Source organism: Camelus dromedarius, chromosome 5 (genome assembly GCF_036321535.1).
Source record: "Camelus dromedarius isolate mCamDro1 chromosome 5, mCamDro1.pat, whole genome shotgun sequence".
Lineage (NCBI taxonomy): Eukaryota > Metazoa > Chordata > Mammalia > Artiodactyla > Camelidae > Camelus > Camelus dromedarius.
This window is the reverse complement of record NC_087440.1, coordinates 56809827-57098184: the sequence shown is the minus strand read 5'-3', so window position 1 is coordinate 57098184 and position 288358 is coordinate 56809827. Positions and strand designations below refer to the sequence as shown.

Below are 288358 nucleotides of genomic sequence, written 5' to 3'. Positions count from 1 at the left end.
CTTGTTGTTTTCTATCCTGAATCCCCTCAGGGTGCAGAGGCATCTGCAGTGGCTGATGGCTTGATGGCTGCAACATCCTCTGTTTACTGATATGTCAGGTGACATCCCACAATTTCTAGAGTTCCCTTTAAGTCTAACATTATCTATGATTTTGATACTTTGTTTTCTTACAAAGTTGAAACATCACAAAGATATTTTTCTTGACTTCACATTCAATTTATTTTTTCTAATTTTCCCTTAATTACCACTGTTGAGTTTCCCTCTAGGAGGCACCATTCCAGTTCTGTTACTCTTCCTTTCCTTATGGTCTTGACAGGCAATGTTAGTCCTGAGGTGTAAGCATATGAGGAGGCTGCCTTTTAAACATCATTGGATGAGGGCCACATCCAGATATTTCCTGCCTCTGAAATCTGAAATTCCATCCTCAGGAGTTTGTTTCCTACAGATAAGACATCTGCACTCTATTAATATGCCTATGCCCTGGGCGAGGCAACGCATTAAGCTTGTTTCAGCTTAATTAGAATGCATTTATCTGCGTTTTCCCTTTGAGCTGGCTAACTGACCACAGCACCTTGGAGCAGGCGAGAAACAAAGGCAACATTTTTATAGGGCAGAGGAGTGAGTGACACATCACAAATCTGGACGATGCCTGGTGTTGCTACCTGGTGGGAGTCAGAGCCAGAGACAGTGGGCAGCTAGGGAGAGAGGCGGACAAGAGGTTAGTGAAATGCTGGATGGGGACAATTGTAGGCGGCTGCAAAGAAGAGTCAACAGACACCCAGGGCCCCCAAGAACAAATTTGCTACACAATTTTCCTTAGCCTGGATCTGTCCATGTTCCTCTGCATGAAACTAGCGCAGTTCTCAATGAGCACTTGAGAGCCAAAAGGCAGGGAAGGGACTCACGTTGTATTAACTTTGACACTTTCTCATGGCTCCTCCAGAGTCTTTGTTTTCATTTACCTGAATTTCAGACCTATAATTAGAGTTGAGAAGAAAATGTTCTGCACAAGGAGTTTTGCTAACACCACTGTTTTTGGAGAGCAAGTTTTTTCAGAGGTGAAGAATATGGTGAATCTCCCCTCATCCCTTTATAAAACACACTCTGTCTTAATCTAAGAAGGCTAGGTACTGCAGTCTCTTTCTAAAAGAACTTGTTTCTATTAAAGGGGAAAGAACAAACACCTAGCCTCTGTCAGCATCGGGAGTGCCCACCCTGAAGCTTCTGAGAGAGTTCAGGGTTGGAGGTGCATGCGGGGATCTTCGCCTTCCTTCAGGGCTGTGCTGGCCCAGGGGAGGTTTCGTTTATTCGATGTGTCTTTGTTTCATGCCATTCTGACGTTTTGTTAACATGTGGCTTTGTTTCAGGTGAAAGTAGATTATACAATGTCTTTTCTCTCTTCAATAATTTGTGTTTTTAACCTTACAAGCAACTGTGGATGTTACAGCGATGGAGTGGTTGAGGAAGTTGGGTGAAAGCGGTGTACATCAAAGCTGTATGTTTCCTAAAGGAGTGGTAGCAGTGAGAGGATTTCGAAAAGGCTGGAGGTAAAAGTGAGGCACCGTCCTCCACAGTTACAGATTTCAGGGTCAGTGTCTCCTGAATGCCAATGAGTCTTTCCCACTTAGTGAACTCGAACCCACCAAACAAAGATGCCATCTTAAAGATGAGAAGTATTCTATTTTCAGTCTACTTTGCTTTGTTTACTCTCCTTTTATGAATTCTTTCACCTTGTTCCACTGGACAAAGAGAGGCCAAGGGACTAGACCAATTTGTTTAGCCAACCAGTGAGGAGAACATAGCAGGTGAGGATATAGAAGCTCATCTTCTAGACCTCTAGTTACTGTATTTCCCTCAGTCCAGGCCCACTGCCCTTCCAGTGGTAACACAGTCTCTTACAACTCAAGACTACTTACATTTCAGTAGTTTTTCCCATGTAGGTTTGAATCAGCTGATTTTTTTTAGTCTACTTTCTGCCTATTCAGATTTGTTAATTTCTATTTTTCTATCTTCCATTTCACTGATTCTTTCCTCTGTGTCCTCCATTCTGCTGTTGAACCCATCCTCTGGGCTTTTATCTTAGTTATTTGTTTTCAGTTATTCAATAACTGAAATAATGGAGGAGATGGAAAAAATCAGTGAACTGGAAGACAGAACAATAGAAATTTTTAGTTTTAAATTTCCATTTAGTTCTTCTGAGGTTTTCCCTTTTTTTTCATTTAAGAGTATTCGTAATTACTTACTGAAGCATTGTTATCATAGCTACTTCAGAATCTGTCAGATAATTCTAACATCTCTGTCATTTTGGTGTTGACATATTTTAATTTTTTTTCATTCAGTTTGAGATCTTCCTGGTTCTTGATGTGACAGTTGATTTTCTATTGAAACAGGGCTTTTTAGATTATGTTATGGAACCCTGCATCTCACTTAAGCCTTCTGTTTTAACTGGCTTGATCTGACTCCACTCTGGCAGGGAAGGGAGGACCTTTGCCAAGTGGTGGTGGATGTGTCCCACCCGGCTTCAGTTGACCACAGAGGGAAGGGGGCTCCTCATTACTAGTGGATTGGAGTCCCGGCTCCAAAGCTGGTCCCCACTGACATTGCAGTGGGGGCGACCTTGCTACCACTGGGTGATGGGGAGAGTCCTGACTCTCCGTTAGGCTGCCTGTGACACCACCCAGTGGGAAAGGAAGGATGCCTTCCTCTGCCTGGTGAAGGCAGAGTGTGGGCTCCCCACATGGTTCCAGTAACGCAGTGGGGAGGGAGGAGACGAGGAGGGAGGAGACTTGTTACCAGCAAGGACAAGAGTGCTGGCTTCCTTCTCTGACAGCGCCTGGTAGGGATGTGGGGTTTCTCACTAGAGCCTGGCGAGGATGGAAGTATCGGCTCCCCACTTAGCTTTTGCTGGCATGGGTGAAGATGAGTCCACAGTTTTTTCTGTGGTGTTACGTTGGAGTAGACCAGTTATTATCTGAAAGTTCTCTGTCTTAGATCACAGAGTTAAATGTAAAACCAAGAATTTAGAAGGCTTTTAGAAAAAATGTAGGAGAACATATTGGGTACCTAGGGCTAGACAGAGAGTTCTTAACTTGACACCAAAAGCATGACCTATGATAAGAAAAATTGATAAATTGGACTTCATCAAAGTAAAACTGTTTGTTCTGTGATTCTGCTAAGAGGATGAAAAGATAAGCTATAGACTGGGAGAAAACGTTTGCAAACCATGTATTCACTGGAGTGGTATCTAAAATACATTTAAAACAATTTCTCAAAGTTCAGCAGTAAAAAATACCAGAAAATTCAATTCAAAATGAACAAAAGACATGAAGAGACATTTCACCAAAGAGGATATACAGATGGCAGATAAACACATGAAAAGATGTTCAACATTATTAACTATTAGGAAAATACAAACTAAAACCTCAAGAGATATCACTGCATAGCTACCAGAATTGCTAAAATAAAAAATACCAACAACACCAAATGCTGGTGAGGCTGTGGAGAAACTAGATAACTCATAAATTTCTGGTAGGAATATAAAATGGTATAGCTACTCTGGAAAACAGTTTGTCAGTTTCTTCAAAAGCTAAACATGCAACAACCATACAGCCTGGCAACTGCACTCCTGGGCTCTTATCCCAGAGAATTAAGAGTTATCCTCACACAAATACCTATACACAATACACAAATGTTTCTAGCAGCTTTATTTATGATAGCTGAAAACCGCAAACAACCCAGTCCATCAGTGGGTAAATAATTAAACAAACTGTGGTACCTTCATTCCATGGAATACTACTCAGCCAGAAATAAAGAAAGAAATAAGGAATAAGCTACACACCCACACACCCACACCCTAACCTGGATGAATCTCTAGAAAATGATGCTGAGTGAAAAAACTCAGTCCCAAAAGTTTACATAGTGTATGATTCCATTTACACAACAATCTTGAAATGACAAAATTATAGAGATAGAGAAGAGATTAATGGTTGTTGAGGGCTAAGGAGGGCATGGAGGCAGGAAGGAAGTAGATATGGTTATAAAGGGCAATACAAGCAATCCTTGTGACGATAGAATTGTTCCATATTTTGGCCATATCAGTGTCAATACCCTGGCTGTGATATTGTACCATAATTGTGCAAGATGGTTACCCTTGGGGGGAACTGGGTAAAGGATACACGGGATCTCTCAGTTTTATTTCCTAAAACTGCATGTGTTTCTATAATTGTTTCAGAATAAAAAACTTTAATTAATACACACACACACCACACAAAGAAGGCAAAGGTTTTCCAGACGAAGGTAACCAGTCAGAAGTTCTGGAGGTGAGACTGAGAGATCAAGTGGTTCCAAACCTTGGGTCCTTCTGAACCACCAGGAGGAGCCTCTGGTTATGGCTCAGATCCTTTGAGAAGGAAGGAATTGTGCATGTGAGAGTCTTTTTAAAACTCCAAGCTTGCATCCAAGGTGGCACTATTATGATCAAGTGTTAATAGCTACCACTCTTCCAGGGGTTTGTTCATTCTGACAGAAACAGGACAGCTTGCAGAATGGCAAAACCCAGATCCATCACCTCCAAATGTAATGCTGGGGTCTGGGCAGTGCTGCTTGGAGGGGCTGTCTCTAGGGCAGGTTACACTTGCTGCACCTTTAAGGAAGGGTGGAGCTGATGGCTTTGGGGCTGCTGCCTTCATTCTCCAGTCTGGTCACTTGGCTGTGTTTTTCTTTTCATTCTCTCAGTTTGTGGCTCATTTCAGCATTGCTTCTCCTCTATTCAACAGGATAAAAAAGAGGCCAGAGGGCGGCTGTGGGATCACAGCGGGACTTAACTGGTCTCTGCTGGAGGTGAGGGGAGGACACAGATTGAGCACATCTTTGGGGAACAAAGGTCACCTCAGAACAGGCTCACTTGCCTTCTCGTCCTCTTTCTAACCCATCACTGTGCCTTCTGCTACACATATCCATTCCCCCATCCCATTCCATTGTTACATTCCTTTTTTTTTTTTTAAAGAGACGATTAACAATATTTTCCCAACAGAAAGAAATCATATTAGTCATTTGGTTTATTAGGGATTTCCCCATCCCTCATTTTTGATTTACAAGACCAGTGTGCAACAGGTATAGATATTTCCCCATGCCGACATTTTTCCTAACTTGCTTTCTAGCCTCAGGATGCTCTGTCATCCCTACCTTTATTGTTGGAAAGTTTTTTTCTCCTCTTATTAAGTGTACAGCAGCAGCTGGAAGTGGGAAAGACTGTTGTGTGTTTTCATGATTGTGTAAGTGATGGGAAAAAGAAGTTGCACTTGGTGTCTGCTTGCCAATTTTCTTAGTGAAAGAATGCATCACAATTCCTTTCTAAAGAAACGATGGAAATACCCTAGCAGTTGGCAGCCAGAGCACTGCAATGCAAGTATTTATAGGTCACGTGTCAAACACCGGAGAGGTGCTGAGGGTATGAAAAGGCTAGTGACACAGGCTCGGCAGAGGGGCGTTATGGTTTGTTAGTGAGAATGGCAGCGGGCCTGTTGGGAGCATCTGCCGTGGGCCAGGCAGGGCGTTAGCAGCTTTACTAAGTGCTCTCGGCCATTCCGCAAGGTAGTGAGAACCATTCCCGCTTTACATGCACGGGGACTGATACTCGAAGAGATTAAAGAACTTGATTATGCTCACAGAACTAGTCAATGGTGATGTTCAGGTCTGAACCAGATCTGCATACACCAAACTGTCTCTGAACAGAAAAGAGAGAGAGAGAGAGAGAGAGAGAGAGAAAAAAAAACAAAACAAAACAGTAAATGGGCAGGCTCTGTCGGCTCTCTGTGTCTGTGGGTTGTGGAATTCAATCCGTGGTTGGTTGAATCCACAGATGCAGAATGTGGATGTGGAGGGCAGATTGTAATACACCACTTGATATAAGGAACTTGAGCATTCGAGGATTTTTGGTTTCCCCAGGAGGTCCTGGAACCAATCCCTTATGGATGCTGAGGGAGACCACTGTACTAAATGCTCAGGAAGTGGCAGATGACAGAGGCTGTGGGACACCTGGGGAGGGAGTGATGGCTGTGCCAAGAGTAAGGCCTTCTTAAGTATGAATTGTGAACTTGGCTTCATGACTAAGCGAGAGGGTATTTTTGGTATTGTTTTAATTGGAGGTGGGTGCTAGAACAACAAGCCAACGCAAACACTTACATACACTTTGTAATGTGACACAAATTATTCTGTTGACAGAACACGAATAAGTGCTATCCTCCCATGTACATTAAAAGGAAAAATACCTTCAAATTTGGCTCAGAACTTTCCACTTAAAAGAAGAGCTTCCCTATCCTCTTTCACTCCCTCCTTCCCATTTTCTAGGAGAATCTGTTCTTACCAGATCTGGGTCTTTGAAGACAACCAGTCCTCCAAAATGTAGAAAATACAGAGTGAGCGCTAAAATAAACTACTAACAGGAGTCATTATTCACAGAAACTCTCCATTCTGTGGGACTCCACGTAGGCTAAGGAGAACATGTGGGGGAAATAAACAACAAATCAGCGTGAGATCTGTGTGACAGGGCAGAAATGATTACCACGGGAACATTCAGGGAACTCACCTCCCTCCAGCTCTCTAACAAGCCTCCCCTAATCAGGAGCTCAGTTCCCCTCCACTTCCCCCAACTAAAGAGGGAAGATCCTTTTTTGCCTCCAGAGAAGCTATGTCAATGTGCAAAATGGAGGACTAGGGGTGGGGAGAAGAGGAGAAGAAGATAAAGGAATGGCGAGGCGGCCTTTGGAGCGGGTGGGGGATGGGGAGGCAGTGTGGTTGGGTGGGACTACATATTTGGATCTTCCCAGATTTCAAGTAAGTTGAGACAGGTGTTTGAACAATTTCGTGATTACTCGAGATTGTTGGTGGATGGGAGTTTCTGCATTTTCAGGAGCCAGAGCCCACTTCTGAATGCCCTGCCAAGATCACTATTCCATGACTTAGAGACCAGCAAGGATCAGCTCCCCTGGCTCTCTGGGTGGTTGGAGGGTGGTGGGTGAGCCAAAGAAATCAACTCAAGAACAGCCAGTGTGCAAGGATCACCTGTGAGTGAACTCTTGAGTTGCACTTTTAAAACTGCCATTTTTAGAAGGAAAAAAAATGTTGAATATCAGCAATTTTGTATGATTCAACCACATACATTCTCCTAATCTTAAATCCATTTCTAGAATGTTTTAAAAGGATTTTGAAACAGAATATGCTGGAAGGAATGGACTCTGATGTCAAAAGATTTTTAAATTCTAGAGCTTTTTCTTACTAGATGTATAGACTTGGGCAAGTTAGCTTAATGCCTCTGAGCCTCAGTTTTCTCATCTGAAAAACAGATATAACAACAACTCCGCACCTCATAGGGACAGAGTGAAAGATTATAAGGCATGTAGAGCTTTCAGCCATGTTGTAAGTGCTTGAATATTAGTTTGTCCACTGAATCCACTTCATTGAGATCTTCAGCTTTTATTTGCTTGAAACGTTGGACAATGTTGTGTTTCTCCAGATTTTCACTGACCCAGCACTCCGAATCAGTTGTGTGAGAGGAAGGAGGGACCTGACAGCTCATCTAGCCTGGTACCACATTTTACACATGTGGAAGTCAAAGCATGGAGACATTTCACTAGGTCACAAAGCCAAGTCAGGGTCAAGATCCCTGCTGCCAAGGTCCAAGCTGCCAGTTCTAGAGGGTTGACTAAGTTATGCAAGAGAATTGGTCTGACCTTATATTTCACTATCCTCTCATCCATCCAGCAAAAACCCAGGGAAGAGAGGAGAGGGACAGAGAGAATTCCAAATGTGCCCCAAGTTCAGCTGTTCTTTGAAGTGCGGATAGTAAATGTTCTTGTGTAGACCGTGTGGCTCCTTCACCCCCGGGAAACCTGGAGCTGCATTAAAGCTTAGGCAGGAACGGCAGATTGATTTCATCTCGCCATCAGTTATTTGTAGTTGCCTGGGGAGCTGTGTTGAGGGGGATTCTATGACCATTTCCAGGTTCAACAAGACAGAGGTCTATGATTGATGAACAGTGTCGGCCTCAGGGTCGAAGGGGGAAGTCGTAGCATGAATTCCTGGGCCCTATTCTCAGTGGGTTCTGCTGAATCAGAATCTCCAGGGATGGAGCTCTGGCATCTGCATTTTTAATAAGCTCCCTGGGTGTATGTGGCTTGAGAACCACTGACCTAGTGGACAGGAGGAAAATTCCTCTGAGCATGTCATCGGTCCCCTGGGCCTGGCCTAGAGGGCTCCACCAGGCATTTAATGAGACATGTATGACTCAGGAGAAAAGGTCTCATAGAGCAGTGGAGCCTGAGCAGAGGCCAGTTTGTCTAGAGCCCTCCTCAGTCAGCCATCCGTCTAGCTGGAACTGTCCTTGAGGCCTCAAGCAGCACCTAAAGGCACTGGGGTGATCATAAGAAAATAGCAGTTAACATTGATTGCAACCTGGTTGTCACAGGTTGAACTGTCTTCCTCCAAAAATTCCTGTGGTGAACTTCTAACCCTCTAGTACCTCAGAATATGACTTTGCTTGGAAAATAGGGTTGCTGCAGATGTGATTAGTTAAGATGAAGTCCTCCTGGAGTAGGATGGGCCCCTAACCCAGTACGATTGCTGTCCTCGTAAAAGGGGAGAATTTGACACAGAGATAGACGGTTGTGGAGGAAAGACAATGTGAAGAGACACAGGGGGAAGGTGGCTGTCTGCAGGCCGGGGAGAGAGGCCTGGGACAGATCCTTCACTCACAGCTCTCAGAAGAAGCCAGCCCTGCCAACACTGTCATTCCAGACTTCCAACCTTCCAACAGTCTCAGGACGGTGAGGCAGGAAACCGCCTGCTGTTTAAGCCACCCAGCTGGGGGTTATTTGTTGAGGCAGCCCTAGCCATGAGCATACTGGTCTGAGGACCGTAGATGCTCTTACCACCCCAACTTCAGAGATGAAAGGCCTCAGTATAGAGAGATTTTAGGTAACGGCCCAAGATCATACAGCTAGCAGAGGTGGGAAGAGAATAAAATCCAGACTTAGCCCTTCCCTTACCCTGGGGTTGCCTCTCATGGGAACAGCTTCCAGCTTCTTGACACTGAACCTGCCTTGCCCGTTGCGCCTCCCCGGCCCCCTGTCCCGTGCACTCTGCTGCCCTGGGCTCCTTAGCCAGCATCCAGCCCAGCTCTGGGTTTTGCCTCATTTCTGTGCTGTCACTGGCGTGAGTCCTCATGAGCTTACCCCTGCCTGAGCTTCCACCGTACTTACGTGCGTCCTGGTTCAGCAAGACGAATAATCTCCTGAAACAGACATGATAATAACTAAGGACATGAAAGAAGTACAAAGTCTGCTAGGAAGATGGTATGTGCCTAAGATATTAGAACCTGTGAAAATGGAATCACCTTTCATTTTTCTTCCTTTCCGTGGGGAAGGAGGTTTAAATCTGTAATATCATTGTTTATGTTGCGATAAAAAAGAGCTTTGTAATCTATTCATTTGCTGTCAAGATACTGCCAGAGGCCTCAGCTACTGTTTTTTCTTCTCAAGCTTCTTGATGCTGCTGGGCTCAAGCCCACTGGACTAGAAACCCCACTAGGGATTATAGCTCTGATTATAATACATGGCTATATTCATTTCTATCGACCCATGAATTTTACCGTTCTTATTATGTGATCTAAGAGCCAAGGCTTCTCCCTGGGGAGGGGAAATGGTAACTAGATTAATTGGACAATGTTTTCCAAAGGCTTCCATGTGAAATCATCGGTCTGATTTTTTTATATGTTCATTAATATTTTATATCTGACTCAGGAAATAGAAAATCAGAAGAATTTGTAACCAAAGGCAGATATAGAGTGAGCCTGTTGGTAGTAATTCACCTGAGCTAGCATGGTTAAATAAACACAATTGACTTTTTGAAGACATCCGTTTTATACAGTAAGGAGTGTGAGTTTTTAATGGAAAGGTAAGGAAAGAGTGTGTAAGCATTATGTCTGTATCACAGATTTTACAGGGCTGGCTGAACAGAGAGGCTTGCCTCCCAGGGTTGTAAGCGAACATGTAGAGAGGCAGGGCTTGAGAAAGTGACCTGAAAATTGGGGGAATGGTTAATACAGGCAAAGTGCAATTATACCCAAAGGAGTCTCCATTTTCTCACTGAGCCTTTTCCCACAAGAAAGCCCTTGTCAAAATCTGCTCTGTCCTCAGGATGAATGTCTACTGCCCTCCTCTCCTCAGCCTCCCATGCCCTCCAAGGGGCTGTGACATCTTCCTCTAGAGTTCTCACCGGCCCTCACTGGACACCTAGGCTGGCCCCTTGCTCTGCCTGGTGTTGCGGTTATTCAGGAAAGCTCTCTGACGACCCTTCCCCACCCCCAGGTTCTACAAGTGAAAACTCCTTGATCTGGTGGCTTTAGTTACTGGCCCACCTGGGGGATGTAAAGCCCCTGCTCCTCGGATTAGTTTGTCTGCAGAAGGACCCAGATTTCTCTTCTCTGCTTTCTGGCCACTCCCTGTCTGCAAAAGTCAAGTATGACAGGAAGCCACAGAAACAGGGAATAGACCATTTACTTTGAGACACTGAACTCCTTGACATGTGTTAACTACTGCCTCTTCTTCTGTAAGTTTAATTCCTTCTCTCTCTCCCCCTCCCTCTCTCTTTCCCTTAGTTAGGGTAAAACTAGCTGCTATAATAAGTAAACTTTAAACTTTTAGTGGCTTAACACTAGAAGTTTATCTCTCCATCCTGGGACAGTCTGATGTGTATAATCCTGCTCAGCAGGGAGAGCAGACACCCAGCTTCCTTCCACTTTCTGGACCTTGTCTCCTGCTTCCAGTTAATGGAAACGTCTAGAAATGACATATAACCCTTCTACTCATGTCCTGTTGGTAAGAGCTGGTCATGTGGCCACATTTGTATGCAAGGAGTACTGGGGAATAAATCTACAGTTGGTTGGACAGTCACCTCCCAGAAACAAATTCACCCTACAGAAGGGGGAGCATAAATTTTGGGGGGTAGCTAGGAGTCTCTGTCACACCATGCTGTCTTAGTGTGGGTGAGAACCATGGTATTAACATACTCATCCCCCGCCTAATTGGCTCACTCCAGTCCAACAAGTAGAGTTTCCAAAGCTGTCCTTGAATTGGGCTGGATGGACTGTTTCATCTCCACCATCAGACCTAAGCCAAGCTCTTGAAAGTGTTGGCAATGCCTTCTCCATGAAATCTGTGATATAGACAAGGCAAGGGCCATTGTAGAAGGATCAACAGCAAACTATGGTTTCAGGGTCCCCACCCACTGCCTGCAGCAGCCCCTCCCCGTTCTGTGACTTTACTCTAGATAATGACACGTTTGGAAAAGGATACGCTTATTTCTTCCCTTGTTGGCAATGCTAAAATCAATATATTTGTAAAAGACCATGTCCCAGTCATACTTGCTTCTCTTTTAGCACCTAGGACTGTTTCTGTACCAGCCCCTACACAGTACCTTGCTCTGACAGGTTCTCATAAATATGTGTTGAATGAATAGACAAACATTAATGGCTTAACGATGTCCAAGGGAAGCTGGATATCAGAGTCCAAAACATTTTATACACAAAATAACCTATGCCCCTCAAATAAGGAGAATGGGGCTCATCAGTGCTAACATGAGACGGGGACCACCAAATGCAAGGGAGACACCCAACCCATGTTCTTTGGCTTCAGTGTTCATGAAATAATGCTTTTGATGGGTCTTTTCCAGTTACTGCTTGCTAAGAAGAGGATTCTTTTTTTTTTTTTTTCTTGGCAACTGAAGGGCTCATTACTGAGAATTTGTAATTAGGTATATTGGTTTTCCAAACTGGGCTGGGTTAGTGTGAATCTCTCTACCTGCATCTTAGTTGTTCTGCCCCTGAGTCCATTGGCCAGCCAGGCGCCCATTACAGAGCTGAGTGTATCAGAGACCGGTACTGTCTAGGCTGGGGGAGTGGAGGCCACGGTTGTCAGCCTGATGCAGGAAAAACGGATGTAGGTCATGAGAAGGGCCATGTCCCAGGCTTTGGTTGAGCCCCTGGGACATGCCCCACCAAGTGTGGGTCCTTGGCTTCACGCAGGAAAGAATTCACGAGCGAGCCACAGTTGAGTAAGGGTAGATTTATTTAGAGAGATACATTGAAAGGCAAGAGAAAGGTCATGAGGTGTGGGGTTTGGGTGCTCAGATTAGAGTAAAAGTAGGTACATACTCCATTGACAGAGCGCGGGCCATCTCCAAAGGTGGGGAGAAAGAGGTGGCGGCAGTGAGGCACCACCGTTGCCAGTTTTTATGGGCTCAGTGGCTTCATATGCTAATAAGTTTAAGGACCAATCTAACTAGCCTGGGGAAGGGGCTGGGATTCCCAGGAAGTTGACCATTATCCACTCTTTGACCTTTTGTGGCTAGCCTTGGGACTGTCATGGCGCCTGTGGCAGTTATTCACCATGCTAATTAATTACAGTAAGCATATAATGAAGCTCAAGGTCTACTAGAAGTTAAATCTCCCATCATCTTGAGCCTCAAGGTCTACTGGGGGTTGAATCTTTCACCATTTTGATGTTAATTGCTGTAGCATTCCTTGAATGGCTGTGCCCAGCCCTCTTCCTGTCTCAAGCCTGGGGGCTGTTGGGCTGGATTTGAGGGGAGGGGAATATGAATTTGTAGTATCCTTAAGCGGGGAGACAGATGCATATTGAATAGATGCTTTAATACTATCTAGATTTCAGTTAACAAAATTTATGTTCATATAGAGAAATCAGTAAGACAGAAGTTTAGGAAGTGTTTGAGAGAAGAGAATAATATTGTGAAAAGCCACTCCCATTATCTTGAAGACTGGTTTAAATGAAATTTGCACCTATTCAACTAGTCCTTAGTCGTTAGTAAAGTGGAGCTGCTTTCATTTCCTTTAAGCCTGGAAGGTGTCGACTGAAATAAAATGCACAACCTAAAAGTTGAGAGTTATGTTTTATTCGGGGAACATTTCTGAGGACTTAAGACTTAAGGCCGGGATGACAGCCTCTCAAATCACTGTAAGGGACTGCTCTGAAGAGGTAGGGGAGGGGTCAGGATATACAGGAGTTTTTGCAACAAAGACCAGGTAGTCAAACATCAAAAAGATTACTGTTAATTATAGAAAACCAGATGCTGCAACTTAAGGAATTTAGTGCTTTTCTATGTATGGGAAGGTGCAAAGGTCTGGGCTCATTGAAATCATTCCTTTGATATGCACCTGGCTGTATAGGGCCAGTGTCCTGTTCTTTCCCATCCTGAGCTCCCTCAGGGGGCCCCGTTGGGGTTGGCTATGGAGGCTGGGCTGCCTGCTTGTCTGCATCCTGAGTTCCCTTGCTCACTGTGGGTTGGGGGTGGGGTGTATGTATGTGTGTGATGGTAGGGGCTGATGACTTGATGGCCACAGTATTCTTTGTTTACTGACATGGCTTGCAATATTTTTCCTTCACAAAGGGATCTGGGGGGTGAGCTGCAGTGAAATCCCTGGGGAGGTTGAACACTCAGTGCAGTCTCTCAGTGAATTCAAGAAGTGGTGAGGGTGGGGTCCCTTCTAACTGTGCTCCTCTGCCTGTCATGAAGCCTGGAAAACGAAGTGGATGAGGGGGCACAGGAGGGCAGGGAAAGGAGAAAGTTGGCTCATAGTAACCATTTTAGAGCTCTGCCAGGGAAACTGAAATATTTAATAATAGATGGCAATCTATTGATTGGGACCGTAAACCTGTGCTCCCAGACACATCTAAGAGTGAGTAGTGGCACCTCCCATCATTTCTGGGAAGTAGTTTCTAGGCAACTGTGATGTTGTCTTCAGTGATTTGCATCTCCCCTTCTATTTGTTTAAATCTCCTTTAACATTTTCAGCAGAAATAATACCACTGTAAGTTAATTTCTCTGCACTTAATTCTAAAATGCAAATGTTCCTGAAAAGGGACATAATTACTTGGGTAAGTGTAATGCCTTGCTCGTATCTGACATATTTTACCCTGCATTATAACCACACTTTGCAAATGCATAGAGTTTCACCATAACACAGTAGGTTTAGAACTGTTTGACAATAACTTACTCACGTTATAAATAAGCTTATAGTTGAGTTTACTTGGAAGTTAAGTTAATCATAAACATCTAATGTAAAATACATGCATGCAAATTGGTTTGACCTTTCGGGAAGGCAATATCTGTTGAAATTTCACAAATGCATAGTCTTTGATCCAGCAATCCTACTCCAGGGAATTTTTCTGTAGAAATACTCTCACAATTATGCAAGGCTATTATTGCATAGGATGTTTCCTTAGGCATTGGTTATAGACGTGAATAATTAGAAATAATTCAAATGTCCTTTTTGGAGGGGGTGGTTAAATAAATCATGCAACAATCATAAAATAGAATACCAAGAAACTTAAGAAGAATGAGACCTTTCTGTAGTTACTGATAGAGAAGGACGTGGAAGCTATGTTATTATGTGAACAAGCAAGTGCAATTTGATACAATTCTCTGTATGGCTGGATGGTCTCAAAGAGAACCAATGGCAAAAGCAGAAAACTCCTCTGTGTTTCTCTCCTTAATTCTTCTCTAGCCAGATGTATATATTTTAACTTTTTTTTTATTGAGTAATAGTCATTTTACAATGTTGTGTCAAATTCTAGTGTAGAGAACAATTTTTCAGTTATACATGAACATATATATATTCATTGTCACATTTTTTTTCGATATGAGCTACCACAAGATCTTGTATATATTTCCCTGTGCTATACAGTATAATCTTGTTTATCTGTTCTGCATTTTAAAATCCCAGTCTGACCCTTCCCACCCCCCTCCCCCTTGGCAACCACAAGTTTGTATTCTATGTCTATGAGTCTGTTTATGTTTTGTATTTATGGGTTTTTTTTAGATTCCTCATATGAGTGATCTCATATGGTATTTTTCTTTCTCTTTCTGGCTTACTTCACTTAGAATGACATTCTCCAGGAGCATCCATGTTGCTACAAATGGCATTATGTTGTTGGTTTTTGTGGCTGAATAGTATTCCATTGTATAAATATACCACCTCTTCTTTATTCAGTCATCTGTTGATGGACATTTAGGCTGTTTCCATGTCTTGGCTATTGTAAATAGTGCTGCTATGAACATTGGGGTGCAGGTGTCGTTTTGAAGTAGGGTTCCTTCTGGATATATGCCCAGGAGTGGGATTCCTGGGTCATATGGTAAGTCTATTCCTAGTCTTTTGAGGAATCTCCATACTGTTTTCCACAGTGGCTTTCCTTGCTTCCCTCTCCCACTCTTAATGATTTAGATGTCTTCTTTTTACAATTTTGTGTTTATTCTTTTTGTAATTCATGGCAGTTATCTCCTTTCCAGTTATGAGTTTCTCATTTTTGTAGCATCCTGCTTCTTTTCTATTTAGAGTAGACCTGTCAATATTTCTTTATGCATGGGTTTAGTGTTGCTAAACTCTTTTAGTTTTTGCTTGTGAAGTTCTTTATCTCTCCTTCTATTCTAAAGGATAGCCTTGCTCGATAGAGTATCCTAGGCTGCATCTTTTTGTCATTCAGGACTTTGAATGTATCTTGCCACTCCCTTCTGGTCTGTAGTGTTTGTGTAGAGAAATCAGCTGAGAGCCTTATGGGGGTTCCCTTGTAACTCACTCTTTGCTTTTGTCTTGCTGCCTTTAAGATCATTTCTTTATCCTTGACTCTGGCCATCTTGATTATGCTATTCTGGCGTGGGTCTGTTTGGGTTCTTCCTGTTTGGGACCCTCTGAGCCTCCTGTACTTGGATATCTGATTCCTTTAGGTTTGGGAAGTTTTCAGTCATGATTTCTTCAAATACCTTTTCAATCCCCTTTGTTCTTTCTTCCCCTTCTGGAACCCCTATTATGCATAGATTGGCCCGCTTAATATTATCCCATATATCCCTTATATGGTTTTCATTGTTTTTTTATTTGTTTTTCTTTCAGCTGTTCTGATTGGGTGCTTTCTGTTGTCCTGTATTCTAGGTCACTTATTCATTCCTCTGCATTATCTAGCCTGCTTTGTACAGCCTTTAAGTCAGCTCTCATCTCAGCAAATGAGTTTACTAATTCTAATTGGTTCTTCTTTATAGCTTCTATTTCACTTTTGACATATTTTATATCTCTAAACACTATTTCTTTTAGTTCTTTCAGTACTTTGATCACTTCTTGTTTAAAATCTTGTTCTAGTAGGCCATCAATGTCTATTTCCTTGATCGTGCTTTCAGGGGATTTCTCTTGATCTTTTAATTGGGAGTGGTTCCTCTGCTTCTTCATATTGCTCATATCTCTCTGGCACTGTGGTTAAGGAGTATCAGTTATCTAGTTCTCCTGGAGATGGTGTGCTCTTAATGATTTTATCGAGAGGTCTCTGTGTCTTCGCCCTGTTTCGCGTACTCAGCTTGCTGTTTCCAGAGGCCATCTGTTGGTGCCCTCCTCTATGCTTTTCCCAGTGGCTGTCAACTAGCAGATCACGCCCCCTCCTGACACTGGGTCAGGAGCTGAGCTCTTACCCGGTGGGTGGGCAGGTCACTCCCCCTCCCAATGCCGCAGTCAGATGCTGCGCTCCGTGGGAGGCAGGTGGGTGGATCGCGCCCCCTCCCTGCACCATGGTCAGGTGCTGCGTTCCTGCCAGGAAAGTGGGTGGCCACCCGCCCTCTCCTGGCGCCGGTCGCTCTGCTGCTCTGTGCAGCTGCCCGCTCTTCCTCGGGTCGGTGTGCCGAAGGTGGGCTCGGGGAAGACCGCCGACCAGCCTCGTCCCTGCTCCATGCCAAATCTCAGCTCCTTGTTTGTCTTGGCGGTGTGAGTTCTCTGAGGTGCCAGGGCAGAAAGATCCTTTCTGCCTTGGGCTGTAAATAAGTCTCAGTCCTGCCCAGGAGGTTGAGGAGCCCCCGGGTGCGGATTCAGGTCTTGGCCACGCCCCCAGCCAGGTGCTGCGCACAGGAGGAGATGATGGCTGTGGCTGCGCCCTGCCTCTCTTCTTGCGAGAAATGCCAGTAATGGCGGCGCAGGTCTGAGGAGACAAAGGCTATGGCACCCCTCCCCCCAGGGCACACCAGCCATGTTACTTTGCTTTTTTTCACAATTTATGGGGAACCGAGGTTGTTCTGCTCCATATCCCCTCCCAGCCATGGTGCGCGGCACCTCGCAGTCCCCTGGGGCTGCCTCAGTGCAGCTGCCCCAGTCCTCCGCCTGGCTCAGGTGGCCTGTCCCGGTCCCAGCTGCTGGCTCGTGTCTTGGTCTGGGTGTTGTGGGGACCTTTTGTGCCCATTTAACTCAGTTCTGTCGGTCAAGGAGTGCTTGGGGCAGATCTGAGCCTTGGAAGCTCCCCCTCCGTCCCGTTGGCCTCTCCGTTGGAGAAGGGGAGACCCCGCGAACGAGCGCTAGTCCTCCTTTGCCACTCCCTCCCCGCGGGACAGGACTTGCACTGTTTTGCCTTTTTGTCTTTGTTTTTTTCCTTTTCTCCTACCAGATTTTTGGCATCTTTGTCTTTCGAAGAGGGCGATGTTCTGTCAGAGCTTGGCAGGTGCTCTGGTTGGCTAAGTAGGTCCGTAGATGTGAGTTTTGGTGTATTTGTGGGAGATGGTGAACTACAAGTGTCCTTCTACTCCATCATCTTGCTTCTCCCCTAGCCAGATGTATATAAAGTTAACAATTTGAATTCAGTTCAGTTTTGCTTTGCTTCTAAATTCACTGTTCATTCACTGTTTTGCTTTTGTGTGAGTGGAAATACCCTAAGCTTGGAATGGGACATAGGAGCCCATGAGAATGCGCTGAGCAGTACATTAAATCAAGAGAAATCTGAGACTGGCGTTTGCTTTCCATTGTGAGTACAGCAGCACTGTTCAGATTTTCACTATTGAGAGGGCACTTTCTCAGCGGACGTAGCGTTTTCCCTGACTCAGAGCATGAGAGAAACGGTTGCCATTGCTTCTCCTCTCACTGTGAATGCTCATTAGTGGAATTTAACCCCTGACAGGTACACCTTCCAGAGATGCCATACAGTTTTATGGTGGAATGAATAATTCAGAGCTTGTGTAGACCCCAAATTCCAGGCTTGAATTGTTAATGAGTTTATCAGTGTGACAGACTGATACAGAGTTGCATCAGAATGTAAAGCTGCTAAATATTTATAGTGATTCTTTTTTCAGTTACTGAGTGATTCCACTTTCCCAGGCTAATAACTTGAGCTGTAAAGGCAGCACTTTTTATTTTTTTTTGCAAGAATATTCTTCAGTTTCCCAACCAGTTAATTAAGTTGTTTAGGAACAGAACTTGTAAAATTCTTGTCAAATGGCAGAATCAAAGGATCTATTGATGATATGCTCAGGAAAATCAGTTGCTGGGTCAAAAGAACATCTGTGAGAATTAGTTTTAAAACAACCCTTTAGGATAGATCACTAGCATTACTGATAAGCATTAACTTTATTCAGAGTAAATAATTTGAGAAGTTTTTACGTAATTATTTTTATCAGGGGTTTTCTGTTACTGTACTTTTAAACAGTTGTCTATTAACCTTGGTTTAGGGGAGTACACGAATACTTAATGTAGACATTGATTGAATTATATGAAACTTTCATAATGAGCAGGTTTTAAATTTTTTTAACTTGACCCAATTGACCCAAAGTAGACTTTGGCAGACAAGGTCAGTCCTCCACCCAGATCCACTTTGTATCAAACAGGGTTCAATTAGAGAAATTGTGTGTGTGTGTGTGTGTGTGTGTGTGTGTGTGTGTACATATATATATTCATGATTTGTATATATACATGTATATATATATTATTTTAAAAATAGAGGTTCACCTTTTACAATTGTGGGAGCTGGTTAAACAGTCTCTCTGGGGCTGTCATCTCATATCTGATAGTGGATCCTGAAGCCTGCATGCAGGGCAGATGGTTGGGAAGGGAAGATGAATAGAAAGTGGGGGAGAACAAGGACCAGCTGGGATCGATGAGTGTGAGCTAGAACCCATGTCAGTTCTTGCTGCCTCTCACCTTCACATCATGGGTGTCTTACAGGAGGAGCTTGTGTCCATCATTATAGAGCTAAACAAACACCTGGCCCAGCAGTGGGAGAGAAGATGGGAATAACCAGGGCAAGGTGGGGAGTTACCCTGCCCATGGGTAAATTATAGGCCTGGTCACTGTCTCACATTAGCGAGGCAAGCCAGCAGATAAGCAGCAACATGTGTGAGCTGGAAAAAATGCCTCACTCCACCTTTGGAACATAAAAAATGAAATGTCACTTCTCCCCTTTCACACTCCAAGTCTTGCACAATGTGTTTTTTTGGGTCCTCTCTAATTGGAAACTTAGGCGGAAGGGAATTCTGAGAAGTGTAGTTGAATCTAGCCACCTGCCATATTGCCAAGCTTCCACCTCTGTGGATCCTTTATACCATTTATTTTTGTGCCTACTCTCTCTGCCTGGTTTCAAAGTGCTTTAGCCACTCAGCGGGCACCTGCAGCTCTTCTTCTGGGGGGCTCTGGCTATTGGAGTTGCTCTCCATGGAAGTGCCTGGGGTTTTGCTTCCCTCCAGGCAGCCCTTGACCAGTGATTGACCAGTGTGCTAGTTCTCATGTATCCCAGTAACTGGGATCTCTGCGTAGGATCTAAGTTGCTCAATAATAAAATTCTTCTCTGGCATCTCCTATGGTTCAGTGGCTGAAAAATGTTTTCCAGAACCGTATTTATCCCATGACAATATCCCTGAGAGAGGCTATGATTCTCTGAGTTTGATTAACTGTCTTTGTGTTGATTGACCTCTACCTCAGAGAGCCTAGATCCTAGATTCTCCCATTCTTTTCTTGTGAGCTGATTATCCAGGTCTGGATTCACCGTAAGACTTATCTCTCACATACCCTTCCCAAGACCATCAACTCTGGCCTATGCTCACAGGTTCAGATCTTGGCTCTTTGATCAACTAGCAGGCCTTCTGGGTCTACTTATCAGAGCCTTCCCAGGCTGGTCCATCTTGCTTCTGCCTGAGCCCCGTTTCTGACAAATAAGGAAGAGTTAGCAAATAATAATTTTTTTTTTAATTAAAGTATAGTTGATTTACAATGTTGTGTTAGCTTCTGATGTACAGCATAGTGATTCAGTTGTGCATATATACTTTTTCACATTCTTTTTAAATTGAAGTGTAGTTGATTTATAATGTGTTAGTTTCTGGTATACAGCATAGTGATTCAGTTATACAGACATACATACATACATACATTTTTTTTTCACAGTAGATTATTATAAGCTATTGAATGTAGTTCCCTGTGCTAGACAGTAGGACCTTGTTGTTTATCTATGCTGTATATAGTAGTTTGTATCTGCTAATCCCAAAGTCCTAATTTATCCCTCCCCACCTTTCCCCTTTGTTAGCCATGCATTTGTTTTCTATGTCTGTGAGTCTGTTTCTCTTTTGTAAATAGGTTCATTTGTATCATTTCTTAAAATTCCATATATAAATGAGATCATATGATATTATCTTTCTTCATTTAGTATGATAATCTCTAGGTCCATCCATGTTGCTGTACATGGCGTTATTTCAGACAAATAACAATTTTTAATAATCGAAGAAATATAGAAGCCAAAGGTTGAAGAATAAGAATAAAGGCAGGAAAAATATTCAACAGTGTTCCAGATATTGTTCTTGATGTTGGACATATTGTGATGAACTAACCAAAGCTCCTGCCCTCATGGAGTTTACCTTCTTCTCGTGGGGCAGAGAAAGACAGTAACAAAAACCAAATAAATATGTGAGGTAGAAATAAAGGCTAAAGAAATAAAACCTGGTAAGGAGGTAGAAAAAGGACCGTGAGCATGTGCTATTTAGAGAGGGTGGTTTGGAAAGTCCTCTCTTGAGGGGGTCCCATTTGGGCAGAGTCCTGAAGGAAAGGAAGCAGTGAGTCAAAGGGGTCCAGGGGAAGGACCTTCCATGCAAATGGAAGACAAATATGGAGGCCCATTAACATTCGAGAACAAGCAGGGAATTATTACAGCCTCTGTTAATTGATCACGAGGTATCCTGCTAATCACTTTACATACATTATCTCTTTGAGTTCTAAAATGTTAATGTTATGATTAATGTTGCTGTGAAAAACATTTTCTTCATTCATTTCAATCATTTTCATAGGGTAAATTCCCAGGAGTAGAATTCTAAATCAAAGGATATGAATATATTTATAGCTTTTGATATTTTATTATCAAATTGCCTTCACAAAGGACTGGATTGACAATTTACATCGCCTTCAGGAATGTCCAACAGAGGAAGGAAGTATTAGAATGGCAAGTTTTCTTGAGAATGTTCACACTCAGAGGGATGGTTTAATACTTCCCCCAAGTGTAGGGCAGAAAGATGTTTATACCTGAAATTTTGTACTTAGTAGTGCCTTCCTGAAAGAAATTTGCTTCCAGGGGGCATTTACTCCAAATACACAGTGTAAACCTATATGAGCCTCTCAGAGTCCTGAATCAGGATCAAAAGAGGTTCAGGTTCTGGCTTTGCCCCTATTAGGCTAGCTAGCTTTGGGTAAATCTCTTAACTCTGCTGGGACTCAGTTTGCTCATCTGTGAAATGGTGATTTGTACTTGGTAAGGATATAAAGAGAACAGAATGATACAGTGTATATGGAAGCTCTTTCTAACTCTGAAGCATTCTACATATTATTTACTAGGCATTCTCTGTTATTGTCCTGCAAGCAGATATGAAGCAGTGTTTATTATAAAAAATATTTTAGTGGCTGTTTTACCATGTGGCTTCCTCTTCTGGCAGGAGAGCTTCTGTTTCCTCGGGGCCCCTCTCCTCACCTCCCACTCCCTCAGTCCAGGTGGTATGTGGGAAGCTGACTTTGCACTAGGCTCTTGAGTTGAGCGCGTGACCTATACCTAAACCAATCGGCATGTCACTCCACCTCCCGACCCCAATGATTGGTTCAAGGATGGGCATGTGACATAATGAGAAGTAATCCTGAAATATTTGCTATAGCACCCAGGAGAGCATCTTCCTTTACCTACCCTGAATATCTTGCTACCACGGAAGAAGAGCCTGCATGTTTCTTCAGTATTTCTATAAATCAGAATTCATGGTTTAAAGCCACTTTGGGAAAGGGTTGAAAGACGCCAGAAGAACGGCAAGACCCTGCCTCTGGGGTGAACTTTGTTCCCTGTGGCCATCAGAGTACTTCTCTACTACTCTGAGACCTGCCTCACCCCCTGCCCCCAAATCAAGCACTCACAGAAGTGTGGGATGATTCAGGGGTACACAGCCCAGAGGGTGCTTTGAGGTACGAGACATAGTGGGCTAGGGTCTGGTTTGGGTCGCAGCGCCAAAACTTATCAGCTCTGGGATTTTGCAGAAGTTATAACATTAGTAACTTTTTCGAGCTGACCACGTGCTATGGCCAGGTCCAACACTGAGTGCTTCATACTCGCCATCTATTCTAATCCACTGAAAAATCTCTAAGGCCAGTATTATTTCTCCAGTTTTTCACACAGATACCTGAGATTCAGAGAAGGTGATGGTAACTTGCCCCAAGTCCCACAAGAAGGAAGTAGCAGGACTAAACCTGAGTGTTGAACTGGCTCAGGATCACCATGCATGCAGCTCCAGGTATGTCACCTTTGAAATTGTATAATAGCATGTACCATGCTTATCTCAGAAGGATGCTGGGGGATGCTCAAAACAAAGATGAATGGAATCAATCAGCCAACACAGGGGAATGTATCAAATAATTGGAAATTTGTTTCCATATTAAGTAAGTTGGCAAAAGGCAATAGGGATCTTACTGAATTTGTGGACCTCATTTCTCTTTCCTTTAATGTAACAGAAATATTGACACACGAATTGAATAGTGGAACACCTGCCAGATATTTTAAGTGCTTGTTGCCTCACTTGAATGGATGAATAATTGCATCATATGCCTATATATTAGAAGACACAGAAGGTGTTTTCATGGGTCTGTTTCTTGTGTCTCTGTTTCCTTCTGGTTTTTGCCCATGGAACTCATTCAGGTGAGTTTAATGATCTGATTGAAACACCCATGTACCCAACTGGTTAATGTAGTTATTAACTCTAGTTATTAACTCTCCATTTCCAGGGCAGTAAAATACCCGAGTCCCATATGTCTTAAGTCCAGAAGGAAAATCATTACATGTCCTGAACTGAAGACATGTGGTGCAGTGTTTAACTTGCAGCGTCCAAGCATTTCCGTGTGGTGATACAGCATATACACAGAAAGTGCAAAAGATGCAACATTATTATGAACCTGCTTTATCTAGCTTTGTTATTGAGATAATTGCATTTTTACTCTGCCGCCAGTAATATTCTTGTTTTATGAGTTTTGGTGAAAGTGTTAGGAAAACCCAAGATGATATAAATGCTAATTGTTATTCAGTGTTTATAATGTTTCTCTTTAAAAATCAGTCCCTAGGGATGCTTCTGGAAACATTAATATGCATGGAGATTATTCATGATTTTGCTGCTAGTAGTTCCTATGCTACCTGGAAAAGGTCTGTTCAAAGCCATTTAAGATTCTTAGCACTTCAGAAGTCATCTGTTAGCATCCACAGAGTCAATATTTCTTTTAACATTGGCATTATTACCTGGAGACTCTAAATGAGACTCAATGGAACTCACTCCAAAACCAAAACATTCAGAAACCGATTGCTTACGCTCTGTTTACAGAAGATGTCATTGGTGGGGGCTAAATTTAGAAGCAGGACAGTGATGCACTGGATGACTGCTCTCTTGAGCTAATTTGTAGTTGAAGAGCAGCAACCAAATTATTTTCCATTTCAGAGGTGTTTATTTATTTATTTGTCCATTTTTGTAAGCAAAAGCGATGCACAGAGTGACCAGCTGCCTAAATACCATCTCCTTGCACAAAGCGGACAAGGTGTGTTTCCAGTGTGCCCCAGGAGACCTGGTGGAAGCACAGACGGAGCATGGATCACTGATCTGTGCTGGAGCGCGCATCACTGATCTGTGGCAGCACATCGAGGCTGCAGGCTGACCGACGGTCTGGCTGCCTCCTGCGTGGATCCAGGAGTTCTAGTGGAGTCTCTTGGTTCCCTTCTTGAGAGTGAAAATTTTATTATAAAGGATGGTTTGTGTACTTGCCCTAAATCCTTTTTGGTTCTCTTGTTTTATGACCACAGTGCTTCACTGTAGATTTTCTCCTGTTCCAATGCCTCCTCTTTGTCATTTATCATGCTGACAGTTTAATAGAATCGCAGGCCTGGCAGATGGTGCTGGGATGTCCTTTCCCACACAGAGCTAAGGAGCTTTAACCCTATCAGGGAGTCTCTTGACACATACTTTCAAGAAATGGTGCTAACAATCCTGATAGAACAAAGGGGCAAGCAGGAGGAGAGTTAAAAAATGTACATGCATCAACTTCATACGGTTTTATCTTCAGTACTTCTGGCGAAGTTTGTGAAGAGGGGCTCCTTAGGATCTCCTGGGGGCCAATATGTGGGTAGCTCAGGTGGTGCACTTGCTTAAGTTAGTAAAACTCATAGGAAGGGATAAAATGAATTTTCTGGAAATACCACAGTACAGGATGGGTTGTCTTCCAGATAGTGGTAGGAAGAGCAGGGTCTAGCAGGGAAGAATGAATGTGAAAACAGATTGCAGCCTAGTCAGTTGAAAGAAAAAGTTAATCACTCATTGAGAGTTTACTGTATCCCAGGCAAGGATATAGATACTTTACGTTCATTATTTAATCCACACACCAGCCTTTTCAGGGAATTATTACCATAACAAACCTCTTCTGCGCATTACCGTATGCCAGCGTGCTGGACACTTTATGGGCATTAGCTCAGTTTTTCTTCTCAGTGACTTTACGTCTTAGCTGTCTCTCCAGTATCTGTTCACTTCTGCTAGTCTCTACTGCCCAGACCCTAGGCCAGGCCACCAACAATATTTGAAAGCTTTTTTACATAAAATAAAAAGCCTACAGTAAAGGACACATACAATAAGGTGCCCACAGTTTAAGTGCACATACATACACATCCCTACAGGGACCGCTGTGATCAAGATGGGAAACATATCTAGTGGTCCAGAGGGCTCTCTCATGCCCCTTCCCAGTGGAAGGAAGGAAACTGTTATTCTGACCCCTGTTACCGTACATAGGTCTTGCCTGTTCTTGAACGTCTTGAATCACTCATACTGTATATGTTTAGGGTCTGGTTTCTTTTGTGTAATATTATGTCTACAAGATTCATTCATGTTGTTGTATAGATCAGTAGTTTGTTCTTTTTCTCTATTGTGTAGTTTTCCATGATATAAATATACAACAATTATTTGTCCATCCATAATTATTTCTTGCCTAAATTACCAGTTAGCTCCTTAAGTGGTCTATAGGCATCTCCACTTGCCTTCTAGTCTTTTCTCCACTCCATAGCTGGAATGGTTTACTGGGTCCTTTCCAAGGGAGATATGCACACTGAATCTGGCAAGCACTAGCATCCTGACCAGTCTGCACTGGGTTTGGGGAGGAGGTGAGCTCATGGTTGTATGACTCTGCCATCTTGACTGGAGCTCCTGCATTGAATTTTGGGAGAAAGGGTCCAATTTAGTGATTTCAATGCAACAAACACTTATTGTGCAGCCAATGCATGGCTACTGCTCTTTAAGAGTACACAGGAAGTTTATAGGGAGAAAGTTGTATAAATTGATTCTGAATGTGATTGGTTGGATCCAATACCAGGTACAGGGAGATCACAAAGAGGATGAAACCCTTTTCAAGATTCCTGTCCTTAGCTTTGAGTCCACTCTCACTGAGAAGCCTTCTAAATACTGATTGGCCTCCAAGATGCCTGGATATCTGGAAGCGGGTCCTAAATAGACGGTGGAAGCAGATCAGTCAAGAACATCATCATTAAAAAAAATACATCGGGCTTCTGGGTTGAGATTGCTTTGTTGCCAGTTCCTTCGCTTGCCTAGTATGATCCCATCCTTGAGATCTTGGCCAACTGTGTGTATAAGGAGAGGAGGGTGTTTCTGCTCTGAGATGCTGAGAATCAGACCCTACAAGTGCAGTGCTGCCAGGTGACACCATCTGGGCACCAGGTAGGCTCCCTTTCTGACATCTGTGGTCCTATAGCTTCCAACTGTGTCAGTTCAGCACCCTGCACAAATTAGACACTCAAGACATACTCTTCAGTTTGACATGACAGTGAAGTATAATAAAAGGCTTATCTGCTTGCTTAGAGTAGGTGTTGAAGAGAAGACAAATGGTAAGTTCCTTATTTTCATAATAAGATTTTTCTTTCATTGGTGATGCCGGGAAAGTTTGTCTATCCCTGAACTTCTCCAATAATTTCATATTTTTCCCAGTCCTCTCAAGAAGGTGAGGCTCTTCTTTATGTGTAGATTAAGCTTACCAAGTGAAACCATATAAAAAAATTAAAATTACTGATTGGTTTTATTTGTCATTAGTTTTTGGTGAGTAAAAAGTTAAATTTTTTCTTTTCCATGAATGTAAATAGTTTTACTTCGAATTTGGTAAAAATTCAGCAATAAACTTTAGAATTTTGTTCATTAAAATATTTACAGAAAAGTACACAAATCATATGCAACTCAGCAAATCATACTAAGGAGACCATGCCAGTGCAAAGTTGAGCAGCTATGCATATCTTACATGATTTGTTGCTACTGTTTCTGTTCTGTTTTTTTTTTTTCCTGACTCTTATTTTATGTATCTAGGCACTAGTAGATCTAAATAACTCTCTTTCAAAGTTATCCTGTTTATATACATAATAGCTGGTGGAGCTATTTCTTCTCTTGATGGACACAAGTTTTTATCCTTTTGCTGTTTAAATAGTGCTGTAAAGGAACTTTTTGTATAGTTGACTTCTTTCTTTCTTTTGAGCTTGGAATGTAAAATTATCAGTTTCTTGGAACATGAAATTACCAGTTCAAAAGTCATGGATGGTTTTAAGGCTCTTTTTACTCAGTTTCGGACTACTTGCCGTACTATGAATGAACAGTACCTTGAATAACACACATACACCTGTACACTAATGTGAAATGTTGAGTTTTGTAATTTTTAATTTATTTTACCATGTTTCAGTATAATTATATAAGGGACTTGAAGTGGTCTATCTCCATTGTCTTCCTATGAGCTGGCTTATAAAACTTTGGCAGATTAATGCAGGTACTTCTAACTGTACTTAAGGTTGTGGGTGTATGATATAGTTAGTATTCAGTTATCTGAATTTAAAATTAAGGAAAATACATTTGAGTTTTCATGAAGGATTGAAAGAATCCCGTTGATTATTTTGGTTTGGGAAGGGGTTTGAACTGTCATGTACTGAAATTGAAATTCACTCAGCATCTACTTTGAGGGGTTGGTTTGTTTTGCTGGCATGGAAAAGAGGGCTCTATTTATTTATTTATTTAAAATTTGCCATTTTATGTTGAGATATAATTGACATATAACATTGTATTAGTTTCAGGTGTACAATACGATGGTTTGATACTTGTATATATTGCAAAATGATGACCACAGTAAGTCTAGTTAACATCTATCACCATACATAGTTACACATTTTTTGTTCTTGTGTTGATCTACTCTCTTAACAACTTTTAAATATATAATACGGTTGTATTAACTATAGTCACCATGCTGTCCATTACATCCACAGGACTTACTTATTTTATAACTGGGAGTTTGTACTTTTTGACCACCTTCGCCTATCCGTCACTCCATATAGCTCTTTAAAGAGCAGAGAGCGACAGGGCATATGCAAAACAAGTTTGCCGGGACTGAAACCGTAAAGCTGGGCCTCCCTCTCTTGCTGATTGGCTGTTAGTGTCCCACAGTCCGGGAAAGAGGATGTATGGACAGATTGGCTAAGAACAAAATAGTCTCATCTATTTTTGAAGGAAAAAGCTGTCAAGAGCTGCAGTTTCTAGTACATGATGGAAAGTGGGCATGAGTTATGAGTTAAGCTTTTAGACATAAAGAGCCTGAACTGACTTGCCCACAAGTTATCTTCACTAATTTTATGAAGGGAAGATGAAAATCAAGCTTCTGAAAATGGGATAAGTGACTTCTTAGGAGGCAGCGCGGTATAGTGCTAGAGAATGTGGGCTTTGGAGACAAACAGAGCTGGATTTGAATTCTTTCTTTTTCACCGACTAGTTTTGTGACCTTGAAGAAGGTTCTTAGGCTTTCTAAGCCTTAGTTATACAGTCTGAAAGTGGGAGTCAAATCTATCTCAAATGGTAATTTCCAGGTTAAAATGAGGTAACATATATAACATCTGACACATAACATGTGCTCAGTACATACTGGGTGTTGGTATTCTTCCATGGATAAATGTGGTAGACTTACAGCTTCTTGAAGATAGTGAGGCTGCCCAAAAGGGGGAACTGGAACTGTCAGGGTTCTTGGGAAGGTGGCTTCATGAGAGGAAAAGAGGCTGAGTTTCCTCTCTGCTGTCTTTCCACAGAGCTTCTAGACAGTTTCCATAAACAGGTAGCAGAGAACTAAGTTGGGATTCCCAACTGATAAAAAGCATTTAGAGCGATGACTATTTTTTTCCTGTCTTCAAAAAAGTCCAAGTCTATCCTATAAGTGTTTTTCTTTCTTTCAAGCAAGAAACAGGGTAATGTAAGCTAAATATAACCTGCAATAAAAACTATTCATTGATTTTTTTTAACAAGTCAAATTTCGGAAAGCCACGTTGTCCCCACAGGGAGAACTTTTATTATTTGTGAAGAAAGGAAGGTGACCTGGAGTCCTGGGCTTACTCACTGTATCCACTGTATGACTAGGACTGTGTTCGTGACTTTTGTGAAAAGCGCCAGCTGTGGGTAGTATCTCTAATACCAAGGTGCTACTCCAAGTCATTTTGTGTCTCAGATGTGAAACAAAAAAATTGTAATCCATGCTTAACCCCTCCCTAGAGGTGGAGTCTTGGGTATTGAAAACTGGAATCAGCTTTGAAACTTCAAATGAATTCTTCCTGTCATATCTGCCAGGCAGATTCCTCTCCTGTCAAGGGGGTCAGGGAGCTCTGCATTGAGGAGGGTTATTTTGGTACATCTTTTAGCCACCTGTGATGCTTTAGTGGACTGGGTGGGTAGACAGCCACACCTTCTGCACACCCACCCCGCTGTGCAGCCAGAGTGCCCCTCCTGGAGGCCAGCGTGGGAGGGTGTGAGGAAGCTCTTCTTATGAGACCAAAAGTGTCATCTGACTAATGTGTCTGGACACAATTCTTCAAAATCGGGAAGCCCAGTGTACCTGCTTGGTCTCAGAGTCTCCCTCCAATATGGCATCGTGGGATTTCCATGAGCTCCTCAGGCAACGTGTCCCTAATCTCTTTCCTCACTGATTAGAGATGAAAAGATGAGAGAAAATGCACTTAAACAAGGACATGAGAAACACCTCCCAAACAAACTGTCTTAAAATTTTAGAATGTCACGAATAATACTTCAGGACAGGGATTTTAGAAAATGATCCCCTTAATCATACCCTCATTTTTTCAAAAGTCTAGCAGTTCTTTGTCTTTATTATAATATGTATAAGACACTATAGAGTCATAGGCCTTTTCAATAATAGTCTAAGAATTATAGACCCAGAAAGAGTCTTAAGCAGTCAGTCCAGTTTACTGAATGCGTGTATTTCTACTCTAAGTTACCACACTTGTGACAGAATGTAAACTCCGCAGGGGCAGGTAATTTACCTAGTGGACTGTATAAAAATAGTGCAGGCATCGAGTAGATGCTTAATGAAAGTTTGTTGAATGAATGAATGAATATCTGTTTTTTAAATAAAAGATACCATCTTAACGGGGCATCTCAAAGGGAACTTTAGTTTTCCGATTAGACCCACTGGGGTTAGTTTTTTCTTTTTTTTTTATATTGATGCTATGGAAGTCAACAGGGGATGTGGTCTACGGTGTTTTCATCCATCAGAGAGATCCACCATCTGCAAATAGTAGGGAAACAGTGATTTAATACACTCCTCTGATCGATTGGGCCCCAGCATCCCTTGTTTTTCCTCGTGTTGAACAAGTTCATGAGAGATGTCTAGACTTCCTTAGAAACGTGCTTCCATTGATATTTTTTTCCCCTGCATCTAACCTCAAACTATCCTGCTCCAAATAGCTTGCTTAGTTTTATTTGCTCCTCGGTGGAAAAGAAGTTTGTCAATATATTTTCACATTTTTATCTTTGGGAAAACTGTTATCTTGCTTCTCTAATTTTCTCCTCTTAATATCAATTAACAGTATTTACAAAATCTCTGTTAGGAGCCAAGTATTCTGCCTTTCCATGACTTCGTGCCTTATTTATAAGACTTTTGATAACATTTAAAAATTCTTTTCTAAATCCCTCCAATTTGTTTACAGCTTGCTTAAAATACGAATCCACTACACTAGGCATCCAGTGGTGAGTGCATGGGGAAAATCCACTTGTGCATGGGTTTTTCAGGGAGACCTAGACTCTCTTTTGTTTTTATCTAGAGAAGAGGATATTGATAAAGAAAGCCCCCTGCAGATGGGGCATGGGGAGAGGGGGTCACAAGCATGGAAGAAAAGGTGAGAAACTTGATGGTTTCCAAAATAAATAGCACGTTATGATCAAACTTTCAAAAGGTTGGGGATTTTCTTGCTTCATTTGGCTCTGTATTAGAGAGTTATTGCCACAACTATGTTGTGAACAAACCATCCCCAAACTCAAGCTTACAAAACAAGACAAGGGGGAGAGGGTGACCCCTCCAGCTGCTGAGACCCAATAACAGGTCTTGCTGCCTAAACAGTCCTTCCTGCAGCTAAAAGGAGCTGTATTCTTTAAAGCGCTGGGGCAAACAAAAGCAGCCCCGAAAGAACTGATGTGTGTCAAAATCCCAATGAGGAAAAATTGGTGATTTTTATGCAGAAATGAAATAATTCTTAATAAATAAATCTCTATTTTGTAATTAAAAAAAAGAAAAGAGCTTACTGTAGTCTGCATGAAGTTGGGACAAAACTGAACAAACAAGATGAGTCTAGTGCTTTGGAAAGTGAAAGCTGCTGGTGAACTTTGTTCTCTTCCATCAGAGAAGTAACTCAAATTAGTGAAGCTTTTGCAGAAAAGCCAGGACTTGTCAACAAATCTTGTCATGAAGATGGTTGGTTTGATCAAGATGACACTGAGTAACCCTTCAGAACTAGATGAACTGATGAGTGTGGAAGCACATGAGAAACACACAAAATCTGCTAGGAGTGAAAATGGAGCTCCCCGTGAAAGCATTTTGGAAGAAAGTAAGTGTTCCTCTTACCCATGGACCTGCACGTTGACCACAGTCAGCTGACTCAGCGGAGCCAGGCTGGAATGGGCTGGGCAGCTTTGTTTTAGCCTGTTGGCCACCCAGGCTTGTCTCCAGGGTCTGGGTGGGTTCCTATCCGCTCCACATGTCCTCTCATCCTCCTGGGGCCACTGGCTACACAAAGCATGTTCCTCCAAAGAAGGGCGGGAGTACACGTGGAGGGCCTCTGTTCACATCTCGTCTGCTAACATTCCTTTGCAAGTCATATGTCCATGTCCAGTGTCAATGGAGACAGAGGAAGATACTGTCCCCACAGTGGGAGGAGGCAGGGAGTGAATATTTGCTGAACAGTGATCTAAATAATCACCCTGCCCGCTGGGCTATCAGCGTTACAGAAGCAGGACTTCTGTCTGTTTTGCTCGCCGCTGTATCCCCAGGGCCCTGCAAATGAGTGGCTCAACGAACATTTGTGAAATAAATGAATGAGGAAGCCAATAATACAGATCCGGCAACAGGAGACTAAGAAAAGAATATACAGAAAACTATAAACCATTGATGAAGGAAATTAAAGAAGACTTTAAAATATAGAAAGCTATCCCATGCTCTTGGATTGGAAGAATCACTATTGTTAAAATGGTCACACTGCCCAAGGCAATCTACAGATTTAATGCAATCCCTATCAAATTACCCAGGACATATTTCACAGAACTAGAACAAATCATAATAAAATTTATATGGAACCATCAAAGACCTAGAATCACCAAAGCATTACTGAAGAGAAAGAAAGAGGCTGGAGGAATAACTCTCCCAGACTTCAGACAATACTATAGAGCTACAGTCATCAAGACAGCATGGTGTTGGCACAAAAACAGACATATAGACCAATGGAACAGAATAGAGAGCCCAGAAATGAACCCACAAACTTTTTGTCAACTAATTTTCGACAAAGGAGGCAAGAATATACAGTGGAATAAAGACAGTCTCTTCAGCAAATGGTGTTGGGAAAACTGGACAGCAGCATGTAAACCAATGAGGCTAGAACACTCCCTTACACCATACACAAAAATCAACTCAAAATGGATCAAAGACTTAAACATAAGACAAGCTACAATCAACCTCCTAGAGGAAAACATAGGGAAAACATTATCTGACATACATTTCAAAAATTTTCTCCTAGAAGAAATAAAAGCAAGAATAAACAAATGGGACCTAATGAAACTTACAAGCTTCTGCACAGCAAAGGAAACCATAAGTAAAACAAAAGACAACCTACGGAATGGGAGAAAATTTTTGCAAATGAAACCGACAAAGGCTTAATCTCTAGAATATATAAGCAGCTCATACGACTCAATCAGAAAAAAATAAACAACCCAATCCAAAAATGGGCAGACCTAAACAAGCAATTCTCCAAGGAAGACATACAAATGATCAATAGACACATGAAAAAATGCTCAATATCACTAATTATCAGAGAAATGCAAATCAAAACTACAATGAGGTATCACCTCACACCAGTCAGAATGGCCATCATTCAAAAATCCACAAATGACAAATGCTGGTGAGGCTGTGGAGAAAAGGGAACCCTCCTTCACTGCTGGTGGGAATGCAGTTTGGTGCAGCCACTGTGGAAAACAGTATGGAGATTCCTCAAGACTAGGAATAGACTTACCATATGACCCAGGAATCCCACTCTGGGCATATATCCAGAAGGAACCCTACTTCAGGATGACACCTACACCCAAATGTTCATAGCAGCACTATTTACAATAGCCAAGACATGGAAACAGCCTAAATGTCCATCAACAGATGACTGGATAAAGAAGAAGTGGTATATTTATACAATAGAATACTACTCAGCTATAAAAACCGACAACATAATGCCATTTGCAGCAACATGGATGCTCCTGGAGAATGTCATTCTAAGTGAAGTAAGCCAGAAAGAGAAAGAAAAATACCATATGAGATCTCTCGTATGTGGAATCTAAAACAAAAACAAAAACAAAAACAAAAAAACAAAGTGTAAATACAGGACAGAAATAGACTCATAGATATAGAATACAAACTTGTGGTTGCCAAGGGGGCAGAGGGTAGGAAGGGATAGACGGATTTCAAAATTGTAGAATAGATAAACAAGATTATACTGTATAGCACAGGGAAATATACACAAGATCTTATGGTAGCTCACAGAGAAAAAAATATGACTATGAATATATATATGTGTTCATGTATAACTGAAAAATTGTGCTGTACACTGGAATTTGACACAGCATTGTAAAATAATTATAAATCAATAAAAAATGTTAAAAAAAAGAATTGTATTAACAACAACAGAATAAGGTATCTGCCTTAAAACAAAGGCATTTGTTTTAACAAAAGTTATGTGTAAGTGTATGACACGTGCACACAAATACATACGCGAGTGTCTCTATTCCTATGTCTTTTGTATTCATCTTACCATCAGCACAGTTGAAGAAGCACTGTTCCTGCCAGGAGGCCTTCTGCACTGGATAAGCACGAGGACACACTGTGATTTGCAATGACTGTACAGCCTGCCTCGCAATGGACTGTTCTGCCCCGAGCCAGCCTCCTTGCTTGACTGTGAACCACTGGCAGAGATCACTGCAGACGTGCTTTCCCTGTTACTGCGGCCAGGACCAGCGGGGCCACGTGCCTTGCAGACGGCTCGCGCTTCCCTCGTGGCCTGTCGTTGCTGATCCTGACACCTGGTACTGGAGGCTGAGCCTGACCCACTGCTGCATCCCCTGGCAGTGTTAGCAGTCCTGCCTGGTTATCCACGTTGACTGTAGTTTCTGGGAGTCACTGATGGATTGTGTCAGGAAGACAAACAGTTTATCTAGGGCAGATCCACGACTGGCTGCTAAATCACTGGCTGAACTATCTTACACTTGGTCTAGATTGGAACTTCCATGCTGAAAAAATGCAAAGTGATTGGTTATTTCAGATATCTCAACAAAATGTAAATTCAAGGCAGGCGACTCATCTGACTGGCTCACAACCTTATCATCTGGGTAACTAGCACCAGGGCTGGCTCATGGTGCATCTTCTGTTAGCATTGTTTGAACGGATGAAAGAAAAGCATATGCATTCTCCAAATTATTTGTATTCAGCTTTATAGCATGTTTTTTAATATGCTAGGATACAATGTTGTCAAATTAGTGATACTTTAAAATGAAATGAATTTTGATTCAGTAAGTTCTTTAGAGCCAGTAACTGGCATATAGTAAGCACCATATGGTATCTGATGAACTAAAATAAGTTCCAAACAAGGATGAAGTGTCTTTCTTACTTATATTTTTGTTTTTCCAAATTGTAACAAAGTACAGATATTCTCACTTCTCTGTCATGGCTCCGTGTTCTCCTGATGTCTCCCCCCAGACAGATCATATTATTTAGAGTGGTAATATTGATGAGGATGATAATGTAATAATGACATCAAGTGTTTATTGAGCATTCACTGTGCACCAGGCAATGCGCTAAGTGTTTTGCATGTGTTATTTCATTTAATTCTTAAAACACATCTGTGAGGTGGAGCATGTTATTAATACCTTTTTGCAAAGGAACCCACAGCTGTCTCAGATAGTAAATGATGAAGCCAGTCTCTCTGATTTCAGAGTCTGTGTCTTTCACTGCTGTTTCCAACACTGAAGGAAACTGTAGGTGGATGTCCTCTTTGCTCCCCTTTTGAAGACACATTGATATCAAGTGCTACCTGAAAGAGGTACCTGGGTTTTAGAAAGTCCCTCTGAAAACTCATCTTTTCTGTCTTGAGGGAGGTAATTGAGATTTGTGGCTTTTAACCGGTTTCTTATAGTTTTGGCCTGAATTTTAGGAAGAACCCAGATCTCCTTTCCTTTGAGGTCCTTCTTGGCTCAAACTCTGTCTTGAGTAAGTATGAAAAGAGATGATAATAATGTCTATAGTAAAGTTAATTAAACAGAGTGGGTCTTCTACAACCAAGAATTCCATGGAGGACTTCTTACATTTAACCGAGATTCCAGAGGCTATGATGTCTCTTGGGTCAAGGAAGCGCCACTGTTTGTATTTCCATGGAGCGACAGAAGATGCTGGTCATGGTTTACTGGAGGGAAATTATCTTTAGCAGACCCGTGTGTGTGTGTGTGTGTGTGTGTGTGTGTGTGTGTGTGTGTGTGTGTGTGTGTGTGTTGCTGTCAGCTGACACCCCAGAAGCAGGCAACTGCAAACTTTGCATAGTAGAGAAGGTGATGTGTTGAGTCTCCCTCTTGACAATAATGCCCAGAAGAGGCTGTGCACAGGCTGACAGCAGTTCTGCTCATCTTTACCTTGCCTCTGACACTTTCCTGGATGGATTCTGTTGCTACAGCTCTGTAAGCCAAGGTTCCCTTGACAGCAGGAGAGAAAAGGGACCCAAGCTTGCAGCTCTCTGATCGCCATGTAACTCTCCACTGAGATGATGGGATGCACACCCTTCAAAGTGACACTTGTGAAGCCACGTTTGTCACTCACAGAGGGGCTGCCCAGGGAGTGGGCAATGAAGGGCTCTGTTTTTCAGTCTTCAGTTGTGGCAGACAGCACAATTCCCAAGGTGATATGCTAGCACCCCATGTATCAGGTTCAGTGGGACAGGGCAGAGAACAGTCTGTATTACCTGTAGAACAGTGGACCTGACAAAACTACCATATAAGTGTGGGGAAAGCATCCTGGGTCCAGAGAGCTTGAATGTGGCGCCAGAGTCTGCCTCCCTCCCATCAGGGGTCACCTTCCTCTATTGTAGTTGATGAAAAGGCTGCTACCTGGCTCTCAACCACCTTTTTCAGGACTGCCCTTGTTTCTGCTCAGAACGGCAGGACAGGGACCTCCCTCCATGTAAATCTGCTCTGCAGTGCTGGTCCCCCAGAGAAATTATAATTTCCTTTACTGCCTTATCCCTAAATTACCCAGAGTCCCTCCCTGAAGACTGCTGTGTGTACAGACTTTTAGCAATGGGTTTCAGGTAATGGACAGGAACACGTTAACACTAAGAATGGAAACACAGCTTTACTTAAGGATAGTGAACCACTTAAGAACTGCTATTCTTAAATGTCTCACCCATTTACCATGGGGAATCTTTTTTCTGGCTTCCTCTCCTTGTCAGGGGTCCTCCCTTTCCCTCGCCTCACTTTCTAGATGAACCCGCAACATCCAATTCACTCTTCCTTTACTGTGCCTAATAATTTAGCTTTTCATCCTCTCTTCTCTACCCCAAACTAATTCCTTGACCTGCTCTTGTGTGGCCAAAAGCTTAATAAGGAGCTTTGCCAAAAGAGAAGACCCCACATACATGGCTTTACCTTGAGCTGTGCAAAGAGCCAGCAGGATCTTGAAAAATCACATTTTTTCCTTAATATGGTAAGAGTCAAATTCTTAGGAGGACTCTCTAACTGGTTTTGGGAAGTGGAAGGAGAATGGTGGAAAAATACATTAATTTCTTCTTTCTTCCTACGTCCTTCCTCCTGTTTAGAAAGACTGAAATTTTATCCCCTGCCTCTGAGTTACATTAAGATGTTGATTTTTAAAAATCCCTACTTAAAGCTTGGGGCAGAGATAGACCTTCTTTAGGATGTTAGCCACTCTAGCCAATTCAGGAAATGAATTCTGCCAGCAACCTGAGGGGACTTGGAAACAGACTCTTCCCTGGTTGAGCCTCCAAATGAGAACACAGCCCTGCTGCTACCTTGACTGCAGCCAGTGAGACCCTGAAGAGAGGACTCAGCCAAGCTATGCCTAGACCTCAGACCACAGAATCTGTGATATAGGAAGCTGTGTTGTTCCAAGCCACTATGTTTGCAGTAATTACTGTGCAGCAAAACATAGTGAATGTAAGCACCTACCTCATGGAGTTGTTGGAATTAAATGAGTTAAAAAAGGTAAAGTATTCAGAATAGTGCCTGGTGTACAGTAAGCTGATGTTAGCTGTTCAAATAATGGATTTTGTGAATTTCCTCTCATAATCACTCAGTCAGTAGATATTTATTGGGTGCTTACTCTGTGCCTACATAGTCCCTTTTTTCAAACTCCTTACAGCTGAGTGGAAAAATAATTCATTAAAACTATTCATAACCATAAGGAGTGTTCCGAAGGGAAAAATCCAGTGTGCTATGGGAGGATCTAGAGGGACCTCAAACTGCCTTAAAGTTAGGGAAGGACTCATTGAGGAAGTGATGTTTAAGCAGCAAAATGTCCCCTTTGGAGGAATAGTTTAGTGTCAGTATCTCCTGGGTGAAAAGGAGACTAAATTATAAAAGGGTTCCCAATTCATTCTGAGCATTTTAACCAAATTGCAAACCCAGTGGATGTTTGGAGATTACACCACCAGAGGGAGTGGGATTACATTTTTTTAAACTTTTAATCCCATCACTGAACATCTACTGGTTGATTTAGTGTCACATATAAATGTGATTTCATACATGATTAAAAGCCAGAATGTCTTGAGGAAGAACAGATGCTCCGATTACCACTGGCTTTGTTTAACTGGATTCCTGAAAATAAGAAAGTACCTCAAGGAGTGAGTTAGGGCTTTGACAGAAAAGGATTCAGCATTTGTGAATATTCTCAAAATGCCAACCAAGGAAGTGTTCTAGTGGTTGCTAAATCTAGAACATTTAGAAAAGCAGCTTAAGTGGTAAAAGAACCTGGGGCTATAATTTGGAAGTTATTTTTATCCACTACTATTATTAGCTCTGTCACCTGGCCTTTTAGTTGAAGAAATTTCCTTTCTCCTTGTATTTGTGACTTTAAAGTTAGAACTTTGTTGAGGTTTTTAAATAACACAAACAACCAAGTAACAATTCTTCTTAAAAATTAAGAAAGAAAAATCGGTTTAGAAAACAGGTGAGCCTGGAGAGACCAGCTCTGTCTGCACACAGCTGTGTGCTACTGGACATCACCAGACTGCCTGGACCTCAGCGTCCTCAGTTGAAAAATGCCAAACACACTGTGTGGTTTCCAAAGTCTCTTTCAGCCCCAGAGGCCTATGAGCTATGGTTCAGGACCTAATTTAGTCTCCCCAGAGAATGCTGTGATTTCTCAATATACATCTTAAACTGGATGCAGTGAAAAGGGCCTCAGATCGAATGACTACTTCTAGTGTGGAGTAGGTAATTGAGCAGAAAAGAAACTTAAAGATCGGTTAGTCCACAGGGTCACGTTTCTTTGTAGCTGTGGAATATTTTCTTCAAATGAAGTATTATGCAGAAGCTTGCTGTACAAGACAGAGGAAAGTTGACCACCTCAGGCTGATGTGGAGGAGAGAGCAGGGAACCCTGCCTGGCTCAGTGTGGCCACTCCTGAGTTGTGGGGGCAAGGTGGGCCTCAGGGCTCAGACTTGATTGTTCAGACCCTGGACAGAGGCAGGCTCAGGGTGGAGCATTAAACTGTCCAGCTTCAGGGCAAGAAATGCACAGTATCATGACTCCCATGATCTTGTAGTTAGTGACCAAATCAGGATAAATCTAGGTCTCCTGACTCTACTGTTTCATGATGAGAAAGATCCTCAAACTAATACTATCTTGAAAAGTGCAAAACTCCTTGGAATATAAGATTTGGCAACATCCACTTTAAAGTTTTTCCCACACCAAAACTATGGTAATGTTCTAAAGGCATAAGAGGTGGGGCCTTAGTTGCCCACCTGTCCTTGTTCAAAAGAGGATCATGCCTTGTTTTCCAAAGAAGATTTTGCCCCTGCCTGGATGGAGTGGCAGAGATGGCATGTTCTTCAGTGTAGGCACGAGTGCTGTCCATACATTAGACAACATCAAACATATCTTCAGACCTGCTGCTTATTAAAGAGATCAATGGGTTTTCCTTTAAGGAGTAACATAGAATATTTGACTCTAAGGACTTGTCTGTGATAACCCGTTAATTACTTAATCAATCAAAGAATTAAAAATATTTATTAAACACTTTCTTTGGGTCTGGCACTATACTAGGTATCAGGAATACAATGAGGAGCAAAAGCAGAGCCGGGAGCTGCCTCATGGAGTGTACAGTCTAGTGAGGGAGACACACAGGTAAAGGGGGCTTTCCTCAAGAAGCAGCTTTTAGCTGGAGACGTGCAGGAAAAGTCCCAGACAAAGGCAGGGGCCAGTGGATTGAGGGAAGACAGTGTTCCAGATAAAAGGAACAGCCCATTTAAAGGTCCAGAGAGGGGAGGAGAGCATGACTTTTTCAGCTATCTCAAGGAAGTTCATTCGGGATGGCTGGGATGAAGGGAAGAGTCAGAGAGTTGAGGCTGGAGATGTAGCCGGTGGCCAGCATGTATTCACCCGTTAGGGGTGTGGAATTCACACTAAGAGCCCTGTGGGGCCATTCAGGTATTTTAAAGGGAGCTTTGTTTTAAAGAAAGCAGATTGGCTGTGATTTGGAGAATGGATTAGGACAGGGCAAACCAGTTAGAAGGTTGTGTGTGTGTGGTAAATCCAGGCTAAAAGGAGAGTCCCCTGACCTTGGGGAGTGGCATTGAAATAAGAGAGAAAAAGACCAACTGGGTCAACTATTACCTATAGGATTTAGTGATATTTACCAGTTTCTCATTTTAGAGAATCTGTATTTACAGAGACTTCCCTGAAGGATAGTAGCCCATGAATCTTCAAACTTTGGTTTTGGATTAGTTAAGAAAGAGAAGAGGGTGTTGTAATAGAAGTGCATTATCAGTGTAATTTTACTCAAGGGTGTTTTAACATTGGGCCATTGGTCTATATGCTTGTGTATCTTCCTACATATGGTCTTCAGTCTGCTGTTTAGAACATTACATGGGATCCTCTTTAGGAACATGCCTGCGAAAACTCACTTCCAGGGCACACACCAGTGATGACCTATGCTTCTTCTGACTGTTCGGAGCTCTGCCTGGGTTGAGGGGTGTCAGTGACCACAAGTTCCTCTTTGGTTGGTGTCTAGGAAGCCCCAAGCCACATTATTGCTGCTTCTAGCAAAGTGTATTAGCCCTCATGCCTTTTATTGACCTCATTCTGGTTTCATTTTTTAGTTTCTATTTTTAATTTTACTTTCTTCCCAGTTCCCTACTTGCTTATTATTATTATTTTAAATCTTGCATTTTAGTATCAAAGTTACTTCAATTTCTTCTTGGAATGAGATTGAGTATAATTACAATAATATGAAGAGAACTTCTTGGATCTTTGTGCCACAGAACAGTTAGGGAGTTAATATTGGATATGTACTCTTAAGTGTTTAATTGTGAGTTGAAAATTTTAATTCACGGCTTTTTGAAAATTTGAAGGTTTTTCTTCACTTGTAAAGCAAAAATGCATTTCACGGTCCTATTCCCTCTGGATTATAACTTGAGCATCACTAACTTCTTCTGGTTTTGTAAGGAGTAACTTATCTTCACCAGTAATTCTATAATTTTTGTATGGGAGAACCTTTGAGTATTTACAAAGATTGATTTAAAAATATAAATGTGATTATCTTGGGTTAGCTTTTTCTGAGTCACAGAAATAAATCTCCTTCTCTCCCCGCTGTGTGTATATATACTAGGTAGATGGATTTAAAAGGTCTATTTGTATCCCAAAGAAACTAAAAGTCAAGTTGGGGAGGGAAGTCAATCAGATCTTAACTACATAGTGTGATAAACGCCCCCACAGCGGGTAAAGCACAGTGGATGCCTTAGCTTTCCAGGTCCCTACTTTTTGTCTTGGTTGTGGGAACAGCCCCGCTGAGTCAAACTCACTGCATTTCTTTGTTCTGTCTGATTATACCAACGGTGTGCAGACCCAGCCTGTGTGGGTGTCTGACTTCTTGCTCCCTATTTTGAAGTCAGGTTTGGAATTACACGTTATATAAACAGCTGCAGCTTCTGTTCAGACAAAATCTCATCATTGCAGGTAACCTTTTAATGACAGAGTTTGCTTAATGAAGTCACTCCCACAGTTGCCTCTGTTAACCCATGATTGCTTTGTTGATCTGGAATCACGGAACTCTTTTAAGGGATACGTTCTGCAGGTTGGACATTCTTATTAAGTCTCTGATCAACCTGCTTTGCAACACTGGCATTGCAGAATCTATTTCTCCACCTCTTGAATCTGGGCTTACCTCATAACTTGCTGTGGCCAGTAGAACATGGCAAAAGATACATAGTGTGAGTTCTGAGTCTGGGCCTCAAGAAGCCTTGCATGCTTGACTTTACTCTTGAGATATTACTGCTGTCTTGAACAAGCCTGGGCTAGCCTGCTGGATGATGAAATATGTGGCCCAGTAATCCCCGTCTCCCCATCCACTAGACATATGAGAGAGGGCATCCTAGACTATTCAGTCCCCAGCTGGTCCACCTGCTGGCCACCAAATGCGTAAGTGAACTCAGCCAAGATCAGCCTGGACAGATCAATAGAACCACCCAGCTGACCAATAGGTTATGAGAAGTATAAATGTTTGTTATTTTAAGCCAGTAAGGTTTGGGGTTGTTTGACATGCAGTAAAAGCTAGACAGAAGGAATGCAATTTTGATGTTACTGCAGTGGTTTGCAGGTACTGGTGGACTTCAGAGCAGAGTGGAAGGAAGGGAGGAAGGGAGTTAGTGACAAAGGAAGAGGAGTAACATGCACTCTTCATCTTCTGTACGCCCAGCTGATGATTTTCTGAAACTTAAATTAATTGAGAAATAAATAAACAAGTCTTCTGAACATTATAATAGATTATACATAAAGGAGGAGAGTCAAACCTCCTTATTAATTATGATTCCAAAACAAGCCCGTGTTATTTATTTATAGCAGTGAATTTGGAAAATATCAACCCCATAATAAGAAAATACATAATTCTGTTCATTTACTCATATCTAAAGACCATACAAACCTTTATTTAGCCCTACCCCCACCACTCAAGATGTAACAGTTCAACTAGATGCCAAATTGGATACATAACCAGGTACTTGATTATACCAGCAATATAACTCACATAGACTCTGGGTAACAGACATCCTCTTGGGTTTCAATTTCATTTAAGAGAGCCCTTGATGGACATCCCTTCTGTCTGCTGAACACAGGGCTCAATTAGGGGGAGGCAGAAAGAAGAGGAAGAAATAGGCATGATCCCTTTGGGAGGGCAGAGGAGGGAAGGGGACAGTGGGGGTGTCAGAAAGCCATCCAGGAGCAAGAGGCAGGGACAGTGTCAGGGAAAGGATGATGCACTGAGAATGGGAAGGGCTGCCACCAACTCCCAAGGAGCCTTTCAACCATTGACTTAGACACTCTAGCCTCAATTTCCTCATTTATAAACTTTGCACTGAGTAAGTTGTTGGATTCCGAGTCTTGAGACAAGCCTGCCTATCCTGAATGAGTATATGTGCCTTGACCATTCTTCAAGAAAGTGATCTGAATGAAAGAAAGGTTTTCTTTATTATGATGATTCCTTCAGTCCTTCATGTTTTTCGATTGTCTGGTGTGGGCCAGGCACTCTAAGAAGCATGGCCACCCAGTGGTGAACAAAATGCAGTCCCCTCCTTTGAGGAACTCAAGTATCCAGTGTGAAAGGGTCACCCAGTGTGGGAAGAGCTTCTGGCCCCCCGAGGAGGGAGGGGGTGCTCAGAGAAAGTTTCCCCAAAGAGAAACTCCTTTAAAAACAGCTGAAGGATGAGTAGCGCTAGCCAGACAAAGAGGCATTTGTCACGGCTGTTCAAACATGGAGGGTCTCATCACTTGGTTTTACCGCATAGGTATGTATTCCCGGAAGACTATGCACCGAGAATACATTATTGGCTTAAGAATCTCAAGATTTCAGGTCTGCTTTGAGCTGTTACAAAACTTTTTATGTACTCGTTGTCATGGAGCCCTGTTTTATTATTTATGAGAATACAGAGAGCTAGAGGAGTTAGAGACCTTTAGTCAGACTTCATCACATCCACTGGAAAGGAGATAATTGCAATTACTGAAGAGATTGATGTGCAGGCAGGCTGCACTCTCCAGCACATTGCACATAAACGCCCGGCCACACGACAGAATAAAGAGCTGGAATGTTTTAGGGTTTATCGTGTGTGTGCATGAGTGTGCGTGCCAGCATTCACTTTAAGACTAGCAAAACCATATTTCAGAAAATTTGGAAAATGAGAAATTGCTTCTGATCCTATTGCTCTAACCATCACTTTTTGCGTTTTGAATATCCTAACAGTACTTTTCCTAACAATATAAAGGCATGTTACTGAGCCCTTTGGCTTGAGATGGACCGCTCTGACTGATTGCTCTAGGTTGTGGGCAAGAGGCTGCATGAGTGATAGCGTCTCAGGGCAGTTCTTTCCGAATAGAATGGAGAAGAATTTATAGCCCAGCTCCCATCTACCAGGCTCACAGCTTTGCCCTGTGCTGCATCTGTCCCTGGCACTTTCAGGTTGTCCCTGCTTGATCTAAGCGGAGCCACTGTCATGTGTCAGCATCACGAGGAAGTCCTGGGACAGGAGGCTGGAGGTGCCTGGCACTGGTAGGAGGTGAGGCGCTGTCAGGCTGTGTCTATGAAAAGTTGACGGGAATCCACGCAGAGCTGGTCACTACAAAGGTGAAGCAAGAGGAAGTGCGTTGGAGTATAAAAGGTATTTGATACAACCTTTTAGCTTCTCTTTTGAGAGGTGTACTCTTTTTGATAAGTTAGGAGCCTCCCCTAACATGAGCTGGGTAGCCAGAAAAAAAAAAAGGTCTCCATCAGTACTGGTGGTTTGCATTATCTCAGGGTATTTGAAGAACCAAATTTTATTTGTGGGGTATCATTGATACTGAAAAAAATGATGAGATAAAACCTTGTAAATGTATTTCTTGAAAATAAGTAGTTCTTGAGGCTAAAGTCAAAGTGATTCCTGGGATTGCTTTTGGTGACAGTTATTCAAGATGTGGATGTATTGAATGGTGATATGTTCTGGACTTTCTTTGTCTTATTTGTGCATTCTAATGAATTTTAAATTTTCTCTTGTCTCTGACTTTTCCATGCCATTCATAATATTTCTTTCCAGCTATTTATGATGACCTCAGTATTGTTTATTGGTAAATTGCTTCAGGAACTGGTGATACCTAAACATGCATAGTACGCCCTTAAAAAACAAAAGATAAAAACATTTGAGAATTACATGTAGTGTTTATGGAAGGATTCAAGCTCCTTTTGATTTTAATTTTTTAGTAACTTCACTCTTTAGGTGTCAGTGTCATCTTGAGTGCTGATAGTCATTCTGCCAGAGGGAAAGAGAAAATTCTGACTGCCTTGTGTTAATTCTGGCTGGGATTTGATCTTTCAGAACCAGAATCAGTCACATATGCCCCAAATAACCACTAGGGGGCAGGAAGTGCAATCCTGTGTGCCTAAAATGGTGAGAAACACTGGCAAACGGTACCGATGAACACCAAAGCAATTTGGCATTTTCAACAGGCAATGTTACAAAAGCTTTGTATGATAAATAATATGCAGTAGGTTTGAGGTTGTGGCGTGCATGGCATTTTAGATGTTTAAATTGCAGAAAGTCTTACATGTAAAATGAATATAAGCAGGCTGAATGTATAACCACCAACACAGCTGTTTAAAAATGTTACAGTAATCTTCATTAGCTTTAAATGACTGTAAGTCTTACTCTGAGTCCCCATTCCCCATAGGGATAGTGGAAAATGTAATTTCAGCATGATTGGGGCTTCCCTGATGCTGCTCGTTATGCAGTCAGGGGAGGTGTTTGGCTAAGCTCGACCATCAGGGAGACACCTTGATCTTCAGCCCTCTGGTCGCTGTTGAAATGTACACTAGCCAAGCCCACATTCCATCCGTCTGGGGCTGATGGCTCTGCTGCTCCTGGGCCAAGAGCTTGGAGACACCAGAATCTCTGCTGAGGCTGGGAAGCTCAGGGTTAATGGCCTCACCTCCCTCACTGTGATGCCACTGAGGCCACTCCACTTCCCCGAGACGCTATCATCAAGCAGAACTCAAGTCCCTCCCGTGCCTGGCGACCACCAGCTTTTGTCCCCATCGCAGTCTGAAGCAAATCCTGTGTCCTCAGACCTTCTCAAAGGACAGGAAGAACTGCTGTCCCTGAGCCACTTCTCTTTCTGCAAAGCACTCCAGTTCTGCAGCTCACCTGTTCCATTGGTGCACAAGATCTGCCTCACATGATTATTGTCATGGCTGAACCATTTACAGGACACTTGTAAAAGCTACTGCCATGGAGAAGGTCTTATTGTGGATGAAGTGTTAAAGTGTGAATTAACTTTGGTAATAAATAATGGACAGAGCAGGGTGTGGTGTTGGAAGCAGAGAATTAGTATTTTTTGTGCACCTACTATGTGCCAGGACTTGGTAAGTTATTTTCATGTTATCTTACTTAATCATCTCAGCAACACTACTAAGTAGAGAGTACAAGCCCATTTCACAGAGGAGAAAACTGAAGCTCAAAGGGTTCTGCAAAGGCATACAACAAAATAATAATACTAGCTGGCATTTAAGATGCTTTTTATATGCCAGCCACTGTTATCAAGTCTTTATGAATGTAAATTCATTTGATCTTCACAATAGTTCCGCGAAGTAGGTACCATAGATACAATATTCTTATTTTACAGACGAGAAAGTTGAGTCATAGAGTTTAAGAGACTCACCTAAGGTCACACAGCTAGAAAATGATGAGGTCAGATTTGACCCTTGGCAGTCTGGCTCCACAGTCCACATTCTAAAGCACTGTGCCATGTGGCTGAGAGAGAGGGAGGAAAAGAGGGAGGGAAGGATGGAGGGAGAGAGGGACAGAGTCAAAGACAGACAGACACACACAGGTCACAGACAAATTCTAAAATTTGAGTTTATTTGTTAAAATGACTTAGGGCTTTTTCCAAAGGATTTCAATGCATTTCCAAAGAATTGAGGCTCAAAAATCGTTCTTTGTTGGAGCCTGGTACTAGAGGTCATTGACGAGTGGACTGTGCCCTGAATTCTTAAACAGATACTGAGTGCTGGGCCCCCAACCCCTTTCAGTCCTACCATCAGCTGAAAGGTAAATGAGCAATGCCTGCCACTGCCTTAGATTGTGTAGAAAGGCAGAGTCAGCATTCCAAGTGGGTCAGATGATAACTTAGTAGTTAAATACTCGAAACAGCTTTCTGGAAAATGGAACATGAAGACTACACTGTTTTTCTTCCTAGATGCCACTATTATCATCTGGTTTGCTAGACGCCAGTTGCCTTCAAATACAAACACTGTGCAAACTCCATGGGGTCAACTCTTTGTAAATAGCGCTGAAGATTGTACAAGGCAACATGGCCCTGGATATTAAAACTTAAACATTCTTGGCTCTCCAAGCAGTCAAGTTACTCTTAGCTCAAGGAGGTAGGAGCACTATATTAGTTTCCCAGAGGGAAAAATTTATCAGTTTCCTTTCTTCCAGCATCTTTCATTGGTAACTCTGAACAATAAGTGGTCAAAAAGATTGTGACTTGTTCCTGCCATGAAAGAGGACCGCTGGCTGCTAATGAGAGTAAGGAAGACAAGAGTCCATGGACTTTATTTTGCTAATCTTTTTAAACTACAAAGGCTAATGTGGCATTTTAAAACAATATTCTGACAGTCTATGTATCTTGGATAAAATTTATGCCCAGTGACCATATTTAGTTTTTAATGTTATTTCTTGGTATATTTTAGCATCAGACACAAAGATTTTAAGTGACTATCCTATGAACTACTTTACAAATGATTTTTTTTTTACAATACAAATAGCCAAGTTTTGTATATTCAGTTAGTATAAATATCTAATCTGACTTGGTCAGATGATCAAAATAAATACAGTCCGGATATAAAAACTCACTTGGAACCACAGATGGATGCCCTGTGCTTAGTGCATTAGAAATATTTCTGAAAAGGTGCATACAAACCAAATTTTTGTAAGTTGAATTATGATTTACTCAGAAAAACTAATTTACAGTTTGATTTGCTAGGGAAGTTGGCTATGTGAAAGTGGCTGCTATGAGGAACTATTTTGTGAATCAGTTAACTGCCTTCAGCCTTTGTTTAACTATCTCTTTCCTCATTTTTTCAGAATAGATTTGAGACATGCTGATAATTTGTATTTTGTAAATTTGAATTTTTGTATTGAGTTTGTGGAAACTGGCAGACTGAGCAGGCAAACATGAAAATACTTTAAAAAATTCTCCTTTCAAATTTATTTCTGCAAGTTTTTAATGATGCCTAAAATGACATTTGACTTACCATATGATCCAGCAGTCCCACTCCTGGGCCTATATTTGGAGGAAAATATAGTTTGAAAAGACACTTGTACCCCAGTGTTCATAGCAGTGCTACTTTAAATAGCCAAGACGTGGAAACAACCAAAGTGTCCATCAACAGATGACTGGATAAAGAAGATGTGGTATATATACATACAATGGAATACTATTTGGCCATAAAAAAGAATAAAATAATGCCATTTGCAGCAACATGGATGGACCTGGAGATTGTCATTCTAAGAGAAATCAATTAGAAAGAGAAAGAAAAATACCCTATGATATTGCTTATATGTGGAATCTTAAAAAAAAAAAAAAAAGGACACAGGTGAACTTATCTACAAAACAGAAACAGACTCACAGACTTAGGGAACAAACTTATGGTTACCAGGGCTTAAAGGGGGTGGGAAGGGATAAATTAGGAATTCAAAATTTGCACCTCTTGGGGGAGTGATGGAAATGTTAACTGTCTTGATTGTGGTGGTGGGTTCATTGATGTATATACATCTATCAAAATTCATCAAATTGTACATCTGAAATATGTGTAGTTTACTGTACAAGAATCATGCCATAATAAATGTGTCAAAAAATAAAATGATGTTTGAAAAGTTAAATCATTTTTTATGCATCAAAGAGTACTTATCACTAGCAGAAATATACTTTTTGTTGTTGATCAATTCATAACTGTAGAATTTTAATTCCATTAAAAGGATATCCTAGCTTACAGCATCTGCTTTCATTTACTGTTTTAGTCACTGTATTACTGGAGATTACAGAGATATTTGTAAATGCTCTGCTATTTTAAAATTAATTTCCAGGTCTGCCTGAGAAGTTTTATAAGTTCTTTTAGGAAACATAGACTTTTATGGGTATAGTATTTACATTATTTAAATTTATGCTGAACTTGCTGTTTGTATGAATGATGAGATCCAGTAAATACATTTCTACTTACCTCTCTGGAAATTTCTGGAAACAAAGCAAAACTAGGAAGAAGGCCACAACTTACAGAAGTGTAATTTAGAATTTAAGTACATTAATTATGATAAATTATAAACATAAATAGGACAAAACCACTTGTCTTTAAAATCTGTGCATATTCATATTCCTATTACATTAGAAGGTTTTTGCATGAGTTTCTTAATTTCTCTCTTGTTGAATTTATATATCAATATGCTATGGATTACCATATTATTAAACACATACTAGAAGTAATATAGGCAAGTTTATTTCATAGAACCTTCAAACAAAAGGAGCATCTTAAATTAATGTGATCAATCAATTTTACCATGCACAATGCATACATTTTATATAAGATGTGTCACAGAAATAAAAATAATTGAAGTAACAAAAGTGTTGATAATTGCTTCAGGGTGGGACAGGCCATGAAGTATAAAGACACAATCCTTTCATTTTTGCTTTAAATAGTCAGCTCCCCACAATTGCAGTAGGATTGCTTTTTCCTTTAAGTTCACTTTGACCTTTTGGTTCTTTCTGCCCTTCCATCTTTCCTGGCCTGGAAAGCAGGTGTGGGAGGAAATTGGGTTTCTTTATGAATTCTCCCAGCCACAGTCATCTCAGATTCACTCCACTCTCAAGATCCTATGCTAGACTTTGTGCCTGTATGAAAACCCTTAACATATTGTGAAATTTGATACTGTATTTTCATATGCTTAAACCTAATTCATCTTTTTAAAAGTTTGCGTATTTCTTCCCCCTTAGGGATCCATACACAGTGTGAAAAATGCGTGAAGGCAGAATGGTGTGGTAGGTTCTTTGGAGGTTTCTGAGGGGGTACTGTAGGCAACTTGCTTTTGTCCTCCCCGCCCCCTCCTCCAGCTTTAGAAATGTGAAATCTGGTAGAGGTGTCTTAAACTGGTTCTGGATGGCAGGTGGATAGAAGCTGCCATCATCTAAGCTGATGACCTCACACTTCACCCTCACTCCCACGCACCCTTTCTGAGATGTAACTTTGAGGATTATTTTTGCAGGAGGCTGTGACTATGAACTGTGAATAGAGGAATCATTCCCACTGCTCACTGACTCTAACTTGGTGACTCTCGCCAGAGCATTAGAGTCATACCTGAGGGGAGGTGTTCACTCTGAACACACAGCTTCAAGGACGTTCTAGACTCAGATGGAAGGTCTCTAGACTGTGGCTGAAACTTTCACCCGTCCAGATATTTAGAGTTTGAAGGGCTTCCCCCTGATGTTTTTGGCAATAAAGGAGAAAATCATTTCTTCTCGGGGCATTTGAAATTGGCGAAATAAACATGCTGCGCGCAGCTGCGGCTCCTAAGCTTTTGATGATTTCACTGGGAGGATGGAGGTTTCGGCCGGACATGGACTGTCAGACTTGGAGGCTTGATCTCTTAAAGTCTTTCTGTCCACAATACCTGAATAATCACTTCAAGTACCACCTGCTGGTGCCTTCCCCCCTCCCCCTTTTCTTTTCTTAAAAAAAGACTCCTCGTCGTCTAGGCAAGTTGAGAGAACTGAATAACGCCTGGGAACGCTTGCAGATCGGCAGACCCCCGGTGGTTTAGACGCTAAGCGTAGACGAAGCCTTGGGGGCGCCCCCAAGGTGTCATCTCCCCGAGCGACAGTGTGCACATTTCCCATTAACAGCCCTTGGCTCCGCTTGGGTCTCTCCCACCGTCAACCCTCCTTCCTGAGCCCGTGAGAGCATCTCATCTTCTCTTCTCCCACGCCCTGGACCGCGCATCCTTTCTGTCAGGTGGGGTTGGGGGATGTCTACACTTCAGGGAAGGGGCGCAAAAGGGTTAATGATGAGAGTCGGCTGCCAGGTGGGGCCGCCCCCGGCCGCGGTTGGTGTCGGAGGTGAGGGGGCGCTGTTCGGGCAGCAGTGCGCGGGGTGGCGGGCGGGAGAGCTGCCAGGCTGACGGAGAGGCCGGCCCGAGTGGGGGCCCTCTCCGCCGCCGCCGCCGCCGCCGCTGTGATGCGGAGCCAGTCCTGCGCCGGGCGGTGGAGTCAGAGCCCGGGCGCGGGAGCACGAGCTTCAACATCAGCACCGGCGGCGGCACCTGCACCAGCTCCCGGGCCCCGCGCTGCGCTCTTCGTCCCGCCGCGCCCGGGGCCGCCGCCCCGCGCTCTCTATGGATGTCAAGGCGGCCCCCAACGGGGTGGCCACCATCGAGGACCGGATCCTGCGGATCACTGGCTACTATGGTTATTACCCGGGTTACTCCAGTCAGAAAAGTAAGACGCCGCGGGGCTGCCTTGTTCTAGGCGCCGGAGGGGGTGACATGCGGGAGGGCGCGCCGTCCGGACACCTGCAGCCCTGCCTGCGTGGCTAACGCCAATCTCCGGGCAGTGGGGCCACCGGGGCTAAAAGTATGATCCTGTCCTCGGTGCTGAACCGTAAGAGAGAACGGGTGTCCGGACTGCCGGCGCCTGGGAGTTTGGAAACAGTAGCAGCCTTGTGGGCAGAAGCGCAGAAGGGACCGGGTAAGCACTCCTGACGGCCGTTGGCCGGCTCACCCCGAGCTTATTTACGACCGAGGAGGCTAACATGGCTGTTTACTTAGCGGCAAGTCAGCCCTTGGGGCTGCACTCTCCCAAAGCCCCTACTGGGTGCCAGGCTGCAGGCTAGACGCTGGGGACACAGGCTGGATAGGTTCTGGGATGGGGCTGGCAGGGGCAGCCGACCCAGACGTGGGTCTCGGCGCTGCTTGGGTCAGCTTGTTCACTCCAGGCTGTTGAGACGTTGCCAGCGCGGGAATTACTCCTGTTAAAATGTCTTTGGGAGGTTCTCCACCCTGGGCAGAGAACCTGTTCAGGTCTCGAGTCCCGGAGCTTGGAGCCAGAGACCCTTGAAAAGATTGGGGGTGGGGTGGGTGAGGGGGGCGGCGCGACCCGGCCACCCGCCCCCGCTGCCCGCCGCACGTCGCGGCCACCTCTGAGCCAGAGCAGGCTGCTCTGTTCGGTACTGGCTTTCTTCCGGGAGGTCATGCGGTACGAATGCTTTCACGTTTTTGGAGCAGTTTTGCTGGGAGAGCGATCAGGCGCACTCTACTCTGTCTCCCTCCCCCAACACACAAACCCACTGGCTATATCTGTTGGGATTAGATCTGCCAGAGACCCAAGGTGAAGCTCGTTTTCCTCTGAATACGGGGAGTAGCTGCGGTTTAATTCCCATGCAGGTGGGATTTCGCTTTTTCTGTATCAGTGCATTTCTGTCGCAAGAGATGGAGCTTAATTGATGTCTTTACTGTTATTTTTAACCAGAAGCTTTGGAAGCTCCTAGATGCATTTCTGATTGATAGTTTTCTGTGGCATTTGAGGTACAATCAACATTACAGTTTCTCTGAAGCAGGTAATCCCTGACACATAGAGGAAAAGACACTTTTTTTTTTACATGCAACTTTCTCCCCCACTACACTCCCTCTCTATTGAGCTTTCTTCCATGGGCTGTCCTTACATAGATGTTTTCTAGTTTAATATTTAATTTGGCTTCAGGAAGGGCCTATCTGATTTGGATGGTTTCTGTCTAGCTGTTTTTAGCATTAGAGACTTACATTACTCATTTTCTATACAAAAGTAATTATATAGTGTTAGAATTTTCTAGAAAGAAAATAACATGCTGTGGAATGTGGTTTGAAGTCTTTGTACTATAGATTCAAAACTTCTTTTTTTTTTTTCTATTGGCAAAGGGTTTCTTTTTCAACCCTAGAAACTTAAGCAAAGGCACTAGTATACAATGTGAAGATTTCACCTTTGAATATTTTCATTAGGAACCATGGGATGGCGGTTGCTTAGAGAATGTAGAAGCTGTGAAATTACAAGACTCAGGGTGGTATACCATTATAATTTTATAACAATGGGACTTTGGTTAATAAAGAACAAACCAAGAAGACTACTGGCAAAGTGACATTTTAAATAAAGACACATTCGTATATTCTTTTCGTACTTGCTGAAACAGCTGCACATGTTTCATTTGCCATGCAATAGCAGGACCAAAAGAGAGAAGAGCTTTGACTAAGTCACTGAGGTTAGAAGGGATAAAGATGCACTTGGCATAGTTATTTGTGATGGGCACTTAGCTAACTTCAGGCCGCAGAGTTGAAGGCAGAGAATCTCATGAGGACAGAGAATGATGTGATGGTCAAATAACTTTCAGGATGTTTATGCTTTCAGAGGTAGAAAGGGATTGCCATTTCTCAAAGTGAGAGACTAGGAGAAGAGAGAGCTGGAAGAGGACCAGGCTGCTGAGCACCATGAAATAATCCTGCCCTTAACGCAGGCTTCAACTAGTAAACAAACACACTGAAGCAAACCAGTACAATATGGTCAATTGATTTAGCTGTTAGCGGGAATGAGCAACAGCTTGGGGGAGGTTGGGAAAGATATATTTCGGAAGAGGCTGTGGTGAGGAATAGGTAATGTGTGAAGGCAAGGTGACTTTCCCATTTTCTGAATGGTCATGTCTGAGGCCTTAAAGATGAGATGGTCTCTATATTTATGGCATTTACCTTTCTTGAGGGAGGTGGGGACTCACCACTGACAATATGCATTAATAATCAACCTCATGTTAATGCATCCTGCTGCCACTTCTACCAATCAGGAAGATGAGTACCTGGTTCAGAACAAATTCTAGTAGTCAGGCTGATACAAAAAGGAAATGTATATTGTAAACATAATCAGACACATATAATGTACATTTATAAACATTAATATAAAAGATATATATGCATTATATATAATACATAAAATATATGCATTATATATAAAATATAAGTATATATACATTATATATAAAAGATATGTAAATATCTCTGTATCCATATCTATAAATATAGATAGATACAGAGATACAGAAATGATTAGAGCATTTGTCTAACCTCAAGTTGCTTACGGTCTAGTAGGGGAAATAGATTCATTCATTCAACAAGTGCTAATTGAGCACCTCTTATGTGCCAGGAATACATCAGTGAACAAAACAGACAAAAGTATTATCCTTTTTAGAGCTTAAGTTCTAGTGGGAAGAGACAGACAGTAGCAAAGAAAGAAAGAAAGAAAGAAAGAAAGAAAGAAAGAAAGAAAGAAAGAAAGAAAGAGTAATATTTCAAGGTGATGGCTGCTTTAACAAAAATATCAACAGAGTTAAAAGGCTAAGAAATTCTGAGGGGGCTAGCAATTGTGGCAATTTAAATAGGGTGGTCAGGTAAGGTCTCACTGAGGGGGTCACAACTGAGAAAAGACCTGAAGAATGTGAGGGACTTAGCTGTGTAGACATTGGGAGAAAGATGGTTGAGGCAAAGGGAACAGCCCATGCAAAACTCAGGAGGAGTGAGCCGAGTGTGCTAGAGAAAGAATGAAGAGGCCTGCATGACTGGAGTGGGGTGAGTAACTGGGAGAGTGGTTGGAGATGAGGTCACATGAAGTAGGACCTAACAGGCCATTGTACATCCTTTGGCTTGTACTCTGAATGAAATTGTGAGCCTTTGCAGGGTTGGCAGAAGAGTGATGTGACTTGATTTACTGTTCAAAAGGATAAATCTGGCTGCTCTACTGGAGGAGGGATGGAAGCAGAGAGACTAGTTAGTATGTTATTGTAATAACCTAGGTGGGAGATGATGGTGGCTTGAACCAGAGTGGTAATAGCAGGAGTGGTGAGAGGTGGTCAAATTCTCGATATTCCTAATGGTTGGATGTGGTATGTGTAAGAAAGGAATAAAAAATCATTCCATCTCTTCTGGTGTGACCAAGTTTGAGTTGCCAACAGCTAAAGTGTGGAAAGCTTCAAGGTAGAGAAGTTTGGGGGATGGGGGAGGGGGTAGGGTAACATTTTGTGAAGGTTAAATGTAACTGGAGATGTAGAATAATCCTGGAGTTCCAAGGAGATGCCTGGTTGGAGGTATAAATTAGGGATTTTCCAGCATTTGGATGTTATTTATAGCCTAAGACTAAAGAGAACTCCAAGGAATCAATGCATACAGAGAAGAACAAGTCCTGAACTCTGGGGCGTTAAGAGGGTAAGGAGGAGAGGGGCATGTCATACCCTGGAAGCCAGTGAAGAGTTTCAGAGGGAAGGGATTAGCTGAGTCCAGTGCTCTGAAAGGTCAAGTAAAATGAAGACTGATAACTGACCATGAATTTGGTAACTGAGTGTCATTGGCTATCTTGACAAGAATAGGTAAGGTGGCATAAAATGGATTAGAATGTGCTTAAGCAAGAATTAGAAGGAGGAATTGGAACTGTGAGTATAGACAACTCTTTGATGATTTTTGTGTAAAGGGGAGCAGAGGAAGTGGCAATAGTGGGGTAAAGAAATTGTTTTTTTAAAGATCTTTTTTAAAAATTGTTTTTAACAGCGTGTTTATGTGCACATGAGAATGATTCAATAGGGAAAGAAAAATCAATGATATTGGAGAGAGAAGGGTATCAAGTCGAGTGCACAAAGGAGGGGACGTCACTTTGGATAAGAACATGGATATAGGGCAGAGGGTGTGGATGAAGGGCCTGGAAGGTGGATAACAGAGATGGTGGCAGTCTGTTGAGGTTCTCTTCCGGTTGTTTTTGTTTTCTCCATATAGGAAGCCAGGTTATCAACTGAGAGTGAGGATAGAAGAGGAGGCGGTAGAGATTGGAGGAGAGAGAAGATTTGATTAGTTCAATAGGGAGAGTGAAGGGACTGGGGAAGTACAGTAGTGTTGTCTGGCTGCTTTAAAGGGCTATTTAGTTTCTGGTCACAAATTTAAAGTGAGACCAGTCAGTAGGTTATTATCCCATTGACATAGTGGAGGCATGGAGCAAGTGAAGAGAAGGATTTAACCAGAGTTTCAGATTATCCAGTGGGTCTAATAAAATAATAGGGGCAAAGAAGTTGTGAATGTATACAAGGAAGTTATCATTATAATGACTGACCATAGAATTTAAAGCTGGTAAATGAAGAAGAGAGGAAACAAAAGTGATTAAGAAGAGTGAAAGGTGGTAGGATCAATGGATTGGAAATCTCAGTGCGATCAAAGGCTAATGGATGTTAGCTGGGAGATAAGAGGTGGTGGTCAGAGAGGGTTGTATTGCTATATGAAGCCATTCATTCCATAAGTTAAGTCAAAAGATAAATTCATTTACATGTAATTGCATTTCATTATTGGTGTTTTTTGGGTGAGCCTTCTTTATGTTTTTGAATAAGGAGGCAGTATATTGATGTGTAGTGAATTAAACTCTAGGGGCTTGGAAATTGATTCTGGTTAAACCTGCCAGCAATTTGGCTCTGAGACCTGGGACACCTCTCTGTGGACATCAGTTTCCTGGTTTGTAAAAAAGAGGGTAGAAGTCACTGTCTTAGAACAGCCATGCAGTAGGTGGGCTTTGACAGCTTTCAAAAAAGCCCCACGCACCCTCCATGGAGGAGTCTCATTCCGTAAACTCTAGTGCTTACTTTGCCTCTTCACCCCACGTTCCATCTACGAGGCTGGCCAGTTTTCTCTCTTTGTTCTGTGCCTGTCGTACTTGTGGGGCTTTTGTTTTGTCTATACCCCATGGTTGACCAGAATCTGTGCTTGTTTTCTATCAGTAGCTGCAAATTTATATTAGAACTTCTCCTTGCTCTGATCCCAGCTCTGACCATCTTATCTCCAAAAAGAAGTCTACCAACTTCTGGCTCTCCGGCTCTCTGAATTCTCTGACTACTGCTATGACTTAGCATTTCTCAAGGTTCCAGCCTCAACTGTCTCTCCCCTACTTTACTTTCGGTGAGCAAGCTCATTTAATTTCACGGCTTCCCCATCTTTGATGTGTCTGTACGTCTAGGTCCACTTTTTCTGAACCCAGACCCATATTTCAAACTTTCTACTAGAATTCTTACCTGAATGTCCTCCAGGCATGTCACACATAAAACTAAATTCATCATTCTGTCCTTAAAATGTGCCTTTTCCTTCTTATTATGCTTTTAAGCTTCCAATGACTGTATCTAACCAATTGCCTGGAAACCTGGAGTTATCCTCAAGCTCTGCCCTTCCCCCTTCTCCTATATTCAGTTAACAAGTCCTATCTATTTTACCTCAAATATGTGGTTTTCATCCCTACTATCACTGCCTTAGTTCTATTCATCATATCTTTCCCCCAGCCTTAAATCTTTTTAATCCAGTAGGCACACCTTAACAACATTTAATTCCCTACAATGCAGATCTGTTCCTCTCACATCCCTGATCAAATGCCTGGCATAAACCTTCATTTTCTGTGGAATAAAATCCAAATTCCTTAGCATGCCCCAATCTGAGCCCAGCTTACATTCTTCTATTTTTGCACACGTTTCCCCCTCTAATTACCAAAGTCATGCGTGCTTAGGGCAGAAAATCTGGAAGGCAGAAAAGCAAAGAGAGATTAAAACAAAATTATTCATAATTCCACCACGCAGAGGTGATTAGTGTTAACATTTTGGCTAACACTGTCCTTTCAGTCTTCTCTATATCCATAGACATATGCAAATGCCTTTTATTTCATACTGAACATTTCTCTCATTGCTCTATGTATTTTAATAACTTAAATTTAATGTATGCATAGTCTTCCACATATTTAAACACCTTAATCTACTTAAGTTGTTGAATTTTTAGTCCAGTTTTTCTTTTTAACTTCATATCCCATATGGCCTCCACAAACCCCAATCATAGTCTCATCAAACAGCTCATTGTTGTAAGAACATTATTGTCCCCATGTTCTTCTGGTCCTCAGTGCCTTTTATACTATGACCTGAGTGGCTTCCTCTCCCCGTGTCTCCTTCATCACTCTTTGGAAGCTCCTATTTATCTTTAAAGGCCGAGTTTCAATGCGCTGTCCTCTGTAAAGCTTCCTAATTGCCCCAGGCTGGGTTAATCCTCCTTCCGTGCTCGTGTAATGCTGTGTCCTCACCTCTGCTCCAGCATTTAGCACACTATTTTGGGCTGTTTACTTTTCACAAGACTGTCTCACCCACAGAGCTTGGGGAGGGCAGGGACTTACCTTTATTTATTTTTATCTTAGGCCAAGCGAAAGCGTACTAGAGTACATTCTGGGTGCTCAATAAAGTTTATCGTCCTAATGAATGAATGATTATAGTTTCCGTTGGAGAAATTGGAGGGTTGATTATTGTCATACAGAAAAAGAAAGAGTACGTGGTGGTAGTGATGGGAAGGGAAGAAAAAACTCACCAGCTATGAATGAATCAAACAGATGTGCCTATTCAGAGAATGAGAATACATCAAATCATGTTTTATGATCACTTTACCTTTTAATTATAGCTTCTGCATTTGCATCATTATTGCCATTATAATGTTTTCTGTACTTGAATGGGGAGAAAAGGCATTTAAAAAAATAAAATAGTATAAAGTTATTAGAATTATAGGAATTAAATCTGGTTCCTGCCCACCTTGTGAAGTGGTTACTATTGGTCTTCATGGTACGGAATTAATATAACACGTTAGCACTCTAACTAAGTCATAAAATTGTCTCATACTGGTGAAATGAATGCAATAAATATTTCTCCCAGTTTCTATTCTGTTTATACCTTGATAATAAGCTTTATGCTTCTTTGTATACGATTGATTGGTAGTGTTTTATAGAGTTATAAATAATTACCATTGATATATAGTAAGAAGTCTTTGTAACATAGTTTTAAATGATAGCTTATAAGGCCTATGTTGATACTGAATATCATTGTATATGTTATTAATGTTGCATAATGTGGTAGCTTCTACAGTGTTTATTCTGAGGTGTACTTTTATTTAAGATACAAATTTACATATAAACTCAATATTTGTATTATAAAATACTACTACTACTAATAGCTAACACGTGGGTTTAACATTAAGTTTCAGACATGCTTTCTTTAGAAAACCTATCTATGACCTGTTTGAGGCCGTGAGGTCTAATGCCAACACCACAAGACCCTGCTTTGCTTCTTGTTAGCCTTTTAAACATGCATAACTAACTTAACCTCTCAGATCAACAATTTTGTTCCTGTAAAATGGAAATAATAATAGTTGCTTCACAGGTCATTGGATTGGGAGGCTTATGTAAGATAATGTATATAGAGTATCTGGCACAATGCCCAGCTCAATGTATGGAAGCTGTTCTGATCATGGAGGAAACCAGTAGAATGCGCTTCATGATTTCAAGAACTCTGCTCACTTTTTTCTTGTAAATAAATGGTTTACCACTTACTTTTTTTCCATATCCAACATAGTGCTTCAAATTGTTATTGAAAGCTGTGTTACAGTAATGTTAAAGATAGTTTACAAATTAGCCAAGTCCACAGTGGTTTTTATTTTTGGGTGTTGCCTTCCACTTCTTATCCATTTCTGGCTTACCCGGATAGCCCCTGGGATAGTTTAAAATGGGCTGGAGCCATTTGTGATGAGGTTATTCCCAACTGGCTGATCCAAAAGAGAGGAGACAAATCTAGGGCCTACCAATGACAGTACTGGTCTGCATATCTGGAGATGCAGACACCCAGACATCAAAGTCGAGGGGAGTGCAGGATTTGGGGGGTTAGGAGAATGGGGGCAGAGAGTAGGGGAGGGTGAGGGTGGAATCCCAGGTGAAGATGGGTAGCATGAGATGGGGTGGGGTTATGTAGGATTGGGAGGGCAAATAGGTGGAGAAGAACTGAAGGCTGAGGACTGATTTGGGACCAGTCTATTGGAAGTTTCATTGTTCCTTTTATATGTTGAGTCTTAAAGGGGCAGTTGCTTTTTGAGCTATTTTATACAATGGCAAACATTACAGATATGGTATTTTATGTTCTGCTTTTAAAAAAGACATCATTATGTCAAACACACATTTACATAGTCTTTGAAGTTATAATTTCGTTATGTTATGAAGTGTTTACTTAAAGACACAGAGAAATACAGAGAAAAAGGAAAATAATCCTGTCATCACAATATGACTACTGTTATTTTGGTTAATTTCCTTCCAATCTTTGTAATACATACAGGGCTTCACTTCTTGATTTGTTGACAAACATATAAACTACAGTATAGTCTTAATTCTGATATATACAATTTTGTACCCTGCTTCTTTCCCACTTGACATTTTAGGATAAGCGTTTTTCATTTTGCCGTATTTTGTCTGCTTGGAGAGGCTGGAATTAGACTCCCTTTCAGAGATCTTGGCTTAAAGAGTTTGGGCAAGCTGGTCCTCAGTTATTTGAGACTAAATGAAATGGAGAGACCTGGGGTGTTAGTGAGGGCTTGTTTGGTTTCCAGTCGCAGGACTCCACTTGAACTGGCTTAAGCAAAAATGCAAGTGATTGGAAGGATGTTGGGAGTCTGCCAGGGATCTGAAGTGCAGGGGTAAGGTGGGATAAGCCAGCATCCAGTCCCAGAGGGTTGTGGGGGAATACGGAGCCCTCTTTCTCTGCCTTTCATTTCTTTTTTCTGGCACATGTTCTCCATTCTTGTCTCTCGCTGCAGGCTGGCTTTCTCTATTCCTTGTCCAAATGGTTGGAAATAGCTTCTGCAAGCAGTTCCAGTATTTACATGTCCTCTATTCAAGAGAGCAGACAGATTGAGCAAGACTCTCTTACTTCTAAATCCAGATTCGGAGAAAGGGACTCTTTGGCCCAATTTGTATCGAGTGCACACCCTTGATCCTACTGAGTGTGGTAGTGTGGGGCGGGGTCAAGTTATGCAATCATGGCTGCCAGAGGCTTTCTCTTCTAACCCTACTGACTGTAGGACAAGAGGTAGTTTCCAGAAAAAAGGATCGATTGGCAGGACAGTCAACTTAATAGCTATTCGGTTCACGGGGCTTTGCATAAGAAGTTTTTCATATTAAATCATAGGCTTCAATCAAGATCCAATTTTTTTTTCTTCTGGTTCTGACAGTCCCTAGCATGTATCTAGATGATATTTGGGGAGGTTATAGATAGTGTATTCCTACAAAATGAGAAAATCCAAGTGTTTGTTTAGAGTATAAGTCCCTAGGGAGTTCTGTTTAAAAGTACTCAACCAGCTCTGCAGACTGCTTATTAAGTTTTATTGAAGTGCTTCTGGTTACATCACATTTGGAAGATATATTTCTTTTTCTAGGTCAGACAGGGCAACACACCAGCTCCTTCAGACTCAAGGTATAGTAACTGAGGATGACATTTAACATCGTGTATTTTAAACAGGGATTGAAAATTACACTAGTCTGCAGTCTGAGATCTTCTATATTTAGTTCCGGGTTAATGCCAAGATGGCACTAGTGAGGGTCAATAATGGGTTTATGGTCCTGAAAACCAGACATACTAAGAACTCTTTCTTTCTTGTGAAAATTAAGACCTAAGGGTGTTAGAGCCGACAGGGTTTTGCTACTGATGCCTTGCTGCAAGTATGTGACTTTGGTATCTATCTTGTGCTTTTGTTCACACTTAGGTTTAATCTAGGCATTCTAGAGGAAAGATGCAGATTGAATGAGCTGGGAACCATTTGGAGCACCATCTTCCCTGCTGGAGTTAGGGTGGCAGATTCTAAAGAAATGTATACATCTAAAATGAATTATTACTTCCCAGGGACATTTTAGAACAAATACATTTAGAAATTGAGAACTTTTTCTTTCTTCTTAATTAAAAAAAAAAACAAAACCAAACAACTATGGGCACCCAAAGTGGGACTTCTTGTCTTACTCCTTTCTTGTCCACATCCACGCAACAATCATCGGGATCTTTTAAAAGAATTAATTGGATCATGTCATTCCTTTGGCTAAAGTCTCTAGTGGCTTCCCATATTTCTTTGGAAAACTATCAAACCCTCAACCCAGCCTATGAGGTCCTATGTGGCTGGGGTCTTCTGATGGCCCCACTCTTCCATGCCCTCCTGATGCTTTGGTCACACTGGCATGTTCTCCAGGTCCTTTTCTTCCTCCAGGCTGCTGAACGAGGGCTTCCCTCTTCCTGGTGCTGTAACCGGCTGGCTCCTCGCCATCCCTCAGGTCTCATGTTGAGTGCCACTGCCTCAGGGAGGCCTTTCCAGCTTTGCACCCCTCTCATCTAGAGTGCTTTTCCTTTACAGCACTTAACTGCGAACTGCAACTGCAATTTATGTTGATTCTTGTGACGGTTTAATGTCCTGGCCACTAGTCTCTTAGCTCCCTAAGGGAAGGGATGGATCTGTTTTGTTCAGCACTGTGAACCCACCACACAGAACAGTGCCTGTTCACTCTATAAATATTTGTTGAGTGATGAAATCTCATTAAAAATTTAGAGTAGACTTAAAACATTTTTTATTTGGAATGATTTTAGACTTACAGAAAAGTTGCAAAGATAATTCAGAGAGTTCCTGTGTACCTCTCACCCAGTTTCCCCTATTATTAACACTTTACATTACCAGTGTGTATTTGTCAGAACTGAGAAACCAATATTGGTACATTAACATTAATTACACTCTAGGCTTTATTTGGATTTTGCCGGTTCTCCCATTAAGGTTCTCCTTCTATTCCAGGATCCAAGCCAGTGTATTGCATTGCACTTAGTTGTTATGTTTCTTAGTAGGCTTTTCATGCACTGAACTTGAAAAGACGGTTTCAATTTTGTAGGAACTTCCTAGCCAATTTTTTAGGGTTTGGATTAGATCACATTTGAAAATTTAATTACTAGTTTTCAAGGTGATATTGGATTAAATTCATGTTAGAAATGACCTGTGACTTGACATGGTAATTACATACTATCTTAGAGGACTGTTCTATAGTGTAGAATGGTAGTTTTTAGTGTTTCTGCTTTTTAACATTTTGGAGGGATGCAGAAATCTTTGAAAATCTAAATAAAACTATAAATTATCCCCTCCCCCCCAAATGTACATATACACCAGACATTTTCACACAGTTCATTTTGTTACACTGGAAATATATTACTTCACAGGGACAGACTATAAAAATGATAATTCCAATGAATTGTATCTGTTTTTCTGTTTTATGAGGATGCATGCAAAATGTAATGATAATATCTAGAAAAACTGAAATAACTAACTTTTGTTAACTAAAATAAAGATGAATTTCAGTATTATTTAAAAGTGAATTTTAGTGAGAAAGTGCTCATAGTTTGGATTGAATAAAAAGCTGAAATTTTGTAGTGGTTTTAGGCATGGGAAAATGCAGCTCATCTTTGCTATCCAGCTGACTGCAACTTGATTAAAATATTAACACTTTCTAGAAACTCTGATTTACAAGAATACAATGTAGCAAATGAAATCAGAGCTCTGTAGCTTATTTTGCAGGAAGAGGTGGATTTGTATCAAGAAACATCAGATGTCTTGAAGACTTTTCAGTCTGAATTAATGTCACATCATTTTATTTGTACTCAAGTCATTGAGGTCATCTTAAAATTTTTTTTTATTGAAGTGTAGTTTCAATTTTAGTTTCAGGTATACAGCAAAGTGATTCAGTTATACATAAACATATATATAGATTTTTTCTTTTCAGATTCTTTTCCATTATATGTTATTACAAGAAATTGAATATAGTTCCTTGTGCTATACAGTAGGTCCTTGTTGTTTATCTATTTTACCTATAGTGTGTCTGTTAATCCCTAACCCCTAATTTATCCCTCTGTGCCCTTTTCCCTTTGGTAACCATAATTTGTTTTCTATGTCCATGAGTCTGCCTTTGGTTTGTAAATAGAATTTTTATCCTTTTTTTAGATTCCACATATAAGTGATATCATATGATATTTGTCTTTCTCTGTCTGACTTATTTCACTCAATATGATAATACTTAAGTCCATCCATGTTGCTGCAAATGGCATTATTTCATTTTTTAAAGCTGAGTAATATTCTCTTGTATATATATACTGCATCTTCTTTATCCAGTCTCTGTTGATGGACATTTAGGTTGTTTCCATGTCTTAGCTACTGTAAATAGTGCTTCTATGAACATTGTGGTGCATGTATATTTTCTAATTAGAGTTCCCTCTGGATATATGCCCAGGAGTGGGATTGCTGGATCATATGGTAAGTCTGTTTTAAGTTTTTAAAGGAACCCCTATACTGTCCTCCATAACGGCTGCACCAATTTTCATTCCCACCAACAGTGTAGAAGGGTTCCTTTTTCTCCACACCCTCTCCAGCATTTATTTTGTAGACTTCTGAATGATGGCCATTCTGACTGGTGTGAGGTGATACCTCATTGTAGCTTTGACTCATGTCATCTTCAAACAGTGACAGTTTTACTTCTTTTCCAATTTCAATTCCTTTTATTTCTTTTTTTTCTCTGATGGCTGTGGCTAGGACTTCCAAAATTATGCTGAATAAAATGGTGAGAGTGGACATCCTTGTCTTTTTCCTGATCTTAGAGGAAATGCTTTTAGCTTTTCACCATTGAGAATAATGTTAGCTGTGGGTTTGTCATATATGGCCTTTATTATAATGAGATATGTTCCCTTTATGCCCACTTTCTGGAGAGTTTTTATTGTAAATGGATGTTGATCTTTATCAAAAGCTTTTTCTGCATCTGTTGAAATGATCATATAGTTTTTATTCTTCAGTTTGTTAATGGAGTGTATCACATTGATTGATTTACAGATATTGAAAAATCCTTGCATCCTTGGGATAAATCCTACTTGATCATGGTATATGATCTTTTGAATGTATTATTGGAGTCAATTTGCTAGTATTTTGTTGAGGATTTTTGCATCTATATTCATAAGTGATATTGGCCTGTAATTTTCTTTTTGTGTGTGATTTTTTTTGTCTGATTTTGGTATCAGGGTGATGGTGGCCTAATAGAATGAATTTGGCAGTGTTTCTTCCTCTGCAATTTTTTAGAATCATCTCAGAAGGATAGGCATTAATTCTTCTCTAAATGTTTGGTAGAATTCCCCTGTGGAGCCCTCTGATCCTGAACTTTTTGTTTGTTGGAAGTTTTAAAATTACTGATTCCATTTCAGTGCTGGTATTGGTCTGTTCATATTTTCTATTTCTTCACTGAGGTAAGACCTGCATCATCCATGCTGCCTTTGTCAGCAAAGAAGGAATGATGAATCCATATTTCAATTTTAAGGTTGTCTAAGCAGAATCAGCCTTCAAACAGATCTTGCAGTGTATCTAGGTACTTCCAGATTACTTGTCTGCATAGACATTTTATGACATGTCACTCTGGATCCTTATTTTCCTGAGGAGCTCTGCTTCCAAAAGAACTTGTGGTTTTTCAGCTGCATTATGATAGTGACTTTAAAGCTTTCAATGAAAAATTGTATCATGTTCAAATCTATAAAATGAGCCAAGTGAGAAATGAACTTCTCCTTACTGAACAACCAAGGATGGGCTTCACTTTTCCCTCAAAGGTGAGACAAATATCGTTCAAAGACTTCAAGTCAAGATTGCTGAAAAGACATTAACGTCCAAGAAGTCAAAGAGAACACATTCTCTTCACCGTCCCTGAGGGAATTGACTTTCAAGGCAATAGGAAAGGGTTCTTGTTGGATCATTGGTCATATTTCAGGTGTACTATGTGCAGCAAGATTCACTGAGACGCAAAGTTGCTTTCATCACCAAAGCAGCACAGCCTGCTTTCCTCCCCATGGGCAGTTTGTTGGACATTGCAGACTTTCACGTTTCCTAAAAAGTTCACGGAGTAGGTATTCTCCGTAGATGACACTCATATACATATAATAGAAAACCAGGAGTTGGAAGCATTATTAGATACGCGGTTATTTGCCAAAGGGAAATAGCATAGCTGCTATTATCTCCAATGTTTCCATCAAAATTATGGCAAAAGAGCAAATTTCAGGAGAGGGCTTTATTTAATAAAGGCCCTGCTTCCATTTTTATCCCCTCCCGCAGACCACAAACTAGTTTATTCTTTTCCAAGGCACACTGGTTACCAAAGTCTCCTCAGGATGAAGTTGGCAGCAAGAAAACTCACTTATATTGGCTTAAGCAATGAGAAAATGTATTCTCTTTTCCAGCAGGAAGTTGAGAGGGAGGGTGGCTGAATGAATGGCTTATGCTGAGATGAAGTACCCAGATTCTACTCTGCTCTTTCCTGTTTTCCATCTCTGCCTGTGTGCTGTTCTTTGTAGGATATTTTCTTAACTTTATTTTAAACTCATTTATTAAGTTTTTTACTTAAAGTTCCATTTAAAATCGTAATAGCTCTCCTTTGTTTTCCTAATATTTCTTTTAAAAATATAGCATCTTGTTTTTGTTTTATGGGTAGAATAGCTTCTCTTATTATTCCCTGAGGATATTACTGATACTTTTTTGGAAGTTTTCTTTTCTTGAATGGGTCATTTCCTCCAAATTGCATTATTTTTAAAATCAAATTTACTATTGTTAGCCAATATTCTTGGATGTTTTGTGATTTCTGTGTATCTGCATATATCCTAGAGTGGAGTAACTTTTGGGAAGTTGTGAGAATGGTTGAGGATGTCAGGACCTTTAAAGGGTCTTACCGCACTTTCAAGTGAACGGGTTAGACTACTACATTTTCATGGGTGACATGAGATTTTGGGGTCAGATATAAAGGATATTATTACTCACAATTCAGCAGGCAGCCTGAGCTTCATGCTCACAGTGGTTCTCTTTGCTCCAAAAGTTTCACAGGGACAGCACAGAGCAAGCAAGATGGATCCATACTATGCAGTAGGTTTGTATCATAGCTGAGGACTCCTGAGCTTAGGAAATTCCAATCATTTATAATGATCTACAGGTAAACCTACCCAATCTTTGCTCCAGAGGGAGACATTAGCAAGCAAACCTATTCTAGAGGGAGAAAAGCATCACTATACAGGGTCTTGAAAAAAGTAGTCCAGAACAAAAAGCTGTCAGGTCCTGTCGAAGATGTTCAGAAATGGAAGAGAGACCCATGGAGAGTTATCTCCCAGCTGGGGCTTGTCTATTATGACTTTACTGCCAAATAGCCAGGCTGTTTCCTTGGGAAACTTCAGTTTCATTTTTGTTACGATCTGTTCCTTTGCATCATAGAAGGCTTCTCTAATCTCCCAAGTGGCTGCTGGCATTCTGGGAACCAAGTGGGAAGGAAGCCTGGGCACCTCAGTGAGCAGTATGTACAGGTTAACCTTACTCCTCCCTGGTTTTGGTGTGATACCCCAGTCTGCAAGCGTGCCTGGTGTCCCTGCAGACTTTTATTTGGGCCTCTCCAGAAAATAAAGCTCGGGCTTTTGCCAGAGTGAAGGGAGGCCTAGCTAAATGCTCTACAGAGTCGGGGTGGGGATTAAGAAGTCATTAGGCTTCTTAAACAGACTTAACCAAGGCTACTGATTTTAGCCTCATTGTCATCTCTCTTACTTTAGTAACTGGTATGTTTGGAAAATTCTGTGTTGTAAATTGGACTAATATCCACTTTTTCTACCCTCAATTTAGGTTTCCTCTTTCCAGCTTCTACAATTTTGTTACTTGTTTTCTCTCCTGATTTTTTTTTGTGGAGTTATACCTTTAAAAATTCACTTATTATCATATTAGTGGAATTTTCTGAATGAACAAATAGATATATGTATATTCAATCTGCCATCTTTACCAGGAAGGATTATTGTACTTTCTATTTCTATTCTTTGAAATCTTCCAACTTAAACTTGACCTACCATAAACCAAGATAAATATCATATTCATAGTGGCAGAGTACATTATCCTTACTTCTTCCCAGTGGGAAGCTAGTTTAAGATGTCATAGCATGGGGGCAAGTAATATTGTGCATTATCTGTTTCTTGATCTGGATGCTGCTTTCATGGATGTGTTTATGAAAATATCCAGCACATTATATTGCAATAAAAAGTTTACATTAAAAATTATACATAACATGACTGTATATCAGAGTATTCCAGTTCACTTTTACCCTTGTTTTTAATATAACATTGAATTACAACTTTAAACTGTTTTTCAAAATTTCAAAGTAACATAAGTAATTACTCTTGTGCATTCCCAGTTCACTCACCCCTAGGTGCATTCACTAATCTCTTAACAGTATGAGGAAAGTGGTTCTCAAATCCTTTGATAGATATTAGGAACACCTGGGGAAAAAAAAATCCCAGTGCCAAGGCTGCATTCCATCCCAGTTAAAACAGATTCTCTGGGATGGAGACCCAGGTATCAGTACTTTTTCAAGCTCCCCAAGAGAGTCCAATGAACAGCCAGGTCTGTGGACACAGGTCTAGGGCAATGCTTCTCAAACTATCTGTGGCAAAGAACCAGTTTGTGTTTTTAAATTCCCTGCTCATCACAGATCAAAATTCTTGCAGAATCACCAAAAATGAACTAATAGAAAAGATCATCGTGCAAACATTGCAGCAGTGTCAACTTGTAATGTCAAGCTTTCTCAATGCTTACTCTTTTAAAAAAAAGTTCATTTCTTTTTTGTGACTTAAAAATAATGAACTTATTTTTTTAATGGAAGTACTGGAGATTGAACCCAGGACTCATGTATGCCAAGCATGTGTGCTACCACTGAGCTATTACCCTCCCCTCCATGGTTACTCTTGATGTCTCTATTTGTCTTGCCACAGACTAATCATAGTTCATGATCAGTACCAGTCCGCAGAGAACATTTGGGTAGCAATGACTACTCAAAACTCTGGAATACCCTCTCTCTATCCTAGCACAAGCTGGGTATCCATATCCTCTCCTCTCTGTGCAAAGAGTCTTTTTGGATATGGAGGAGGATTTGGACCAGGGCCTGTAGTGTGTGCTCCTACCCATTCTCCACATCACTGACATGCTGCATCCACTCAGATGCATTTCTGGGCTCTGAAAGCATGGGGGAAGACTGTTGTTAATAACTCACGATTTTGTTTGAGATTTTTCAAGTATTATTTCCCCTCAACTATATTCATTCAAGAAAAACTCTTGACTACTAAAATCTTATTAGAGTGTGATCTCGGGTATATTTGTACTGGATCTAATCTGTAAGGTCTATGTGCAAGTGAATTTCAGGGGAAAATCCACTGACTCTCTGAAAGAAAAATTCACTTTGCTCTTAGTGATTTTGCACCTTAAACTAAGTGCAGTGAAAACTCTCCTGTTACTTGGGCTGGAACCTGTAAAGGACAAGTGGAGTTTCCCTTTCAGGGGGTTTCCAGTTGTGTTTGTAGGACTAGATGAGACGAAGAGGGCTGCCATAATCTGCTACCGTTGGACACTTGGCCCCGTAGTCTGGCAAGGTGGACATTTACTCCCATCAGTTTATGAAGCACGGAATGGAGAACAAGATTTGGGATTGGTGGGACCATCATTCAAGGGAGGAGGTCAGACTGACTCAGATGAATCTTCTGTTGAGGACATCTCATCCCCTTCCCTTTGAGAGGTTATTCTGCTGGTGATGCAGTTGAATTCTGGTTGAAATATATTATCTTATTACCATGGTTCAAGATGTCACTGATTGTTTTTTTTTTCCTTTCTATACGTTGGTTCACCTGTTTGAGAGAATATGACACAATTATGCTTGTGAGAGAACCAAAGGTCACACCAGATGTTAATTCCACTCTCACTCCCTTGTGTGGTCTTTAATAAAGCTGTCTTCATGGCCTTACTACTCATCTGGACCTCTGTTACATTCTGATTATATTTGCTGGGAGTGTAGAATTTCACGGCAGCTTCCCCAGGTGTGACTTAGGTCTGTCCCCCAGAAAGGAAGCAGAAAGGAGACAGGGGATCTGCTCTGGGCTTGGGTCCCTTCCCAGCTCAGGTTTGGCTACTTGATAAGGGATAGAGGTTAAAGTGTCTAACAACTTGGGTATAGAGGTCTACCTTCTTCAGAGTTTTACACTCTGGGTAAAGCTCTCTCATGTGCTTTCTGGCACATGAAAATTTACTCGGGAAGAAAATCAGGAACAGAAATCTTAGCCTATGCCATAACTTAAGAAGGATTTAGTTATCCTGTGGCTTTTAATTGAAAATTATACACAAATGTGTACTATGTACAGCCATGGTGGGACTGTAACCAATGTAAGGCTGAACTGTGTGCAGAGTAATCTTTGAGGACTGAATAAAGATGAAATGTTTATGAGACAAACACTCTGAATGAAATAGCAGGAGCCTTAACTTACAGCACACACAGGATTCAGGCTATGACTTCTGAATATGCTATGGCTGCTGTGTGATGTGACAGCTGTATAGCACTTTTCCACTCGACGAGGCAATTACATATTTAATTTCATGAAAACTCACAACCTCTTTGTGAAGTGGGTGTTATTATTGCAGTGTTACAGATGAGGAAATTGAGGTGTGGAGAGACAACCTTGCCCAAGGGCACAGCTGCTGGGTGTCAGGGTTTGAGTTCGATCCCAGAGCTGTCTGCTTCCAAAACCCATACTCTCCACTAGAGAGAGTAACAAAAAGTCAAAATGGTGACATTCAGATCATTCAGTGACCCAGCATCCCCACCTCCTCCTGAAATCATGGAAGAAGACGATAAACTTGACTTCATTTTTAGCAGTGCCCTTCACTCGCAAAGTACAGCTCAGGACCTAAGCGAGGCTTCTCCCTTTCCCTCAAGTCTGAATTTCACCTCGAATGGATGCTGTGCTTGGAGGCTGTTTTTAAAAAGACGAGGAGAGATTGAACAAGATGGCTTTGAGAATCAGGCCAGGGTGTGTGTGTGTGTGTGCACACGCGCACGCTCACCTGGGGTGTGTAAGAAAAAGAGGTGGGAGGGCACGTGGGGCTAGACACCTTTACTAGATTCAGTTGGTATCTGGAACGCTACGCTCTTCTAGGGAAGGAGGAAGGGCAGTGGAGAGAGGGGAGGAGATGGCTTCCCCACTGAGCTGGGCGTTTCAAGCTCCTGGCTCCATCAAGATTTTACCTGGATATTTGAGGGGCTATCTTTTTGGTCACACTGAGGAACCCATGCTCCTGGAATATAGCTTTTCTTCTTGAGAAGGATTCTCTATTTCTTACATCGTAAGTTAAAAAGAAATAAGCCTTAATAAAGGGGATGGAAGAAGAGAATGTTGTCCATTCCTGTGGCAAAGTATAGATCTCTGTAGCTTTGAGTCCTCTGTGCCTGACACGGTACCTGAGAACAGTATTTATGGATTTTTAACCATACATTATCCTTAGCTGTCAGTATTTGCTCTAATAGCTAATGAAATTTCTCTAGTTTTAACTTAAATCATTGGAATAATTAAAACTGTTGCTGTTGTCATTTTCGGAAAATGGAACCTAATATTGACTCTGGGGGGCTATTTATAGTCCCACTTTTTGTTTTTTCCCTTATTGAGGTTTCTACAAGATTTGATGCAGACCCCTTCTGGTGGCCTTGGAAATGCAAGTGTGGGTGTAGTGATGCCTCATTCCAGCTGGCATTTGAGCATCATTAGATTCACCCATCTTCCTGGCAAACCATGCTTGTTGCCAAATTTTCTGCATGAATGTCTTTAGATGGATGGACCTTTCCAAGAGTCTCCACTGTGGCATTAATAACATCAGTGGGGTTTTAAAAAAATGTTAAACCAATTGTATTTATGCTTAATGGATAACTGTTTACCTTTTAATATGATATTCCTACCTATTCCTATCTCCAGTAAGTGTGCATACGGTCTCCAGTAGAAACCAAAACCAAAAGCTGAATTTAGGAGAAGCTACCAGGAGGTTATAACATCCTGCAGAGCTTTTGAAGTTGTTACGGAGTTTTGAGTATCTTGCAGAAATATTATATTCTAATTCATTTGATAATATGACAGGTGAAGAGTACAAAGTTAGCTTTTAAATTATTTATTATTTATTATTATTATTTTATTTTTTATTATGAGAAATTTTCTAGATACATTGGCAAAAAACTCTAATGAGGAGAAACTGAACTTCAAATCCCTTCTGCTCCAGCCTTTTAGATCTTTATTTTGGGTACTCTGTTTTGAGGAGTTGCTGGTTGCTTAGGTGAGACGATTTTTTGTTCTTCAGAATACTCAGAAACTGAAATCTATGAACTTGTTGAGCTGATTTAGGGAGAGCAAGATTTGGCTCTGCCCTCAGGATGCTTGACCAAGGAGAAATAACAGATCGCCTTTCTTTGCACCCAGGATTGAAACTTTTTGACATGAGCGTATCCTTTTATCCTGCTCCTTTCAGGTTTAGCGGGCTTGACTCTTTGCCCTGTTTCGGAATGCTCTTCTGTGACCCCATCTATGGAAGGGGCATGTGAATATGTGAAGGAAACAACTGTTTTGTGATTTTTTTTTTTTAATGGCCTAGACAAGCCATCAGTCATGTTAGTTACTTACAGTTTTTAGCTTGGTTATTTTTCCACCCTTTTCCACGTTCTCAGAATGAGGAGTCTGTAGCCCAGCATTTCTGTTATAGAGAGGAATGAGAGAAATGCTACAGTATATAGAATTACCTATTGCGAAGAATGTGCTCTAACCAGAAAATAGATCTTTATTACTGCCAGCATCTAATAGGGACACAGCAATAACTTGGTATTCCAAATATCTCCTTTATGTAATTTCTAAATATCAAGATTCTGTACACAATTTCCAAGCATTTAGCTGTTTTTTAAAAAAAATTCTAGTTTTCCATCCTTTTTGTTTCAGTAGAGTCACATTGCAGAATTTCAAGATAATAGGAGATATCTTGTGAAACATGGTTACTACTCAAATGATCTTTTTGGCTCCTTGTCCCTGTTGATTGATAATCTCCACAGCTGGATTTAACCATGTGGCCCTCACCTGTAGATTTTCCCTTTGCCATGATCCCTGGCACGGGTCCTCTATCTTTCGGGGGCTGGGGACCGGAGGGAACTGAGAAGCGGTAGGCCAGTGGCTCCCAGGTTCAGTGCCCTGTAAGTCTTACTCTGATTCCCGTGTCCATTCCAAGTACGAGGTCTTGCCTGTTTCCATTTAACTGAGCCCCTTCCATATCCCAGTGATGGTAAGTGGGTCTGGGTCTCTGAGACCCCACTGCCTCGATCTGTTTTTGGTTTTCTGCCTTGTATTCTAGAGAGGGGTGCTTTGCCTTAAACCTTGACTAACATATTCTTAGGGACTGGAGATCTGTCAATGAACCCAGCCCCTTTGCCTGGTCCCCACTACCTGTTGCCTGGTTTTTCAGATTGCAGAACGCTCACCTTGCATCTTCTATCACCTGGGGTCAAACATCCCTTGACTTCTCACTCAGCCCTGTGCTCTGATTGGTATCCAGATATTAGCCATACCTGCACAGCTAGTCGTTCCTACTTTGTGTACTGCTGTTAGTTGATAATATGGTTTCTTAAGTATTTTCTTTTTCAAAACTTAGTAACAAATAAGATTTCTAGACTGTAGATGAGTTCATTTGGGACAAGGAGTGTCTCCCTCTTTTGTTTATCATGGTACCCCCAGTGCCTGAAATAGCACTTAATTTGTAAAATTAAATACAAGAAGAACAAATGAAATCATTGTTTAGATGAAAGATTCTTTTTTTTTTAACTGTAATTATCTTTATTTGGTTGAAAACAAAAAAAGTAAGCAATCATACTCGATAAAATATATAGAATCCTGGTTGAATTTCAAAGCAAGAGAGAGTTTAAGTTTCTTATATTAATTTTTAACCATTTTAACAACTTACAGAAAAGTGATTTCCAGGTTAACAATTTAGTCCTCCAAATCCAGAATGAGATGTTTCATTCTCCTTGTAACTGCAAATCTTAATATTGTCCTCTTTTCCCCATTTTTAAAAATTGAAGTATGTTGATTTACAATTTTGCATTAGTTTCTGGTGTACAGCATAGTGATTCAACTATATATACGTATATATACTTTTTATTACAGGTTACTATAAGCCATTAAATATAGTTCCCTGTGCTATACAGTAGGCCCTTGTTGTTTATCTATTCTGTGCATAGCAGTTTGTTAGATGAGAGATTCTTAATGTAAAGATGTATGCATGGACACGTGTGTGTTTTTCTGAAAATCTTCGAGTTTCTTTAGATTCTCAGCGGCACTTATGGCCTTCAAAAATGGAAATAATCACAGTCTTAAAATGTGCAGGAAAGAAAGGAATACATGACTTACCCTTTTGAAAAGACTCATTCTTTCAGGGCATTTGAATATTCTATATCATCATATTGAAAAATATCAATACCAAGTGATGCTCAGATGGTCTTAAGTGATATGTATAGGGTTTCTCTTTGGGGATGAATAATAAAGTGGACTGATGGTTAACCTTTAGCTCCTGGAAATGAATGAGAATGAGCAGCACTCAGATTAGGAGAGCCCTCTGACCCGTGGGAATCGAAGTCCACTTTCTTAAAGCTTCGTTGATGTGTTTCAATAATTATAGCTTATATATTTTTGCCTCCCCAGAAACACTCAATTTTCTGATAGTGAAATCTTTACCTTATTAAGTTGCTGGGTAACAAAGCTTGTTGTTCACTCTATTTTAAGCCTATTTGGTATCATCTCTGTGACAAATTCTATCCCTTGGAGCTTGAGTAAATACACTGTTACTTTGGAGTGTGTGAGTAGTGATTTATGTTGTATGTGACTGAGGACACAGCAGCAGGCATATAGGTGGCGCCTGATTCAATATTAACTGAATGAAAGAATATCATTAGGTTTGGGAGGTAGTGTAGTGAAGTGGCTAAAAACAGCATTTATTTTGGATCAATGCACTCTCGGGTATGAATTCCAGCTCTTCTGTCTCATTTATGACTTTAGAAATAGGAATATTAAAAGTCTTTTTCTCTCTGGATTACATGAGAATTAAATCAGATAATATGAGTGAAAAAAATTAGCACAGTGCCTGGGGGGCAGAGTAGGCACTCAATAAAAGGTAGCTATTAAACTTATTATTATCATTACCATCATTATTGGATCACTTGTCTGGATTGCTCGTAAGAGAGCAGACTAAGGTGCATGTGTGTGTATTTCATTTAGATCTTAGGTAATAAGTCTGGGAGCATGTTTTAGACTATTGAATATCTATCAAGTTCTTAACGATGGCTATACATCAAGATTGCCTGTGGAATATTTAAGAAATACAGACGCTTGGCTCCAATTCATGTCCTTGGGGCTGGGTCCAGGGCATATATATTTTTAAAAAGCCCAACAGGTGATTGTGAGGCACAGGCTCTTTCAAGAATCATTGCCATGGATATTATATAAAGAGTGACTGAAAAATTTGAGATGCAGAGGGAGTGAAACTTTCTAATATTTGACCTAGTTGGGGGCTAGATGGAAACAGAGAAGTGCTGGGGAGTGATGAGCCTGGGCTTGGGAGTCCCAGGTACTAATTCAGCCCATCTGCTTACGAGCTCTGAGGATGCTAGACAGTAAGCCTTGGAGGTCAGGAGCCACACCTGTCTTTTGTCTATCCCTAGACTGACCTTGAATGGGCTATTTAACCTCTCTAATCCTCCTGTGTTCTCATCTGAGAGTTAATTTAGATAATTTATGGGCCCCTGTATAATTTATGGATAATAGGTGCTCAACAAATTGTTCCTGTCCTGTGTGTGTGTGTATGTGTGTGTGTGTGTACATCCTGCATCCTCAAAAGTGACCCCTTGTTGAAGGAGATCATTGAGAAGACGTGATCGCTGGTTGACCCATAAGTTAAACTCAGGCAATTGGCAGTTCATCCCCGCCGCCTCCCCCTGGAAGGCACGTTCTGACCACCATTCCTACAGCAGGGGCTGTTTTCAAGAACACAGCCTTGAGATAGTAGTGTGCTGTTGAGACCATCTGGACTGTGCACATGACTGAGCCCAGTTAAGGTCTTCATAAAAACAAGATTCAGGCATGTGGGTGTGGAGAGCTATTGTCTTGACACCCAAGACAAGCCTCCCATGTAAATTCCCTTGCTGATCAAACCTGCCACCTTCCAATCTGGGGCCGGCTGCCTCTCTATTGGGTCTCTCCTGGCTCTCTGTGTGCAAGGACTGGTTTCACATTTTCCCTGGGACATTCCCAAGCTTGTAGCCCAACAGCCCTTGCTGTGTTTCTAATTCTTTGATTCATGCTGTTCTGCCACTCAAATTCTGTATTCCAGCCAGAAAGATTTATTCTCTAATCCTGAACTTGTCCCGTATTTTTCTGCTTTTTATTTAGAACTTTTCTCTACGTGTGCATATCTCCATAAAGTTTCCCCTGACTCACTCAAAGTAAGGTGACCACCCTTTTAAAAACATTCTCATTGTTACATTAATTTTGGCACTTCATCATGTGCTATATGTGTCTTTTTTTTTTCTATTATTAGACTGATCTCTCAAGTCTTTTATTGTTGTGTAATTCTCCTAGCATTTATATACATAGCTCCTCAGCTAGACTGCTTTTAAACAAGCGTTGGACCTTGAAGGCAGGGACAATATTAAAGTGTATTACACAGAGCGAGAGTTCAATGAAGATGCACTGATTTGGAAAAAAAAAATTGCTTGACACTATTTTCTTTTGATGCCTTCATTTTCTTTAATGGGTTTTTGATCAAGGTGTTTTTGTTGAATCTTTGACATACATATTGCTGGCTCCAACTGGAAGATAATTGGAGCACATAGAATGTGTAGGGAATATTCTAAATTTGGGGGCTCCTTGGGGTATAAGACGTAGGAGACATCCTCCCACTTCTTTGTTTGCCTACCTGGTGAATTCCCATTTGCTCTTGAAGCCTCACTCTGTCCTCCCCACCTTCCCAGAACCTCCCCAGCATAGAAGATATTTGAGTGCATGTGTGTAGGGTTGCGGGTGAGAAATATTCTGGGAAATGTCATATTTTGGCATTTCTTGAAGGCTTGGTGATTTAGTCACAGAGAGCACTTGTAGGGAAGGTGGATCTGGGATCTGGCACTGTAGCCCCTTCTGGGGAAGAGTGGCTTTGGAGAGTTGGGGATTGGTTTGGGAAACAGTAAAGTTCAAGAAATGAAGTGGTGGTATGCGAGGGCCATCTGGCTGTGACATCAGTCACCTCGCTGATTCGGCTGATCTGGTCAGCTACGTAGTGTCCCCTTCCTCTCTCTGCATTCATGGGCATCCCCTGCCCCTGAAGCTGTGAGATCAGTCAAAGAAAACCTTCCTCAAGAGAGGAGGTCTGTTCTTTGGTCAAGGGCATATGAGTGTGTGCATTACCTCACTAGAGCATTAGGTGAGCTCCTCTTCAAGAACCAAACAGGTTCTCAAGAAGTCATGGGGTAACTCAATAAGTTGGGTTATCCAGTAAGGGGCTCTCCTTCCCTTCTTTGTAGCTCCCTTCTGTTCTTGCTGCTGCTGGAACAATTTCCTCAAATTATGAATTCCTTCAAGTCCAGGATTCTTAGATGGTTCCCTATTCCCTACAGCGCTGTGTCCCAGAATGTGGGGAATATTTCTGGTGAAATGTAAGAGGATTAAGGCGGTAAGTAGGCATGGCATTAAATTATCTAAAGTTACATAGTGAGGAACTTATTCCTTTAAAAATTCTCTTTCAATCCTTCTGCTTTTGACAAAGAAGAAGTATAAGACTAATCTAACACTTCTAATCTCCATTTCAATAAGGAGAAAAGGCCTTAAACCAAGTCTTCCTAATACAAGCAGACCATGCCATAATTTTAATAATATTATCTCCTTTAAAAAATTTATGGGAAATGATTTCAGTTTTTCATATCTGGCAGTGATATAAAATTTTAATGTCCTGGCCATTATTAACTTTCTTGGATGTGATAATGGTGTTTTTAAAAAGCCCTTTTAAATAATCATTGAGAATTCCCACAGATTAATGTCAGACACCAAACCCCAGATCCTGGAAGCTCAGAGAACACCAAGAGTGAACCCTAAGTTAAACTGCAGATTCTGGGTGATTATGATACGTCAGTGTATGATCATCCTTGGTGAAAATGTACATTCTGGGGAGTAATAATGGGGGGGTCATGCAGGTGTGGGAGCAGAAGGCATTTAGGAAATTTCTGTACCTTCCTCTCAATTTTGTTGTAAACCTTAAACTACTCTAAAAAAAAAAGGTCTTAAAATAAGTCGCATATGAAATGACATAGTATCTGTGATCTGCTTCTCACGGATGAGTCAATTCAGCTGTGTGTTGGCTGGTGGAGGTGGGCTGGTGAGGGGAGTACAGAGGGAACAAGGTTAGACGTGGGCTGATCTCTTGTGCTGGGTACAAGTAGGTTTATTTTACTATTATCTCTGCTTTTGTTTATATTTGAAAATTTCTATAAGATGTTTAAAAGTTAAAGGAGTATTTCAATGTTAAATAAATTGATTCATATAGAAAATAAGTCGTTTACAGAAAAGCTAAGTCAAATAACATAGATGGTATGTGAATAAAATATTAGTCAAATTACTGAAGTCCACAGAATACTGGCCTACTGGAAAGAGTTCAAGTTTCACATTGGAGGATCTAAGGCCTTTTCTATCAGAATCCTCTCCTACCTCTTTTCTTGCCACTCCAGACACAACATCAGGTTACTGGGAGTTTCCTGGTGTGTCATGCTCTCACACACCTGTGTTTTTGTTTTCTTATTATTGAAGTGTAGTCAGTTTACAATGTGTCAATTTCTGGTGTACAGCATAATGTTTCAGTCATACATATATGTACATATGTTCCTTTTCAAATTCTTTTTCATTATAGGTTACTACAGGATATTGAATATAGTTCCCTGTGCTAGACAGAAGAAACTTATTGTTTATCTATTTTATACATAATAGTATCAGCAAACTCAAACTCCCAGTTTATCCCTTCCCGCCCTGTTTCCCCCTGGTAGCCATAAGTTTGTTTTCTATGTCTGAGTCTGATTTTGTTTTGTAAATAAGTTCATTTGTATCATATTTTAGATTCCAAATATAAACGATATTATATAATATTTGTCTTTCTCTGTCTAACTTACTTCTCTTAGAGTGATGATCTCCAGATCCATCCATGTTGCTGCAAATGGCATTATTTTATTCTTTTTTTTTTTTTATAACTGAGCAGTATTCCATTGGGTATATATACCACAACTTCTTTATCCAGTCATCTTTCAATGGACATTTAGGTTGTTTCCATGTCTTGGCTATTGTAAATAGCACTGCAAATAGTGCTGCTTTAACATTGGGATGCATGTATCTTTTTGAATTAGAGTTCCCTCTGGATACATGCCCAGGAGTGGGATTGCTGGATCTTAGGGTAAGTCTGTTTTTAGCTTTTTAAGGAATCTCCATACTATTTCCCATAATGGCTACACTACATTCCCACCAACAGTGAAAGATGATCCCCTTTTCTCCACATCCTCTCCAACATTTATCATTTGTGGACTTTTGAATGATGGCCATTCTGACTGCACACACTATGTCTTGATGCAGACTGTTCTGTCCCTCAGAATTCCATCCACACATGTTTGCTTGGAAAATTCCTGCTCGTTCTTTAACTCTCAGCCAAAATAATGGAAAGGAAAAGAAAGGAACATTCTCAGAGGCCCTGAAGGAAGAATTGAAATCACTCGGGACTAGCTGTGACATGATACCAGGAAAAGAAGGGGCCAAGTGTAACTCCAAGGTTTTAATGGTGGAATGATGGCAACTTTGACTGACCACGTTAGCTGCAAGGGGGAGGTATTCTTGACAGATCATTGGTAAGTGAGGTTTTAGGCATGTCAAATTTGGGGTGTCCTCCAGGATTCTAGGGTGTGGATAGCCGAAAGTGGGCAGGTGTCATTTCTCTCCAACCAACTCTTGAGTGTTCAGTAGATAATTACATGGCAGAAATATTGTTGAATCTTTGTGTGCCCCTTTCTCTTTCCTGTCAGTCATATTTTGGGTATTATGCTGATAGACAGTGAGGCGGGAGAGGGTGTGAAATGCAGATTGGTCATTTGCTGCTTTTTAGGGGTGTTGACAAAGACTTGGAGGATGGGACAGTTAGAAACTATTAGTTTATGTACACGTTTCCAGTGTTACTGAATTCTAATCTGACTTTAGATTGCTGAGAGGCTGCTGTAGTTAACGTGGCTTCACCATGGCTTGTGTACTGCAGGTGCTATCTGGAGACATCCTACAGGACCTATCTGGACTTTGTGTCTTCTGAATAACTTGATCTTTTATGAGGAGCAGCAGTATCATTACAACACCTGAGGGAGATAGGGTGGGTCCTTAACCCAAGTGTAAGTCATCCATAGGGATGGTGAGTTACACTGTTCTGTTTTCAATTTTCTGCAGCAAAGAGCAGCTTTTATACTGCTCTGTTAACACTTCAGCCATTCTACTTCGGGTTTTTTTGTTTGTTTGTTTGTTTGTTTGTTTTTTTTTGAGAAACAGCTCATTGTATGGACTTGATTTGATCTAATTTTAGTTGGAGCAAATATTATGTTGTTCCTCCATTGTGTGTGGACTTTCCATTAATAAAATGATGGAGTCATTGTGCCACGGCCCTTTCTAACACCCATCTAATTGTCTCCTCTTCCTTCATTGGCAGCAGAGACTGGGGGTCAGCTCTACTGAGATGTATTTTGCAATTGCTGTCATTTTATTTTGTAGGCAAGGAGCATGTTTTTCTGTGTATTTAAAACTGAGAAATACGTGATTACCACTTTGGGCCTCCTTGTGAGCACAGGATTTGACACAATTTGCACTCTATAATTTATGACATTTTTGTAGCTAGTTAGGGCTTGCACAAAGCAGAGAGAACAAATCTACATGGAAGAAAGAAAATAGAAAAAGTGAATACATCCAGGTACTGCAGTTATTCAGTGACGTGCCAAGTCTTGCAGTAGTTTGTTTTATTTGAAACAGACTTTACTTCTCAGGACCCACTTGTTCTTAATTTTCAGCAATTCAATCCTTTTGACGCTGACACTTTGTAGTCTAAAGTTCTAAGTTGTCGTGACTGGGGACTTGTTCTCTGGGAAAGTGTTTCTTAAAATGCTAGGTTGGTCTTGTCTTACTTGGATTTGGGGGTTTGCCTCTACTGTTTTTTATAAGTTGGAAACTTTTAATGATGTGTGGTATTTTTTGTGTGTCATTTAATTCAGCACAAGATTTTGTAAATAGATTCAGATTTATTTTAACATATGAAAAGAGAGGGAACAAAAAGATCCTCATAGTAAAATTAAATGCTTTTTCAAACTGAGGCTGTTGCTTGGTTTGTGTTCTTGTTTAATGTGCATTTTTATTGTTTGGTGTGAAGCAAGTGTTCATAAAGGTGATTTGTGAATGTATGAAAAAATAATAAGAGACCGCAATCAGAATCGTGCATACAGTCTCTACGGTATATTTAAATACACTCAACAGCTGCCCTAACGAGCAAATTTAGCATTTATCCAAATTGGAAAGCCACTGAGAGTTTAGCTGTGGGCATGGTTGGAGTCTGTCTGTATTAGAATATTCATTTAACGTAGATTGTTGCTCCAGCATATCCCCCTGGATGGTGTGAATGCCTGTCAAAGGAGGAGTGCAATTCTCATTTTTGGGGATGCATCCGAGTCCACTTAGGGGAGCTTTTTCACAATACAAATCTCCCAGGCCTTCATCCCTGGAGATTCTGAGTCAGTTGTTCTGGGGCAGAGCCCAGGCACCTGCGTTTTGATTCATCAGAATCACCTGGGGAGCTTTCACAGCACACTGGTACCTTCACAGGACGCTGGTACCTGGGCTCCCTCCCAGAACACTGAGTCACATCCTCTGGAGGTGCGAGGCCTGGGAAATCAGTGCTGATGTTCACAAAAGAATGAAAAAACCTGACTCACTTAGCAGGGATGGTTCTTGACAAAGATTATTGAATTTTGCAGGACATTCGGAGCTAGGCATAGGGTTGGGGTTTCTCATGGTCATGGGAGACCATGAAAGAAGGTGAGAATTCTGTCTGTTTCCAGTGAGATTGCCCTGATACTAGGATGATGATGATGATGATGTTGATTTTGATGATGGTGATAATAATAATAATAATAACAATAACATAGTAGCTATAAGTGTTATATCAGCCTGGCTTCTATTAGCTCTAAGTGGAGGACTTTTGTGCCTGTATGTCTTTATGCATACATGATTTTTGTCTGTTTAATTAACATCATTCAGTAGATGTCTGCTCTCATGTTCCTAACGTATTCATCATTAACTAAGTGAACAAATTCTCCAACAATTATGGGTTCTTGGAGAGAATAAAAATACACTGGGTCTGTGTCAGCAGTGCTCACAGAAACCAACACCTGATATATTTCATAAATTTTCAGAAGGGTATATTTTGCTATGAAATGTGAAATTCCTTAATCAGTGAGTGGAATTTTATAGATTAATTTCCATTTCAGCATGCTATTTTCAGTGGCCATAACAGCATGTTCATTGCTGTCAGAGATGTATGGATAACCTGGGCTTCCTTTTCTCTCACCCCATTTGTAGACCAAGACCATGCCAAAATTGGAGTTGGTAAAACATTGGGTTAGGAAGGTCAGGACTTGAGTTCTAGTATTGTCTCTTTCTATTTATTAGTTTTGTGACCTTGGACAGGCCACTAGAAGGCTCTGGGTCTCCTTTTCCTCATGTATAAAAGATAATAATTTGTCTGCAAATGGAAGACTAGACCTGTTAAACTCTTGAAGCCCATTCCAGCTGCAAGTTCCTGAACTGAGTCTGCAGAGGGAAGAGGAGTGACTAAGGCAAGGTCAAGTCCAGTCGGGTGGGCTGGGAGGGAGTGGGCTTCTACAGGAAGGCTGTATATCCCTCCTCGTGCTGTCTTTCAAACCTTGGTCACCTCTCCAGCCTTGTCCTGGTTGCTGTGGTTTTCCATGTCTTCTGGTTTGTAGATTGATGGATTTACTAAATCATGTGTGATAAAGCCTCAGTGGGACTCCTGAGTCATTTGTGAGGGATTAAAGACAATTTTACAGAGTTGTTTGCTGGATTGGAGAGTTGCAGGGCTAAAAACATGAACTCGTTAAGACATGGATATACATTTATGATTAGGAAGAGTTTTAATGAAACATTCATGATTATTTCTTGCATTTCTCTGGAAAAATAAATTCAATCACAGTAGGGTTTTTTCACACAATTGCTTTATTAGAATGCATTCCTCTGCCTGGGTAATATAAAGGTATAGTTAATGTTTCTTCTATTTTGCAAAGATATTATTGGACCCACAAATATGCTCTGGTCTCTTGAGAAGAAAAAAGCTTCAAGATTTTCACTCTTTAAATTACTGAAGTAAAGGGAAATGATTACATTGTAATATCTCCACCTGCTGCTTGCAGATACCACGGAAAACAAGAACACTAGGTGGCTTATTTGCCATGGTGGTTTGTGATGCATAGACCTGCCGCCAGACTGCAAGCCTTGCTGGTCTCTTACGAACTGTCTGCTCTGGGTCATTTCACGTTGCCCCTCCCCCCTCCACTCGCCACCTCTCCACCCTCCTCTGAGACCTGGGGTGCTGAGCTGTATGACTGTATCTTCCAGTGTCTTAGTCCGCTTGGGCTGCTGTAATGAAATACCATAGGCATTTACTTCTCACAGTTCTGGAGGCTGGGAAGTCCAAGATCAATGTGCCAGGCAGTTCTGTTTCTGGTGAGGGCTCTTCCCTGGCTTGCAGATGGCTGCCTGCTTGCTGTACTTTACATAGTTGAGAGATAGAGGGCTCTGGTCTCCTCCTCTTCTTGAAAGGGCACTAATCTCATCCTGGAGGCTCCACCCTCATGATGTCATTTAAACCCAAGTATCTCCTAAAGGGCCTACCCCCTAATACCACCCTACTGGTTAGAGCTTCAACATGTGGACTGGGGGAGGGGGGACACATTCAGTGTATAGTGACCAGGCTCTCTTGCCCTGCCCTGTGGAATCAAGCTGGGTTTGTTTAATGGAAGGGTTGGAGGAGAGTGAAGAGAGGATGTCTTCCGCTGCATCTGCCTTTAGGTATCCTCTACTCTCTCCAGCATTTGGTCCTGCTCTCTCCTTTTCCCCTTTAGGCCTAGGGGTTGTCGTAGCTCCATCAAGCTGTCCTACTGTCCTCCTGCCAGTCTTGACTCTGCCCTACTCCTTTGTAAACAGCCACTTGTTGAACCTTCCTCCACTCCCCACTTTAGAGCACAGTTGAGTTCCTGCTGGGACCCTGACTGATTCACTTCCTGAAGAGTTGAATCCAGAGGATCACTGGAGAACATCCACGTGACACCCGTACTCTGTTCCTTGCATTTGGCATTAATATTTATTTCTTTTATTTCTTTTTTTTTTGTGGGGGAGTAGTTAGGTTTATTTATTTGATGGATGTACTGGGGATTGAACCCAGGACCTCGTGCATGCTAGGCATGTACTCTAGCACTGAGCTATACTCTCCCCCACTTGCTTCTTTATTTAGTCAGAGGAAATGGCTACTGAAATGATTTGGCTGAGAAGCCACAAGCTTCCTTGATTTAAATATACATCTCCATCTATTTTCTTGTTTAAAAAAAATAGTCATTGTATGATAAGGGTGTGACAAGATGAACATTTTATATTTTCTGAACGGGTGATAAGTTACCATAAACGTGATAGAAAGAAATTTGGCAGATTGTAGTAAAAGCCTTCAAAATATTTAACTGGTTGACCCAGCAATTCTACTTCTAGCAACCCATCCGAAGGAGATAATTGGAAGTGCAATGATAAGTACACAAATAATCCTGCAGTATTTTTAACTATAATAATTTATAGCAATATAAATAACTAACTGCTCAGCAGCATGGAAATGGGTTCATAAATTAAAGTGCCTCTATAGAGTTACTATACCATGCAGTCTTTAAGTTTATGAAGAAGTTATATAACATGAAAACAAAATCACAATATAAAATTCCACACACAAGATGAACTCAACTATTTCAATGTATATGTGTATGTACGTGTGGGTATAAACATATCTATGTGTCTGTATCTATATCTATGAATCCATCTATAGAGAAGAAATCAGAAAGAAAAACTACACGTTGAAAAATCTTCAGCATTTTCCCTTTGGCAGAGAGATGATGAATGACTTTGATTTTTCTTCTTGTTAGTTTCCATATTCTACAAATGTATATTCCGTTAAAGTAAATACTACTTTTCTGTAGTTAAGCACATACATTATTAAAAGTAAGAAAGTATATATATATTTTAACATGAAACCATCAGTAAAACAAGGGATATTTTAAAATAGTGTAGCCTGGTCATGATGCTATTGAGTAATCTTCTTTGGTGGCAAAACTGAGGAGCTGAGAGGTGGCATCCAAGCCTTAGGGACCAGGGACCCAGCTCTAATCCTGCTGAGGCTGGGTTCATACCCTAGAGGGGAGCATCTTGGGTGGCTGCCTTTTCTCACCTTCTTTCTTCCCTTGCCAGAGAGACCTGCTGGTATATTGTATTTTTCTACTTATTTCCAAAGAGGGGAATTTGCTCTGCCCTCATCTACCTAATGTGTTGGTTTTATTTCTGTATCTCTTATGGGAATTCAATCCCCCCCTTCTTTCTCTCTTGCCATAACTTTTTCTTTGTTAGGCGTGGGTTTTTAAAATATTCTTTCAGATCAGGCTATGGGAAATTGATTTTTTTCTGCTCATTCACCCTCATAATTATGCAAAACCTGATCTGACCTCCTAGTTTTCTGTGTCCTATGGACTTTCAGACATGGAGATACATAGATTTATAGGAGGCAGGGCCATCCTTATGGTTTACACACAGCTTGTGTGCCTAAGAGCTCTCCGGTTAAGATAAAGAGCTCTCCAGTGGAGAGACTGATGCACTGTACAGTTTCAGTGGTCAATACCTTGGTGTTCTGTCAGGTAAGCAGCTGTTACTTTGAAGCTAGAGTGCAGGTCCAGAAGGAATGAGGCACAACTAAAGCTTAGATGGAAAAGGAGGGAGAAGATGCTAAGGACATTGGGATCCTACTCCAGGCCTTACTTGAATATGAACTTCTAGCCCAGCAGGTTAAATCTGAGGAGGAAGCACTTGGAAAGGGGAGTGGTGAGATGTCAAAGATGAGTTCTGCCTGTTTTTCATGCTGCCTGGTACCAGAAATCATGGCTGGAGAGCAACCAGAATTGGGTGCTGTCTGGTTTAGTTAACATGGCATAACATGGTAACAGTCATCATTAGAACTTCCATTTATTGAGCATTTGCTATGTGCCAGGCTGTGCTGAGAATTTATATACATTATGTCTTTTAATCCTCTCAGTGATGCTGCAAAGTAGATTTTATAACTCCTGCTTTGTGGGTGAGGAAACTGAGGCTCTGAGAAATGGAGGAACTTGTCTGGGCCATAGTAAGCGATCAAGCTGAGTTTCAAACGCAGACCCTGTGTGGTGGCTTACTATGAAGTGGGCATCCCTCAGTGGGGGTCCTGGGTTTGAGTCCCAGCTCTGATTGTAACAGTGACCTTTCACCAAAATTAACATCTCCAGTGATCAGATTCCTGGACTAGAACTCATCATTTTCACATAATTTACATTGCATTAGATGCATTAGAGTTTGTAAAATGCTTTCTAATAAATCCTCTAATTTTATCTTCATAGCAGTTCTGAGCAATATCTAACATAATACCTGTTATATAAACTTGCTTTATGATTAGACCTATAAAATTGATTCAGAGAAACCTTGGTAATCTCTGTACATACAGAGAAATTGCTTTGATGACAAGATCTATAGCTCGACCTGTTCAGCCTGCTTACAAACCTGGACCCAGAGGAAAAATAAGAAAAGAGAGTCCCGTGACTGTTAACAGAGGTAGAAGCTCCAATGAAGCTGGAGCTTTAGGGTCCTTCACTTGCCTGGGCCCCTTCCAAGGCCCTGGGAGTGGCCCCCAAATGAATCCCCTCTTGCATGTTTCTCTTCATTCATTGCAAGTGGTGTTGGAAGTTTTGGGATCCACTTAAGGAGAAGGTGAGTTGGGGATTCATTTGGTTTGGATTTAACTACTTCTTTTTCTTCTTCTTTTGTTTAGTTGAAGTTTAATAGTCAGTTACAATATGTCAATTTCTGGTGTACAGCATAATGTTTCAGTCATACATATACATATATATAATCGTTTTCATATTCTGTTTCATTATAGATTACTACAAGATGTTGAATATAGTTCCCAGTGCTATACAGAAGAAACTTGTTTATTTTGTATTTAGTAGTTAATAGGATTTAACTACTTCTTATTTTTTGTATATATGTTCCAGCTTCTTTGTTTCTCTTAAACTGCTTCTTCCCCCACCATGCCCTTCCCCCAACCCTTTATTTCAAAATTCTCACTGGTAATCAAGGTTCCTGTCAAACGTACTTCCCTTGAGAAGGCTTCCCCGACTACCCGCCTGGGAAGTCATCCTCGCTCACCTTCCTTCCCACAGGGCTTTGTAGCCATCTCTCCTTTCACTTGTAGCACTCATTTGCTGCCCATGGGATTTTTTTTCTCTCATGACTCCAATAGACTATAAATGCCTTCAGCATCCTTCCACACCCCCCTTTTATAATCCCTTCACTCTGTGGTTATACTTTCTAATATCATCTCTCTCTTCAGACCATAAATGCACTGAGAGCAGGCATCCAGCCTTCTCCAGCTTTTTATCCTCCTCCAATACCTTACTGAGTCCTTGCACACAGAAATCTTTTAGCAAGTCTTTGTCAGATTAATAAATACTCTTTTAAGCTTTAATGTTCAAAGAAAAAATAGAAATAGAGAAAAGTGTTATTTATTATAACATCAAATTGTTTTTTCACAAAATTATGTGCTTAGCCAAGGTCACTATGTTATTTATCTATTGCTATGTATTAAATTGTCCCCAAAACATAGGGCTAAGACAACAACATTTAAGACAACAACATATATTATCTCACAGTTTTTTGGGTCAGACATACAAGTGATACTTAGCTGGGCCTTCTTACTCTGGGTCTCCCACAAGGCTACAGTCACCTCAAGGCTCACCTTCCTAGCTCACCTGCATGGTTGTTGGCAGGATTGTTTCCAAGTAGGCTATTGAACGGAGGCCTCAGGTCCTCATGAGTGGTTGGCCTGAGGCTTCCTGTGGTCCCTTGCCACATGGGCCTCTCCACAGGACATCTTACAACATGGCTGCTTGTTTCAGCAGATCAAGCAAGCGACAGAACAAAAGAGAAAGAGCAAGTTGAAATCACAGTCTTTTATCAACCAAGTCTGGAAGTGAATTACACACCTTTGCTGGTATTCTATTTATTAGAATCAAGTTACTAGGTCAAACCCATACTCAGGGGAGAGGGAACTACACAAAGATGTGACTGCCAGGAGGCTGGGGTCACTGGGCCATTCTAAAAGGCTATGCTTTGGGTAGATAACTGTAGCCGTGTATGTTGCAACATTTTGTAACATATAGTTAAGTTATTGCCAGCTCTCCTATGAAGAATGGCTTTTGGAAATGAGAATACAGCAAAGTAAAGAAGAAAAGATAGAAAAAATAGTTTGAGGGTGGGTCATCTGGATCTTGAATGTCAAATTAAGGAATTCAGATCTTACCATAAAGGCAATGGGAGTCACAAATACATTTGAGCACAAGGCTGGCCCAGTTACAGCTGTGCCTAAAAGTTCAATGAAAAAGTTGTGTTGTGTCTAAAAGTTCAAATGAATTGGAGGGAAAACACACGGGAGATGGGGAGATTTGTTCCCCTGCAACTGCAGTCAGCTGGGTGGGAGGCAATGAAAGGAGGAGAAGATACCAGGGCTGTTGTGGAAGAAGAGTGGCAGTACTTGGTATCTATAAGGAGTATGGAGGTCAGAGTTGGTTTTTTGAAAAAAATCGACAAAATCAACAAATGCTTAACTAGATTAAGGAAAAAGAGAAGACTCAAATAAAATTAGAACTGAAAGTGGAGATGTTAAAACAGATGCCTCAGAAATAAAGTGTGTTATGGACAATTATATGTGAATAAATTGGATAACCTCGCGACATGGATAAATTCCTAGAAACGTAAAACCTACCAAGACTCAATCAAGAAGAAATAGAAAGCCTGAACAGAATAATAAATAAGATGACTGAAGTAGTAAACAAAAACCTTCCAGCAAAGAAAAGCCCAGGACCAGATGACTTCACTGCTGAATTCTAACAAGCAAAGAGTTAATGACAATCCTTCTCAAACGCTCCTAAAAAACAGAAGTAGAGGAAGTACTTTCAAACTAATTTTATGAGGCCAGCATCAGCTGATGCCAAAGCCAAGGACACCACAAGAAGAGAAAACTACAGGTGAATGTTTCTGATGAACATGAATACCAAAATAATCAACAAGATACTAGCAAACCAAATTCAAACACACCAAAAAGGTTACATGCCATGATCAAGTGGAATCTACCCTTGGGATGCAAGTGTAGTTTAATGCACACAAATAAATTACTGTGATAGACCATGTGAACAGAAGGAAAGATGAAAACCACATGGTCATCTCAAGAGATGCACACTAAAATCTTTGACAAAATTTAATATGCATTCAAGATAAAATTTCTCAACAAATAGGTATAAACAGAAATTTATTCAACACAATAAAGGCAAGTTGTGAAAAGCCAACAGCTAACATGATAATCAATGGTGAAAAAACTGAAAACCCTTCCTCTAAGATCCAGTGCAAGGCAAGGATGCCCACTCTCACCACTTCTACTCAGCAAAGTAGTGGAAGTACTAACAAGAGCAACTCAAGAAGAAAAACAAGTAAAAGGCATCCAAATTTGAAAGGAAGGACTAAAATTATCTCTGTTTGCAGATGACATGATTCTATATGTAGAAGACCCTGAGACTCCACAAAAATTTTTTTAGAACTGATATACAAATTCAGTAAAGTTGCAGGATAGAGAATCAACATGCAAAAACCAGTTGCATTTCTTTAAACCAACAGTGATTGATCCAAAAAGGAAATAAAGAGAACAATTTCATTTATGATGGGTTGCATGGTAGCTTGTATATTTCTTTTTTTATTGAAAAGAATAAAATAAAATATTTAGGAATACATTTAACCAAGGGGTGAATTATCTGTACACTGAAAACTATAAAACATGGATGAAAGGAATTGAAGAAGACACAAGTAAATGGAAAGATGTCTCATGTTCAAGGATCAGAAGAATTAATATTATTAAAAAGGCCATACTATCCAAAATGATAAACCGATTCAATGTAATCTCTATCAAAATTCCAATGACATTTTTCACAGAAATAGAGAAAACACTTCTGAAACTCATATGCAACCATAGAAGACCCCAAATAGCCAAAACAATCTTACAAAAGTAGTACAGAGTTAGAAGCATCACACTTCCTGATTCCAAATCATGTTACAGAGCTGTATGAATCAAAATTATATGATGTTGGCATAGGGAGAGACACGCAGACCAATGGAACAGAATAGAGTGCCCAGAAATAAACCAAAATATATACAGTCAACTCTTTTCAACAAGGATGCCAAAAAATACTGTCCCCATGGAGCAGAGGACAGTCTCTTGAATAAATGAGAATGGGAAAACTGGATATCCACGTGCAAAAGAAATAGCCTTTTCCCATCTTTCTTTTCTTTTTTCTTCTTCCTTTTTCTTTCTTTCTTTTCTTTTCTTTCTTTCTTTCTTTCTTTCTTTCTTTCTTTCTTTCTTTCTTTCTTTCTTTCGACATATAGTCGGTTTACAATGTGTTAATTTCTGGTGTACAGCATAGTGATTCAGTTTTATTTATATATACCTATATATATATAGGTAGATATATAGATACATAGATACTCCTTTTTATATTCTTTTTCATTATAGGCTATTACAAGATATTTAATATAGTTCCCTATGGTATGCAGTAGGACTTTGTTGTTTATTTTATATATAGTAGTTAGTGTCTGCAAACCCCAAACTCCCAATTTATCCTTCCCTCCTTCGGGGGAGCCATAAGTTTGTTTTCAGTGTCTATGAGTCTGTTTCTGTTTTGTAAGTAAGTCCATTTGTCTTTTTTTTTTTTTATATTCCACATATGAGTGATATCGTATATTTTTCTTTCTTTTTCTGGTTTACTTCACTTAGTATGACGATCTCCATGTACTTTAGAGGAAACAGTTCCCCCCACTGCCAGAGTCACACCATCTTTCTTGCTTGCTGACCTGTCCTGCCCTCCTTGTGGCATTAAGCTTTAGACCTGCTTTACATCGCTTTGCACAACTCTGTCAGCTTGTGTTCTGTCAAAAGAAAATAAAGTAGCTTTCCTCAGCAGTAGTATATCTATATTTTTTATGTTAGTAAAATGTAGTGGTGCTGCAAGCTAGCGACAGCAGCACACCTGTTGAGAGTCAGCCCACCCCATCACCACCTCCTACAAGCACACTCTGCTCCTGCTAGAGCGCTTTGGCTCAGCGTAACCCCTCTCTGGTTATCTTCTCCTTATTCTGAAATCCTAAGTACAATTTCAAGATCTGGTCTAATTTTCATTTCCTACCCAAGCTCTCCTACTGGCTCCTGCCCCTCTGGGTGGTCTCCTGCTCTGAATTACTCTACCATCTTTTCCCTGTGTAACTCACGTGGTGCCTGCATGTCAAAGACTGTGTGTACATCCCTTCTTGGACACAATCACAATTCCCTGGATGGCCTGGTCTGTAGATTACATTTTGTACCCACAGCACCTCACATACTGCTTTTGTGCATAGCGAGTGCCCAGAAATCTGAATCTGAGGGCATTTTCCACTTATTGAAGATGGTACAGAGACATTTCCCTCAATGAGGCATTACCAGGAGGGCTGTTTAAGAACAACTAGTTGTGTAATACAGCTACGAAGTGTCCTGTGGTTGAGCTTGAGCTATGGGAAAATGGTTATTATTGTTGTTACATAATAGTGTTTCCTTTTCAAGATACTCTTGTGGAGCTCTGCTCACCTTGCTTTACTCAAATGGAATTGCTAAATTCTACCCTCTGGCTCACCTCCAGCTGTCCAGAGAACTTTGCTGTTTTCTGGAAGAGCAGTCCCCCAACTCGCCCTCCCCTCAGTTCTCTGGATCACCAGCAATGTGTGGAAGAAGCTGGCTGCCCAGGGGAGGAGTGGTTTTGGGCAACATTCTGTGAAACAATGGATTCCTTGTGAATATTTAAGAATTTGGCAGGAGGCACAGACTTCTTCTATGGGATTAAAAAAAAATTGGTTTGAAAGAATTCTGGGGGGATGTGTGGGAGGGTTAGAGGTCTATTACTGTCATAGAAGTGTAGTCTTTTTAAAATTTAAATATGGCCATTGCATGAATTTTCTAATCCCCCTCGATTTTCTTATCACCTGAGAATTTGGTCCAGTATGTCTACTGGATTGCCAAGTATTGTTATTTAGAATACACTCTTTCTGTTGGTGTTCAGATTCCTTACAAAATAGGCTGTGCTCGTAGCTTTTTCTAGTGTGGTGGCTTCAGTCCTGGTCATATCATACATGTATCATACTATGTAGGGAGCTTTAAAAAATTCTCCACCCAAATGTAATTTGGTGCAGCCACTATGGAAAACAGTATGGAGATTCCTTTAAAAACTAAAAATTCACTTGCCCTATGATCCAGCAATCCCATTCCTGGGCATATATCCAGAGGGACCTCTAATTCGAAAAGATACATGCATCACAATGTTAAAGCAGCACTATACACAGTAGCCGAGACATGGAAGCAGCCTAAATGTCCATCAACAGATGATTGGATAAAGAAGATGTAGTGTATATACACAATGGAATACTACTCAGCCATAAAAAGGAGTGAAATGATGCCATTTTCAGCAACACGGATGGACCTAGAGATTATCATAGGGAATAGATAAATTAGGAGTTTGGGATTAGCAGATACAGACTACTATATATAAAATAGATAAACAACAAGGTCCTACTGTATAGCACAGGGAATAATATTTAATACCTTGTAATAACTTATAATGAAAAAGAATGTACATGTGTATAACTGAATCACTATGCACACCAGAAATTAACACATTATAAATCAACTATACTTCAATCAAAAAAAAAAAAAAAGAAAGAAAAGAAAAGAAAAAAATATTCTCTACCCTTTCCCAGACCAATTAAATGAAAATCTCTGGCATTTGGTTCAGGGCATGGGTATTTTTTAAAAAGCTCGCACAAGATTCAATGTCCACCTCAGGTAGAGAACCCCTGCTCTAGCTGGTTCCCTGTGATCTCAGCTGGAATTTGTGGGAAAGTGCCTGCTTGGTGGTGAGCGGCTGTATTGATTTCTGCCTGATTCGGTAATTACTTCTGCATTTCCTTTCGACAGAAATTATATGAGAAGAAACTTGGGAGAAGACATAATTAGAAGGGTTTGGGAGTCATCAAAGGGCTCCTTCCTGACCAAAGCAAATCTACATGCAGGTTATTAGCTGAAAGCCTAATGATGTCTTACGCTTCGTTTCATGCTTTGTAAAAATCACCCTTGCATTTTGAAAGGTGGTATGTCCAGTGCCTGCTTAAAAAGCTGTTTATTTGCTATTTTCACAAAAAGGTAAAGTCTGGGGGGAGAGACTACCTTATAAGTGTATATTAGACAATGCAGTTAACAGAAAAATCACTGAATTGAGCCCCATTTGGGGGATCTCACATAGGATTGTTACTTTTTCTCTCAAACATCGTCAGTGGACAACCACCCACTACTTGCTGCTGAATTCTGTGTCCTCCTGCCTGTCATTTTTATAGACATCTGGAGAAATACTTGATGAAGATAGAAAATAACTGTCTCATGAGAAAAAGCAGTAATTATTTTCTTGTTACTGAACATGCTCTAAAGCTTGTAAAATTGTATTTTATTGCTTGGTGAATTGATCCCATCCAAGAAGCTGTTCTACAGGGGTACATAGGGAGTGTCAAATCCCTCTGATTGCTGTTATTTCTTTCCTTTTTTTTTTTTTTTTTTCTGGACTCTTTTAAAAGAAGCACAGCCGGTATCAGAACAGACCCAGTCTACGCTATTAATTGTACTGGCACTTAACACCCCACTTAGCTTCGTTTACTGTTCACTCTGCTTCCTGCTTTCTCCCTTTTAACATAGTCAAACAATTACGTCCTGTACATTTTTAAACCTTAAACTTTGTTTATTTTGTCTTTTATTTTTTTGCTTGGATGGTCTTAGTATTCTCCTGAAACCTGCTTCTCCCACTATCTTTCTCTTCTGTATAAATGTCAACTCCATCCTTTCCAGTTGCTTGGACCTAAGACTTTGGGATGGTCAAGATCTCACCTGCAAGTTCTCCACAAGGACTCTTAGCTTGACCTTCAAAATATATCTCGAATCTCATCCTTCTCATTCAGTTCCACCCATTCCAAGTCATCTCTTCTCTCTCCTGGAATAGAGCTGTACCCTCCCGACCGAGACTCTCCTTCTGCCCTTCAGTCTCAGTCTACTCCTAGCACAGCAGCCAGAGGGATCCTCTTACATATTAAGTAAGATTATATCATTCTTAAGCCCTGCATATTCCAATAGCTTTCTGTTCCACTCAATGGGAAAGGCATGGTCCTTATAATAGCCTCTAATGCTCTGAATAATTTGGCACTTCTGTGACCATGTTTTCTACTACTTTCTCCCTTGGTCACTCAGCTCCATCCAGCCACACTGACTTTTTACCCTTCCTAGAACAAACCAGACTCTCTTTTACCTCTGAACCTTTGTAAGGGGTGTTTCCTCTGCCTGGAGCACTCTTGCCCTAGGTCTCTCTATGCCAGACTCCTCTTTTGGGTCTCAGGTATTCAGCTTCCTGATAAACCCAATTACAAATTAAAATTGCAACCCCTTCAACATCCTTCCCTTCCACTTTTTCCCCAAAGCACTTATCATCATCAAACATATTATATGCTGTCTATCTGTCTGCGTGCGTGCCTTCCTATCTATCTATCTATCCATCCATCCGTCCATCCATCCATCAATCTATCTATCTATCCATCCATCTGTCCATCCATATATTTATCATTTCTGCCTCTTTTGTAATCATCCACCCACCTACCATCTCTCTGTGTCCTCCAGCTGGACCGAGCTCTGGGAAAGCAGGGATCTCGGTCACTGCTGTGTTGCCGGGGTCTAGAACAGTGCTGACACTGTGGATGCTCAGGACTCCTTGACTGAACATTGAATGAAGGAATCATGTATGCTAATTTCCATCAGCATACTAGTGATTTGGCTTCTGACCTAATTACTAAACTTTTATGATACATACAAACTGAATTCCAGATTTTAAGAGTAATGTTTTGTTGATTGATTACAAATCTTTCAGGAGAGAAAAGTTCTTCCAGTAGGCTAGTAAAGATCATCTGAAAGCATCAAATGGTCCTCCAGACTTCCATGAATTATTGCCATTTGTTACAATATTGTTCTTTCTTTCCCCTGATTCTGGAGAATATGACATTAAATCAGCTGAAATTCCATACTGAGAAATGACTACAGGGTAGAGAAAAATTTCAAAAAGTACAAGGAAACAAAGCAGTAAAGGATACAACATTGAGAACATTATCCCTCTGAAGGGTGAGATGAGTGATTTTTATTTTTCTTTGTCTGTAGTTTAAAAACTTTATTCAATGAATATAAATATTTGAAATGACTACTAACTAAACTAATTTTTAAAAAATAAAATGGGAAAAGATACCATGTTTTAACAACACGTTTTCAGTTTCCATATATAAACATGTATCTATTGAGAGCTGAATCGATGTAGCGCCAGATTGCAAGCTGCCCAGAGCTCCCAAGCCTTTTAAAACAAGAGGCTCAGAGTCATTAGTTCATCCAGTCATTTGCTTTTGAGAAATATTAATTCAGTACCTCCTAGGTCAGGCACTGTGTCAGGCACTGGGGATAGAGCAGCAAACAAGACAGCAGGGTCCTTCAGGGCCTCTACATTGTTTAAATTTATGCCAGTTCCCTAGAGCATGATGCCAATATGCTACTCAGTGTAATAGGAGAACTACAGATTTTGCTAAGAGCTGTGAGGGTGGGGCAAGTTGTCGCAAGACCAGTGAGGTGTCATCTAAGCTGAGGTCTGAGGAGTGAGGCCGAGGCAGCTTCACAAGAGTGTTCCAGGCAGAGGGGAAGATAAAGCAGGCCAGGGAGTTTGGACCATAGTAAGTAAGGAGCAGAATTCAATGCCAGAAAGGCAGGTGGGGCCGAGTCGTGGAGGACTGGGCTGTGGGAAGGAGTGTGGATAGCACGCGAAGAGCAGTGGGGCTGTGGGCAGTTTTCACAAGGGCCTCGTCTCCTGTTGGTCACACCATCTGACTTTGTTTTAAGGTCTCTCTGGGCCCTGAAGAGTGGTAATGTAAAGGGATACAAGTGGAAAGAGAATAACCTGTTGGAAGGTTTTAGTCAAAGGCCAGGAAGGGGATGAAAGTGTAGATGGGTATCTTAAATCCTAACTAGCTAGATGTAGGACACGTTTTGGAGGTACTGCTGAGACCTTGCTGGTAGATTAGACGTGGTGGGTGTGGGAGGTCTGAGGGTTGAGAGGTGAGGAGGTGGGGGTGGGTGAAGGATAAAGGTTAAACTAGGGATGACTCCTCAGTCTTTGATGGAGCAACTGGGTGCATAGGGAAGATCGAGGGGAGAAGGAGGCTTTGAAGGAATTAAAATAATTTTATTTTGATCACATTATGTTTGAAATGCCTATTTCCATCCCACTGGAAATATCAAATAGCCAAAAATATGAGCCTAGAGTTAACAAAAGAAGTCTAGACTAGAAATTCAGACTTGGAGTACATCAGTGTAGGGGCTTTTTTCATGTCGGCGTATGGATTCATGGGAGCATGTAGGAGATGAACTGCAGATTCAGAGCAGACAAGGCAGGGACAAAGCCTGGAGGCAAGCAGACTTCAGAGATTTGGCAAAAGAGGAGATAGCAGCAAAACTGATGGAGAAAAAAATGGACCTTGAGGTAAGAGGAAAGTCAGGGGTGTGTGTTATTGTGGGAGCCAAGAGACAATAATGTTTAAAGGATGCGGGATTGCTGAAATGTGTGCAGGATTACTTTGAAGTCAAGTAAGATAACGACAGGTGTGTGGCCATCAGACTTCGTGCCTTGGTCAGGGTCTCAGTGAAGTGGTGACAAACCACATCAAGCAGCCTAGATGTTGTTCTTACCTTCATCTCACACAGCCCAGGGCTCACCCGAGTTCCAGGTGCTTTGCTGAGTCCACTCAGATAGCCCAGGTGGGTTACTCCTCTGATTCCTTGAGGATCTCCCTCTCTGAGGAATCTGAGGAGTAATAAAGGACAAAATCCAAAAAGAGAGCATGACATGTGCTCAACAGGGCCTGGACATCTCCGGCTACTCTAGTGTGTTACAACTTCCTGGCTGGAAGATACTTAGGACCAGTGAAATAAAGGTAGCCAAAAACTCTCTGATATTCCTTGTGGCAAGAGGTGGGGGGTCCTGTTACCCTTTCCTTGAAACTGTGGGTCTCTATGGCTGCACTGACAGAATTCAGCAGAAGAAAAGTGGTGGTGGGCCAGTTTTCAGTCCTGGCTTTAGGAGACTAGCACCTTCCTGGGTCTCAGAACACTTGCATTAGGAGCCCTTTGATGTTATGTAAGGAATGTGACGACCCTGCTGGAGAGCTTCCATGCAGAGAAACTAAGACTACCAGGGGGACAAGAGGGGCCCAGCCCCTTCCAGGCATGTGAATGCAGCTGTCTTGTATCCTTACATCAGCCCAGCTATTAGCTGAATACCATTGAATGTCCTCATTTGATGTTTGTGGGGTAGAATTCCTAGCCCACAAAGTCAAAAGGTACAGAATAACATGCTTATTGTTTTTAGCCATGACATTTTAGGGTAGCTTGTCATGTAGCAAGATATAAGTAGAACCCTAGGAGGCCCCTTGAGCATTTAGGTCAGTTGTCCTTAAGCAGAAAACCTACTGACTTTTGCACAAGAACAATACTGTTTTTTTGTTGCTATTTGAATTATCCATTTTTATTTGCTGCTAGTCACATCTTTTTTTTTAGTGTATAAGAGGTAAAAAAAGGAAAATATACTTAAGAAACTGTTCGATAGCTAATAGAATTTTTAAGTGAACGTAGAGAATAATCTAGTTTACCTTCCTCCCATAGGTCTGCTGTGTCCAACTCCTTACACCTGCAGTACAATCACTGATGTTCATAATGCTGACCTTGATTTTCTGTACTTTGATTTGGAATCTTATTTTAGTGTTAAGCATTGCATAGGTGATACTGCAGGGCAATGATATAATCCATGGGAAAGTGCCAAGAGACCCAGTTAAAGGGTGGAAAGCTTATTTCATTTCAGAAGACACAGAAATTTACCTCTAGGCAGGTAACCACACAAATCAGTATACCAGGCTCCCAGACAGGGGCAGGCTTTCCAGCTCCCCAAGTTCCCCATGGGAACTTCAGAGAAGCATCGGCATGGCCTGAGGATGTCACTAGGTTCATACTTGGGTTTTGTTTTCCCCTTGGTTTGTGTCCTCTTGGCCAGGGTAGGACTACGGTGAGGGGAGGGAGGTGGTCAGGGCACAAAACTTAAGGAGGCACTCACTCTCAGGGGCATGCAACTGCAGAGTGGGTGCCTGAGTGTTAGCACCTCTTTAGATTTTACACCCTGCCCTCTCGCTCACCTCACTCAAGTCCAGTCCCAGCTCCCAGCCTCTCCCAACTGTTCTAGGTTTCCTATATGCTACCCACCCCCCATCATGTCCATGTAACTGGTGCAGAACAGCTCGAGTGTATTTCTGAGTGATAGCTTCACCACCAGGTGAAACTGAGGTCAATTTCCCAGGCAGCTCTGGATGCTATGAGCAGAACCAGGCTTTAGGTTTGCTAAAAGTCTATTTCTGCACATTAATTTTTTTAATATTATAGTTGACCGGACTGTTTGATTTAACCAGCCCTCCCAAACATGGTGGAAGACAGAGTTAACTATACTTGAGATGCTCATGGTTGTTCACAGATAACCTTTAGTTGACAGGACAAGTTATTCAGTGAACTTCCCTGGAAAGTTCGTTTCTCCAGGCCCTTTAATATCTTGCTTTAGTTTTACAAAATGCCCTTGTTACCTGCTGTTGCCTGCAGTCAGTATGGTGCATGAACACACCCTTCATCTTATTCTTAGGAACCTATTGGTTTTTTAAAATTTGCTTTTTCCCAGTGCTAGACTGAGCTATAAAGTGAATTTCAATACCAGATTGTAGTCACTACTTGCTAAAAAAGACACCTTTAGAGTCTGGATTCTAGTATAATTTTGGTGTACTATCATAAAATCTTAAAGCCTGGGAAGAGGTTGCATGTATGACTTTGAAACTGTGGCTGAAATAGCATTGTTAACCTTCGATTTAAAATTTAAAAAAAAATCTTTTTATTTTGAGGAGCAAACCAGGTATGTGACGGATCAGGCAACAGTGGGAATCAGGAGTAATTAAGTTAAAAAATGTGAAGTAGGAAATATATAAAAAATGAAATAGGATTAATAACAGATATGGTTAATCAAGCTGAAAGAATTAAGGTCACATTAACGAATAAGATGTTTTATTAGCTTTATGGTGTAGCAAGTTTTCTCTTTCTGTTAATACACATTTGCAAGGCATTAGCTATAGCTATTAGAAATCTCAGTCCTTTCTCTACTTTAGGTTTATATCTTTGCTGAGTGTTCTTATTACTTCAATCCATTTAAATTTGAGAGACCGATGATCTTTATAGAAGCCAGTGCCTCGTGATGAGATCTGACACTAAAAATACCATTCTCAGGGGCTTACTCATTTTACACGCTAAAACCCAAGAAGTTTTATGTTACTGAAAAGGAAGTTTTCTATGCTTTCTATTCACACTCATTTGATAAATACTTTCAAAAGGGAAAAAACATAAAGTAGTTTGGGCTTCTGCATTATAGATACTCTGAAGAGAACAATTAATTGAAGTTCAGAATAAAACATTAATTACTGAGATGTCTATAAAGGTGAGTCACCTCTGATCATTGGTAAGAAACATACCTTGCATTGGCTTATAATTTATCTCACCTATTGGCTTTGCTTTCTGTGCTATAGAGAATTCCAACTCGAATTACATACAGTACACCACTTTTCCCTTGCATACCCAGTATCACACTTTGCCCTCAACTGCTGCCCTAAAAACTCTTCAGCCTACCCTTGATTACTTTATTTAAAACAAAGGGCACAGATGATGTGAAGATGCATGTAACTGATTAATAATAATAAGCCTATACTGAAAGTTGTCTACGTCATAAGCTAAACACTAGGCTGGTCTTTTATTTTCTTACAATTCCTTTAAAAAATTTTATTGAGGTATGATTGACATAGAACATTACATTCGTTTCAGTTGTACAACATAATGAGTCAATATTTGTATGTATTGCAAATTAATCACCACAATAGGTCTTGTTAACACCCCTCACTATACAGTTACAAAATTTTTTTCTTGTGATGAATATTTTTAAGATTTACTCTCTTAGCAACTTTAAAATGTGCAGTACAGGATTATTAACTATAGTCACCATGCTGTACGTTACATCCTCATGACTTCCTTTACGATTTCTTTGTGCGTGTGTTTGTGTGTATAGTTTTTCCAGAAATCTTTTCTTACCAAAAGGTCATAAACATTCTATATTTTCTTGTAAAATTTTCAAGTTTTGTTTTTTCATATATAGACCTAGAATTAATTTTTATTTATGATATAGTATGGACATTCAAATTTATTATTTTTCTCACACAGATAATCAGTTGTTCCAGTATATTTACTGAAATATTCATCTACATATTCTCCCAGTTACTTACAATTAAACCCCTCCCATACATCAGATTTTCAGTGAGGCATGTGTCTGTTTTGGAGTCCTCCATCCCATTAGATAACTTTCTAACTGTCCCCCCAATACCACAGTCTTAATTACTATAAGTTTATAAGAAATATTATCTGGTAGCATTAGTTCTCCTCCCTAGTTCTTCATAAAAATTACAGAATCAACTTATCAAATTTTATGAACAACTTTATGATATTTTCATTGGAATTGCATTTGGTTCACGGATTAACTAGGAGATTCTCATTTTGAACAGTTTATCTCTTTGTTTATTCATGTGTTTTAAATTTCCCCATAACGTTTTGTAATTCTCTCCATGTAAAATATCTTTACACACTTCATTGTGAATGAAATATTTAAATTTTATTTTCTAATCCAATATTATCCGTATAAAGGAATGTTACTGATTTTAGAATGTGGATCTTGTGTTTCACAACTTGGCCAATCTTTTTATCAGTTCTAGTAATTTATTCACAGATTTTCTTGGATTTTCTATATTAATAATCATAGCATGTACAATAAGGGACAATTTTGTCTCTTTCTTCCCAAGTCTTATTCCTCTCAATGTTTTTCTTGATTTAATGTACTGGCTAGGATGTCCACAGGATACTGATTTTCTGTCTTAATAGTAGGGATCCTTGCCTTGGAATTGAATTTAAAGGGAATGTTTCTAAAGTTTTACTATTAAATATGATGTTGCCATATGTTTTTGGTAAAAATATTATCAGGTAATCAGCAAAATTGCTGCAATCCTATGAAAGGTGTAAAACAGCAGGGTTACTGGAACAAGCTGTGGTCCTCACTTTGCAGTTGGTCTTGAGGCTGTAATTGATATTCATCACACCATTCTCGAGTTTGTTCATGCTGAGTCAGTTTTTAAGTCAATGACCCACATCTTCATCCCTTAGCGATCTAAGCCTTTGTCTATTTTTATTTTTATTTTTAACACCTGTGGACCGTAGTGGCTGAGATTTCCCTCTTAGTATGATCACAAGGCACAGAAATACCCCCAGGGAATTCCCTGGTTTCCAGACACTCCCCTTTCTGCTCCTGTTGTATGGTATCAATCCTAGACCTTCATCATGATCAGGGTCAAAAAACTCCCACCTTGATGGTGATCCTTTCTTTGGCTGCTACTAGTCCACTGGAATGAGGAGCTGGTATGACTGACTGGTTGTCGCAGCATCTGGTTCACACTGTGTCCTCCGGTAGAAGCGTCTCCTTCCCTGTGAACCAGGAGGTTCATGAGCTGATGCTAAGTTCACTGAGGTGAAGGACTGGGTGACAGGGCCCAGTCCTACCTCCACCTGCTGGTGTCAGACCCATGCATTTCTAGTTATTAGAGGTGATGCCCCCTGATTGCCACCATAGCCTTGATGCCATGAGGGTAATTATTTTGACTTTGATGGTTAAATGCTACCATTTGGCCCCTGCCATCTTCAGATCCCATCAACACCACAGACATAGTGATGTTAAAGTCAGGAACCCTGTTCCATCCACCCCCTCCCGTTGATTTTAACCTACAGAGGGCAACCATTGCTTAGCTTCTCAGTGAGTCTGGTGTGCCTCTCACCTGCGTGTTCTGCCTTTGGCCTTTGCTGGAGAATACACTCAGGTGGTGCTTTCTCCTGCCTCACTTAAATCCATTCTAATATTTTCACTCCTCAGAGCCCTCTAATTCCTCCGTCAACACTCTGCTAGGACAATTCCAATACTCCACCTCATTTACTATAGACCACTGTCATGTTCAGTCTCCAAGGGGCCATGCCAGGCACATTTGGGGACCAGTCTCGGGGGATTTTGTAAGACTATTAAGCTCCCAAATCACAGGAAAAGGCTCTCATACCAATCAGTTCTTCTCCATCACAGCTGTATTTTTTGTTTCCTGATTCAAAACCTCAGAGATTCATTGTCAAATGTATTCTCCATTCTCCGGGTTCCTGCTTGCACACATGGCAGGCCCTGCAATTCTAAGAGCATGTTTCCTTGTTCCTACCAGAGCAGGGACTCATTTCTTTCCTTGGGCTGTGGTGCAACCTACTATGAAGGTGATGAGGGAAGATCGGTTATCTCTTAAGTGGGACAAGCTTAACCATGTGATTCACCTGTCTCAGGTGAGGTCTTAGCAGATCTTCAGGTGTGAAAAGGCTGTTCTCTAGAAAGGGGGAGAGTGCTACTTCTTCTAGGATGAGGAAACTCAAAGGATTCTAGGGGCACTAGGTTGTCAGGTCTTTCTACACCCAAGTCTCAAGGACTCACTCTGATCCCATCAGGTCTTTGCTTTAGACATCAGAGTCACATCAAATATCTCTTGTAGCTCTGTGTTTTTACTGGTAAATCCTGAACCTAATTTTCAACATAATTTGCCCTGTGGATGCAGCTGAAGCCAGTCAACCCCACCATTCTTATTATTCCCCCTCCCAACATACTGTTCAAGTGCGGAAACCAATAGTTCACTTTTCACCTGTATCTCATTTCCATCTTCTACAAGGGAGGCATATGATAGCAATGCTGATCATTGGTGAGCCATTAGTTCCAGAGCCCCATCCTGAGGGCTTCCTATAGCAGATCCTGATACCAATGCTCGTAGGTTAACTTCTTCCAGAAAGTGGAGCCTGCATACAGGCTTGCACTTAGGAAGTGGTAGCTGAGAGGTGGTTCCATGGAGCTGATGTGAGAATTTCAAAAGAATGAGAGGAGGGAAAGGCAAAAATAAGGTTTATTATCAAGGGGCCACTGCTGTGGGCAACTGGAACACGGTCATCCAGTCCTTCCACACAGTCAATAGAATGCAACTGAACTTGTGCACCGACACACGGAAGGGTAGAGCATTTTTCCATAAACATCCACCCCTGGTGCCTCAGAGATCACGGACTCTGTACTTACATGACCCTTAAAGTGAGTGTCTCCTTACCTTTTGTGCTCTAGGCACCTTACTTATCACATCCTTACCCCAGCCCTGCCTCCCAGTCTGTTAATATATCAAGTTAAGTATCTAGAAAGCAGGTATTTAAAAAAAAATTAATACATCAATGAATTCAGTGCAAGAAATTTACACCTACTAAATGTTAAAAGATACTACATGTTTCCCGGTTTTGAGGTGGTAAACAGATGCTTTGTTCAGGGGTCGGAGTGATGGATGCCCAGTCAGGCAGGCCCTGAGCTAGGTTCTGAATGGTGGCAATGTGAAATACAGGGAGAGTCATCTTCTGCATGACTGGGAGGGCTGAGAGAGTTGGGCTAGATCCTGAGCTGGTGTCTGAATTTCGGTACTTGACTTGGTTTTGCGAAGTAACCATCAGCAGGCAATAGTACCTTCTGCAGTGTAGCCATTTGGAACCATATAATGAGAAGCAAAGCAAAGATATTACAGGGCGCTATGAGGTTTGTGAAAATGGCATTCTACATGCATGGGGCTTAATAACTGTTGACAGAGAGACCATCATTGTGATTCTCCCTGGATGGCAAGGATGTGAAGTGTGACATCCAGCACATCCTGTTTGAGAAAAGGTAAGATGTGGCCTGAAGAGCAAGCTGTGGGTGAGATGCAAATGTCCTGCATTCGGCTGTGCCGGGATCTTACTTCTTCTCTTGACAACGTGGCTTTTTATTGTTTCTTCTTCTTCTTTTTTTTAATTGCTTCTTTATTGAGAGGTTTTGCCTTTGCTTTGCCCTTCTTTTCCCCTCTTTTTCCAACAGTCTTTTCCTTTATCACGTGTTGACTTCTCACCACTCTCTTTTTTTCATTTCTTCTTAATTTTTTTAAAATTGAAGTATAGTTGATTTACAATGTTGGGTTAATTTCTGGTGTACAGCATAGCAATTCAGTTATACATATATTTATATATATTCCTTTTCATATTCTTTTTCATTATAGGCTACTACAAGGTACTGAATATAGTTCACTGTGCTATACAATAGGACCTTGTTGTTTATCTATTGTATATATAGTAGTTAGTATCTGCAAATCCTAATAAATCCCTCCACCCTCCCTCTCCCCCTCAGTCCTCAGTATCCATAGCTTGTTTTCGGTGTCTGTGAATCTATTTCTGTTTTGTAAATAAATTCATTTGCATCCTTTTTTTAGATTCCACTTATAAGTGATATCATATGGTATTTTTCTTTCTGTCTGACTTACTTCATTTAGTATGACGATCTCTAGGTCCACCCATGTTGCTGCTGCAAATGGCATTATTTTATTCTTTTTTATTGCTGAGTAGCATTCCATTGTATTCATATACCACAACTTCTTTATCCAGTCATCTGTCGATGGACATTTAGGTTACTTCCATGTCTTGGCTATTGTAAATAGTTCTGCTGTGAACAGTCTTCGTGAGCATAGACAGAGAAGTGTAGAAAGAGGGAAATTTAAGAAGTAAAAAAGAAAGAATTAGGCCTATATCTGGAGGAAACAAATTCTTTTTTACTTCTTAGATTTCCCTCCTTCTACATTTTTCCTTTGTCTATACTCATGAGGAGCAGTGTAAGAAAAATAAGTTATTGCTGGAAAGAGTGGTAACATTGCTGTTCTCTGCTAGTCAAGCATCCTGAGAGATGTAGTCGTATTTAGAGGGGATTAAGGTGAGGGAAGAAAAAGGTGTAATGAGTGCGGAGTAGGGGCTCCTCTGGGGGCTGTCATTAAGCAGATGCTGCCTGGATAGGCAGCAAGCTAAGGAGGCCACAACTAGACAAACATCAAAGGTAGAAATATGAAGGGTGACCTCTCAAGAATTGGGGCATAAGTTTTCCAATTATATTTCTTATGCACTTTGATGTTTTAGAGTTTGTCCCAGCCCTTGAGGAACAGTTAAATGCTGATACGTGGAGAGAAGTGTGACAAGAACCACAAATTTGATTTCCTGCACAGGAGTTAGGTGCCAATTGCCAATATCAAAGGCAAGACCCATACTATATATGGCAAAGTGTGTGCCTCTTTAATAAACATCATGGTGATGATTCAAGAAGCGAACTGTATAAATGGTTTAAACAACTTAATGATCCTAATTGAATCCAGATGTCTTAGGAGGTTGGGTGTTGACTGATGAAATTAATTTTGGTAGCATTCTAAATTGTCACTGAGATATTGGTCTCTGTACTTTTGATATTATTCTAAACCAGGGGTTGACAAACTTTCTCTGAAGAGGACCAGATGGTAAATATGTTTGGCTTTGTAGGCTATTTTGTCTCTTTTGAGACTAGTAAACTCTACAGTTATAGTGTGAGGAAGGCAGTCACAAATAATATGTAAATGAATGGGTGCGACTGTGTTCAATGAAATTTTACTTATGAAATAAGAGGTAGGGTGAATTTGGCTCACAAGCTGTAGGCTGTCGACCTTCTCTAAATTGTCACCAAGATGCTGGTTTTTGGCAAAGTACTCCTCAATCACATTGGTTTTGTAGAACAGGAATTTTCACAGTTTCCATGACAAGTATCTCTGGGGGTGGGACGGATGGTGCATGAAAGAAAATGTAGTCTCATTTAATTTCTGTTCACTCCCTCATGTTCTGGCCCAATTCCACCCCCACACCAGTGGTCCAGTAGGGGGACATAGCATCCTGTGCTCCACATGGACCTAAAACCACCTGTATACATTGGAAAACCATTGACTAAAAGCGTTATGGCACAAAATTCAGCAATTTTTTTTTTTTGCCCTGAGTCATAGCAACAAATAACATTTAATTTGTTACTTCATTAAATAACATTTGATTTAATGCACTCAGAGTTGGTGAAGAGTTAACAAAAATAATAACAATGATGATAGTACTCATAATGGGAAGTGCTCCTAGCCATGGATTCTTTGTCTTAGGGGAAGCAACAAGACTGAGTTTGCAAACAGCAATTCTGTTTTTTGGTACACCTTTCTTTACGTAGGAACGCTTCTGCCTTAGTGTTTAAAGAAGTCTTGCACAGAGCTGTTCAGAGTTTCATTTAGGTCTTCAGTTTTGCCATTCTGAGCTTCCTATTCTTAAACTTAGAGCAGAGAAATCGGTGTATGTCATTGCCTCTGCCAACAAAAATTTTGCAGTTAAGAGTAATTGTTTTAAGGACTAGCCATAAATCTTTATTAAATATATTTGATTGACTTAATCACACACTTATTAATAGCCTGATACTAAAAAAGGCCTCTGACCACCGCTGGGGGCTATCAAAATGCGAGAGAGACATTCTCCGCTTCAGGATTTACAGTCTATAATCATTAGCGAATATCTGAAGTTTACCAGGTGCTTACAACTGCCCCCTGGGCTTCTCTGGGCCAGGCAAGGCTTAGGGGTAACTGTAATATAAATAACACCTACAGTTAAAAACTGGATAGCTCTAATTCCCACCACTAATGCTAGGCTTCTAGCCCTTATTCAAAGTGTCCCATGATGATTTACTGGAGAGTGCTTTGACCCCAGGGCACTCACCACCGTGGGGGGATTATCAGTTCCGTCCTCCTTTCCCCCTCCCTGTGGTGTGGCTGCTTGCTGAGCCAGCCGTGACTGTCTCCCTGCTTCCAGCTACAACCAGCTGTGCTGTTCCCCTCTGCCCGGGGCTGTCCTGTGTGGTGAAAGCCACCAGTACCGCCATCTTACTGGGGCATCTGCACACTGGACTAAACTGTTCTTTATAAAACACTGATGTTATAAAATATTGTTGTTTGGCACGACACTGTGTGCCACGCACGGTGAGAAAAGCTGCACTTCAGAGCGCTTTCTGAGAGGAAGCGGGGTGGGCTCCATCTGGGTTGGAGCTGGGCCAGGGTATGGAGGGGCGGTTTTGCATGATGGTAGAAAACAAGGATTGTGGATCTAACTGCCTGGGCTGGACCTGGCCCTGACAATCAAGCTGTGTAATCTTGGGCAAGTTGCTTAGCCTCTCTGTGCTTTGGTTTCTTGATCTGTGAAATAATAACAATGATAATATTTGCATTTCATAAGCTTGCTGTGAGAATCAAGTGAGCCGATCAATTAGAGCACTGAGAACAGCAGCTGGCAGGCAGGGAGCATGATACAGGTGCTGCTTGCTCTCACTGTGGTTATTATTGTCCCTTTAGCTCTCAGGGAGCATGGACAGGGTCTGGGTCTGAGGACCTCTAAGCAGTTTCATTATGTCATAGGATTATAATGTACATGTGTCATTATCTCTAACAGCCATGACTTGAGGAAAGTCTGTAGGCCCAGCTTTTACACGGGTCTCTTTCAAACCTCTGAAAGACTGTGAGTTGTTTCTATTTTTGCGTCCATTTTATAGATTATAAAACTGAGGTTAACAAACTGGCCCTGACTCATACACTTAGAAAATGTCAGAACCTGGATTCCAACCCAAAGTCATCGGGCCCAGGACACTTGACCATTGGGTGACGTGCCCCACTCTTTTCTTCAGGGGGTGGGAGAGATACCCCCATGGGGACAACCCCTTCTCCCCATTCTTTATCTCACTTTGTCATCTACTTCCCAAGTTCTGCTACCTGCTCTGCCCCAGGTCTCTCAAATGTTTGTGAATCCATTTTGTAAGTATCTCCCCAAGCTGCCCCTTTTCAAGGACTTAGTCAAAGTCCAGTGGGGTGATGCTAGTGGGCCAGGCTGCTGGAGTTGTGATGCTCTCTTCCTTTAGCCTCATTGGTAGTTTGAAGATGCTTAGTGGTTCTAGGTAAGTGGATCCCTAAAGGAAGGAGGGGAGAGGAAGGGTACAGTTGGGCTCCAGCTGGGCTCTAATTCTATCTGTGCTGCAGATTTGTACTTGCTTAAGATCTTGACATGGAAAAGAGTCCAGCAAACATTACACCACAGAAGCTATATTTAGGCAGTTTTAACAGGATAGCATGGCTCCACTGTATCCCTTAGGGACCCACCAGGGGATACACATTAGTGATTAGCAAGGTCAAGTGTTACCTTGTTACTCCACAAGCAGGCAGTTGGAATAGCAGGGCTTCTTCTCAAAAATTAATTTCTGCATCAAGTTCACAAGAAACTCAGATACTTGACTTACTATTATTTTAATTTGAGAGCATTTACTGCAGCCTTAACTCACTGTCATATGACCTTCGCCTGCCTTGTAAGAGCCTCTGCCTCAGGAGTCATGTGAGTCACGTACCACGTCGCCATGTCTGATGGAACTGTAGCCTCTCGTTTCTGCTTTGCAATGTCCTGTGCTTCTTCCACAGTTCCCTACTTCTGTATTTCTTTTCTTCACATCTTCCTTCCCCACCATTTTTCTCCCTAAAAAAAATAAATAAAACAGCTGTGAAGTTGCTTTAAAAGTTAAAGAGCTTTATGGACCTTTGGTGCCTGCAAAATACTGTGTGTCTTCATGCCTGTGGGGGGCCTTCAGGTGGTGGGAGGGTTATGTGTTGAGTACCTGTTAAATGCCAGGCAGTGCCTAAGGCCTCTTGGTATATATTTTATTGAAATCTCATAACGACCTTGCAAGACTGTTACTCTTATCCTTATTCCAAAAATGAGACTGTTCAGGCTTAGAAAGATTATGTAACTTGCTCTGAACCACACAGCAAGGAAATGGAGAATCTGGAAGTGTACTCACACCCTGAAATCTTTGCTGTTTCCACCTTATTTTTCCTCCCCTTTCTAAGCTACAGTACTGACCTATGGTGGGAAATAAGGAAGAATTATCCAATTCAGCTGATAAATGATACAAACTTGAATTTGGAGAAGCTCATGCTTGAGTTGTAATCCCGGATCCCCAGTCAAACTTCACGGAGTCCTCCCTACAGTTTAGCTCTGCCAGGGCCTCTGCTAATCCCACTGCCCTCTACTTTGAACTCAGTAAGTTTCTGGAAAATATCTGTTTTATTGTCTCCAAAACTGGAATTTGGGACAGAAGTTTCTCTTAATAAGTCAGTTTATCACTGGACAGTGTAAGAATCGCTAATACTATGCAAATTTATGCAAAGCATCTATCTGCCTTAGAGGAGATTTAAAGTAAGATGGGGCCACACCTTCCAGATGGGTAGTCTGAATGGTCACTTCGACGTCCACATGGGGTGGGATGAGCCTTTTTCTTTGAGCCTCACTGAAACTTGTGGAGTTCAGAGTCCTTGACCCCATGCTAAGGTCTGGCTCTTTTGCAGTGTTTTCTGAAACACCGCCTAGACCGTGAACAGACTGACCAAGGCCAGAGAGACAGAGCTATCATTTTTCAATTGGAAAAACTGCTTACTGTGGACAGTCTTAGAGCTGTCAGGCATTCAGAGACTTTGTTGCAGAAAGGCATGGGTTCACGTGAATCCAGGCAAAAGACATCAGCTGTTGATGCTAAGAAAGGTGAAAGCAGAGGGTAAAATTGAGGATAGTCAGCAGTGGTGGCAAGAGAAACGTTTGAGGAGCTCTGTGCTCCATAATCTCCATCCGCCTCCCTAAACTGTTTAAACAACAAACAGGCAAAAGGTGAAAATCATTCAACTAATTTTTTCGACCTTGTTACTCAAAGTGCAGTTGGTTGCCTGCAGACTATCAGCGTCACCTGGGAGCTTGTTAGAAAAGCAGCCGCTCGGGACCCGCCCCAGGTGTACTGAGTCAGAATCCTGCTCAGGTGGCTGCGCAGGCCCGCGCAGCTCGCTGAAGTGCGGGCGCCCGGCAGCCCTTGCGCGTCCTGGTCTGAGGGGCCCGCGGCGAGGCCTCCGCGCGCGGCCGCCGAGCAAGCGAAACTAGAGGAAGCACCAAAAAAAAAAAGAAGAAAAAAGGTTAGACTTAATTTTATCACCCAGATTCTATTTTTATTTACCTTAATGGGCTTTGCTGGTGACACTATGTTAAGGATAAGTGAATTAAGGGCTCAAAATTGAAACAGTGTTGTGAGTAGGTTTTCTCCGGGGAAAGCTGTGTTGTGCTTCCACCGAAACTAAGCAAGAGGAGGCAGTAGGGACCCAGAGGCTTAAAATGTGACCCTGTGGGTAGAAGCGCGTGGTAGCTTGCTGGCTGCCACCCCGTCACCCATCCCCACTGGGAAAACAAAGGAGCCAGAGGGGGAGGATGGTGGGTGCTCTGGCGGAGGCTCAGAGCCGCTGCCCCGGCCGCGTGACCTTGCTTCCCCGCTGATGCGCTGCGCGTCCTAGGGACTAGGTGTGGGACCAATGGCCGGGAATACTTTTAATGGGGTTCACCCAGGGTGAGGAGACCATGGCAGTAAAAGGCTGTGAGGTGACATTGGTGGGGTTGGGCGTGGGGTGGGGCGGGGAATAGGGGGCAGACGCTTTGGGTGTTTGGGAACGGGCTGCCAAGCGAGAGGCGTTGCTGCGCAGATGGGGTTGCAGTCAGAGAGCCCTCGAAGGGCGTCTCCAGGGAACCCATAAAGATGCCCACAATGGAAATGTCAGCTCTAAGTGTCCAACACCAGAAAGAACGGCACAGTCTTACTATAACATTTGTCAAGTAGGAGTTTTCTCGCCCCTTTATTTCTTTCCTCTTACAGCTTCAGACCTGGGTGGGACACAGGTTGGAAATAGCCGATAATTTCTGGGAGAAAGAATTTAAAACAGAAGATGTTAACCAGACTCCCCTCCCCTGAGGTGGGGGAGAGGCTTTCTGCTGGTCCAGTGTAGGGGAGGGCTGTGGGTGGGAGACGTCTGAAGGATGACTGATCTGTTAATTACTGTACCTGACTAGACACTTTGAAATACTGAATTGGGATTGCAGTTGGGATTTTAGATGCTGGCTCATTGTCTAGGCATGACTGCAGATTTAAGAGAAGGACCAGACTGGGCTTAAAGAGATAGTGGGGAAAAAAAGGTTTTGTGATTAAACCCCACAAATTCTCCATATTCATTGTGCCAGTTACAGTGAAAAATTAGCAGAAAAAGAAACGCCAGTAAGTTCAGAGCAGAATTAGCTAGAAGATGACTTGGTGCGACGCAGCCTTTGATTATTTTTGTCACTGCCTGGAAACACATTTTTTATGGAACGACCAAACTGCGTAGAGATGGCCAGGGCCTTGTGCATCAGCATTTACCAGGGAGTGGTCATTTTAAGGGATACAGAGAGAAATCACTTTCAAATAATAAGACTTAAACATTTGTTTTACTGTATTATATTAATCAGAATAAACTAAATGCTGTGAAACTTGCTCAAAATCAAAGTGAATTCAGACAGTAAAAGGCTATTTTTCACCTCACTTCATTATCCAGTGTGGGCTTTGGCGGGGGTGGCTCCTCTGTTTCATAGTCATTCAGGGACTCAGACTCTTTCTGTTGGCAGCTTTAGGTTCCTCTGGTCCTTGAGTCGGCTTCATTTAGCCACAGAAGGACAAAGAGAGGGCATTCAGGATCACGGAAGGTGCCATGAGTCACCTCTATTGACATTCCATTAGCTAGAGTCTGTTGTGTGACCCCACCTAACTGCAAGGGGTGCTGGGAAATGAGTAGTAGCTTTGTGACCAGGAGGCAGAGGAAATGGGGTAGGGGAGGGACTCCACACTGTCTGTCTTCTCGGATACTTTATGAAAAGAACAGTCTATCAAAGCCCTGATTTCACAGACACAGTATTACTGCTTGGGTTAAAACTAAAGCGGTAGAGCCAAGAACTGTAATTCATTTTCTGCTGACCACATGAATCACTTGAAGGCAGGTTCCTGTGGGGAAAGAGGTGGGGCGGGCAGTAAAAATCACTACAGATAAGGACATTGAAGAATGTTGTGGGGAAAAATGCCATTATGAAAACTCAGAGTGATCCAAGTCTATTCAACCTCTGTAGCTTTCTGCTTAGGTCATAGCAAAAGAGGAGCAAAAATGAATTAAAACACTCTTTCCCTTCAGGAAATTTTGCTCTAATTAATAAAAGCTTCATTTTTGTTGTTGGTTTACCATTAACAGTTATTTCTTGCAAGAGAAAAATAGAATTTTCTGGAGTGGATTTGTATAAATCCCTGGTTATTCTTTATTTCATTTTCATTTTTAAATTTAAAATTTATTATTGACTGATTATTTACAGTTACTTCTTGTGCAAGAAAGATAGAACTTTTAGGTGTAAATTTTTGTTACTCAATTTATGCTTTGCGTTTCATTTTTGGTTTTATATTGTGAGAGTCTTTTCTTTTCACTGCCTTTGTCTTTATGGTCACTTTCTGTATTTGCGGTGGGTCAGAACTGACTTTGAGCCAGGACACCTGGAGCGGAGCCCAGTCTGCCCCTCATTAGCTGCCTGACTTTGAGCAAATTTCCTACTCTCTCTGTGTCTCCATTTTTCTCATTTAAAAAATGACAGCGATAACAGTACCTACCTCATAAGACTGTGAGAGAATTCAGTAAGTTAAAATTTAGAAAGCGCCTATAATGTTGTCTGGCATATATAAGCCCTGTGTGTGTTTTTGGTGTTAATCTTTGACAAGTGATACTCATTTTCCTTTTGCAGTAGTTTTTACTTGAGATTAAAAACAAGGAGCCTTTCAAAAGAGAAACATTAATAAATAATAGCACAAGTCGTGGTGGAGTCCAGTGGCTGGAACTGGAATGTTGGTAGGCAGATAAAGTGTGGACTCGCTGTCTCATGTGATGATTGATCGCTTTCTTATAAATCAAGCAGTAGACTGGACTTAGAGATTTCGCAGATCAGTCAGCAGTGAATGAAAGCCCTTTCCTGAGAGTAAGTATAGTTATTTGCTGTACTTATTGGAGCAAAACTACCCTTAAACTGAAGAGGCTTGGTTTCTGGACAAACTGAGGTATAAAACAGTGCAAAGACAAGGACCAGTTATCTCCTGTTTACTGTCAGAAGCCACGAGGAAGCGAGGCTTTGGCTATACAGGCCTCCTGCATTGCTAAGAGCTGTAAACCCCTTAGTTAGGCAGAGCCGCCCCGCCGCCCCACCACCCCAGGTGCTACTGGCTGGGGCAGAAATCTGGAGGAGGAGGAGGAGGAGGAGGAGGAGGATGTTGCCTACCCAGGGGAGACGCTGGGCATATGGAGGAGCAGAGGGAACTTGTGCTCCACATGAGCAGGTGCACTTCCAGGAGAAAGAAGAGTAGAAGTCACCAGTCCCCATTGTCACTCTTCCTCAGGGGTCAAGAGTGTGCATAGGAAAAATTTCTTTTCACGGAGGGGAAAAGCTGTCTCTCTCTAATAAAGCCCTAAACTGTTAGGGTGCTGTCTTGTTTGGTCTCCTTTGTAATCTTATGACTTACAATGTGTGCACTACTCTTCCTATTATGAATTAACTACGTGTGGCATCACTCACTGAAGTCTCCTCCACGAGTTTATTGTTCTTCCACTAATCCTGGTGCGGTCTGCTTCTCCACCCACAGACAGCTAGGGGCACGTTAAGGTATTTTCTCTTTATGGGAATTAGAAACTGTAGTGGAGCCTCTGCTTTAAAAAAAGGAATCAATTCATGGATGATCTTAGTTGCTATGGTGTAACTAGTGTGTGTGTGTGTGTGTGTGTGTGTGTGTGTGTGTGTGTTGGAATAGATAAGAGGTAATTTTCCTACGTCTTGGCACTTGTAAATCATAAGCGAATTTATATATTAAGCAAACTCCTGAAATTGTTCCTGAACCTTCCTAGAAATTTAGGTAAATCTTTGAAGTGGGACATAGTAGTCTTCCATTGTTAATTATACAAAATGCTGCCAATAATCTATTCTCCATATCTTTTAAAGATTTGCTTGTATTACTTATGACATGACTATTAATTTTTAATGTTTCTAAATTTTCAGTGCCCAAAATTATCAACTAGTAATAGCATGTGTAATTTCCTAAAGCTGAAAAAAAACAATAGCATAGTTATTTATGCTTGTTCGGTTAAACTTATCATTATCAGACAATGAAATAGCATGTCATATTTTTACAAACTGTTTAACAATAGTTATTAGTAGCAATTCCTCACAAAGCCAGGGAAGTAGTTGTTTTTTTTTTTTTTTTCTTTTTAAAAGTTTGCTACGGAAATGAAAACACTATTCCTGTTTACAAGATTACTTTTGTAACATGGAAGTTTTAACTTAAAAAAGGAGACACTGTCTTTATTTAGGCCAGTGGTAAGATTTATTTTCAGGATTCCAAAGACATACTCAGAAACATCCATAAACTGGTAAGTATCTAGCACGATCATATTTTACTCTGTGTAGCCTTAGGAAAATGATTCCACACTGCTATTTTCTACTTGTCTTTGAAAAAAATAGAGATCATGATAGTCTCTTAGTGTCTTTGCTCTCTGGAATAGAGTATGCTAATTATTCTTTTGAGATAATAATGTGTATAATTTATTTGAATATAATTTTTGAGGTAGGCCAGTTCATTCTGTTGCAATAATTACAAATTTGGAGATATGATTGGTGTGTATTTAGGACATGGTATTCCCATGTCCTGTGTAATCCCAAAATGCCCCGGTCTTGCAATGATAAAATGTCAGCTTCATTTTTAATGACCATGTTGTAAGGCACTGTCAACTCTCGTAGATACTGTGTGATTTCACTGGTTAACATTAGGCTTAAAACAAATGCAGCTGTAGTTTTAGGTGTGGGGCCAAATATTTATGTTGTTGGTAATTAACAAAACTTTTGAAGATTAAATATAAATACGTAAATTCTATTGCAATATTAGTTTGCATTTCCCCTTTTTTGGAAAGGAAGTGGAATAAGACAGAATAAAGTATACCAAAAAGGAAAACAATATTTTAAAAGAATAAAGTTGTAATTTAGGAAAAGTAATTTCAAGAGATTTTATTTGAATAATGTATTTTCAATACCAAAAATATGGATGATGTAGTAAAAAAGAAAAAGTTACTCACTCAAATGTTCTATCACTTAAAGACAATGTGTTAACAATTCTGAGAATACTCCAAATCGGGTTTTCTAGTGCACTTTCTTTTTACATTGTTATGATTGTACTATAAATACTATTTTGTGGTGCTGCTTGTTTTGTATAATATTATAGCATAAGCAATTTATAGATTGTCACAAACTTTTTAATGAACTTTTGTTTTCATTGGCTATATAATTATTATCAAATGGTATAAAATAACAGATAACTCACTCTTAGTGTGATTGGTGCTCTGATATTTACTGAGTTTGGGGAGTTTATCCTCTCTGTTTCATTTATTCTCTGGCCCTCTCTGCTCAGTCTGCTAAAGAAAACTAAGGCTTTGGTGCATTTACTGTAAAAGTTCTAAAGTTATCTGAGCAGCATTTCTGTCTCCAACAGAAAGAGCAGCATGAAACTCAGATGCAACATGGTAACTGCATTATTATAAGACAAATAAATGTGCACATTTCTCTGTGAAGTTGATTTGTTTACACTCAGTAGCTTCTGGATCCTAGGAGAAACTGAAACATTGTCTCTTGAGAAGGTGTGTGCTTTGGGCAACAAAAACTAAAATGAACTAGTGGGACTACCTTAAACTGAAGAGCTTCTGCACAGCAAAGAAAACAATAAATTGAAAAGGCAACCTAAAAATTGGGGAAAATATTCAAAAACCATGTCTAATAAGAGATTATTATATAAAATACATAAATAACTCATACAACTCAACAGCAGAAAAGTAAATTATCCAACTTACTGGATAAAGAATCTGAATAGACATTTTTCCAAAGACATTTATTTAAATAGCCAACAGGTATATAAAAAGATGCTCAGCATCACTAATCATCAGGGAAATGCAAATCAAAACCACAATAAGATATCACCTCACACCTCTTAGAATGGCTATTATTGAAAAGACAAGAAATAACAAATTTTGGAGAAGTTGTGGAGAAACGGGAACACTTGTGTACTATTCGTGGAAATGTAGGTGTAGTCAGTATGGAAACAGTATGGTGGTTCCTCAAAAAATTACAAATAGAGCTACCATATGATCCAGCAATCCTACTCTAGGTATATATCAGAAGTAACTGAAATCAGTATCTCAGAAAGGTACCTCCATGCCCATGTTCATTGCAGTATTATTCATAATAGCCAAGATACAGAAACAACCTAAGTGTCTGTCAATGGATGAATGGATAAAAATGTGGTATATAAATACAATGGAATACTATTCAGCCATGAGAAGGAAGGAAATCTTGCCATTTGTGACAACACGGATGGACCTTGAGGGCATTATGTTAAGTGAGGTAAGTCCAACAAAGAAAGACAAATATTGTATGATCTTATTTAAATGTGGAATCTAAAAAAGTCAGACTCATAAAAACAGTAGAATGGTGCTTACCAGAGGCTGGTGGGTGGAGGAATTGGTGAGATGTTTAAGATGATGTTTACAGCTAGTAGATAAGTATAGTGAATATAGTCAACAATACAGAATTATAAACTTCCAAGTTGCTCAGAGACTAGATATTAATTGTTCTCATCACAAAAAGAAACGGTAACTGTGTAATATGATTGAGGCATTAGCTACCCACTTAGGTAGGAATCATACTGCACTATATAAATGTATCAAACCAACATGTACACTTTAAACGTATACAATGTTACATGTCAATTACATGTCAATTAAAAAAATTTAAACCCCATTTACAAAGAAAAAAAAAGTATGTGTACTTGACAGTCCCACAACTTATATAAATGTCTGCAGTATCCCCAGGCTTAGTACAATGTGAAGACAGTATGTGGTAGTTTATGAAAACCAGTTAATCTAAATGAAGTTTCAGGAGTTTTTAGATTTTTCCTCAATTTTAGCTGTTTCCTAGTAAAAGTTTAATTTTGTTATTAAGCTACCCACTTAGGATTGTTAATTAGGATCCTTTTAAGTTGAGAGTAGAAGGTCCTGTTGTGATTTGTGTGCAGTTTTCAAAATGATGTTACTGTCAGTCATTTTTACCCATTTGTGACCATGTTGGAGGCACTTGGGTCCAGGTTCTGTGATTCCTATATAGACAGTTAGGTGTTTATCCTCTCATGTTCTCTAGGTGTTTTCTTCGTTCTCCACATGTTCTTTCCTTGCAGGATTTATCAGTCAGGTTTTCTTGTTAATGATGCTATGTAATGACCTCAAAATCTCAGAGGCTTATGACAATATACTTTTCCTTGCTCATGCGTCGATGGTGTTCCCCTGGACTCAGTTAGCATCAGGTTGTATTCAGGACTGCTCTGTGCATCTCTTTCAGGGTTCAGGCTGAATGAACAGTGGCTACCTGTAGTGTATTTCCTTGTGGCAATGGCAGAAGTGCAGGAAGGCAGTCCAAATGCACAAACACATTTCAAGTCTGCTTGTAGTACCTTTATTAATATCCCATTGACAAAAGTGAGTTGCATGGACAAGTCCAGGGTCAAGGGGTGGGGCAGTATATTCCACATATGATCAGAATGTGGCAAGAACATAAACTACTACTCCAGGAGAGTGACAAATTGAGACCAATAATTATATTGACTACACAGTGTTTAATATGTTATACTTGAGGCTTAGGTATTTTTTCCCCTCTGTTGGTTTCCATTTTTATAAGGCAATTGGTCTTTTCTTGCATTTTTAAGTGCCTTTTTCGTCATAGACTCTTTCTTCCAGATAGCTTTACGTAAGTTTTTTGGGCATGGAATACTTTGCTGCTACTCCTCATAGAATGTTTGTGTTGGAAGGTGCCTTAGTGTTTCAGTTCTGTCATTTAGTAAATCAGAAAACTGAAGTCCAGAGAGGCTAGATGACTGATGTAAGAACACAAGGCTAGCCAGTGACAATGTATTTTAATGTGCAGGGTGAGGAGCAGGACATACTACAGTTCCTTTTTCCTTTTGACCCTTACGTCCTACCTCATCCCGTGCCAGTTCCCAGTGCCCCTTCCCAGGAGGCGTCCAGCTGGCCTGCCTACACTGGAAATACTAAAGCCAGAATAATAGATGGTCTGGGGCAGGCAGAGCATGAGTGAGTCCTGCCCGCAAGTTGGCTGGCAGGCAGCATCTACCCCCACCCTCCCCTCTTTCCCCAGCAGACGTCACAGAGCACCCAACTGCTGGGCTCTGAGCGAGAGGCACAGATCTTCTGAATGCCAGGTTGACAATCTCAGTGAGGACGTGTTTTGAAATGGTCTCATGAATCCTTGCAATTGCTGCGAGATTGTAGCAAGGTATTTTGTGTGGAAATTTGGATGTGGTTTGGAAAGCCTTTCTGTGTGGGAAAGAGTCAGGAAATTAGGAAGTTGGAGATGATTTGTGTAGGTGTAAGTGTACATGAATGTGCTTCCATATTTTAACTGAGCAGCAAGAACACATCTACCTTGTCAGTGTGAATAAAATTGTTAATAGTTTCATTTGTGTCGCCTATCCTTTGAGATTCCCAGTGAAACTGAGTACTTCATCAACATCAGATAATGTTTTTTAACTGTGTGTGTGTGTGTGTGTGTGTGTAAGTGTGTAAGCCCCTCAGCTTGATGCTTAACTGCTTCATTGGCTTCCTTCCATCTGCTGTGGCCAGGAGCCAGCTGTGTCTACTTATTTCATTCTGCACATATGGTGCTTTAGAATGACACTATTTACATGAAAGAAAAAAAAAACACCAGTTTTTGGAAGAACCAAAATTCAGTTGGTTGTTTTTCTGCTGCCTGAGAGGTTCCTTCCATTACCAATCTGTTCTTAATGCTTCTGTTTATGTTTTTGATATGTTACATTGATGTCAATTTGAAACAATTTGCATAGATAAGAGGATAATACTTATCATTTCTAACTTGGACTGAAAAAAAAGTTACATAAAAATTAAAATTCCCAGATCAGAATTAGTTTATTCTGCAGTTGAGGTGATCAAGAAAAGGCTTGAGAACCTGATTAAAATAACAAATGATGACTGTCAAGAATGAAAACCTGCAATACAAGGGTAGAGACTTTTACTCTGCAGAAATACAAAGCTAAGTATTTTTATTATTAATTTTATAATTACAAGTTCACTGCAGAAATATCTTTGTACTGTAATTTATGTGTCATTTTCAATACTGTCATTGTTTAGAAATCGACTGCATGTTTTCTTGTATTCCTTTTTCAAAGGGGTGAGATTTGGTCTTTTCCATCGAGTGGCTTCTAGCCCAGTTGATTTCTGAGTGACTTTCCTGCTACTGTTTCTCACAGGATCTGTAGTGCTGTGTCATGGATGATTTGAGATTTGTTATTGTATTGGATCACCACGTGGCCAGATGGTTAAGTGACTAGAATGTGTAAAGTTGGCCAGAAACCTTGATAACTTCACTGTGGTCAGCTGTGTCATTGAAAGTAAACATAGTGGCAAGCAAGCTCTTGAATCTTTTTTTTCCTTTCCTTCTTGGGGCCTCAGTGAATGCTTCATAAAAGAATGAAGTCTTTGAGCTTCTTTTATTTATTTATTTTTTGGAGGGGGAGGGGTAATTAGGTTTATTTATTTGGCTTTAGAGGAGGTACTGGGGTTGAACCCAGGACCTCATGCATGCTGCACATGCACTCTACCACTTGAACTATACCCCCGCCCCCCCCCCCCCATGAACTTCTTTTAGACTATCTAAGAGAAACTTGAGGGCTGAGTACACACATGAAAACCATGGACAAAATATGTAAGTTTGTTTGCCAAGATTTTTCTATTGATCCAAACCTGGCAGATAACTCTAAACTGTATCCATACATCCAAACTGACTAGGGAAGGATATGGTTACATTTAATGGAAATATTAACAACTAACATTTATTGAGCACTTAACAAAATGCCAAGATCTTGATAAGCATACATCATCTCATTTAAACCCTGGTAACAACCCTCTGAGGCAAGCAGCTCATTTTCTCTGTTAACACATGAGGGAAGTTTGATTTCCAGATATAAAGCAACTTGCTCCAGGTTATACAGCTAGTGAGTAGTGGAACATGAATTCAAAACCCAGTTCTCTGTATTCCACCAATATCTTCAAGACTTCTGGTCTTTTCATTAACCTCTGATGCCAAAAAGTATGATAGTTGAATCCTTAAAAGGTCACTTTTTTCAGAAGTATGTTTCATCTGTGCATCTGAAGCACAAAATCTTGACAAGTTTTATTTATATATTATTTGAAGGGTACTGCAGTCGTAACATTTTCAGAACGTGCCCAAAGAGGCCTTTTTGTCCCAGGTGCAATGGCCAGAATGATGAATGAAATGGGAAGTCTTAATAAAGTCCAAGCCAAAAGGGTGGGTTACAGTGGACCAAGTGGACCCACAGATCTGGTGACATGGTCCTGGCTGCTGTAAAGAAGAAAGCTGGAAAAGAATGTTTGTGAAATGAGCATAGAAAAGGAAAAACAAATGTGATTTTTCTCAGATACACCTTTCTCACTATTAACTGCATTGTGTTCTGTTAATCAGAGCTCCCTGCACATGTTCTTGGGATGTGGGAAGTTTAGCAGTAGATGGGCCTGTAGAGAATTCTCTTCCCTGATTTTCATACAACTTCTATTTTTTTAAAGTAATTTCTATACCTTGGTTTTGTTGGGTGCTTTAAAAATAAAAACAGCAATTTTTAAACTATGGCCTCATTTCATCTTCGGGGAGAGCAGGCAGAGGAGTTTCACACTGAAGTGGCTGGGTCATCTAGCACCAAGGAGGGAAGAACGCGCCCTAGGCCAGGAGTCAGGGAGCTGCCAGCAATGTCGTCTAGGTTAAATCGTCACATCTGGCATCAACACAGAAATATTTCATGTTGTGTAATCATGCAGGCAACTGAGGCCTAATTTTTCAATCATCAGAACATTTAAACTACTTGCAATCATTTGGCTAAATATGATTGACTCCCACAAATTAATCATTTTGATTACATTTCTAATCAATGTTTTTCTAGTTACTCCGCTGGTGTTAGGGGTGGTTAAACTGACCTTGATAACCGAAGGTAGTTTGATAAATATTTGTTACTTTGTTACTCTCTCACGCACAGGTGACCTCTCAAAGATTACTGGGGTTTATTGGTTTTACTTGAATTGCTTTGTCTTCAGAACTCTGTTCTTTTTAAGATTTTCGTCTTTCAATCCTTAGGGAAGATGGGTTCTGGGAAATTTGTTTCCTGGTGGTATGAGCTGAACACATGGCTTCTGTGACTAGTGCTACTGATTTCTCAGGGCCCAGAGGTAGTACTGGCTTCTGAGAAATCCCATTAGAGACTCTGGGACAACACGACAGTGAGTATATGAAATCTGCTGTCACAAAGTAACTGGCGATTGCCACAGACACTTAAGGAATTGTTAGTCATTTTCACCTGTCAGGTCATGTTAGGGGGATTGTTTTTCTAGAGGTTCTTTTGCCATAATTTCTATTAAGAAAAGACAATTCTTTATACAAGCTATTTTTTTTTTTTTTTTAAGTTGAGTAACCAGCATCAGTGGTGGAAAAGCTATTGCTAAATATGCTAGGCTGGCTTTCCTAATAAAAAGTGTCCCTTAACTGTGGCAGAGAGGAAAGGCACAAGCCTTGGAAATGTTGCGGAAAAATGTGTTACAGCTTGGTGTTACAGCTCAGTTGTGACAGCAACCTGGATCTGGGCAAGAGACCAAGCAGCACTTACAGAGTTGGAGAACTCAGGTTTATTACCCCAGCAGGCCCAGAGGAGTCAACACTTCAAGCTCTGAACCCCATCTGTAGGTTTACACAGGCCTTTTATAGGCTGCCACTTTTACACTTTGCAACATCATATGCAAATAAAGTACAACTGAAGTTGACCAACCAGGAACAAGCTTTGTAGAAATAGACCAATCAGGAGTGAGCTCCATGCAAATGAAGTACTACAAATGGACCAATCAGAAGTTAGGGAAGTGGACCAATCAGAAATGAGAGTAATAACCAATCAGGAGTGAAGGAAATAACCAATCAGAAGTGAGCTCAGGGAACCAATAGAATTCTAGGTGTAAGTTAGCTGCTTTAGAGGCAAAAAGTGAGATAGAGCCTCTGGGCCAGGGAACCAGACAGTGCTGGGAGGAGAGCAGCAGCCCTGCCTAGGGGTCCTGCCGGTCTTTTTATGGGGCTTCCCACCTCAATAGAAGGCACACATGGATGTGAATGCTGGCTTCCTCTCTTACTAACTCTAAGGCTTTCTGGTTACTGGCTTCGTCCTGTACTCACTGGAAGACCTCAACAGGGTTGCTGCCTGTTGTATCATCTGTATCAACCCTCCCTGCAGGGTTGGTAGGTTATTTATGGTGTATGTGTGCAATGTATGTGCCTAGTCCACAGCGAGTGCTCAGTAAAACTAGTTGATATTTAACATACGCGATTGTCTTCAAGGAGGACAGTTGTCTTCAGGGAAGCACAAATTGTCTGGTTTTCATCCCAGAAATTATTGCTTGAATTTGGCTTTGAATATTACATTTACTTACATGATCTGGAAGAAAAAAAATGAGAAAAATGTCCCCCATCCTGGTAATTCACTGTTGGTGGCATTTTGCTTCCTGATAGTGAAAAAGGTGGCTGAGAGCATGTGTAGTAGAGCGTGTTACATAAGTCTCAAGTGCGTTTCTTTAGTTTTGCAACACAGTTTTTCCTACTTCTATGTGTAATTATAGGGATAGCTAGCGATTGGAGAAGGGGTTATAAAGCCAAAGACAACACATGCTATGCGAAGTGAAATTAATTATGAGACCGTACTGTGTAGCACAGGTGCACATAGGAAAACATAATTACATAATTTTAAAACTACTGGACGGTTGTATAAAGTGACAATCTGTAGTTTCAGGAAAACAGTAGGTAGCAGGATTTATGTATATGGAACTAACCTTTAGCCGTCTGTTCTATGTTGACGAGAAATATCCCCCTACCAGTTTCTCTACACATGTTACTGCAGTATTTGTGCAATTCCATTACGGTTTCATAGCACCTTTGGTCTGAAGTGACTTGCAGGCTGGGAAGCATGTTTTCAGCCCCACTCATGGGAAGCCAGAGGAGTCTGAGATTGCTCGTTAGAAATTGGTTTCTAGAGTTATCAAATGGAACTATGGTTTATGGACACAAATGGAAGTGAAGGGGGTGAGGTGAGGTTTCCAGTCAGGTAACTTTGCTATTAATAAGTGCAGAGTGAGGGAAAAAAATCTGATGGAATCTGACTTGGAGAAACTAAAGTTGGGAGCAAAGTCATTAGAAGAATATGAGATAGAATTATACTCTCCAGAAGACTCCATTGATGCTATAAAAGCAGTTGGAGGCCCTGAAATGACACTGGAATTGTTTATGAAATGTGGAGTAATCTGTGAGGAATCCATGGGGGGAGAGCCTGATTTGAAATTTAAAGTTGGCCGGTGAAGTTTTGAGCATGTGAAAAACTAGTGCCTCTGTTTTTCACACTAAGAAATTTGAAGTGAAGAAATCCTATCCCCTAGAGTATGCAGGACGAAACAGTTTTTGGTTTCAGTCTTTCCCATGGCTTTATTTTAATTTTATTTTTAAAATTGAAGTATAGTCTGACTTCCCATGGTTGTAAATGCACCATTGTAGACACAACAACCAGGTTTTACTATTCTGTACTGTGACCTACAGGATAATAAGTTGGCCTGAAAGTTCCAAGCGTTCACTGGATTGTGAAGCATCCCAGGACTCATATTCATTTGCTGGCCATGGAGAAAGGTACCTAAGAGATGTGACATGACAGTCCTTGTTAGTCACATATATGCAAATTCTCTTCTCATTAGCCCTACCCGGTGCCAGATTCCCCCACTTCAGTTTGGGGTGCTTGGAGAGCTTGCAAGGAAGAGAGAGACTTAACCCAAGAGGTTAAGCTTGTCTTGGCCTTTTTTCCCACCTCTCAGGATGCGTGATTTTATTCTTTGTTTTCCTGGGAACTTTGATCATGGGTTATGAGACGGCCCTAATCTCAACGATAATAACTAAGTAGGAAATACAATATTCCTGGCTTCTTAATTGTAAAAGCCGAAAAAGCCATGCCCAGCATCCCCCACCCGCCCCCACACCCAGGGATGTCCCAGAACATCCCCTAAGTGCTGTAAGTTGGCCAATGACCACATGGCCCAATACCCAGACAGATGTCCTGTCACTGAGCCCTTGCACTGCCACCACTTGTCAGATGGGAAGAGCCTTGTGACCCTGTGCCCTTCCCTTTGAATTGCTCTCTGAAGTGCACTTGGGTGCCACTGCTGAGAGACATTCAATAGGCTGTCTGCTGACTAGTGCAGGCTTCCATTTCACTGTTCCAAATGGATCACCTGGGACCCCGCCTGCTCTGTCGTCTGCAGAACTTATCTCTGGGTTAGTGCTTTTATAGTTTTATTTTTTTTCCCTGTGGGGTTGTTGTTGTTGTTGTTGTTGTTGTTGTTATTGTTGTTATGGTACTTTCTCTTAATTCAGAACTGGGGCCCTTGACAAAGGAGGCAGATGGTGTTTTTAAATGATTAATGCAAAGCATCAGTAAAATATTGAAAATATAGCTGCTCTTTTTTCAAAAAAAGGCTCACCCTTAGGCTATGGGAAATTATGGTCAAAATCCATTTAAAACTTATATTACATCAGGTCTTGTAAAGAAACAGGCAGAAAATTCATTTTCACTGCTTTCAAAACCCTACTTAAAGTGCTGTTACAGAATCTCTAAGCACCCAGGCAGCACCGGATCAGGTACCCTTAGTCCACGTTTCTGTAATTTTCACAGGGGTCTTGTAGTGGGTGATGACGTGGCCCTTCCAGCACCGGCTTAGTTATTCTGGTTGAGTGCCTGCCTGCCTGCCCTTGTGGTTCTGTGCAGCCTTTGTTCAGAGGTGATGTTTCTTACTAGAATCCACGAATTCACCTTCCAAAATGAAAAGGGCGGGTTTCCATTCGCTAAATGTTAAAAGAAATAGGTAACATGTTGGATGTGTGACACCGAAATTATGGAATTATTTTATGAAGTTTGGCCTGATTGCATCTGCTTGTTATTTCTATGGAAGGATGTTGAACATTCTGGCGTGTACTCTTGAGAGCATAAATTCACCTGGTTTGCATAGAGGCCCTTTGAAGGAAAACATGCACATTAGGTCCTATGACTGAGCTCAAAGAAACCATGAAATAAAGGATGGGTGCCTGGCCCTGTGGGTGAGTTGGGCCCATGACTGTTCTTGCTAATGGAAGCCCAGCTGGGCTGCTAGAGTCTATTATAAAGTACGGAGGCAGGGCAGCAGAATGGCTTGGGAGGAAACGTTGTGGGTTTTTCCTACCAGGGTTGCTCTGAAGTATTAAGGCTGATGTCAGTATTCTTGGGATGGTTTAACTGCCCTCCTCTCTGAAGTCAGGGGTGATATTTTCTACAAACTTAGGATTCTTTGGAGTAACTGGAAAATGAGAACCAAGTCTCTTTCTTCTAGAAGTATCCGCATGGTTGAGATACTTAGGTTTCTTTTTCCCTCTGTATAATTTATGGTGATTGCAGAACCAAACAAATGGAGAAAAATTGTGATAAGCCATCGATGCATGAGATGCTTTGAGAATTTTAGGAGGGTTTCATGGGGGATTGACTACTGCATGAGCATTGCTGACCAAAAATAAAAAGTTAACTTTGTGAATCCCCTTCCCCAGTTCATCACTGTTTACTGTTCTATGGGCCTTGCTGTTTTAAAGTTTTAGAGAACATCACTGCATTGTTGGGGAGATGTTTCTTCCTTTTCTTGCCTCTTTAACAAAAAAATAGGACTCTCGCTACATTCTCTTAGAAACAAGTTTCCTCTGGAGTTGGACTAAGACTCTAAATTGGGAAGGCAAATTTGTTTAAAAAATATGTCTATCCCTAAATCTTACTGGATAAATGGGAAAGCAGCATTTTAGTGTAGGTAAAGCCAACAGAATATCCTAAAGTATTCACTGTTTCACCCTTTTTTTGGTATTGTCTTTGTCTGGTTTTGATAGCAAGATAAAACTGACTTCGCAAAGTGAGTTGGGAGGTGTTTGTTCATCTTCTGTTTTCTGGAAGAGATTGTGTAAAATCAGTGTTAAATTTTTCTCTAAGTGCTTGGTAGAATTCTCCAGTGAAACCGTCGAGGCCTAAAGAGCTCTTTCTCTAGAGCTTTTAAATTATGAATCCAATTTCTTTAGTGGTAATAGGACTATTTGTATTATCTGTTTTATCCTGGTTATTAGTTTGTAATTTTCAAGGAATTGATCTATTTCTTCTAAGTTGTTGAACTTACATGCATAAAGCTTCTGTTATGTCGCCCTTTTATCCTTGTAGTGGCTGTAGGATCAGCACTGAGAGTCTGCTTCATACTGATACTGGTGACTTGGGTCCTTTCTCTATATTTTTGTCTGTCTTGCTAGAGGCTTATACATTTTATTGATTTATTTTTAAAGAACCAACTTTTTGTTTCATTGATTTTTCTGTTTACCTATTTTCAATTTCATTTACTTCTGCTATTATCTTTGTTATTTCCGTCTTGTATACTTTGGGTTTATTTTGCTCTCCTTTTCTAGTTTCTTGATCCATTCAAGACCTTTCTGTATTTCTAATGTAAGCTTTTTAGTACAGTAAATTACTCTCTCAGCACTGCTTTGCTGCATTCTCCATGTTTTGCTATGTTGTTTTATCATTTCTGTTCTAAGTATTTTTAAAATTTCCTTTAAGACTTTGTTTTTGCCCCACGGATTATGTAAAAGTGTGTTGTTTCATTTCCACACGTTTAAGGATTGGCCTTTTCTTTCTGTTAGTGGTTTTCAGTTCAGTTCTATTTATGATCAGAGAATACACATTGTGGTCAGATTTCAGTTCTTTTAAATTTGTTAGGTTTGCCTTATGGCCATGGTCATGGACTATTTTAGTGAATGTTCTGTGGATGATTTAAAAAAAATGTATTCTGCTGTTACTGACTGTAGTACTTTATCTGTGGCCATTAAATCATGTCAGTTGATTCTGTTTTTCAGATCTTCTACATCTTTGCTGATTTTGTGTCTCATAGTTCAGTCAGTTGGTTAGAGGACAGTGTTAGGTCCCCAGCTGTAACTGTGGATTTGTCTGTTTCTCCTTTCAGCTCTGTCAGCTTTTGTGTCATGTTTTTTAAGGCTGTGTTGTTGGATGACTACACGTGTAAGATCAATATGTCTTCCTGGTGGACGGATCCTTCAGTCATTACGTAGTGCCCTTCTTTGTCTCTAGTAATTTGTTTTTCTCTGAAGTCTGCCTTATTGGACATTAATATAGTCAGTCCTGCTCTTCAAAATTAAAGTTTGCATGGTATACCTTTTCCTAACCTTTTACTTTTGACCTATATGTTGTTGAATTTAAGGTAAATTTCTTACAAACAGCATATAGACGAGTTGTGTTTTATTATCCACTCTGCCAATTTTTTTTGATTGGTGTATTTAGGCTATTTATATTTGAAGTAATTATTAGTATGTTAGAACTTAAGTTGGGAAGGCAATTTTCATTTTTATTTTCTATCTAATATTCTCTTATTCTGCCTAAACTTTTTGCTGTACTAGAGCCTCTGTGAAGGGAAGAAGCTATTATCATAGGACCTTGGCCTCTCGAACCTGTGACTTCAAAGTAAATTTGAATTTCCTTTTAAGTACCCAATCATCTGATTATCACGCACTGTGCTCACATGTGTCCCCCAGTTATTTCTAAGCTCTGTTGTGTGCTGTCTCATGCTCAGGAATGAGTTTCCATGCTTTTGGGCTCTTGCCTAACCTGTCTTGGCTGCTGGTGACTCTTACCATATCTCCACTGTGCTGCACACAACTATCTTTGGTTATGTCATTCTGAGCTAAGAGAAGGGAGTCCTGGTCTTCCTTTTGTCTTAAATGTGGGACATGTTCTTCCCACCAGTTTCCTCCAGCGAAACAGTGACCAAGCCAAAACTTTCTGTGAACACCTGGTTAAGTTTTCAGAACTATGGGAGGGAAGGATAGCCATAGGGTAGCCAAAAATTACTACACAAAGTTGCAATTTCCTCAGAATACTGTTCATGACTGCCCTGAGTGCATGTGCACATTGTGTCCTGAATTAAGGGCATCTAGCCCAGGAGATACACAGAGGTTGAAATCTAGTCCACTCTCAGATCATCTTGTTTTGTATTTTGGCTGGGGCTGCAACTACTTGGAAGGGTCCCCTTTTTAAAAATCATACAAAAGCAGTGCGTGGGTTTAAAGTGACCCTGGTGGGCCCTTGCTAATACCCCTCCCTACCCAACAACTGGCCTCATTCAGTGCCTCAGAAAGCGCCTACCGCCCATTGTCCAGAGAGCCCTGGGCAACCAGATCTTTGTTAGGTTTAAGTCTGTTGCTGCCTGTAAGTTCTCAGACTTTTAAAGACCATACTCTTTTTTTCTATCAAACACATCAAACACATTGACAAAAAAATATATCCCATGTTAATTTAATATTAACTGAATGAAAGGATTTTTGTAAGTTTCCTTTGGAAATTATTTGCAACTCATTTTATTTATGATTGGCAATGATTTCTTGGCAATTGTACATGTTCGAGAATTCTTGCAAAATGAGATAATCTGACCAATTAATTATTTCCAAATGTAATGACATTTTAATGAATGGTAATTTTAACAATTAGTGCTGTTGACACAATGTTACATTTTGTAAGCATTTAATTAAACATCTATTAATATTGATTTAGCAGTTTTCTTATTTTAGAGCCAATAATTTCCCCCAAACTTTCAAACATTTTTATACATACATTTTAAAATGCTTGTGTCTGCAGTTCCCAGTGCAGAATGGGCTTTGTGGGCAACTGCCTCACAGTCCAGATCTGACTGCTAAGATCCTGTAGAGAGGTTATCTTTACCTCATCTGTATGGCCTGCTTTGCTTTTGTTTTTGTTTTTGATTGAACTATAGTTAATTTACAATATCCTATTAGTTTCTGATATACAGCATAGTGATTCAGTCGTATATATATAATCTTTTCATTTTTTTTCATTATAGATTATTATACGATATTGACTATAGTTCCCTGGGCTATACCCTAGGACCTTGTTGTCAATCTGTTTTATAAATAGTAGTTTGTATCTGCTAATCCCCAAATCCTAATTTATACCACCTCCAATTTCCGCTTTGGTAATCGTAAGTTTATTTTCTGTGTCTGTGAGTCTGTTACTGTTTTGTAAATAAATTCATTTGTATCATTTTTTAGATTCCACATATAAATGATATCATATAATATTTGTCTTTCTCTGTCTGACTTACTTCACTTAGTGTGATAATCCCTAGGTCCATCCGTGTTGCTGCAAATGACATTATTTTATTCTTTTTTATGCTTGAATAGTATTCCATTGTATGTATACACCACAACTTCTTTATCCAGTCATCTGACGATGCACATTTAGGTTGCTTCCATGTCCTGGCTGTTGTAAATAGTGCTGCTCTGAACATTGGGGTGCATGATTCTAGTTCCAGTTTATCAACTCTTTGAGGTCAGGGACATAGCCTGTCACCAATGCCTAGAATAGTGCCTGGCACATAGTTGGCACACAGTACATATTTGTACATATTTAAATAGTTTTATAATAGTCATTTAAAATATTCCTGAGGATTTCTGGTAATTTTTTTTTCTTTTTAAAAATGGCTTCAAGTTTGAGAATCACTGCTTTAAAGATAATATTACCTACAAAGCTATCACTCTGCTCACCTATGAGACAGAACTTTGCATTGTTATAAGGAACCTCGGCTCCTTGGAGTGGCAGGCTCAAAACCGCCCAGTTTTTAGAAAGGGGTCTTTGCAATACTTTGGCCTAACTGAAAGTCCATTGGCTTTCCTAGCTCTAAACCAAAAGTTAATTTACCACAAAGGATAATCAAATGTCTACAGTTTCCTAAAGTGGCATCAAACTATTTGCAACCTTTAAATGGTACATTTTTCAGTTTTCACTTGTGTCGGGCTTTAAAAAACCCTAGAACTCAATAATAGTCAGGGTCACTTTGACAAAAAGGCAATTTAGAATTCTTGAAAAGAGGGGAAAGTTTAAGTTAAGAAATGCTTCAAAGACTTCTCATTAATTTCAAATATTTATGCTGAAAATTACTGTTCTGTACATGAGCTATGAACTTGTAGCTTCTTTAGATCGTGTCCAAGAGGACGATTTGAAACAGCTAGAATTTTAGTTTACTTTTGCTTATGCACAATGATTTAGGTAGATCAACTTGCAGATGAGACAAAGTAAGAGAGTCTTGTTCTTAGAACCATGTGGTAGGGAGACCAGAAGGATATGTGTTTTAGTCATTCATTGCCCCATGACAAACCATCCTAAAGTCTAGTGACTTAAAATAACAATTTATTATTACTCTTATGACTTTGTGGGTTGACTGGGTTTGGCTGGGAGATACTTGCTTGTGATCTCTCATGCAATTTTGCTCAAATAGGAGTGGGGTAGGGCTGGAGTCATTTGAAGGCTCAGATAGGTAAACAACAAAATGACTCAGTTACGTGATTGACAATTGGCTGGGAACTCTCTTAAAGCAGTTGACTAGAGTTATTGACATGTAGCCTCTCCATGCGGCTTGTGCTTCTGGGTGCATAGTGGTTGGGTTCACAATAGGAGCATCCCAATAGTAAGTGTTCAAAGACTTCTTATGCCCTAACCCCCAAATCACAGAATGTCACTTCCTCCATGTTCTGTTGGCGAGGTAAGTCACTAAGACCGGCCTAGGTTCCATGGAAAGGTAATTAGATACCACCTCATGATAAGAGTGTGCCAAGGTTACATCCAAAGCAGTAAATGAGATGAGAAATAGCATTGTGTCTGTTGAGATAACTTCCTTTGGAAAATACAAGTTACAGTAGCATGGAATGGTAGAGAAGATGTGTATTCAGAAAGTGGTATCATTAACCATTAAAGGATTATAAATCTGTACTTCGCAAACCTGAAGTGGGAACATTAATAATATATACTTGGAATAATATAAACTATACTTAGAATAATATATATGATATGTTACAGTTCATACTCTTAATATTTGTATAGCACTTTCTGTGCTTCTGGCACTAATTTAAGATTTTTGTAGGTATCAGGTCATTTAATCCTCATAACAACCCAATAGATATTATCATAAATTTATAGAAAATGAACCTGATGCAGAGAAAAGTTGAGTCGCTTGCCCAGAGTTACAAAGCCAGTAAAGAACAGCTATTCTGGCTCTAGAGTTTGCACTCTCAATCACGATGCAATCCTGCCTCTAAATATTTGATACTCTTTTTTATCTTAAATTTGTTTAAATTGAAGTATAGTCAGTTACAATGTGTCAATTTCTGGTGTACAGCACAATGTCCCAGTCATTCATATATATATATTCATATATATATATATATATTCATATATATATATATTCATATATATATATTCATATATATATATATATATTCGTTTTCATATTCTTTTTCATTAAAGGTTATTATATGATATTGAATATAGTTCCTTATGCTATAAGAAGAAATTTGTCTTTATCTATTTTTATATATAGTGGCTAACATTTGCAAATCTCAAACTCCCAAATTTATCACTTCCCACCACTTTCCCCCAGTAACTATAAGATTGTTTACTATGTCTGTGAGTCTGTTTCTGTCTTGTAGATGAGTTCTAAGTTAAAAACTTATTCTCTAATGTGCCTTATTAGTTGTATTAAGGAGAATAGATATCTTTCTTTACACACTTTTTTGTCCACGAATGAGCTAGAGAAAGTAGGAGTGGCAAGGTATCTCCTGAAGTTGGGTATTTTGATATTAGCAGAAAGTGTTATCAAAGTATAAATTCCAAAAAAGTTAAAAGCATGACTTATACAAATATAAAATGAACATATTTCGAAAACTTCTGTAACACATTTATGATAGAACTAGCAAGATGGGAAAGTTGATGCAAAGAGGACTGGAGAAGCACTGAAGTGTTTACATTAAATGAAAGGAAGGATGTTTGAATAAGACTAATAATTTAGATTCCAAAAGTGGCTAATATTCTACAAGACAGTAGAACTACAACTTTGGGGTTCTCTTTTTTCCTTTTTTTATTGAGTTATAGTCAGTTTATAATGTCGTGTCAATTTCTGGTGTATGGCACAATTTTTCAGTCATACATGAATATGCATATATTCATTTTCATGTTTTTCACTGTGAACTACTACAAGGTCTTGTATATATTTCCCTGTGCTATACAGTATAAACTTGTTTATCTATTCTATGTATACCTCTCAATATCTACATATCTCAAATTCCAAGTCTATCGCTTCCTATCCCTCTCCCCTCTGGCAACCACAAGTTTGTATTCTATTTCTCTGAGTCTGTTTTTGTTTTATATTTAAGTTCACTTGTCTTCTTCTTTTCCTTCTCCTCCTCCTCCTTCTTCCCCTTAACCTCCCCCTTCCCCTCCTCCTCTTCCTCCTTCTTTTTTTGTTTTCAGATTCCTCATATGAGTGGTATCATATGGTATTTTTCATTTTCTGCCTTACTTCACTTAGACATTCTCCAGGGACATCCATGTTGCTACAAATGGCATTATGTTGTCATTTTTTATGGCTGAATACTAGTCTGTTGTATAAATATACCACATCTTCTTTATCCAGTCATCTGTCAATGGATGTTTAGGTTGTTTCCATGTCTTGGCTATTGTAAACAGTGCTGCTGTGAACATTGGGGTTCAGGTGTCTTTTTGAATTAGGGTTCATTCTGGATATATGCCCAGGAGTGGGATTACTGGGTCATATGGTAAGTCTGTTTTTAGTCTTTTGAGGCATCTCCGTACTGTTTTCCACAATTGCTGCACCAAACTGCATTCCCACCAGCAGTGTAGAAGGGTTCCCTTTTCTCCACAGCCTCTCCAGCATTTGTCATTTGTGGACTTTTGAATGATGGCCATTCTGACTGGTGTGAGGTGGTACCTCATTGTAGTTTTGATTTGTATTTCTCTGATAACTAGTGATATTGAGCATTTTTTCATGTGCCTATTGGTCATTCGTATGTCTTCATTTGAGAATTGCTTGTTTAGGTCTTAGATATAAAATATTTGTATCATTGGAATAATTCATTTTATTGCTATGAGACAAGTTACATCACTATTTTCTGCAATTAATTTCTCCCTTTACAGAACTGTGAATTATCCTAATCAATAGCAAGTAGCAAAGTGAAGGAAAGGGAACCCTCCTACACTGTTGGTGGGAATGCAGTTTGGTGTAGCCACTATGGAAAACAGTATGGAGGTACCTCAAAAGACTAAAAATAGACTTACCATATGATCCAGCAATCCCATTCCTAGGCATATATCCAGAGGGAACCTTATTTCAAAAAGACACATGCACCCCAATCTTCATAGCAGCACTGTTTACAATAGCCAAGACATGGAAACAACCTAAATGTCTGTCGACAGATGACTGGATAAAGAAGATGTGGTATATTTATACAATGGAATACTACTTAGCCATGAAAAAGAATAAAATAATGTCATTTGCAGAAACATGGATGGCCCTAGAGAATCTCATTCTAAGTGAAGTAAGCCAGAAAGAGAAATAAAAATACCACATGATATCACTCATATATAAAAATCTAAAAAAAAAAAAAGACAAATGAACTTATTTACCAAACAGAAACAGACTCCCAGAGATAGAAAACAAACTTATGGTTACCAGTGGGGAAAGATGGTGGGAAGGGATAAATTGGAAGTTTTAGATTTGCAGATACTGACTGGTGTATAGAAAATAGATAAACAAGTCTATATTTATAGCACAGGGAACTATATTTGATGTCTTGTAGTAGCTTCTGGTGAAAAAGAATATGAAAACGAATAAGTGTATATCCACGTATGACTGAAGCATTGTGCCGTACACCAGCAATTGACACAATATTGTAAACTGACTGTACTTCAATTAAAAAAAAATAGCAAAAAAAAGCAAGTAGCAAAGTGAACAAAGGTAAAAATCCATAGAAAATCAGATAACCCTTGGGCAGTGCCAAATAATGCCTAGTACTACAGGGGTGGTTCTTAGTAATCCCTTTGTCCCATGTCCAAGTCTTGGATAAGTTTTTTTAACAGAATAAAAATGAAAGTTCCCAAAAGACAGATACAGTGGGCTTTAGTTTTATTTGCTGTCTGGCATCTTCACGTATTCTCTTTGTCTAGGAAAACCATCAGTGGGTGAGTCTTGGAAAGAAGCAGGGTTTCATGCTTTCTCTGAAAGCCAACAGCAAAGCTGCAAGTGCATAAATTAGATGTGCCCAACTGGATACTCTTGCCTGAGACTTTGAAACTTGAGCGAGTGATATGAAGAAGTAATGCTGGCTTGAATTCATTTTACTAGTCGTAAGAGTTTGGCCAGCTGTGTCAGCAAAGACACCCCCCCCCCCCCAGGTTGTTCTCATGGCATGCCTTAGCAGTGGGGTCTAACCTCCCAAATATCTTGCTTTCAACCTACTTTCCTAGCTAGATACTACAGCTTTTGTATCAGTTCTGTGAGCCTCCCAATATCCTTTTAAATAAGTTTCATTTTTTCTTAACGTAGCAGGAAATGGTTTCTGTTGCTGAGAGTCAAGAAGAGGGAAGTGTTTGTACACAGTCACACTCACCAGGGTTAACCAACATTTGTGCAGTTTTCTTCCCCTGCTGAAATAGTTCTCTTTGCAAGATGCTTTGTGCTCATCTGTGATGCATTTTTGTGCTTTAAGGGAAAATTCCCTTAGTCTTTGGTTACAAATATGGGCTGATGGTAGGTGTTTTCTATTTTTTTAAAAATCTGCCTTACTGATTCCATATGAGTATGAGAATTAGTTATGTGATGATGAATATATAAAAGTCTGTACAAAATAGATACTTTAATGTACAATGGACAACTTTAATGTTTTATAAATCAGTATACATCAGAAATTAGTAATAATTTAAAAATGAAGAAGTAATAATTTACTCTTCCTGAAAATTAACTTTCCAAACAAAGTCTTCATTATCCAGACTTTTAAAATGATCTTTTAAAGTTTTCTTGGTTATAGCCACCACCAGTCTTTACCTATCCCTGAGCCATTTTACACCTTTGTAGGATTAATGAAATCACATTAGGATTTTCTAGAAAGTAAACAGTTTCTCCCACCAGGAGAACTCACACATATGTATATGTCAAGAATGGTAGAACACCTGCTTTTGGCCAGAATGGAATAATGAGGACCAGATTTATCCTTCTGCCTGAAATGGTTAAAACTTGGATAAAATATGTGCTACTGCTGTTTTCAAGATGCTGGATTTCAGACAATAGAGAATAGTGATTCCCTCAAAGATGGAAAATAAATGGATCAGGTACCACAATCATCTCAGCTTATTGCCTGGAGAGAATTTCTTGTCTGCAGTGCAAGAAGAGGAGATGGAGGAGAAGCAGTTAAGAATCTAGAGAATTGGGAGAAAATAATTTGGCTAGATTTCAAAGGGTAGAGTTCCAGAGAGGAGAGACCTATATAGAGAGAAGACTCAAGAGATCTGCAGATAATTCCATTTGCATTTTCAACAAATTACATACATGTGAGGAAAATCCCCAGGGCCAGGGAAAGAGTCTTCCAAAAGGATTACAAGTGTCTGAGGCTCCCACAGGACTGGGAATAGTGTCTGTTCATACCAGCCAGACAGGAAACTCTCCTAATTCATGGGGCACTGGGAGAGTACTCAGAAGGGTCTTGCCTCACTAGTAGGAAATGATTAACCCTAGGCTAAATCCTGTTCTGGTCCTTCCTAAGACATCTTAAAAGCAAAACTCCCAACACAGGGGGAAAAAAAAAGATCAAACAGTTTCCAAGTATCTGAACTATGTCCCAGGGAAAAGACTCAAGTATATTTGTACTTATACAAAAATATCCATCACCCAATATAAATAAAAAACAACTATAAAATTCACATAAACCACAAGAGACCCCCCAGTAGCCAAAGCAAGCTTAGAAAGAACAGAGCTTGAGGCATAACACTTTCTGATTTCAAAATATATTACGAAGCTACAGTGATTAAAAGTATGCTACTTAAAATCTACTTTAATATACGGGTACAAATAGGTTAAAAGTAAAAGTATGTATTCAAGTACAAATATACTTGAGGTTTGAGGGTGTATGGGGACCAGAGCAATGGGTACCTGCATGTGGTGTAGAGCTTTCTGAAGGCCCGTGATAGTGGGATTTGAAAAGACCATGGCCTGAGGTATCCGGGGAAAAGAAGAGGGAAAACCCTACTCACGCACATCTACTCAGAGGATGCAGAGGAATACGTCTCCTTGGTTCCCTGTAAAGGCTCATGGGAGCTGATAGTCAAGAATCATGGGGCTGTCCAGGTGCTGCCCGGCCAAGTGTTGGGGAGACCCAACCAGGAGAAAGGGTCTGGAGTCTTCCGTGATAGTGGGGGTTTGGGTGCAACTGAACACAGTCCCAAGAAGATTGTGTGTGCCCCTGTGCAGAGACCACCTCTTCATCAGATGCTGCCAGTATTAGAAATATTCCATGTTCCACAGTACATATGGCCCTGTCATGTAAGCAAAGTCTCTTTTCTCTCCCCCGCTGCCTCAAGACTAAGGCAAAGCCACTGGTGGGGGTCCCAAAGTCTAAAAGGAGGAGTGAAGACAATGCTTGGCTACGTGCAGTGCTCAGAGAGAGGGAGCCCTGGTTATGTGACTGCCCCTTGCCATGGAGCTTTTACCTGCTTCCCAAAGTCACACACCCCTGTGCTCTGCTTCTGTGGTAGCCACAGCAGGATCCAAACATGCTTTCCTGTGATATCAGTGTTTATTAAACAAACCAGGACATGGCCACTTCAGATCCTGATGGGTAAAGGCCATACTGGACTCCCTATGAGACACAGGGCTTTCCATCTTAATGCTGAGTGTCCAGCCAGCCAGGGCTGAGTGCTGGACTCTAGGTGCCTGTACCATCCTCCAAAGAGCTGGATCTGGAGTGATGGAGGGATAGGCTTAATAAGGTTGGGGACTCCTCTTTTGGGAGAGCAAGTTACTTTTCTAGGTGAACTTGTAAGTCAGCAAATTGTCATGAAAAAGGATTAGAAATCAGACCAATAAAACCAAAACCATGAAAATGTAAGAAATTTTCTTCGGAATCTTCCACCCCCCCACCCCCCACCCCCAACAAACTTCATCTCTCTAGAGTTGCTTTTTAGGGATGGCACTGACTCCATCAGAAAAGTGGAAGTGATGGCAGTAGAGAGGTGAGCTCTTCTGGAAGCCTAGAGTAGGAAGGTCTAATTAGCAATCTTGCTTCCCTACCCAAGTATCTGAGAAAAGTAATGGATTGCCTGGTTGTGAGGGAAAAAAAAATATACACACATCAGATCACACACATGGGACATGTTTTTCAAGTGCTTAGTTTTAGGACCTCAGGATTCAGTGTTCCATGTTGACTTATTAAAAATTTGATGAAGGCCAAATTCTGTGCCTCAAAAAATTACAAATGCCCCATAAGTGTTATATGAGATTTTCATTGTGAGCATACAATTTTTTATATGTCCACTCTCATTTTTGAAAACTCACATCCTTCTATTTTTATCCTTTTCCTTATAATGTAGTTCAGTTTTCTTTGTATACAACCTCATTTTGCCTTCACCTGCAAGAAGCCTAAATTAAATATTAAACCAAAAATAAAAACCTAGTCCAGAAGCTGTAGGCATTCATAACTTTAAGTGAAATGATTTTTTTCCACTGTTGCCTTTTCTAAGATACTCAGCTCAAGTAAATCTCCACTTACGCAAAACAGGTAATGACTTGAAAACAGCAGGGTGGGACATTTGTAGACAGTCGTAACAAAAGGGAAAAGTTTCTAAATGAGCATTAGTCTGAAGGTCATCACACTTGGTTATAAGAACTTACTTGTCTTAGTACCAGGCATCTGAGCCTCTCTGCACCTCAGTTTTCTTATCTGTAAAGTGGAGATATTTACTACTAATTACATGGAGACGTTAATACATTGTATATTTATTTATTTAGAGGTTAAGAACATCGAGTTTGCCTGCTTTTTAGCCATGTTACCCTTACCCAGAGAAACTGTCTTAACCTTCTTAAGCTTTGATTCCTTCTTATGAAAAATGGGGATAATTATATGTACGTCATGTAGTTTGTTTTTTTTTAAATATTTTTATTGATTTATAATCATTTTACAATGTTGTGTCAAATTCCAGTGTTCACAATTTTTCAGTTATTCATGGACATATACACACTCATTGTCACATTTTTTTCTCTGTGAGTTATCATAACATTTTGTGTATATTTCCCTGTGCTATACAGTGTAGTCTATTCTACAATTTTGAAATCCCAGTCTATCCCTTCCCACCCTCCACCCCCCTGGTAACCACAAGTCTGTATTCTCTGTCTGGGAGTCTATTTCTGTCCTTTATTTACGCTTTGTTTTTGTTTGTTTGTTTGTTTTTGTTTTTTAGATTCCACATATGAGCGATCTCATATGGTATTTTTCTTTCTCTTTCTGGCTTACTTCACTTAGAATGACATTCTCCAGGAGCATCCATGTTGCTGCAAATGGCATTATGTTGTCGGTTTTTATGGCTGAGTAGTATTCCATTGTATAAATATACCACCTCTTCTTTATCCAGTCACCTGTTGATGGACATTTAGGCTGTTTCCATGTTTTGGCTATTGTAAATAGTGCTGCTATGAACATTGGGGTGCAGGTGTCATCCTGAAGTAGATTTCCTTCTGGATACAAGCCCAGGAGTGGGATTCCTGGGTCATATGGTAAGTCTAGTCCTAGTCTTTTGAGGAATCTCCACACTGTTTTCCATAGTGGCTGCACCAAACTGCATTCCCACCAGCAGTGTAGGAGGGTTCCCCTTTCTCCACAGCCTCTCCAGCATTTGTCATTTGTGGATTTTTGAATGACGGCCATTCTGACTGGTGTGAGGTGATACCTCATTGTAGTTTTGATTTGCATTTCTCTGATAATTAGTGATATGGAGCATTTTTTCATGTGCTTTTTGATCATTTGTATGTCTTCCTTGGAGAATTGCTTGTTTAGGTCTTCTGCCCATTTTTGGATTGGGTTGTTTATTTTTTTCTTATTGAGTTGTATGAGCTGCTTATGTATTCTGGAGATCAAGCCTTTGTCGGTTTCACTTGCAAAAATTTTCTCCCATTTCGTAGGTTTTCTTCTTGTTTTATTTCTGGTTTCCTTTGCTGTGCAGAAGCTTGTAAGTTTCATTAGGTCCCATTTGTTTATTCTTGCTTTTATTTCTTCTAGGAGAAAATTTTTGAAATGTATGTCAGATAATGTTTTGCCTATGTTTTCCTCTAGGAGGTTTATTGTATCTTATGTTTAAGTCTTCAATCCATTTTGAGTTGATTTTTGTATATGGTGTAAGGGAGTGTTCTAGCTTCATTGTTTTACATGCTGCTGTCCAGTTTTCCCAACACCATTTGCTGAAGAGACTGTCTTTATTCCAATGTATATTCTTGCCTCCTTTGTCAAAGATGAGTTGACCAAAAGTTTGTGGGTTCATTTCTGGGCTCTCTATTCTGTTCCATTGGTCTGTATGTCTGTTTTGGTACCAATACCATGCTGTCTTGATGACTGTAGCTCTATAGTATTGTCTGATGTCTGGGAGAGTTATTCCTCCAGCCTCTTTCTTTCTCTTCAGTAATGCTTTGGCAATTCTAGGTCTTTGATGGTTCCATATGAATTTTATTATGATTTTTTCTAGTTCTGTGAAATATGTCCTGGGTAATTGGATAGGGATTGCATTAAATCTGTAGATTGCCTTGGGCAGTGTGACCATTTTAACAATATTGATTCTTCCAATCCAAGAGCATGGAATATCTTTCCATTTTTTAAAGTCTTCTTTAATTTCCTTCATCAATGGTTTATAGTTTTCTGTGTATAATTCTTTCACCTCCTTGGTTAGATTTATTCCCAGATATTTTATTACTTTGGGTGCTATTTTAAAGGGAATTGTTTCTTTACTTTCTTCTTCTGTTGATTTATCGTTAGTGTAAAGAAATGCAACTGATTTTTGAACGTTAATTTTGTAACCTGCTACCTTGCTGAATTCTTCAATCAGCTCTAGTAGCTTTTGTGTGGACCTTTTAGGGTTTTCTATATATAGTAACATGTCATCAGCATATAATGACACTTTTACCTCTTCTTTTCCAATTTGGATCCCTTTTATTTCTTTCTCTTGCCTGACTGCTGTGGCTAGGACTTCCAGGACTATGTTGAATAGGAGTGGTGATAGTGGGCATCCTTGTCTTGTCCCAGATTTTAGTGGGAAGCTTTTGAGTTTTTCACCGTTGAGTACTATGCTGGCTGTAGGTTTGTCATATATAGCTTTTATTATGTTGAGATATGTTCCCTCTATACCCACTTTGGCGAGAGTTTTTATCATAAATGGGTGTTGAATTTTATCAAATGCTTTTTCTGCATCGATTGAGATGATCATGTGGTTTTTGTCCTTTCTCTTGTTGATGTGATGTATTACACTGATTGATTTGCGTATGTTGAACCAGCCTTGTGTCCCTGGGATGAACCCCACTTGGTCATGATGTATAATCTTTTTTATGTGTTGTTGGGTTCTATTTGCTAAAATTTTGGTGAGGATTTTGGCGTCTATGTTCATCAGTGATATTGGCCTATAATTCTCTTTTTTTGTAGTGTCTTTGCCTGGTTTTGGTATCAGGGTGATGGTGGCTTCATAGAATGAGTTTGGGAGTATTCCCTCCTTTTCAATCGTCTGGAAGAGTTTGAGAAGGACTGGTATGAGTTCTTCTTTGTGTTTGGTAGAATTCCCCGGCGAAGCCGTCCGGTCCTGGACTTTTATTTGTAGGGAGGTTTTTAATTGCTATTTCTATTTCCTTTCTAGTGATCGGATTGTTCAAGTGTTCAGATTCTTCTTGATTCAGTTTTGGTGGACAGTATGTTTCCAGAAACTTGTCCATCTCCTCTAGGTTATCCAGTTTGGTTCCATATAGTTTTTCATAATATTCTCGTATGATATTCTGTATTTCTATTTTGTTTGTTGTAATTTCTCCATTTTCCTTTCTTATTTTGCTAATTTGTGCTCTCTCTTTTTTTCTTTGTGAGTTTGGCCAGAGGTTTGTCGATTTTATTTACTTTTTCAAAAAACCAGCTTTTGGTCTGGTTGATTTTTTCTATGGTCTTGTAAATCTCTATTGTATTTAATTCCTCTCTGATCTTTATTATTTCCTTCCTTCTGCTGCTTTTTGGGGCTTTTTGTTCTTCTTTTTCTAATTCATTCAGGTGGTGGGTTAAATTGTTTATTTGAGATTGTTCTTCTTTTTTGAGGAAGGCCTGTATCGCTATAAACTTCCCTCTTAGCACTGCCTTTGCTGTGTCCCATAGGTTTTGAGTGGTTGTGCTTTCATTATCATTTGTCTCAAGGTATTTTTTAATTTCAGCTTTGATTTCCTCATTGATCCATTGTTTTTTAAATAACATATTGTTTAATCTCCATGCTTTCCTTTTTTTCTCCTTTGTTTCTCTGTTGTTGATTTCCAGTTTCATGGCATTGTGGTCAGTAAAGATGCTTGAGATAATTTCTATCTTCTAAAAATTGTTGAGGTTTCTTTTGTGCCCAAGTACCTGATCGATCCTGGAAAATGTTCCATGTGCACTTGAAAAGAATGTATATCCTGTTTTTGGGGGGTGTAATGCTCTGAAAATATCCACCAAATCTAGTTTTTCTATTGTAGTATTTAATTTCTCTGTTGCCTTGTTTATTTTCTGTCTGGAAGATCTGTCTAGTGATGTTAATGCAGTGTTAAAATCTCCAACTATGATTGTATTCCCATCAATATCCCCCTTTATCTCTGTTAGTAATTCTTGTATGTACTTAGGTGCTCCTATATTGGGTGCATATATATTAACGAGTGTAATATCCTCATCTTGTATCACTCCTTTAATCATTATAAAATGTCCTTCTTTATTGTTCTTTATGGCCTTTGTTTTAAAGTCTATTTTGTCTGAAATCAGTACTGCAACACCTGCTTTTTTGGCTTTTCCATTTGCATGGAATATCCTTTTCCATCCTTTCACTCTCAATCTATATGTGTCCTTCTCCCTAAAGTGGGTCTCTTGTATGCAGCATATTGAAGGTTCTTGCTTTATTATCCAGTCTGCCACTCTGTGTCTTTTGACTGGAGCATTTAGTCCATTAACATTTACAGTAATTAATGATAGATGTGTGTTTATTGCCATTTTGAACTTATCTTTGCAGTTGAATTGGTATATCCTCTTTGTTCCTTTCTTCTTCCTTTTTGTGGTTTGGTAATTTTCCTTTGTATTATCATGGATTTTATTTAATTTTTGTGACTCCTTTGTAAATTTTTGGCTTGTGGTTACCCTTTTTTGTAAATCTGTCAACCCATTACTATAACTGTTTTTATTAAACTGATAGTAACATGATCTCAAACCCATCCTACTGTTAAAAAAATTTTAAAAAGAAAGAAAAAGATATTCTCTATTTCCCTGCCTCCCTCTCCCACTCTCAGTGATTTGTATGTCTTCTTTTATAATTTCATGTTTACTTTATTTGTAATTCATGAGTTATCACCTTTCCAGTTGTGTGTTTCTCATTTCTGTAGCATCCTGCTGCTTTTCTATTTAGAATAGCCCTTTCAATATTTCTTTTAGCATGGGTTTAGTGTTGCTAAACTCTTGCAGCTTTTTTTTTGTCTGTGAAACTCTATTTCTCCTTCTATCCTCAAGGATAGCCTTGCTGGATAAAGGATCCTAGGCTGCATCTTTTTTTCATTCAGGGCTTTGAATATATCTTGCCACTCCCTTCTGGCCTGTAGTGTTTGTGTAGAGAAATCAGCTGAGAGCCTTATGGGGGTTCCCTTGTAACTTACTCTTTGCTTTTCTCTTGCTGCCTTTAGAATCATTTCTTTATCCTTGACTCTGGCCATCTTGATTATGATATGTCTTGGTGTGGGTCTATTTGGGTTCTTCCTGTTTGGGACCCTCTGAGCTTCCTGTACTTGGATATCTGATTCCTTCTTTAAGTTTGGGAAGTTTTCAGTCATGATTTCTTCAAAAACCTTTTCAGTCCCCTTTGATCTTTCTTCTCCTTCTGGGACCCCTATTATGCGAAGATTGGGACGCTTTATATTATCCCATAGGTCCCTTATGCTATTTTCATTATTTTTTATTTGTTTCTCTTGTAGTTCTTCTGAATGGGTGCTTTCTATTGCCCTGTCTTCTAGATCACTAATTCGTTCCTCTGCATTATCTAGTCGGCTTTGCACAGCTATTAGATCATTCCTCATCTCTGTCAATGAGTTTACCCATTCTACTTGGCTCTTCTTTATAGCTTCAATTTCATTTTTGACATATTTTATATCTCTAAACACTATCTCTTTTAATTCCTTCAGCAATTCGATCACTCCTTTTTTGAAATCTTGATCTAGTAGGCTATCGATGTCTATTTTGTTGATCTTTCTTTCAGGGGATTTCTCTTGTTCTTTTAATTGCGAAAGGTTTTTCTGCTTCTTCATCTTGCTCATACCTCTTTGGCACTGTGGTTTATGGAGTATCAGTTGTTTATTTTGGTCCTTAAGGATTTTATCTATCTGATGCCTATTTAGGAATAGAACTTAGGAAAAAAAGAAAAAAAAAAATAAGAGAGAGAAAGAATTTTAAAAGAAGGGAGAAAGAGGGTTTGAAAACAGTGTATAATGAATAATAGAAGAGTGAGTTGAAGCAGAGTATTAATTGGGTTGAGACGTCCTTTTAAAACCTTTACAAAAAAAGGAGGGGGGGAGATGAATAGATGTATTTGAAACCTGTGTCTAATCAATAGCAGGACATCAAAACCCAAGAGAAATAGAAATGAATTAAGAAGTAAAGATTAAGAGAGTAATAGAAAATAGAACAGGTAAAAACAGATTTTAAAAAAAGGGGGGGGGGGGATTTGTCGGTGTTCTCCTGGAGTCTGTGTGCTTTTAATGTGAAGTCTTTCTGTCTTCGTCCTGTTTTGGAAGCTCAGCTTGCTGTTTTCAGAGGCCCTCCGTTGGCGCCCTCTTCTGTGCTGCTCCCAGCACCTGTCGGCAAGCAGATCGCGCCTCCTCCTAACACTGGGTCAGATGCAGCTCTCCTCTGCTGTGGGCGGGCGGGTGTCTGCCCCTCCGGAGGCCGCAGTCAGATGTTGCAGACTGGCCAGGTAGGAGGGCGGGTCGTGCCCCCTCCCAGCACCTCGGTCAGGGGCTGTGTTCCTGCCCGAAAGGCGGGGGGGGGGGGGGGGGGCGCTCTCCCTCTACCTGCACCGCCGGTAGTTCTGCTCTCTGTGCGGCTGCGCGCTCAGCCCTGGTCGGCGCTCCGCAGGTGGGCTCGGGGAAGACCTGTCCCTGCTCCGAGCCAAAACCCAGCTCCTTGTTTGTCTTTGTGGAGCAAGTTCTCTGAGGGACCAGGATGGAAGGATCCTATCTGCCCCGGGCTGCAGGCCAGTCTCAGTCTGGCCTTTGAGGCTGCTAAGTCCTTCGGTGCGGATGCAGGTTTCGCCCCCGCCCCCGCCTGAGTGCTCAGCGCGGAGGATATGGCGGCTGTGCCTGAGCCCCGCCTCTCTTCCCCCGAAAACTTTCCGCGGGTTTTCAGAGATGGGGGTGTGCACCCTTCCCCCGATAGCACATCAACCTTGCTGTTTTATGGAGGGCCCAGGTGGTTCTGCCCTGTGCACCCACAGCCACGCGCGCAGCCCCTTGCGTTCCCCCGGGGCTGCCTCCGTGCAGCCACTTCCGTCCTCCGCCCGGCTTGTGCAGCCTGGCCCTGCCCGCCGCTGCCGGCCCGCATCTCAGGCTGGGTGTCGGGGGGACGCTCTGTGCCCGTTTAACTTAGTTCTGTTAGTCAAGGGCTGCTCTGTACAGATCCGAGCCTCGGAGGCTCCCCCTCCGTCCCGCTGGCCTCTCAGTTGGAGAGGGGAGACCCAGCGAGCGAGCGCCAGGCCTCCTTTGCCGCTCCCTCCCCGCGGGACCCGTCCCGCGCTGCTTTGCCTTTTGTTCTTTCTTTTTTCCTTTTCTCCTACCAGATTTTTTTGCGTCTTTCTTTTGAAGAGGGCGATGTTCTGTCAGAGTTCCACAGGTGCGCTGGTTGGCTGAGTGGGTCTGTAGATGTGGGTCTTGGTGTATTTGTGGGAGAGGGTGACCTGCGAGCGTCCTTCTACTCCGCCATCTTCTCCTTCTCTATGTCATGTAGTTTTATGAGTTAAATGTATAAAGCCCCTTGCGCCATGTTTGACACATAAGTTTTGAATATATTATAGCTGCTCTAATGAGGTTGTGGATCTTCCAAATCGTATGTATTAGGTAAACGGAGATAGGGGAAAGCCAATGAAGGTGAGACAATGAACATCAGATTCCAAATCAGGGGCTGAAAACAAAAGCAAGCTGCAGGAGGGATCGACAATAATAACGAAAGAAACGGCCGGGAAATTGAAACCATAGCTCTCATACAGATGCTACTGCAAGTCATGTGTGAGGCCTGGGAGTTTTGAGTTCCACTTCCTCCCCTCCCAGTTTCTTCAGGTAAATGTGCTGAGCATGGACGCTCTGTGAGGGAACGTGTTGTGGTGGTTGGTGTTACGGCCATGGTGGTCTGGGGAGGCCTTGGTGTGTCACCCAGGGAGACAGTCTTGGGCTCTGTAAGGCCTGGGCAGCTTTGGAGAGGCTGGCTGATCAACTATGTCTGCCCAATGTCCAGTTGGGAAGCAAAGTGCGTCTATCCACTATAAATTCATCAGTTGCAAAACCTGGTGCTTTTCAAACTATCTGTAGGTAAGGACCAGTTCTTTTCTTCATAATCCATCACTAACCGGTACGTGGTCCTGCCACACATGACTGGCCTGTGACTTGAGCCCCATGGGATTCATGCGAGTCTGCATTCTGAAAGTAGCTTCTATTGTCTTCAAGGGGTTAAATCCACTGACCACTACTTGGATGTCACAGCGATGTCGAATTGCTACGATCTTTCTAAATGTTTACTCTCAATTTCTATACTTACTTTGTCATAGGCTGATAACAGATACTTTGAGTGGTGCTGCCTTATCCTACTGTAATTTTACATGCAAACAAAAATGGTAACACAATGCAAAATTTTAATGAAGATAAAAATTTCTGTCACAAAAATAGGAAATTTAGAGTGTTCGTATCAGTCTAACCCAACTGTCCTCTGTTTTGTATCTAAATCCTCTTGGCATTTGAGGAAAGAGTTTGAATAGTGATGTCAGGCATACAGACATACCTGTGTTTTAATCCCAGCACAGCTGCTTACCAGCTGTGTATCTGTTGGCAAGATATTTCCCTGAAATTCTTCATCTGTAGAATGTGGACCTTTAGACCTACAGCACAGAATTATGGTGAGGATTAAATACCTTGTGTTGATGAAGTACTGGTGCAGTGCCCAGGTAGGAACTAGCAAAGAGGACTGTCTCATATTGCCTATTTGGGAATTTACAGTCTAAACTGCAATGTTAGTTGACTCTAGATTCAACCGTGTGACTATACACATTGCCTCTCTCCCCAACATCCAAAATAGGCTTTCCATTTGAGCTTGGACTAGATTCATTATATTAACTTTTTTTAAATTGAAGTATAGTCAGTTATGATGTGTCAGTTTCTGGTGTACAGCATAATGTCCCAGGCATGCATATATATACATATATTTATTTTCATGTTCTTTTTCATTAAAGGTTATTACAAGATATTGAATATAGTTTCCTGTGCTATACAGAAGAAACTTGTTTTTTATCTATTTTTATACATAGTGGTTATTATTTGCAAACCTCAGACTCCCAACTGTATCCCTTCCCACCCCCTTTTACCCCAGTAACTGTAAGATTCACAGACATACACTCATTATATTTAGATGCAACAATTCTGACTGCATCTTCACTGAAAGTTCTGAATCTCTGCAGGCCTAGTTGTAAGTAAAAGATATACTGTAGCCAGAATACTGAAGCATGACAAAGGCTCTCAAAAGTTAGTATTAATAAAAAAAATTCCTTGGGCAGCTTATTAAAATGCAAATTCTCAGACCCAGCCTGCAGCATCTCTGACTCAGCTGTTCTTGAGTGAGGCCCTAGGATTTATAAGCAACACCAAGCCCTCCTGCCCCCAGATGATTTTGATGCAGGTGGTTCATGAATCATACCTTTAATAAAAGCCCACTGTGTCTGTGAAAGACTAGCATGAGAGATCCTTGTAATGAAACTGTCCTGTATCTTGATTGTGGCTGTGGTCACACAAATCCACACATGTGATAAAATTGTATAGAACTAACACACACATGCACACACATAAGGTCTAGACTATACTGTCCTGGAGAAGTAACCTCAGTTTTCAGATGTATTTAGAATTTGGGGCTTCAATAGTTTATATTCCTGATTTTTCTATTCTTCCAGAGAAAAACTCAGTTTTCTTTAATAAACCAACCAGTCAATTGCTGGGTTGGTCAGACTGGCTTCATTTGAGTTCTTTGATGTTATGATGTGGAGTTCTACAGCTTGAGCCTAAAAATAACATGCTTTCAATTTTCCGTGTGCAGGCACTCCATCACTTTGAGTTAAGTGGATAGATTAAATGCACTGTTTAAGTTCACTAGGGAAACCAAATGCTCCTAAAAGTGGATCGCTTTCTTCACTGAAATAGACTTTTGTTTTTGAAGCTTATGCTAGACACTCTTAGCTATCAATAATTTAATTCAAACGAAGAGTGTTCAAAGATTTGGGGTCTCTACCTACAGCAACTGTCATTTTCATGTGGATGCTTCGACTTGCAGTATAATTAACTTTTATAATTATGAAAAAGGTGGTCAGAGTTGGATATTTAATGAGATCAAAGAATCATTATAAATGTTTTTCGACAGCTCAGTATTGTGGTTAGGTAGAAGAATAGAACTCTAATCTTTTCAAGTTAAATGCTGAAATTTAAGGATGGAGTGATTTCATGAAGTGGAAATTGCTTCGAAATAGTCCAGGAACAGGGGCAGCAGACGGGGGTATTGGTGGAGCAAGGCTGGCCGTGGGTTGCTCATTTTTGAAGTTGGGTGTTGGGTACGCTGAGGATCCAGTATACTATTTTTTCCCCCTTTTATATTCTATTTGATATATTTCATATGAAAATGTTAAAGAAAAAGATAGTCAAAATTAGAAGCAAGCTTAGTGATGTGTGTAAGACAAAGTCCGATCTTTTGGTATATGTATTGGAAATGTGGGCTACACCAGTAGGTACTTCCCATTTTCATCCAAGGGCGTGAAACATTTCTCACTGAGGTGGAAGGCCCTGTCTGTCTTTAGCAGATCCCTGATGGCATGCTGTCCAGCACGGCCCAGAGCAGTAAGCATTTACCCTCTAAAGTTCTCGGCTTTACGACTCTTTTTATTGGAGTGTATCATAATGGCAGGCCTTTACTCTGAAAGAACCTTCAGAAGAGCAAGACAAATACTTTAGGGGGCATTACTGCTCACGTGTTTATTTCCTTTCTGTTTTACTTTATTCCCCAAGACTGAATATCCTAATAGAATGGATAATATCTTTTTTAAAAATAGGTCAGTTATTTAATAAAGTGGATTATCTCCAAAGCTTCCATGCTTAGGCCTTCTTTCAGGTTCCTTTCCCTGAGAAGGGCAGGGGGTAGATGGCAAGTGGGCACCCCAGCTGGCTGGTGCAGAGCCCAGGAAACGAGCTTAGACTTAGCCATGGCCCACATGCTCTAGACTGTACCTTCACCCCTTCCTAACAACCCCCTTGTATTTTTAAGGCACATCTTCTGTATCCTTGCATTTCTAGATAACGAGTGGTACTTGCATTATATCTATCCCTTGAGTCATTTTGGAATGACCTAAAGCTTTGGAAGACAAAGCAACCAACTCACCCCCTCCCTCCACAACACACACACACACATATAAAACCTCACAAAACAAAGGAACAAAACACTTGAGTCACCAAACCTTGTTCTCCAGCAAGCATTCCTTGTAGGCCTCCAGGGCATAGAGTTTAGGCAGCTTAAAGGGCTTCAGCTTATTTGGAGACAAAATGCTATTGGAAAAAATAGGAAAACAACAATTAAGTAACTTACCCACAGCACTGAAATAAATGGCCCAAAATATGCCAGTAAGTACTTGGAAAGTGCAATATATGACTACTAATCATAGTTTTAAAAGGTTTCTTAAAAATGGAGTTCTGTAGTTTTTTTTATAAATTATCCCAAATAGTTACGGTAGTCTCACAGAAGCCAGGTTATTGTTGTCTTGCATTTTAGATGAAAAATAACAGTAACTGCTGTTTGCTGAGACCCTGCCCTGTGCTAGGGGCCCCACGTCCATTATTTTTTCTTATCACACTGGAAATGTCAGGTGGGAATTCCTACCTCTGATTTACAGATGAGGAAACTCTGTGAGGCTGGGGAATGTAATAAACGGCATAGGCATGCTTCACACCCAGCCCTGGCCTGAGAACCCCATGCTACTGTCTACTAAACATCACTCCTCAAACCATTCCTGCTGGGCCCGGTCTGCAGTGCAACCCACAGAGGACAGTTTGATCTAGAAAAAGAAGATCTTTGGAGTCTGGCTTTTTTTCTTACAATAGCATTCGATACTACCTGTTCTAGGGTGCAAAGCCCAAGGTTGCTTGTGAAAACTGTGCACTTGCCAGTTAGACCCAGGAATTGTGTGATTAAGACAAATAATTACCCAAATCAGTGGTGCATTGTATTACTCTTACCACACAAAGAAAACTTCCCAGAATCAAAGGAGAGGGGAGAGAAATGTAATTAGCAATGTGTTAAACCTTGGTGTCCTAAGAGGTCCTTCTGTTCCCTGGGTCCCTAAGAGCATGGAATGGAGCTTTTCAGTGCAGACCCCTCTGGTGGATGGTGGTGGGGTGTCTCATGGAGACTTGGCAACACCTCGAAGTCTAAATGATTGCATTAACACCTGGGGCACCCTGAGAACCCTCTGTCCCAAGAGTCTATTCCCCATCCTGCTCTCAGAAGCCAGAAGCCCCACCTCTGGGCAGGGTGCATAAGCCATGAGTACCAGGACATCTGTGTAAGAAGAGACAATGACAAAGGAAACTTGATCATATTATTTTTAAAAGTTGCAAAGTAAGAGTGGAAGTCATTTCTTTGTGTCTAGCCTGGAAGAAAGCTGTCCACAACACAGCTCCAGGAATTCTCATAGATTCCGTCACTGACAGCAACCTTAAATATGACACATATGAAAATTCAAGCATTTGTGAAACAAAGCCTGTCAATGTATACTAACGAATTTGGGATGATGAAGCTAGTGGAATGAGACAGACATCCAGTGATTATGAGAAATAAGTTATTTTGGCTGAAAGCAGGCTAATTAAATCTGCCTATTTTTTTTTAAACCACCTTTGCCTGGAATAATTATACCGGAACACGGGAAACCCAGAAGATGCTAGAACAGTGTGTGGCACCATCCAGCTAGGCAGGCAGAGTTGAGACCTGGTGCCGACAAGAACCCACACACAGTAGGGAAGTCGGATCAATGGAGGAAGCAGCAGATGGAGGCCAAGGTCCAGGTGTCTGGGTCCTGGAAGTCCCTGAGAGTCCACAGGGATGGGGAGCCAGGTGGACTTGCCCAGAAGAAAGGCTGTCTTAGCAGTCGGATTATTGGTGACTTCCTTTCCTGGGACACAGGCCATTTTACTTTGTGTCCAGATTTACACTTCCTGTGATACTGAGATGGATGTGGCCCATGTAAACAGGAGGTCAACAGAAATCTGTGAAGTCGGTAAATGAATGCAGGTGAGATGGTAACTGTCCCTCAGGAGTCAAATACATCTCACTGTCCTCCAAGGTTGGGATGTACCGGCATTTCTGGAGTAGGAAACTAATGTCATAGATTACCCAAACTTCATTTGCAGACATAAAATTGCAGACACCTCTCAGAACTTTTTATGTGGAAATTAGTTACATATATTTTTTCCTTGTTCAATGTTTCAGCATGTTTAAATCGTAGCCCTACTAGAATTTCTTTTCACCAGGCAACTCTAGTCCTTGCTGGTCCTTCCTCATTTATGAATATTGTAATCTAATAAGCCTTATCTCTATTTACTTTGGAGCTGAAGATCCAATTAGTTGCATTTGGAAAAGATTAATTCAACCGCTCTACCCTTAGAGGCAGTGAACACCAAGCTTCTGCACATCTGTGGTTTTGTTCCCATTGTTCTGCTACATTCTGCTGGATTGTTAGCATTTCATCACTCTTTGAGGCAGCCCAATGTAGCATAGCTTACAGTAATAAAATGTGCATTATGATACTAGTGGAGAGTTGAGCGGGAGTATAATATGTCAGAATCTGAGGTCTGAACTTGAGTATTTCAAAACCGGGAGCTTTGGCAGGTGATGCTAGCTACTCATGCATTTAACCTCTGACAGCTAACTGGGTCACTCGACCATTACTGCATCCTTGCTATTAACTCCTCTCCCGTTATCTGTTCACAGTTCTGGATGTTGCTAAGTGCCTTGTGGCTTTAAGTGCCATAATTCACAGTGTGGAGTCAGGAGATCTATCATCAGTTAACCCCAGAAAGGGAGGAAGAAAATAAACTGAGGAATCTGAGCAGGTGAAGAACAGGGAGTAGGTTGGAGGAAAATCAATCTACAGCCGCAATACATCATCCCAGATATTCCTCATCACTGACTGTAACCGATCTGGGAGATCGACAGCCAGACGGTCAATAGAAGCACATATTACTTTGGACATTAGGTAGAATTGTTCCATAAGGAGTGCATTCCAGTGCAGAGATGAATGGGGTCCCACTTCCCTCCTCCTCCCTCTCCCCTTCCTCTCTCTCTCTCTCTCACACACACACACGTCATCTTATGGTATCTTTTACTAGAGCAAAATGTAAATCTAATTCACAAACTAGTAAGAACACCAAGTAAGCATCTGACACCTTGAAATATCTTCACAAAATCTTTTAAGAAGGAAGATACTAATCATTGCTTTATAGAAAAATATCTTTATGGTGTTTGTCACTATAATTTAGTATGATGACCATGGAGCCAAGTTTTGGCTCTTAAAGCTTTATAATAACTTCATGATTCTATTTTTTCCAAATGAAATTTTGAAAACTTAGGGCACGTTCTCATTTATGTTCTAGTCCCTTAAAATGTCCCACTGGTTAGCAGTAGCCAAAATTTGGGGAGAAATACTAGTATTTTACCATTTTATTTTATCAGAGACATCTAAAATGCTTTCTGCACATCTTGTGGGCAATGGCATTATTGCCATGCAGAGAGAGAAACAAGAGTCAGGTTCACAGTCAGATCACAGCTTGTTGCAATCAGAGGTCAGAGCTCCGGGTTTCTGAGCACCAGTCCAGGCATGATCTACCCACTTGCTGTTCAGTTGTCTCTTGGCTTCTGTCAGGACATGTTGAACATGGGAGAGGCTGTTCTGTGCTTGTGGCGACATCGTGGGGGTGCACTGATGGGTCACTGTGCCGTCCCAATTAAGTCCTCCACCTGTGGATCTCCAAGATTCTACTGTGAGGACCCTCTGAGCATGGCAGTTGCTGGTATTTTAAGGGATTGAACTTTTTTTCCTACATTATTCTTATTTGGAAGAAAAAAATGTTACTGTGAAAAAAATAGACTTTTTTTCTTCCTCAAACTTCTACTTGCTGGTGAGAATAAAAAGGACTATTAATGCAGCTGGAACACGGAGAGATGGGTTGTAATTCTTCGCAAAGGCTTAGTTTCTGACTCTGAGGAGGTCACAGCCAGAGGCACTGTGCTGCACCGGGGCTTTAGAGAAGCCAGCTTAGTTCTGAGAAAGACAAGACACTTAATTTGACAACATTGTTTAGAACCCTCTATGGTTGCTTGTTTTGAAAGACGGATGTAACATTCCTCCCCGACTTTTTGTGCAGTGTGGCTTTGCTGTTTCTCCCATTAAGAGGTGGAGTCTGTTTCCCTACCCCTTGAATAATGGCTGGTCTTTCAACTTGTTTTGATCGATAGAGTGCGATAGCAAGAATGTTTTACAACTTCTAAAGCCTTAAGAGGCCTTGCAGTTTTGGCTTGAGACCACTTAGGACAAGGACACTGCTCGGAGGCAGTCATGCTAGGCAAGCCCGGCTGGCCTACTGGCCTAAGTTTACCATTGAAATTCTTTGTACCAGTAACCCACAAACTGGTTGTTTTGACTTACAGCAGCATGTTACAAATGATTTTTTTTTTAAGTATTAATAATATTAACTCCTTTCATTCATCTGGAATAATACTAAATTAGTAGGTGGAATTAGCAGTCTGGAGTGATTAATTTGGTATAAGTTTCTTTGAATTGTCAGTTTTGTCTGGAGTTTTAAAAGCTTAAGCTCATCTACATTTCAAATTATTTGTATCTCTGAAAAAATAGTTAACAGGTAAAAATGAGAGGGTGAGAGGCCAAGTGAAGAAGAACCGAGCAAAGCACCTGGCTGACAACCAGCATCAATTGCTAGATATGAGTGAAGCCATCTTGAACCTTCTGGCCCCACCAACTCTCCAGCTGAGTGCAGCTGCATGAGTGAGCACAGGTGGAACCAGCAAAGGAACTGCCTGGCTCACCTGCAGAATCATGAGACAAAATAAAGTGTTGTTTTAAGCCAGCAAGTTTTGGGCCCATTTGTTATGCAGCATAGCCTAACCAAAACACTCTCAATCCATAATTTTAATATTTAGGCTTTAAATAGAGTATTTTGACTTTGATGGCTATAGGACTGTGAAAAGAGGGAAAGCAGAACACAGTATTCTAGAAGACAAACATCTACAAAAAAGTCACCAAAGCTTTATGCATCATAAATGAAAAATCAAATCCAGAGATTCTCAAATGCTCCTCCATCATGTTGTATATGTCACAGATATCAGTACTTGTCATGTAGCAGGTATTTCTAGGAAAGAGTTAAAAAACAAAGAAATCCATGCTGGTTACATATAGAATAATAATAATGCCTCATGGAGCAGTTAGAAATTATCCACACTGAGAGTAAGTACTGATTGACAGAGCAAGCTATTACTCAGAGCGATGCTGATTATGGGCACAAGGCTATATGAGGACTTATAACGAAGGTTCTTAGGCAGTGAAGTCACCTGGGAGTCATTAATTTGACATATGATACTGCTGGATCTGATTATTAAGCTAGTGAGAGGAAGGGTAATTAAGAAATTATCTACTTCAGGATTTTTTTCATTTCCTTTTAATGGGGTTCTCATTCTTTCTATTAAAAGCTTTTCTTTATCTAAATCTCATATTTTCTCTGTGGCATAAAGATGTACTGAAGAAAAGGACTGCTTTAGTTCTATGGCTATATCTCTCTGGAGTGATTTGCCCTGTGTTGTCCCAGCTTAATATACTGATATGAACATGCTATATCCTCCAATCCTTTTTACACGCAGATTGTCTAGGGAAAAATCTAGCCATGGGAAAAACTCTGCCAATTTAACATTACAGTAAATGTTACCTCATAGTAAGACAGTGGCTCAAAAATTATACATATATGTGACTTCATTCAGTAAAATACTTCTGTATCTTTTGACTTTAAATGATTCTTATTGTTTCTAAAAAGATTTTTCTTATATGAGGATCTTGGGTAAGGAGATCTTGAATTGAGTGAAGATATAGTTGATTAAATAACAATCTCTAAGTTCCCTTCAAAGTATTGTTTGGATTCTAAAAATAGCTAGCTGGGTTAAAAAATAAAGATGGTAGCCATGGAATAGAGTGAGGCTAAACAGTTATTTTGGAAACAAAATTAAAAATTCTGTCCCTTAGAGCATATTGAGATTGTGGTCCGCATCCTACGCTATATCATGCCTAGACTGTAAATTCATAATCACTGAAGCTGGTTGAAGAGTATTTGAAAGTTCACTGTACTAGCCTCTTTTTTTGTATGTGTTTGAAATTTTCCATAACTAAAAGGTTAAAAATGTTTAAAATCCATTGTTTGTAGTATAATATTGAAAATTTCCCCTTAATCTTATCTATATATCAATGGAAAATGTGTCCCAGTATTTTAAAACACATACCACTTTTAAAAAAATTTACAGAAAATTTATTTTAACATAGTTCTATTCTCTATTCCTGTCTTTTAAAAAATTTTTTTAAATTGAAGTACAGTTGGTTACATTGTGTCAATTTCTGGTGTACAGCACAATGTCCCAATCATGCATATACATACATATATTAATTTTCATATTTTTCATTAAAGGTTATTACAAGATACTAAACTTAGTTCCCTATGCTATACAGAAGAAACTTTCTTTAAAATCTATTTTTGTATATAGTGGCTAACATTTGCAAATCTGACTCCCAAATTTATCCCTTCGCACCCCCTTTCCCTAGTAACCATAAAATTGTTTACTATGTCTGAGCATCTGTTTCTGTAAAACATACCACTTTTGAAAATACTTACAAGCTTTTGTATGGCAAAGGAAATCATAAGCAAAACAAAAAGACAGCTATGGAATGGGAGAAAATATTTGCAAACTGACAAGGGCTTAATTTCTATAATATGTAAACAGCTCATACAACTTAATAAGAAAAAGAAAGAAACCCAATCCAAAAATGGGCAGAAGACCTAAACAAGCAGTTCTCCAATGAAGACATACAAATGGCCAACAGGCACATGAAAAAATGCTCAGTATTGCTAATTATAAGAGAAATGAAACCTCAATTTAATTTGACTATCACTTCACACCAGTCAGAGTGGCTGTCATTCAAAAGTCCATATAACGATAAATGCTGGAGAGGATGTGGAGAAAAGGGAACACTCCTACACTGCTGGTGGGAATGTAGTTTGGTGCAGCCATTATAGAAAACAGTATAGAGATTCCTCAAAAAACTAAAAAGAGACTTACCCTATGATCCAGCAATCCCACTCCTAGGCTATATCCAGAGGCAACTTTAATTCGAAAAGACACATGCACCCCAATGTTCATGGCAGCACTTTTTACAATAGCCAAGACATGGAAACAACCTAAATGTCCATTGACAGATGGCTGGATAAAGAAGTTGTGGTGTATTTATACAATGGAATATCACTCAACCATAGAAAAGAATAAAATAATGCCATTTGTAGCAACATGGATGGACCTGGAGATTGTCATTCTAAGTGAAGTAAGCCAGAAAGAAAGAAAAATACCATGAAATATCACTCATATGTGGAATCTAAAAAAAAAAAAAAGAGTTTATTTACAATAAATGTAGATACTAACTAGTATATATAAAATAAACAAGTTTCTTCTGTATAGCACAGGGAACTACATTCAATATCTTGTAGTAACCTATAATGAAAAAGAATATGAAAACAAATATATGCATGTATATGTATGACTGAACTATTATACTGTACACCAAAAACTGACACAAGATTTTAAACTGACTATACTTCAATTTAAAAAAAAGAAAGAAAATATGGGTTTTTTTCAACCAACATATGCCTCTAAATTCGATCTTGCTTCTTTTGTGTTTCTGGGCTGCCCCTCCCCCCCCAAACTTCCTAAATTCACTGGTTGGTTAAATATCTCTTTACTTATCTTTAGGTATATAAGCTGATTTTGTAGTTGTGAGCAGTTTTTTTTTTTAAAGAAAACTGACACTCCCTTATAGCAGAAATGTATTTTTAAAGTCCATACTAAGATTTCTGAATATAGAACTTTTATTTTCAAAGTGTATTCCTTTCAAATCCATAGGCTGAAGAGCTAGGATTCTGACATCACCTACACAAACCTATAACATGGCATTTGGACTGAGGCCCAAGAGAAACAGCGGCAAAGCCAGAGCAGCGTAGCTCCTGATGTTAGCAATTTCTGGTGATAAATTATTTATGTTCTACGAATCTGGAGGCTGGGGCTTTTTTTTTCTTTCCATATTTGTATACTAATACATGAACCCATTGCCCTTTCTGTCACCTTTGGTTCTGAAGCTCACTTCATATTCTGTTTTCCACAAACTTTAGCACCTTTCATTCAAACAACAGATGGCTTATTTTCAAAATGTAATGTGAATTTTGAAATGAATTTTTAAATTTTCCACACAGCCTGTGAAAATGGTTTCTGTGTGTTAGAAAAAAAATTTATGTTGGATTTTATCTGCCTGCATGGATGTTCTGATGTATAATGTTTTGGATGACTCTTTATTTGTACATAAATTTTCCTTCCAATTAAGGAAGATGAGAGATTTCCATTGCATTCCCATAACCCAACTTCGCTCAGTCTGGGCTTTCTTCATCTCAACTTGTAAAACCTGTTGCTCTGACAGAAGCTCTTCAACTCTATTTGTAATGCCATCTGCCTGGTTACTACAACTGAAAGGCTCAACTTCTGTTTCCAAAGAGTTGTTGGCTCAACATATTGATTTATAAATCTTAGGATGAAGAACATGTACATAGAGCAGTATGATTGAACATTTAGCTTGTCTTAATTACCCCCAACCAGAAATTTTCACTCCCACAGCATTTTGGAACTAAAAAGTTTTCCTTGTCATATGAACTATTATCTTCTATCATATAAATCTTGACTTTACTGCCCTTGTTTATTTTCCTTTAGATTCTAAGATCAGTCTTTCAAATAATTTGTCAAATGGAACCTGCAATTAAATTATGTCACCACAAGGAGGCGTACATGCTTTAATCATGACTATAGTAAGGCCTGAGCATAGAGGTGCTTTTTTTGCCTGAGATACGTTTTTCCTCGTCATTTTACCACTTTGTCCACCTTCTGTTATTTTTCAAAAAGTGAAATTCAAAATGGGAAAATTTAATATTATGAAACTACTAAACACTGAATTTAAATACACATAGAGAAAGATTTGAAAAGTCAACATCTAGAAATAGATAATTCCTTTTTCACTGATCTTAACTGTTAGATCTTAAATTTTTGTTGAATCCTGGTCTTAGCCTCAGACTTGTATGTGTTGCTTTTTTATAACTCATCTTAAATTTTACTTGGAATTGAAATGTTCTCTCTTCTTCTAAAAGGCTCTAGGTTCAATGATTTTAACCCCAAGTTAATCCTAGCATGACAATAAAACTTCATCAGCTGTTTTACCCAAATCTCAGCAGACCTGTAACTTCCCCCTGCTTTTGCCATGAGTAGGAATGTTTGCTGTATCTTGCAAAGATTGAAGGCAGTGCTCAAAACACAGATTAAGAAAGGTAGGTATTAAGTCTCAGGAGCAGGAACTGTGACTGCCTGATGGTCTTGGACAAGTTGGCTGCTGGGATCATTGGACCCAACTATATGTCTTCCCCTGGCTGCCGTAGGGTGAGAGAAACAGCCTCTGGCGGAAGAAATGCCAGAGTCTGCTTTAATGTCCACAGTGGAAGGGCAGGTGCTTGGGTTGACCCTCTGACCAAGACCTCTCCTGGTAGGAGAGAGGTGATTCCATAAAAGGCATCAGAGTACTTTTAATGCTTGGTGGTCATAACATGACAGGTGTTCATGACAGCTGTGGAATGTTTAGTAGGGAACCACTGCTGTGCTGTCTCCAAACACGGGGGCATGACTTGGCATCCATTTATTACAGAAGAGACTGTGTAAAGTAGAAAAGTGACCCCTCTCCTGGGGATTCTCATTTCCAGGTTCTGACCTGGGCTCTGCGGTGGGTCCTTGAATAGACCCAAAACTCTGGGTTGTTGTCCTTTCTGCAGTAAAATGAAGAGGCAGTGCTAAAGAAGAGAGATCTCTTCTCTCTTGTCAAGATCTCCCCTTCTATGAATCTAAGAGAAAATGTCCCCTACCCAAGAGACATCTCCCACTGCTACTTTAAATAGAATATTTTCCCTAAGCAGCTCTTCCATAACTGTCACCACTGCACCTAACATAAGCTGCATTCTGAAGAGCTTTGTATCTTTCACCATGCAGTAGGGCGTTTTGATCTGAAATTTAAAATTCTTTTAAAAGGGTGTTGGTGTCTTATGTGTATCTGTTGGCTAAACTTACAGTTGCAGCTGCAGTGTTTTTGGACAGACTTATGAGATAAATTTAGATACCTACCGCTGCAGAAGCATGTGGATCTAAATAATGAAACAGGGAGAAATGAAATAATGCACACTCATATTGCTACCATTTTTCAGAGTTGCCCGTAGCTCAGACAGTGACATTTTTATTAAGCTTAGATTATTCACACAGAGGAGTTCCTCATAAGAACTAACCAAAATAAAAGTCACCTCCCTTATTTCTGTACAACTGGTGACCTCAGTTAAAATCTTTCCATGGTCTTGGTTGACATTCAGACTGGAGTTGACCTGTAAGTAAAAACTCGGTAGACAGCTAATGAGATGAGTCTCTGGAGACCTCGGCCTGAAGACCACCTTCCTAACCAGCACTTGAGAAGATGGAAATACTTAGGTTGGTAAGGGATGGGCAGGATGTTTTTAGTCAGGAGACTTTGGCCATGTGCTCAAGGACATGTGTCTCAGGCCTCCCAGTAACTGGGACAGGGAGGCATGCGGAGAATCCAGCAGGACCTGTTTCACTGGAGTGTGTTTGGGGATGAATCTTTCTCCAACCCTTTTGACAGTCTTTCCCTTTCTCCCCTGAGTCAATAGGTCTAGAATTCTCCTGTTACCTGCTCTTCATTCCACCCCAAACTGTGATTTAAGGGCAAAGGGACCCAGACATTTTCAAATTATTCTAAAAGTGTTTAATTTGATGAAATCGAGTTGAGTTGAAACACATTGAGCCTTACCTCTTTGTATCTGGTGATGATAATCTGCATTTTTAAAAGAGAAATATTTTGAGCCTATGTAGTATATTGTATATTTTCAGGGAATTCAAAACCACTTGTGGTTGGTTGGTTATTTATTGAAGTCAGTCTCGCTGCTCCACACATATGAGAGGCATGTTGGGATAAGCTACAGCTCTCTCCCCAAAAGACTTAGAAAAACTGCTGTTCAAGGTATATATGTGGGAAGTGGAAATGACTTGTTTATAGTCACCAGTCTTTTTTCTACTAACTGTTAAGCAATCGCAAAGTAACATAATTTAACATTTTAGTCCAGAAAGGTTAAGGCAGTGAATTGTCTTTGTTTCATTGTAACATCCCATCAAGGTAAAAGTTGGGATAAGAAAGAAAAAGAAGAAGGAAAGGGAGAGGAAGGCGAGGGGGACAGATGGGAGGAAGAGAGGAAGCCAGAGGGAAGGAGGGAAGAAATTAATTAATTACCTGGTACTCTCAAACTTCCTGTTAAGTTCGGGGTTTGGTTTCTGTACTTTTTTTTTTGAGCTAATTTTAAAAAAATTGAAGTATAATAGGTTACAATATGTCGATTTCTGGTGTACAGCATAATATTCCAGTCATGCATATATATATACACACACACACATATATTCATTTTCATATTCTTTTTCATTAAAGGTTATTACAAGATATTGAATATAGTTCCCTGTACTTTGACCTCAGTAGGATTCACCCACATTGAGACAGAGCCCACGCATGGCCTCTTCTCCAGCGGGCCCTCTGCTGCCCTCTGCAGAGGGCATGGAAGCCTCGCTCAGTGGTGCCCACAGTTCCTCTCTCCTGGGGCAGCACTTCTGCAGCTTGCACTACAGAGTCCTCTTCTTCTATTGCCACAAACGACTGGCTTGCCCCTGACTGCTGTCTGATCATTATTCTTCCTCCCTCTTTTAAAAGTGTGTTTTTGTTTTGTGTCTCAGGCACACAGCTGTGCTATCTTGAACCCCTCTTCGCTTCTGTCTCTTCTCCTCTGGGCAGCCCCCTACTGTCTGTCACACTGGGACATGATCCAAAGTCTCCTTTCCCACTCCAGCTCCTGCCATACCCTCAACCATTTGTTGAACAGCTACTGAGTGCTAGACGCCAGTCTCAGTGGCCATGAGAATGACCCATGCAACCAGTTAGCTTCATATTTCCTGGGTGATCTTAACTCTAAGGACTGTCATCTCTGTGCCATCTCAGCCACTCAGTCCCAGGACCATACCCTTTCTCTCATTGTCAGGACCCCCTTCTTGTAATATAACTCCTTCATTCCACTCTTTGACCCCCACACCCTATCCTTTTAATTTCATGGAGACCCATTCCCTTAATACTTCTCCTGGGCCCTAATTAGGGCATACAATTTACTGTCCAAAAGGAATCTTTTGCAAGTGAAAGTGGACACTACAGCCCTTACACCGGGATGTTCCTGGGCACGCAGGGATGCATGGTCACACAAGTCATCAGACAGTGCTGAGTGCTCTTCCTTTCCTACCCAGCCTGTGGTCAGCGACCTGAATTGGTTTCTCACCAGCCTCCATCATTCCTCTTGTTTTCTCCTGTGTGGGCATAAAACCCCATGTATTCCTGTTTGCCTTTTCCTCCCCTGCAACCCTGCAGACTGGTTTATCTACAGATTTAGTCCCCTAACTGACCCCTCAGAGCCAACCTTCAACAGTCTTCTCATCTTTTGTCACCTTCCTTTCTTATTTCTCCCCAAAATACTTCCACACTTTAACTATTCTTAAAAGAGATCTGACTACTCAATCTTTGACTTTTTTCCCCAAGCAAATGAGCTAGAATCCTCCCCTATTGAGAGAACTGAGCTTAACAGTTGCAAACTGCCTCATCTTCCCCCCCCCCTACATCTCACTATAAATTAACATCTAATATACCTATTCTTAGTCCCGTAAGTCTCAAAAATGTGGTTCTCTTCTTCTGCTCAGCTACCTGTGGGTTAGATGCTCCTCTTCTGGACTTACACCAAACCCTGAACACATCTCCATCATTAACCTCCCACGTGGTTTTACAGTTACCTGATTAGGTGTCATATCCCCTCCAGGATGGGGACCTCTTGAAGGAGAGAACTGTGAATTATTCATCTCAGTAGCCTCAAGGCCTGGCAAAGGCTTTCTGTAGATACTTGCTGAATGAGTGAACACACACATGCAGGCAGTATTTTTTGCATTCTTTCTTGGTGATCTTATTTATAAAGAGCAAGAAAAACAAACACTTAAGGGCAATTTATGCCATGGTTCATTAAACTAAACAGAGGCTGTATGCTTTCTCTTGTAGGCAAAGTCAGCAAATAAAATGGTTTTATTCTGTAAAGGGACAGGATTCACAGAATTCCTAAGTTCAAAGTTTATTTTTAAGACTCTCAATGGGGAAACACATTTTAGCTGGTCTGGCTGAACATCTTCAAAGAGTGAATGATAAATTAAACATTACTTAGGACTGGGGCTTTTTTGTTGTGTTTTGATGCAAAACTTTTTCATTTCTGGTTTACCTTGTAGATGCATTATTATCAGGTCTATGACCTGAACAATTTGGGGAGAACTCCTCCTTTTGGGATGAGTCAAAGAATGATACCTTAAAAAATAATCTAACTTTGGTATAAAGAAAAGTTGTCAAGTTGCTTCTTGACTCAGAGTAGGCATTTCTCCTCTTGAATGTTAAGTTTATATCTGTAAATGTCATGTCTTATACATGAAGACTTGGCTACTATCCCTTTGTTTGGTGTATTATGTGATTTTTTTTATCTCTCTGGGTGATGTTTGTGCCTAGTCATCATTTGTAGCAATATTTGTATATTGTGAATCAGATGTGGCCTTTGAACAGAGAGAAGCAGACCCCCAGGCATGGGGAAAGCGGGGCTACAACAATTTAATGAAGATTGAACATTTAATGAACACTTTACAATTTATACATTTAAAAGAATTTCCTATATTATTAAAATGATGTTCACTAATTATTTTTTTTTAAATGAAGCAAATACTGCTTAACACCTCATCCATCCACTCACTGAGCACATACGATAGGTCAGATACCATGCTAGGCACTGTCAGAGGTAGAATGACTCAGAAAACTCCCCACCCTTCTTGTGTTCTACAAAGGAAGGCAGCTACAGAAACCGAATTATTGTATAGTGCGATAAACTCAAAGATGGAGATATATGCCCAGTTAGGTGCTAGCACAAAAGAGGAAAAACTTAATTTGGCAGGGAAGACTTGAAGGTAGAGAGCTTTAAAGGTATGATGGTACAAAGTTGTGAACCAGTACAGAGCCTATTCAGGAACCTAGAAGTAATTGTCATGGCTGGTGCGGATGGGGAAAGGAGGATAAGGCTGTCAAGGGAGGGAAGAGCCATGAGACAGATGGCCTTCTGTGACATGCTAAGGACATTAAACTTTTTAGATAAGGCAGAACTGTTGAAAGGCTGACATGGGCAGGTCTGTGTATTTAGGAGGGTCACACTGGATATACTGTGGATTGCTTGAATGGACAAAATAATTAAAAGCAGGGAAAAGAGTTGGGAGGCTCTGGCAGTTGTCCAGATGATAGATTTTTAAAGGTTAAACCAAGGTAGCAGCTTTGAAGAGTAGAAGAGATTAGATAGACACCTAAGAGGGAGAAGAAGCAGAATTTGGTAACTGGACTGAATCTGGGGAAAGGATTAGATGAAGGGAAGGAAGAAACTCAGGATATTTTGGGGGCTTCTGGCTTAGATCATCCTATGAAGTATATATGCCATCCCTGAGAATGAGGAGGTGGTAGAAAATATAAAATCAATCCAAAACAACAGGGTATTGAAAATCCACAAAGGTGGGGAGTTACTGCTCTAACCAGCTGCAACCAACTAGCCACAGACAAGACTATAATATTTTTTCGATTACCCAGTTGTGGATTATAAATAATGTCTTCACTTTTGATAGACATTTAGATGTTCTTTAAAAATTATGAAATATAAATATGCAATTGTTTTCTTGAGAGAAACTAATAAATGCCATAGAAATTCAATATATTCTTTTTCTACTTAAAAATCTATTTGTTAAAGCAGTTTAGAAATAAAATAAGGAAAGAAGATAATTAAATATGGGGTATAAATTCCTGTCCCCTTCCCCCCAGGGCTGGGGGGGATGAACAGCCAGGTACCATTACAAACCTGGTAATGGGACTTCACATGGGAAATATTATGTGTGGGAAATCACCTTCTTAATATCAATACCTTGAAAAACTCTAGGCTAATATTAACTTGAGCTATTAGCTAATGATTAGATTTGAGTTGTTTTAAAGTGCAATTTTACCTTTCACTACAGCATTCTCTGACCCCCATTTAATCATGAGTAACATAGTAATATCAGACAGAAGCAAAGGGAAGTGAATCCCTAATTGGAAGTGACCTTCAGGGCAAAGCTGTGCTCAATGGAAACAGTCTCATGTTGTGTAGTCAATGGATGCTGCCCCCTGTTACAGCTCTGATTTTGCTTCAAGATAAATAGGCTCAGAACCTTGGAATTCAATAGCAGAGGACACAGCCTGAAGAGGAGGCAAATGGCTCTCAGAAATTGCAATGAAAAATGCTAGACCCTGGTAAATACTGTCCCATCCGGGGCTTTCCACACTTGAGATATAAAAGAAGAGCTGCAGCCTTTTAATATGCAGTAGAGATAATTGACAGTGATCCAAGATCTAGGATGGAACCTCCATATGCTGTGCTGTGTACCTGTTTCTCTAAGTGAATTCCAGAGAGAGAAACCTGCATTCTTGTTTAAAATTAGAAACTAACACAGTGTATTTCTCGCCTGCTTTTCCTGGTGTTATGGTGAATAAGTGTGAACCAGTTTTTAAACTCTTGACTTCACTGCTTGCCCTACGTTAATTGGGTAAGTGTTTTCCAGTAGTCCTAGAATAGTTCTGGGGTATGTGTATTTATTTACTTTTACAGTAGTGCTGTATACGGCTTAATTTTCTTCATTTGGGTTTGATGAATCCATGCCTTTTCATGCCTTGATTTAGCCTCCCAGTATATGTATGTGTACGTACCTCTGTGCCCCCTTTTTATGGCTCTTCTTTTGTTTTTTAATTGAAGTATAGATGATTTAAAATTCTGACTTAGTTTCTGGTATACAGCAATGTGATTCAGTTACATATGTGTGTATATATATATATATATATATATATATATATATATATATATATATATATATATTACCTGTGATATATATATATATTTTACCTGTGCTATACAGTAGGTCCTTGTTGTTTATCTATTTTATATATAGTAGTGTGTATCTGTTAATCCCAAACTCCTAATTTATCCCTCCTCACTTTCCCCTTTGGTAACTATAAATTTGTTTTCTATGTCTGTGAGTCTCTTTTTGTTTTGTAAATAAGTTTATTTATATCATTTTTTTAGATTCCACATATAAGTGATACCATATGATATTTATCCTTCTCTGTCTGACTTACTTCACTTAGTATGGTAATCTGTAGGTCCATCAATGTTGCTGCAAATGGCATTATTTCATTCTTTTTTATGGCTGAATAGTATTTCATTGTATATGTACATCATATCTTCTTTATCCAATCATCAATCAATGGATATTTAGGTTGTTTCCATGTCTTGACTATTGGAAATAGTGCTGCTCTGAAACCTGGGGTGCATGTATCTTTTCAAATTAGAGTTTTTTTCTTTTCCGGATAGATGCCCCAGAGTGGAATTGCTGGATCATATGGCAACTCTATTTTTAGTTTTGTAAGAAAACTCTACACTGTTTTCCACAGTGGCTGCACCAATTTCCATTCCCACCAACAGTGTAGGAAGGTTCCCTTTTCTCTACACCCTCTCCAGTGTTTATTATTTATAGACTTTTTAATGATGCCATTCTAACTGGTGTGAGGTGATACTTCATTGTAGTTTTGATGGCATGTCTCTGATAATTAGTGATACTGAGCATCTTTTCATGTGCCTATTGGTCATCTGTACGTCTTCTTTGGAGAAATGTCTATTTAGGTCTTCTGTCTTTGGCTCTTCTTGACTATCACTATAGCCATCCCAGATTAAGTCTTGAAGAAAGGCTCATAGAGTGCCATAATCAAACAGTGTTTCCTTAAATATTATGTTAATCCTGGAAAAGAGCCTTTTGTACCAGTGCTGCTGCCATTGGTTTGGACCAAATTAAATTTCCATTTTTGTAGATCAAAAATAGTCTAATACTGACAATTTCATATGATCCAACCTCTAGTTTAACTCAGTGGTTCTTAACCATTTTTTCTTCATCACATGAATGATGGAAGTTCTCATGTCCCCAGACTTATCTTGGCATCATCATCATCTACCCAACTCTCAAGCCAGGTAACTGGAAGTTGTCAAAACTCTACCTTCTCCTTCATTTCTTTACAATCCACCAATTTCCAAGTCTTACTGATTCTTTTTCTTAATACCTTTTGAATCCAGCTACTCTCCATCATCACCAGTCTCTTGCATCATTTTTGGTCTGGAATAAATGCACTAGCTTTCAAACCAGTCTCCCCACACCCATTTCTGCCCTCATCGAACTAGCTTTTCGCTGAAGCCAGAAAAATCTTTTCAGAATCTGGTAATGTCCCCCTGCTTCTTAAAGCCCTTCATAATTTCCCTGTGGCCTTAAGATAAAAATTCATATTCTTAATATGGTTACAAAGTCCACCATTACCCAACCTACTTCCACAGCCTCATCTTTTTTTCTTTTTTTTTTTTTGAAGGGGCAGGTAATTAGGTTTATTACAGCCTCATCTTGAACTCTTTCTCCAATAGCCACACTGGCCTATTTCAGCTCCTTGAACATGTGATCTTCTTTCCAATCTCTTGGTCTTTGCACATTCTGTTCCATTGTTCTCTTGCCCACTCATCTAACCAGTGCCAATCTTTCAGGTCTCGGCTTAAACTTTGCTTCCTCAAAGAAGACTTCCTTGACTACCCAGGGTCAGTTGGGCCCTCTGTCATATGCTCACAGGGTGTCTGAAGGTCTTCTTCCTGACACTCATCATACTCGTGAACTCAGTCAAAATCATTGTCACCCTCACACTGTGAGCTTCTTGAAGGCAGAGACCATTTCTGTCTTGTTTACTGTTGTATCTGTGCTTGCCAGAGGGCCTGCCATCTGGTAGACTTTAGTAAACATGGATTAAATGAATAAATGACAATTTTATGAACATGTCCACCATTTGAAATAAGATTTTTAACTTTATCCTATAAAATTCCCATTGTCCTATTTGTAATTCCACCTTTTTTTCCCCTCTCACTTTAAAGAGAAGACTAGAATTTAAGCTAGGACAGTGATATTTTTGACAAAACATGTATGTCCTAATCTTTTTAACATAGGTAGACATGGACATAATATCTCTAACACGTATACATGGTTATTATTAGTAACCAATGATTGTGGCAGAGTGCACAGTTGATTCAGCACTGTATTAAGGTTGACACTGCAGTTGAGAACAATTGCTTTAATCTACCTAGAACAGCTCAGGCGTGAAGCACTAAGACTCACTGCAACAGGCACATCAAGTTTCAGAGATGATTTCTTTAAAGGTGCCTTCATTAGGGGAAAACATGGAATTGAACAGAGCACAAGCCATGCAAGTCATATTTTTTTGTGCCCTGAGTACATTGCTCTTTGTGTTTGAGGTGGGAGAGGGGGCGTGAAGCAGAAGAGGTGAAGCATGAAAGAAGTTTAAGGCAACTCTGCTAACTTCTAGTTGGAGAGAAAAGACTGACTCCAAGGAAACATTTAGATGAAAAAATAAGTGTTTCAGTTAGGGTCTCAGTGTAACTGAAAGAAAAGATGCCACGGGCAGAAGGACTTAACTAAAGAGCATGTAATAGACTATTTTTAGAAGTGTGGACAGAGTTAAGGGGACCAGCAAGGGATGTTGAAACATCCAGTCTAGTCAGAGTGGAAAACTGTTGTAACCCCTTAGCCTGAAGCGGCAAAGGGAAGGAATGGCGTTGCTCAAATCCTGAGAGAGCTGGGGTCTTGGGACTGAGACCACTCAACAGGAACTGTGGCAGTGGGGGGACACAGCCGTTTCCATCCCTTGAGGAGCCTCTCATTGTCCAGACCCCATCAGGAGTCAGTGAGTAAGGGAGCCCACATGAATAGAGGCCAGCTGTCAGGGATACTGAGTCCAGCAGAGAAAAGCAGAGGATGAAATGGATCTGAGTAGGGTGGGGTCAAAGAACTGCAGTATAGAACTGGTGCTGGGTTCCATGGTAATAACTGAATATGCATGAGAGTCAGTATTCTTGTGCTAAATAAATGAATTAAGGACTTGTCGTGTCTTCTAGTTCCTGGCCTTCATGTCCAATTGTTGAGTAAAAGGACATCTTTTTTATCCCATATGTACTCCATATGTACTTTTGGGCAGAATTCCAGTAGTTTTTTTTCTTTCTAAATTAGTGTTTTGGCACTAATAGCTAGCATTTATTAGTGCTATCTTAGTGATAAGCACTGTTCAAAGTCCTTTATATATATTAATTCAGTTAATTCTCAGAACAGGTTTCTGAGCTAGATATAACATTGCCTAATTAGTAGGCAATGCAGAACTGTACCTTATTTTTTATCCTTATTCCTTGTGGGGCTAAGGTACTGCTAGTGACCTATTGCTAATACAGAAGTGACTGTGGTCCAGGCCTCCTCGGGATGAGGCCCTGGCCAAGGAGTACTTCTCACTTCCACTACACTGCAGGAAGCATAGTAAATACCTCTGCATGGGGGCAGATGGTTACTAGATTATCATGGTGATCATTTCATAACATATGCAAATGTCAAATCACTATGCAGTTAACCTGAAACTAACATAATATTGTATGTCAGCAATTTAAAAAAAAATTGTTTATCACAATGGGAAAAAAAAAAAAAAGAAGCACTGCTGGGCAATTTACATGCAGAGTGAGTTTCCACTGGAGTATTCCTAGGTAGGGAGTGACTTCAGGATTCAGGACAGGCTCTCTCTTAAGCATATAACATCAACAGTAAATGAGACATTTTGGCTGACTTCCTTTGTCAATGTGCGCAGGGTCACAGAAGCAAGCTTTCTCTGCGCGGAAGGCTACGTTCGTGTGTAGGAAGGGTTTATCTAGCTAATGGTCTAGTGATCCTTTCTCATCTTGGTCTTCTCATGCTTCCTTCTCCTTAATCCATTCTTTCTTGTCTCCTGCAATTAGAGCAGTAGGAGCCAGTGGGTGAGGAGACATTCCTTTTTGTTAGGGGAGTAAATCATATTATGTCTTGTCAAGATACATGAGACCAGTGGCCAGAATCCTCGACGGGGGAGGTTCATCCAGCCCTGTGGGTCAGGGCATCTCATAATATTTTGTGCCAATCTTTGTGACCATTTTTCTGGGGTGACAGTCCAGCTTTCATCAGAATCACCAATCTTACCATCGACTCTTACCAGATACATGTAGAAGCTGAAGCCATAGAAGTTAGGGTCCCACATAAATGTTAACAGAACTATGACTAGAACCGGGCCTTCCAATGCCTAGTTCAGAGGTTTTCATACACCAGCACTTTTTCTGCGTGCAGGAAACCATGGAGTGCTGGTTGAGAAGTCCTGGGACGTTAGAACACTTGTTCAAGGTCATGCAATGAAATTTGGATCCCTACATTTCTTCACATCCAAAAAAAAAAATTTTTTTTTTAATTGTAGTTCTAAGTGTGCTGGAGAAAAAATGAGAAATACTGTGGGATCAGGGTCCTATTGTTTGGACCTTAAATGGCAGCAGTGGAAAGTTCCAGCTGGGAACCCGAAGGATCTTTGGGAATTGGTGGCTCACTGCATCATGTCCGCTGTCCCCTTTTCAAAGAATAAGACACAGCCCAACCTTTTGAAGAAGGAAATGAGCCCTCTGAGGCACCCATTTTCAAACTGGCGAAGTGTGACAATAAAGAGTGTTGGGAATAGAATGAAAGTGGTTTGAAAAGACATCTGAGGAGTATGAGAGCAGCTTGCTCAGAGAGAGTAGTAAGTTCAGCTTAATATCCTTGGGAAAGAGAAGTGTTTCAGGAAGGAGTTATGCACAGATTCAGCTGCTAATTACATGGGGAATAATATCTGGTAGTGGATTAGTTCTTTCCATAACAGCTCACGTGTTGGCTGTTGCCACCACCATTAGCCCTTTGGGCAGAGGAGGTAATGGCAGGGTCAAGAGGATTACTCACATCTATCTGTTTGGCCACTTATGAGCAGCTTACCTGAGGACTGCTCACATCCAACTTTGTCCTGTCCTGTGCCGTTTGCCGTTTGTGCCTGCCAACCTGAGAACTGTCACTTGTTCAGGGTTAAGTAGTAAAAGACACTGGTTTAACTTAATCTGCCACCTACTGTATTTTCTAACGAGATGGTGAAGGAAGAAGGGAACAGATACCTAAGCACCTGCTCTGTGCCATTTACTAGGCTCTCACTTGCTCTGTGATCTCAGTAAATTTCTGTGAGGACGGCCCCGCTAGCCCCATTTGACAGATGAGCAGAATGGCACTCCGAGAGGGTTACAAAGCTAGTAGGTTTGAATTGGATTGATTTGAATTGGTCTACATGACCCCAAAGTTCCAGTTTCCTTTTCCTCTGCGCCACTTGCCTCACCAGCACAGCTGGCGGTTTGTTTATATCTATGTACCTGTACACAAGGACAATACAAACTGTGGTTTGATATAAAGAGTATGGGTATGTAATTAATTAAAAAAAATAGAGTGATTCCCAGCAACCCACAGAAAAGGTAGGATCAGGACTCAGAAAATTGTCATCACCCTGCTTGTTTGTGGCACAGTCCCCTGCCTTCACTTTATAGCCTACAGCAGATTACTGTCATTTCATGGGCCCAAATGTATTCATCCATAAAATGGGAATTAGACTGAACCAGCTTGTGGAACGTTGTGCGGATGAAGTGATTAATAATAGAAAAGCACTTTGAAAAGAGAATGTGTTCTGCTGGTGCTCTGCTTTGCTGGTGCAGAACAAATTAGTTTTGAAATCTCTCTTAGTCGTAAGATGTTTAAATTAGATGAGGAGTTGACAGTATTTTTCACTGTGTCTGTTAAATGAAAAAGGCACAGAGCAAACATTTTGATAAGATATAATTGCCAACTTGTAGAGCGAGATTTTTTTATCCAACCAAATTAAAGGTGCCAAAAGTTGTATGAATTTTTCACATGAAGACCTGTCATATGGGAGGACATAAGCAGTTGAAACTGGCAAGAGAATATTATCTAAAATAAAAGAAAGTAAACTGAATAGAACATGCTCATGTTTGATACCAGTTTTCGGTTCACCACCCTGTTTTCCAAACAGACCATCCTCCTCAAATCAAGTGCGTGGACACAGTTTTGTTTCTCTTGGTGGTGGTTTCATATTTGGTCTCCTTCACATTCCTGATGTTGAAGATATAGTAAGTAAGTTGTTCCATGCAATTGAACCTTTAATTTTACATAAGAGTCCCACACAATCTGTACTCAAAGAAAAGTTAAACTTGGGGTATAGATTTATATTGTAGAGGACTTTGTAATTCTTCTTAAAGGGAGTTTTTGAATGAATAAACTTTGTGTACCTCATTTTTCTAGTTCCCTGTGTCTATGTGTCCTTAAAGTAGATTACCTTGCTTTCTATTAGTTGGTTTGTTTACTTCAAGGAAATAGAATTTATTCAGTTTTTCCCCTAAATAGGGCTGCCTCTTTTGATATAGTTTTCTTGGGGTAAGATGGCTTCCCTGGTGTGGTGTCTCTTTTAGTATGACTAAAGTTATCCTTTAATCTTCATTTATAATAAGAATGGCTCAAGCTATTTACCTTTAAGGCTTGGTTAAATATGGGGGAATATCTGGCCTGGTTTCATAAACCACACTTTTGTAGCTGAGATTAAGAGATCTTGGGTTTGGTTGTATTCACTTGCTGAACAGGATTTTCTTGAATATTTACTATTCATGTTGGGAGAGGGGGTCTAATGAGGGAGAATGTTAAGACAGGATTTTGAAGCCTTCTTTGTTACCATATTCCCCTCCTCCTTAAAAACTGCCATTTAGGATTTCAGTGCTAAAACATGGAAGTAATTGTCCCCAAATCCTCCTTCTTTTGTTCTTATGAAACAAACGCACTTTTTCAACAAATCAGGAAACTAGTTATTCATGGTTAGAAACAACATTCTTCTTTGTATATATTTATATACATACAGAAGAGGACAGAACACTTCTCAATTCATTGTATATAGTATATAATGAATTATATATACCTTTATATATAATATACATAGTCTATATATTATATATAAGCTATATATAATATATGTAGAGAAATTTATATGTATATAGAGAAATTTATATTTCTAGGTACTCTACAGGCTATTTTTTTAACTTTCTTTTTATTGAGTTATAGTCATTTTACAATGTTGTGTCAAATTCCAGTATAGAGCACAATTTTTCAGTTACACATGAACATACATACATTCATTGTCACATTCTCTTTCACTGTGAGCCACCACAAGATCCTGTATATATTTCCCTGTGCTACACAGTACAATCTTGTTTATCTATTCTACATTTTGAAATCACAGTCTGTCCCTTCCCACCCTCCATCCCCCTGGCAACCACAAGTTTGTATTCTATGTCTATGAGTCTGTTTCTGTTTTGTATTTTTTTTTTTTTTTTAGATTCCACATATGAGTGATCTTATATGGTATTTTTCTTTCTCTTTCTGGCTTACTTCATTTAGAATGACATTCTCCAGGAGCATCCATGTTGCTGCAAATGGCATTATGTTGTCGGTTTTTATGGCTGAATAGTATTCCATTGTATAAATATACCACATCTTCTTTATCCAGTCATCTCTACAGGCTATTAAATGTTTTCCTCAAAGAAAATTAAAAAAAGGTCTATATGCTCTATACCCACAGATGATGGATTTACATCTTACTTAAAAGAGCTATAAATGCCTAAAGGGCAGTTTTCCTTAATCAGTTTATTGATTTTCCAGCTTTAATTAATACAATTTAAAAACTTGTTCAGTGGAGCAGGAAATCTCCTTTGTATTTTTGGTTGGTGTCTGCTGTCATCCTTCTGGAATTCATTTATAAAAGTAACATGTTCATGCTCTGAGGTCCTACCATAAAATCCTTTCTCTGTAGCTCTTTGAAACTTAAACCTATTAAGTTGCCTTCTAATGCTATTATCTACTTGAACCTCAACAGGAATTATGTTGGAAGATTTTGGAAATATTTTCTAAAATAGTATATTTACATACTTTTAAACATAATGGTGAGTTGGTAAATGAATTAAAAAACAAAAACCTTCCCTGGGACTTGGGCAAAACATCAGAAACTAAAAAAGTATGCCCATCCTTCAAAATAGTGATTGTACTTCTGTGAATTCATTCTCAGGAAGAAAATAATCACAGATGTGCCCTAACTAGATCTTTATCACAGTTGAGTTTGTAACAACAAACAGTGAAAAAATCCTAATGCCTGTTACTAGGGTATGAGCTAAATAAACCATGATGCATCCTTACCCTGGAACCATGACAAGGGAAAGCAATAATAGAAAATAGCAAGCTCATACTTAATGCTGACAAGTTGCCAGGTACTGTCCTAAGTAATTATTTATATTAATTCAAATAATTCTCTTTAAAATCTCAGTGAAGTAAACACTGCTATTATCATCCCTATTTTGCAAGCAAAGAACCAAAGCACAGAGAATTTAAGGACCTTACCTAAGGTCACATAGCTAATAAATAGTGAAACCTGGATTTGGACCTAAGCAGTGTAGTTTTTTATTATTTATTTATTTATTTATTTATTTATTTATTTATTTATTTATTTATTTATATTGAAGTACAGTCAGTTACAGTGTGTCAATTTCTGGTGTATAGCAATGTCCCAGTCATGTATATACATATATATATATATTTGTTTTCATATTCTTTTTCATTAAAGGTTATTATAAGATATCGAATATAGTTCCCTATGCTATACAGAAGAAACTTGGCTTTTCAAAATCTGTTTTTATATATAGTGGCTAACATTTGCAAATCTCAAACTCCCAAATTTATCCCTTCCCACCCCCTTTCCCCTGGTAACCATAAGATTGTTTACTATGTCTGTGAGTCTATTTCTGTTTTGTAGATGAGTTAATTAGTGCCCTCTTTTTTTTCTTTTTCTTTTTTTAGATTCCACACATGAGTGATATCATATGGTATTTTTCTTTCTCTTTCTGGCTTACTTCACTTTGATGGACCTGGAGATCGTCATTCTATGTTGCTGCAAATGGCATTATTTTATTCTTTTTTATGGCTGAGTAGTATTCCATTGTATAAATATACCACAACTTCTTTATCCAGTCAACTGTCGATGGACATTTAGATTGTTTCCTTGTCTTAGCTATTGTATGTAGTGCTGTTATCAATATTGGGGTGCATGTATGCCCAGGAGTGGGATTGCTGGATCATATAGTAAGTCTATTTTTAGTTTTTTGAGGAACTCTGTTTTCCATAATGGCTGCACTACACTCCCACTAGCAGTGTATGGTCCTTTTTCTCCACACCCTCTCTAACATTTATCATTTGTGGACTTTTGAATGATGGCCATTCTGACTGGTGTGAGGTGATACCTCGTTGTAGTTTTGATTTTCATTTCTCTGATAATTAGTGATATTGAGCATTTTTTCATGTGCTTATTGGCCATTTGTGTGTCTTCATTGGAGAGCTGCCTGTTTAGGTCTTCTGCCCATTTTTAGATTGAATTGTTTGTTTTTTGTTAATAAGTTGTATGAGTTGTTTATATATTCTGGAAATTAAACCTTTGTCAGTTGCATCATTTGCAGAGACTTGTCTGCATTTCCTGTGACTTCCTAGAACACTGGCTCCACCTGGAGGTGAGATTTGCACACAAATAATATGAAAAATGAGTAACTGTAGTCTACTACAGGCCAGTTACTCAGCCTTTTGGGTTGTGAATGAAAGTTTTTCACTTAGATTGTATCGATGGTGTTCTGGTATGAGCAAAGAGAAATTCTAATCCCTCTCCACAAGAGAGGGCCAGGGACTCTCTTGAAATACGAAGTGAATGTAACTTAACCCCTCAGAGCAGGGAAATTTGTCAGAATAAGTGGTGAACCAAAATGATTTATTAACAGACAAACCATATTTCCAAACAATAAGTGAGAAGCTGTCTCAACATTTTTTTTGGAAGGTGAGATGATTATAAATTAAAAAGTGATAAACCACCAGATACAGGCAATAAATGTGTATGGATTTTTAAGTGGTTCTACCACCTATATATAGCACAATCGATGACAATTTAATGTCGAGACTACAGGGCTGGATCACAGCTCCTTGGTGAAAAATTAATGGACTTTCCATTATACTCTTCATAGCTTTCTGGACACACACCATCGTGCTCCACATCTGAACTTTGCTCACTCTAGAATACCCCTTTATCCAACCATCTTATTTTTATCTTTATATTTTCTAAAAAAATTTGTTCTAGGTTTATTGAGATATAATTGACATATAACATTATGTAAGTTTAAAGCATGTACATGACAATTGATATATACATATATTGAGAAATGAACACCACAGTAAGGTTAGTTAACACATCCATCACCTTGCATAGTTACCCCCTTTATGCTGAGAATATTTAAGATGAACTCTCTTAGCAGCTTTCAAGTTCACAATATGATATTTTTAACTGTGGTCACCATGCTGTACATTAGATCTCTAGAACACACTCACCTTGTATAATTGAAGTTTTGCACACGTTGACCAACATCTGCCTATTTCCCCCTTCCCCTCAACTCCTGGCACCCACCCCTCTACTCTGCACCATTCTACTCTGTGAAATCAGAAAGTGTGGTGCCTCCAGGTTTGTTCTTGGTCAAGATTGCTTTGGTTCAGGGTCTTCCATGATTTAACACAAATTTTAGAATTTTTTTTCCTATTTCTGTGAAAAATACCGTTGGAATTCTGATAGGGATTGCATTGAATCTGTAGATGCCTTGGGTAGTATGGACATTTTAACAATATTAATTTGTTTGATCCATGAAATCTTTTAATTTATCTGTGTCAGCTTTATTTTCTTTCATCAGTGTCTTATAGTTTTAAGTGTATAGATCTTTAACCTCCTTGGGTAAATTTATTCCTAAGTATTTTATTGTTTTTGATGCTTATGTAATGGGATTGTTCTAGTTCTTTTTCAGGTAGTTCATTGTTATTCTATAGAAATGCCACTGATTTTTGTATGTTGATTTTATATTCTGCAACTTTACTGAATTAATTGATTATCTCTAACAGGTTTTTTTGGTGCCATCTTTAGCATATGCTGTATGTAAGATCATGTCATTTTCAAAGAAAGACAATATTTACTTCTCTCACCATCTTCATCTGACCAAATCCCTACCAATCCTTCAAGACTAATCTTCCGTAGGCTCTCATTTGAATGGCCTGCCGCTCCTTAGCATTGATTATCTCTTAAAAAGAATCTGTCATATTTGATATCATATTATATGAGTTCTTTTTTCTCCCCTATTTGATTGTAACTCCCTTTCTGTGAACTTTGCATAGTCCCTAACAGAGCCCAACTGAGTGCCTTTAACATGACAGTCACTAGATAAACATTAGTTGGATAAGGTAATAAAACAGAGGTAATCTTAAAAATGTAATATTATGTGAGTGAAAATTATCATTGTGCTGTAAGATAATCAAACATAAATGGTGAGTAGTTTACATAAATGGCTGCAATTAATATTACTTTTATATATATCCAACATCAGCATTCATTTTTCTGTTGCTTATTCATGCTCTGACATTATAGTCAGCACCCATGTTCTTAATTTTCCCAAATAGCATGTCTATCATTATATGTGCCCTGATACCAGGTCTGGATCTGACTCTGTAACATCTGTAAAATCCTTTACTACCCGTGAACTCTCACCTTTGGCTGCAGACTGCATTTCTCTTTGAACTTCAGTGTATAAAAGGAAGTTCAGTATCAGTCCATCATAGAGTTAGAGTATATGATCTGCGAACTTTAGCATTTAGGCTTTCTGCCTTGAGTTTCTTACGTTATCCAAAAGATGGTGTGGCAGAAACTGAGAATAAGGTTTCATCTTGTCATGCCTTTCCTTCTTTCCTTCCTTCCTTTTGTCATTGTCTTTTATCTAACATTTATTGATTGCTTACTACAGACTAGACACTGTGCTGAGCCCTCACTTACATCAATAAATAGGATGTTATTGCTCTTCTGTGGATCACAGTCTAGAGGACAAAGAGGAAATGAAAACAAATAAAAAGCCCCAGATGTGTTAAGTTGTCTCCACTTTCTCATCTCCTGTTCTGTCCTCCATCTATCCAAGTTGGATTTCTGTCCCTATATAAGTAGATACTGCTCTTTTTGTTTATTGATTATCTGTCTCTCCCCACTGGAATATTAGCTACATGTGAACACGGACTTTACCTTTGTTATTTGCTATAGTGTCCCTTGCATCTAGCCCATGGCAGGTGCGTTATGCCCGATGCATAACGTATAGTGAGGATTTGTACAGAGTGTTAGGGCTAGAGGCAGGAAGGATCAACTAACTCATTCCAAGAGATGCTGCCTGGACTCAGTGGTAAACTTTTATTTTAGGCTTAAAAACTGAGGTAGAGAAGGAGTTTAGGATTAGAGAGAGGGAATGCTAAGAGATATTCCAGAAAGAGGAAGTAGAGTGCAAAGATGTGAGATGGGGGAGAGCATGACTTGCTTGAGAGATTAGTGTAATTATCTAGTGTGGGCAGGGATGAACTGGTTACAGTGCTAAGAAATTTGAACTATATCTTTAAAGCACTGAAAAGTCTTAAGCAAAGTAATGATATACTCAATTTTTGTTTTCCAAAGACACCTCTGGAAATGTTATAGACAATGGCTTGGGGAGCAGGGTCGGGGAAGTAAGGTCAGGCACAGGGAATTTTTTTGTTGGTGGTGTTTTGTTGTTGTTTTAATAACCGCCCCATTCCTAAAAGTATTTGGGCGTTTGAGATGACTTAGTACTCCATCAGGAGATCCTTGCCATTCTTGCTGTAGACCTGAAGTGAGCTAGTGGCAGTGGACTGGAGAGTGGTGGAATAGACTTCAGAAAAAATTAAGAAGTAGAATTGGGTAGACAGGGGGAGTGGATTGGGGATAACAGCAAGAGAGAGGAGTTGATGGTGGTGTGGAGGTTTCCAGTTTGATTGGAGGATGATGCTGTTAGCTGAGGTCAAGAATTCAGGGAGTGGGAGGAAACTGGAGTGAGAAGAAATTAGTATATTTTGAAGAATGCTAAATTTGAAACAGAATATTCAGATGGAGAAAGAGGAGACACAGAAAAACAATGTTTTTCTTAATGCTGTGTTTTCATTTACAAAGATATTCTTTATTGCAATTGACTAATAAATAATGTGTACACAGTAACTTTGATGTCATCTCAGCCAATTTCCCTGTGTATGGTTACTTTCCCTGGTACAAAATACACTAAATATTGTATTGCCATAACACTATTTTAACCAACTTTTTCTTCTTGTCTATTGGATTCAAGAATTAAAAAAAAAATTTAAATTAATTTGCAATGGTAATTAATGAGGAACCCTTTTCAATAAGTCACAGTGCTGCTTGGATTTCCAGGTATTTGTCACTTGAGGAACCTCAACAAGATCAACAAATGAATATTACCCAATAGGAAGAGTAGCAGGAAAGCCAGGTTGCAGTTAGATAACATACTACTTGTTATATCTAGATGGACTCTTGCCTACCTTGACACCTAAATATGGTTGCTCAGATTAAGAGGTGATACCAACTGCATCATAAAGAAAGCACACCTCCAAGATGCAGTCAACATTAATTTCATCCTGGTCGTCTTTAAGGGCTTTTTCAATAGAAACTATAAACATACATGGTTGTCTTCTGTTATTATCCCTGTCTGAGTAAGCAATATAAAGAACCCGTCATCTCATCAAAATAATCCATTGTACCCTGTAATTTATGAAGCTGTTTCATGGTGATGCCATGGTTAAAGAGAGCATCCATTCTGCATGGCAACAATTTGAGTTGTTTTTCCAAGATCTTAACATGATGCTCTTAGCTGCAATCAAACCTAATTTATTCCAGATTTTGCTTGCAAAGGAAATACTGGGTCCTGCATAGTAGTTAGGAACAAAAATAAACCAGTTCCTTTCCACACCCCCTCCACTTATCTCTCAATTTCTCTTGTAATTGCTGTGTCTCCTTTTCATAATTTTCTTTGTCTCTCTCTTTTCCTCTTTAGTAACCCCTCCTTCAAATTCCTGATAGAGGTTTGAAACATCAGTGAATGGGCCCTCCCTCCCCTAGACCAGTGACCTCAGGATGTTGTGAATGAGATCTATTAGAATTTTCTAAACATTTCTCAGGAAACTCACCTTGAAATGAGAACCACCTCCTCTAGGAGCAAGTCCGTAGCAATGATCCCACGAACTTGCAATGTGACAAGTCATCCTCTACCTTCACAATTTTAACCTGAATGAACAGCTGTTTCAGTCTTCATATATTGCTGAAAACATTTTTTCTCAAATGAGGGTTCTCTTGTTTATGTTCCTTAGAAATTATGTTTCAGTACACTGATGAATTTTTCTTTCTGCAAGCAAAGAAGGACTCTGTCATTAATAGCTGACTAATTCCTAGTAGAGAAGATAACCCCCGAAGCATTGATTGTAGCACCTCCCTATGTGGGTGTCTCATGGGAGGGTCCCCCCTTTTGATGGGAGAAGAAAGAGATGTAGGAGATGGTGGGTGAGAGGCTAATTAACTGATACTGGGAAGGGAGAGGGTTAGTTCAACAACACACAGACCCTAGGGGAGGAACAAAGGACACAGAACTCGAAATTCAGAAGAGCTCATTGGGCTCTAGAACATGAGAAAGGTGTTCAAAGTGAGGAAGACGTTTCGTGTTTGGAATAGGACAAAGAACACCTTTGTTCAAAGAGTAACTTTTTCCCAGGGTCCAATCACGAGTGATTTCAAATTCCACATATAACTGATCTCTAAACAGGGCCAGTTAGATCAAAATTTTTTTTTAATTCTAACTCAGATACTGTCCTTGGTAGCACTGCTGCCATATGTGGTTATGAGCTTATGCATTTTTTATTTATGATGTGGATTTTTAACCAGTGAAACCTTGTGTTAGCTTGCTTGGGCTTCTGTAACACAGGCTGGGTAACTTAAACAACAGAAATCTATTTTCTCACCGTTTTGAAGGCTGGGAGCCCAAGATCAAGGTGCCCACAGGACTGGTTCCTTCTGTGGTCTCTCTCCTGGACTTGGAGAAGGCAGTCTTCCCTCTGAGCCTGCCTATGCTGATCTCCTCTTGTAGTCATACCGATCATACTGGATTAGGGTACACCCAAATGCCCTCATTTGAACTTAATTACCTACCTTTTAAAAGACTCTGTCTCCAAATACAGTCACATTCTGAGGAATTGGGGGGTGGGGAATTAAGACTTCAGCATATGAATTTGGGAGTGAGGAATACAATTCAGTCCATAACAAACCTAGATGGAAAATAATTCTTAATAAATCTGAAAATATGATTGATAAAGTCTTTAATCAATTTTCCTTATTGAGACCCACATTTTAGCATTGACATGAGGTTATCGATAGCCCTGAAAAATAAGTGAATATCCTTGAGGTGGGTCAGAGCAGGTCTTGTGCCAAAATGGAACTCTCCTTTTGACTTTTAGAGCCAAGATCAACGTTGTCATATAACTTTGATTCTGGGTGAGCTTCTGACTTCATGCTTGCCTGCCTGCCGCCTGTGCCAAAAGCAATTCAGGAAAAAAAAAGCTCTCACACTGAACATCCGTGGTTCTGAGGCAGGGAGAGCGCGAAGAGAAGAGGGAGCTGTTAAAAAGGCAGCCGGAGCCTTCTAATGGCTTTTGGTAATTGGCCCAGCTGTACTAATTTGATTTTTTGAACTGAAAACCCCAGGATACTGCCCTGAACGACTGAGCTCGTGCTGGAAATAGCATCCTTTAAAGTGTGGCTCCAAGGACAGCCCGCATAGTATAAATAGCTTTAGGAATTAATTTCAAGATATGGGCCAGGTAAGTAACTGACTCCTTAGTAACATTAAGGCATTTTTCAAAGATGCACTGACTATTTTCATCTCTTGATAGATTTTTTAATTAAAATAGTGACCCAGTGATATGAGAAGTAACGCTCTTCATGATGCTTAGTTTCTGTCTAGAAACTGTGGTTCAACATTACTTATTGGGAACTCAAAAAAGGTATCTGGTAACCTCACCCATCCTAAAGAGAACCAGAACCAAGAAGTAACCATAACTTTGGTGCCTGAGCAGCAAACCTTAATGTCACCTGCAGGGAAAATAGTGCACTTTGTTTTCTGGAGATCTGCTCAGACCCACTCTCATAACTTACTCTTCATTTTCATGCAGTTCAAATGCACACGGTTATCTAGTTTTCAAGCCCAAAGACCCGAAGCATCAGATTATAAGGGCTTCTAATGGACAGTATGCCACAGCGAGTAGGGCCATCTGACTAATCACAAGGAAAACTTCAAGAATGTCTTTAAGGAACAAACAGTTTAAAAAGCAGTTGAATTTAAGGGTTGTTTAGTGTCTGGTGCAAAGAGCCAGCTCATGTCAAATGGCTTTTGAGTGTATGTCCCTATATTATATCCTGGAATACTGGTTGGGATTTGTAGTGATGACCCTGAATAATTAAGGAGGGTTTGGCATGATCGGTATACTCTGGGTAGGACTATAAAGAGAGATGTGATCGCTTGGAAAGATCCAATCCAGATAAAATAGAATAAAAGTAGTTTTAGTACTGAAAAAGGTAATACTTTTGTGCTACTTGAGAAAAATCACCCATTTTTGATGCCTGAAGGCAAAGATTTACTGTAATTGTTCATTTCTAACCTAATGGCATTCTCTGCTCTCTTTAAATCCTCTCAAAGTTACCGAAATCAGTTTGGGTCTAATCTCTGGTGGTCAGGTCAAGTGACATAACCGTTCTCCAAAGCCATGCCTGCCTGTACTTGATCTCCTCTGTGACTCTGACTTTCTACTCAGCTGGGCAAGGCACATCCAGCAATAGATGCCACCAAAGACCCACTGGTGGGAGGCTTAGGGTCAGTTCAGCTGGTTTCATTTTTTCTACCATAAATGACTTGCATCCTGTAGAACTTCATGCGAACAGAATGATACAGTGTTGAGATTCAGTTCTCCATGGATTGCTCACATTGCTGTGCATGTCACTAGCAGACGCACTGGTGGCCTTTGTCTTGGGCTCTTTTCAAGGATGTTTGCATAGTGAGTGGCTTTACAATGCAGAGATGGTGGCTGCCTTGTAAACAAAGAGCAGGCGTGCTTACTGCCCACTATAAAGGATGCACGCTCACCAAGCTGGGGGTCCCCACTGCGTGTGCAGCTGTCACCTTGTGGGAACTGGGCTTGGAGAATCTGTGCAGGAAAGTGCTGAGGCTTGGGCTGCTGTAGCTGTGACACAGCCTTCTGTCACTGGCCCGGGAGTCCTGTGACTTTTACCAGCATCCTGAAGACGTGGCAGGCGAACCAAATTAGCTTCCAGAAAGGGCAAAATCTCTGATCCTTTTCAGTTCTTAACACACAGGATGTACACCAGCTTCTTTCTCTCAGCGTATTTTATGAACTTCACATTGTTGTATTCATCAGCAATTCTTTTCTTTTAATTGCTGAGCAGTATTTCATCGTTCCACAATTTATTTCTCCAATCTCCTGGGTTATGCCCAGTGTTTTGGCTATTATGAATAAAACTGTTATGAAAAATTTTGTACAAGTTTTGGTGAATGTGTTTTCATTTGGAGGTGAAGGAGTAGCTACCATGGAGTAGAATTGCTAGTTATAAGGCAGGCATATATTTAGTTTTTAAAATAAAACAGCCAAACCTTTCCCAAGCAGATTGTGCCATTTTTACGTTCCTCCCAAAATGAATGAGAGGTCCAGTTGCTCTATTACTGCCAACATTTGGTGTTCAGTCTTTTTTATTTTGGCCATTCTGGTCGGTGTTGTAGTGGCATCTTACTGTGGTTTTAATTTGCATTTTTCTGATGACTAATGATGTTGAATACATTTGTTTGGATTAATTGACCATTTATAGATGTTATTTTCTGAAGCACCTGTTTTGGTGCAAAAAGTTATTTACCAAGTTCTTTATTATTTCTGGTCATTGGTTCGATACATTTCTCTCAGTCTGTGGCTCACCTATTAGTTTTCTTGATGGTATCACTTAGTGAACCAGAAGTTCTTAATTTTGAAGTCTAATTATCAAATGTCTTGTTTATGGTTGTTTTCTGTGATCTGTCTAAGACGCCTCTCACTGTCTCCAGGCCACAGAGAGATTCTGTTTTCCTCTAAAAGCACTTCTGATACCACCCCCACCCCCCAGCCTACAATCGTCTCTCTGGACCATCATCCCCACCTTGGACATTTCTTTGAGAAGCGTGTAGCCCTTCAGCTGCTCCTCTTGGAAATGAGGGTGGAGGAGCGGGAGCAGCCATCAGCCCAGTAAACCTTCCTCAAATCTCCTGGGATCCTGGTGAATACATATTTCTCTGTCTTGTTACATGTACATATCACCTTTATTCCACACCCTGGCCCCATGAAATGTATTATTAGCCCCATTTTACAGATCCAGAAAATAAGGCACACAGAGATGAAGTAATTTGCTCAAAGTCACCCAGCTCCACAACTGGAAATCCAACTTGCAGATTTTATTCCAAAACTGCTCATCACTACTCCCCAAGCCTGGGACTACACTGTTCACTATTTGTGCTGAAAATTGTTACAGACACCATGCTGCCTCACTCCCACCTTATTCAGCTATCTTTCCAGCCCTCTGATACTTCCCAGCTGTACTGTTCATGTTTCTTAAGTTAGTTTGTCTTACAAAACCAAGTGACATATTGAAAGTAGTCTTTGAAGATTAACTGGGCTCATGCAATAAACTGCTGACTCAAATTTGAAATACTTTGTTGCCTTGTCTTAAAGGAGTATCTTAGGCAAACTTTAGTTTCTGTTTTCCTTAAAGAACATTTTAAACTAGCATGGTGCAATTGTGCAAACTGTTTGGTGGGAGGAGCTGGTGTGCTTAAAGTCTGTTTCACAGGAAGGGATACAGCTTTGCCAGTGGCCCACTTTTCTGTCTTACCTATTGTTAAGACAGTTGCTATTCCAACTCTAAGTGGGGAAAAAAAAATCTTTCTAGATCTTTCGTATGCTGGATAAGAGCCCAAATAAGGATATCTTTATTTATTTTTCTCTTACATTTCTAACTTTTGAAAGCATATGGCGAGTTCTCTTAAGTAGATTTGAAGCATAAATGAAAGCAGTTCACTGTGGTCAGCAGTTTTCATGTGGTGGGGGGTCTGCTTCCTGTAAAAACAGCTTAGGAATGAGTGTCAGACATTTATCTATATCTTTCAGGGAACTGGGAGTCTGTGACCACTGGCTGTGTGGCTAGTTTATAGCCTAAATTGTTACCTGTTTCCCGGCCCTGTAGCTGCTCTTTGTTTCCACATCTTCTCATCTCCTAATCAGTGACTAGTGAGCCAGCCTTTTGAGACTTACGGGAGGCCTGGGAGACTAAAGCAGAAGCCTTTTTACTTCTTGGGACAGGGACACAGAGGCTTGTATGCAGTCTCAGGCTTTTGTGCTTCCATACTAGTCCGTCATCATCACTGGCTACCAGCTGGGGCGCTGTGTGGAGGGGCGGGGAGTAACCTCTCATGCACTCGTCCTCTGCAGGGGTGAGGCAGTTCCCGTGCTGCAGGTCGCAGGTGCTAGAAGATGGTGCAGAGCCTATAAAAGGAGTGGGTGGGTTACCTACAGTAGCTACCTACACTACCTAGTAGTGTCCACTGCAGCTTCTCTAGCTTCAGACTCTGGGATTAGAAAATATTTGACATGAATTGGTAGAAGTCAGGAAAGTTTAGGCAGGTTATCACTAGATCTGCTTGTTGTTCTTCACGGAGGAAAAGAACTGGAACTCGTTCCTTCCCCACTGTAGCAAAAACAGGCCTTGTAAACTGCTCTTAGTCTGAGGCTCACTCCCTTTAAAAACACCTGGATAGGAAGTACAGGAAGATCCAGCAGGTGATACCTCGCCCTCTCCCCCTCTCCTTCCCCCAAACTTTTCTTACACAGATGTCGTGGAGGGTGTGTGCTTCTGTGAGTGGTCATATAATGGGTGATTTTAATGTTTTCTTTTTTAACTGAAATATAGTCGATTGACAACGTTGTTGGTTTCTGGTGTACAGCTTATATATATTTCTGGTGTTCAGTTATATATATTCTTTTTCATATTCTTTTTCATTATAGGTTATTACAAGATACTGAATATAGTTCCCTGTGCTATACAGTAGGACCTTGTTGTTTCTGTTTTATATATAGTAGTTTGTATCTGCTAATCCCAAACTCCTAATTTATCCCTGCCCTCTTTCCCTTTTGGTAACCATAAGTTTGTTTTCTATGTCTATAAGTCTTTCTATTTTGTAAATAAGTTCATTTGTATCATCTTTTTAGTTTCCATGTACAAGTGATATTATATTTTTCTCTGACTTACCTCACTTAGTATAATAATCTCTAGGTCCATCCATGTTGCTGCAAATGGCATTATTTCCTTCTTTTTTATGGCTGAGTAGTATAAATTGTATAAATTAGACCACAACTTCTTTATCCAATCATCAGTCAGTGGACATTTAGGTTGCGTCCATGTGTTGGCTATTGTAAACATCAGGGTGTGTACGTCTTTTTGAATTAGAGTTTTCTCTGGATATATGCCCAGGAGTGGGATTGCTGGATCATATGGTAACTCTGTTTTTAGTTTTTTAAGGAGTCTCCATACTGTTTTCCATTGTGGCTACACCAAATTACATTCCCACCAGATTTTAATGTTCTCTTTAGTCTGCTCTATACCTCTGCGTCTGCTGGGGAATCCACTCTCTTCCTGGAAGGCCTAAATCAAAAATGACCCCTACCTGCTGCCCTGCCCATACTTCCTCCCACTAAAGGATTCATAGTTCACACCCTAGCCGCAGAGTTCTCCATGCATACGGCCATCCGAGAAGCTTCTGTATCAGAGTTTCTTGGAGTCTGTCTTCCTTGGGGGCAGTGTTGTGGCATCTTTGTGTCCACTAGCAAACCCAGCCTCCACTAAGCTTTGCACATACCATGTCCCCCAGAATGAAGCATTTTGAAACTGCTTTGGAGTTTTCTTGCTTGCTGCTTGCTTCTCTGAGTGACTGCTGTCAGTTGAAAAAAAAATTAGACTTGCATTTTTTTGGCCATCACCCCTGTTTTACTCTTTGTGTTATCAGTTTAACTGTGGTGTAACAAATTACCACAAAGTTGATAACTTAAAATAGCATACATTTATTATTTCACAGTTTTGTGGTCAGGAGTCTGGGCACAGCTTAACTCGGTCCTCTGCTTGGTCTCCCAAAACTGCAATTCACGTGTCAACCGAGTGGTGGTCTTAGCTCAGCTGGGGAACAACTCACTTCTCAGCTCTTTCAAGTTCTTAGCAAAATTCCTTTCCTTGTGGCTGTAGGAATGAGGGCCCGGGCTTGTTGCTGGCTGGGGGCCTGAAGCCACCCTCAGGTCCTGGAAGACTGAAGGTCACTGATTGATCATCTTACCTAGATAAAGCCTGCGTGATGTTGTGCTTGGTGAGGAAAACTCAGCCAGGTAGAAGTGGATTACCCGGAGTTCTGGGAATACCCTGGGTCAAGTTCTGGGTCTCTTGTCACAGTCACACATGTAGAGACCAGGATGTGAGGAAATTGTTAACCCCTCTGTGCCTCCCTTTCAGGCTGTACCTGCCACAGAGGACTTTGCCATGACAACCTCTGGGGAAATCAGCTTAGTATATTCAGTGTCACCCAGATTCTGGGATCAGAGAAATCACTTTTGAATCCTGTCTCTACTACTTACTGTCCAATGACCTTGAACAAGCTATTTAATATCCCTGATCTAAAGTTTGACCAACCTTAAAATGGAGACAATAATGGTGCTGGACTCCTAGGACTGTCAAGAGTTTTAAATGAGGAGGTCGAAATAAAGTGATGTACACGCAGCTGGCCCATAATTCTATGCTGGGTGCTGTCAATTTTAGCTCTTGTTTTTATCATTGAAAATTTACAGTTGTGGCGCATGCTAACCAGGCTTTAGGATGATGAAAAGAGTCCGGGTGGGCGGTCGGGAAGACTTGAGTTGAGAAATGGAATATTTTCTACTCTTCTAAGTATTTTTTGCTCCGTAAGCCTCTGCTTGTTCTTTGTGTTTAAGCTGAAGTGTGTATGTGTGTGTGTTTGAAAGTGTGAGGAGTGGATGACAAAGGGGAGGAAAGGCGAAGATGAAACAAGGCCCCAGTGCGGCTTGACCCTACGCTGAAGCAGAAACATACGTTAAATCAGCCCAGGGAGGAATGGGGTGCACACGCCACTCCCCTACCTCCCTGGGGAACCAGCATCATTCTTATCCTCACTGCTGGGTTAGGCTATATTCAGTCCTGGAGCCTCATCTGTCACTGTGGCCTCCTGGTCAGCATGACAGGCCTGGAGCTCAGAAGGCTTGGTTTTCATAGCAGCACGTCCCTAGGAGCTGATACATTTATCAGCACACACGGAGGGAAGCGTTGTTCCATCCTGAGTTCTGTGTAACGCATCATACAGACCCGGGCTGTCCAGCCTGACTTCACCAGTGCCTCTATGCTACCTGTTAAATGGATGTCTCCCATCATTCCAGTAATAGAAGAGAAGATAACGCCCTGGGACCCAGTCACTCTAGCAATTTGGAATTCACAAGCAGTATGCTTGCTGAATCTCAGGCTGACCTAAATGTGTATTGTCTGTACTTCTATCTCTGTAGCTGTCTTGCAGTCAATGGCTACTTGATTGTTAGTGTCTCTCTAGGTGATGGGCAGAACTGAACCATCCTCATTCTTTTCTGAGCTTACAGCCATTAATAATTCCATCAGGGTTTATCAAATATTTTACTTCGTGTGCAGCGTCGTACTGCTATGAGAAATTTTTTTTCAGTGAAAGCTGAATATCCAATTTTTATATGAGATCTCCCAAATATTTTATGTTGGCAACCAACTGAAAAAAATAAAACACTGTTTGGGCTCTCTGAGACATGCCTGCGAGATGCCAATTTGCAATCTCTCACGTGTGCCTTTGCTTCGTGGCCCAGGATGGTTTGTATTTCCTTGTCATGGAGTAAGAAGTGATACTGACCTGTCACCCCTAACGAGGCCCTGGCAGCCTGATTTCACCAATTTATGGAGATAGGCATGTTCTTTTTTTAGTTACCTGTGGCGCTTTTTTGGCTAGAGCCCCACTGAACTGCAGGGTTGACGCTTGTCCCAGATGTGTCACTGACAAACCAGAAGAATCTGAACAGTCGCGTTGAGGTGTCAGGTATGCACAACTGCGCCCTGGCTCTGGGGTCCCTGCGTGGTAAAGACAAGGCTCTAATGTGATGCTCCTGCCAGTGCTTTCAGAGCCTGCTGAGTGAACGACAGCAGTTAGGAGGCTTGGCGGCAGGAGGATCCCTGTAGGTGAGGCTAACGCTGTGCTTGTCTGGTCTTCCCCTGAGCCCCCTGAACCTGGGCTCCAGAAATGGAAGGCTGATCGGCACTTGGAGAAAAATGTTAATTCTGTAATTGGTAACAGTTAGTGATTAGTTTTACTGAAGGACGAAGGACCACTGTGCTGCTATTAGCTTTGTTGCTGCCAAATTGTCTTATGTAATGTTGATGCTAATGAGGATTGTTCTATATCTCATAGAGTGAAACTGCACATCAGGAAGGTCCAGGGAGGGGACACAAGACACACTCAAAGGCAGTGACTGAATGGAGAGTATAAAGGGACTAGTCACAAAGGTTTGGTCGGGGATATGGGAAACCAGCAAGGAATAGTGAAGCAGGGAGCTGCTTCTGCCCATGGGCATGATGCTAACCAGGGAGCGAGTGGTTTCTCAGAAAAAGAAGCTGTAAGTCTTCGAGAGGGCCACTGAATGGGAGATGTGGTCTTAGAAATGCACAAGCACTGACAACTGTGGCCCAGAGTAATGACCCCTCTCCCCTTCTGCCTCCTTTCTCCTGCCAGAGCTTCACATTGGCCAGTTCCAACCAGAAACTTGAAGGCTTGAGAGCCTAGTTCACTCAGTCCCCAGAGGTCTGCCCCTGGGCGCACAGCAAGATGGGAGAGGGTGGAGTCTGGAGGGGGAAATGCAGAATATCCAGCCCACCTTGCCAACTCTTAGAAGATGCTCTAATCGCAGCATTTCCCTGGTGTCAATGTCAGCTCATTTCTAGTGGGTCGTAGTTAGTATGGTGCCCAAATTAGTAATGAGCTATATAACCTTTCTGAAGAAAGACTAGGGAGAAAAGAGGCCTAATCCAAGTTACAGAACTCTGACTGTAGTATGAATTTCTGTGCTGTTTTTGAAGGATGCATTTGGAGCTGTTGGAGTGAGTGGTGGCAGCCAACACTCCAACAGCTCCAAAGGCATCCTGCACTGTGCTTAAAATGATGCTTTTGATTTGAATGGCTTTTAAATCATGAGTACACTTTGCAGCTCGCCACAGGCCTCACCGCTCCCTAATGTTATACCAATTGTTTATGCTCTTGCCTGGCTGTTGAATGCCCTTGAGTTTGTGAACCTAAATCTAAATCTCACAGCAGTGGTTCTGAGTGTGGCCAGTATTCCCTGAGAACTTGTTAGAAATGCAGCTGACCAGGCTCCACTCCAGATATACTGAATCAGGAACTTTGACAGTGGCGGCCAAGCAGTCAGTTTTACCAAAGCTTCAAGGGCAGCCTGATGCGCACTGAAGTCTGAGACTTACTGCTCTGGAAGTTAGAAGTTATTCTCCTGTCATAGAGACACATTCACTCTGGGTCCGGAACCTTCATATTTCTTCCCCTCCAGTGGCCCCATATCTTGACTCATGTTGTTTAGGAAGCTAGTATCAGTAGTACTGGGATTGATTCTTACTGATTTATTATTGCTACAGTTATTTACTGGTTTAAGATTGTTGTATCGCCCAGACCATGTTAAAATGCCCATGAAATGTGGGAGTGGAACCCCAAAGCCATGTTGGGTCATGTTTGATTTCCCTGGGTTGGGCTGGTAAAAAATACTGTAATAAAATAGATCCTGGAAACTTTAAAGCTGGAGAGTATGACCCAGTAGGCATGAGGAATACGCAGGAGTAAATTTCCAAAAATCTGAATACACACTGCCGTGTGGTGGGGCTGCTGTCTGCCTGGTGAATCTAAGCTCTAGAAGTGTTTACTTGGCCAAGCAGCAAAGAGAAAAACAAAACCTAGCCTTGGTTTGGTCCCTGGTTCTTCAAACCATTTTGTTTTAGATTCCTGGAGACAAATTCCTTGGATTTCTAATTGTCTTAGCAGGCTATTAAGGCAGCAATAAGACCATCAAATATAAAAAGGCTTTTCCCAGTTTCTGCTCACTGCTGCCCCCTAGCTGTGATCTTGGGGATTGGCTGTGAGCCCCAAAGGCTCTTGAGGGAGTTAAGTTGCCTGAAAGGGAAATGACATTGTGACAGTGACTGGGTGACCATGGACAAGTCATTTCACTTCTGTGGACCTGGATCTGTAAAAATGAGAATCCTGAAAGGGCTGCTGCGGTATTCTGTGACTATTCACAAGGTGACAGGATTGGTCTGCCCAGTTTAATCTTCAGTGAAACCATTGCCTCAGACCATCTACTATGCAGAAGAACTGGCCGTTCAAACCAGCTTGTGTTGGCCAAGTGGATGCATTAGTTCTCTGTTGCTGCATAACAAATTATCCCCCAATGCACTGTTTACAACATATATCTATTATTTCACACAGTTTCTGAGAGTCGGGAATCTGGGAATGGCTTCATTGGCTGGTTCTGGCTCTGAGTCTCTCATGAGGTTGGAATCAAAATGTTTGATGGCTTGAATGGGCTGGAGGATCTGCTTTCAGACTTACTCACATTGGCAGTAGGCTTTAGTTTTTTGCTACATGGGCCTCTTCTCAAGGCTGCTCACAAATTACAGCTGGCTTCCCCCAGAATGGATGCATTGATTAAAAGAAAAAAAATTGAGCAACCAGGACAGTGCCATTTATACCCTAATCTCAAAAGTGACATGCCCTCAATGCTGCTGTATTCTGTTGGTCATACAGACCAACCCTAGTTCAAAGTGGAAGGGGAGTACATGAGGGGGTGAACACCAGGAGACAGGGACCATTGGGGACCATCTTGGAGGCTGGTTACCACAGGGGACCATGTAGCTGCTGATGGATTGCTTCACAAATTATGATTGGTGCAGGTGTCAGAACAGCTGTGAACTATAAATGTAGACCCAGCAGGAGCCAGTCAAGGGCCAAAACTTTTTTGCTGATTGTGATGCCTTCGAATCTATTCCAGATACGGCTTTTGGATGTTTTGTTTACACACTACAGTAACAGCTTGGACCAGTTATACATGTATATATGCATGCCTGAAGGCAGCGGCCTGCAAGGGTTCATCAGCCAAAAAGACTTTGCAAATTGTGTTTGGTCTACCCTTTTTGGCCACGCCCATTCCCTCTAGTTGAGCACCATTTTTCTAGGATGCTCAAGCACATTTGGTAATCCCTCACAAACCAACAAGCATCTTCTGAGCATCTGCTTGTTAGCGTAGTCGAGCGGAGACATTGAGTCCCCACCATTTCCAGTGGACCTGACTCTTGGAGATGTGGGGTTGAGTCAGTAGGTACTAATCTGCCTACAACTGGGCCTGCAACTAACTAGGTCACACTTCATGCTTCTTCAGCGGGCTTCTTGGAGTTACTTTCCTCTTTTTTAGTAGATCTGCTCCATCATGAAAGTAATTTTTTTCATGATTATTTTGCCAAAACATTTTACTCTTATTTTGAGGGAAGAGTTTATTAAGCAAAGGTATTCGTTGTAATTTGTTACAAAATTGTTTATTATTCTCAAATTTAAGTAAATGATGATGTTAAAGCTCAGGTCCACACCCTCAGCTATATGCTCTTTAATTTACAGAGGAAGAACTCAGGTTGTGGTTAAATGCCTAGGCTCCGGGACTAGATCACTTGGGATCAAATCCTGACTCTGCCATTTACCAGCAATGAGATCTTGAACAATATGCTTAATAGCTCCTCTGCATGTTTCCCTGTAAAATGGGAACACTAACAGCACCTCACTCATAAACAGTATCTGGCTCATAGGAAACACTATGCAAGCATTAGCCACTGTTGTTATTTAATACTTGTTTTTCCCTTTGCGGCCTCTGGGTGGCGCAGATGCAGCTCACGGTAGGAAGTCACACCAACTGCCGAGACCCCTGGGATGCCTCCCTGGCTTGGGCTACCTGCAAGGGCTCTTTATTCCCCTTGCTGCAGGTTCCAGGGACCCTGCCTGCGTACCTCCCTTTAACTGCTGCCCCGCTCCCTTTGTCTCTTGGGATTCCTTTCTACTCAGGACCAACTGGACAGGGAGAGGCTTCCAGTCCTACCCCTTTGCGGTCCTGGAAGCCAGGCACACCGTTCCTGCTCATTTTATGGATTTTCCTGCTAACTCCTGCAGGGAAACGGCCCCACACCTGGGGGAGGCAGAAAGCGAAAGAAATCTCCCTGAATTCTTAACATATTCTGCCCCATTGCCTCTTGGCTTGCTGCACGGTGGTACCCAGGAGCTCAGCAGTCCTTTGTTTCCTAAGGGTGGATGTCAGACCCTCTCCTTGTCTCTGCTTCTTTCTCCTTTCTGCTTGAAGGTTCTGCTTTCTAGATCTATAGACCTCAAATATTCACGTGGGGAACAGGGAGTAGAAATTAGCGCATGTATTATATATATATATTTATTAGAAATATATTGAGTGTTTTGTGCTGGGCACCCTTCTAAACTCTTCTAAGAGTTTGTGTGCCTATCTTCTTTGCACTTGGGGTTGGGGTGGTAGGGACAGGTGACATCCATATCTATAGAGCATTGCTGTGACCTCTGCATTTTTCTGGAGAACCTCTGCAGCCAGAGTCATATCTGGCTGTGTACGGGATCTCAGTTTAGGAATTAGTGTTTAAATTAGGAAACAGTGATGTGCCCTTACATGTAAAAGAAAAAAAAAAGCAAAAATAACAGGACAGGTAGCCCCTGGGAACCTGGTGGATAAAGGTACTGTCTTACCTGTCTGCTGTTTTATTTTTACTAAAGGAAGATTCTTCCCTCTCTAATTAATTGCTGAGCATCTCAAATACATGCAAACATGCAAAGAAATTTATTGCAGACCTGACAAATACCGCTGTCGCTGTGATAAGCACTGAATCAAAGTTGTTTCAACACAGATGTTTCCATTTGATAAAGAGGCACTTAAAATAATGAATTGGAACGTTTAGAAAGCTTACATATTTGGCATCAGTTTTATTAATAAAGTATTAGGAGAACAAATATTACATAGTAAATCATAGCTCACTGCTTCTCTGAAAAATAGTATAAATTTCTCCCTTCATAGAGAAGCTTTCATCTAGTGCATTTAATGGATAGTAAGTAAAAAACACTCTTATTGGACAATAGTGATCTCTATTTAGAAGAGGGAAAAATGGAGTCACTGAAGAGAAAAGCAAGTTGCCTGAGTTTTCATAATAGCTCTTTCTCATTGAACATTTACCATGCATCAGCTTTGCGTCTATTCCCATTTGATTCTCAAAGAAGTTCTGGGAAGAGGTTCAGTAATTGAGCCTCAGAGCAGTCAGGTAACTTCTGCAAAGTGACAGAGTAACTTACCCAAGTTCTACCACTGTGCTACATGTAGTAAGTGGCAAACACAGAACAAAGCCTTTCTCTTTTGGCATCACACTCTTATGGAGTGTGCTATCTAATAAGCAGAGGCAAGATGCACAAACAATGAAGTCATGATGGAATGTGATCATTGTGCAAAGTCATTTATTCTGAGAAAGTCACAAGGGCACAGAATGGGAGGAAGGTAAGTTCTTACTGGGGGAATTGGATAGGATTTGGCACATGCCATTGGGGCAAAGAATATCCAGCATAACAGGAAAAATAAAGGCACAGAAATGGAAAGTTAAAAAAAAAGTTTAAGTGAAATTGGTCATTCAATTTGGCTAGAATGCAAGATGTGAAAGGTAATATAAGATGTAAGATGTAAGAAGATGAGGTTGGGAACACAGGTAGGGAAGAGGTGGAGGGGAACCTGGGCTGATCTGTGCTGAGACATGTAGCATTTATTCTGGAGGCAGGAGAAGCTCTTGAAGACTCTTGAACAGAGGAGTGAGAGGATCAGCCCTGTGCCTTAGGAAAATGACCCTAAGAGCAGTGTGGAGCAATGCCCTCTTCCTTTATTCCTCAGGGATGCTCTTCGTGGATTATGGGATTAGGTGATTTTATGCATTAGGATATAAATGAATGGAAAGAGTGACACTAAAGGGATAACCATTCCCCTCTATGAAAATGATCATTTTTCAACGTTGGCAGTTTATTGTGGGCGATAAATGAGGAGATGCTGTTAATAACTGGTCATGAGACTCAAGCACGAGGTTAGAACTGTTGGTGTAGAGTGTGAGTCTTTAGGTGTTGGCAACAAGAACAAAGGGTTGTGGGAGCCTGTGGAGTGGACACCGGCAGGAATACAGCTGCCCTCATCCTTTCAGGCGGCTGTAACAATACCATAGATGAGGTGGCTTATAAACAATAGAAACGTATTTCTCACAGTTCTGGAGGCTGGAAGACCAGTATCAAGGCACCAGCAGATTTGGTGTCTGGTGAGAGCCCACATCCAAGTACATAGATGGCTGTGTTCAGTGTGTCCTCACGTGGCAGAAAAGACAGGGAGCTCTCTGGGGTCTCTTTTATAAGGGTGCTAATCCTATTCATGAGGGCTCCACCCTCATGCCCTAATCACCTCCCAAAGTCCCCACCCCCAAATACCATCTCATTGGGTACACTGAATTTTAAGGAGACACAAAACATTCAGTCTATAGCAACAGCTTTGGATGAGGTGGTACAAGGGCTGAGAAGGTGAAGAGAGGGTGCTAAGCACGGAGCCACAGTATATGGCTGTGCTTGGTACCAGCTTTATAGCTACTCTGTGTGAACTGCATCCCCTAGAGTGATGTCACACATGTCCTGCTGCAGCCCTGAATGCCCCCCCCCCCTCCTCACCACTGGGTTTCACAGCACTTCTGGATATCGAAGCCCTAATTTACGTCCTTGGATCACTTGGATATGAAAATACCCTGATGATTTGTTGCTCTGTTTTTCAGCAGTCTGCCCCACAGTGGGCTTGATGAAGACACACGCCTGTCAATCTTGTGTTCCTCTCCGGTTCTTGGCACAATGCCTCCCTCCTCCCCAAAGAGAGCAGGCACTCAGCTGTTTGTTGGATAACATGCAATTCTAGAAAGAGATTATTTATAATCTATTTTTTTTTTTAAAAAAAGGAGGAAAAGAGTAGGGAGGTGGTTCAGTGACAGCTCAACCTTTCTGATAGATAGTAACATACACTGAATTGACAGGGTGCCTTCAGACAGTGGAGAGAGAGGTTTCCAGAATGGCTCAAGTTAAACCCTGAAGAGTTTGCCAGCTCTAAATGTCATTAATTTAGAAATTTTGGCCACTACAGAGTAAGGAATCAAGGGCTGTGAAAACACCTTAAAACCCCCTCTGGCTTGGTGACGTCCTGGCACCATCAGCAGACCTCTATATAAACTACAGTGCTGGAAGCTCAGAAACCTTCCCTGCTTTACAGCTTCCTCTTACGGGTTGAATGACATCCCCCAGATATTCAGTGTTGAAGTCCTAACCCCCAGGATCTCTGTGTGACACATTTGGAAACAGGGTTGTTGCTGATATAATTAGTTACGATGAGGCCCTACTGGGGTAGGATTGGCCCCTAATCCATTATGACTGATGTCTTTATGAAAAAGGGAAATTTGGACACAGACACACATAGACACACACAAAACCCTATGTGAAAATGAAGGCAGAGATTGGAGCAATAATTGTACAAACCAAAGAACATAAAAAAAAATTGCTAGCCACCACCAGAAGCTTGAGGAGAAGCATAGAATGGATTCTTCCTTAGAGCCCTGAGAAGGAACCAATGCAGGAGACACCTTGATCTCAGATTCTTGCCTCCAGAGCTGTAAGACAATTAATTCCTGTTGTTTAAGCCACTCAGCTTGTGGTGCTTTGTTCTGGCAGCCCTGGTAAATTAATACATTAGCCAAGAGTGGCCCCGCCCTGATAAGGTGGCCACCCCAGAGGGACGTCTCTTGTGCACAGTGGCAGCACACACCACCTGCACCCTGGCATGGGTTACTTCAGAGCCATATCTGCAGGATGTAGCCAAGGTCTCAATTAGGAATCAGACAAGCTAAATATATTTGTGTTTCCACCAGCTTTACTTGGTATCTAAACTTATGGTGATGGAAAGTGAATTCAAAGCCCAGAGCTGAACGGTTCTCACTACAAGGCTGGACACAGCCAACAGCCTGGGTGGTGGTCCTCAGGGGCCTCCCCTCCTGCCCACCAGCAATTCTCTCCACATTAACCTCAGGTACAAAGTGAGCGATACGGGGCCCCCATTCCTCCCCAGTCACTTGGGTCTTCAATAGAGGGAACAGCCTTGGTTTTGCTGGGTCCTCTCTTTGAAATAGTCCCCTTGTGAATTCTTTCCCTTGTGAGACCTAAGCATACTTGTCATACTAAATTCCTCTTTCTTGCCTTATTTTATGGCGCCTTCAGGATGCTACAAGCACTTCAGGGCAGGGGTTCTGCTATTATCTCTTCTCTAAAGCGCCAGTACACTGAACCTATAATTTATTTAACAGGAACCATAAAAGGCCTTTGAAAGTAATCCTTGTAAATGGCCTTGCAACTCTGGTGATATTGAACTTCTAAAGGAATATGTACAAGAGGTGCTTTCATATATTGAAGGTAAATCCTTCTAACAGTCTGAAGGGGTTGCCTGCCATCTGAACAGGTTACCCCATGCAGGCAGAAATGCCTAGAGAAGTGAGGCAATCTTCCATGAGATGGCATCAGTGCTAAATAAAAAAAGGAGAGAGGGCTTCATTAAACGGGTCTGGGTTAGAATTGTTTGCAAGGTGAACCATCAGCTTTGGTTCAATATCACAAATCACTTCCCCTCTTTTCACACTCATAATGACAGAGCCACAGCAGAGAAGAGATTTGAGTACATCTTAGAGTCAATCAGGACTCTCAAACTCAGCAGTGCTGACAGTCTGTGCAGGGCTGCCGTCCTGTGCATTACAGGGTGTTCAGCAGCATCCTTGGCCCCCATCCACGAGATGCCAATATCACCCCACCCCCCACAATTATAACAATCAAAAAAGTCTCCAGTCTTGACTGAGTGTCCCGAGAGGCAATGTCACCCCCTATTGAGAACCCCTGATCTAAAAGAGGGAAGAAATAAGCTTCAAAAGCATTGATTTTTGGATTTCTCCTGGGAAGAAATGAGGACACTTCATGGTTGGTTTCTGGTTACCAAGAGCAAGGTGCCTGACTTAAAGGAGGAAACTGGGGAAGCCAGGAAAGCACGTGGAAACCCCGATGCCTGTCCAGGGGGTTTCTTATCATTATTGCTTGTCCCTGCTTTACTGACAGGCATTAAAATAGTAGCCCTGTGGAGCTCGTAATTAAGCTTATAAAAGCATCTGGAAAATTCTAGTCTCATCCACACTAAGCTTATGTATCTGACTTTACCCACTTGGGAAATGAGGTTAGGTCCACATCCCACTTGAGACTCATGTTGGAGATGCAGAGACCCCCTCCTGCCTGGTGCCAGAATGCCTTTCTTTCCTCTTGCAGCTTCCTTCCAGGGGTCCTCCAGGAACTCGGGCTGCTTACACAGTCTACTGCATCAGTCTGGTTGACTGTTTCCTCCAGGAGAAGAAACCTGCTCTCTGGCTGTGGCTGTGCAGGCCCTGTCCCCTACTCTGCCCGGCCAGGGTCCTACCTGGCTGCTCTTTCTCTTGCCGCAGCAGAAGGACAAACCTCTCTCCCTTAGTGCTGCACTCACCTTGAGCCCCCGAGCCCCCCAGGGTTCTGGTCTCTCAGACCTATGGAGCTTTAGGGAAAAGGGACTGTCAGCTCACATTCACGTACAGAAACATTTTGCGAAGCCACAACCACGGAGCTCGAGTGGCTGGTCTAGCTACGCCCTGTGCCTGGACCTCACCCCTCGCTTCCACTGTGAGGACGAGCCCTGCTCTCCTCTGGTTCAGTGGGTCATCCTGGTTCCTGTTGCTGCCTGCAAGGTAGGGCTGGTACTTACAGGTGTTCCTGCAAAAGTAAACCGTCTGATGTTGATATTATTTGGCAAGCTCTGGGATATTTAGTCTTATTAAAGCATTTGTTCATTTATTCAGTCAGTTCGCTGAACTTTTTTTTAGCACCTACTATGTGTTAGGTCCTGATCTAGTGGTGAACAAGCCTGAAAAACTCCGTGTCTTCCTGAGCTTGTACCCTAATGAGAGAGACATGCGATACACAAGTAAAAACATAAAGGAAGAAGATGATTTCAGACTGTGATATGTGTGGAAAGGAAATTAAGGAGGTAATGCATGGAGTGGACCCAGAGGGTAGCAGTTACTTTAGGTGGAGGCTTTAGAGAATCACCTCTGAGGAGGTGAGTTCCCAGCCTCAAGGATTGTTAGTTCTTACCATGCAAGTAGCTGAGGAAGAGTTCCAGGCACAGAGAACAGCACATGCTAAGGCTCTGACACACAAAGAAGCATGGTCAGTTTGAGAACAGTACAGGGAGCAGTGAGGGGGAGGCGTGCCCCGAGATGGGGCTGGATGGGTGGACAGGGGTCAGATCACGAAAGTTTTGAAAGTCTAACAAGAGTCTGGATTTAAGACCAGGGAGCCCCCTACAAGGATTTAAGCAGGGAATGTTGTGATCTGACCAACATTTTTTTTAAATTGAAGTATAGTTGATTTACAATGTGTTAGTTTCTGGTGTACAGCATAGTGATTGAGTTATACATACATATATACTTTTTCACATTCTTTATCATTACAGGTTATTATGAGACATTGAATATAGTTCCCTGTGCTAAACATTAGGACCTTGTTGCTTATATAGTAGTTAGTATCTGCAAATCTGATTTATTTCTCCCTTCCTTAACCAACATTTTAAAAAGCCCACCCTGACTGCTGGGTGGAGAATGCAGTATAGGAAGGAGGGAGGGCTGGGAGTCGAGAGACATTAATATAGCAGACAAGGCAGAGATGATGGATGTGTTAATGAGGGTGGGTGTAGAAACAGAGGGAAGCGGGTGTATATGAGGCACATTTTTGGCATAATCAACAGAACTTGTTAATGAATCTGCTGCAGGAGATGAGGGAGAATAATGTTAACTGGGTGGGTGGTGATGTTATTTGTTGAGATGTGGATGTCTGAGGGTGTTTAGGACATTCTAAGTGGAGATAATATTAGATAAATCTGTATCTTGTGAAATACGGTAATCATCACTAGGGTGATATTTAATGTTTCAAACAACTATAATCTCCTGGAAAAATGAAATTATCAGCTGAGCATGAATTATCTGTTGTTTATATAAAATCATCCCTGAAGGTGGGGTATTTTTTTCATGAGCACCCAGTTGTCAGTGCAGACACTTACCAGCAGTGGTGGGAGTTGAGCATAGTTAAAAAAATGGTGATTGCAACCAAGGTTAATTAGGAGTTTATCTAGGTGAGGTTAAAAATCATCCCCTCTTTTTACCTTAGTGACCTCATTGCTATTTCATTTATTAATGGGCAACTGTGGGATAAAGTAATAAAATGAAGGCAATTAAACTCTAATGATGCTCCAAGGTCATGCAGACATTCTAGAAACAGAGTCTGTGTGTTTGTGTTAACACAGTGATTGTTTGTGTTTATAGATTAGAATTGATTGTGTAGTTCCCAGTGTCATGTCCAAATAAGAAAATCTTTCATCATTCCCATACACTGTTTTAGTAAAACAGAGGGTCATAAGTCTGGACGTTACTTACAGGCATCTCTTTTAAGACTGCACTGTTTCTCAGTTAATCTAGACAGGAGATTGTTGCTTTTTTTCATAAGGATGTCCATGCCTTTCATAAAGAACATCCAAAGACATTCATGAATTTTTGCATATTATAATACATACATATACACATACATAATATATGTATATATAATGTGTATATATGTATAATATGTAGTATCTTGCTCTATTAGTAGCTATAGTCTTAAAATTCTGTAGTTGACTTTTTTTTAATGAATCAGATCATGTTTTAATTGTACCACAGACTATTGACACACACAAAAAAACAGATGAATCACTTTCTAATAATTCCTAGTTTTTAATATTTTGTGGGTTTGGAGGCTTAAGTATTAAGTTTTATTGAAATAAGTCATGATTATAACTGGCTAATTGTAAGCCATCAGCTAGAAAATCTATCTGCATTTCCTCCTTTGTTATTTTGGAGGGTGTTTTTGTTTTCTGGCTGGTTTTGCTGTCTAGGGTCATCCTGTTCCACATGCTCACCTTAAAGATGAGGAAACTAAGACCCAGAAAGATGAGGCTCACCTGGTGTTCCAGGTCCCTAGCATCCAACTCTGGGGCCATCTCTGTTGACTTTGGTAAGATTTTCAGTGAAACTGAGAGACAGGGTTGTTCATTACCACCTTATTTAAAAAACAATCTGTTTTTAAACTTAGCATGCCCGTGATCATCTTTCCTCTGAGCAAATAATTAAGATGCAACATGTGCTTCCAATATTGGACAGAGAGAGGCTTACCTTATATAACTAATTGCCTTCGTCTCGTCTCTAAGCCTAGTTAGTATTTGTTTACAGGACATCTGTTTCTTTATAACACTAGATTGATTTTAACTTGTGTGATAATGTCTTCTAGCAAGAAAAATGAATTTTTAAAAAGACCAGGAAGCCATTATATTTATTTGCAGAGTCAGCCTCATTAACCAATTAATTCACAGCTCATGTCAACTTCTGTTTTCTATCATTTTATAAATTCCACAGTATATCATCTGTCTGCCTTCAGTAAGTCTATGTGTGTTCTATTTTTATGTTATATCATTTGTAAAACTTCTGATTTCTTTTGAGTTTCAATTGGTTCTTTTTAAGGACTGAGCTTAAAATATTTATCTTTTCTAGGTCCTGTTTTGATAGAGATAATCTAGAAAACTGACAGGAGGTGAAATAGCAGAGCTCTGTGTGATCCTATTTGCTATAGATTCTTGGTTGTTTCACTTAACTCCTCTGGGTCTCAATTTTTCCATTTGTAAAATAGAGATAATGCCTCACTGAATAAGGAGCAAATAAAATATCCTTTTAACGCTCTCATATAGTATTTGGCACATTTCGAAAGAGTGTTACTGGAATTTGTTGGGTGGGAGGGACTAGTATCCAAACAAAGCAGAAGGGTTACTGTGAGTCACAGTTTAAAAGGTAGAAAATGCTTAAGTCTGCAATTGTTTCAAGTCCATGTGTCCATGTGTTCTCTTGGCTTGAAGCTTTCTGACATTTCTTTTCCCTTTCTAAGGTCTGGAGGTGTTTTGTTTTGGTTTTGGGTTTTTGTTTTTTGGGTTTTTTTTTGGCTTAGTAGTTTTTCTGATTAGGGTTTAGATGGACAGAGATGGATTTTTTTTTTTTTAAATCTTTCCCCTATTTACTCAGTGGGACTCGTGAAATTTGAGTTGCCAAAATGGTGGGAACACCACACAGTCAAGATGTTGGAAACACATGGATCTATCTGGAACATTTACAGCGCACATCAGAAGATAAGGAAACTAGAGAAGACCCGTGGAGAGAAACTTTAACCCTCCCTCCCCTCTCGTGCCTGCCTTTCTTGATTAGGATTCAGTGATTTATTATGAGGCATGAGTTGTTAAGGTCAAAGGAAGGGTTGTATTGAGAGGATGGGAGAGAACATTTTTAATACAGAAGAAAGGGCTGGCCTTTGTCAGCTTTGAGGAAAAGATTTCTTCTTCTAAGCTGGACTTCGGATGATGCCTCATACCCCCCTGGTGTCGATGGGCACCATGGGCTAAAAAGAGTTTCTTAAAGTTCTTCTGGATAGATCGGTCTGTGTCTAGGAGGCCAAGTCTCTAAGGCAGGAGGTTTACTAGTAGAAATAGTAGTCATTGAATGTACTAGTAGATTCACGATGAGTAGACCTAGCAGACCAGTACATTTAGACCACTGTCATTTATACGGTCAGTCGGGGCAATTACCTGCCCTTTGCCACATCCCCTAATGAACTGTTAGGCCTCTCAGCAGGAAGGCAATAATGTTTCTGGAATTATTTTAATATGGAAGTATGAGAGCCTAAATATGAGATCATATTTCAAAGTTTTATCTGACACTGATGAAACAAATCCATATGTCTTTTCTTTAACTTCTATTTTGGTGAACAGTAAAACTGAACATGATCCTAAACCAACATAAAATTTGATACATGCAAACTAATCTCAAGCAGAAGACACCATGGCAATGTGGGGGTGGGGGAATGGGGGTGTCTCAATGGATCTTTTGTCTTGTTAATTTATATACAAAGATTCAAGAGGATGAGAACATGGTTTCACAAGAGAAAAGTGAGAAGTGAGGTAGCTTGTGTCATTACTGAGGGAGGATGTATTTTGGGCGGGAAATAGGTGGTGCAGTGACTTGGGGGCCTCTCTTGTTATCTCCTGTGAGGTCAAACTCTGTGTAATAACTTAATCTTCAGTGTAGCTAGTGAAGTGGTTTTTTCCAATTGCTTTTCAAGTGCTGGCAGTGGCTGGCAATACCCAATTAGGTCACTGTCATCAATTTCCCTTGCTTGGAGCTATTGAAATGGTCCTGACCCCTTCATTTACAAGTGACAGACCCCTAAGTCAAACTGGGTTCAGAAAAGAACAAAAACAAAATTCATTAGCTCATGAAACTGAAAAGTCCAAGGGAGCTATTGAGTTCAGGTGAGGCCTGATGCAAGTGCCTAAACAGTGATGACCCTCTCTCCATTTTCCTTTGTGGCAAAGATGACCCCAGTAGCTCTAGGCTCCATTCTACCAATGTAAGTAATCTCAACAATGAAAGTGTCTTTCCCATAAGGTTTCAGCAAGAGTCCCAGGGCCAGCCCTCATTGGCTGAACTTGAGTCTTGTGTGCCTACGTTACGGAGTAGACTGGTCGGCACTGGGTCTTGTGTCTAGTTCTATTCTTGACTTGGAGGCAGCGGGAGGGGTGTCTAGCTCCACCTAAACCATATAGACCGACAGTTGAACAGAGGTGGTCCCTCATGGGAAAATCATAGGCACTTATCATGGAGAAGAGGTTTGGGGCAGGCCAGAGTAGCATGTGTTCCCTCCAGCCACCTGCCTTTCTTTGCAGTAGCCTTTCTCATACCAGAAAGGCTGGCTCTTGCTTTAGTCTCTGACTCTGTAAAGCACCACACCAGCTGGCTTCATGCCTTAGTCTCCTCAGGAAATGCGTGTAATAACGTTCATACTAAATTCTATTAAAATGGTGATCTTGAATACGTACAATAGTATCGTCTAATGGTGATCATTCCTTTTAGAGGTGACTTTTACCACCTTCATCAATTAGCTCAGGAGACAGCTCACTTTCAGTACAGTAGTCCTGGCCGGAACCTTCCTCGTGAGGGTCTCATTTTACATCTTCATGTAGTTGCATATGTTTCCGTGGAATATGCCTCAGGCCTTTTTATAGATTAAAATGTTTATTATATCAGTTAAGGTGAGAATTTCATTATTTCTTGTCTCTTTACTGCTTACTGCCTACCTCCTACCTGTGACTGAGGATCAGAAGCTTACAGCCAGAGACTGCACAGGAGGGTCAATATTTCAACAGTGTACTTGGCATTGTTTTGTCTTCCATCATTTGTGCTATTTGTCAGATCATCTCCAGAGCCTTTGGAGGTAGGGGGTGGGGAGTGTGACCTGAATTGTTCCATAACTTGAAGTAAACATATATATCACATCTCCTTCCTTGGTGTGTGGTGGTGCAAAATCAAGAAAAGGAAAAGTTATTTTTTTTTTGTTCTCTACAACAATATCAAGTTCCTGAGAACTTTTCACATCCTACTGGCCAAGCTGAATACAGCCATAGGACAATAATAGGGTTGTTTGAGGATTCAATAAAATAAGGACTTAATAGAATCCGTAAGATTAAGGGCCTGTCCCTGGAGTTAGATGTCCTCAGTTTACGTTCCAGCTTTATCACCTGTATGAACTTGGGCTGGTAATTCACCTACATGTGTGCTTCAGTTTCTGTAGCTGTAAAATGGGCAATTGCACTGAGTTCATAGGATTCTGATGACGATTAACAAGAATTAATATATATTAGGCAACTTAAAGAATTCTAAGAATTTGTTTCTCCTACACAAATTGGCTGATTGTGATGCTCTGAACCCTCAGTGGTGGGTTTCCTGTACCCCTGTTCTCTTGGGGTCATGTTGCCCCTCTTGGCAGCCCTCTTGGGCAGGATCCCTTTTCAGACTACCAGGCCAGCTCCCTACCATGTATCATTCTGCCCAGCCACTGGATGAAGGGCTACTTGCTCCCAGTGCTTCTCTTTATACTCTGCTGTCACATAGGGACATCTCCTGTCATAGAATTCCACCTTTGAACTTCTCTTGGGGAGATTCTGGCTGCAACACTTATGAATCCCAGACCGCAATAGATACGTGGCATGTGTCCCAAGTGGTCTCTGTGTTGGCTGTCCACCTACAGTGAGGGAGAAGCACGCCCCTCCACAGCCGCAGGGCAAGGGGGCGAGGGTGCCACAGCACGTCACCAACTCTCCAGAGCATCTCTTTTACCAGTGGGCTTAGATGATGTGACTTTTCTTTAGGACCTGGGGGAAGGGCAGTTGACATCTTTTGTATTGTTCTCTGCCTTTGTGGCCTCATCCAAAACTTAAGGAGGAAGAGTTCAATTTTAGGATTCTACTTTAGCAGTTGTTATTGTCATCGGCATCCAGAATCCTGTAGGAAAAGAAGCACTTGTCTTCTTTTCACTTCATTTTCAGAGTGCCTGGACTTACTACTCCCTCCTAAGCAAGACACTTGTCTTCTCTAAGCCTTGGTTTCCTCGTTTATAAATTGGGGTTGATATCACTTGCTCTGTGTAAGGTCCAGTGAGAAAATGTATGAAAAACTTTTTGTAAACTAAAAAGTACTTTTATGTAGAATGAATCAAGAGATGAAATTTTGCTTAGCTAGAGCCTGATAACTTGTTGTCTGGTTATCCTGTGTTTTAAAAAACACCCATCTGTGTTTTGCATTTTGTTGGCAGATATAATTTTTCTGGAAAATAAAACATTTAGAATCACTTTGTATAATGTAGAGACAACAAGGAGGGCTCTGTTGGCCTAGGTGGTTCATAATAACTTGTAGGGTTGCTGGATTTTGCACATAAAAATACAGAACACCCATTTAAATGTGAATCAGGTAAACAACGAGTAATTTTTAGTGTAAGTCTGTCTGACATACTACATGGGATTTTATCTGGTAATCCCGCCAGTAAGTATCAATGGACAGAAATCGTTACTGGGTTTATTTTTGTTATTTCTAGATCCTAGCACAATGCATATCTCGTAACAAGTGACTAATACACGGTTCTGGAATAAAGCAGTCACTGGAGTATTTATTTGGAAAACTGTTGGTCACATGACAAATTCCTTTTAGCAGCCCTCGTGAATTTTGGTTTGCTCACTGTTTAAGCAAAAATAACACTAAGTGCTTCATTGATTAATGGAAGAGTAACATGAAATGGGGTATATGAGTATTCTTTATAAAGTGTGAAAGCAATCTACAAATGTGCTACAAATGTGTTATAAACGGGGTAGAGCTACTGAGAATGGCATATTCAGTGTAGTCTCTGCAATCAAGAGTGGAAATAAGTTTTCAAAACATTTCAGGAAGATCTACATGATTAGTAAGTAAAGCCAGTGTACAGAAAACAGTCCCTCTCAGGCTGTTCTCATTTCCTTCTGAGACAGATGGGTTTCTGCAGGGAATTAAACCGTGCCTAACTCCTTCTGGTTCCCTTAAATCCTTCCATGGCCACCTCCCTCCGTTCCCCTCATGTCTCAGGCTGTGTAATTCGGTGATTGTGATGCAGTCATTAAGGTTTGCTGTTGAAGTTCTGGATAATTTTCTTGAAGCATCTGTTAAAAGCATACAAAACCCACTTAAACATGTCAGCAATAAAACCCTCAATGGAACTAAAAGCTGTTTTACATCACCTGGGCTAGCCAGGAAGCTGTGAGTGAAAGCTCGGTTCTCCTTTGCTCTGCTAACATTTTCACATGCCATTGATGTAGTGCAGTTGAGTGGTTTTTAGGTGCCATATGTGTTGGTGTAATTACATACACTAGCATAAATTGTTTGATGCAATTTCTCAAATTTATTTAAATTTGATCTCAGAAATCAAAACAGTTCATTAGCTTCCAAGAATACATTTGTAATTCCTGGGAAATAATTTCTTTTGGTATTTCAAATGTGGCATATTAAGTTACCATCCTTAAGGTCTTTCTGAATTTCGGTTTCACAGATGCTTATTTATGAAGCATCTGTATCCTTTACTGGCTCCATTTCAACTTCATCTCCAAATGTTGGAGGTCATGGGGCTCAAAACTGTTTCCTCTCGTAGCTCTCTCTGTGTGTTAGCTGATCTCACCCAAATGTGCAGCGATTAAAAAAATCCCTCAGTGACGATTTCCGTGTTTCCCCAGCTCAGTGTTAACTTGTGAGCAACAGATGGTGCAGTTCAACAGACGTTCTAAATAGATAATAAACAAATTTCTTCTCTATAGCACAGGGAACTGTATTCAATATCTTCTAATAACCTTTAATGAAAAAGAACATGAAAACAAATGTATGTATGTATGTATATGTATGACTGGGACATTATGCCGTACACCAGAAGTCGACACATTGTAACTGACTGTACTTCAATTAAAACAAAAAACAAAAAACAAAAAACCCACAGACATTCTGACATCCCATGCCTCCCCACATCCCAGTGGGTCCTCCTCTCTCCAATATTTGCTCTTCCTCCATTGTTCAGTAATATTCACCCAGGTGCAAAAGTCAGACATTTGGGGTTTATTCTTAACACTTCCCCCACCCCCCTCACCTCCTGCCTTGGACTGGATAATCAATCGCTCTCTCCTCTCTTCTGGCTTGGACTGGATAATCTATCACCAAATCTTGTCAGCTCTATCTCCAAAATTGTTTCAGCTCTTGGCTACTTATCTTCATCCTCACTCCACCAATCTAGACAAAGCCATCACCATCTCTCCACTCCATTATTGTCCACTCTCCACACAATTACCCTAGTGATCCTTTTAAAATCATAAATAAGATCAGTGAACTTCCCTGCTTAAACAACCTAGTAGCTTTAAATTACAATTAGGAAAAAAATTCATAAAGCTGGTGGTTCCAGCTTCATTTCACACCTGTATATTTCTCACTCACTGCATTCTGGCCACAGGGAAATGTCCTCAGTTTCTCCAGTGAATCATGCTGCACCCTGCCACATGACCTTTGCATCAATATGCTTCCCTCTCTGTGGAACAGCCAAGCTCCAACGACTTCACTGCTTCTTATCATTCAGATCTTTCAACTTAAACATCATTTCTACACCCAAGAATGTCTGCACCATAAGGATAGGGACCTTGTCTATACTGTTTGCTGGTATGTCCCCATCATCTTGCACACAGCTGGCACACATTAGGCACTCAATAAATTTTGCACAATGAGTGAAAAAAATAAGAAAGGAATGAATGAACTCTAGCTTAAGTCTGGTCCCTCAGTCATGCAATCCTGGGACATCATTCCCTGTCTTTCATCTATACTTATCACAGTTTATATTTTGTTAATGAGATTATTTGTTTGGTTTCATCTCCCAGTCTAGACTCTTGAGAGCAGGGACCATGTCTGGTTTTGCGTCCTCTTTTATCTTCTGAGCCTAGCACCTTCCTAGCACATGGAGGGTACTCACTGCCTGTTGGCTGCTGAATTTTTGGTCCTTGTCCCCTGGGCAGCCCTTGACGTGGCTGAGCCCGCCATCCTTCTGGAAGCTCTCTCTGTCTCTACTTCTGACGCCAGCTCTCCGGCTTCCCCCTTCTCTGGTCTCATTTTTCTCACTCTCATGCATGGGATCCTTTTCTTCTCTCAGTTCCTTAAAAGTTAGTGTTCCGACTGGGGCAGAGTCATACTAGGGCATTCTGCTCAGCAGTAAAGAGGGACAGACTACTGACACACACAGCAGTCTTGGGGCATCCGAAGGGCATTAGGCTGTGGAGGTTTTGGGGATGAAGAAGTTATGTATCCTGACTGTGGTGGTTAGACACATTATAAGTGTGATAAAATGCTTGATGAAGTCACAGGATGTCTCTACAATTTTTGCAACTTCTGTGCAAGTTTAAAATGAAGTTTTTTTGATTTTTTTTTTTTAAGTGTTTTCAGGGCTCTGCCAGAGGTCTGCTTTTCTTTACTTCCTTCAGGCTCTCCCTGTGAGTTCTCAACTGCTCCTGTGAGTGTAGTCGCTGCATTGATGCTCCCAAGCTCCATCCCTCTTTCCTGGGCTCCAGTTTGGGACATCCAAGTGCCTAGCAACCCTACAGAGCTACCTGTGCTGGCTGTGGGTAAATGGATGCATATATGGTGGTAATTTCTGCAATCACTAAATGAGAAAATTCTGTTTCTTTTCTATTTATGGAAACATTTTAATCTTGAGGGTTCTATACAAATTAATCACCTCTCATCAAAGTCAGAATGTATAAAATTGTGTCACAGACTTCCTGTGTGATTTGCACAATGAACTCAGTATTTTTCCATAGAGATTTTTATACTGGCTTCCTTCTGGTTGTACCAGGGAAGAAATACCGTGCCTCAGTTATGTTTACATGTGTGTGTGTGTGTGTGTGTGTGTGTGTGTGTATAGACATAGATCTATACATTTCTGTGTCTTTAGAAAGTTAATGCTTCAGTTCAGCAACCTTGCTGCACTTTAAGTGGAGAGCACTCTTGATTTCCTCTTTTATGTTTCATAGTTTCCCTCTGTGCCTAACAATTAAAAGAAGAATTTTAGTGGAGGTCAAACACTGTTTGAATATGTGGTAACTGGTTTCCCAGGGAAACAGCGCATCAGTGCTTGTAGCTTCCAGCAGCATGTCCAGAAGGGCATCTGGACACCAACCACAGCTGAGGGCTTGCTGTGGAACAGGAGACTCAAAACCAGCTCAGAGGCGGCCCTGTGAGGAAACAATGTGCAGGAGTGGTGCCCTCAGCGTCCTGCAGCATTTCTGAGCGCGGCTCACCTCTGTCAGGAGCAAAGGCCCTTCCCCTGGGCAGGTGCCTTCTCTGTGCTGGGGGTTTCCATGCTCCTCATGCTCACTGTTACCATCACTGTGTTTATTCTCTGTAGAAATCCTTAACGTCCAACCAGAATTCTCTGTTGCCTACATATGGTCTTTACCTATAAGATTCGCAGTTTGGAGATGGAAATTACCTTAGGGGAAATTTGTTAGATTCCACCCTTCCCCCCGCCCGCAAAAAAACAAACAAACAAACAAAAAAAACCTTTAAGAGTTGCTTAGACTTGACTTATTTAGGTATTCATTTATTTGGAGCCTGAACTCTCTCATTACTTCGCTCTTATTTACTGAGGTCTCCGTCTTTGACTTCTTTAACATTTCAGTAATTTCCTTAGCGGCTGTTCTTTTAACAATGCAGATTGGGAAAGTACACAAAGTGAAACTTCTATGTTAGAGACTAGCATTTGAAGAAATAAAGGAATACTAAAGGAATTAAATAAAATGTACATTTTCCTACATAGCTGAATTGAGATCTTCAGCCTAAATGACATTCCACGTGAGTATGGGTTGAGTCTAACCCTAAAGAATGAAGGGAAAGCAACATTAATTGTTTAACATGAAACTGTCAGTCCTTTTGACACACAGATGTTAACTGATACTGAATCTTACAGACTAAGACATTGAAGGCTGGCTTGGGTTTTTTTTTTTAAGAAAAATAATTAAAATTCTCTCTTTACCAACACCATCTGTATTAATTTAGACATCAGGTTTTTAAATTCTGGATTGGCAAGTTAGTGTTAGGGACTATTTTAGAATTACTAAGAACTGTTTCATAAATATGGTATTCAAGAATGAGTAGTAAGGTAAATTCTGTAATATTACTCCTTGACTTCATCTGAGAGGCTGTATATTTCACTCATATTTCTGTGATAAATACAATAAATGTTGAATTCATTTCAACAAAGCTCAGCTTAGCTAAACTGTAAATGTAATAAAGTAATACAAGTTTTAACTAAAAAATTCTTAATTTTTAAAAAGCAGCTGAATTATTTTAAGTAGAAAAAGCAATTAGCTAGCCAAGTTTTGCATGGTCCTGATTTAAGGAATAAATGCTATGGCTAAATAGCATATTAACTGGTGATATTTGAATGCTTACAAAGCTTGGTATGCTAAACATTCTTCCTCAATCTTATTTCTCTACTCTAAATGTATTCACCCGATCTTTGGGGGGACTACAAAGCTTTTAAACTCCAATCTGGCCTATGTCCAGTTGATTACAAAACATAAAATACTCGAATCCCAAATAATGGAGTTTTATGTCCATCCTAAAACAAGTTATGGGGCCTGAAGTCTTCCATTACTTCCAGTCGGCCAAGGTGGAAAAATAAACACAGTGCTTTCCTAACCGCTGGTTTTACATACAAAAGGCAGTGTTTGTAAACCCTCTGCTGCATTTGCCTTTGGATGGGCTTGTGATGTCATTTGCTGTAATGCAGAGGATTGAGAAGTGGAGCACTGGAGGACCCTGTTGTCATATTGTCTATTCTCTTGTCTTTAACCAGGATCCCCCACCTTACATTTCTAGGAGATAAAAACTTCATATTTTTCTTTAAAAATTTCAAAGAGGAGAGTTCTACAGTCCTTTTTTAAGAAACACCACTCTCCTGAGTCTCAGTTCTTATTGTTTGGAATTCCTTCCTTAAATTGGTTTAATGTTAACCAAAATCTATACTGCCACATTTGAAGTTAATATTCTTGCCTGGAGAACACATTCAGTTTGAATATAAGTATGAAATTCTACCTCCATTTATTAAACCACAAACGGAATAATTCATGTTTGAGGATCTCTAAGGTTTCAAGCAGCTTTATTAGTCCCATGCTATAAAGTGGTGATTCTTGAACTTTTAGGGGCATGGTTTCTTGTTGAGTAGCCAGTTAAAGTTATGGAACATCTCCCCAGCAACATGTACATACGCACAACATTTGGGGGCCTCCTGGAGTCCCCAGATGTCCCTGGACCCTGGATAAAGGGCCCCTGACAGAGCACTGACATCTTTCCATGTGTGAGCTCAGATGTGAGTTGTAGAGGATAAAGGCATTACTGAGGCTCTCTGCATGACAGGATTCTTTAAATAAAACTTACCAAGTCTTTTAACATTTTATTTTAAATCTTGGCCACGTGATCAATCTGTTTCACTCGTGTCCTAGTAATAAACTCTAAATGTCAGATAGAAACACTTAGGGCTAGTCTTAAATCTTCTCTTGGATCCCACTTGATGTGATTTTATTACTGAAATGCAAAAAGAAGGTATATCTCATCATAAGACAGTATCATTATTCACCCAAAGGACAAGCAGACTGTACCATACCTGGATGGCATCTTTAAAGTCTCTTCTGTTGCCTACACATCAGGTAAAAGTTTATTTTCTTTTTTGGATAACAGAAACACATAATTAAAAAAAAAAGAAAGAGATTCTCATGATCTGTAAGTAGCATGCAGTGTGCCCCAGGTTCCCAGCTACACTGCTTGGCTAACTCCTCTTGGGCAACTCCTCTTGGGCTCCTGCTTGTCTGAGCCCCAGGGCTGGTTAGATGTCTCTGCTGTGGCTCCTACAGACCCACTCTCCCTTTCCTGTCACAGTGCTTGTCTGTAGTATTGCAAATGCCCACTTTCTTTCTTTTTTTTTTTTTTTTCATTTTATTTTAGAGTTATAGACAGTTTACAATGTTGTGCCAATTTCCAGTGTAGAGCACAATTTTTCAGTTACACATGAACATACATATATTAATTGTCACATTCTTTTTCGCTGTGAGCTACCACAAGATCTTGTATATATTTCCCTGTGCTATACAGTAATAATCTTGTTTATCTATTCTACATATACCTGTCAATATCTACAAATTTCGAACTTCCAACCTGTCCCTTCCCACCCTCCTCCCCACTGGCAACCACAAGTTTGTATTCTATGTCTATGAGTCTGTTTCTGTTTTGTATTTATGTTCATTTTTCTTTTTATTTTTAGATTCCATATATGAACGATCTCATATGGTATTTTTCTTTCTCTTTCTGGCTTTCTTCACTTGGAATGACATTCTCCAAGGACATCCATGTTGCTGCAAATGTTATGTTGTCATTTTTATGGCTGAATAGTATTCCATTGTATAAATATACCACATCTTCTTTATCCAGTCATCTGTTGATGGACATTTAGGCTGTTTCCATGTCTTGGCTATTGTAAATAGTGCTGCTACGAACATTGGGGTGCAGGTGTCCTTTTGAAGTAGGGTTCCTTCTGGATATATGCCCAGGAGTGGGATTACTGGGTTATATGGTAAGTCTATTCCTAGTCTTTTGAGGAATCTCCATACTTGTAACTGCCCATTTTCTGATCTGCATCCCCCCAAATACTTTAAGCTCTGTGAGGGAGATGCATTCTCATTCACAGTTATTTTCCCAGCACCTACAATGTTACCTAATAGATGCAGGGTGTTGAGTAAATGTTTGTTGAGTGAATGGATGAACAAATGCATAACACATTGTGGGTAAAAGATAGTTCTGATCAGATGGCTCTGTCATATTTTTTTTTTAAAGAATAAGGGCAGGTAGAATGAGCTCAGATTTCCAGTATGGGATTTCCCTGCATGGAAGTCTGACCTTTAAATCAGCATTTGAAAGCTGAGGCTCAATCAATTATCTGATTTAATACTGATGCTTTTGTAAAGCATAGAAGACCACATTTGCATAAAGTGCAGACAATGGCTCTGGTTCAGGTTGGGAGTGAGAGAGTGGGTAAGGGGAAGAGAGAAAAGGGGCTAAGGCTTAGCCAGCCATGGCCAGGAGAGGAGTGGAGGAGGCTGCCCTACAACGGAGTGGGATGAACGAAAGGGAACCGTGTCCTTATCCAAGATGAGGGTACAGGGAACAGGGTATAGATGGCAGCGAGAGGCAGGGAAGCAAGCGTGGTCCAGAGCAGCAAGTAAAGGGAATGGGATTCGAGATGAACAGCAAATACTGAGAGTAGACAGCTGAGAAGTGGAGCCCAGAGAAGCCCTGGGATGCAGTGGTGCACAGCAGGGTCTCTTCTGAGAAGAGATGAACAGCCCATCAGATTCATCTGCTTTCCTGGAGGTGCTTAACTCCATTGGTCTTCTCAAAGGGGCAAGAATTCTCTTAGTGTGGTTTTTCACAGGAGGAATATATGCTTCACAGAGTTCAAACGTTCACACGTTTGAGTGTCATCTGAAAAGGCTTTTATTCTTCACATCTTGATATGTGAGCTTTCTAGCACATTTGACCTCAAAATAGTGAATCTACAGTATTTCCTGTTCATAATTCTGTAAAATTATTTTCTCTCCACCACACTAAGAGGGTACATGGTATAAGAACTCTTATTGGTGATGCTCTGAGTGGATCAAGAGAAATCCTATTAAAATAAGAGAATAGGTACAAGTGACAGTTTGGGAAGTTAAAAAATTCTGGAGGTGGATGGTAGTGATGGCTGAAAAACAGTATGAATGTGCTTAATGCCACTGAACTGTGCACTTAGAATGGTTAAAATGCTAAATTTTATGTTATCACAATGAAAAAAATATAAGAAAATAGCACTAAGAATTTGATGTGAGGAAAAAAGGTAGGTATTTCCCAGTTTGTACATAGAAAAATCACAGAATGACAAAAGTAACATTCGGGGTCAGAACTCAGTCAGGAGCTAAACTGGCCACTAAGCCCTGGGAATCCTGGTACAATGTTCGTTTCAGCAAAACCTGCGAATCCAGCCCTATCCCTTCCCCATGCATAACTGAGATTTGAGAAGCCTCATAAGGTTGCTTTGTAAAGATGACCAATTTCACAGTGTATGTGGCAGAGTTTTAAAACTATGTCCTTTGATAAGTTTGTCTATTATCCTATTGAATTTTCTCTTGAAATTACACTCCTTAAAGCAGCATTTAACTCTGCAGAATATGAGCAATTTTTATATTTGAAAGGAACGTTTCTGTTTCTTCTTCTTTCAAGGATTCTCATTTAAAATTTTTTTACTCCAGGGTTCCAAATGCATTGATCTTTCCTGAAAAATATCCTTCTGTGTGTCTAGGGGTGATTCTGAAAATCCCTTCTTTAGAAGAAACGCGGGGCTATTTCTCAATTGTCATGGTGCTGCTCAGACAGAATAACTTTTTAGGGAGGAGAGGGTGAAGATTCATACTGGGTTTCATAAGCAAAGTATGATTTTTAACTTGTACTTAGCTAGAAACAGAGTGCTAGTTCTTACGAAGTCACAAAGTCTTCATAAAATTTAAAATTTTTACACTGAAATTTCCCATAGAATGTCCAATCCCACTTTGTCATGTAATATAGGTGGGAACACCCAACTCTCGGAAGGTTGAGTGACTTCCCAAGGTCACCCAGGCTCTTCCCTTCATGCTGCCTTACAGGCCCTTCTTATGCACTTGTTTTGAACAGGAATCATGTCCTGAATGGCTGCCACACCACCCAGAGGTCATTATGGGGAATTCTCTGTTCTCAATTTTTGACCACCACTCACATTTTCATGGAGAGAGAGAGAGAAAATCATATGCCATTTTCTTCTGCTGTGACAGCTCACCTCCTTATTAAAATGATTTCCTGAGGAATTCTCTCTCTAACACGCACACACATACACATTTTAAACTCTACTTCCAATTCCTTTTCCAACTTGTTGGAAAATTATTACAAAAATCTCTGTTGTTCTATTTCTCTCTCATTCATCCTTTTTTTGGCTGTTTGTTTCCTATTCCTTGAGAAATAACAACTGTATTCCTGAAACCCCACCATTTGTGAGCTAAAAGAAATGTTTGTCACCACTGATAGGCAAGGAATTGATGCTCATGGGATACCTGTGTCAGAGAAGGCTGTCCTCAGGTTGGATGGGAAATTAAGTCTTTGGGAAATACACAGAAGTTTCCCTCAGAATCCCCTCTAATAATTATCTACAACTTCTTCCTCTTAAGTTAAATCTACTTTTCCTCAACCACAAACTTTCAAGATAAAACTGTCTTTAGTCAATGTCTCTTGTTATGCTTAATGACTTGGGTTCCCTACTGCAAGTATACAGTATTTCAATAATACTATGCACTAAAAATGGGTTTTTAGTACCAAACTGCACTCAAAGCACAATTTATAACTTTGTTTATATGGGGAAATGCATTTAGAGTTGGAAAAACTCCAGCTGATGAGTCAGATTCCGTCTGTGGCATGTACCTTGGGTTTAAGTAAAATTTAGACAGTAAATGTTTTTTGAGAGCCTTCTGGGTGAAAGGCATGATTCTGGGTTCTATAATGTTCTGCAAATTAAATGACAAAAGGTACATTTTCTTATTTAATCCTTGCATCAACCCTGTTAGGGAGATACAGCTTTCCTCCTTGCCAGTGAAGAAACGGGCTTGGAGAGGAAAGATCACTCATGAGCACAACACTGGTGAGAAGCAGGGCTGACTGTCTAGCTTAGGATGCCTGGCTTCTAAGTCTGGGCTGCACAAATTATGCTCCAAGGAGACCGCACCAAGCTGGACCTTAGAAAATCCTTGGGAGCTGTGCCGTTGGTGGCTTCCAGGGAAAGATAAGAATTTGTGCTAAATATCAGATGGGGAGAAAGCTTCTTCTGACTATTGCTATATTAGAAATGCTTCTCAGTGAAAGCTATTCCAAGTTACTGAGTGATCAAAAAGTGTCATTGGAGCAACTGAAACTCCTGGAGGAGAGGGAAACCCTGGGGCTTGTGACAGAGTGGCGCGTTGGAGAGGAGAGTAGGGGATGGAGGGAGAGACACAAACTGCTGTCTTCTTGGGGAGTGTATGACAGACTCTCCTTTTGCCCCTCAGTGAGACTTTGTAAATATCGAGCCTCAGATATTTCACTTTGATCTAAACCCCCGATGGAGCCAGACACACAATAAATTATATAAATTGCTCTGTTAAGATTTGCTGAAAAGCCTGGAGAACTGATTCTGTTCCATGCACCTGCTGATCAGACCAACTCAGCATGTCTGTTAATCATCTCCATCCAGAAGACAGAAACAGGGACACAAAAACAATTCCGTCCTTGCTGCCAGATCTTAAATGTGATCGCTCCTTAGAGTCAGTTGCATCTGGTGTCCATGAGAGATCAAAAAGTAATCTCCAGTGCAGGCCATTCCATCTTCACATTTCAAAGATGCAAATGTGAGGAAACTCTGGATGCATCTGGACTTTATTGGCTTTCCTGCTAATCAACCAGTTTCACAAGTATTTACCGAATAGTGTGTGCCCAACATCCTTTCACAGAGAATAAGAGATTCAAAACAAGCAGAAATTGGTTCTTGTCCTTAATTAAGGCATTTCTAATCTTGTCAATTTATTTTTTGAGTCATTAAACAAATACGTCTTGAGTATGTGTGAGGATAATGAGGTATGTACACCTTGAAGTTATTGAACATAGTAGAGCATAATTAGGTGCTACACTTAGTTTCTTCTCCGGGGCCAGGCAACGAAACAAAAGCTCATGAAAAGCTGCTAAGTACCAGAGGGACTGGGGACACAAAAATGGGCAAGGCAGAACCCATATTATTAAGAAGCTGACAGCCAGGGAGAAAAAGAAAGAAAGCATAAATTACAATAGAGTAAGATATAATTAGGTAAGTGCAGCAGAGGGAGGGCAGGTGGTCAAGGAATGCCCTTGAGGGTGGCCACACTCGCACTGAGTCTTGAAGCTTAAATATGAGTTCACAGAATGTAGGTCCAGGGGCTGGTTGAGGATAAACGTCAATGGCATGGCTGGAAAAAAAAAGGCAAGCTTGTGACTTGCTTGCAACAGCCTCAGAAGTCACAGCTTCCTCCTTCCTCTCCGACTGCCCCACCAATTCCAGCTACTTCAGTTGCCCCAAACTTTGATCTCTGTCTTCTCTCCTCACTGGAACCTCAGTGCTCTGCTCAGATTGAGCTTTCTGCACCAAAGGGAGAAAACTGCCCCCAGGCAGAAGCTGGAGCTTGGAGATTTGGGGGCCAGCTCTGTGACCTTTTCTTAGAGATTGAACTCCTGCGCCACCTGTTGGCTAGTGCCTGAAAATTTTTGTTTGCAGTGGGAGGGAAGACTAGTCTTATATAAGTTACTTTATCATGGCTGTAACTGTCCCACAAATCTTGAATAACCGTTCACTTGACCCTGATGCAGTCCACCTTCCAATTTCTCAAGCCTCTGCCCCCATTCCTATTCATTCCACTTCCTCTCTAGTAAAACTGCTTTTATGAGTCACTTGTGACATCCTGATTGCCATGGTCAATGGATATTTTTTCTTCCACTTTCAGTCTCCCTGACCTCTCAGTATTGTTGGAAATGGTTAACTGGTACCTCCTGTTTGAAACTTTTCCCTTGGGCTCTCAGCTCTGTGACTCTGCTTCTGCCTCTGCCTCCCTCTCCTCTGTTTTGTTGACTGGCCTCCATGCTCCATCACCTGATAACAGGTGTTCCCCAGGGGGCTTATCCTGGACCCTCTGAGCATCTACTCTGTGTTCATAGCTTTAGACTGTTAACTGCTTGTCCTGCCTTTCACTGTCTCTTTTATGCTAGTGCTTCCAACTTTGTGTGACCAGTCCTGTCTTCTCCACCCAAACTCCTCTCAGACTTCTGCAGCTGCCTTGTAGATACTTGTATCTGGATATCTCACCTCAAAATTGATCTGGATTCTGTCTCCCTTTTAACCTTATCTGATGCTCCTCTTTCCTTTATCTACTGTGCCCCATCTACACGGACCTGTGTTTAGTTCCTAAAACATCCCAAACACTTTCCTGTCTCAGAGTCTGCACATGCCATTCCTGCTTCCTGAATCACTCCTCCTCCTGCTTTTGCACATCTATCTTTTTCCTCACCTTAAGCTCTCAGTTTACCTGAGAGACTTCCTTTGATAAACTACCTAGACACTACAGGCATACCTTGGAGACATTGTGGGTTTGGGTCCAGACTGCAGTAAAGTGAATATCACAATAAAGCGAGTCACATGAATTTTTTTGTTTCCCAGTGCACATAAAGTTATGTTTACATGATGCTGTAAGTCTACTGATTGTGCAATAGCATTATGTCTTAAAAACAGTGTATAGACCATAATTTTAAACTACTTTATTCTTTAAAAATGCTAATCATCATCTGACAATGCAGCATTGCCACATACCTTCAGTCTGTTAAAAACAGAACAAAACAAAAAAACAGTATCTGTGAAGTTCCATAAAGTGGAGCACAATAAAACGAAGTAAGCCTGCACTGTTATTTTCCATCGCTACTTCTTGCCTTCTTCATAGTACTTAACAATTTGTACTACCTGTCGATGTATTTGCTTACTTACGCTGTATTGAAATGTTTATGTATTTGTTCACCTGCTCTAAGCTTCACAGAGTCTGAGGGCAGGTCGTTTTTCTCAGTTAATCTCTACCTGGCACTTAGCACGATAGTTACCCTGGCACACAGCAGGTACTCACCAAGTATTTGTTGGATGCACGAGCAAGTGCATGACCAGACTCACTACCCTTTTCTCCTAGAGAAAGATCCTCCAGTCCAAGTTTCCTGTGTTAGGCACTGATGTTGGAAACACAAACATGTAAAGCACAGTCTTCCATAATCCTGCGACCTTTTGTTCATATATTAATATAGTTTCTGAGACAAAGTGAACACTGATCTGAGAGAAACTGAGGGGTCCATTTGGGTAGGGTGGGGCTTTAGGGAAAGATGCTGGTTGCAGGATTTTTAAAGCTGAAAACCACAACTGATCTCATAACCCCAATTCACTTCATTATGGCTTAGCCTCATCATTGTTGAGTCCAGAGGGTACAGTGGTCCGTCTAAACCACAGGCAGTCGTCAGCCTCTTTTCCAGCTGGTTTTGACTAGTTTCCCAAAAAGTAGTTGCCCTGTAAGTGGTGTTCTTTCTTCTGGGGTCTTAGAATTTCTCATATCCTCCGGGCTCAGGTTTCTGCAGATCCTCATTTTCATTAAGCCCAAGATTTATCAGTCTGTTAGCACTTTCCATGTTTGGTAATAATTCACCTATTTTCCAGCCTCTTTGCCCCAATATACCATGATTCAAGGCAGAGAGACTTGGTCTTCCCCCTCTTTGTATCCTTGATAGCTTAGTTCAATGTCTGTTACACGGGTGACCCCTCAGTGAAGGTTTATGAATGAATAAACGCCAAATCTCCCTTAGCTGAGACAAACAGTAGCCAGGAAAATTAGTCTCTGGGCTCTAGCTGTGTGGGTCCAGGTTTTCTCTCTGATATCAGATAACTTCCATCCTCTCATGGCAGCAACTCTGTGCAGTCCTGGGGGCTGGGAGCATGTGGCAGTCAGAACCAACGAGGGCATAATGTGGGGGAACTGGAGGGGTAAGGATGGGGAGGAGATGGACTCAAGGAATGCTTAGGTGATGCCAGCAGGACCCTTTGACTTTTTCCAGTGTCTGTGTAGTAGATTTAAGTCATCTTCCAGACTGCATGAACATCAGAAAAAGTGTCTTCCACTCCATTAGATAAATTTAGGATTGCGAGAGAAGAGCATACCTAACAAACTGTAAGAGCTGCATCCACAAGAGGGTTTTAAATGTATTATGCTCAACTGTCAGTGCCAGTGCATTAAGCATTCTAACACTTGCGAGGCTGCTGTCATTTGCCTCACGTGGGTGAACACAGTATTCCCAGGGACTGTTTTACTCTTGTTTGCTTACCAAAGGAACAGAACAAATACTTTAATATTTATTCCTTATCTTTGACCAAGAAATGACCTTTATAGTGAGGATTTTGATTGAAAATTTGCAACCACCATGGGAGCAGGGAGGTGATTAATATGCCAAATCAGTTCCCCTGAATTCTGGGGTTGGAAGATTTCAGGGATCTTAAAGAAAGTTTCACATCTTCTATTAAATTACAAAGCCAAGTGTGATTTTTATGAATCTTTTGCACTGTGAATAAAGGATTATCTTTCTTCTAACAAAATTACCCCAAATTATCTAGCTTTGCCATCTTTTCTTCCTTCCTTCTATCCATCCATCCATTCTGCAGATCCTCATTTCCATTAAGCTCAGAACTTATCAGTATATTTGGGCTTTCCGTGTTGGGTTCTAATTCACCTGTTTTCCAACCTCTTTACCCCCATATACTGTGAACCAAGGCAGAGAGCCTTGGTCTCCTTCCTCCGCCACCCATCTGCATATGTGTCCATTCCCATCTCTCACATAACAGATTGGGGATGGTCTGTCTACCAGTTGGGTAACATGACTTCTGTATTTTCAAAATCTCTGCATAGAAAATGTTATTTCTCTTTGCATCTGTGTGCTCTTTCCACTTCCTGCAGTGCTTTCTTGCCCCTTCCCACACCTTCCTCGATAAACGCCAGTCCTTGTGCTGCTATTACTGCACTGAAGGTAATCTTCCCAGAGCCAACAATGACTGTCACGTCACTAAAGTCACACTTTGTGCCCTGCTCTTCGTCCCTCACTCTCTTCCTTGGCTTCCCTATTTGTTATGTCCTTCTGGGTTTTCCCCCTGCCTTTTGGGCTACTTTATTTTAGGTTCATATCCTTTTAATTGTTGTTTTTTTAAGGTTCAGTCCGAGTTATCTGCATTTCTCAGTCAGCATCCTCTCTCTGGATGGTCTCCTCCCCTCTGACAGGAGTCTCCCAGGGCTGCTGTAACTAAGTACCAGAAACTGGGTGGCTTAACTAGCAGAAATTTATTGTCTCATAGTTCTGGAGGCTCGGAGTCTAAGATCAAGGTGTTAAGCAGGGTTGCTTCCTTGCTGAGGTCTGTGAGAGAAAACCTATGCCGTGCTTCTTGCCTGGCTCTTGATATGCTGACAATCTCTGGCTTGTAGAAGTATCACCCTTGTATCTGCCTTCATCTTCACATGGTGTTTTCACTCTGTGTGTGTGTGTGTGTGTGTGTGTGTCCGTCCAAATTTCCCCTTTTTATAAAGACACCAGTCATATGGAATTAGGGCCCACCCTAACATCCTCATTTTGATTCGCTTACCTCTGTAAAGATCCTTTTTCAAAATAAGATCACGTTCTCACATACTAGGGGGAGTTAGGACTTCAACATGTGAATTTAGCCAGTTGTTGGGGATGAAGGAGGTGGACACATTTTGGTCCATAACCTCTGCTGTGGCTTCAGTGACTTGTCCACATACTGATGACTCTCAAATCTGTGAATCCATCTGAAACCTGTCTTCTAAACTCTAGAGCTGTGTGTCCAACTGCTCACTGTCCATCTCCCCTTGGCTGGCTTTCTTGCACCTTAAACTAGCAGGTCTAAGACTGCATTCATCATCCACCCCCCTGAACTAGGTCCTCTCTCTAGCTCAGTGAATGGTGTCTTATCACTTCAATTGGACAGAAACTGATAGATATCCTTGACTCCTTCACCCTCATTTCTACAACCACATCCAATCATTTTGCAGGTTGTCTCTATTCTATCTCTGCAATAGCTCTCAAATCTACCTCTCCTCTACCTCACTGCTACCACCTCTTCAAGGTCACTTCTGTCTCTCCTCCAGACCACTCCAGTGTTCTCTTAATAAGTTGTTCTATCTCTGGTTTTACTCCTTCTCAGTCCATGCTCCACACTGCAGAGAAATCTTCTAAGGACCCAAATCTGATATTCTGTTTCCCTACTTAAAACCATTCAGCAGCAGTGAGTGTCCTTGGAAGTAGTCACTGGTCCCAGATAGCAGGCATTAGGCGTTGAGCTGGACATTGACGGTACAGTAAGTGAGGAAGAGGTTTGTGTGAGTGTGGAGCTGGGACGTAACTCTTGGGGGTTCAGGTTCTAGGACTGTGTCAGCCACCCACCTGGTGGGTGTGGACACCATAACAGTGTGGAAATAACCTGATGCTGGTTGTTTCGCTGATCCCATATCCCCCGAGGCAGAAACTTGCAGTTTTATTTAGCTTGGGGTTTAAATCACAGTGGAGCTGCCTGAGCAGCTGCCTCTGCCAGCTCATGACTTGCACTCCTCCCAAGTGACAAATGTACCTGCTAACCACATTAGCTGTACCCTGGCACGCTTGTCTCCTCATTTATTTATTTCTGCTCATGAACAAGGCATAAGTATTTTGTGAACTGATCCATAGGCTCATAGTTTGAAAGCCAATTCCCAAATGAGAAGATACTTGCAGACCATTGGCAGTGGCAAGACCACTGGCTCCCAGATTAAAAGCTGGCTTGCCCACCCATTCGGCATATAGCACTCTTTATACAAATTACTGTGTACTAAGCTTTTCCCCTCCTGGGCCCTAAGAAAAAGAGGACAGGCGTCGTGCCCGCTTATCTTCCTTACGCTTAGCCAAGGGCTAGGCACATAGTAGGCATCAATAACTTAAATAACAGAATTAGGCCAATAGCATCAGGTCTTTTGGTTTATCCTGAATTGGCTTTTGACAATAATGAAGTACGAGGCTGCCTTACTAATGCCTTATCAAACCCATCAATCAAGAAACTCACCAGGTCCATTTGGAAGGGAATGTATTCTAGGGGAGCCTCAGGGAGGAATTTGTAAGTGAAGGTTTCTGCAGTCAGTAGGGAATACTTTCCAAGATTTTCAGAGCAATAGTGACATTGCAAGAGGGTGGCAGTGATGCTACAAGGTACATAGGAATCTTAGTACCCTTTATGTGCACCTCTGTATGGGGAAAGACCCTGGTTCAAATTACAAGGAAACCAAGACTTTGGGGAAAGAAGAGACAAAAGCTCATCCAGAGGAAAGCCAGTGTGAATGCTTAATGGAAAGCAAACGGGATGATTCAAAGCAAGAGCAACATATAAAAATCCAGAACTAGAAAGCAAATTAGAATCAGTTACTTATTTGAGCAAGAAGTTATTATTTCAAGCATAAACATTCTCACTGCATTTAAATGCCATTATATTATTTATGTTTTAAGAAGTGTATTTGGTATTATAAAAAGCAAAATGTTGTGTAGTCTAGTTTTTTTAAGGAACCTCTATAATGTTTTCCACAGTAGCTACACCAATTTATAGTCCCATCAACCATGTATAAGGGTTCCCTTTTCTCCACACCCTTTCCAGCATTTATTTTTTGTAGACATTTTGATGACAGGCATTCTCTCAGGTGTGAATTGATATCTCATGGTTTTGCATTTCTCTAATAATTAGCAATGTTGAGCATCTTTTCCTGTGCTTATTGGCCATCTGTTTGTCTTCTTTGGGGAAATGTCTGTTTAGGGCTCCTGCCGATTTGTTGATTGGGTTGTTTGTTTTTTCGATATTGAGTTGCATGAGCTGTTTGTATGTTTTGTATATTAACACCTTGTCCGTTGCATAATTTACAAATATATTCTCCCGTTCCACAGGTCCTCTTTTTATTTTGTTGATGGTTTCCTTTGCTGTGCAAAAGCTTTTAAATTTGATGAGGTGCCATTTGTTTAATTTTGCTTTTATTTCTTTTGCCTTGAGCAACTGCTCTGAGAAAACATTGCTACAATCTTTATGTCAAAGAATGCTTTACCTGTGCTCTCTTCTAGGAGTTTTACGGTATCATGTCTTACATTTAGGTCTTTAAACCATTTTGAGTTTATTTTTGTATACGGTGTGAGGGAGTGTTCTAATTTCATTGATTTACATTGAGGCTGTCCAGCTTTCCCAACACCACTTGACGAAGAGATTATCTTTTTCCATTGTATATTCTTGCCTCTCTTGTCCAAGATTAACTGACTGTAGGTGTGTCAGTTTATTTGTGGGCTCTCTATTCTCGTCCATTGATCTATGTGTCTGTTTTTGTGCCAATACCATACTGTTTTCATTTCTGTATTTTGTAGTGTTGTCTGAAGTCTGGGAGGGTTACTCCACCAGCTTCGTTCTTTTTCCTCAGGATCGCTTTGGCAATTCTGGGTCTTTTGTGATTCTATATAAATGTTAGGATTATTTGTTCTAGTTCTGTGAAAAATGTCCTGGGTAATTTGATAGCGATTCCTTTAAATCTGTAGATTGCTTTGGGTAGTATGGCCATTTTAACAATATTAGTTCTTCCAATCTAAGAGCATGGGCTGTCTTTCCATTTCTTTAAATCATCTTCAGTTTTCTTAATCAATGTTGTATAACTCTTTCTGTATAAGTCTTTTGCCTCTCGGTCAGGTCTATTCTGAAGTATTTTTTTTAATGCAATTTCAAAAGGGATTTTTTTAAAAACTTTCCCTTTTCTGATATTTCATTGCTAGTGTAAAGAAATGCAACAGAATTCTGTGTATCAATCGTGTATCCTGCTACCTTGCTGAAATCATTTATCAGTTCTAGTAGTTTTTATGTGTAGTCTTTAGGGTTTTCTATGTGTGGTACCATGTCATTTTCATGTAGTGACAGTTTTACCTCTTCCCTTCCAGTCTGGGTCCCTTTTATTTCTTTTTCTTATCTGAATGCTGTAGCTACGACTTCCAATACTATGTTGGATAGAAGTGGTGAAGTGGGCATCCTCGTCTTGTTTCAGAATTTAGTGGGAAGACTTACAGCTTTTCACCACTGAGTATTATACTGGCTGTGGGTTTGTTGTAAATAGCTTTTATTATGTTGAGATATGTTCCCTCTATACCCACTTTGGTAAGAGTTTTTATCATGAATGGACATTAAATTTTACCAAATGTTTTTTCTGCACCTATTGAGATGATCATGTAGTTTTTGTCTTCTTTTGTTGATGTGGTGAATTGATTGATTTACATATGATGAACCATCCTTGTGAGCCTGGGATGAATTCAGTATGATCATGGTGCACGATCCTTCTTGTGTGTTGTTGGAGTCACTTTGCTAATATTTTGTTGAGAAATTTTGCATCTATATTCATCAAAGATATCGGCAGTTTTCTTTTTTGGTAGTGTTTTTGTCTGATTTTGGTATCAGGATGATGGTGGCTTCATAGAAAGATATTGGAGATGTTCCTCCTCTTCAGTCTTTTGGAAGCTTTTGAGAAGGATCAGTGTACGTTCTTTGTTTGGTAGAATTCCTCAGTGAAGTCATTGGTCTTGGACTTTCGTTTGCAGGGAGTTTTTTTAAATTACAGATTCTATTTCACTTCTAGTGACCTGTCTGTTCAAATTATTTCTTCTTGATCCTGTTTTGGTGGGCTGTATGTTTCTAGAAACTTGCACATTTCTTCCAGGCTATTTTGTTAGCATATCACTGTTCATAGTAATTTCTTACGATATATTTGTGTTTGTATTTCTGTGGTATCAGTTATTTCTCCTCTTTGTTTCTTACTCTATTTGGGTCTTCTCTCTCTTCTTGGTAAGCCTGGCCAGAGGCTTGTCAGTTTTCTTTATCTTTTAAAAAAAAAACCTGATCTTAGTTTTTATTAATCTTTTCTATTGTTTTTACCTTGATTTTGTTTATTTCCTCTCTGATCTTTATTATTTCTTTCCTTCTGCTGACTTTAAGCTTTGTTTGAGCTTCTTTGTCTAATTCTTTTAGGTGGTAGGTTAGGTTGGTTGAGATTTTGTTTCTGAGGAAGGCTTGTATCACTGTGAACTTCCCTCTTAGAACTGCTCCTGCTGCATCCCCTAGACTTGGTAAAGTTGTGTTTTCTTTTTGTTTGTCTCAAGGTATTTTCTGATTTCCTCCTTGATTTCATCATTGACCTACTGGTTTTTTAGTAGCATGTTGTTTAGTTTCCATGTGTTTCTTCTTTTCCCATTTTTCTTTCTGTAGGTGATTTCTAGTTTCATACTTTTGTGGTCAGCAAAGATGCTTGAAATAATTTCTATCTTAAATTTGCTGAGGCTCTTTTTGGGACCGAGTATGTGTCTATCCTAGAGACTGTTCCATGCACACTTGGAAAGAATGTGTATTCTGGGTTTTTTTGGATATGGTGTCCTGTATATATCAATTAACTAGCCTATTTTCTCATGAAGGACCTCTGTTGCTTTATTGCTTTTCTGTCTGGATGGTCTGTCCATTGATATCAATGAGGAGTTAAAGTCTCCTACTATTGTCATATTATTGTCAGCTTCTTCCTTTGTGTGTGTTAGTATTTGCTTTATATATTTAGGTGCTCCTATATTGGATGTGTATATATTAATGAGTATAATATCACCTTCTTGTATTGATCCCTTTATCGTTATATAATACCCATCTTTCTTTATGGCCTTTGTTTTAAACTCTAGTTTGTCTGATATAAGTATTGCTACCCATACTTTCCTGTCATTTCTATTTACATGAACTATCTTTTTCCACCCCCTCAGTCCCTGAGAGGTGAACCCCTGCATGTACTGGCAATGGCCACTGCCACCGTAAATGGATCACACCCCAGGTTCCCTGGGCTTCTCTTTGTGGCTAGACTGAGTCTTTTCCCAGGGCCAGGTTGGCCCAGATCTTGCAGCAGGCTGTGGTGTGATATAAGCAGGGTCAAGGTGTTCACTCCATTTAAACTGGGGAGTGTGGTGATGCAGCAGTTGCCAGTGCAAGGCTCTCTGCTCTGATTATTGGCAAGCCAGTGTGCATGAACTCCTTGCATGTAGAGCCTAGGCTTATCTGACCCTTCTCTCTGTCCCAGCATTTCTTCCATCAGGCAAAGGGGCTTTGCTGGACAGGACCCCAGGACTGGGATGCCTAGATTGTGGTTTGACCATCTCACTCCCCAGGGGGAGACTGTGCCTATGTGGACCTTCTCTTCCTTTCAGATCCCTCCCAGGGAGCACAGGTGCCAACCCAATGCCTTTTCCCCCCATCTTACTTAGTTACATGGAGAGCTATCTTGCAGCTCTGGTTGTATGGGAGTTCTTTTGCCAGTTTCCAATTAGTTTTCCATGAGAATTGCTCCATGTGTAGATATGGTTTTAATGTGTTTGTTGGGGGAGGTGAGCTCTATATCCTTCTACGCCATCATGATCACCTCCCATAATTGTGTAGTCTTAACGCCAGCAACTTACCAACTAAGAGAAAGGGGTGTATATTCAAAGGTACAGTTTCCAGGCTACATTTAAATACCCTACGTAGCTGAACTATAGATTTATACTAGGCCAGGATAGCACTTTTATTTTCTTCATATAGCACATTTTCTTATCTATTTTGCTTCAGTGTGTTGAGCTGATCTCTTTGGGATATGTTCTCAGATGCATTCTAAATTTCTTTTGGTTTTTATGGGTTACAGTGAGTATTTCAGAACCATCAGAACAGCCCTTTTCACTGTATGGCCAGTGACTCTCTACTTATTGGCATCAGAGTGACTATAGTGACATGGAGTAGAAGTGAGGTTGGTGCAGCTTAAGAAATCCCCCTCCTCTACCTTTACCTGGGCATCAGCCAGCTCTCTTCCAGGGGAAAACTTGCTATCAGGTGTTCAGCAAAAGTAATGGCCAGCTGTACCACCTTAAGAATGTCTGCCATTGGGTTCTTAGAGGAAAGCTGGAACAGATTCCAAAAAATCGTCCTAAACACACTTACTGGGTTCTTCCCTGAGAACATCACCCATAGAAATATCTTCACTGTAAAGAGAAGTACTGAGTGAAGACATAGGAGGGAAAGGGGAAAAGACAGGTGAGGAGGGAGCTTTGAAACTGTAGAGTTGGTATCAGACACAGAAGCCTCAGAAGTTGTTTATGGCTGGTTAGCAAAAGGGAGATTAACTGGGTTGACTTCAGAGGAGAGGTGCCCAGAACCTTGGAAAATGTACAGGAACTAAGAGGCCTTCACAGCCTAGCAGCCAGAACAGTCTGCCAGGACCCTGCTGTTCCATTACTACTGGCACCCTGACCAAACACCCTGCCACTGCTACTCAGGGAACTTTAACCATCCTGGCTTTCTTGAGATTCAAATTCTGAATAGAAGGGTCTGATCAGCTGAAACCAAGCCATGTCTGCGTGCTATTGCCAGGGGCAGGGAGAGTTACCCGTTTCCTTTAGCTTCCACTTTGAGATATGAGGCACTTTCCCACCAAGGCTTATGTAATGGAGGGAATAAGTCCCCCCTAAATGGGAAGGAAGTTGGGTGTTGGGCAGTTAAAAATAGAACAGAGGACCAAGTATCCACATTAAAAAAATACATTCAGGGAGTTGTTAACTGGGCTTATAAGTGACTTTAAAAAATCATTATTGTTTTGCAGTAGAAAAAACTTTCTCTTATCTGGAAAATTATTTAAGATCAAGATTATCACCCCCAAATTTTAAATGCAATTTTGTGATATTCTACTGATTCATATCTAGGATCAACCAAATAGATTCAAAATTCTTTCTTAGGTACCTGGAGAACACCTAAAACTCCATTTCAGATTTCTATGACTGTCCTACAGAAATCATCGAGGTTAACCCATAATCTACCGATGACAGAAGGTGTGGAGAGTCAGACGGCTGAGCAGTCAGACACAGACTGGGTGTGGGCGAGAGAAGAGGTAGCTGGAACCAGGAAAGCAGCTTTAGACTTAATAAAGCATGGGTGTGATGAGCACCTCAGCTGAAGGAAGGGGGTCATTCTTGCCAGCACTGAGAGCGAGACAGAGGGACAGAAGTGATTTAAACAATCAAATGTAAAATGATAGCTATGTGACATGATGGAGGTGTGAGCTAATGCTGTGATGGTGATCATTTTGCAGCATAGTAGTGTGTCAAACTGACATGTTGTACACCTTAAATTTATACATGCTATATGCCACTTATGTCTCAGTAAAGCTGGAAAAGATTAAATTGGACATAGGCTTTGTAGAGTCAAAGATTTTTAAGCACTATGAGATTTCCAAACAACATCAGTCGTGTGAGCCCAGTAAACAGAGGACCATACAGGAACAGTACTTTAGCAATGGTGTAATTCTCTACAATGGAATCTTCTATGTGAACTGTTTTCTTACTGTGTGGAATTCATCTGTTTTTTCCATGAACGTGGGGTTGAACTGTAAGAAGCCTCATAGAGGAAAAAGGGGACAGGTGGATCAGTGTGCTCTCTGTGTGTTCTACATGTGTTCGTTCTTTTGGAACAGAAGTATATCTGAACCCCTGCCTTTTAACAATAGCTTTTTAGAGCTGCTGGAAGAAGGAAAGGAAACCAGAGAATTCCTTTGAATTTTGACCATAGGATGCAGTTATAAAATAAAGTGAAATGGAGAAGTCCAAAGTTAAGGATGGCATTTTTTTCGGGGGAGAGAGCCAGAAGAAATGCATCCTGACTTCAACCTCTTCTTTAGAATACAAATCTAGAACATATGTTTGACAAGTGTAAAGGTTGCTTAAGAATGGAGCTCCTCTGGCATACACAGGCCCCGGGTAAGGGGTGCTATGGTTGCACCACACAAGGGTGAGGTCATGACCGGGAGGAGGAACTAAGACTGGTTTACATGCACAAGATACTATTATTATTGTGTTCTTTCTGTTTTACCATGGGAATGCCTAAATCTTAGCAGGAGGAAAAGGGTTTCACAGCAATACATGTTACTAAAGGGAATTTCCCATTTCTCTCTTTAGTTTAATTTTTTTAATTGAAATCATAATTAAAAGATAGTTTACAATGTTGTCAACGTTTGGTGTACAGCATAATAGTTTAGTCATACGTGTCTGTACATATATTCATTTTCATATTCTTTTTCATCATGTTACTACAAGATATTGAATATAGTTCCCTGTGCTATACAGTATAAACTTGTGTATCTATTTTATGTATATTAGTTAATATTTGCAAATCTAGAACTCTCAAATTTATCCCTTCTTACCCCCTTCTCCCCTAATAACCGTAAGTTTGTTTTCCATGTCTGGGAGTCTGTTTTGTACGTAAGTTTGTTTGTCTTTTTTTTTTTTAGACTCCGCATAGAAGTGATGTCATATGGTATTTTTCTTTCTCTTTCTGGCTTACCTCACTTAGATTGACATTGTCTAGGTCCATCCATGTTGCTGCAAATGGCATTATTTTATTATTTTTTATGGCTGAGTAGCATTCCATTTTGTAAATAAACCACAATTTCTTTATCCAGTCATCTGCTGATAGACATTTAGGTTGCTTCCAAGTCTTGGCTATTGTATATAGTGCTGCTGTGAACACTGGGGTACATGCATCTTCTCTTTAAAGAACATGTTTTTACTTGAACACTTTGCAAATAGGTGCCTCTCCTCGAGGGTCTAGCTATTCTATACATCCTGCCCTTTCCTGCCCTTTTGCCTTCATGAGACTCTCCTTCCAACCCATCATCCCTCTTCAAGATACCTCTTTTACTCTCAACACCTAAAAGGGCAAAAGCTCTACTTGGCTTTGTTGGAAGCTGCTCTGGGCTCTCTTCCCATCCAAAACCTGCCCTGTTCTAGGATCTGCTGGACTCCCTCATCCTCTAATTGTCTAGCCTGAAATTAATCTCTACTCTCTGAACAATAATTATCCTTATCTTCTGTACCACTGAACTATTTCCCCTGATATTCTTAGGTATTCTTGTGAATATATATCCTTTTATCTTCCCCAAAAGATTGTTAGCTTCTTGTTTGTATACAGGAAGAGCCCAACAATACAGGTTAGCTGAAATGGGAAGGCAACAAAGTACACTGAAAGAATATGGACTTTGGAACCAGACACATCTGACTTTTAATTCTTATCTAGACTATTGGAGTTTTACTTTCCTCATCTACAAGATGGGGATAGTAAAATCCACCCCACAATATTGCTGTGATATCTGGAGATCATATGTAAAGCTCTTAGCACATGGTAAGTGCTAAATAAATGCTAGGCATTTTTAGTTTTACATCATAAAAATAGGGAGCTGTGATATCCTTTTCAGTTTTAAAGTTAGTTATAGGCAGAGAAAATAAATCATGTTCCACATAGCAGAAAATGTAACTATTATATATTTTTATTATATAAAAAATAACAAACTTTTCTTCTAAGAAAAGATTTTAGGTAAATTTTAAAGATTAGGTTTTAAAAGGTTTTCTTAAAAGTCACTTTTTAAATTTAGTTTTTGTTGAAGTATAATTTATTTATAATATTGTGTTAGTTTCTGGTGTACAACAAAGTGATTATTATACATACATATACATATTCTTTTCCATTATGGTTACTACAGGATGTTGAAAATAGTTCCCTGTTCTATACAGTAGGGCTTTGTTTATTTTATATGTAGTAGTTTGTATTAAGTTACTTTAATAAGCATTTATAAGTACCCAAATAAATGCATATAAAATAGAAAAAAATGCATTTTACATTTTGAAACTCTAGCTTTTAGGTAATGGGCATTTGATTGTCATTTGCAATAAGATATTTAGCAAGTCTTAAAAAATTTAATATGAAAAAAACAATCTGTATAAAAATATGGAAAATAATATAATAAAAAGCCAGGTCATTTTCAATTTTTTTTTAATGAAATGAATCAAGAGTGTTAAGAGATACAGAGAGTGAGTAGTACTTGAAGTTAAAAAATGGTACTGTGTTGGGTTTCAGCCTTTAAAGGATAAGATGATACAGACTGAAATGGAAAGTTAGTATATTGCTTGTGCATTAACTATCCACCATGCTGCCCTTTTTCAATAATTCTAGTGCTAAATGTTTACCTAAGAAGAGAGTAACTGATAAAAAAAAATTGACAGACCTCTAGCTAGGCTCACCAAGAAGAGGGAGAGGACTCAAACAAAATAATGAAAGAGGAGAAATAACAACTGATGCCACAGAAATACTACTAAGAAATTACTATGAACAGTAATATGCAAACAAAATAGACAACCTAGAAGAAATGGACAAGTTCCTAGAAACATACAGCCTGCCAAGACTGAATCAAGAAGAAACAGATAATTTGAACAGACCAGATCAATCACTAGAAGTGAAATAGAATCTGTAATAAAAAACCAAAATACTCCCTGCAAACAAAAGTCCAAGACTGGATGGCTTCACTAGGGAATTCTACCAAACAGACAAAGAAGTTATTCCTACCCTTCTCAGACTCTTTCGAAAGACTGAAGAGGAAGGAACACTCCCGAAGTCATTCTATGAGGCCACCATCATCCTGATACCAAAACCAAAGACACTGCCAAACAAAAAGATTACAGGCCAATATCTTTGACAAATATAGATGTAAAGCTCCTGAACAAAATATTAGCAAAGTGAATGCAATAATACATAAATGTATTATATACCATAAGCAAGTTGGATTCATCACAGGGTCACAAGGACAGTTCAACATATGCAAATCAATCAATATGATACACCACATCAACAAAAGGAAAGACAAAAACTGCATGACTATTTCAACAGCTGTAGAAAAAGTATTTTACAAAATTTGACATATGTTCCCCCTATGCCCATTTTGGTTAGAGTTTGTATCATGAAAGGATGTTAATGTAATGAGTATTATATTGGCTGTGAATTTGTCATAAATGACTTAACAATGAAAAGCTGAAAGTCTTTCTGCTACATTCAGGCACAAGATGCCCACTCTCACCACCACTATTCAACATAGTATTGGAAGTCCTAGCTATGATAGTTAAACAAGAAAAACAAATAAAAGATATCAAAATTGGAAGGGAAGAAGTAAAATTGTCACTATTTGCAAATGATACACAATGAAGAAAAGACAGTCTCTTTAGTAAGTGGTGTTGGGAAAACCGGACAGCCTCATGTAAATCAATGAAATTAGAACACTCCCTCACGCCATATACAAAAATAAACTCAAAATAGTTTAAAGACCTAAATATAAGATGTGACACCATAAAACTCCTAGATGAGAACATAGGCAAAACATTCTCTGACATAAAATTGTAATAATATTTTCTTAGATCAGTTTCCCAAGGTGAAAGAAATAAAGGGAAAAACAAACAAATGGGACCTAATCCAACTTATACGCTTTTGCACAGCAAAGGAAACATCAATAAAACAAAAAGACAACCTATGAAATGGGAGAAAGTATTTGCAAACAATGAAACTGACAAGGGGTGAATTTCCAAAATATACAGACAATGCATTCAGCTTGATATCACAAAATAACCTAATAAAAAAAATGGGCAGAAGACCTAAATAGACATTTCTCCAAAGAAGACATATAGATGGCCAATAGGCATGTGAAAAAATGCAAATCAAACCACGATGATGTATCATCTCACACCAGTCATAATGGCCATCATCAAAAAGTCTACAAATAATATATATATGTGTGTGTGTGTATATATATGAATATTATTCAGCCATAAAAAAGAAAAATATTGTCATTTGCAGCAACATGGATGGACCTAGAGATAATTATATACTAAATGAAGTCAGACAGAGAAAGACAAACGTTACTTATCACTTACATGTAGAATCTAAAAAAGTAAAAATCAACTTATTTACAAAATAGAAACAGACTCACAGACACAGAAAACAAACCTATGGTTACTAAAGGGCAAAAGGGAGTTGAAGGATAAATCAGGAGTATGGGATTAAGAGATACAAACCCCTATATATAAAATAAACAATAATGATTTACTACTGTATAGCACAGGTAATTATATTCCACATCTTATAATAACCTATAATGGAAAATAATTTGAAGCTATACACCTGAAAATAACACAATTATTATGAATCAACTATTTTTTAATAAATAAAAAAGGAGAGTAACTTTACAGCAGATTCCTTTTGGATTTCTAAGAAAATCCAACCAATACTGATGACAATAAATATTCCTTTACTACAAGGAATAATTGCTGTCTTTGTAATTCAATGGAATATCAGTTAAAAAATAAGGTGAAATACAGCTTTTCACATAACCTTTTGTTGAATTATTGATGTCTTGTCTCTTTTTATAAGACAGAATGTCACGGTGATAATTATGGCTCCCAAACAACTCCCAGTCAAAATTCAGGACCACAATTCTGTCTTCGATGTTTTGTCAGTGATTATAACATCTTCATGGAGAAGATCATGGATATTTAAAAGAAATTAATAGAAGTTTAGTTGAAAATTGTCAAAGCTAGTTTTATGCTTAAAATATGATCCATCAATTAAAGAAGCTTAAAGCTAGACGATCATGTGGTCCAATCCCTGATTTTGTGATTCTAATATTATTGTAGAAACATGGATATCGGATGCCTTTTATCTGCCCCTCCTCCACCTGCCTCCGTCCGGCAGTAGAACTCTAAGGACTACAGAAACAGACTTTCTTGCTCTTTGGCTTTGATTGACCAATGGGGAGACCCTACAGGACATCAAAAGAAGGGAGTATTTTCAGGATCCCCCAGGTGGATGCCTACTTTAATGAAAAGTCATAACTCATATTGGTCAACCCTCTCCTTTCAGATTTTTCTAATCACTCCCTCCTCTTGTCCCTTCAGGCTCAAGTGCAGTAAGAGCTGTTGCTAAACCTGGGTACTGCCCTACTTGCTCTGCTTTCTCACTCATAGTGGTTCTCAGACTTTATCTTGCACTGGAATCACTGAGGGGCTCCTTAAACCCCACTTATAGTTACCTCCACAGCAAAGTTTCTGATTCAAATGTCTGAGATGGCTGCTGCTGATCTGCATTTTTAACAAGTTCCCAGGTGATGCCAGAACCATTGCCCTACAGCCCTATACCTTGACCACTGTTTTATAAATTATCCTAGTTCTCTCTTCCTTCTGGAACCTTGACTAATATGAATGACTAAAAAAAATTAGTTGAAAATAGACAAAGTTTGTTTATGATTAAACATGATTTTCAGGTGCTTGTTTGAAAAAAATTTAAACCAAAGAAGAGAAAGCTTTAGGAATTTAGGAAATCATTTTGTCCAATAAATTTCAGAGCAGAAAAGATGTAGACAAAGAGAGGTCAAGTGATTTACCAGCCAGTTGTTGTCCTGATTTTCAGAAATTTTTCCAGGATACTATGCTGCCTCTTATACAGTAGCTCTTATCCCTCCCACCCCACTTCCCTCTCCCGTCGCCTGGATTGTGTAATCACCATCTGTGTTTCCATTATCTCCATCTTTAGGTTTGGGCACCAGAGGTGCATGTGGTATTTCAAGTAAACATGCACCAACAGTTTGCAGCAACTCAGGAGAAGACCTCTGGCTCACTTTTCAGTATAGGTCTTAGCTGAACAGAATGTTTCATTGATGTTTTGTGCTCATGGGAGATAAGAGTCAACAGCAGGACACTTGTTTAAATATTTGAGTCTTGTCTATCCATTTGTCGTCCAAGTCATCTTGCACTCACCCACACAGAAACTCCCTGGACACTTTGCTTCTCTCTCACCTATTTTCCAAAGACCTTTTCCCAGTTAATCTTTATCAGCTTGGCTTTTCAAATTGTTATCTGAGAATCCCATACCTTACCTTCCATCTGTTTAGGCATTTGTTTTTCTCAGTAGTTGTAGTTCTTCTTTGCCCTCTTTGCTTTGAAGTTTCTAAGTGAAAACCCACGGCACTGTCTGCCCAGCTCCAGCCATACTTTCCTGGGAGCTGCAGCCTGTTGCAGTGTTCTCTGGCCACAGAAATGGGGCCAGGAGTCAGTAAAAGATACAAGCTCCTTCCTCAAGATTTTTGACTATAGGCAACTAGATTTCTCCTAGGAGGCTAAAGCTGTGAGATTGGAAAACTAAGAGCTTTGAACAACCACATTTTTTGCAAAGTGGCAGCTAAACAAGAAGAAATGAGAGATGGGGGACTGCTCCACTACGCCACACCCTGGGTTCCAGCTTTTCCTGAGGTTTAGGGACATCCTCGGCCATCTTATTAAAACTCCCCATTTTTACTTAAAACAATTCAGTTTGGATTTCCATTACATGAAGTCAAACATTGTGATTGAAATTGATAAACAGGAATGACCATTTGTGCTACTTTATCTGATCACTACTAGTTATAATAGTATGCATTTCTTGAGTATGTTCTGTGGACCATTTAATCCACACAACACTCCTCAGATTTGGGTAGAACAGGAGAGAAAACTGAGGTTAAGGGAGATTACATGGCCATCCCCTGCCTCAGTGTTGTACAACTATACATGGCTGAGCCCAGATTCCTACCAGGTCTCCCCAGATTTAAACAACCTGTATTCTTAACCACTGTGTTCTGTCTGGATCTCAATTAGACCAAAATTCCTTTCCAAGTAACAGGCAAGTGTAGAAGAATGGGGTTTGATGCTCTTTTGTACTCAGAATTCAGCATCTTAGAGTTGATCATCTTATCATTAAGTTTCATAGCACGCAGTTTACACCTCTGAGTATTCGCTCCTACAATTTTCTCTGACGCAGCATGAAACTCTGCCTGGCAAAGTCCTGCTCATCCTTCAAAGCCAACTTTGATATAACCTCCCATGGAGTCTTTCCTACTCCAGGCTGAACGAATCACTCCCTTTCTTCTTGCTTTGCAGTTTGCATTACAGTTAATTGGTTACGTGTCTGGCTCTAATACTAGGTTGAGAGCACAATGCAGCCATGGACTGTGTGTTCATCATTTGTCTAACTCCTGTTCCTGACATAATCCTTGCCTTAGAATAGGTGCTTAATAATTGCTTGTTGAACTAAATTGATTTGGGGAGCATGCAGAGCCCAACCAGAGCAGATGAAGGAATCATATTCTTGTACCTGGACAATTATGAAAAATGGCACAAGGTGGCCCTATCACTATGGCTCGGGTGAGGATATGTCTTTACAAGGGGCAGGGAGACTCCCTGGTGTGACTAATGGGAGACTTTCAACCCGTCACTCCTAATGCAGTTTATTCTCAATACCTATCAAAGTCTGAACACTGTTCACTAACTGAATTTGCAATACCCAGGCACTCACTGTGGCATGTAAAATACAAAATAGGTATGATTTATTTATGATCCTTGACTGCATCCCAGGTGACATTCTGAATATGTATTTTCACCAGGGCTGGCTTTATATTAATTGAACAGTATAAGACATAGGCTGGTGTCTTCATTTCCAGGACTGGGGACAGCTGTTTCAAGGACCAAGCCCTGAACATGCCTCTGGGCCTGGCTCTGAAGTTTAAATTTGCCTTTTTAGGACAACGGTTTGAATGTCTGCAGTGGCTCAACTACTGTCAGGTCTCTTCCATGAATCAGCAAGCGGGAGGCAGCTGGCAGCAGGCAGTCAGCTTTGAGCTATATTGCATAATGACCAGGAGGTACAGAAGCCAGGACGTAGCACGTCAGGGAGAATGAGAAAGAAAGAGAAATCACTAGTTTGGCCTGTGAATCCAACACTTGCTAGCTACACGTGATTTACTAACTTTTTAGTAACTATGGCTAATATTTTATCTCAATCTCTTTTCAACTTGCTACCCAACCCATGTTTGGATTTCCTCCTTTCCACCTACAATTGCTGAATAATCACAGAGTGATCGCTGGTATTCACCTAAGAAAACATGAGAACACCTCATGTAGAAATAAATTATAAAAGATACTTGAAAGATAAATTAAAAATGACTCTTGGAGTATCTGAGTATCAGCCCCTCTTGGAGAGCATGAATAAATGAGTGTTCCCTGAATTTTAGACAGCCTCTTTTCATTGAATTTGAAATATTCAACTAGAAACAAAGCTGTGAGCCACAAGATGGTGGAATAGAAAGACCTTGAGCTCACCTCCTCTCATGGGCACACCAAAATCACAACTATTTGCAAAACAACCATCAGTGAAAAAGACCAGAACTTACCAGACTAGATCTACAACTAAAGATATATCAAGAAGGAACAATAATGAGACGTGTAGGAGGGGCAGAGTCATGATATCGTCAAATCATATGCCAGGGTGGGTGATCCACAAACAGGAGAATAATTACAACTGCAGAGGTTCTCCCAGAGGAGAGGTCATACTTTGGGCTCCCCAGCCCAGGGGTCCTGCCCTGGGAAGAGAAGCCCCCAGAGCATTTGGCTTTGATGATCAGCAAGGCTTACTTTCAGGAAGCTCAGAGGACAGGGAAATAAAGACTTCACTCTTAAAGGGCTCACACAAAATCTCGCACACTCTGGAACCCAGGGCAGAAGCACTTATTTGATGGGAGCCTAGGCCAGACCTGTCTTCTGATCCCAGGGAGTCACCCAGAGAGGCAGGAGGCAACTCCAACTCACTGTGGGGACATAGACACTGCCAGCAGCCATTTTTGGGAGTTCCTTCTACCACATGGACACTGCTGCTGACAAACACCATTCTGGAATCTTTAGCTTATTAGCACTAGGACCCAGCCCCACACCAACAGTCTACAGGCACCAGTGCTGGGATGCCTCAGGCCAAGCAACTAAGTAGACACTGACAGAGCCCCACTGAGTAGTGGACAGGCTGCCTTAAGAGCCCCAGACCCACAGCCACCTCTGGACATGGCCTTGCCCACTAGAGGGCCCAGGACCTGGCCCAGTGTACCAGTGCATGGGCACTAGACCTGAGACCCCCCAGGGCCCTTCAGCCAGAGACCCCGGGTCCTAGGCCCTGCCCACTAGTGAGCATGCCCTAGCCTCAGGCCAATTCCACCCACCAGTGGGCAAACACTAGCCACAAGAAAACAATAATACCTCAGTCTACAGACAGGGCCTGTCCACTAGCAGGCCAGATCCTGTCCTGGGACCAGCTGGGCCAGGCCCTGCCCACTATGGGTAAAGCCAGTGTAGCAATATTTACATCAGACAAAATAGACTTCAAAATAAAAACTTGTAAGAGACAAAGAAGGACATTACATAATGATCAAGGAGTCAATCCAAGAAGATATAACAATTGTAAATATATATATACCCAACATATATATGTAAATATTATATGTACCTAAATACATAAAGCAAATACTAACAGACAAAGAGAGAAACCAACAGCAACACAATACTAGTAGGGGACTTTAACACCCCACTCACATCAATGGGCAGGTCATTCAGACAGGAAATCAATAAGGAAACATTGGCCTTAAATGACACATTAGGCCAGATGAGCTTAATAGATACATATACAGAACATTCCATCCAAAAGCAGCAAAATATACATTCTTTTGAAGTGCACATGTAACATTCTCCAGGATTTATCACATGCTAGGCCACAAAACAAGCCTCAGTAAATTTAAGAAAACTGAAATCATATCAAGCATCTTTTCCGATCACAATGCTGTAAGACTAAAAATCAGCTACAAGATAAAATGGCAAAAATCACAAAAACATGGAGGCTAAACAGTATGCTACTAAGCAACCAATAGATCACTGAAGAAATCAAAGAGGAAATAAAAAAATACCTGGAGACATATGAAAACAAAAGCACAACAATCAATAATCTATGGGACTCAAAACAACACAAACAGATGTTAAGATATATTGTGTTCATGAACTGGAAGAATTAATATTGTTAAAATGACACACTACGCAAAACAATCTACAGATTCAATGCAATCTCTGCCAAAATACCAAGGGCATTTTTTACAGAACTAGAACAAATAATTTTAAAATTCATATGGAAACATGAAAGACTCTGAATAGCCAAAACAATCTTGGGAAAGAAGAACAGAGCTGGAGGAATCATGCTACCTGATTTCAGACTATACTGCAAAGCTACAGTAATCAAAACAGTATGGTACTGGCACAAAAATAGACACATCGATCAATGGAATAGAATAGAGAGCCCACAAATAAACCCATGCACTTATGGTCAATTAATCTATGACAAAGGAGGCGAGAATATACAATGGAGGAAAAAAGACAGTCTCTTGAATAGGTGGTGCTGGGAAAACTGGACAGATATGTGTAAAAGAAGGAAATGAGAACATTCTCTAACACCATATACACCAAAACAAACAAAAACAAACCCTCAAAATGGATTAAAGACCTAAATATAAGACCAGAAACCATAAAACCCCTAAAGGAAAACATAGGCAGAATACTCTTTGTCATAAATCATAGCAATATTTTTTTAATGTCTCCTAAAGCAAAGGAAATAAAAGCAAAAATAAACAAATGGGACCTAATTAAGCTTAAAAGCTTTTGCACAGCAAAGGAAACCATCAACAAAATGAAAAGACAATTACTGAATGGGAGAAAGTATTTGCAAATGATATGACTGATAATGGGTTAATAGCCAAAATATATAAATAGCTCCTACAATTCAATATCAAGAAAAAAACAACACAATTAAACAAATGTGCAGCAGAACTGAACAGACAATTTTTCCAAGGAGTAAATGCAGATGGCAAACAGGCACATGAAAATATGCTAAACATCACTAATCATCAGGGAAGTGCAAATCAAAACCACAATGAGATTTCACCTCACATCTGTCAGAATGGCTATCATCAAAAAGAATACAAATAACAAATGTTGGCAAGGATGTGGGAAAAGGAACCGTCTTACACTGTTGGTAGAAATGTTAAGTGATGTAGCCACTGTGGAAAAAACAGTATGGAAGTTTCTCAAAAAACTAAAAATAGCCAGCAATTCTACTCCCGGGTATATATGCAGAAAAAGCTGAAAACTCTAATTCAAAAAAATACATGCACCCCAATGTTCATAACAGCACTACTTACAATAGCCAAAACATGGAAGCAGCCCAAGTGCCCATCAACAGATGAATAGATAAAGAAGATGCGATACACACACACACTAGAATACTACTTAGCCATAAAAAAAGAATGAAATTTTGCCTTTTGCAACAACCTAGATAGACTTGGAGGGTATTGTGCTAAGTGAAATAAGTCAGACAGAGGAAGACAAACATTGTATGATATCACTTATATGTGGAGTCTAAAAAATAAAAGTGTTGAATATAACAAAAAAGAAACAGACTCACAGATATAGAGAACAAACTAATGGTTACCAGTGGGGGGGAGGGGCAAGATAAGAGGGGATTAAGAGGTAAAAACCATGTATAAAGCTACAAGGATATACGGTACAGTGCAGAGAATATAGCCAATATTTTGTAATAACTATAAATGGAATACAACCTCTAAAAATTGTGAATCACCATGTTGTACACGTGAAACTTGCATAACATTGTACTTCAACTATACTACAATAAAAAAATAAAAATAAACATAGCTGTGGAAGTAGGGCAAACATTTTGGATGTGTAAAATTAGAACCTTATGTATTTTTGACACTTTTATCACAACAGTATTAACACAGCATTAATTCAAGCACAGTACTCAGTATGTGATGCTTCTGTTGATTTTTGAGTAGCTGTACATTTTTTAAAAGTTGAGATTAAATAATAAATTTTTGTTAGGTCAACTTGACAGAATTAAAAGATGGTATTGCTAACTCCATTTTTATATTCCTCTACTTTTTACAAGATTAAGGAAAAAAGAGAAAGAAAGAAAAGAAAACAAGATATACTTTTGTTATAGATGGAGATGCCTAGACCATGGAACTAACACTTGCATCTAAGTTACACTGCTGTTCTGTTAGGTTCCCTGATGGAGATGATGGTTCAGGAACTCAAGCTTAGGTCCTATCTGTTTGTTTATTTATTTTTGCTTTTATTTCTATTGCTTGGGAAGATTGACCTAGGAGAACATTGCTTAGATTAAAAAAATATATATCAAAATTATAAAAGGTGGGAGAGGGGAGCAAGAAAATAATAGATTTTTTTTTTTTTGGACATCACTACTTCTCACGGTTCTGCTTTGATTGCTTCAAGTGATTACTCACATAGTACATAACACGATGTATTCAAAACCAAAAGAAAGCCAAGATATCATTGCTATTTCAAGATTTTGCTTTTGACAGTTTCTACCTCCTTTCTACCATTTCAGAAGTACCACACCAAGACATAACATCCATGACCCAGAGAGAATGACAGTCTCTGTTCTCAACCCTCTATCAGTGAGAATAAAGAATATACACAAACACCCCAGAGAGCAGTCAGAGCAGTATACCTGTCTTAGAATTGATAGCTATCAGTGTCCAAGCTGATTCTGATACTCTTCATCTCATCATCCCGGTTGAACCTCATCAAAGTCAACAGGTATTGTTTGAGGTCACACTGTATATAGAACATTTCCCCTAGTTCTTAGAGACCATTAAAAAAAGCACAGGATAGATATGTACAGACACAATTATGGACATATATATACACCGGGTTGACATACATACACATATTTCCTAGTTCTGACAACTGAAAAGATCCACATTCAGGGGTACCCCAGTAACAGTGAGCACACTCACAGTCAGATCTTGGTTTCCAAATACCATTCTCCAAATAAAGTTAATAGAGATCCTTAGAGAAATGACTGATTCCAGGAATGGAGCATGGTAAATAAAAGATGAGCCCAGAATATCTTTAGTGCCAGAAAGTAAGAAGAGCTTAAAAACAAAACAAAACAAAAAACCCCAAAAGAATGGAGATGTGTCAAAGGAACTCAGAAGTCAATCTGAAAGAACTCCCAGTGGTGAAAGCTGGAATTATTTGTGCAAAAGAACGAACAGTCCAGGTTTGATCATAACCCAAAGTATAAAATATATATAAGCCCATACTAATATAAATAAATGACTGAATGGATAAAGGGAGAAAAAAAAGACAAATCTTCTCTTGAGAAGAATTCCAAATACTATGTGTAGACATTTCCCCTCCAGAATGTAAAGCTTAACACTTCTTCATTCCTCACCACGGAGTATGGGCTGGAATTAGTGACTCACTTCCAAAGAACAGAGTATGGGAAGGGGAGAAGGACAGTGGAGAACCCTGACACACGCTGTCTTGACCAGGTGATCAAGGTTAACATCATAGGTAATAAATCATATTGGTAGCATATCAGGGCTGATATCACATAATAAGAATACTTCACCTTTGTGGTGTTCCTCCCCGAAACACATAACCCCAAAATAAACATGAAAAGAAATCTAACAAACTCCAATTGAGGGACATTCTTCCTACAAAATACTTCAACAGTACTTCTCAAAACTTGTGAAAAATAAAGACTGAAATACTTCCGTAGACCATAGGAGGCCTAAGGAGACAAAATGACTAAATGTAATGTGGTGTCCTGGATGGGATCCAGAAAAAAGTCACTGGTGATAAAACCAGTGAAATCCAGATGAAGTTCGAGTGTGGGATACAGTGATGCAAAGATGGTTCAGGATCCGCAAATCAGTCAGTGTGATACACCGCATTAACAAATGAAAAATGAAAATCAGTCATCTCAGCAGGTGCAAAAAAGCATTTGACAAATTCAACATCGATTTATGATAAAAACTCTCAGCAAAATGGGTGTACAGGGGACATACCTTATCATAACAAAGGCCTTATATTACAAGGCCACAGCTAACATCATACTCAGTGGTGAAAAGCTGAAAGCCTTTCCTCTGAGATTGAAAACAAGAAAAGGATGACCCCCTCTTGACACTTCTATTCAGCATAGTATTGGAAGTCCTAGCCAGAGCAGAGGAAGCACCACAAAGCTGGATTTTAGCACCACAACCTGATGGAACAGTGTAGAGTGGATTTAACAGGAGAAGCTGTTGGCAGTTTTATGAGTTAGGAATTCAACAGTCAGCCTCAGGAAGAAAAGGGAGGAAGCAGGCATAACATCACTTTGCTTTCCCAGAGGTAAACTATTCCACTGTGATAACAGTTCTAATCAGAACAGATATGTCAACCCAAACACCATCTTCTAACGTTCATTTCCACTTAATGGGTTTATCTAAAAAGATCCTTTATCTTAAGGACACAGACTTCGCCAACATAGCATTTTCTTATTAGGAGCCTCTTTTGTAAAATTAGCAATGAGTTCGGTAAATATTCCATACATTTTACTGCCAAGGCATTTAAAAATCTGTTTTTTCCTCCAGGAAGTTCTCAAACTGGCATGAACTCTTTCTCCCCAGGTACCTCCAGATCATCGGTTACTCGATGTAAACCAGGAGCCAACTGCCCCAGTTCACACAGTAGCATCAGTAGACAACTGTCCCCTCTGTCTGTCACTGAAGATTCTTCTGCTCCTATTCTTGAACTTCAGAGTCGAGGATCCTCTGGAGTTTGTGGACACAGAGCCGAGAGGCAGAACAGATCAGGTATGTTGGTGACTTCCCCTTAAATAACAGTACGTCTAAGTAAGCTTCTAACCAGCAGTGCAAGATCTGACCATTGGCACAGAATGTAGAGATGTTATATGGACTCTCAGAGGAGGGTGTGGGGAAAGTTTATCAAGTAGAAGGAGAAGGAAGAAGGGAAATGTAGAGGTACAATCTGTTAATGGTGTCTGGTGTAGCAGAGAAATAATACCAAAACCTATAGTTGAAGGGCTTAACACATGGTTGAACAATGACTTCTAATGATGTTTATAAGGAAACTAATTTTCTCATTTTTAAGATGTCAAAAGCTAGCATCTTTTAACTCAACCCTGGGGTTTAGCAATAGCACGCTGTGCCCATTCTGAGACTAAAAGCACCAGTAAAATCACAGACTCTGCTCTTGTCTTCATCAAGACTGCTAGTCCTTGGAGCCCATCAAGTTTTCCCAATTTTATGTCTCCTTCAGGACACTTCACTTGCCTCTTTGATCAGTCAAGATCTCTAGCCTTTCCTCACAGCCGACTGACACTCTCTAACTCCTGGGTTACTTGGGTTACTGAAATTACTAGATAAGTCTCCTGACTATATCCCTGAGTTTCCCAGCAAATGTATCATTTTAAAATGCAGCAGGGTCCACTAGGCTGCTGGCCAGTACTGTTACTTTTTGGTGGTAGACATCTGACTGCCTTCCCAGAGATGCTACCAAGCCCCGAGTCCATACTTACTTCCTCTTACATATGACCACACTTCTACCTTCCAGAAGAGACCAAAACAACTGTGTGGTAACAGATACTTTCCTCTCTGCCTCAATGTCTCTGTTCTTTTGTTTGCTGATTACCATCATTGCAGAACCTCATTTGACTTTTGTGTTTGTTGCCCTTCTGATGTTAACTCCTTCTCCTGTATCCCTCATCACCTCCTCTCCCTCTCTTCCACCTGCATTTTCAGTCTCTCCTCCTCCATTTATTCCTTCAGCTTGGCCAGCAACGTATTAAAATCCTTTGCATCCTTAAAATCAATAGTAACAACAGCAAAGACAACAAAATGCTCTATCCAAAATAAGTGAGTAGTAAAAGAAAAAAAAAGACAATGAAAACCAAAAACCTCGTAACTTTGAGAACATTGGCTTTAAAAAAATAAACAGAAGAGAAATAGTAATTCAGGGGAATCAGTTACGGATAGGGGTAAACAAAGGTATAGAGGAGATGTGAAAGCCTCTTCTAGGGTTCTACTAATTTGATATCTTTTATATGAGAAAAGATATATTATCAAAAAAATGACAACATTTAAAAATGATATCTCAGCAACTATGGACCCCAAGGCTAAAACTCTTAAAAAAAAGTTAAGAAAATGACATCTTAAATCTTCAGAAAGTTTTAATTGGCTTTAATAAGTTGCAGTAATATTCTTATTATCCCAGTTATCTGCAGGACAGAATGTTCCAGTTAATTAAATATGGTTAATAAGGACTTGCCCTATCTATCATATACAAATTACAGATCTCAAAGACAGTACCATTAAAGACCAGATGGGACATAATTTACTCTTTCTGTAATGATTCAGAAGGCATTTGGGGATATTCTGAGGCACCAAAAAGAAAAAAGGAGAATAATCTGACGAGCAGCTCACCTGCTTTCAAGAATATTATGGTGCTTAACCTCAAAATGAATCCCGTGAGATAGATGTTATCACTGTTTGACAGAGAAGCTAAGAATGAAATTAAGCATATTCTCTGAGCCAGACAATGGCAGGGGTAGGACTTCCACTCATGTTTCCAAATTCCAGTGACCTTTAGCATTCTTTTGTATGACTCCAATTAAGATTCATAGAAATGGATGGAATTCCTGATAAATCAATTTTAATGACATATACAAAACTCTAAATCTAAGCAGGACTAAAGAAGGTCATGTTTAAAATGGTCAGAAAAATAAAAGAGCCCTGGAGAGCCAATCTTTCTCTAATATCTATAGATGGTAAAATTAAAGAATTGTCGACAATTAAATCTAGTTAGCAGAAGGAAGAATCGGTCAGTACGACGGAGGGATTTAGGTAACTACTGACGTCATGAAAAGTCCTTTCCGTTACGTGATGGTGGTCACGGTGCAATCTTCAAAGGTGACGGTGAAGGCAGCTACCAGCTAAAAGGGGTACTTAATATCTTTGTAGAATCATTCCTTCTTTACAAGATGGCCCCTGAGAGTGATGTGATCTGAAGTGTAGTAGAGTTTTCTCGTTCTCTTAAGTATCACTTCTCTTAAGCCCCATGCAAGACTGCCATTCCTGCTAGGAAGCAGAACTTTTCCTCCAAACCATTTCTGAAACTTCCAGTGCTTAAATGGAGAGCTCAAGCCTGAAACCTAAACAGAATGAGTAAGAATAAAAATTTTGGACCCTGGAATCATGCTGACTTGGGCTCAACCCTGAACAATCTTTAATACAAGTCTCAGTTTTTTCATCTGCATAATGGGAATGATAATACCTCCTTCATTGGGAAGGCCTGTGTTCCCTTCCTAGCCTTCCAACACGAGTCTCTTACTCATTTTAGTGTTTTCCCTCTACTGTCTGTATAAGCCACATGGTCATAGAGGGAGTTTGCGGAAGGGTTATTAAAAGCCAGTATTGTCCATACACAGCCAAGGGTGCTGGCCAATTCAAACTTCCAGACTCATCTCAATGTCCTGCCTTATGAAAGTTTCTCCTGATCATTTCTCACTTCACCTCTTAACAAGTGTTTCTCTCTTGCCTCCATATGGCCTTGTATCTGTCATGCTGGGCCCTTATCACACTGTATTAGATGTGTTTTCTGGCCTTCCTTTAGGTAATGAGCTCAGGTCTTTCATTTTTGAACCACTGGGACCTGACTAACTAGCTCCTGGAAGCCTCCATAGCACTTTGTTGAATAAATAAATAAAAGAATACCAGTTTTCGCCTTCTGGAGGCCTAGGCCCTGAGAACTCAGCACTGTTGGTAAGACTTGGAAGTCATGTAGTACTTGCTGTGTGCATCCTCACTTAGTTTATATTCTCCAGTGAAGAATTCACTTTCAAGGTTTGCTACCACCTTTCCCCCACATAATGGTATCAGAAGGCCTTAGCTGGATGAAAGCCTTTGCCCCCAGTGGGGCAGTCACATCTGGGTCATTAAGCAGTGGGAGCACATTCAGCAGGACAGCCAGCAGGTTCTAGAGAGGTAGAGTGAGAAACCCATCCACCATGACTCGCAGTGTGTGGGCTGCACCACTTTCTTAACCCCAGGATAAACCTTACACTTAAAGGAGGTGCCTGGAGACACAGCAGAGTCTTGCAAGCAATTCTGCCTCCTTTCCCCCAGGGTCCTGCCATCTGGGATCTCAGCATGGGGACTCAGGGTGATGCCTTCTCCTGTTTAGCTTCCTGATAGGTACATAAATTGATTGTGTTGAACTTGTTTTCTCTGTCAGGGGAGAAGGCCTTTAAGATGATCACTTTCAGAGAGCTTTGATGATTTCAGTGTGAAAAAACTGCTACTAAATTTTCTTAGTAAACATAAAAATACAAAGCAGAACTCCCAGAAACATATTAAATAGTCATTTGTTCTGAGGTGGGAAGTGATCTTGTGTAGTCCAGACTTGCTCTGTTTTGGGGACGCATCCTTTTCAATTTAATAGTGATCTTAGTTGCCATTTAAAAAAAAAAAAAAAAAAACCTCAGTGGACTATAACAACAAATACTTGTTTTTCGCTCACTTTTCATGTCAGCAGATACAGGGCTGCTTTGGCTGGGTTCTCTCATTCTCCCACGTAGACTGAAACAGCATCTCCTATTTGGGATTTTCCATGCTAGTGGCAGAAAGGAAAAGCGTGAGGTAGTGGGACCCTGTGGTGCCTCTTAAAGCTTCTGTTGGGAGGTGGCATACCTCCCATCTTTTCACATTTGATAAGACAAAGGCTCAGTGAAGGCCAACCAATGCCTTTGGAGCTGAAACGTGTAATGCTGTTACAAGGGAGTGGGTAGGAGACACTGGAGGACAGCAGAGCATCCACCAAGTTCCTGAGCATTGTCATGGCCTGGATAGGGGTCCAGATGCACACTGTCCCTTTACAGAGATTCCAGAGAGAAAACGAGCCAGTTATCTGTCTCTTTGAATGATGGTAGGAAAAAACAAAAAACACTGGTGATTCTACTGTCTGCCTCTTTGATTGCTGTTTTCTAACTTGATTTCCGCAAATTTGTATTCCTTTCCTGTTTGCAGGGGATGATGGAACACAGGCTCATCCTGAGAATGGCAGCCAAGAAAACAGAATCAAGGCTCGCTGCCTCTCCTGCACGTCCGTGGTTCTGAAGGCCGTCTGGGGACTTTTGATCATCTTGTCAGTGTCATCATCTTGGGTTGGAACCACACAGATTGTAAAAATTACTTATAAGAACTTCTACTGTCCATTTTTCATGACTTGGTTTTCAACAAACTGGAACATCATGTTTTTCCCAGTCTATTACTCTGGTCATCTGGCCACTGCTCAAGAAAAGCAATCTCCAATGAAAAAATTCAGGTAGGTTTCATGTTAAATAGCCAATAGGAGATTCTCTGAAATAATTTTATGCAAATACAGATAATTTCATGTCTTTGGAGTATAAGCTGAGCGAAGGATGTGGAGAGGCAGGATCTAAGGTTGGTGATGAACACATGAACATGAGGAAACAGAATCGGTGCCCTCCCCACCAAGTTACTGAATGTCTAGAACCTGCCAGGTACCTGCTGGCGCTTTTGTATATCTTATCTTATTTAATTATCATTGGTGGTAACAGCCACCTTTTAAGGCGATGTTAATTATTCCCATTTAACACAAGAGGTAACAGGTTTGGAAAGATTAAGTGACTTGTTCAAGGTCACACACTTAAATAATGGAAGCCAGATTTTAATCCAGATCTATCTCTGAAGTTCATGTTTTAAAAGAATGCCCCACTGTCTTGAGCCCAGAAAAAAAAAACTGTATTAATAAGATCATTATGAAAACATTTGCTCAATATTCTGGACACAGCCTTGGGGTGGTTTCAAAGATGCTGTTCTTTGCTGGTTGGGACACAGAGAGCCTTGTTGGTTGGTTTCCTGGCCGTGAACTTGATAGTGCCATGGTTCTAGTGGCTGCTCTGAGCTAAACCTGGCTTCTGCAGCCCCATCTTGGAGAGCCTGTGAAGACGACAAAGCCATGTCATCCAGCCCTGCACAGCACGCAAGGGAGGCAAAAGCAGCATTTGGGTCAAAGTTCCTCTGCTAACAGACAGCTTCTTGAAAATAAGAGCCAGCAGTAAGGAATAACTCCCCAGACACTCATTCTGATCACCAGTAGTCAACCTTAGCGCATGGCTGTGGGAGAGTGACACCTGCTTATCGCGTCTCAGCAGAATGACAATAAATTTGTCTTGCAGGAGCCAAAATAACCTTTCTTTCTTGCCCCTGTGCCTAGTGAAAGGAAGAAATGACTGTTATAATTGGTGCATTGTAAGACTGCTCTTAAAAACTTCAGACCCTGCAAAGGGCTTATCTTCAACTTCCACTCCATCTCCAGCTTGGAAGTGCCTGGGAATTATGAAAGTCACACTGTGGGCAGATGTTCCATGTGTGTCCATGAAAATTCAGTTCTCATTCAAGAGACAAAAACCAATTGAAAAGTGATAAATGTTTTCCATTTTGGAGGGAAAAAAAAGCCTTTGGCTAAAAATACTTCCTATTTATTCCCATCAAAATAGATGTGATCTTGGGGCATAAGATCTTTTTTAAGAGCAATATTTAATAGATGATTGCAGGGGACATGATGATCAGAATAAAATTCTCCCTGTTTGAAAATACCTCCGTTTACCCACAGGGTGTGGCTTCTACTCACATGTTCCTGTGGTTTAGACATACATATTGATAAAAAACAGCAAAGGGTCAGTACGAGGAGGAGCACCTCAGAACACCTCACCGCAAGCCAAGCCAGCTTTACTTAAGACAACACATTTATAACCAGGGGCTCCTGCTGACAGAACTGCTGTCTAGGGAATGAGCTTCATCTTCGCCGTACCTCTCATGTTGAACTAAGTCTGACCTGAGTGAAATCTGTGACTTGACAAGATACCTCCACCTGTTAGTACCTAGAGTGAAGCTGACCGTTTCTGAAACTGAATCAGAGAGCCTTCATTGTCAAGCAGAAAATATTGTCTTTGAAGGGAATAATCTCCAGTGGCCCCCTCCGTGTGAGAGGTAACATTGCCAGAAAATCCTGAGATCCTTGATCTTTTTTCCCTGTAGACTCATTAACACCATCTGCCAAAAAGGCTCCCCCAAAGTTCTTGCGGCAGGACAAAGGGAAAACAGAGTTAGCGTGTAAGGCTGGACACAGAGTTTGTCCCACAGCGCCAGCCCCTCTGACTGTTTTCTCCTTTTGAATGGTATGAAAGCATCCAGTTTTTTTCTTATCACTAACATCAAAAGAATTTTCAATGAAGTTTCCAATCTAGATGGTACGGATTCTTCATGTGGAACTAGTTTCTGATATTTCAGTCATTCCATTTATATACTATCAAGAGAATTCAGTTGGCTCAGGTGAGAAGAAAATTTAAGAAGGAAAAAAAAAAGAGACAGCATAGTTCTGACAAGGGTATTTTGTTAAGGGGAAAAAAAAATCTCTAGGAAGCATGAAACTAGAGCCAAAGATATATTTGCCATATATCAGGAACCTACGAAATGTGCGTAAGATGCCACCTGAATCCAGAAAGGATTAAATACCTGTAGTGTAACTAACGGTGAACAGCACAGGTACATCACTCGCGTCCCCCGGCTTCTAGGGTTCTTTCCGAGTTTTGCCACCTGTCAATTCATTTTGTTGAGAAATTCTGATCTCATCATCCCAAGGAAAGATCTACTGTTGTTATTTGTTTCTCCATAGTAATCTATCTTTTTTAAACAAAATTTCACATTTCCTGGCACTTACTGCTTAAACAGCAAACAGTTTTCCCCAGGTGAACTGTTATTTGAATGGAGAGCATTTTTAACTCTTGTAACAGTGACAAGGGGGGAGAAGGTTGGCAGTGAGAGGAGAAAGGGGCAAGGGTAACAAGGAGGAAGCCAAAAGCTAGGGGACAGGATGAGCCAGGCCAAGAGTCTCTGCCAGGCAGCAGCGCTTTGCCCGGGGGTAGGGGTGGGGGCCGTCCCCATCCCTGTGCCTACACTGGCTTCCCCGAGGGGCAGAGTGTTCCCTCGTAGGAATCCAGAGTCTTCGCTGGACAGCACTCTACCCAGCATGATGGTGGGCTCTGGGAAGGAAGAACCATCACTGGCTAGGTCCAGTGATAAGAAAAGAAATCCTTTAGCCAGATACGGATTTGTTGTGGTTCTTAATAAATATGTATTTTAAAGGGCATTTAGTAGTTGTCAGGATAAACCCTCGACTCTCCACTCCAGCTGTCCCTGGCAGAACTTCTCATGGAGCAAATCCCTTTGTAAGGACAGAAAACAGAACTTGTGCCCAGATGCTCTATGGAAACTGCTGCTTGCTCTGTGTGTGTGCCTCTGATTCCAAGGATCACAATAGTAGGGCTTGGAAAGGCCATCCGTTTTCTAATGTTGTAAATCAACTAGACTTCAATAAAACAAAACAGAACACAGAGGCCATCCATTTCCCTGTGTGCACAAGTATGTGTAATTTATGTTCACTTTGCAAAACCTTTGCCTCTGGCTTCTTTTGTCCCTTTATTGAAGTTTTGTCTCCGTCGAGTTAAAATTTAGCTTTGGGAAATCCCATTTTCATTTTATGAAAATCTTTCCATTTTGGTTGTCTCCCACATGAAAGTCAAACTGTGACATGTGTTTCCACGTGATCAAAAACGCACGTTTAACCTTCCCAGAAGCGCCAGCCTACAATCCCCTGTGTTCTCGGCTGCTTGGAAGCAACGTTCACTACAAGACTTGATACTGAAGGCCATACCCATGCCTGAAACCTCACCACGTTGTCACAGGGGGCCCTCTGCGGGGTCAGTTTTTTCAGACCTGTGAGGCAAACATGGGCCGGAGGTTACTCTGGTTTGCAATACTTGGAGGCACAATTATTTCTCTTCAGAAAAAGCTGGATGGGAAACCAGAAACTAGTCCTATCTAGAGCTATATACATAGATTTATAAACATTATAAAGTCACAACTATGGATAACTTGTTGCTTTGAATGCAATAGTTACACTACTCTTAAAAATACAATGCCTGGTACAAGATAGCCCCGCCCAATAAAACCTTGAATGTTCATGAACAACTGAGTGGAAAAAATTAAAGCTGAATCTTCCCAGCCTGTCTTCAGTCCATAATCAAAAAGGCCCTGCTATTCCATCACTCCCATTACTGCCTATATGTATTGCTAGCTTCAGTACCTTGATTAAAACTGCCCTTGGGGCTAAATCATCAGTTTAGTCAGCAACCAAGCAAATCAAAGATGATTTAACTGAAATGACTATTTTTACACAACGAATTCAGACAATCCCTCCAGCATGGCCAAGTCTTTGTATAGAAATACAACCTGAGTTTTATTTCTTTTACCATTTTGGCGTTAATCACAGACGCTTCCTTCATTTTTTCTGCCTTAAAAATGCTAGAGGGAAAAAGAAATGAGTCAGTTGGGCAGATATATGAGAGAGGAATAATGCTTTAGGAACACTAGAATCCCAAGCTGTGTGTGACCCTACAGGACATGCAAGGCTGCGTGTTGTCTGTAGCCTACTCAAACTGTAGCAGCCATCTGGACTCTGCTGCATTTATCCATTGAGAAAAATCTTCTGTCTCTTCTAGTAACTAGTAATTCCAGCAAACACTCATTTTTCAGTTTCTCCAGGCTTCTCTGAGAATGGGCAGCAATAGCACATTGGCTACCCCAGGAATCTCAAGAGAACAGGTAGCAAGGCTTAGCCCCGTGCTCGAGGAGATGTGACTCTTCCATGGAACCTCTGTGCTCATGGCCTGTTGGTGGCAAAACTGTGTTCAGTAGGCTCCACAGCTGAACGATGTGGGGTCTTGAGGGTTTGTACTCTTGCCCAGAAATGGCTGTGAACAGTTAGTCAACCTGAGAAGGTGTGTTACAATGAATACCTGACTATTAACCTCTCTTTCTTCCCTAGGGAATGCAGTCGAATTTTTGGTGAAGATGGTCTGACATTGAAGCTCTTTCTTAAAAGAACTGCTCCCTTTTCTATTCTATGGACTTTGACTAATTACCTGTATTTACTGGCTTTAAAGAAGCTGACAGCCACAGATGTCTCTGCTCTGTTCTGTTGTAACAAAGCCTTTGTCTTCTTACTGTCGTGGATCGTGCTGAAAGACAGGTTCATGGGAGTGAGGGTAATGACACACTCGATTTAATACATGAAGCCCCATTTAATCATACATCCTTGGCATCTGGAGAGCTGCTTTGTTTTGTGGAGTTTCTGTAAAATGTTTCCCATTGGTTCTGAGTTCAAATGGGAATTGCATTAGGATACTCAGGCAGTTACAACATCATGAGAGGATAAAGAGATTGTTTCCATTGGGCAGTCAACTGATTTCAACAGGAGGCACTCGGATAAGGAAACTAAGTTCTTTTTTTTTTTTTTTTTTTTTAAGAATTAATGGTGTAATCAACTCCTTTTGTCCTCAGGAAAGAAGGGTCTGGGAAAATTAGCCACAGTAAAGATTATGATTTGCTTTTTTTCCCAATCAACATACGTTAGGACAACTTCCCCATGTTCTTCCCTCCCCAGAAATAGATTTAATTAATATTGGAGTAAGTAGATAAGATTGACAAACAGTAATTAAAGTCACCAGAAGTGGTACAATGCTGTTAAAAGTGGCTGAATGTCTAGTGTGACTAATCTAGAGATGGAACTAAAAGTAACAACTTGTACTTTTGGGTACATATCCTTAATTGAACCCCATTAAACTTCCACCAACCACTTCAGTTCTGAGTTTATTCCTTTCAGAAGTAACATGGATTTAAAAATAAATTTTTTTGTATGTTTGTTCTATGTTAGATTGATTGAAAGCCATGCAGATTTAAGGAGCCAGATCTCATTCATACAATCTGGCATGCCACCATGATGAAAATATTGAGTAAATAAGTCTTTAGAAGGAGGTCCAAATGAATAGCCCTTTCCCAGAAGATAAGCATCACACAATTACTGTTCTCTGCAAGAGAGGTCCAAGATTGAATTTGAAACATATTTTGCTATCAAAATACTGCTCTTATTCCAATGATTTCAGTGTCCTTGCCCCACTAAATGCTGAAATTAATGTCTGTATTAGAGAAAGAGTTTGTAATAGCTGTTGTCCTGAACACTTTTTCTTAATAGCCAATTCTGGTTGTATCTTGGGAGATGCTGCTCAGAAATTCAGAACTGAAACTTGACATGAACAGGAAGTAGAAAGCTATGGTAGAAGACAGGATGGGAAACTGAGTCAGTCCACGATACCATCAGACGATACGCCAGATGCGCCACCATGCTCACCCTCCACTAGCTAATCTTTTATTTTACACCCAGAGGGCTTAGCAGCATGTTCTTACACATGGAGCACTGGTACTTGCTATCCGCCATCTGGTAACCTGACAAGTCCTTGAGAGCCAAGACCTTCTTTACATGCTCACTGACCCTTTCAGTTTGGGCTACATAATTTGTGGGGCCCAGTGAAAAGTGAAAATGCAGAGGCCCTTGTTAAAAAAATTGTGAATAATTTCAAGATGGCAACAGCAGAGCATTAAATGATGGGCAGGGCCCTTCAAATCATGCAGCCCAGTGCATCTGCACAGGTCACACGCCTGTGAAGCCAGTCTGCCACTATTTCTAACACCTAGAATGATACAAGGGACAAAGTAGGGACTCGATACATCTTTCAGGATATAGTAGATAAACTCATGCTTACAAGGTCTTTCTCTTTGCTGTCTACCACCACCATGGATCATCCGCGAGAATTTGGAGGGCTTTGTCAGAGGAGAGGAAAAGAAAAGAAAGATTTAGGGGCTTTTTTGCTCTTTCAGCGGCATGTGAATTCCCAAAGGAAATCGATACATTCACTGTCAGATTTACCAGTGAGAAGATCAGTTGTATTAGAGTGAATGAATGCATTTAACCATGGAACTCACTTATGCAAGAGGTCATGTTTTTTTGAGGTCTTTCAGGGGAAAAAACTCGGCTGTGTAACTATATTTAAATCGCAGTTTTAGGAAATCTGCCTAGATGCTACAAATCATTGCCATTTTAAAACTGGCATCTGTAGTGGGTTGAACGGTGGCCCCCAATAAGGTGTTAATTGTTCAGCAGCCAATAAGTACTTGCTAATAATACATAAATTATATAAAATTATCCATGTATACATAATACACAAAACATAAAATTATGCATGTAAATACGTAACTTAAGACATCATAGATAACAACATGGTAAGCGTCACTGTCAGGCATGCTGGGAGAAGTCGGATTTTTTTCTTTTTAAATGACAGGAGGCACTTCATTTCTCACTGTGAAACATTAGGATGTGTTTAATGCCATGTTCTAGAAGAATGTCAAGTTGTAATTTTAATAATGCCCATAATCAGGCCATGGAATGTAAGAAGCACCAAAACATATTCAGCACTTTGCCTTTTGACAATATCAGCAATTCTTTTCCTTCTGAGACACGTTGGAACATGTATAACTAGGTCATTTGAGAAATTAGAGGAGGGGAAACAGAATATTGACAACATAATGCAGCTTTAATTGCCTCCCTCCATCGATAATCTAAGACACAGCCTGCAGACTCTGTCCCCACTTGGACTACTCTTTTCTTAAATAGTTAAAGGGTTGCTTTCAGTCATCAGGTAAAAATTTATATTTCTGACTCATCCTAAGTCTTTAGTGGTTCAGAAAAAGATGGTTTTTGGATTCTAATTCTCATCGGCATGACCCCAAGAATGATCACCCTTAAGATGAAATATGTGGCCTCCCCTACTTCTATTTTTCATGTCAGAATAACTCCATGAACAGAATGAAGGATGCTTTAAATAATAATATCAGTAAATATGGGCTTATCTGGAGCACCAGTTGGCCAGAATTAGCAATGCTCACATAAAAACAAATTATGCTATGAATAACTTGTTAATATTCAGTTTCCTTGGAATATGGATTGAATTACAGATAGAAAGGTAATTATGCATTTAGTTTTCTATTATGAAATCTTTTCAACCAAGTTGCTGGTAAACTTTGTGTTAAAAAAAAAACACAACTCATAAGTAGATGCTTACAGCTGATATATGATCATCCTGTGGGAATTACTAAACTTTTTAAAAAATGTATTTTTTTTAATTGCAAAAATGTTGCTAAGTGAGAATCCGGCTCTTACAGATTTGAAGATGGGTGCTTCCCCATCCCCCCAGGATCCTGTCCTGTTTAGCTATAGTTCTTGAATTCATTAGAACCAGAGAAATCATCTTAATAAAAAAAAGGTTTTCCTCAAAAACAAAAATTGAGCCACTGCCATGGGTTTTCTTCTCCATAACTGGTGTCCATTTCACTCCAATGAGAAGTAAATGTCAGACTAGAAAATTTAAACCCTTTCTTTCTGATCTTATCCCTCTTCTTTTTTAATATAATTATGGAAATTTTTCTTTCATTTTCGAATGTCCTTGAACATGTTTAGAAAATTGGTGGGCAGTGAATGGTTCAGCAGACCCTTTCTTAGAAGATTTAGGAAATGAATTTGTGTCCCTTCAGCTTGGTACCCACGTGTTTTCTAGGCATAATTGGGTCCCTATGCGGTTAGCTTCCCAAACTGTGGCTCTTGTGGAGACTTTCTTTGATCCACCAACAACCCACCGGAGTATGTCAGTTACACAGAATCTTTGATTGCTTATTAAACTGCTCTTCTCTGAATTCAAATTGGGCTTCAGGGTGCTCTAAATCAAGACACTGGAGCTGAGCTGCTACTGATGTGTGCCAATATTACATATTTAGATAAGATTCAAGATGATCTTTTGTTTCCAACCTGCCTTTGGTTGACATTTATACAATAACTGCACATTCATGTGCAGCGCAGAACCTTCTATCCAGACCCTTCATGCTTCTTGGATAAGACAGTAGAGGATGGGTAGCTGGACTCAGCCCCTTTCATCCCCCTCTTGGCAGGAGAATGATTCAGTAATACAGGGAGGGGAAGGCTGAGTTGGAAAGGCTCTCTGATTTTATGCCCACAAGGAATCCATAAACCCTTCGACAAGGTGCAGTCAATAGGTCTAGCCTACCCTCCATGCACACTCTTGAGTCTTTTCTTCTGTGATTTCTTTTTCTTTAAATTGTAGTATAGTCAGTTTACCATGTGTCAATTTCTGGTGTACAGCATAATGTTTCAGTCATACATATACATAAATATTTCTTTTCATATTTTTTCATTATAGGTTACTATAAGATATTAAACATAGTTCCCTGTACTATACAGTAGAAACTTGTTTATCTGTTTTATATATAGTAGTTAGTATCTGCAAATCTCGAACTCCCAATTTATCCCAGCCACCCCCTTTCCCTGCTGGTAACCGTAAGTTTGTTTCCTATGTCTGTGAGTCTGTTTCTATTTTGTAAATAAGTTGATTTGTGTCATTTTTTTTTAGATTCCGCACATAACTTATATCATATGGTATTTTTCTTTCTCTTTCTGGCTTACTTAGTATGACTATCTCCAGGTCCATCCATGTTGCTGCAAATGGTATTATTTCATTCTTTTTTATGGCTGGGTAGTACTCCGTTGTTTTATATATATACACACATACATATACCACATCTTCTTTATCCGGTCATCTGCTGATGGTCTTCTGTGGTTTCTTTCCCTCTTTGCCATCCTGGTCTTCCTTTGGGATCATTTTAAGATCAATTTTATTCATATAAAAACACACGTCTGTGTGGCAGAGGGGTGGGGATGGGAATCTTAGTTTGAGGCCCTGTACCTCTTGGGTTTGACCTGTCTCAGGGACCCCCACCCCCACTCTCCATCACACACACAGTTTCTGGACAACTATAGACTGCCCACCTCTTTCATCTCTCACATTTTAACTCCTGTCTAGTTTCACTGGATCTGAGTAAAATAGATGATTCTTCACAGAATCTTATATGTAACATGTGGACAAGTTTAAGGATTCTGTGTAGCCATGGTTCCTTGGAAATGGACTCTATCCAAATACCCTCAGAGGGAACACAGATGATCATCAGTGCAGGTCTCATTGGCCAAGATGTTAATGTATATCCCACCTTCAGCTGCTGACATTTAGTCTTGAACTTGAGTATGGCACTGCCAGCAGTGTAGCTTTGAGGTTCTCCATTTTAGAGGCTGATGTAGCCTTGGGATTCAAGGGGCCATTGTGAACCAGTGAAGCTCCTCCATGCTCCACCCAGCTTCAGAAACGGAGTAAACCACAAGGCAAAGTAAGGAAAGATGTTTGGGTTACAGTTAGAGAAGCAATTAAAGGTTCATCTCAATACCCTCAACCCTAGAAAAGATGCTGTTATGAAAATAATAGTTCAGGAAATCATCTGTCAGTGGGAAACAAAGTGACTATAATAAGGCTGGCAAACCTGCCCAGAGATTCAGAGAAGGACTGGGCCCTTGTGAGGGCCTGAGTCAAAAAAGGAAGAAAATGAAGATGAAGGGAAACAAAAACACCCGAAAGCCAGATATTTCTCTAGTCTCTATCTGTATAAACTAATTCTTTGAGAGGAGAAAGAAGCCTAGCCTTCAGGCAGGGCCACAAGTGGTACAGAGCTCAGCGAGATCACCAGCGGCCTGCTGTTAAAACCCTCTCTGGGCTTTCAGAACAGGCTCAAACAGCCTCATGGTCACCCTCTGACTGTCCTGAGAGTTGACACAGAGGCCCTCAGAGGGGGCCGAGCCTGCAGAAGAAGGCAGCTGGCTCAGGCAGTGGTGTCACTCAAGTGGCGTGTGGGATAATGCACTAAATAAATCCTCTTCCTTAGGGTACTCACCCCAGACGGACACACCATGATGTGAAAGGACCCAGAAGTTCAGAAAGTTAAAAATGAGGCCCTGAAACAACAAGGTCCTACTGTGTAGCACAGGGAACTATATTCAATACCTTGTAATGGCCTATAATAAAAAAAAATATGAAAAAGAGTATATATATGTACAACTGAATCACTATGCTGAACACCAGAAATTAACACAATATTGTAAATCAACTATATCTCAAAAAAAAAAAAAAGGAAAAAATGAGTCATTGGCAGTTTTATGGTCACTATGGTTATTGACAGTCCACCCAGATCAGACTCAAGGAATGGTAGTGGTGGGTTTTCCATCTTATTTAGACACTTCTGGTTAGTGGTGGGAACTAGAGTAGGTTGTGAGGAAAACCACGTTTTTCTGAAGCCAAGCAGGTGGCAGCATGAGATGGTGCATTCTCAGCAGAAGAGCCTCTCATACGGATGCAGCTGTGCTCGGAAGCATTTATGTGGCTGTCAGCGTGGGGCTGTGCACATAGGAGCACTTCTAACACCATGTTTAAAGCACTGGCTTCCTTTAAAGCAGGCACATTTCCAGTGTCCTGAGCCCAAGAAGAATCATTTTGTGTTTTTCTGTTGAGAAGACAGACTATTAATCCTTTAATAAAAATGCATGTGGCTCAGGCCTGTGCTTGGGTTACCTGTTCTCCAGAAATCTCAAGAGCGGTTAATCGCTCTGCAGTTAACCAACGGTGCCAGGCAGAGCCACTCCAGGACCATCCGAACAACCACTCCAGATGAACCTTCCACCTAATGTTTCCCTGCATTTTCTAGATTAGCTGATCTCCCTTCCCTTAGTTCCAACTGTGTAGATAAGAAACGCTGAAAAAAAAAAAAACCTTTAAACATGGCTATAGAAAATGTGTTCTATCAGACAGTTGTGAAATTTAAATAGAAATGTGGAAAATAATTTAACTTATCTTCCCCCCCCCAGGAAACCTTTATAATCTATAAATTATTAACCTGTAAATAACTTCATACCACAGAGAGGAATTTTTCTAACATCACAAATATTCAGACTTTCATGCTTTTGGAACTTAACTAACAGCGTTGTCTGGCCCCCTGAAGTGAAAAATGATTCTCTCCATGAATGCAATTCAGAGAGACATGGGTGTAATTGATATGTCAATTTAAGTGGTCTAGGCTAATATTTTCACAAGCACTTGAATATAAAATTTAATGGAGATCTCTAAGGCTCATCATGGTTATAGTTCTGAACTGCTATAAAATTATGTAATCTTTGTCCATGTCCAATTTCTATCTTGAGAAAACTTATAATAGAAATCTAATGCATATGTAATTTTACTAATGTCTGACTCAGAAAAGGAAAAGTTCCCAACTGGGGTCATATCCTGGGGATAATGGTATTAAATGTTCAACACTTTCCAGACAGTGTTTTCAGTTTTTGTTCCTTTTTTTTTTTTTTTTTTGGTATGGATTGTTTGTTTTCAGAATTCCCTAAGCTAAAAATCATATACATAATTGCCTCAACCCAGATGTTACATATGTTATAGAATAATTGTAATAATTTAAAATATGAAACAGTATATCCTATTCAAGTTCATCAGGATTAACACTGTGTTCTATTATTCCTTGAAGAAACCACCTGTTTATTTGATCAAGGAGACACAGCTGATGCTTAGCAGAGAGAAAACAAATATTAATTCAGTATTATTATCCTACAAGTCCAGCATTATGAAGGAAATCTACCTGCATCTGAATATTTCAACCCATGAATGTTACTTAAACACAAAAACAAATCAGAAACTCTCAGTGTCTAATGTGTGACTTTTCATGTCTCTGAAATCAGACTGCCCAAAGAATTGTTACAAATCCCTGGCTGAACTATAAATCCCCAAATCAAGGAAAATGATAACCCTCACAGAATTTCCAGATCTAGATAACCCCTTCACCATGTTTATTTATGACTCTATTCCTGTTTGGAAAACTTCCTTGATGCCTCACAGGGTGTGTATGAAATCCCACTCCCTGCAGTCTGAGGCACACTGTAAGTGGCACGCACGCCAGGGAGCTTTAGAGTGGGATGCTCACTCAGCACGAGCAATGCCTCCCATCAAGCAGCTTCCTGGATAACGCCTTATGAAGACAGTTTTTCACTGCTGACATGTCAGCGTCTGTTCTCAAGTACTCATGCTGTTTTTCATAAAAGATGCTTTAGTATGGAGCCGGCTCTGAAACCAACACTGCCCTTGCCTTTGCTGGGCCTTAACAAAAGAATTGCTTTAAACGGTGTCTGAATTATATGTCATTGTTATCATATTTTGCACTGGCCTCCAGCAAGTCTACAGTTACACGTTAAAGATTGACATTTTGTTGTAATGAATAATTCAGTAATAATATTTGAAAGGGCCAAAAAAAATCACGTATGTGAAAAAGCTGTATACAGAGGAACTGATTTACTTGGGAATACTCAGAACTGAAGCTTAACAAAATTAATCACCATGTATATATAAATTTCTCACAAAGTTGCATTGTGATTTTAAAGTCAGTGGGATTATTTCACAAGGAAATGACATAGTGTTCCCTATTCCAGGGTTGTTATTTTACTGTTTACTGTAGCTTTAAAATGTTTTCCGGTAGAACTAGTTCGAGATAATTAAGAAACAGATGCAAACCAGCATTTCACTAAGGAAGTGGACTCCTGTTTTGAATATACCAAGGATCATACTAATTTACAGTAAACCATTATGATTTAAACAAATTATTGATATTTCACTTGATATAGTTAATGCTGAATAGAATAACTGAATGAAACTATCTTTCTGTGGTTTAATTTGCATGTAAGCAAAAGGAAGAACTAGCCTCCTTGACTTTCAAGTGGCAGTGCAAACTCAGCTTGCTCCTTATAAATCACCGAGAGATTATTTTCTTTCCTTTTTCTCATTTTTGTTTTTCTACTTTGGCCTAAAATTTGCCTCTTAGATGCATCAATACTTTGTGTCCCTAATCAAGTTCTGGTTATGTGGAGACCTTCAGAAACATTCATTGACCCAAAGTGCTAATTAAAACGTATGTTGAACTACTTGAAGAAAATGCTAAGAAGTGACTTCCTATTAATTTCACCAATATGGGTATTAATCACCAGGAAGTTGAGCTAAAAAATTAAAATAAAATTATTAGCCCTTGACAAGAATGTGAGCAGCTTTTGTATTCTCCGTATGTCTCATGAACATACAGATTTCTTCCTGGTACTGAACCCTCCTGTATTTAAACAGTGAAGTACAAAAGGTAATTTGGTTTGAGGAAGCATTTACCCATGAAGTCTTCAATTGCTTACTCTGGGATATGGAAGCATCAGTTTAAAAAAGATTTTTCTTTGCGTTCTATCTGACAGATAGTTGCTGCAATAATGGCAATCACCGGCATCGTCATGATGGCGTATGCAGATAATTTCCATGCTGATTCCATCATAGGAGTGGCATTCGCAGTGGGCTCAGCCTCTACATCTGCATTATATAAGGTATTTTGTGCACTTTCTTATGTAGTCAACTGTTATTTCATAAAGTAAGGAAAGACAAAGAAAATCTTGTCTAGGAAAAAAATGATGATTTAAATAATAAGAAGTACCAATTACTGAGTGCTTGCTACAGGCTGGGCAGTTGCCAGAAATTTTCACCTGTGTTAACACATCTTTATGAGGCATAGGTACTTATCCCCACTTTCCAGATGAGGAAACTGAGGCTTTGAAAGAGTAAGATCTTTCTGCCCAAGATCATACAGTTAGGCAGTGATAGAGCCAAGATTTAAACGCAAACTGGTCAACTCCAAAGCCTGTGCTTCATGCCTGCGCCCTTTCCAAATCATTAACCAGTTGTAGCAGGGGCTAAGAAAGACTTCTCTACATTTCTTTAACTACTGATGGTCACTATTTCAAATACAACGAGGTGTTAAAGAATAAACTATCACTTGAGAGCTTACGATTTGCTACACATTAACTCCATGCCATGTTAGTAGCTAAATGAAGAGTTCTTTTTCCTCTCTGATGAATACTCTGGCTCTGTACTATACACTCACAGTTCTTTCTCCACTGGAGCTGCCTGTCATCAGTGAAGACTCTATTCAGAGTCACTGTCCCTGACTTCAGAAGTGAGGACGAAGAGAACAGATCTAAAAGGTTATTCACCAAAGCTCCGCTTTCAGAGCCAGCTTCCTGGATGTAGCTAAAGAACTGCTCCTCTTTCACCTCTCCTGGTGTTTCAATGAGAAAGTTCTCTCTGAAAGGCAGAAAATGCCCTTCGCATCCCTCCTGGATGCCTGTTCTGACGATTCACCAGCACTGTGGCTCAGAGGACATTGCGTCTATTTCCATATTGACAGCCCTGGCCCACTGATTCTGTGACAAGCTTAACCACCATTCACTCAGTTGCCATTAGTGCCTAACTTGCCCTCCACTGAGACTCCACTGAGATGTCTGATGTGACCAAAGACTAGCGCGTGACCAAAGACTAGCGCGTGCCCAAGTTCTCTTGATCAAGTCTCTCAAGAGAAAAAACAATATGTTTAGTTAAAATTAAGAGCAATACCTGGAATTGCCATACGCCTGGGATGGCTCTTTCAGAGAGAGAACCCCCTGGCCATGTTACAGATATATTCATTCTGGGGCAGTAATATTTGCTGACATGCACAAAAATCCATTGTGCACCATAGAAAAGATCTACTCTATGCTACATTGTTTGAAGATTAAAAAAGGAAGCAGAGGGGTTAAAAAGCCAAGAAATATGGGCTTGAGACCTGGCACCTCCCCAGCCTGATGTATGGTGTTAGGTTAGCCATTTACATCTCCTTGCCATCTTTCTATGAACCAGATTTATAATTCCCCTCCAAAAAAAACTTTTTAAAACCTGGAGAATAAACACAGTATCTGTGAAAATATTTTAAGCTCAGAGAGGAAAGTGCTTATAAATCCAAGACATCATTATTATTTCTCTCAACAACATAATGACGGGCTTTCTCTGTCCAATTTTGTTTTCAGTACCTGTCAAAATAAGGGTGATATGAATCCCGTGCTTGAAGGGAAGAACTGATGGCATCTCAATCCTAGATGTTTCTGGGCTTGTCTGTGCTCATTTCTCATCCACCCTGGACCCATAACTGATGGTGGTGGTTAACACGGTGTGCAGCCTCCCTGCGGAACGCCACATGGAGTTCATTTGATGGCATTAGCTGTTTCACGTGAAGGCTCTAGGGCATTGGAATTCCTTATCTCAGCAGCCCACTTAATGCCATGGAGACGGTGGGCCAAGGAGAAGTAGAGCAGTAACTCTGGGCTGGTTCGCTGCGGAAAGCTTACCTTTCTGATCCAGCAATGTTCTGTGTGGCTAAGGTATTTCTGTCCCATTCTAGGTTTTGTTTAAGATGTTTCTCGGAAGTGCCAACTTTGGTGAAGCGGCACACTTCGTCTCCACGTTGGGTTTCTTCAATTTAGTCTTCATCTCCTTCACCCCAGTCATCCTGTATTTCACCAAGGTGGAGCACTGGTCCTCGTTTGCAGCTCTGCCGTGGGGCTGTCTCTGTGGCATGGCAGGGCTGTGGCTGGGTAAGTGGCCCCAGGTCTTGTCTTCTACTCCCTATGTCACTTGCTTTTTCCTTGGGTAGTTAAATTGTCATAGTAGGATTATTCCCCTGGGTACCCGTATCCTGTTTTCCAAACTTACTTAAGGTTGGTTAAGAATCGAAAGATTCTTTGCAGCCTACAGATTGATGAGATTAGCGCTATCCAACTAGTACACCTCCCAAGGGTTAAAGTCTGAGCTGGAGACCCATGCCTCTCTGATCACCACTGGTCCTCAAGTAGCCTGGTCCATTCTTCATAATGTACCATACGCTGTCACTGTGTCTCATGTGTGGCATGGTGTGGCAGGAGAGTGAATGGTGCATTCAAAGAACTCAAAGTGGTGGGAACACCTAGTGTAGGAGCAGTGGGGGAGGAAGGAAGGAGATGCCATTCAGGAGGGAAGCAGGTTTTGAAGGGCCTGGAAAGCCACATGGAGGGGTTGGATTCCATTTTTCACAAATAATTCTAAAATTTATACGAAATCACAAAAGACCCAGAATTGCCAAAGCAGTACTGAAGAAAAAGAATGAAGCTGGAGGAATAACCCTCCCAGACTTCAGACAATACTACAGAGCTACAGTAATCAAAACAGCATGGTACTGGCACAAAAACAGACATATGGATCAATGCAACAGAACAGAGAGCCCAGAAATAAACCCACATACTTTTGGTCAATTAATCTTTGACAAAGGAGGTAAGAACATACAATGGAGTAAAAGTCTCTTCAGCAAGTGGGGTTGGGAAAACTGGACAGCTGCATGTAAATCAATGAAGTTAGAACACTCCCTCATACCATACACAAAATAAACTCAAAATTGCTTAAAGACTTAAACACAAGACAAGACAGTATAAACCTCTTAGAAGAAACCATAGGCAAAGCATCATCTGACATAAATCTCAGCAATGTTCTCCTAGGGCAGTCTACTCAAGCAATAGAAATAAAAGCAAAAATAAACAAATGGGACCTAATTAAACTTATAAGCTTTTGCACAGCAAAGGAAACCATAAGCAAAACAAAAAGACAACTTACGGAATGGGACAAAATATTTGCAAAAGATAAGATTGACAAGGGCTTAATTTCTAGAATATATAAACAGCTCATACAATCTAATAAGAAAAAACCCAATCCAAAAACGGGCAGAAGACCTAAACAAGTAATTCTCCAATGAAGACATACAAATGGCCAACAGACACGTGAAAAAATGCTCAATATCACTAATTATCAGAGAAATGCAAATCAAAACTACAACATGTTCTCACCTCACACCAGTCAGAAAGGCCATCATTCAAAAGTCCACAAACGATAAATGCTAGAGAGGCTGTGGAGTAAAGGGAACCCTCCTACACTGTTGGTGGGAATGCAGTTTGGTACAGCCATTATGGAAAACAGTGTGGAGAGTCCTCAAAAACTGAAAAACAGACTTACCATGTGATCCAGCAAGCCTGCTCCTGAGCATATATCCAGAGGAAATCTTAATTCAAAAATATATATGTACCCCAATGTTCATAGCAGCAGTATTTACAATAGCCAAGACATGGAAACAATCTAAATTTCCATCAACAGATGACTAGATAAAGAAGTTGTGGTAAATTTATGCAATAGACTACTACTCAGCCATAAAACATGATAAAATAATGCCATTTGCAGAAACCTGGATGGATGGCCTACAGATCGTCATTCTAAGTGAAGAAAGCCAGAAAGAGAAAGAAAAATACCATATGATATCACTCATATGTGGAATCTACAAAAAAAGGACAAACTTATTTACAAAACAGAAACAGGGATAGGGAAGGGATAAATTCAGAGTCCACAATTTGCAGATACTAACTACTATATATAAAATAGCTAAACAACAAGTTCATACTGTATACCACAGGGAACTATATTCAATATCTTGTAGTAACTCACGGTGAAAAAAAGAATATGAAAACAAATATATGTATATTCATGTATGACTGAAGCATTATGCTGTACACTAGAAATTGACACAACATTGTAAACTGAGTATACTTCAATAAAAATATATATACAGGGAAAATCAAATCAAATCAAATCAAATCAAATCAAATCAAATCAAATCCACTTGACCCTTACACAGGGAGATGACGGGCTCACATCTGCATTTTAAACAGTCCACTCTGGCTGTGTCTGGAGAATGAATCTGAGATAGGAAGCCCTCATCAAGCAAGAGAAAAAGAACAGGGTGTGGTCGCCCTGCTAAGTAGGCTGTGCCTAGTTGATGACCAAGAAAAAGTCACCTGGAGTCTTTTTTCATCTTCTTTCTCCACAAACAGCCCCTAACTCTGAGGCTGTCTCCTTCACCTGAGCAGCCAGGAGGCTCCCACTTTCAAGCTGTGCTGTGAGGGGAACTTCAAAATAACAGGCCTGCTCTTTTCTCACCAAGCAGTTGAACAACAAACACCCAATGACTCAGAGTCTCTTTACTCAGAATCAAACCATTTTCATTCTGCTCCTCCTCCCTCCCGGCACCCGAGGGCAGCCTTCCGACCCTCTGTGCCTGCTCTGCAGTTTCCCACCGCACTGACCTGCAGCACTTCTGCCAGCTCTCCGTTGACCTTCTTTACCGGGTTACAGACAATCCGAAGAGGCACTGCAATTCCTAGAAGAAGAAGAAGAAGAAGAAAAATGCCCTTGTTCTCATTCCCACAAAGACATTGGATCATCTTCTTCTACTTTGGCCCAGGCCCACAGGGGGAGCTCTTAAACAAGACAGGAAACACTCAAGAGAGGGATCAAACATTAATTGTTGATCCTCTGAATTTGACTTTTGAAAGCCAAAAATGTGTAGTTAGGACCTCTCGTAACCTGTGCTGAGTTGAGTAGCAATCCATCAACAGCGGTCTTTTCATGAAACCAAAACCCCCTAATTAAAAATACCTGGATCATTTCCTGGCCAAGAACAATTTAATCGGGAATCATCATAACCAAAATCTCACCGACTCTTGGCCCCAGCTGTGCACACACGACCTCCAGCTCGCTGCAGAGTGGCCCTCCACCAATGTGCCCCCTTGCCAAGTCTAAAACACACTTCTAAGCAAGCCTGCTCAGGCTGGGTGTCACCACACTAACTCTGTAGTTCTCCACCAAGCAGCGTGGGCTCCACGATCCACTGGGTGCCATTAGAGCTGCCCCACCAGGCCCACCCAGTGCACCGAGTCCTCTCTGTGCCAGGGTTGCTCTGACAAAACGAGGAGACAGCCTCTCTCCTGTCTTACACACCCCAGGGTTTTACAATCTTCAGTGCTCCTGCTCTCAAGTTTTTATTTTCACCTTCTCTTCTCCCTAGGAATCCAGCCAGAGTAGGGCTGGGAGTCAGATCTAAGTGGCAAACAGCAGGCTGTACTCTGAGCTGTCCCCTTCCCCCACGTCACCTGCAACTACAGCTTAAATTTGCTTAGGTTCACCTGGCCTTGCTCCTGCTCTCGGGTTGGCCTGTCTTACAGGGAGTGCCTTCACCCAAATGCATGTTGGCCTCATCCATTTCCCTGCCATGTCTGAGGCCCACTTCGGCTCGGGCAGGGAGGGCCTCATGCTACAGATAATGTATTGAATTACAGTCTTGTCCTTAGGTTGTCAAAAGAGCTTCTAAGCGTTCTATCTCAAGAACGAAGGAAAAGCAGATAACCCATTTCAGTGAAGCCACCTGGTTCTTGTCGAGTGTGAAAAGCTCAGTTCTCAGCCACACGCCAACACTTCCTTTCAATCTGCTAACATATCCAGTTCAGCCAATAAAGTGAGAGTTGGGGAGTTCAGCAGAGTCTGTGCTGAGTTTCATAAATTCCCGGAAGATTCTGTTAGAATCTGCCATGTTTGACTCCGAGTCTGAGCAGAGAGTTGAGGGGCTGGAATGTTCATCCCCACTGTAACTCCACCATGAAGGAGGAGTAGTTACTGACTTAGGATGGCCTCTGCCTTGATCGCCACTGCTGTTGTATGAAAATTATGAAGAAGCCCAAGTCTTGTGAAAATCCAACCACTGTCTCTTTCTAACAGGCACAAATGACTCCAGATAACCAAGTTAGTGAGCTTAACTAAAGCAAGAACTATAGATAACCAAAGTAGAATGAACATTTTTCTAACTGGAATGGTTCTAGAACCATCTTTGGTTCTACAGAGATACAGGCAACATGGCTGAGTCACTTCCACAGAGATTCTTCCTGAAATGAGGACTTTTTGTAGTTAACACTCATTTCTCTAACCCCTAAAACAAACATCAGCTTGAACTCTGTTAAAATAATACTATGTAATTTATCATTGTTTTTCTTTTCAAAAACAAGTATTTTTGATCAAGATGATTATTTTAACTTGATATGTAGCTTAAAATGTCCAAAGATATGAATTAAAGGGTATTGAGTTATACCTTACACTGGTTCTATAGACTTGCCCTGGGGTTATCTGTGCACAAACCAGGATGTGGAAAAGGTCCCTGGGGTTCAGTGAATTACACTAAATACACCTTTGTTTGCCTATATGATGCTCCCCTCAAGAGAGAGGGAATAAAACAGCATAGGCCATCCTTGGACAGATCTTCCATTAGGCAGCAACACGAGGACCTTTCAGCCGTCCAGGATTATGGCATGATATAGTAAAGTAACAAGGGAGAAAGCTCCAAACTTTAATCAGTCACCTGCTTTTAACCTCTGGCCCAACCAACCTTTATGGTGCCAATAACGTTATAGTGAATTGATAATTTCACCCCTTTACATTGCTCCCTTATCCCCTTTACCAGCCAGCTGGCAAGAAATCAGGCAGCCAAGGTGGCAGAGGAGGAAAAAAGAACATGACTATTTCATGTGCGATACATACACACTCATCTCCAAAATTAGATGATTAATTGACCAATGGTACAGATAGTTTAGAAGTCATGTTGAGCAAAAGCATTGACTATTTTACGTTAAGAAGGAAAGAGCCCAGTTTATCAGTTCCCCTTTACCCTGTATACCCTTCTTTGAAGATGTGGTATATTTATACAATGGAATACTACTCAGCCATAAAAACTGACAACATAATGCCATTTGCAGCAACATGGATGCTCCTGGAGAATGTCATTCTAAGTGAAGTAAGCCAGAAAGAGAAAGAAAAATACCATATGAGATCGCTCATATGTAGAATCTAAAAAACAAAAACAAAAACAAAAACAAAGCGTAAATACAGGACAGAAATAGACTCATAGAGAATACAGACTTGTGGTTGCCAGAGGGGCGGAGGGTGGGAAGGGATAGACTGGGATTTCCAAGTAGTAGAATAGATAAACAAGATTATACTGTATAGCACAGGGAAATATACACGAAATGTTATGGTAGCTCACAGAGAAAAAAACCTGACAATGAGTGTGTATATGTCCATGTATGACTGAAAAATTGTGCTGAACACCGGAATTTGACACATTATAAAATGATTATAAATCCTGTATACCCTTTTCTTTACAGCCTTCAACATCCTGGTGAATGTTGGTGTGGTGCTGACATACCCAATCCTCATCTCCATTGGGACAGTGCTCAGCGTTCCTGGAAATGCAGGTACTGGGACGGTTTGACCTGTGCACGATACATCTCCTGCTTGTGTTTGTTTTACACCCGAGTTGTTTCTCTGAGCAATTGTGAATTATGTCCCTTGCCTGGGAAGACGTTTTTAAATAACATGAATGTGTCAGACAACAGAATAACGATGCAGCAGATTTAAAATTTGCAGCTACAAACACTGTTTTTACTTGGTTGTGCTTTTAGAATTAAATACCAAATGTATCATTTGGGTTCCATGTAATCTCCCTGACAACCTAATTTTCTGGTATTTTTAGAGGAAGTCCTGTGGAAACAAAAGGCATCCCCGCATAGGACTCTCAAGGAAACGTCACTAATGAAAGTGTAAGAAATGTTCAGGGTGTTGGCTCCCCATCAGACTATCCATGGGGAGCTGTAGAAGCTTCTCCCGGGGGCATGTCAGATGGCCCTCTGGAATGGATCTAGGAAAAAGCAATTTGACTCATCACTTCAGGGATAAGAGGAGAAGCTATTTTTTCAAGGAAAATCTTTCTAGTGAAAACAGTCATTAGAACAAATAATGAAAGTATGTTATCTGGATGGCAATGCAGTCCTTTGAACCTTAAAATTCTATGCTTCCAAGTCTTAGGTAGCCATCTTTCTTTGCCACGGGACAATCAGCAAATGTTTGTTGACTACTTACTATGTGATTAGGACTATAGACGAGACTGCAGAAAAAAGATATTATTCCCATGAGAAACTGAATATGGAAAACAAGACCAACATACATGAAATAATTTAGAGCTCTACAAAGTAACTTATTAAATGCCACATTTGTAACAGACTCTGGCTTACAAGATATCTAGAGGAAAGGGATGTCAGGGGGAGTGAGCAGAGTTGTCAAGGAATTCCATTCATTCATCCATGAATTCACTCATTCAATAAATAATTTCTGAGCACTCAGTTATGCCAGGAACTGTGCTAACACTGGTGACAGATCCTGAATAAGACACAGTCCCTGCTCTCAGGACTGTAGTATAGAAGGGAGGTGAAAGGAATTGAGTAATTCTGATGCAGAGGGAGAATGGCTTTGATGGAGGTGTGTACTGAATGCTCTGAGAGCACATGGGAGGGGCATCCAAGGAGGCATCCTGCAAGAGGCCTTGAGGGAGAGATCTAACAGAAGGTTTAGCTGGATGAAGTGGGTATGAGGAAGCAAGAGCATTCCATGTGAAAAAAAACAGTATGTATATGACTACTGCTATATATACTAACGTGTATATGATCCCACTACAAGATATATGCCCCCCAAAACTGAAAACAGGGACTCAAAAATATCCTTGTACATAAATGTTCACAGAAGCACTATTCATACTGGCCGAAGGTGGAAACACCCCAATATCCATCAACAGATAAACTGATACAGAACTTGTGATACAATGGGATATTATTCAGCCATAAAAAGGCATGAAGTGCTAACAGATGCTACAATATGGCTGAACCTCGAAAACATTATGCTAAGTGAAAGCAGCCAGACACAAAAGGGCACATACTGTATGCTTCGCTTTATAAGAAATATCCAGAATAGGTAAATCCATAGACACACAGCAGATTGGTGGTTGCCAGGAATTGGGGGGTGGAGGGTGTGGATAAGGGGCTGGGGAGTCACTGCTTAATGGGTACTAGATTTTATTTGGAAATTATGGAAATGTTTTGGAACCAGATGGAAGTGGTGGTTGTACAACATTATGAATGCACAAAATGCTACTAAATTCACTTAAAAATGGTTAATTTTAATTTATTTGAGTTTAACCTCAATTAAAAACTACTGTATGTAAATTAGATAAACAATAAGGTCCCACTGTATAGCACAAGGAACTGTATTCAATAGCTTGTAATAACCTATAATAAAAAACAAAATATATATATATAACTGAATCACTATACTGTACACCAGAAACTAACACATTGTAAATCAACTATACCTCAATTAAAAAATTTTTTTCTTAAAAACTAGCATGTGCAAAGACCTAGACATTGATAAGCTTGGCTCTCTTAAAATATCTTCAGTGGTCCAGTGAAACTGGAGAAGCATGGAGGGATGCAGAGGGAAAGTGCTAAGAAATAAACCTGCAGAGGTTAGTAACGCAGATGGCATTTGCCCTCAAAGGGTAAGTATGATTTAGAGAGAAGGAATGGAAAGCAAATGGAGGGAGCAGTATTGATAATGACATGGAAAAAGGAAAGATAAGCTTGAAAGAACAAGAGGGACTTCTGGAACTCTCTAGAAGTAGCCCTGACTTTGGTCATTGGTTTTCAGAGAAGCTTAGAAGCAGTCATAGACCGTGACTGACTTGGTGTTCCTTCCCCAGCTGTGGACCTCCTGAAACAGGAGGTGATATTCAACGTCGTCCGCCTGGCAGCTACCATCATCATCTGCATTGGATTTCTGCTGATGCTGTTGCCTGAGGAGTGGGATGAAATTACCCTGAGATTCATCAACAGCCTGAAGGAAAAGAAGAGCGAGGAGCACGTGGAAGACATCACTGATCCCAGTGTCCACCTGCGCAGCAGAAGCCGGGCCAACGGGACCGTGTCCATACCACTGGCTTAAAGAGGGACATGTTTTGAATGCACGTGTATGTATATTCTGTGAATATAATAAAAAAAATTCTCACTACCTGTACACTCAAACGACAGTATTAACTCTGAATTTGGATAAATCATATGTGAAATAATGCTGACAGTAAAAGTTTACATTTATATGCTTATCAAGGAACTGGTATAAATAATCATAATAAATTTTTTATTAAAACATTCATCCTTGTTCTACTTCTTCTGGTTTTTGTTGCGGGAGAGGGGTAGGGACGTTCCCTCTAATTTGCCTGAAAATATGAGATTCTATTAAATTATGCACTTGTCATTACTTTTTTCTCACCTGGAACTGAGACCTTTTTATTCAATCAGAGAAAGTTGCATAAGAGGAAAATACATGAAAGGGATACACACTTTATATATACTTAAGTCCAATAAGGGGTTTCAATTTGAAAGCAGAGAAGTAACTGAACAAATATCAACAGATCATCTACATACAAGACTTACACCAGGAAATATGAAAATGTGAAGATACAAAATACCCCATCTGGACTTTCAACATGCTTAGAGTAGCACAGAGCTTAAACGAGGTTACTAACCTCTCTCGTGTGAGGCAGACATTTGCAAATGGTACAACGGTTATAGAGACGTCATCCATTATAGAGATGGTTGGCCATCTCTAAATCTTTCACCACCAAGATTTTTGGAAGAGTTGTTTACATTTGCTGTCACTTCTTCAACTCCCATTCACTCTTCAACCCACTGCTGTGTCTACCTTCTGCCCCATCATTCCTCTAGTGAAGTATATTCACCAAAGTCACCAATGACCTCTTTCATGCAAAACCATACTGACACTGTTCAACCCTTACTTATTGGCTCTCCGTAGAATTTGACATGAACACTTCTTTTTCCTTGCAATATTCTCTTCACCTAGATCCCATTACAGTTTCCTGGTTCTCTTTCTGCTTTACTGGCTGCTTCTCTGGACTCTTCCTAGGCTGGTCTCAGCACAGTCAGTGTTCAGTCCTTGTCTTTCTTAGCATCTCACTCCACACCGTCTCCCTCTGGGGTCTCATTTGCTTCCATGGCTTTAAATGTCATCCATGTGGTGTTGGCCTCATAATACTTATCTCCAGCCCAGATTTGTCCCTGGAGCTTCAGATCTGACGATCCAAATGCCTTCTGCAAGCTCACTTGAATGCCTCATTGTTTACTTCACATCCAAGGACAAAGTTGAATTGATTATCTGTTCTTCTCAGGCCTATTCCTTCCTCTCCCTTGTTCCCCGTCTAGGTTAATGGTACCATCATTCACTAGCTGCCCAAGAGTCATCATGCACTAGATGCCAGACATCAGACTTAAACTTCTGCCTTCCTCACCCTCCACACCTAAAACATACGTCCTGTTGATTGTTTTCCTTAATATTTCTTGAATCTATGTACTTCTCTGCTCCTATTCTAGGACCCCAGCATTTCTTTCCCTGATGAGTGAAATACTCTTTACTGGCCTCTCTAACTCCTAGTATTGCCTCTCTCTAATCCCTCCTGTGTCCAGCAGGATGACTTTTCTAGTACGTAAATTTGATCACTCTGCTTCCCTACATAAAACATTTTGGTGGCATCTCATTGTCCTCAGAATAAGATCCAAACACCTTTGCATGCCATTCAGTGTTCATCACTGACTGGCCCCTGCCTGCCTCTAGAGATGCACCATCCAGTAGAACTTTCTGTGATGATGGAAGTAGCCTGTATCTGCACTGTCCAACAGAGTGGCCACAGCTGGCTGCTGAGCTCTTCAAATATAGCTAGTGTAACTGAAGGACTACATTTCTAATTTTATTTACTTTTAATTAATTTTAAGTTAATTTTAAATAGCCACATGTGGCTTTTGGCTACCATGCTGGATAGCACCACTTCCACCACCCCACTCCCTGGGGTCCCCTGGAATGTCTTTGCTTTAGTGACACCATACTTCTTACAGTTTTTCAATCAAGACATGCTCTCTTTCTTGCATTCTTTTCCTCTTTCATCACCTAAATAACCCTTTCCTAGGCTACATGACATGATTTATTCCTATTTCCTTGGAAGGTCTTATTTCCCATGCTGAACAATGTGGCTTCCTTAAAAGCCTCTGCTTGCCCCATTATAGCACTGGTCACCCTCTGTGGTAAGTGTCAGCCTACTCATCTGTGTTCCCAGTAGACTGTGGGTTCCTGGAGAGCAGGGACTGTGTGGCATTCATCATTTTGTTTCCAGCATAGTGCCTGGCACTCACAGACACTCAATAAGTGAATGAACGGATTGCTTCACACTGGAGTTGTGTCCCTCCCCGAAACTGTACTAAACTGATCTTCTTTAAGGACAGGCATTCTCATAGATGAGACTGATTCAAGAAAGAACTGAAAAGAGTTAAATGTGCCATAGCCTTTGTTGTGTTTGCACAAAATACCAACTTCCTGAACTGATAAAGGGTACTTCTTCCCTAAGAGGCTGGTTAGGTTAGGGCATCTAGCACTTTAAGATAATCTGCATTCTCTGGGAAATTTAGTGCAAGAAGCTAAGCCTTTCTTGCATTGATTTGACTATTCTTTTTTTCATTCAACTGGTGACAAAAGTGCAGGTGAGATGGTTACAGGGCAAGAAAGGGGAACCTGGGCTATCGTACCTGCTGGCTGGGCATCATAGTCAATAAAAACCATACTGTTTTTTCATTTCCCTGTCATTTCTTAAAAAGGCAGTTAGAGTCTACTGGCAGAGACAGATGACACGATATTAATTAAAACAATGACCATAACACACTTCAAGCTTCATGAAAAATGGTAGAAAATAAATGAAGTCTATTATTAGTAAATATGAATTAATTCATTATCTAAGTAGAGTTGGTTTTGACTATTTAAATGTCATAATGGTACAAACATTGCTCTTGTGTTGTTTTTAAATTACTGTTAAATAGCAGTAACCACTGACTAGCCCACTCCTCTTGCCATTACTTAGCATGGCATTTAAAAATTGCATCTTGACATCTTTAAGAAATGAGTTGTTTTGCTCTTTTGGATGATTCATTTTGAAAAATGGAGTCAGCTACCCTGGACAGTACTAATTCAACCTATAACTGATCACCATAATTAGCTCTATTTTAAGAAAACATTTCCATTATGGTACTCATTCACTTATTCATTCAAAAATTATCAAGTTCAACTTCTCAGTCTGAAGTAGGGTATTATGTTAGATTATCACCCGCTGGCCTCTGCCTGCCTCTGGAGCAGCGCTGTCTGATAGAACTTTCTGTGATCATAGAAGTGTCCTCCCTCTGCACTACAGGGAAAGGGATGCAAATATAGGAAATTGTCCCTGCTTCCAGGAGCTTCAGCCTTTATAGGTAAGTTGTTATCATGGCAATTAAAACAACAACAATCACAACTCGGATATCTATTTAAATTACTTTGGTAACGTGAGATACTCCCTTTAATTCAGGTAAAGTATTCATGAGTAAAGATAGTAATAACTTTCCTTGCTGCCTCTCATGGTCCTTGTGAGAGTCAGATGAGACAGTGTGCTTCAGTCACTGAACAAATGTGGGTGATTCTCCTCTGTGCTTCTGATGTGTCTCCCATGAGCCAGGTTCAGTTGGGTTTGGAGGATGCTGACACAGTCCCTCCCCTCGAGGTGGAAGTGCCCTGTCAAGGTTCCTATTATCTTGTCTCTATCCAAACTGGGTTCCTCTGCAAAGTGCAGGAGGCAATAGCTTCTGTGGGTGACTGAATGGGCAGCACAGTTCCAGGATTAAAAGTACCCATGTTTAGCCCCAACCCTCTACTTCTTAGACATGCGATTTTGGCTAATTACCCACATCTCTATGCCCCTTGATTTTATCCTCAATAAAATGAGGATATTAATACCTATCATTTGAGGCTGTTGAGTATATTAAATAAAAACATACTGCCAGACAGTCCAGAAGTAGTCATTGTTAGGGTTTCTTCTGTCTGTCTACCTCCCTCCGGGTCCTCTCCAGAGCACTTATCCACAGCACTATGCTGAGAAGAGTCACAGAGCCTGGTGCCAAGCAGGGAATTTTACCCAAAATAAACCAAGGAGACAAAAGAAGCCTGGCACAAGGAACACTCAGAGGAAGACAAAAAGGGGGCGCCATTCCCATTGGCCGGTTCCTGACGGCATGCTGCATCACAGCATTGTTGCCCAGCCAGCGGAACTAATTGCCTGACAAAAAGACAGACGGGCGACTTGGGCTCTGAAATTAAAATCACTTCAACCACGTCCTGATCGCTTCACAAACAAATTATAGGCAAATCAACTTTGCTCATCCAGGCTTTGCATGCCTGTTAATTTCGTACAGGCGCTTTGTCAAGATCCACCAGAGGACAAATGATTTGGAGAAGGACAATGCAAGTGATAAAAGAGTAAACAGTCTACTCTGCCAAGCATTCAAGTATCTCTGATACTTAAGGACAAATCCCCCCTCTTACTTATCCATAAACCCCTGTTACAAGGGCAAAGAACACTACCACAGGCCATGCTGATTCATCAAGGCTAGAACAAGAAGTCTCTATTAATTCTAGTTATGTTTATTTCTCCCCCTGCCCCCACCCGACACAGACCTGAAGCCGGTGGAGGGAAAGTAACAACAGAAGGGGATGGTGTAGAGGCTAGTGTCAAGAACCCAGAGGCAGAAGCAGCAGACACCCTGGGCGCTGAAGCTCTGAGTAGCCAGGGTACTTCCACATGTGCCACCAAAGCAAAGGCTGCTTTGTCATTGTTTGCAGAAGGGAGAAACCCGAGGGCTCTTAAGAGCAAGAATTCTAACCCGGGCTCCAGACATGGGCTTCCAGGGTTGTTCCAAAAACCCCTGTCAGAGTTTTAAAAATAATGTGGATTTAGCTGCTTTATTCTGGAAGAATCGATTGAGAGAATTTTGGAGGCTCTAAAACCACAACTGTTCAATACACTAGCCACTAGTCACATGTGGCTGCTGAAATATGACTAGTCCACATTGAGATGTGCTGTGTCAAGCACACTCGAGTTCAAAGACTTGAGATGGAAAAGAGAAAGTAGGCTATTTCATTAATAGATTTATACTCATTACATATTGAAATGAGAATATTTTGGATATGTTGGGTTAAATAAAATATATTATAAAATTAATTTCATTCATTTATTTTTACTTTTTTAATGTACCTACAAAATTTTTAAAAATTATGTATGAGCTGCATTTGTGGCTTACATTATATTTCTACATGAGGCAGAAATTCTCCAAAAGGTTGAGAATAAGTTGCTCAAAGAGATCAAGAGGAAAATTTAGAAAAAGAAAATAGCTTTGGAAAGAAACAATTATTTGGTCAGATTCTGTCAGTCAAGACAAAATAGACAGAGTGTTTTTCATGTCATGCAAGTTCAAACTGCCAGCAATCAGCAGGGAGAGGGAAAAGACAGAGGCAAGGACAGCAGTGTGAAATTGCAACCAACTAGAAAACTCTGAGAAGAACTGGAAGAGCAAGTGGGTTGAAACGAGCAAGGAACCTTCATCCAACACCAGCTCTGACTGATGCAGAAATGAAAGAAACTGCTTTGAATTCTAGGAAGTCAGAGGACACTGATGACAACTGAAAAGGAATAAGTTATTCTGAAAAAGACCACATGGACTTTTAGATACTACAATCAACTTGCAGAAAAGAAGCCGGATTTCACTCTTTACAAAGCAATGATCAAGTCGCCTGGCCTATGACATTCATAAATAGCTAGTAATCAAAGTGAAAATTAGGAATTTATTAAGCAGTTTCTGATATCAGTCATAAGATCAGGACAGATTTGACCTATAGGGCATAACTTAAATCTGATCAATAATTAAAAGAGGCTTTCCAAGACAGAGTGGCCTCCAGGGACTGGAGAGTTAGCGAACCATCAGGAAACTTCATAAGACTGCATGTACCTAGAAGTCACCCATGTTTTGGCTCTGGTCCTCAGCGCTGAACTCAGAAAGTCAGTCTTGTCAGTGACCTACAGATGAGCCCAGTCATTCCCAAACTGTGGTACTGATGCAGCAGCACCTGAGATCTTGGAAGAAAGGCACATCCTTGTGCATTATCACAGAACCACTGAAGCAGGATCTCTTAGGGGTGGGGCCATGGATCTAGTTTTAATAAGTCCTGCTTGAAATTAACCAGGCACATGCTCAGGTGATACCAGTGATTCCAATGCACGCTAAAGTTCAAGAACCCCTAGACTCATGACCACTAGACTATAAACAGAAAATGTATTCATCGATTATCATAAATTGAACTGTCATATGGAACAAAACTCTCACATTAGTATGGCTAGTACAATCTTTCCCTGAGAGGCAAATCTATCTAGGAAGCCATGCATTCATGAAAATGTTGCTTGGTGAGCCTAAAGTCAAAGTAAGGAGAGTCACATGTATGATCCAAACTCTTCCCTTTTGTTTTCTATTTCAACTCCCACTCCTTTGTAAGGATGGGTTCATCCCTGCTGGACAATGGCAAGAGGTGAGGAGAGGAACTGAGGAACTGACTGGTACAATTGCTCCCACTCCAAGCCAGTTACACAGTCCACCATCAGAATGTGTTCTACCAAATCCCAGACTGAAGTTCCCTTCAGTTAATAAGATTAACAAGTAGACATTATTAGATTTGCCAGCACTTGATTTATGGACACTGGTTATGACCAAAACAGTCAATACAGGTACACATGGTACCCGGAAGTGTCTAGCAGATAGACCATTCTCTTAAACAGCTTATTCTTTGCTACACAAATCTTTTCTAAACTCCTTTTCCCTCAAGGGAAAAGCTAACAACTCCAGAGTCAATCTTTCCCTGATTACTTCCCCTACATATGGACTTTCTTGTTATAATATAATCAGGGGTGCAATTTACCTTGGTAACTGAAAGTGATGCACTGAAACTCAGCCTTTGCCAGTATCTCTGGTCTACTTTTATCAGTGTCCTTGGCTGACCTGACGCTTAAAGTCCCCAAAAGGCAGAAGTAGGGACTCTCCATTTTCTGTATCTTACTGGTTCTATGATTTGTCTGAGCTCATTCAGCCAAAGTTTCCATTCTGTTGTATTTTTATCTGCAGGAATTCATCTTAGTGTTAAGATATTTCCAGTTTTCCTCCCCTTTCATAAAGCTTTCTAGAGAACCCAACTTTGACTTGTAATTTTTAAACTTAACTTATATTTTTATTTTTAGTAATTCAATTTTGTCTCCTAACACCAGTCCAATTCCCTCCTTCTACACAGAAGTTTCCCCTTTCCTTCAACAACACATACACATGACCCTGAATCACTGACCACTGCTGAATGGACCCTGCCATATTTTCTGTTTCATGTTGATCATCTACTTCTGGTTGGTAGGTTTCTTCTTTTGGAAATGTTACCATCGTTGATTATATTTGAGCTGGACTCTGAAGCTATTTCTATTCCTGGCCTTGAAAGAGTACTATCTTCAAGACGTCATTGCTATGACCTAATTTTAGTAATGGTGTTAAGTTTTATCACTTAACTTTGAGCTTTTCAAGTCCTCTCTGGCACATCTGTATCTCCTCTTTGTCCTTATTTTCTCTCTTTATATCTACAATAATAATAAAAGTTCACATTCATAATATTGATCCTGTGGTTCAATATGTTCCAAAGTGCCCTCTGAATCATCAGGAAAAACTGCTGTTCAAAAACAACTGTTTTGTAGTTAGTATATCTGAATGGACTATGACTCTTAGAATACTGGCAATCTGTCTCTTCCAAATTAGAACCACAAGTTACCAGGAATATTTATTTAATGAAAACAATATGTTCCTGAACTAGAAAAATGACAGCTCAAGTATAATGATAGAATATGATCAATCATCTATTATTTTATCAAAAAGTCGTATCATTTCTGGTATCTGTTGACAAACAATCAAAATCTCATGGAACTAGATAGTTTAAGAAAGCATTTGTGAGCTTTTGAAAACAGAGACTCTGTCCTGTTCATCTTTGTGTGCCCAGCAATTGCTCACAATAGGTACTCAGTGGGATTAAGGCAGAAAGGAATTTAGTAAACAAGTATGTACTACTATATTTTTATAGGAGTTGGACTCCATCTCTCATTGTGTTGGCAAGAACCAGTATCACTGGGAGGGAGAGAAACTAAGGATACTGGTTAAATAAATAAATTTTAAAGATGTCAATGATCTTGTCAATGCTCTGTTTTTTCCTAAAGTGTCTGACTGAGGAGTGGCCCCAGCCTGATATGGAGGAGAGGCGTGTCCTGGATCTCTTTACAGACACCCACCTTGGTTTTGTACTAGAGCCAGCAGGTGATAAACTAGCCCAGACAGAGTTCTGTTTCAGATATGATATTTTGTTTAACCACTTCATTAAGAGTTCTGACTAGAGGCATGAAAAGATGAAAAAGGGAATAATAATTCACTTGGATTCACTGGGCTTCTCATCGTAATCCAAATCAATGTCCAGAATCAAGAGATCTTAGTTGGAAAGGTCTTCAAGGAACTTTCATCGCAGCCCTGCCCAATGCCCCAGTCTCCTCTAAGCTGTCCCAGAGGAGTGGCCAGTGAGCCTTTGCCTGAGCACCCCAGGGGAAACGTGACTGCTTTAAGTAGCCCATCTCTTTCAGGTTCTTGCTACTGTTGGAGTTCCTCCCTGTAATGAGCTGCCATTTGCCTTTCTGAAACTTCCACCTGATTTTTAACTCGGGTTCCCCTAGTCACACAAGGAAGTCAGATTTCTCTTACACAGAGGCATGTCATATTCCTCCAGGATTTTCCCTTTAAGCCAAATAATCATATCCCTGTGGGCATCCCACTTCCATTTCTAAAAATCCTTTTTTCAGTTTAACATACCCATCATCTCACACATTTACATTTTTGGTGAAAACATTTAAGTTGTATTCTCACAGCAAATTTGAATTATACAATACAGTGTTATCAGCTATGGCCGCCATGTTATACATTAGATCCTCAGAAATTATTCATCTTATAACTAAAAGTTTGTATGCTTCTTACCAACTTCTCCCTATTTCCCCCATCCCCTAGACTCTGGCAACCACTTTTCCGCTCTCTATTTCTGTGAGTTTTACTTTTTTTTCCCCTTCCACATATAAGTGATACCATGCAGTATCTGTGTCTTTCTCAGTCTAGCCTCTTACACCATACACAAAAAACAACTCAAAATGGATTAAAGACTTGAATGTGAGACATGAAACTGTAAAACTCCTAGAAGAAAAGACAGGCAGTAAGCTCCTTAAATATTGGTCTTGGCAATAATTTTTTGGATTGGACACCAAAGCAAAAGCAACAAAAGCAAAATAAGCAACTGAAACTACATCAAGCTAAAAGGCTTTTTTTTGCACAAAAAGGAAACCATCAACAAAATCGTAAGACAATTTAGGGAATAAGTGAAAATATTTGCAAACCACATATCTGATAAGGGATTACTACAAAAAATATATAAGGAACATACATAACTCAATAGCAAAACAAAACAAAACAAAACAAAACTCCACCAAACAACCCAATTAAAAAATTGGGCAAAAAAAAAAAATTGGGCAAAGGACCCAAATAGACATTTTTCCAAAGAAGACATACAAATGGCCAACCAGTACACGAAAAGGTGCTTAACATCACTAATTGCCAGGGAAGTAATAATCAAAACTACAGTAAGATATCACCTCACACCTGTTAGAATGGCTATTTTCAAAAAGACAAAAGATAACAAATGCTAGTGAGGATGTGGAAAAAAGTAAACCCTTGTTCTCTGTTGATGGGAATGTAAATTGGCACTGTCACTATGGAAAACAGCACGGAAGTCCCTTAAAAAATTAAAAATAGAACTACATATGATCCAGCAATGCCACTTATGGGAATTCATCCAAAGGAATAAAACCATTATCTCAAAGAGATATCTGAATTCCTATGTTCAATGCAGCAGTATTCACAATTGTCAAGGTATAGAAACAACCTAAGTGTCCCTCAATGGATGAATGAATCAAGAAAATGTTTTATTGTATATTTAAAATACAATACAATACAAAAATACAGAAATCCTGTTGTTTGCAACAAGTGGATGCACCTGGATGGTGTTATGCTAGGTGATATAAACATCCTTTCTAACGTGAGATGCCCCCAACCTGAACTCAATACTCATTTTGTAGTTTAATCCGCTGACAGTGCAGTGATGGTATACATTTTCTTGCCAATGCTACTCTATCTCCACTACTCTTTTATTTCATGTGTATTATTCAACTTTCTGCATTAATTACCATCTCCAAATCTCAGTTTCCACATCTTTACGATGAGAACAATAATACCAATCCTCAAAGAATTGCCATGGGCATTAGCACCTAATGCTCATTTAGTACATAGAAAATACTCAATAAAAGTAAGCTATTATTATTAGCATTAAAAATCAAGGACAAAAAAGGATGCTTTTCCCCTTTTATAACAGTGTCCCCACCCTCCAAATACACTTAATTTGAAAATGGAGAATGAAATCCCAGTAATGGTCATGAGAGAAGATTCTAAGTTAGAAGGCAAAGTGTTTGATGAGTATATTAGTTAACTAATGATGCATAATAAATTACTCCAAAATTTAGTGCTTAAAACAACACATATTTATCATATCAGAGTTTTGAGGTGTTAGGAATCCAGATGAAGCTTAGAGGACCTGCTACAAGCTCACTCACATTGGCAGGACTCCGTCACTACTGGTTGGACAGAGACATCATTTTCTTGTCACATACCTGACTGTCTCCCAGAGCAGGTCACAACATGGCCTTGGCTCTTCTCAGAGCAAGTGAGCAAGATGGAAGCCACAGTCTTTTTGTAACTTAATCTCAGAAAGGATAGCCCATCACTTCCACTATTTTCTACTTGCTAGAAATGAACTAATAAATCCAGCCCAGACTCAAAGCAAGGGTTGGAGGGACTGCAGAAAGGTATGAATAGCAGGAGGCAAGGATCCCACCAGGGGCCATCATGGAGGCTGCCTACCACAGAGAGGTTGTATCATTTTGTCAATCAGCAGCTGGAGGGGGAGGGTATAGCTCAAGTGGTAGAGCACATGCTTAACATGCTTGAGGCCTTGGGTTCAATCCCCAGTACCTCCTCTAAAAATAAATAAACCTAATTGCCTCCCACCAACCAAAATAAAATAATTAAATAATACAATAATAAACAAAATATTAAAAAAAAAAAAAGAAGCGGCTGGAAAAGAGAAGTGTGCATGCACGTGTGCGCAACCCCCCCCCCCCCCCGCCCCAGCTGTCTATTCCCAGACTCACATCTTTGAGTGATGAGGAAGGTGGGGGAATCATTGACATGGCACTATAGAAGGCCAGAGTGGGAAAGGATCTTAGATCTTATGTAAGTCAGCCCCTCACTTTACGCTTGAGAAAACCAAAACTCCGAGGAGAGAAATGCCTGTCCAAGATTCCATGTTAGCTTATGGCAGATCTCTGGTCTGGGCCCTGGCTGACTCCTGGTCCAATGCTCTTTTCACTAGACTTAACTTTCTATCTCAACCTGGGCAAAGGCATTAGTTTTCACAAAAGCAGTAGTGTCTGTTCTCTCTTCCCAAATCAGTGTATCACATTTGCTGTTGAATTTCAAGGCCAGTGCCTATAATAAATGGCAAACTGGTAAGCAGATGTCTTTGGCTGTTTCCCCTCCAACCATTGTTTTTCTACTATCTTTGTTCTTATTTGGATGAGAAAGTAGAACAAGGGTCTGCTGTTACAGATAACCAGGAGAGTTTCATGCCCAGAATGTAAGTAAAGCACCAATTCCCTAACACAGCACATCACTTATAAAATTAAAATAACAGAAATTCTGAAAATTAACCAGAACTCAGAACATCAGTTTTAAAGTACCCATTTGCACAGTGGTAATTTATAAAAAGTCTTGCAGTTTGTGAAATGAATGTTTTTCTTTGATGTGAATGCCTTGATTCATGAAACCTTCCAATTTAATTTCATCATCAACTATCTTTTAACCAAGGTGCATGGTTAACTGAGGAGTCAATTAATCAAATAATAGCTGACTGGCCAAAAAGTTACCCGTAAGTTTGGCCAACGAAAAATAGCTGTTGCATTCTTTCCTCTGTGTGTTAAGTGCAACACAAATAATTCATGATGCTGCTGGCAGGTGCAGCGGGTTAATAAATTGTGAAAATAGCTCAATGCTACTTGCTCATATCCATGAAATCTGACTTGCTGCGGTTGACGGTGGGGCTAGAGAGAATCAAGAGGACGATGTCAGAAGCAGTGTGATTAAGTCGGAATCTTCTAAATCTATGGCTGTTTTTACTCTAACACATGACTCCTCTTTTTCTACTGGAATCCTGCCGCTATGCTCATGATTGCAAAGGGAGGGGTGGTTTAATTGAAAACAAAATGATCTTACTGTCAGCCAGTGAAGCACGGACACACAATCTAGTTTGGCCAGTCTTCACTTCTAGTCCAGTGAAAAGTTCCTAACCACGACAATCCATGGGTGACATCTCTTGTCTGTTCAGCATGTCTCTTAAGTACTCTCTCCTTGGTATGGGGTCTTGGTCCAGGCCCCTGATCAGAACCTCCTAACTAACCTCCCATCAGCAGATTCCCTTATTCCCTGCTCCTCACACCCTCCGTCTCTCCCACCACCCCTGGGTCCTCAGTCCTTTTCATCTGCCTCCCCATATCTTTTCCTTCTTCAAAGTCCTGCCTTTCCTGGGTCTTCCCCTCATTGTGAGTGATAAGTAATTCTGCATCTTTCTCTGGTGCCCCTGAATAGAAAGAAAAGGGATCAATTCACATCCTCACTGTAGTAAAGGAGAGGCAAAATCCCTCAGACGGAATGTTTGAAAGACAACCAGCACTTTCTAGCTATAATGACCAAACCCCAGCCAGCACATCTCTGCAAAGCATTTCGGTAAGAATATCCATCTTCTTCCTAGTCTTGTTAGATTTTAAGGGTTCTCCTATCTCCATGGCCTTTGTAAGTGACAATCTCCATGTGGAGATAAACAGAAGGGATAAAAAAGTCTCCATCTAAGACTCCAGGCTGCTGAGTCACTTACATTTCAATGAGCCTCATTCAGCACGAGAGGGTCTATATTCAGGGAACTGGGCAGAGGCTGATGCAGGAGGCTAGACAGAGGGGAAGGAATAGAAACAGCTCCTCTCTCAATCTCTGCTCTTCTCAGCATCCCTTTCCCTGCCATTGCCTTGACAAACAAAGAGGGAAATAAAGAACATTATAGTTCAGGCTACTCAGTGAAATGGAATCAAAATTGACCACTTCACTAAGGATGAAATAAATCTTAAATTCTTCAGATGACCAGAGCATTGCCTTCTCTCCTTCCCAATTTTAGGGAAAATGGGCACTAGGGAAAAGAGGAAGGTCATACTCACTGCAGAAAATAAACTACATATCTTTGCCTACCTGAGGGTAAGGAGTAAATTCCAGATGAAAAGAGTGTTGTATGAGGACAAAGAGGCAGACTCTGCGGGGAGGAGAGGAGTCTTCTCCAAGGAAGCCTTTGAAATAGTCTTTAAGGATAAATGGGGAATCTGTTCAGAGAGTCTGGACATAAAGAACGTAAACTACACTAAGGATGTATTGTAATTTTTCTTAAACTACATTAAGGGTCATTCCTAGTGAATGTGGTGGATTAAACTGATGTCAGAAATCTCCCTGTTCTTCAAATGCTGCATTACAATAAGCTCGAAACCAGAAAAGATAAATCTTCTGGAGTCAGAAATAAAGAATCAACTATAAGTTAGAGGAGTGAGAGGAAACAGGATCCAAATAGTTCACCAAGTTGTCAGATTAGCCCAGAACCTCTGAGGCTGGGATTCTAAAACTCAGAGAAACGTTACTACAGGGACAATTCAACCAGAGGACACTTCATGACCCAAGTCACGCAGGTCTTCAGAAGGAACAACTGCTGCTGAAGCGAAGTTCATACTCAAAAACTGCACGGCACATGAATAAAGAGGTATCAATCCAGCAGAGGGGAGAAGATGCAACCAAGAACTCAAAATAAGGGAATCATTTTGAAAGACTCCCAAATAAAAATTTGCAAAATGTTCAAAGAGATAAATTCAGAGCAGAACCATCAGGAAGGCAGGAACAGAACAACTTGGAAACGTGCACTTTGAAACCAGGGGACACACTGAACACTAGGGCTCAACCAGAGAAGTAGAACTGATAGGAGATAACATATTAAGAGACTTACTACAAGGAACTGGCTTATAAAATGGTAGGGGCTGGCTAAACAAGTTCAAAATCCATAGGAAAGGCAGTTAGGATGGGAAGATCAAGAGAAGCCTGGAAGCCATGGGCATGCACCAAGATGGCTGTGCACAGGTGGAATTTTTTCTCTCTTTGTCCTTCCTCCTTCCTCTATCCGCTCCCCCTCTCAAAACCTCAGCCTCACTTTAAAGACTTTTCAACTTTATATTCCTTCTACCTTAATTACACTCTGTCAATATCCATTCCCACACATATTCTCCAGACCTCTGTCCATATAAACTAGAAAGATCATGCAACTCTTTATGTGTGAATTGCATCTCTTTATGGCAGGAGGGTGGAGATAATAATTAACTTCACTCTTGGAAAATATGTACTAAAATGTTAGAGTGTGCAAATGAGGGACCCTGAACTTGAGCTTCATTTGCCCCATAGAAAATCTATCTCTATATCTCAGGAAAAATAATGAGAGTCTAACAGCGGCTGCCTCTTTGGAGGGGAACACGGGACCAGGAATTAAATTTAAGGAGACGTACATCTTCTGTGTCTGGTGGAAAGCAGAAGTAAGGGCAGCCACTAAAAGAATATGAAAAGTATGCATAACTTTCAAACCAGGGGAGAGAAGAAGAGAGAAAGAATGAAGAAGACGCAATTGATTCAATCCTATTAAGTAGAAAAGACGAATGAATCAGCATAGGTCGCTCACTGATTCGTGCATTTACTCACTCAGCAGAGTTTTAAGTATCAGTTCGATGCCAGACACTAGATCCCTGTTCACATTCATTGCAGAATATTCAGGAAGTGCCTAGAAACAACCTTCAAGTGTATAAGTCTCTTGGTCTATCTTGTAATCTATTAAATGAACTATATTTTCAATAGTTGACCTGCTCTATAAGCCCACAGGCTGTTTCTGACTCTCTCATTCCCCAAACTTCCATTTGTTCCAAGATTTGGCTGTGTAGCATAAAAATTGGCCACAGGGGCCCACACTCAATAGCTACCACAAGGCAGTATACTTCTTCAGCTCAAGCATAACTTCCCAACCATGTGTCTCAAGAATGACTGATTGCTTCTTTTCTTGTAGCAGGAGGGTTTAAACTCCAAAATTCAAACAATGAGAAACAGATTCTGAAACTCAGAAAATATTTGAATGAAGTACTTTTTCCCATTTTCTGAACCAATATAATATGAAAGAATTATAGACTTTTGGACCTGGGATGGATGCAAGAGATTTTCTTCTCTTAACCTCATTTTAGATATGAGAAAAGTGAGACTCAGGGAGGTTTGCATAAGATTGCAGAACCAGTTAGAAGAGGGCAGCCTGGATATCAAATCTTTAGTAATTCATGGAGAAAGCAAAGAAATCTCATTTAAGGAACCCCCAAAAAATGAATGCAAGGAGGTCCTGGGTTCAAACCCCAGTACTTCCATAAGTAAACAAACCTAATTACCCCCCTCAAAAAAACAAAAAAGTGAAATAAAATAATGGCTTAGTACCTTAAAAAATTGTTTAAAAAAATCAAAAGAAGGTCTGTCTTCAGTGGCACCTGCATGATTTTCCCCTATAGGATGAGATTCCCTTGAGAATCCGAGAGCTATAAAACAGCACAAATGTCAAGTTTGAGCCCCTTAC

The 288358-nt window shown here is 40.5% G+C and overlaps 1 protein-coding gene across 1 annotated transcript; it reads left to right on the top strand.

Moving 5' to 3' along the window:
• The first annotated feature begins 50561 nt into the window (after nt 1–50561).
• SLC35F4 (solute carrier family 35 member F4) lies at nt 50562–272713 on the top strand. Its single transcript, XM_031453777.2, has 8 exons — nt 50562–50691; nt 243606–243791; nt 248022–248319; nt 252907–253126; nt 262150–262275; nt 264159–264351; nt 269821–269910; nt 272244–272713. The coding sequence occupies exons 1-8, from the start codon at nt 50589–50591 to the stop codon at nt 272483–272485; spliced, it is 1458 nt and encodes a 485-aa protein (XP_031309637.1). The 5' UTR covers nt 50562–50588; the 3' UTR covers nt 272486–272713.
• Nucleotides 272714–288358: the final 15645 nt, after the last annotated feature.

Excerpts from the sequence above, each read along its gene's own strand:
- SLC35F4 (XM_031453777.2), top strand. The coding sequence starts at position 50,589 with ATGGATGTCAAGGCGGCCCCCAACGGGGTGGCCACCATCGAGGACCGG. Across the intron at positions 243,792-248,021 it reads CGAGAGGCAGAACAGATCAG|GGGATGATGGAACACAGGCT; the intron begins GTATGTTGGTGA and ends TCCTGTTTGCAG. Across the intron at positions 264,352-269,820 it reads CATGGCAGGGCTGTGGCTGG|CCTTCAACATCCTGGTGAAT; the intron begins GTAAGTGGCCCC and ends TTTTCTTTACAG.